The following is a 288,358-nucleotide window of genomic DNA, read 5'->3' as shown; positions in this document are numbered from 1 at the left end:
GGAAAACATCTTAAATTATTACCCATCAAATCAGAGCATGACAATGAGAAATAAAGTCAAATTCTACATCCTTTCATTTGTCTAATTTTTTTTTTTTCTTACCCATTTGTTTAGTCTGGCATAATCTGAATGGGGTAAATACATATTGTGTATTACCCCAATCTCTTTTTATTTCATAATTACTCATACCTTTAAAATCTCTTCTTACAGCACTGAGTACTATTGAAGACATACTAAGAGATATGGACTTACCAGATCATAATTCCTGATAGTTTAGGAACTTGCTTTCTATTTTCTAATAGAAACATTGTGCTAATCCCTTTATATATTTATTAGCCATATTAGTTATTTGAGTTATGGTTTCATACGCCTGCTTTGAGAATTCTGGAAACAGATATTCTCCAGGCCTCAAAATAGGATTATTTTAAGCATTTCATTTTCTTTCTGTCTCAGCTGAAGCAAATAATTAACTTAATTTCTTGGAACATATTTCATTTACTGCAAATCTATCTCAGCTCTTACCACAGTGCACAACCACCAATTTCCTTCTTTATTTCTGCATTGGAAGAAGCCTTTTCTGTTTGTGTGAATATCTCTTACAACTGTTAATGCAGCTTGACTTTTGGCAATCCTACTTTATCCTTCCTGACCTTTAAAACAAAGCTTCTTGGCTGACCAGTCTTATTTTTTTCCCCATTTTTGTAGAGTCTCTGCTTGTTCCTAATATTCTTTTTGAGACGATTGTGAAATTAGACCTGGAGACTTTTCCTACAAGCCATTTCTACTTGCCTCAGTGTAAAGTGATAAGTCAAACTGGTCCAGCTCACTTGCTAGGCTTGTGCGAGAAGTGAGTAAACATTACATAGAACAATGAATGAGATCTCTTGATTTTTACCATCTGCTGTACCCTTTTCTTTCCCTTTGTTAGGAAAACAACACTAAAGATCACCAGCACTGCCCTCATTCTTCAGATTCAGCTAGCCATTATTCATCTACACGCCAGTGTAAAAAGCTGTTCTTAACAGTAGTATGTGACCATGTTCCTGAAAGGCCAAGTGCCTTCTGAGTCCTATTTCCACTCTGGTGCTAGTGTACGTCCAGCTATAAGTGCAGGTATTTCAGCAACTCCTTAGATCCAACAGTGTTGGAGGCTCCAGAAATGTAGACGTAGGGAACTCTCACCTTTGCTGACATTACCTATATCTTTTTAAGCAGTACATGAAAACGCAGACTCTTCCTGTTGCTTGCACAACCTGACAGCATGGCAATGTCTATTTTTTTGCCTTTTTTTTTTTCGGTATTAGGAAAATAAACTGAACAGAGTGTTCCAGGTACAGTCTCACAAATAACAAATAGAGTGAAATGAACTGGCACAACATAGTCAACCTGTGGGATGTACCTTTGGCTGACATAGCCTAGAAAGCCAGCATAAGGGCACACTGCTGCATCACATTCAGCTTGTAGTCCCCCAGAACTCTCAGCCCCTTTCCTGTAGATCTACCCTCTACCAGTCAATGCCCTGTCTATACATCTGCATGAGGTTGTCACATCATACTGTATCATAACCTACGCTATAAGGTGCAGGACACAGCATGCTCTTTTGCTGAACTTCATGGCATTCCTGCCAGCTCATTTCTCCAGCCAGTTGAGGTCCCCACTAACTGGCAGCCCTCTACTCCACTATGCTGACCACCCTCCCAACTTGGTGTCATCTGTGAAGTTGCTGAAGGTGCACTCCATTGCACTGTCTAGATCATTAATAAATATATTAAACTGCATAAGCCCCATCATTGACACCTAAGGAATGCCACTAGTAGTGACTTGACAGTTAGACTTCACATACCACCTATCGTCGCAGCACTTTGACCTCAGTGGACCATCCACCTAGTAATCAACTCATCTGCTTCATATCTTTCCTGTCTGCTGTGGAATTACTGCAGAAGCACATGCTGAAAGCCTTTCTGAAGTCAAGGTAAGTGATATTCACTGTTTAATCTGTAATATTCATGATATGTAATAAAGAAAAAATAAAGACAATAAAGAAAACAAAAAATGAACCAAAATAAAAAAAAAAACTACAGCCAAAAATTAAAAGCAATAGGAGCGCAACATGAAATGACAAAACACCAAAGTTAAAAGAATAAATTTTGTATCGAACTCAGTGCTTAGGACTGCCTAGAAGCAGTGAATGTGAACTAGTAAAATGTATTCTGTGAAAGTAGGTTCTTCCTCCTTTTTACCTCCACACATTTCTTTTAGCAGAAAAACATATATATAAACACACAGAAAGGGCACTTCATAAAAGCTGGTTCTAAAACCACAAATAGATTCAAAAGTAAATTTTAAATTACATTTGGAAGGAAATTATATTATTTTGAAACACATCAGTTCTATTCATGACGGAGGTTTACCTTAGTTTAAAGAAAAAAAAAGAACCCTTTTTTTCAGAACTGACATTGAAAGTTATGAATTTTCAATCTATAATAAATCTGAAATTTAATAATAGTTCTATATGAATGATTATGAAATACAGATAAGTGAAACTTGGAGGTCAAAATGAAAAAGTTGCAAAAAGTTGCACAACAGCAACACTAATTGAGCTTATCTATGTACAGTCTGTTATTTTTTCTTTTAGCAACTGTGAATATAAATTTGTAAGAAATCTGAAAATCCTGGTGTAGCTTCAAATGATTGGAGACAAAATGTGGCTGAAGATGACCTAACAGACCACCAGTGGTGACCATTGATGCTAATCATTGATACATTACAGAAAGTCTCTTTGAGACTGACCTTTTAGCCAAAGGATGACCACAGATCTTTCAGATCTGGTGAGTATAATTCTAAGAAAGTTTAAACAAGAATGGATAGCTCTCTGAACTGCACAGTCTGCCTCTTCCAGAAATTATAACTGTATGAACTGTTGAGCAAAGGTCTATGGTGTGTGTAATGCAGAAGGCCAGACAGGGGCCTTCATGAGTCTTGTTTCCTTTTGACCCTATACTTTTATCCTGAGTTCCAATGGCTCATCAATAAAATAGAACTTAATTTTCTAGAATAAGTTAAGGAAAGGTGTTTGGGGTTGGGGGACAGGACAGGGGATGCTGCAGATTCACATGGCAATCCTCTTCAAAAGGAGTGTCATGTAATATTTATATCTGCTATTAAATTTGGCTGTTAACAATTAAAGAAAACTCCATAGTCGTCACTGTTGCTAGAGCAGCATTCCTTTTAAAAGCAATAATTATTAATTCCAAAGTAACAAGACCATTTCATAGACTAGAACTCTGCTAGGCTGAGCCCTGAAGGTGTTGTTTCTCACAAAAGGTAAAGTTTTTGCTGCTTGAAAGCTAATGACCCGACCTGCTGCATCCTGTCATGACATCTCATTCAGGTAAGATTAATCTGCCTCACACTAACAACAGACAAACCAATTATTTGATATACTGTTTCATGACAATATTATAATGTATGGATTCAGTGAATATTTGTATCCTTAGAATATAGTACAGAAAAAAAGAAACCTGATGAAATTTAAAAAAACAATAGCAGAAATAAACTAAATGTAAGAACATTTCCCTTCGCACAGACATCCTGTTTGGGAAAAATGATCAAAAAAATTCTGGGCTGTTAATACCAAAAAAAATGACTTGTGCCCTTTGGCAGAGCTATCTTCCTACAATTTTATGTAACACAAAAAACCCCACATACATGTTGGGCCAAATCCTCCCCTCCCACCGTAAAACCCCTGGAACTGGAAAGTATCCACAAAAACCTCAATGAATTCAGACAAGTGGCATGCTTGCCCGCTTTATGAACAAGCAAGAAATTCATCCAGTTAACAAACAAAATCAGGGGGACCATTTCCTGGGCAAATTTCACTGGTTTGTAACCCTGGCATATTTGTCCACTCTTGGAATTTGTTCAGGAGCTGTTTTGTAAGGAGACATTGCAGCCTGCACATTGCCCAAACCCTGCTCACTGCCACTGTTGTTTCGAGTAACCAGTATTTGCTATCAGATTTCCTGAACTGTGTGTCTGTTCAGAGATTGTTGTCTGTTTGGATGATCTAATATTTACCAGGTCTTAAAGCAGAAAGTAGCTACATCACAGCCCTCACTTTTGTTTAGGAATTAATTTTCACTAGAAGCTCTGTTACTACAAAGAATCATCCCAAGCATAGAAGGGAAAGACAGAAAAAGTGGTGCAAAAATTAAGATTGTTTATAGCTACGTGGTCCACAGAGGAACTGTGCAGCCCTTACTCCATTGTGTGTCTGGCCATGGTAGCACCACAACACCTCCCTTAATTTACTTTGAATCCATTTAAATCTCTCATTAATCCAGTCTTGCAAGAATCCCTGTGGCAAAACTTATGAAAAGTTTGAAATTAGCCCTAATTTTATATGTTGGGAGAATACCAGTTCCAATTCATATAAAATAAAGATTTAGAGTATACCAGGGAAGAATGTAATGACTGTAAAGACATACAGCGTATTCCTAAACAGAGCCAGACTGACTGAAGGTGTGCTTGTGTTGCTCAGGGAGGTACTCTGGGATGTTGTTGTTCATCTGAGAGTCTTCCATGAAAATAACCAGCATGTTTATACTAGCTAGAAAGCAATAAATAACAAAGTTGGATGGAATCAGTTGTTAGGAGAAACAAGGATTTAATTATGTGACCATGATCTTAAAGCCTGGATCAGGGCATGCCAACTTGTTCTGCACAGATCAGGAGCTTGTAACTACATTGACTCAGTGGGGCTTTGAGGATTTCATTTTTACCTGCTGAATGGCATAAAAACAACAAGATGCCCAACATGGAGTTCAATGTTTGAGATAACAACAGATTTGATTGGAATGTGCCAGATCAAATTTACAGCTGTTACTCCTATTTAGATACTAATTGACAGGCTTCTGCACTTGCCATGGTACTTACTTGCCTCACTGTAGAGCCCAGTGCTGGTTAGTGGCTGTGCACTGTACTGCTTATCCGTCTTACTGTGCTGTGCTTGAGGACATTCTGATAACAGCCATGGCACATGGCCAGCGCAGGGCATCGCTGCTGCTCCTGAGCTGCTGGGCTGACAGGCTGGAGCTCCAGCGTGAGCTGAAAGCTCACGTGAAGGAACTGGGACCTGTGCTTGAGTCCATGCAGGAGCAGGACAGCTCAAAGCATCTGTGGCTGTGGATAAGCCCATGCCAGAGCAGGTACATCTCGAGGTGTCTGTGGCCACTCCTCAAAATGACTGTGGCTGTGGGTAAGTCCATGCTGCATCAAGTACACCCCTGGAGAGATTGTGGCTCATAGATCAGGCTGCACTTGGAGCAGGTACAACCCTAAGGGACTACAGCCTCTGGATAATGCCAAACTGGACTCCTCCAGGGAGGAGGAGTTTATTGCAGTGTTAAACATTATGGTCTGGTCCAAAGGAACCAGGGGTGGAGACTGTAATGGAAATATCTCAAAATTGTTATAACCCAGGATTTGAGTCGCATGCTATGGAAATTTCTATAGCAGGAACCCTTTTTTGCTAGGTAAGCCAGGAGCAAGGGAGTGAGTTCATTGCATTGTTAAACCCTATAATCTGTACAGATTTTATTGGATAGACTGGTACCTGAACGTGACATAAATCATATGGAATAAGGGATGGAGAATGTGCTGGGTGTGCTGGGCTTGGTTTGGATAGAGTTAATTTTCTTCATAGTAGCTGTGTGGGACTACGTTTTGGATTTGTGCTGAAAACAGTGTTGATAATTCAGGGAAGTTTTTATTATTGCTGAGCAGTGCTTACAAAATCAAGGCCTTTTCTGCTCCTCACACCTCCCTACCAGCAACCAGGCTGGGGATGCACGTGGAGCTGGGAGAGGACACAGCCGGATAGCTGACCATAACTGACCCAAGGTATATTCCAGACCATGTGGTGCCATCGTCAGCATGTACGGGAAGAAGAAGGAAGTGGGACATTCAGAGTCATGGTGTTTGCCTACCCAAGTAACCATTAGGCATGATGGAGCCCTGCTTTCTTGGCGATGGCTGAACACCTAACAATTGGAAGTGGTTAATGAATTCCCTGTTTTGCTTTCTTGCCTGCAAGCAGCTCTTGCTCTGCCTATTAAGCTCTCTTTACCCATGTGTCAACCCATAAGTTTTCTCACTTTTATTCTTCCACTTTTCTTCCTCATTCTGACACAGGGGGAGTGAGTGAACAGCTGTTTGGTGCCATCAGTTGATGGCTGAGGTTAAACCATAACACGAACAGTTGAAAATAACAAAATCAGGATGGGTTTGAGCGTTTCAGGCACAGAAATTCAATTTTACAAGGAAACCAGAAGTTTGGAAGAAGAAATATGAAAAGGTACATAGCCTGGTAGCACAAATTCACATGGCAAAGGTTAATAAAGTATATATCTATGAAAGCGATGACCCTAATTCACACTATAGGAAAATGCTTAGATCTAAAAATGGACAACCTAAAGATGGCAACAAAATCAGAAAAGCATTTTTTCTAAGGTACTAAAAAATAAAACCAAAAGAGTGTTCCATGGGACTGTTACCATATGTCCAAACAACTGTAAAGAAAAGATGTGTGATTTCTGACAGTACAGCTCTTCTTTTTAAAATTAGTAATAGATTACAGATAGAGCACAAAGGAGTCAGTATTTTACAGTGAGGTCTGTTTTGCAATGAGTCTGGAGTATGCTGTTTTAGTAGAAATAAATTTGGGATTTTAATGGCATATTAGACTATGTGAGGATATGCCTGATGAAAACATACAGGTCTTTGGCACTGCTTTGTAAAGACCCTGGTCTAGGTGAATACTTGTCAGTACTGGCGTAGTTCTGAGAGAGGTTTTGGTTTGGTTTGTTTTTTTACTTTCTTCAAAAACCAAACACTATATCTATAGATTTTTATCTTTAACCTCTTACTAAAATTCATAATATCATGTAATCTATGTTTAGGATCCAGAATAGAAAGTATAAACTCCAACTTTTTAATCATTTCTACAATTGCAGTAGCTATTAATCCCTGTTTTGTAACTGGCACTTCTAAAAACAATGGTTATAATGGTCACAGTGTTTTTCCTACGGTGCACCTTATTTTGACATCCCTGTATTATTTCTTTTCCTTTTCATCACTTAATATTTCTTAACATTAACCCTCTTTCCACTCTCTATAATCTTACTTTTTTTGGATTAAATATGTAAGAAAAGAGTGAGTGTGACAGAAATACTGCATGTAGTACAGCGGTGCTTTTAGGAACTTCAGCAGCTGAGGGCAAAACAGTCAGCCAGCATCATGCTTTCCAACAAGACCTTGGTCAGCCAGAAACACACAAGCCACCATAGTCAGGAACACCGATATCCCTAGGGTAGACTGTGCCACCATAGTCCTATCTACTTCTCCAGATCAGGGACCACAAAAGTGTTTTAAAAATTAGTATGAGGACAAAAATGCTTACTTATTTTTCTCAGTGAGGGAACTCATTAATGGTTCGTTACATAACATGAAGACCATTAATGTTTTAGAGGATATCTTTTTTTTATTCTAATGATTGGTCAGAAGGGAGGGAGGGAAGGAAGGAAGGGAGGAACAGAAGGGAGGGAGGAAGGGAGGGAGGGAAGGAAGGAAGGGAGGAACGGAGAGGAGGGGAGGGAAGGGAAGGGAAGGGAAGGGAAGGGAAGGGAAGGGAAGGGAAGGGAAGGGAAGGGAAGGGAAGGGAAGGGAAGGGAAGGGAAGGGAAGGGAAGGGAAGGGAAGGGAAGGGAAGGGAAGGGAAGGGAAAGGAAGGGGTAATAAGTACTCAAGAAACCTCTTTTGAAAGAATTCTGGCCAGCTTTGCCATATGCTTTCTACTTGGAGATTTACTGAAAGAATAATAAATTGTTTATTGTTTAAACTGTAGAATCTGGAAACTACAGTAAACATTAGCTTTACGTGATATGTTGTAAGTTAAAACCAAAATAAGTTATAAGCCTCTTGACTCTATGTAAATAAATAGAATATTATTAGCTCCAAAACTTAATAATGATTTATGGCAGTCAATCAGCAGATGACAAGGGACTTTACACTAAATTGGAAGATAGATTACCTCTCTACTTTCAGCCAACAGTTACAGAGGAGCAAAACACAAATTTAGGTTGTGTAAACGGGTATTGTATGTTTTGGACAGTTTTCATCATATCCTGTGGCTGAGAAACACATAAAATATGGTACGTCACATGAAAGCTCAAATCCTAAACAATGTCTTATAGTGTAGTAGTCCTCTGCTTCAAGCCAGCTTCATTTTCTCAGCTAAAATTTGAACAATTAAATTTGTGAACTTCAGTTGTGTAGGGCAAGCAATCCTTGGTTCACGGCTTACATAATAGTAGCTTCTGCCAGAACTCAACTAAAAATATAGGCTCTCATGTTTCATACAGGGTACAAGCTAGTGTTTGTGTATTCTGCTGTTTTAGGGAAATGGCAACACTCTGATGTCATCATTGCTTTCAAGTTGTTTTCAAACATTTCTCAAGCTGCTCTCAGATTTTATAGAGGCAGTGGACAAAGCACTTCAAATTTTGTATTTAAACATATGTGACTGCTGAAAAGGCTGGCCGATGTTCTTCTTAGTAAACAGCCTGCCAGTAACTGAAATTGTTAAATTTCTTTTCCAAAGTAAGAATCTCTTAACTTCTAGTTTGGATTTTAATTTGCAATTTGGCTTAATTTGTATGTATTTGTTTTTTGCAGTTCCATTAACATTAACATAATTTCCCAAAGTTCTGAAAATAGTGGTAAACTTCCTTTTTTACCTTACTAGGTTATTTCATTGACCATTGGTCCAGAAGTACCAGATTCCTGTTGCCATTTCATTTACAGACATAGTACAGCTAAGCCAGCAAAAATTACTTAACTTCTATATTTACCTCTGAAGCAAGGGTAAAATGGTGCTGCAGTAAGCAGGATTTTCACAAAGTCAACCCCCTCAAAGCCTCTTGAGAAACCCCTGTACACCTTCCCCATGATGGTTTTAACGTCAGTGTTGCTGCAGAACTTTGTAGAACAGATAGCATTGAGGTATGACATCTATTTTGTTAAATCAGTGTCAGATTTTCTATTCACCAAAAAGCCTGTGTGCATGGAGGCATGGGGCAAGTTGTATCCAAAGAATATGTATAGTTACTGAAAATCCAACCTATCTAATAATAAAAAATAGCTGTGTGACTACCATCTGAAAATTCATACTCATTGTGTGTGGGTTATTAAGTAAAAAGTATTTGAAAACCCACAGAAGTCACTATTTAAGAAAGCTTTCTTGCAAAGAGTGATATAAAGACTCAGAAAGCTATTGTAATGAGCAAGTCTTTGGAGGACAAGCTGATAACATTAGTGGCATGCTAAATTTGAAGAGTGATTGCTTTTGCAGTCTCTTCTTTAACCAATGTTGGTTTTTCTGTAAATGTGACAGAAAAATCTTTCAGTTCCTTACAAATGGTTCTGTAATAAAAATTTTTGTTCCCCCTAAATATGCCCTCCATGGAAACTCTTCAGAAAAGTTACAGAGGGTGCTTTAAACAAAAAAAAAATAGCCTTGTGCTGACGCTACCTTTTCATTTAGTGATGCCAAGACTCTGAACAATGGGTGTATTGATGTAAGCTGTGCTACTCACAACAGTCTTAAAGTTCTCTGTTACTTCAAACTGTTGACAAATTTTATGCTGAGGCAAAGTGAGTAGAAATGCTTCAAATCAGGGTGATTTATTCCTTTCTCCAGATGTAGATGATTTAAGAGATCCTTATCATCAAAAACTATTGGAATGCTTATTGATGTACAAAGAGATCTGAAGTTACTAAAGTTTGTCATATGGACCAGTATGAAAGCACTCCAGCTACTTCAAGTTTATATATACAATATCTGCCTTCTTGAAGAAAACAAAGTCAAAAGCTGTTGCTGACTTGGAGTCTGATGTGTTGTTTGAGAAACTCCTGATTCATACCTGAAACCAGATACACCAGTAGTTCCTATGGGCTTCAGTGAAGAAGAAAAAGAAGATGCAAAGAGAAGCAGCTGCCAGTGAGTGATTCAAGACCTGTTAATTTTGGACCTGTGGCTGTCATAATATTCTCTTCTAGGTGATGGACATTATCTTCAGAGTATTACTGTCTGTGCTAAAAACAAATCCAATCATCCTGCAAACACGGCAGATGCATATTACACTGGTGTGCACAACTTCAATACCTGGATTTCAGATGTTGTCATTGCAATTGTTAGCATGAAATGAGTTTTCAAATACAATTAAAATGGTAGTAGAGATTCACTGTAAGGATCAGACTTCTACAGTTACAAGAGTGTCTGTATAATTCTCTCAAAGTGAGAGGTCTGTAAAACCAGTGACAATGTCTGAAACTGTTCTTTGTTTCATCTTAATGTTTGCACTAATGTTAATTGCTTAAAATAGCAATACACTATTTTCAATGTTTTGATGTTCCTTTTTCTAAAAGGTTTTTTTGGTATAAAATATTTTTAATTTGGTTAAAAATGTTTATGTCTCTGACATTTTCTCATATTCCTATATAAAAATACAAAAACTTATTTGTGGTTAAACTTCTTATTTAACATTTGATCTCATACAACTTCTTGGAGTGTACTTTCATTATTTCCAACCCAACCTATTGGCTTTTTTTGAAATTAGAAATAAGGTTTTGATTATAGTATTTGGATAGTCAATTATAACATAAATCCAAGCCCAAAAAGCCACATAAATTTAGAAAAAAGATTTTACTTTCTCACCTTATAGCTTCTACTTCAACACATGACTACTTTCATTGTTTCATATGACACAGAGCCAAAATAAGTGAAGTCTATTATGGTGAGAGTGGATTGAAAATAGATTTGACCATTTGAACCAAAAAAGGCCCTTAACTACATATATGTTGCTCTAAATGTTTGTATAGTGATAGCTTTGGAATGGCTTAGTGTATTTGAATTGTTTGTCCGTGAATCTTTTTGTCAGTACATAAAATACTTTTCCAAAAGTATATTTTAAATAATATATTACATCTTTACATGTCACATAGCTACTGATATTAGCAGAAATTTAGAAATAGTAAGAAATTTAATTTTTAAAACTATTCAGAATTTCACTGTCTGTTTTTCCAGTGTACCTACTAACGATGGGTGTAGAACACAACTATATAGAACATTTTGGATTTATTACTTGAAGTTATTTGGATCTATTTATACAAGTTCAAACAGAGCCCTAGACACACACACTATGTGTCATAACCATATTACAAATCACCTAAACTGGTAATATAAGCCAAGATACAAACTGCAGTCAGATTGTAGTCCAGAGTGTCTTCTGAGAAAGTCCCAATATCTTCCTCCCTTCTGAAAATATCATAGAGAAGGGAAAGCATTTATAAAGAAGACTCGTCATACTTAAGATATTTTATGTCCAAGGGGAAACAGATTCAGAATAAAAGTATCTTCATGTCTCCCATTTAAATAATCAACACATAACTAAATGCCCTTTTCATCTTCCATGACAGCAGTTTTCACAAGCTACTGAGAAGCAGTTTCGAAGCGCAAAGGAGTCCAGGAAAGCTGAACACGGTTCAAGAAGAAAATCTTAAAAGCAAAGGAGCAGGCCACCTCCATGTGCCAAAAGATGAGCCAAGGAAAAAGATTGGCCTGTTTGAACAGAGAGCTTTGGCTGGAACTCAGGGGAAAAAAAAAGAGCGTTTCTGACCTCTGGAAGAAAGGGCAGGTAAGTCAAGAGGGCTACAAGGATGTCATGGAGTTATGCGAGAAAATAATTAGAAGGGCCAAAGCCCAACTAGAACTTAATCTGCTGTAAAATAGAATAAAAATGTTTCTGTAAATACATTAGCAACAAAAGGAGGGCTAAAGAGAATCTCCATCCTTTATTGTATGTAGGGGAAACACAGTGGCAAAGATTGATGAAAGGGTTGAGGTGCTTAATGCCTCCTTTGCCTCAGTCTTTAATAGGAAGAGATTTGTTCTCTGGATACCCAGCCCCCTGAGCTGGAAGACAGGGACAGGGAGCAGAATGAAGTCCCCATAATCCAAGGGAAATGGTCAGTGACCTGCTACATGACTTAGACACATGCATCTATGGGGCTGTGTGGGATCCACCCATGGGTTCTGAGGAACATGGTTTAGTGATGGACTTGGCAGTTGATGGTTGGACTTGATGATCTTTAAGGTCTTTTTAAAGCTAAATGATTCTGTGATTCTATGGGCTCAAGCACTCTCGTTGTTTGAATGTCTTTGTCCCTGAATGTGTTTGAATGTCTTTCTCTGAATGTCTTGCAATTTCTCATTCCTCTGAATGTCTCTTGGCTTTAGGTACTTTGTCTCTTTGTTCTAGTGCTGTGTTGGTATTGTCTTCCTCTATAATTTCCTTTATTCTCCACTTCATATATACTTTCTTGTTATGCTTCAGATCATTTGTATGCTTATCCTTTAGGCAGTTTAGTATTGAAATATTTGTGTGTCAAAATTAGTACATCAGTTTCATACTGATAGAAGCTAGGGTCCAGAACATAGGTGCAAAGAGGATCTCCTTCCTAAATCAGTTGTTCTGAGTAGCATAAAGTATATGCATCACCACATTCATTGCAACACCCAGTCTGTAAGTGAAGCAGGTATAAGGCTTTTAAGAGCTGTGTATGAAAGAGAATAGCCACCAAGACTGCTTACAAACATCTCTTTCTGTCTGGAGCTATAGAAACCCTGGGGTAATTCACAGAACCACTGCCAACCTGAAGTGTAACTAGCATATCTGACAGTCACATAATGTGCCTTTTATTCTCACTTTCCTTACAGCCTTCAAGAAGAATTTTAATTTAATTAACAGTCATCTGAAATATCACAAAACAAATCTATCATGGTGAATATTAAACTATCTTTGTATTTTCTAGAACAACCCTTATATTCTCTAGAACATTAAGAAAAATATGTTTTCATAAAGGGTCACCTCCTCAGTGAAAGACGGTGCAGATAAACAACAAAGGGAGTAAGGCTGGAGCACACTAGGCCGGATGGAAAGACTAAGTTTAAATGCAGGGAAAGTGCGTGCCTAAATCTGATGTCCTGATCTTTCTGACTTTGTAGGTAAATCAGATCATTTGAGGAGGAGTATAGGTAATAATTAGAAGTAATTTTCCTGAAAGTCTGAGGTTCCTCTTAAAATGGCAGGATGGAGAGCCACACTGACTGGGTGGCTGTAGCCAATGGAGAATTGACTGTTGGTTGTGCTTTGCTAAACCAGATCCATGGCTGGCTCTTTTGTGTGTGTGTTGTATTTCAGTGCTGCATGTGATCCAAAAGCTGTACGTAATCTCTCCATGGTGACTGCACAGTATTTCTTTCTATTTAAAGAGAGAAAGAGGTTTGGGTTTTCTGCCAGAATTCCCACTCAGGTAATTACACTTCTGCCTGCAGAATTTCTCTGTAGCTTCAATTGTAGTAGTTTTTCACTCCCACTACTAAAAAGTGCAAGCGCAAACCTGCTGCTGTGCTTTGGGAATGCAGCAGTGGTTGCTCTGCTGAGGCAAGTGAAGTGACCTGCCATGCATCATTTGTGCTGCGTTTGCCCCGTGTAAAGGTTGCTGCATCTTGCTACTTTGCAGCTCTTATCTTTCTGTGCTTGACTTTGGCATAACAAGTTAGTCTTGCTAGTGATACTGCTAGATGATAGTGAGACAGCCAGCTGGAAGCCAATGAAAAGATGATTAAGAGCCAAGAAAAAAACATATGGAGAGAGAGGGATTTCTCTTTACAGAGTTATAAGTAAAAGTGTTTGTCTTTGGATCCCACTAACTGTTTTTTCCCTTCTTTGCATCAGTTTTATGGGTGGGAAGTGGTTGCAGTTGATTAGCAAATTCTACCAAATCTCTTTAACTAGAACAAATGTTGTAAACAGTAGATATATCAAGCATCACTGTCAGTACTAAAAATCAACATGTCAATATTGTAATGGTAATAACAATTATTTTTTATGATTATGCTAATGTTAACTATTATACTATATATGATACCAACATGATATAAATACTATTGTTTTGTAAAATATGAGATATTGAATGAAGGTCATCTTGTCTCAAATTTAGGTGATGTGGTTATTTTTGTTTCTGAGCTTCTGACAACAGAGCTAATAAGATCCAGCTTAGTCTCAAGGACACTACTGGACACTGCTTAATTCTCTTCTGAAATTGAAGTAAACAGAGTTGACCAAATTTTAAGCACCACCACCTTTCCCTTCTCCCTTTCTTTTAGTAATTACTGATCCTGAGCCACTTTCTTTGAATCTCTATAGTTCGAGTTTTTGTGAAGAAGTTTCAATTTATAAAATCTTAATTAAAACTAGTTATGGGTATGAATCAGATACTAATTCAGAGAAACTCCCAAGGCTTAAGAGAGTTAAGGTTCTTTCTAGTCAAAGACCATAGGGGTTTTTCACTTTTTTTCCTGAGAGACAGTATAGCTAACTCATCGCCTAAGCAGAAAGAGTATTGGGTAAAGCTTTCCACAGAAATATTAATTACAAGCCTGGTTTTGCTATGGCTTAATTAAATATCTTCAAGTATTACTCTATTTCTTGCTTTTAGGCTCCTTCAATGTATATGACATTAGTATTTTGCCATATGTGCAGACAACATTTGACAACATTTACATGACCCTTAAAATTTTGATTTCCTATGGAAGTTTGTATGGCAATTCATAAATCTTTAATCTGCCCAAATGCACTCCAGCTACACAAGCTCCAAAGAAAATGTAATGCTATAACCTAATATGAGTTCCAAAGTACAAGTACAAGGTAGGGCAGTTATCGTAGTTCGGAAGTAGGGAACAGAGTGCATCCAGAGTTTAAGAGGCATGCACACAGAAATGTTAGAAAAGGGTGGTTTGTAACTGATTTCACAGCTTGGATGGAGGCACTATGAAAAGATGATCTGAACAGAACTAGGGCCAAAAAATAGATGTTACTGTGACAGGAAAAGCGACTAAACAACTAAAATGAATGTCCTGAGACAGCTATGAATCTGTATCATATAATCCAAAGAAAATATCACTAGTGCTACTAAAATTTAAAAAATGTATAGATTTTTTTTTTTTTTAATCAGCTTTCATGTGACTAACAGATCTCAAATTTTCCCTCTGCATTCCCCATATTTTCCAAAAAAAGATATGGGCCAATACTTGCTGGCAGATACTTTCTTCACATGTATATGACACTACTTCGCTGTGGGCTCTGGAAGTTTAGTAGAAGCATGGTTTTCATACTCCTGAAGACCCCTAACCTGGGGATAGGGTGTGCAGGAGCACTCAGAACAAAAGGGGTTACTATATGTAGAATTCTCAGGTTGCTCAAAGCAAGGTGAACTATTAGAAAAATGTAAAGACAAAAAAAAAATATTCATTGTATCTTTTATAAGTAGTTTAAAATACTTGGTAAAAGACAAGAGGTACTGAAGAAAGAACAAAAATAAAGTAGTGAAAATCAAGACTAAACTCAGTAACCAAGATCTTCCTTAGCTGCACTGAAAACATCTGAGACCTTTTCCAACTGGTCACTGTACTTCACCCTCAGTCACAGCTTGCATGCCCTGAAAATTTCTTAGAAATGCTTATGGGCTCCTTTGATTAACTCTTTCTTTTTCTTCTACTCAGTCCAGGAACATAAAAGACTTTGTACTTCTGTATATACACCTACTGAATTCAGAATATCCTCTCTCCGGAATGACTTCCAATGACAGGTTGGTAGGGCATATCACAGTAGCATGGACAATTAGTCTTTTCTTCCCATTTTCTTCTCAAGGTTTGTTTATTAGCATTACATTTTTGTTTTTAATAGTGCATCTTCTTACCTATACATTACAACCTCCTAAAGCAATAGCAATAAAATTTCATAACTCTTCTATTTTGAGAATCAGCTGCCTTGGTGTGTTCATGACATTCACTCCAGTTTGAGCCTCATACTAAACAACAAAGTACCAAACACTACGAACAGGGGAATGGGTGCTTGGATGAATGAGTTACATTAGCCCTCAGAGTCAGTCTTAAGGGAATCCATTCCGGAATATATGTGATAACAAATACTTCCTTAGATCTTTCATCACCACTCAAATCCATTTAAAAATAAGAAAAGTGACCTAATGATAAAAGGGTTATAATTTTTTATTTGCCATTTTAGTGAGTACTCATCATAGAATCATAGAATGGCAGGGATACCTTCCACTAGACCAGGTTTTTCAAAGCCCTATCGAACTTGGCCTTGAAGACTTCCAGGGATGGGGCAGCCACAGCTTCTCTGGGAAAACTGTTCCACTATCTCACCACCCTCACAGTGAAGAATTTCTTTCTGATATCTAATGTAAACCTACCTTCTTTTAGCTTAAAGCCATTTCCCCTTGTCTTATCCCTACATGCCCTTGTAAGAAGTCCCTTGCCAGCTTTCTTGTAGGCCCCCTGTAAGTTCTGGAAGGCTGCTATAAGGTGTCCCTGGAACCTTCTCTTCTCCAGGATAAACAAGCCCAACTCTCTCAGCCTGTCTTCATAGGAGAGGTGTTCCAGCCCTCTGAGCATCTTCTTGGCTCTCCTCTGGACTTGCTCAAGCAGGTCTACATCCTTCTTCTGTTGGGAGCCCCAGAGCTGGATGCAGTACTGCAGGTATCACAAAAGTGGAGTAAAGGGAGAGAATCAGCTTGCTCAACCTGATGGCTGTGCTTCTTTTGATGCTGCCCAGGATATGATTGTTTTTCTGTGCTGTGAGCGCACACTGCTGGGTCATGTTGAGCTTCACATCAACCAACAACCTCAAGCCTTTCTCCTTAGGGCTTCTCTCAATCCAGCCCCTGCCCAGCCTGTATTTGTGCTTGAGATTTCTCCAACCCGGGTGCAGGACTTAAAATCATCATGTTTAAAAACTTATCTAGCAGCAAATGTTGACTCAGCTGAAACCTGTACTTTCAGGTTCATGTGAATTTCAGACCAATATAATTTTTCACTCTGTTGATGAAGTTTTATGTGAAGTTTCAGTGTTACAAGCCTTTAACAATATCAATTAGCCCACCTTCACTTAGTCATCTTCTGTTAGTTTGGCAGCTAAACTCCCTAAAGATGTCACTGCATGCTGCATATGCCAAACCCCAGAACTTTCCTGATACTTCCTTTTCTTGGAAAGGGAGACCCTCTGGTGATGGGTAGAGGAACTGGAAATAGTGAGATTTTAGAATCATAGAATCATAGAATAGTTAGGGTTGGAAAGGACCTCAAGATCATCTAGTTCCAACCCCCCCACCATGAGCAGGGACACCTCACACTAAACCATCCCACCCAAGGCTTCGTCCAACCTGGCCTTTAACACTGCCAGGGATGGAGCACTCACAACCTCCCTGGGCAACCCATTCCAGTGTCTCACCACCCTAACAGGAAAGAATTTCTTCCTCCTTATATCCAATCTAAACTTCCCCTGTTTAAGTTTTAACCCATTACCTCTTGTCCTGTCACTACAGTCCCTGATGAAGAGTCCACACCCAGCATCCTTATAGGCCCCCTTCAGATACTGGAAGGCTGCTATGAGATCTCCATGCAGCCTTCTCTTCTCCAGGCTGAACAGCCCCAACTTCCTCAGCCTATCTTCATACAGGAGGTGCTCCAGTCCCCTGATCATCCTTGTGGCCCTCCTCTGGACTTGTTCCAGCAGTTCCATGTCCTTTTTATGTTGAGGACACCAGAACTGCACACAATACTCCAGGTGAGGTCTCACAAGAGCAGAGTAGAGGGGCAGGATCACCTCCTTTGACCTGCTGGTCACACTCCTTTTGATGCAGCCCAGGATACGGTTGGCTTTCTGGGCTGCGAGCGCACACTGCCGGCTCATGTTCATTTTCTCACTGACCAGCACCCCCAAGTCCTTCTCCTCAGGGCCGCTCTGAATCTCTTCTTTGCCCAGTCTGTAGCTGTGCCTGGGATTGCTCCGACCCAGGTGTAGGACCTTGCACTTGGCATGGTTGAACCTCATAAGGCTGGTATCAGCCCCCCTCACAAGTGTGTCGAGGTCCCTCTGGATGGCATCCCTTCCCTCCAGCATATCAACCGGACCACACAGCTTGATGTCATCAGCAAATTTGCTGAGGGTGCACTCAATCCCACTGTCCATGTCAGCGATGAAGATGTTAAACAAGACCGGTCCCAACACCGATCCCTGAGGGACACCATTCATTACTGGTCTCCAGCTGGACATTGAGCCATTGACCACAACTCTTTGCATACGGCCATCCAGCCAGTTCTTTATCCGCCAAGTGGTCTGTCCATCAAATTGATGTCTCTCCAATTTAGAGAGAAGGATGTTGTGTGGGATGGTGTCAAACGCTTTGCACAAGTCCAGGTAGATGACATCAACTGCTTTACCTTTGTCCATCAAGGTACTCTTCTTTAATATATATTTTAGTCACATAGGCAGAGCTCTCTTTTTTATATTTCCCGAGGTTTTTTTTTTTCTTCCTGGGTTTTGCAACTGTAATATTCTCTCAGCATCTCTGTATGTTTTAAAAATATAGCATAAACTTACAACATTATATTAGTCAGATAAAATTTCCTGAGCATGAGTGGACTGTGGTTTCACGGGACCTCAGCGGCATAGTATTTACACATAGACATAGGCTAATTAAACCATACACTGCATGAGACAGGAAAAGGCTGAAAATGAAATGGGGAGAACACTTAACTAAGATGTGAATTTTCTTCATCTGTTGAACAACTTCCCAACACATACTAAGTAAATGAACCAGCATAATGCATGGATCAGCAGTGGCTCATCTGCAGCTGTGTATATCTGGCTTGTGTCTGCTGGGGCTGCTGTTCCTGGCACAAGCACTGCTACTACAGTTGTTGCCATTGCTGTAGCTGTGTTTTCTGCATTTCTTTGGCAACTCGAGATGTTTCAGAAGTGTACGCTATTACATCAAACATAGTAGAGATGGGTATCAACAGAGGAGGATAAACAATTACATGAAAGAAAAGCATGGAATTAATAGCTTGTATATTCAACAACTTACACTGTAATATCTCAAACCCATCCTCCCAATATTGTCTGATGTATCTTGTGTTTGGTGGGATTTCAGTTCTGCTCCCAAAACATACGGTACTTCACAGTGACATCAAGGCACAGTGGTCCCTGTTAATCATCCTCTGACTCTGGTATCTGAAAAGCTCTGTAATATTCTCTCTCTACTAGTTTCAAGCTCTGTCTCCATGAGTTTTATAGTTATATATTATATTATATTAATTATATTATTATACATTACCTTATTATATTACTTCAAAGAAGTGTACTTGCTAGCACTTGGGTTACAATCTTTACAATAACCAGAGCTGTAGACATCTCTCTCCTCTTCTTAGGACTGAATGGTGCATGCATGCCTCTACTCACATAGTATAGTACCATACTCATCTCTATATAATTCCTAATATCACATTGCAGCTGACTCAGTCATATAGGTTTGTCCAGTAATGACCTAAAAGCACATGCTGTTAGTCTTGACAAAGGCTTCCTATGCAACCTGATTAATGTATCTCAATTTTCTTATTTTCAGACTTCCTTCATTCCATATGCCTACTGTTGATCATAGATTACTGCTTTAACTGCTTTTAGAGATCTGCCAAGAGAAAACCTTGTGAAAATGCAGCGTATGAGTTCACGTGGTAAGGATGAGCCAATATATATAGCATTCATACATCTCTTGCAGAAATAAACTGAGATGCATCTTTACAGAAGCCCTAGTTACCTAAAACAAGAGCAGCATGAACAAGCAGTATTCTTCCATAGAGAGAAAGACTGGTAATTTTTTCACATAAAATCACAGTTTTCTAATTTTTGGCAGACTTAATGCTGTTTATATATTTCAGCACCATCATTAGCTGCAGTACAGTAAAATTTTTACAGGAAAGTATTTTCTGTGTATGCACCCCATCCTTTATGTTAGTGGCTTATTCAAGATCCATATTGATACATATCATTCTTCATAGCTGAAAGATTGAAGGGACAATCTAGTGACAATAGTACCCAAGTGACAGTAGCACCCAAGAATTACAAAAAGTGAGTTCTTTTCATGACCTCTAATAGAATCATAGAATCAGCTAGGTTGGAAAAGACCTGTAAGATCATCAGGTCCAACCATGACTCCAGCACTGTCAAGAACACCTCTAAACCATATCACTGAGGTCCTCATCTACATGATTTTCGAACACTTAATGAAGGTGACTACATGTACCCGGATGAGTTCTGTCATGCAATCGTCTTTGCAGTAATGAAAAGGAATATGAAAAGAGCTGAGTTGTTTACCCCTGAATCATGCTATTCTTTCCCTCTATGGAGGATCATCATTTTCCTTTGCTTTGTTTCAACAATGTATTTTAAGAGTAACTAATAAGAAACATGTTTATACAAACAGATCAGTAACAGTTATGAATGTTAAAGTATAAAAGATTTATGTAAGCCACAAAAATGGTAATACAGTCATGCATATCTGTTCCTCTACATAAATCTTAGTCCAAACAGTTGAGCTATTCAGAGTATATTGAGTTTATATTATTACTGTTTCAGGCAGCAATGCAGACAATTGAAAATTCAGAGGTATCTATGGCCAAATATAACTCATCTAATGAAAAGAGAAAGGGAGTCAAAAATTCTTTAGGCTACCAGTGTAACTCGGTAACAAACTGCAATGGGAAATCAGCAATGACAACCAATTCAGAATGAAATATTCATGTGCGTCAAGGACTGAAAACTGGCTTTTCATCTCCATAAAATCATTTGACATTTTGAAAAACTGGGGGAAAAATGAACTGGAATTCAGCATACGTAAAAAAAGGATGCATAGCACACTGTAGCAAATAAAGGCTCACTGTTGGAGAGATTGTAGTCCAAGCAGGCTCCCTCTGTAGCTAGTAAAGAGAAGAACATTCATGTAAAGTGTGACTTAGAGTGAGACTAACATAGCTCCTTTCTTGTCACAGACTACAGAGAAAAAGTCTCACTTGACAAAAGTAAATCTTTGTGAATACCCTCCAAGACTATTTTACACTGGAAAACTTATCTTTTACTGTCACCCTTTATGATGTGCCTGTAGTTCTGTATAACACTGAAATCCACTTGTGGTAATTTCTGTTAAATTTCTTCTAATCCTTTAAGCAGGGTCTATCTACATTCTTGGGTAGAGTCTCTATCCAGTGGCTCTTTCCCTGTGTTAGCTCTAATTGAAGTATTAATAAATAAAACAACAAAAGTATCATCAGCCTATTTTCAATTGCAGCTACAACTTATATCTTTGACTGGTTCCTGACAGTCAAGTTCTGAATGAACAGGAACATACAACAGTTAGAGGCATTTCTGCAGAAAGTTATTCCTCTTTATAACTAAGCAAGCTGTCCCTTAACTTCAGCTGGTTATTACTTTTTTTCTTTTTTCATTTTTTCTGAGAGTGGTTGGAAAGATAAGATTGTAATTTACAACACAAACAAGTGTGAAAGGCATACAAATGATACAGTTATCATATATGGTTATCGGATATCAATTAGCTTATAGTTCCACTATGGCTCTGACTAAGCTACATCATGCTATGGATCAGTGCTCACTCTAATCTACAGTGAATAACTGCTGTAAGAAGCTACCCCACCTATTTTCTGGAGTAAAGACAACATGACAGTTGTAGTGTATTACCGATGTCAGCACTGGGAAAGGATATACTGCAGCTGGGTATCATTGGAGCTTCTGAATTCCGCTGTGAAAGTAAATCATGTTCATTGTCTTCACACTATAGAAATAAGCCTGCCAAAGTACTATCACGATTCACATCCTTGTAGTATGATGTACATTGTGATATTACTGTATGCTATGGGCAGGCTGCCTGCTTGTTAAAAATCAGAAAGGGAGCCAGAAATATGGTACCACACCCTAAAGTCAAGACAACACCACCACAAACATGCCCCAGAAGACCTTTAGTTAGTTTGTTCCCTTTCCTCCCACTACAAAATTAAACTCATCTTTCCCATCAGGCAGACCTCCAGAATTTGTATACAGATACCATTTCTATATGTATTTCTTTGACTTTGTGGCTCAAATAATTGTCATTGATCAGTTCTGTGTCTCAATGCCCCAGCTGTAAAACAGACATACTACCATCTCTCCAAATCACACAGTAGATATTAAGATGACTGGTTATGCCACTTTCAGTGGCAGACGTAAAGACAACAGAGAATATTGTAAACCAACCACATGTATTAGAAGGAAGTATCAGATCCAGACAGCCCTACTTTAAATCCCTGCTCTTCAGACATGTAGCATATATAAGTTTTGTTTAATAAGAAGACTAAAATGTGAAATAAAATTACTAACATTTGAAACTTACTTTCTCTGTAGACATTATATGTCTTATTCTGTCTGTGCTGTTTAATATGTCCATATGCATTGGCAATTTCCCAGCGTTTGGAAAGCATCTGATGTAATGCTCAGCTAAACCTTGGCTTTTAAGCAAACTGAAAGCCAATTTCTTCCAAAAGTAAAGAAACTAATAAAAACATGAGATAAGTCAAACATTCAAAAATATGCCGGACAGTGAGACAACTGTGTTGGTTAGTGGCTCGCATACACCAAGGTAATATGTTAATTTACAGGTTACTCAAGCTCACCTTCTCCTATGTATATGATATATGAATAGGCCTCAGAAGCAGTGTGTACCAGCATATTTTCAGCTTTCCAAAACAAGCTTCTCCAGATCAGTTTATTTGAAATCCAGAGTCTGAGACCCTTTTTCTCTCTTTTTTCCACTGTACAAGACAACAGACACTGGGTTCCAGACCAGAAAAATTTCAAGCAGCAAAAAAGATGGCAATGACAGAATCCAGACAATACCCATGTCCAACAAATTATTTTTTTAGTCCAACCAGAAAAACTAACAGGAAGATTCTTTGCCAGAAGTGTGAAGTTTGACCTATATGGGATTTTCCTCCTGGCATTTCTGTCTTCATCTGAAGCATGGTAGGATATTCCATCATTTCCAAATCAAGACTGAGTTCTTCGATAGTTATTGAAGTTATTTAAGATGTTTTGAGTAGATATTGGGATTTTGCTCTTGATTTGTACAACCTCTAATAAAATGAGTCTCAATTAATTCTACTGTGCTACTAAGAACTAATGTAGTTACAAAGAAATGAAACAATATCACATGGGTAAATGATGCCTTGAATTGGTGACCTGTTAAAGAGGCCGACTGAAACCAAAGATCCTTTTAAGACAGCGAGAGCACTGCTATCAAATGAAATGCCACAGATCTATCATCCATAATGCTAACCATTAAAAAAGCTACTGTAATTGCAGTAAATACAAAGCATTCATGTCAGTAAAGTTTTAACAATATACTCCTTGTTTACCAAAGATTACATGATACAGTGCTGTTGAAGGATATGGTTTTGCTGAAAATGGCCATACATTGTACCTTAAGTAAATATGAAATAATACACATAGATAACTAGGATGAAATTGCAACTCTGAAAATATAGGTGTAACAGTTCTAAAAGCTGAATAAAGATACATCGAAAGCAGATTAGTCAGGTCTATCAAATAAATTTACAACTCAACAGTATTCAGTGATACAGATGGTTTTTATTTCTGAAGTATTAATCTTCTAGACACTAAATTGCCCTTAACAAAATATTTTCTTGTGCTCTGTAGCCTTTGACAGACTTATGACATCTCCTGTATAAAAACTGTGGAGTCCATTGGAAAGGCCAACTTCAATATTAACTTATATCTAGCAATTACTCTTCTCCAAAATTCTTGAAGTTGTGCAGAATGTGACTATGCTTCCATCTCCTGCTCCATAAGTAAAAAAAAAAAAAGTAAAAATGCCGTCAATGTTTTGGATTGCTATCCTTATCACTGTATTTACTATCCTGTGGGACCTTCAAGATGTTTTCTATTAGATCGTCTTACATTGCATGCCATCAGTCACTGATTATGTTCTTATTATCTCTATCTCCTTCCAAATTCATGTTCAAATCTCTTTTTATCAAAATATAACAACAGCAGCCAAAACTTCATTAACATTTTAGACAAAAGAATCCTTGTCCCAGCTGTCAAATTCTATGGATTCTGAAGTCAGAAGCCTTTTCAATACTAGGTCTCATAAACACATGTGCAAATGTTCTACTTAACCAACCCATGGGAAGAACAGTTACGAGTTGTTCCCTCCAGCAACATGAGGTGAGCTCTGGGAATACCTTTGAGGCAAAGGTATCTGATATCTCTTTTTGTGACAAAACATCTTGTATGCTTTCCCAAAGTCCAGGCTTACTGCAAGCCTCATGTCCTCACACTTCTGAGATGTAGGGCCACTTCTAAGTAGTTTTAGGTTTCCACTCAGAAATACAGTCTGTGTTAAGATATATGTGACACATTGCCGTAGTGGAGGCTCATTGCCCAGGCTGTGCTAGCTACAGTTTCCCAGAGACATAGCTCCTGCCTTCCATAAAGGAGGGAAAAGAGGAGTGGGAAAACATGAATCAACCTGGTACAAAATGTTTTCTCACCATGTCTGTCATCTGTTTCTTGTGTGATAAAAGATGGTACCCACTGCCTCTGAAACTAGTGAAAATAGCCTACCTGCCTTCCACTTGTCTTCAGGAGCTAGACTCATACATGCAGATACACTCCATTCTTCCCTGTATCTAAACATAAACTAGAAGTACAATATTGGAATGACTGTGCTTACATGACCCATGGACTATTAGATGCTGGAAAGTTGTATATTGGGTGATAGCACAATTCATGTTCTCTTCTTCTCTTGGGCAGCTAAGCACAAAACTTGCCCAAGCATTCTTACTTCCTTGCTGAGAAACAGAGTTTGAAACAAGAATCCTCATGGCTTTAACTTGTGAGCAGTTGAAACATGGCCAGTACAGTTCTTCAAAAGTCATTATTTAAAAATAGTCTGTGGGAAAGCCCCAAACAAAATAAATATTTTTTATTTGTAATATCTGTTGTTTGGAATGGAGAGCATAGCAGCTGGTACAGAAAGTGCCTCAGAGGATCTTACAGATTACGTCCTAACAACACAACTTTGAAATCTGTGTTCCTTTGGGTTGGAAAACAAATAGGTGAGGCAAGAATATTTACTTAGGACCAGATCCTGTCTTTCTAATTCCCATTTATTAATACCATCGCATTTCCACTGGAGCAAAGGTTTGCAAGTTGCATCAGTTGCCTCAGTGCTTTTGCCACAAACGAGGCATGAGTGTTGCACTGTACCTTTTCTAGGCAGGTTGGCTTACCCAGCTTGTCCAGCTTGTCCTTATTTCCTGCAGACTTTGAGAAGAATAGTGCTTCTGCCTCAGAACCAGTGCTACACAGTTTGCCTGTTGGCAGGGGCACAAAGGGGAGGGAAAGCTTTTGGCACACTCATGCCCAGTTTTAACATGCAGCCCACTTTTTTTGGCCACTCAGTCTCACAGTTACATTAAAACTATATATCCCACGGTCGTTAGCGTTGGCTAAATACATGTTTTTCAAACAAAAGCATTCAGCTGTTATTTAGCACAATAGGGTAGGTTCCTTACATCTTCATCTGGTCTTCCTTTCTGAAATATGCCATTAAAAGCCTCAAAATTAATTTAGTGAGCTCTGGTAAGAAGCAGCAAAGCACTTTACGCAGCTGTTTCTGATGGACATCAGCAATGCTAATAAGGCAAATATTGTATACTTTTAGGCAAACTGAAGCAGATATCATAGGCAATATTCAGAGCAATAATGAACTCAGAACAAAACTAACTTTACATCACATAAAGGTAAATATTTTTGCATTGAAGAAACTGTAAAGAAGAGAGTGAGACGGGCAGCAGGAAAGAAGTCAGTAATAAAGAGGTGTTAAGCTATCAGCCAAATAGTTCCCTAAAGAGCCTGTTTGCTCAAGTGCTAAGGCTGAGATATTTTACTTTAAAAGCCTGGAAGCTTCTAGAGCCAAAAGGTGCAAAATGGCAGACAGCTAACTATGCCACTCTTGTCTTCAATGCACCTGGCACTGGTCTGCTGTGTATGTGGAGCTGGACTTTGATCTGCAAACTACTGTGGCTCAACAGTGTTGTTTCTTTTTCCTGGAAAAATCACATAAAAACTAATCTTGAAGCCAGCAATCTCTCTGCTAACACACTGAGCTCCAGAGCAGGACTTGCACATATGCAGTGGATTGTGAGATTGTTAAAATGAAAACAGCAGCGTGACTTTGGATAATCACTCATTTTTATGGCTCTATCTATATATTCTGACTTGGGTAAATATCTTGTGTTTAAATGCTAATTTTCTCTACTAAGTTCAAGCAAGAATTTCTTTCAAACACTTATAATTTTAGCTTCAATGGAGTTGTCAGATGAAATTATTTGGTAAACCATGTCATGTTTCTTTGTTATGCATTAGATTATTGTAGTTTGTTTGATAATCAGTTTTATTTGAGATGCAAGTTTTTACTGAAAATACACTCTTTCCCTGTTCAGCTTTTTTTTCATATGTGTGCTTTGGCCATCAACAAAAAAGTGTCATTCAGGGGAGAGCGGCAGGGTAGGGGGAAGAAGACCACAGTTTATAAAGTATTATTTTTATTGCCCACAGCTTTGAACCAAAGGCTCATGTACATAATTCAAACTGCTTTTCTTTTATATCAGGGTATGGTATTTTGGTACATTTGTATTTTCTGGCACCAGTGTCCATTGTTAGAACCCCTTAGCAGTATGTTTTTTCTCAGGATTGACAGGAGGTGTTTGCTTACAACAACCTAAACTAGACACCACACTTACCTATTTGTGCCTTCAGACACTGATTCTGCAAGACAATTAATGTCAAAGCCTACATAATCTTTTTGACTAAAAGTAGACATCTAGTTTTCGTATTAAGGGAATGGCTATTCTTAACAATGTCAGCACTCTGTGTGTGCTTGTCTGGCAGCAAATATTACAGGACTGTTTTCATGTTGCTATGTAGAAGTGATGAGGAAAGGATTAAAAGAAGAGTTACATATCCTTGATATGAAGGAAAAATCTGCTCTGATCTTGTTTCTTGGAAGCAGCATTGACATGGAAGGTAACTTGTCCTGAAAATGCAGGAAACGATGGCTCTAGCTAGTAGTGCTTGAGACATCCAAAAACAGTCTGTTGGGGGAATATTTACACTAATTATAATAAGTTACTTTAGGCATCTCCTTTTAGTCTGATTCAGAGAATCTGGATTCAGTTCACTATAGGATCAATAAAGAGGGACAATTCAGAGCACCTCGGAGGTCTACTTTGGATAGCATTTCCTCCTCCCTCTCCCTTTTTCCTCACACACAGACTGTGGTGACTTTCAACAGATCTGTGAAAACTATACCACCATGAAGAAAGAATCTATGATAAAAACTTTTCTATAGCAATTATCCATGCACATACTTTATATGACCACTGACTTCTTCACTGTTCTATTTCATGACATATTAAAAACATGAGCTCAGGAATAGCCGTATTATGTCACACCACCAGTTCATTTTCTCTGTTACTTTATCTCAGCTAGAAAAGAGAATAAGAACAGACTGAACAGGATGACCGTTCTCCTCATAGACAGGTAGTTTCAAGATATCAATGGATTAAAGACTTAATGTATGAAGGCAGACATTGTATGCTTACTAAAGGTTTATCAGCTTCTGCCATACCCAGCACTCATCAATTCAACTAATCCTTTCTAGAATTCATACTTGAGCCCCATAACAATCTCTTCTACAATTTACATTTTGTGTGAACATGTAGCTCAATTTATATGAAACCATTTAAATGGTAATTTTATTGGATGTTCTTCAGTTCTTAAATTGTAAAACATGATTCATTTACTTTCTTTATATACCTTCAAGATTTATAGACATTGGAATTTTATATTCCTCTCAGTTTTCCTTTCTACTAACTTGAAAAATCCCTGATCTGTTTAACCTTAGCTCTGATCATTCTTGCCTTCTTTGTACCTTTTCAGTGCTACTGTTTCTGTAGAAACAGTATTAAATATCCAGAACTTGCTCTGACCGTGCTACTGGACAAAATACTCAACGACCTTGAAAATCCTGCCTTTTTAACCATACTTTTTTAACAATAAAGGATAATTAAAAAAAAACCACCTTTGTGTGTGGTTCAGTCTTAGTTAGACTCTGCCTTGATTTCCAGTTCTTTCACAGTTCCCTAAATCACATATTTTTTTTAAATAATTCCACAAATAAGACAGTTTCTGGGTCATCACCATGGCAGTTTCTCCACAGAAAAACGTTTATCTGGCTGATTTTATTCACCTTTTCACTGTTTTCCAATATTCCATTCAAAAGGGCAATAAAAACCAGGATGGAATAATTTCAGATGAAATTCCATTCAGAAGTGAGACCTTTAGGAAAGCATTGAGAGAAAAGGTTGCACGATCTGTCTAAACATTGTTGATAGAGAAGGGTTTGGCCTTAAAAGCAGAGTTTTTATCTGCAGTCTGACCAGGTTGTTCTTGATGACCCTCTTTTTTTTTGTATCTTTGTTTCCAGAAATACATATGACATAGGTGCTTTTCAATAATTGTTTCACAGTGATTTACAATCTAGCTCAAGGCTTGGCTGTAGACGCTCTTCATTTGCAGATCGTGATTCCTTATATGATTAGAAACTTTTTTCAGAGAGCTTTTCTCTATTAATCTACAGGCACCAAGACCACACTGTGCTCTGATCAACACTTCCTATATGTGAATTCCTCCAGGAAGGCATTCATCCCTGCAGTTCACTACCTTCTCTGCAACCACAAATAGCATGGTAAAACAAGTTGGATCTCTTACTGCTTTTGCATCCAGTGTTGGGAGTAGAGGGTCTTGAAAAAAGGTGTTAAATTCTGGTGAGATCTCAATGATATTGTTTTACAGAAAATTCAAAAACAATTACAGTAACAGCATTTTCATAAAGTTATTCACCATACCTCTTGAGTCATAAAGAAAATTCTGCCATAGGCATGTCATTATCAAGCTGTGCCTACTGGTGGCTACATATCTTCCTTCAAGCCATCAAATCTTTTATACTGTTGGAGGCAAAAACCTAGTTATGGTGTACTATTCCAGTTCTCATGAAGTGCTGTCTTTTTAAGTAGTAGTTCTGATTTCAGAAATATATTGTATTCCTCTAGAGGGTGAAACCCTTTCCTTTGTAATAATACCATTTACTATACTACTATTTATTGAAAAAAAAAAAAGCAATAGCAGGAACCAAACTTTATTCATCCTTACAACTCCCTAGTATTTCCTGGTATTTTGTAAATGGGTAAACCTCACTATTCAGATATTGTTATCCTTACTGGAACTACAAAATAAAGCAGAAGGTCCTACAGCTTGCAGATGTGCCAAAGGCCAGTAATTCCTTTCCAGAAGCATTTTGTAAACCTTTCAAGTGCCATGAAGAGAGCAAGGACAAACCCAGATCTCTTTCTGGAAGCCTGTCTGGAGGCTTCCTGTTATTCAGAACTACTTTTCTCAGAAACTATAGTTCAGAGGACTGTAAAAAAATTCCTCCAGAAGACTTTGTTCTCTTAAATGCATAATATATATGGAGACCCACTACAGAAACTCTGCAATTGCAAAGTACTTTAGACCTTCTAAGATCTTGGTAACGTGCATTAGCTGTTCACTGAGGCTGGACTATCTTTTCAGTGGTATGACACAAATGCCCTTCCGCAATAGACTATATAAAAGGGAAAACAGATCAACAAGAATAATAGATAACTGCTTTTTTTGCATGTAATATTTTAAACATGAAGTTCTAGAGAAAATGCAGTAAGTGTTCAGTTTGGGTGTCCAGCCAATATTATAGATAGAACTTCTACTCCATTTCATTAACTGACTACAAAAGACTTCCATTCAAGTACCATTAGTATATGTGAGCCCACGGTCCTTGTACTTAATAAATCAACAAAGCACACAGTTTTATCTTTCACCTTTGTTGTTGATTGAGAAGCCACAGGCATTATTAAGTACACAGGAGCATATGACTGCTTTTCATCCATGCTTTCCAAAGATTTCTGTAAGGAATCCATCAATGTGGTTTCAAGCACAGTTTTAGTGGTAAAATGTTGCTCTCAGCTCACTGCACCGTTCATCCAACTGTATTCTCCAGAAAATGTCTAGTGTTTGAAGACATGATTCTCATGTGTTCCTCAGATATTTAAGATGAAGGAAACAGCATGTTTCTGCTTTCAAAAACAGTGCTGAATGAATCTGAGTAGGCATACACATACATTCATCTCTCAGGTTTAACCATCTAAAGGATTAGTAGGGTTTGATTAGATTATTGTCAATCAGAAAGTGCACAAGTCCACGGGACCCGATGAAATCCATCCGCGGGGCCTGAAGGAGCTGGCAAATGAAGTTGCTAAGCCACTGGCCATCATATTTGAAAAATCATGGCAGTCAGGTGAAGTTCCCGATGACTGGAGAAAGGGAAATATAACCCCCATTTTTAAGAAGGGGAAAATGGATAACCCAGGGAACTACAGACCAGTCAGTCTCACCTCTGGGCCTGGCAAAATCTTGGAGCAGATTCTCCTGGATGGCATGCTAAGGCACATGGAAAACAACAAGGTGCTTTGTGACAGCCAGCATGGCTTCACTAAGGGGAAATCCTGCCTGACCAATTTGGTGGCCTTCTATGATGGGGCTACAGAACCGATGGACAGGGGTAGAGCCGTTGGTGTCATCTACCTGGACTTGTGCAAAGCTTCTGAGACTGTCCCACACGACATCCTTGTCTCTAAATTGGAGAGACATCAATTTGATACATGGACCACTCAGTGGATAAAGAACTGGCTGGATGGCCGCACACAGAGTTGTGGTCAATGGCTCGATGTCCGTCTGGAGATCGGTAACGAGTGGTGTCCCTCAGGGATCGGTGTTGGGACCGGTCTTGTTTAACATCTTCATCGCTGACATGGACAGTGGGATTGAGTGCACCCTCAGCAAGTTTACCGATGACACCAAGCTGTGTGGTTCAGTTGATATGCTGCAGGGAAGGAATGGCATCCAGAGGGACCTCATCACACTTGTGAGGTGGGCTGACGCCAACCTTATGAAGTTCAACCATGACAAGTGCAAGGTCCTACACCTGGGTCGGAGCAATCCCAGGCACAGCTACAGAGCAAAGAAGAGATACAGAGCAGCCCTGCAGAGAAGGCCTTGTGGGTGCTGGTCGATGAGAAAATGAACATGGGCCGGCAGTGTGCGCTCGCAGCCCAGAAAGCCAACCGTATCCTGGGCTGCATCAAAAGGAGCGTGACCAGCAGGTCGAAGGAGGTGATCCTGCCCCTCTACTCTGCTCTTGTGAGACCTCACCTGGAGTATTGTGTGCAGTTCTGGTGTCGTCAATATAAAAAGGACATGGAACTGCTGGAACAAGTCCAGAGGAGGGCCTCGAGGATGATCAGGGGACTGGAGCACCTCCTGTATGAAGACAGGCTGAGGAAGTTGGGGCTGTTCAGCCTGGAGAAGAGAAGGCTGCGTGGAGATCTCATAGCAGCCTTCCAGTATCTGAAGGGGGCCTATAGGAATGCTGGGGAGGGACTCTTCGTCAGGGACTGTAGTGACAGGACAAGGGGTAATGGGTTAAAACTTAAACAGGGGAAGTTTAGATTGGATATAAGGAGGAAATTCTTTCCTGTTAGGGTGGTGAGACACTGGAATGGGTTGCCCAGGGAGGTTGTGAGTGATCCATCCCTGGCAGTGTTCAAGGCAGGGTTGGACGAAGCCTTGTGTGAGATGGTTTGGTTTGAGATGTCCCTGCCCATTGTGGGGGGGTTGGAACTAGGTGATCTTGAGGTCCTTTCCAACCCTAACTATTCTATGATTCTATGAATTTAGTGCTTTAGATTACCAACTTTGACGTTTCTGAAAATAAATAGTTTTCAGAAAAATAGTTTGATGTCATGGACCAGAAAAGAAAGATACACAGGGATGATGTTGCTAGGCAGGTAAACCTTTAGGGCTTGAGTTTTTGTGGGGGATTTTAGGGGGTCTGTACCTTTTCTTCCTAAACTAAGCACCTGAGTGCATCCTGGCACTGCAAGGAGGTACACCTGGGAAATGTATATTTTAGAACAGAGGCTCTGGTCTGTCTTCCAAGATGACAGATGACATCCAGTAACATGATCTGTAACACCTTAATAACACCTTTGGAGTGTTATTGAACTTCATAATAACAAAACATGTCAGTGAGGAAGTTTCTGACGGTTTTTTGAGTTTTCTGTTTCTAGGAACAAGCATCCAGAAGCTTACAAACAATGAGAGAATGCTGTAATTCTTGCTTTCCTTAGGCCACCAAATTGTTAGGTAGGTTATTCCTCAAAAACTGTTAATTTTTTTTTTTTTCTTCAATTGGAAACTTCCAGCAACACCTTCCTTTTTTGCCACTTAATATATTTTCAAGTATCCATTCTTCTGAGTGCTTTTTAGAAGATGCTTCTCACAGAACATGGAGTTTATTGGTAATGATAACAGTGCCTTGAATATACGTAGAGAACCTGAAAGCCTAACTCCCTCTGAATGGTGAAGGATTGCTGTAAGTGCTGCTTCCAGATGAACAAGTTAGCTGTGGACCAGAGGCTATGACTGAGGTCCCAGCCATACTTGCTCAATAATCACAGAATGGTCTGGGTTGGAAGGGATATTAAAGATCACCTAGTTCCAACCCCTCTACCATGGGAAGGGAAACCTCCCACTAGACCAGGTTTCTCAAAGCTCCATGCACCCTTGAACACTTTCGGGGATGGGGCATCCACAGCTTCTAGAGGCAAACTGTTCCAGTATCAATTCCTAATATCTAACCTAAATCTCCACTCTGTCAGCTTAAAGCCATTCCCCCTTGTCCTATCCCTGCATGCCCTTCTAAAAATCCCCTTGCCAGCTTTCCTGTAGGCCTCCTTTAGGCACTGGAAGGCTGCTGTAAGGTCTCCCTGGAGCCTTCTCATCTCAAGGCTGAACAAGCCCAGCTCTCTCAGCCTGCCTTCATAGCAGAGGTGCTCCAGCCCCCTGGTCATCTTTGTGGCACTTCTCTGGACTTGCTGGAGAAGGTCCACATCTTTCTTGTTCTGGGAGCCCCAGAGCTGGACACACGAGAGTGGACTAGAGGGGCAGGATCACGTCCCTCGACCTGCTGGCCACACTCTTTTGATGCAGCCCAGCATACATTTGTCTTTCTGGGCTACAAACACACAAGATAAGCTTTGCTCAGACTGTGTCAGGAGTTCTTAGCAGTCACAGAGTTTTGCAGGGGGAAAGGGAAACAGAGTGTCTCAGGCTCCTGAAGAATTTAAGTTTGTTTAGTATTTTAGGTCACCTGGTTTTCCTTAAAAATTACAATCGCAAAATGTCTTAGAGTGAAGTGTTAATGCTTACTCCTTTCCTGGCACTAAACTCTAGAATGAAAATTGTGAGTGTAATGCTAAAAGGGCACTACTTGAAATAACAAGAGAGTGGATAGTTTTCTGGTAGGAACCCCTAAATTTGATGCTTCAAGTGGTTTCATAATGTTATTTAATAGAGGTATTAAATGCAGTTATAAAACTATCAGAGACTTACCAAGAGGTCAGGAATCTCTTTTGGAGAGATCAGAGCACCGAAGTGAACGCAGCTATGCTGTGTCAGCACAGATACTGTGTCACAGTTACAGAAAAGCAACAAAAAAAGCAGACTACAGAAGTATTGCTAAGGCTGCTATTGACTACATGAAGACAGGAGGATTCTGAAGAAATCCAAACAGTTTAATTCTGAAAATGTATTTACTTTGCATGTGGGAAAGAGGTGCAAGTCCTTGAAAAATAGAAGAATGCTATCACAAAACAAGACAAAACTAAGACATACTGTTCATTGTTAATCCATAAATGGGTATTCCATAAAGCACAGCCTGACCTCACCTCTTCGTTAAGTGGATTAATGCCCTGATGGGTCTACATTTATTTCTGGCAAGTGCAACAAGCATTAGGCAAAAGTAAACAAAATGTGATGGGGCAGGGCAGAGAAACTGAGGAAGGCTGGCTGAAAATCAGCAGGAAGTGTGACAAACTGAAAACTAGATCCTTTGGCTGGCCACCAAGGGCTCTTTTGGAGCGCTGTTTGATGGCTGAACAGAGTTCTGAGCTATTTTCTACTGATCTACTGCACTTGGTATTCTGTGAAATGTATCTTTCCTTTCACTTCAACTTGCAATGGAGATTTACAGATGAAAATAACTGGTTTCTGCTTTAGTAAAACCTACTGCACAGCACTGTACCAGCTGCTAAGAAGGACAAAAACGATTGCTACTGCTGAACCCAAGACAAAAGGTTGCCACATGGTTCCAGCTGAAATATTCTCTCTACTTCCTATGCCTGTGTTTACTGTGAATTTTTCTACTTTACTGTAAATATAATGTCAAGTTATGTCAATAATAATGCTAGCTTGGGTGCTGGGACTGCAAGTGATGACCTCTGAACTTAAGAGATTTTATTAAGTAATGTAAATACTTCGTATAGCATACCATAACAGTGTTGGATTTACAGAAGTCTGGCCCAATATGATGATGCATAGTAGTATTCTGTTTTTCACTCCTTTATTTCCTTTATGAGAAAACTTACTACTCACTCTGTCAGGCTTACTTCAATGTACACAAATTCCGCTACCAGTGAAAAGACACAGCTGTTTGGCTTCCCCATACTTCAGCTTTGTTTTTATACCTCACCCCTTAACTGCAAATAAAAGCATGGCTCAGATTCCTATTCTGTTTATGCCTTATCATAAGAATATTTGCATGCATAATGTGCTTTGCAGTTTGAGAATCCATATACTCACTGCAGGAACAAACCTGACCAAGTCATTCAACTTGGCTACTGAACAGCAAGTTTGTAATTGCATTTTGGCTGTAGAGTAGAAATTAGTGATGTCACCTTAGCAACATCAAATTGCTACGCATAGGAGCAATTCTGATCCGAAAAATCAATTGATCAAATGCAATTAACCATTTCCATCCTTTTACAGAGTAGCAAACCAGTAGAATTTAAAAAAAGAAACCTCCATGGTCAGGTATGTACGTTGTGGTTTTGGTGGCTGTATTACTCTATTTCAAATATGTTTGGGTTTTAGATTAACTGCTTCTGATTGCCTGGAGCACTGGTTATTTTCTAGTAGGCCAATCTGCTGGCTTAGTCCAACATGCTACTGGACAGTGCCTTAAACGTTACAGCTGACATTTATGTTTCAACAAATCATCATAGTCACCCTAATAAGATTACAACAGCTACAGAAATTTATGGTCTGACTATAAAATCTTTTTCTTTTCTTTTTTTTCTTTTCTTTTTTTGCTTTGGACTCAAAAATGCAGCTTCCAAGCATATAATTTTCATTCTCCTGAATTGACCTGCCAGTAAGTAACTTGGCAGTTTACTGAGGAAAAAAAATCTGCATGCATCTTGGTAGTTTATGAGTCTTGTACCAATGATAACAAGGTGTGGATTTCCATTTCTCCCTAACATAAAAGAGCATACCCAGGTCCCCAGAAAGGACAAAATATTCCATACTATTTCACCTAGACTAATTTTTTTTTAAATATAAACATTGTTGCAAAGGAAATTAATTTTCTTCCAAAACACTTGACCAGTTTCATTGTCTTCTTTAAGCAAAATCTTGTAAACAATGTTATGATGTCTCAAGCTTAGTATTTTTAAAAATTAGTAGTCTGATAACCTTTTCATTTGAGTTTTGGTGGTTTCGTTTGATGTCTTGACTTGAACCAAGTTAATAAACCAATAATGCTTTGAATAAATCTACTTTAATTTGCTAAATATGCTGTAATGTTCTTAGATCATCAGAAAAAAAATGGTGGATTTTTCCATATTTGCAGTAGGCTACAAACTTGGCACTGTCCCTAAATTACAGTCTTTGCTCCTTTCAACAATTAATTTCATGGGGAACTGGAGGTTTTGCTTTCATGTGTAGATCTGTATATACCAATATGCATATTTCTATGTATGCAATTACTAGACTATGTTGTGGTCAAAGGCTGTTTCTTTCAGTCTTTATAATAAATGGCAGCTTTATTTAATAATCCGCAAATATCAAAAAAGGTTCTGCTAAAAGCCAAAGTCTGAAGCAGTTCAGCCCCAGGAGAATATTGTGCATTTTTGTGGAATCAGGCTAGCTTATACAAGGTGGGAGTTCTTAGAATTTTTTCTTCTTCTTTTCTTTTTTTTTTTTTTTATTTTGGTGAACCAGTAGTTAAAAAAGATTCTGAAATACTGCAGAAAAGGTTGTTGGAAAAAATTGTGTCTGCTGCTGCAATTCATTCACAGAATGTTTGTAATTCACTCACAATTCTTGGTTAGTAAGTGTTCTGAGTTTGCTGGCGACACTATTCCTTTCTCATGACTCCTTTTTCCCTTTACATTCTCATTCCCTTTTCATTGACTTCCCTTGATTTCATTCAGAATTTGATTTGGTCCTGCTGCCCACACAAGTGTTTTACTCAATATTCCTCAGTACAACTTCTTACTGCATAAACTGCTGACTGAAACAAGCTGAAAAGCCATCCAGTTTCCATGCTACAAGCCCACGTCAGCTCAGGTATTTCACCTTTAAATTCCTTTTTCTCTCCACTACCTCTTTACCCCTGTGTTACTCCTGGAAGCAGAATTCTGGTTTAATGTGCAGTCTGGAAGTAGTGAGTTTTCCAGATTACTCCTGTCAAAAGCAGGTTCTCCAGGACAGAGCTGGCTGAAAAGTTGTCTCCTTTACTTAAACCCTGATCAGTGACAGTCCTTCAAAAGACACAGCAGTTTAGAAAGACAGAGCACGATACTCGTCAGTACCTGGGATTATTTCAGTAGCTGAGCCTGAAGGCCTTGAATTTAAGCTGCTGTCTGTGTGTCCAGCCCGTAGTGCAGACCATGTTGAAACAGGCTGTGCCCCTGCAGCCCATGGAAGTTCATGGTGGAGCAGATACCTGCAGCCTGGAGAGGACCGGGAAGAGTGTGAGGAATCCTCTCATGAGGAGGAAGGGGTGGCACAGACCATGAGATGAACTGACCACAACCTCCATTCCCATCTCCCTGCACTGCTGGTGAGGAGGAGGTAGAAAAAGCCAGAGTGAAGTTGAGCCGAAGAAGAAGGGGAAGGTGGGGGGAAGACTTTATTTCAGATTTGGTTTTATTTCTCATAATCCTGCTTGATTTGATGGGTAATAAATTAAACTAATTTCCCCAAGTCAAATCTCTTTTGCCCAGGACAGTAATTGGTGAGTGATGTCACTGTCCTTATCTCGACCCATGAGACTTTCATTATATTTTCTCTCTCCTGTCCAGCTGAGGGCAGTGATAAAGTGGCTTTGGTGGGCAGCTGGTGTCCAGGCAGGGGCAACCTACCACATAGACCAACAACGTATTCCTACTCAGATGAAAAAGCAGGATAAAATGTCTGTATTTCAACCACCAACAACTTCAGAAGCAGCATGTCACGTAATTTTACACAGAGGAGTACTGACCTATCTAAAGAGCTGGGTACACTGATATAGACCCAGTCTACTTCGCAGTGCTCCTAATGCTTGGGGAATCTACAGTAGCCCCTTTGGACAAAGTTAATAAAGCATTATCATGAGGGCAAAGTAAGACAAATCTTCCTTTCCCTGTGTCATTCAGAAAGGTCAAAGACCTCATAGCTACTTTATGCTCCTTCCCTAGCTAAAGCTAGCACCTACACCATCGGCTCAGAAAAATACAGGCTGGTTCCTCATAGCCCAGTCAGCAGGTGCGCAGGGAACAGACCTGTCCTCTAAGGCAAAATGCCTGGGAAATTTAGCTTCCAAACTCTAACAGCTATCTCCTGAGACTGTGTAAACTGTGCCTCTGCAAAGGCTTGTAAATAGATCAAAAATGGGTAAATTGACACAAGGGCTATCATTTTTACAAATCTCAAATCACTCCTCCAGAGCAAACCATGCTAGAAGATAAGAAAAATAATTTTTAAAGCTGAAAACATTTTTCCTTAACATAATTCTTGGAAATTGCTGCCCATTTTTGCAGAAATTTTGTAAAAAAAAATTATATATATATATATATTTTTTTTTTCCAGATGAAGCAAAAACCCAGCATGAAAAAATTGAGCCCAAATGCTTAAACTTCGGCAAAGTCATTATGAAATACCCTCCAGCTATTTATGAGAAAGTGTCAGACAACCCTAATAATAGGAACTGTTATCAGCTGGGCTATAATATACATAGCTGTGTGCGCATACACTGCTATAGCTAATTACTGAAGACATTTCTGTTTATAAAAGGATTTACACTTCCCACTGAAGTGAATGCATGATGGTCTGCAATGCTAGGAAAGTTTTCTCTGGCAAGTGTATAATATGACTGTATTACCTACATGGGGCAAAGCCACTATTGATTTAAAAACACCATGCCAAGACAGACTCTAAGCCAGAAAATGTCACTGAGTGTTCTGTCTGTCCCATACTTTAGAAATGGTTCAGACAGTTAAATTTATCTGGGTTGCTTCGGGGTTTTTTTCTTGATACTTTATTTTGTGCCTCTCCTTTTCATAAATTTTTTAAATGAAGGAAAGGTAACTGGTCCTTAGACACAGGAATATCCAACCAAATATATATTTCTATTTTAATCAAAATATGCCAATTTTAACATCTGACTTCCATGACCTACTAGAGCCCAGAGCAAACACTTTGCTTGAACTCTTGAAGTCTCTAGCTATGATGATCCTTCAGTCTCTTAACTAAAACCAGACTCAATCCTGCCTGATGCATTGGCAAGGGAAAGTGAAATGTTGCATGTTTGAAGCAAGGAAACAGGAAAATTCTGTAGCTATGTATTATGTGATCATAAGGGTAAAATATCCTTGAATGTCCCCATCTAGATGGCAGGAGGAAATAAATGGCTATGAATACAATGGTTAGGGAGCTCTGCAGGACACGGCAACAAGACTTACTGCTCTTTACTCTTATTTCCAATGAGAAGCTATGGTGCAAGTAGGCCCTATCATATCAAACTTTCAAGTCTTTTTGAGACTTTTGTCAGAGAAAAAAAATAAAATTAAACTCTGAGCATATGACTTAAACTCACATCTCACCCAAACTGATTAAGGAATAGTAGAGAAGTCCACTGCAACTGAACATAGGTGATCACAAAAGCATACTGGTCTCTTGCACAGGCAGATTAACACATCCACCCAGAAGCAGAGATCTTTTTGGTTTTAAAGATTCACTACTTCCTAAGAGCTTTTAAAAAATTAAGAAAAAAACATTATTGTTCCAATGCTGTCAACTAGCTCCAGTGAGATTTTTCCGGTTTAGGTACTGTGTTTAGATTTCAAATACAATTAGTCTGCCAGATGTTTATCTAAATATCTTAATTAAAAACATTCAGAAAATCAGGATGTCTTGTCTGTGACTCTGAAATTCTTTCCTTCTCCCCTCTTGAATATTCTAAACTCCAAGGTAATTCATAGATTCATAGAATCAGGGAATGGTTTGGGTTGGAAGGGACCTTAAAGATCATCTCTTTCCACTTCATGAGGTTTGCGTTGTGCCACTTCTCAAGCCTGTCAAGGTCCCTCTGGATGGCATCCTTTCCCTCCTGCATGCCAATTGCACCACACAGCCTACTGTCATTGGCAAACTTGCTGAGGGTGCACTCTGTCCCACTGTCCATGTTGCTGACAAAGATGTTGAACATTGCTACTCCCAAAAACAACCCCTGAGGAGCACCACTTATCACTGGTCTCCACTTGAACATTGAGCTGTTGACTACAACTCTTTGAGTGCAACCATCCAACCAATTGTTTATCTATTGAACAGTCCTTCCATCAAATTCATGCCTCCCCAGTTTAGAGACAAGGGTGTCAGGAAGGACAGTGTCAAATGCTTTGCACAAGTCCAGGTAGACAACATTACGGTTATCCGGAACACTAATAAGCTTATTTACATAGCCACAAACTTCCATTATCCATCAACACTGTAACCCCTTCATAGAAGGCCACCGAATTTGTCAGGCACCATTTGCCCTTAGTGAAGCCATGCTGGCTGTCACCAATCACCCCCTTATTTTTCATGTGCTTTAGCACAATTTCCAGGAGGATCTGCTCCTGATCTTCACCTATTGCAGGCAGTTCTTCATTCTCCCAGTCCCCAACCTTGCCTCTGCAACTGGGGCAGTGTGGCTGGAGCGCTTGCCCATGAAGACTGAGGCAAAAAAGTCACTGAGTACCTTGGCCTTCTCCATGTCCTGGCTAACTAGGTTTCCCATTTCCTTCTAGAAAGGACCCACATTTTCCCTAGTGGCTTTTTTATCAGTGATGTACCTATAGATGCTTTTCTTGATGTTCACACTCCAATGTCTTGCTTGGCTTTTATATTTTCTCTACATGTCCATTGCAGGCTTTTAAGTACAGCTGTATATTAAAAAAAAAAAAATAATAATAAAATCGGTCTTCATGGTGTAGTTCAACGTAATCCAAGTTGTTCTTGGAAAAAAATAATTTTCTTCCAAGATATTGTCAGTGTTCTATAATGCTTTATTTTTTAATCTATCGACTTTTTTATTATTGTGATTTGCTTTCTTGAGCATTGCCTTGAGCACCTTGGAGGGGTTGGAAGTTAGTGGCTATGTAAATAAGCTTATTATTGTTCCAGATGTTTGTTTCATTTGTGGGCCAAATTCTGCTCACAATTAGACTAGGGAAATCCTGTTGTCTTCAGTGTGATTTCCACAGAACAAAAAAAAATGTAAGTACTAGCCCTGAGTCTCAGTTTTAGTTGTTTTTTGTTTATCTCACAGCTTTACCACTTGTTATGTAAGGCAGCCCTTTAATTTGTAGACAGTCTCCTAAATTTTCTTTTGGTGGAAGGAATTACCTATCTCCTCTTGAGACCCTATTCTACCTCTGCACAGATGTCCTGTTAATCCTTCCCATTATAGGCATCTAGCAATATTTGACTTACTACATCAGGCACACAAACTCTACATACTGTACCAACAGAGAGAAAAAAGACTGCTTCAAATCTAAAAATCAAGTAGCAAACGTACATACAGAATGCTAGAGGGGGAGAAGTAATGCTAAAAGTCTTACTGTAGCCCATTTTGGAAAATACTTTACAAGTTAAATCTTTACCAGTTGCTCACTTCTTTTATACAGTATCTGCATTAAGTTATTTCTATTCATTTGCTTATTCTGTGGTTTCTGTTTTCATTTAAATTATTTTAGAAGCAGTTCTTTAAAGTAATTTTTCCCCTAAATAGGAACCTTAAACTTCGAGTTCCAAGCTCACGTGCTTGACCAATGCCATCCATGCAGTTCTTCTCACAGCGGGGTGGCAAGTCCTGAGAACACTCACCAAGCAAACAAATGTACAACTCACTACAGCGTTTTAAAATCTGAAGAGACCACAGAACGAGTTTACCCATTTCCATCGCTTTAGTGCAGCAGCCTTGACTTTATACCTCTGTAGTAACTGGAAAGATGTTATTTCTATCTAAATAATAGAACTGGATATTCCCATCCAAAAATACATGCTCTAAAGTGGAAAGTGCCTGTCATACAAGACTCCTGCCAAGAGGCAAATACTCAGAAAAGATGAGAAACAGAATTCCTGATTTCTTGCATACTGTATAAAATGATTCTGTATTAAATGAAAAACAACAGCAGCAATTGCCACCATTCATATTTTATTTTATGAAAAGGTAGTTTGCTGTCATCAACAGTTACACAAAAATTATCAAAATAATCCTAGTACCAGCTCTAAAGTAAATTTATTGAATTTTTTTTCTCTTTTTTCAGGAGGACTCTACTAGAGCTACAAACAGCTTTTGCTCTGTTTTTCCAAGTGTTGTATTAAGTTGGAAAGGAGCAGTCCTTCCCACAGATTTTGGTAAAAAACGACTTTTGTTTTGCCGTAGTCTTTGTGGATGCTGGAAATTTTTCAGGATCCAAAAAGTGATTATACAAAATTATGAAGAAAATACCTTCAACAGTAGTGAAGAACAATGACACTGTATCTATCCCAGTTAGTCCCTACAACCAAGATTTTTGGAAGCTGAGAGGTTATACCAAATGAGCATGTTTTTAAAAATTGGTCTTAGGGTCTTTCATCAGCAACAGTCGGAGGTGAGACATGGGGCCAGGCAGAATCCTGGTTTGATTCGGTACGTCATTCAGACAAGCGCTGCATCTCAAAAACACAATAAATGAAAACAGATAAAAACCAGGTAAAAGTAGTTTAAAATCTGGACATGCAACATGCAAAACATTTTGATCAAGTATGTAGCTGTAATACCTTATGCTCCTTCCCAATCTCCCCTTGTCCCAAACCTCAACTCCACTTTAACTGGTAGTTCAGTATGCACTACAAAAAGAATACTTGCATTATCCTTTTGAATGACTGATGTGTTTTGCCTACTTAGTTTATAAACCAAACTTCTGAAGCATTTAACATGAAGTGTTTAAAACTCAGGCAACTGTATTTAAGACAACTACAGCTGTTCAGGGAACCAGCAACACAGCACATTAACATGTCACTCAGCAAAATGGTCTTTGCAAAGGAAATGGACAAACAAATAAAAGGAAAAACCTAGGAACAAGCTGTCTAGCAGAAAGCCTTAGCACTTGGAGTAAATCACTGCTTTGGGGTCACACATTAAAAAAGATTTGCTAAAAAGAAGACCTGAACAGCCCTGCTGAGTCACACCTCGCTGAGGAGGGCAGGGACCATCATCTGTGATTTAAACCACAGTGTATCTCCACCTGTATACCAGCCACCAGAGATCACTGACACTCCTGTAGTAGCAGCATCAAATATCAGTATTCAAAAATAATTTCTGAGGTAATGTGAAGATAGGGGCCAAGTAATCTGGGCATGAGGGATGGCAAATTCAAAGGAAAACAAGAGTAGGAAGGTGGTCCTGCCGTACAGCTTCTTCACTGTGCCTCACACAGAAAATCTGTACTGATCCTGAAGAGGCATAATAAGGAAGAAAGATATCCAGCAGCTTCTACTTACAAAAATACTGGTTTTGTAGCTACACCCTCCAGAACTTCAATATCTTGTCTTCTTTAGCAGAATAATGAGACAAACAGCAAATAGAGATATGGCAAAGTTAGGTTTGCAGAAGGAACAATTAGAAGGAGCCTATGATGAGAATATGTGTTAATTTACTATGTCTCTTCACATAGGTTTACTTATGATCATTCACACCTTTAAAAACGTTTTCTAAATAACTAAAAGGTAGACAAAGATTAAGCAGGCCTTAGAAAGCAACTTAGCTCCAGCATGACCTGCCTCTTGCAGAGCTATTATCCCTTAAACAGCCCCTTGTTCTGCAAAGCTTACAGAAGGAAAGTGTTCATATTTCCCATTTGAGGTTAATTACACAAAATTAAAGCCATTCCATGACCATCTGAGCTAATGCTTGGTTTCCAGTGGCTTTGTGTTTTGTGGCTGGCTGAGTGCTTTACTGAACTATAACAAGGCTGTCTAGTAGACTAACAACTGGCTTTGTCTAGTGTCTGATAAGTTTCAAACTCCAGTTTACACTTTCCCCATGCATAGAACATTCAAAGACGTCTCCCCATCTCTTCCAGGCTTATCTGTTACTAGTCTAAACATGATTATTATGACTGATTCTGCCTTTTTAATTCAATACATGGCAGTAAATGGCAGGCTTGTTAACAATTGCTAATTACCCCATACATAAAAACTGACAGTTGCAAGTCACATTTTTTTCAGGTCATCATTTACTGAAAATCAGTTTATCTGTCTGACTCATTATCATGGAAATGACATTCACATCCAAGGAAGATACCTGAAGTGCTGTGACTAACAAACATTCCAAATAGTAAAAGTCCTCTTATTTTTGTGTATATATTGCACATTAGAGGTAGAAAAGAAAAATTACACCAAATGACTTTGCATGGGAAAGAGGTCTGGCATAATACCAGCTAGAAAATCTGCCAAAATATTGCTTTGTTGAAATTGGCTAATGTTTTTCAGACTCTGATATATTTGACTGATGTCTCTGCCAAGAAGATTATGACGTGGTGAGTTAAGAACACTGTATCTTGACTTCCTTTAGTAGGTTTACCTTTCTAAATGTGGTAAAAAAATCTGATACTAGGGCAAGCATATAACTAGGACAAGCATACAGCTACAAAAAAGAGAATTCATAATTGTTCCTCGGGTCAGTCATCGTAAAAGTTCAGATAAACCTGGGAGAGATGCTAAAGATTGAGAGATAAGTCAGTCCAGGTTTACTGTTTTCCTCTATTTGATAAGTATTTGGTCAAACGTAAATCACATACTTTCTACTTGCAAACATTGTAGCACAGTTTCCCTAGGTGAATGCAAAAAATTCTGCTCCAATAAACTCGAAAATTGTTCAAGTTGGAAAAGCTTTCATGAATATAAATCTGTGGTTTTAAAATCATGTTTAATTCCTTTTTATCTGGTTTAAAGTCAGACCTGTAGTACTAATTTCTAAATTTCAAGCAAATAACAGATTTCTTTTTCTTTTAATTCATTCTAACTAAAGAGGAAATAGTAATCTGTATTATCAAATTGTCTGTAATTCATACTCCAATTATATTAGTGTTAATGCATTTACCTCAGCTAAAAGTTACATTTGTGCATGTTTACCAAAACATACAATTCTATCCTATTTTTTACTATTTTTAAGTGGAAAATTTAATTTGTAAGAAAGTTTCATGCATCAACCAGTCAAGGAGTAATACAATTACACATGACTTGTGTAACTATTAAAAGACAGTGAATGGGAATTTTTGGACTGAAATACCATGTATTTTATCTGCTTCCAGTAATAGAGTTATTTTTCAAAAGGATTTATGCAGAAAATGAGAACCAAATACGGTCACATGGGTGTTTTCAGTTATACTGTGTTTTTTATTACACTGTGAAAGATTGAAATTGGGATTTATTTTTTTCCTGTTCTCAGTTACATGCAAAGATTCAATTAAATTACATCAAATATATTTTTAGTGTGAGTATCTAATATATGTGTTACTTATTCAGAAAGGAACTTTAAGGATCTTTTTTGATAAATCTTACTGAGATGTTAGTCCTTGCACTCAAAATAGTATCTGTGAACACCTAGTAGAATTTGAAAAGCATCTGTATTGAAAAGAGAGATGTGGTTAGCCTGCCAAGCACATAAAGTTGCCATACTTGTTTTGGCCTCCTCTTCTGATAGTAAAAAGAATTAATCACCATATCCATGATGTCAATGATGAAATGTAAATTTATTAAAATAGTAAATATTGAGTGATTCTAGTATCCACTGGTGAGAAGCCTGTAAGCAGAATGAGAGCTTAATGCAAGTAGCCTACCTGGAACTGGTAATTCCATTAACTATATTACAGCTAATATAATCAACTATGTTAAACATATTTATGTATAGTTATATGTGTTTAAGACCATTTCAGTGGCCACTTCCATGGACAAATATTTCAGCAACATGAAGTCTCTACTAGATTTTGCTGCTTAATACCAAGGTTTTTAACATTAAACAATTTTCTGGCATTAATTAATTAAGGAGCCTCTCTGCTACGACACTTTAATCCCAGGCTAAAGATATGCATATATACTGTGCAGTGCTCATTAAAACAGATTATGTAATATAGGGCTGCACAGTTCAGCACAAAACAGTGCAGATATAACCTCAGTCTAAGCAGCACCATACAACTGGGAACCATCAGAACCAGAGAAGCTACACTACAACAGAAAGCCTTCTATAAAACATAGCTGACAGATTTTAAAGCAGCCTTGGTAGGTACTCAACCTCCCCAAGAAGGCAAGAAACAAGACAAAATTTCAGAATGCCAGGCGAGGAATGGGAGATCAAAATGAGTTAATTTAGGCTGTTGTGTAAGAGGGACCTCTATTCACATGAGATCAAAGGAAAGCTTTTCAAAGGCATGTATTTTTGGATGTTAATTCAGACATATTTTTCTGAAATCTTCCTAATTGTATGACAAGCATTTTGAATTGAATGTAAGATATTTAAATTGGTCTCTTCCAAAACATATGTCTCCCACAGTATGCTTGACCCATAAGAAAGAAATGGGATACCTACTAGTAAACGGGCATATGTTTTGTTTAATCTAACAATATACAGAAAATCTGATACTTTCCAAGCTATCTTGAGAATTTAAGTTTTTACTACAAATACCACTATGTCCTATTTAAAGAGTGAGAAACCGATTATTATTTTGGCTTGTGTAATATTAAACTGGTATGGTTAAATGTGACTTGAATAGAAATTTGGCTTTTTTTTCTTATTTCTGACATCATAAATCTCTAATTCAGCAAATTCCATAAGCATGTACATACTTCAAGGTATATCAGTAGTCCTACTATTCATGGGTTTAAAATGAAAGCCATGTTTAAATTCTATTTTTACTGAGACCTAAATTAAAGCTAATTCCAATTAAGTGATTGAAGTCACTCTGCACTAGTAAGAACAGAGACAGACTCTTGTTTAAGCTTCCTGAGCCCTGCTGAACTGAGACTCTGATGTGTCTTGGTATTAGATTCAAAGCTGGCATAGAAAATCTAACTTAGTTTAGCTCCTAGCTTGTAGTTCAAAGGAATAATTTTTTAAATACTTCAAACACATGCAGACTTCTTTTAATCAAATTAAAATGTGGCAGTGCCATATAAGAGGCACTTCCTGAGAATTATTCTTGTCATCAAACACTAACATTACAACACTTGTATTGTACTCACTGTTATACAGAGAAATGTGAGTTCTGAAGGACCAAATTCTATATGTAATCACATTTAACATGAGGCCTGAAGGAAAGGTAATCTTCTGGGATCCCAGAAAACAGCTGGATAAAAGAACATTTGGGTTTTATTTTGTCACAGTGTGATATTTTGTGCAACTGCAAATTTGTTTCCTGCTGCTGAATTCAGACTTTTCAGGGTTTTCTAACACTGATATTCAAAGTAACTTATAACTGGAGTTTATCCCTAAGGAAATATAACATAGGAAGCTATAATTCTATTTTGAGAACTAGGTTTTAATACATGTGAACAACTATGGCAGCCTAACTATATATCTGCACATCAAATCCCTATTTTTTCAAGATGAACAAATCGTAAACAGTTCATGCAAATGAACAAAGTGGTGTTCAAAGACCACCCACTCAAATTTCTCAAAACACGGCCTCAGAAGACAAATGAAGGAAAAGGGTTTCAATCTGTATTTCATAAGTTAAGGGTTCTGTTTCTCCAACTAAAGACACAGCAGCCAAAAAAAGCAATGCACAGTGTCTTGGTTTAGTCCTTTGTCAGGGAATTCCGTATTTGCCTTACAACAGCTGATAATATTCACAATATTCAAGTATCATGTTTCAACTCTGGAAAAAAACAGTAATGAAAAATCACTTGGTCTGAAGGATTAATGCAAGATGTTGACTGGTTTAAACAATACCTCAGAGGTTCTGCAAAACTTTGATGTTTTTCCTCAAATATCTGTCAGTCTACTCAGCTCCAACCATTCAATGAAGAGAACTTAAATATTTTCATCTCAGACCAAGATCAAAGGTAAAACACCAAACTTCTAACAAGCAGAACTTTTCAAAAAGTTTGATTCAGAAATTTCTCTGTGATTTACGGGGTATTTGAGGGACCTAACAGTTTCGTGTTAGATCATGAGTTTTTAATGTTGCCTGACATACCCAGTCAGTTCAACACTGAACTGCTTTACAATAAATCTCATAAAAACCAATCCAGGATCAAGATTCCATCATGTTAAACATTTAATCAATTAGTGAAGGTAATAGCATCTTTTCAACAGGACCCGAAGCCAGTATTAAAAAGCTAAGTAAAATACACATATTAAAATAAACTTGGGGGGGGGGGATGGGATGGGGAAGAAGGAGGGAGGGGGTTAGAAAGCAGAATGAAATGATACAAGTCTAACTAAAGTTACCAAGACTTCACTTGTCAGTTCAGAACCCTCTGTTACCCTTCAACCTTTACAGTCGAAAATCTTTTAGTTTAATGGGCCTTCATTAGCAGAAAATATATTTTTTTAAAAAAGTAAAATCAAACATCAACAAAACCCCAACACTTTTACACTGAAGCACCAGCTTATGTTAGAGTATATCAGATGTTCAGGCTTGAAGGCCACAAGAAGACAAGCTTGCCACCTCAAACACAATGCAAACCACTCATTCATTCACTCTGAGAAAATAATCTGTATAAGTAACTTAAAATAACATAGAAATCAGATATCTCAAAGATACTGTAAGAACAAACAAAACCAAACAAATAACAAAACACCACAAACAAAAAAAAAAACCATAAAAATATCATGAAAATGAGCCAAACTGTATTCATTAATTAATTTGGTCTGCCAGGAATAGAGCTTTACTCCCATTCACACCTACTCCCACCTTTAAGATGCTTATCCCATTCATGCAAGTAATATCTGGTCCATCAGTGTGATTTAGTATTTTCTGTTCCTCCATGCCTTTCTTCTCACTGCTGGAGGTGCTACTGCATTGTTCCTTAAACACCAGCAATGCAATCTGAATGATCACCTATAACAAATGTAGATGCTATAATAACAACAGGCTTCTGATTTTTGTGAAGTATTTCTATAGAATATTTAAAGTTTAATATAATTTTGCACTATAGATAGGAAAAAAGTCAAGAGGATCAAGTAGACTTTTTTCCATTCATTTGGTAGAAGCTTTTATTTAAAAAAAAAGTAGAAGCACATGTCTGAATAGGAACACAACGCTGATCACATCAGCTCCAACTGTAACCACTCCACAGGTAGTCTGGCCAGTCCTGGACACTGTATTCATAATGGGCACTGTGCACATATGCATTTTCTTGGGGCATCAATGAATCATTTGAAAGCTTAAGCGGCATCTGCTAGGTTCATTGGGCTGACCTTCCAAGGCTTCTTTATACATAAGAATTATTCAAAGTGTGCTTCCGAATTCTTGAAGGCACCATATCAAACGTTCAGTCTCAGAAATATAAGTTTAGATATTGGATTTTTTTCCAAATTAATCATGTGAGCATTTGAAGAACAATCATCACCAGATGTTCTCTTTCTTCCCCACCTTCCGTCCTCTCCCTCTTCACTTCCCTCTTCCTCTACCTTTTATTTTCCTAACTATGCTGTTAAAAAGAATAATAGAGGAATTAATTCATATCTTTCCAAAAGCAGAGAAAAAATATATAAAGAGAAATAAAATTGGCCTTTAAAGGAATGATTAACCAGCCTAGGTTAATTCTAGAATCTGACTAAAAGCTAAACAGTGTAAGTCATAAAAAGGAATTATTAAAGTACATGTCAATGTTAGTTATGCAAGGTATCAAATATTTTCATGGAGCATGTGATTTTAAGGGGGAACGATGCTTTCCTGCTTGATTCTTCTTTTCTTGCTCTTTTTCCCCTCTCTTTTTCTCATACACGTTGCATCTTCTGTAACTGTGATGCAGAACCAATAAAATGTAGCTGAAAGCAAGTACCCCAATCAATGCTGTCATAATTCTTCCACATTTCTAGCTGGCTGATCAGAAACTTAGGCTGTGCTTGAGGTCCTCCACTCATGAATGTCTGAATCAGCACCTCAGGCAGAAGTTGCATTTTCTGGCTTGTTTCTCTTTCCTGACCCCTTCTTTGAACATTTGTCTTCGTTTGTCCTCCAGGAAACAGGGTAAGTATCAACAGAAAATCTAGGATACCCAAACCAGCTGAACTATCTTCTCTTTTTATCCCAGAACTATTAGTCATTTTAATATTATCTAAAAGACAGCTGAAGAAGGGAATTTCCTTATAAAATCTGACTGCAGCTAAAAGGGTGAGAGAGAATATTTTACTGCAAGTTTTATTCAAGACTTCAATCAAATTAACCATTTTGCCTTTACCTGGGTCTGTAATCGAAGGATAGATTTGGAATGTCAGTTATTATAACGCGAGTTTGGCAGCAATAACTTGAAACAAAACCCCAGACCATGCTTCACTGTTTATGTTGTAACTGTGAACATAGCTTATATTAACATCTTATCTTTTGTTGGGCCCCAGACACTCTATCTTCAACACAGCACCTCTTTTTGCTAAGTAAAAGCAAAACTAGTTTGTGCTTTCTATAGTTTAATATCACCATATAAGAACACATTCCTAACTGCTTATAGCTTTGCTAAGTTTTAACCATTTGCATATTTGAAGCACTCCCTGCTGTGTATACCTCAGAGACTGCTGGGGAAAGTGTCAGCTAAGTCTCTTCAGTCACTTCCAAGAAAGTGATTTCCAAGAATCTTGATTAAAAAGCAATGAAACGAGGAGTGAGGCAAGATGTGACACTGAGACTGACTGGGCAAGAGCCCATGGGGCACGGATCCTGTACAAAGAAAGGTAAGCAATTACATTATTTATCATAATGCACACTCGTAAAGGGACTGAATTAAGGTGGCACAGGGAACTTGTAATTCTCAGACTTCATAATTTATAAGTGCTTGACTTGCAATGTCAATATTGTTATTTCAACGTGGTGTTTTGGTATATATTATTTTCTAAGACACGGTGGAACAAAAAGAAATTGAACACTTTTTGCGTTGTGAAAATGAATATTTAGGGGGTTGGGAATCTCTAAGTATAGTTCACTTCTTTCTGAAGTGCCATGACCCCACACTGGTTCACTGTATTGAAAACACATGCCTGGTTAACAAGTTACTGAAGAGTATAATGGCACTTGCAAGCAACCACAGCAAATCAATATTTCTGATCTACTCTTTCCAGAATAAGGGATCACTCTTGGATATATCTTTAAACAAAAAAAGATGAGGGTTTTTGCATGTCTAGCAAAAATCTTGTGAAAACAATTTGTAAATGATGTCCTTACTTAAGAAAACTTTTGCCAGATCTAGGCAATTTGGCATGCCTTTTATTTATAAAACAGAACCTTGAAAAGCTTCCCGTTTTTGTAATTGCATGGTGAAATGAAAGCAAGATTTCTTTTTCCAGTGTTGCCTCTCTCATTTGTTTCATAATCTACTACACTATAGAGAACAAAAAGAGCACAATATTTTTGTGTCTAAAACCAAATGAGAACCCAGTCCCCATAAGACTTTGAGTTTCTTCAATTTCCAGTCATAGCAGGTGGTTTAGCACCTCAAAAGAATTAAGTATGAGGAAAAGGTCATGGCATTTTCATAAAAAAATAATAATAAAAAATTATACATCTTTATTCCCATTCTCCTAATGTTCATCCTCACTATGAACAGTGTTGTCTTTCTGCACCAATATGCTTTGTTATAAAGACAGAGATGCAGGCTATTCTCTAATAAAGAAAATCATCTCTCTAAGGAAATGGTATTCAAAATGTAAGTTGTCAGTTTAAGGCAGAGGGAAAAAACTAGGGCAGTATTTTACAATAGTGCAAATGAATTTTCCAATCAAACACATCAGATCCACTGACTTACATGGGCCTTAATTTTTGCAGCTCTGAGTTGTTTTGTTAAAAAGCAGAACTAAAACCTGCAAGTCCTCAACTGATAAATACCTGATTACTTTGACCTGCTTATTCTTGCTATACCAAATATTTTGAGGGTGCTGAAGAACAATTGATTTCTATCTGTATAAACACTTTGGACTACGCATCTGCATTTGCAAAAATACAGGCCCAGTGTCACTATGCTAATCTTCTTTGTCCAGAAAGAAATTATGAAGAAGGTCTGATGTAGGTATTTTCCTATTCCAATAACTTTGTTTGTGTGTTTGACAGAATGCGGAAGTCCCTGTCCTGTTGAGCCAACAGCAGCAGCTGTAAGTAGTCCTTGAGATGTGCCTCAGTGAGGTGAACAGGAGCCTGATGTACCAGGCATGTTCACAGTGCAGGCCCTATCTGTCTTGACTATGTAATTTTTTATTACTCTTTGTGCTGCTCTTTCCTCTTCTCTCTTCTCTCAGCTAGGATTGAAGTAATGAGAGAAACGCACCCTTGCCAGGCATCAAAGAAATGACTCCGCCAAACAGACCACATAGAAGGCTTTACCTCACAAGCCAGGAAGAAACAATATAAGGCTCTCAGGACAGCCAAGTTCAGGACCTCCTCCAGACTTCCCATGGAAGCTATGAGTTAAAGCAGTAATGGCTAATTGAACATAGGGTGACGAAAGACCAGTGAGCTAAATGCAATAAACAGCTGCCAGTAACATAAGAAATTGTGAAATTAGTAAAAAGAAAACCAGAAAGAAGTAAAGCTTCTTGGGTTTCCAGTGGTCATAGTTCAAAGCGCTACCGACAGAAGGAAGTGGTTGTTGTTTTCTTACTTTCTTAAAGACCCTGAAGCTTCTCAATTATACCATCTCTTTCCACAAAAGCCACCTGAACTGATAAAATTTGTCACTAAAGCGGTTGAGGTAGAATTATCCTAAGCTTCATTCTTTTCCCAAAGCATCTTGGTTTTCAGACCACTAGGATCCTTGTTAGCTAGTAAGACTGCACTGCCAGCTGCTCATGAAAGTCATACTACTGCTGCAAGTAATACAACATTATTTCACAATATACAGGCATAGGAAATCTAAATGTCACCATACCTGTAAATTTGTTACACTGAATGCTTTTTGTTATTCCACAATTACAGTGGCACAACTCTTATCTTAAAACTGACAACAGAGTCTAGGAAATGAGGATAGTATTGCATACAGACCTCTTATAGCCTTTAGTGTGCAGACTATCTCAAAGACAGATGCTCTTATTTTTCTGCATCCACTGCAGGGTAAAAGAAAAATTATGTAGTTCACTCTGAAGTATGTACAGTGTCCTGGGTTTACCCATGACATACAGTCATTTGAGATGCCCAGTCTATCCCACCTGGCCTCCAGCTTCAGCTGGAAAAGGGTATGTCTCTCCTCTGGGTACCATATGATATCAGCCAGTGCCATTTGAATGTCTGAGACACTACAAGGAATCTCAAATGTTACATGGGTAACTGAATCAATCTTGAATTGACTCTTACAAATATGAACATTGAAATGTCTGTTATTAATGAGATAATTTTTTTTTCAGCCACTTTCTTCATTTGGGCTTACTCCTGTATTCCACTCTCCCGTTAGTCCTGTCTCTTCTTCAAACGGCTTCGTCTTTATCTCCAACTTCTGTCTTCCTTTAACTGGCTACGAGTTGAAATTAACATGAACTACTGACTCAAATCGTGCAGTTGACATGGTTGTCTCTCTTTAGGTACCACTGAAATGTTGCACTAGGCTGTGAAGGCCTGTAGGAGAGTTACATGCCCACGCTTCCTCACAGAGTGCAGTGCATACATACATGAACCCAAATGCTGTGTCCAGTCTGTCTGAATATAGAGAGAATATATATTATATATATATTATATATATTATATATAGAGAGAATATGTAGAGAATATAGCTCAAATACAGGCTAAAGTATAGGTCATATTTGGTGCCTGTGAAGCACGGCTAACAGATACTGACCCAAGGCCAACCACAGAATCACAGAATCACAGAATCCCAAGGGTTGGAAGGGACCTCAAAAGATCATCTAGTCCAACCCCCCTGCAAGAGCAGGGTAACCTACAGTACATCACACAGGAACTTGTCCAGGCGGGCCTTGAATATCTCCAGTGTAGGAGACTCCACAACCCCCCTGGGCAACCTGTTCCAGTGCTCTGTCACTCTTACAGTAAAGAAGTTCTTCCTGATGTTAATGTGGAACTTCTTATGCTCCAGTTTACACCCATTGCCCCTTGTCTTATCACTGGATATCACTGAAAAAAGCCTAGCTCCATCATCCTGACACCTACCCTTTACATATTTGTAAACATTGATGAGGTCACCCCTCAGTCTCCTCTTCTCCAAGCTAAAGAGACCCAGCTCCCTCAGCCTCTCCTCATAAGGGAGATGTTCCACTCCCCTAATCATCTTTGTGGCTCTGCGCTGGACTCCTTCAAGCAATTCCCTGTCCGTCTTGAACAGAGGGGCCCAGAACTGGATGCAATATTCCAGATGCGGCCTCACCAAGGCTGAGTAGAGGGGGAGGAGAACCTCTCTTGACCTACTAACCACTCCCTTTCTAATGCACCCCAAGATGCCATTTGCCTTCTTGGCCGCAAGAGCACATTGCTGGCTCATGGTCATCCTCCTATCCACCAGGACCCCCAGGTCCCTTTCCCCTTCGCTACTTTCCAGCAGGTCAACCCCCAACCTGTACTGGTACATGGGGTTGTTCTTCCCCAGGTGCAAGACTCTACACTTGCCCTTGTTAAATTTCATCAAGTTTCTCCCCGCCCAACTCTCCAGCCTGTCCAGGTCTCGCTGAATGGCAGCACAGTCCTCTGGTGTGTCAGCCACTCCTCCCAGTTTTGTGTCATCAGCAAACTTGCTGATGGTGCACTCAGTTCCCTCATCCAGGTCATTGATGAAAATATTAAACAGCACCGGTCCCAGCACCGACCCCTGAGGAACTCCACTAGTCACAGACCTCCAGCTAGATTCTGCGCCATTGACCACAACTCTCTGCCTTCTTCCTTTCAACCAGTTCTCGATCCACCTCACTACTTGATCGTCAAGCCCACACTTCTTTAGCTTATCTATGAGGATGCTGTGGGAGACAGTATCAAATGCCTTACTGAAATCAAGAAAAACTACATCTACCGCTCTACCATCATCCCTCCACCTAGTCACTTCCTCATAGAAGGCTATAAGGTTGGTCATACATGACTTCCCTCTCATAAAACCATGTTGGCTGTTCTTAATGACCCCCTCATCCTTGATATGCCTAGAGGTGGAGTCAAGAATAAGTTGTTCCATCACCTTTCCAGGGATGGAGGTAAGGCTGACCGGTCTATAATTACCCGGGTCCTCCTTCTTGCCCTTCTTATAGATTGGTGTGACCTTTGCCGTCCGCCAATCCTCAGGCACCTCGCCCGTTTCCCACGACTTACCAAAGATGATGGAAAGTGGCCTAGCAATGACCTCCGCCAGCTCCCTCAGCACCCGTGGGTGCATTCCATCCGGACCCATCGATTTACAGATGTCCAGATTGCATAGCTGATCCCTAACCCAATCCTCATCTACCAAAGCAAACTCCTTTGTCCTGACTCCTTCTGGGGCTATAGAAATCCGGGGCCCTCGGGGAGAGTCTGCAGGAGTAAAGACAGAGGCAAAGAAGGCATTCAGCACCTCTGCCTTCTTTATATCCTCTGTCTCCAGGGCACCCACTTCGTTCAGCAGTGGGCCTATATTGCCTCTTGTGTTAGTTTTATTTGCTATGTATTTGAAGAAGCCCTTTCTATTGTCTTTAACCCGACTAGCAAGATTGAGTTCCAAGGAGGCCTTAGCTGTCCTAATTGCCTCCCTACATCCTCTAACAACTGTCCTATATTCCTCCCAAGCGGCCAGCCCCTCCTTACGTAATCCATAGATTCTCCTTTTCCACTTGAGTTTGCCCAGCAGCTCCTTGTTTAACCACGCTGGTCTCCTAGATCCCTTACTTGATTTCCTAAACCAGACCTCTGTTGTCCTGATTATCAGTCCTTTCTGCAATTGACGATGCTCTGGAAAGGGCCAACAACTCAAATTTCTTGCCCAAGACCGCTACAATAACTTTTTGTTCAGAAGACGGGTTTTGGTTTTGTGATTTTTTTCTTTCAAAAGTAAAAATCTCTTCATTCATTAATTTTTAAAAAATTAAAGAATTCTTAATAAACCTGTGAAGAATTTCATGATATGTATATTTTAGGTCTGACCGACTTTCAGAAATACAGTGTACCAATTTGGCTATTTTATACTGTTAACATCAGTAAGTCATCCAGCAGACTGATGGAAAGTAGTTGTTCGAATATGCAGCAAACTAAATGGGAAAGGTACCTTCAGTTGATGAAGGAAAGGAAGTTCTCTCAAAAGATGTTTTAAGTACAATATCTTAGAGCTTTTTGAATTAGCATGTGTTTAGATTTGATTACCAAGGACTGCATTTAAGAGCTGGTTTCAAGGCACTTGGATACAAAACTGTTCCAGATGTTGTCAATTACACAGACAGTGTACTTATTAAGCTTTTTCGTATTTTCCATTTCAGTGTGTGCTAAACTGCTGTTCTGTTTTATCCTCTTATTTTGATGTCAAAAGGGCTCAATGGCAACAAACAGAGACAATGGAAATGAAAGCAAATAATGAAGACAACCACACATTCAAAAGGGTCTTTAATTTTTTAACAAAATTTCATTCATCAAGTGAACAAGTCATAAAGCTTACAGGACCAGATCTTCAAAAGATGTGCATAGGTATGACGTCCTTGCAGCTATACCAATTTAGAACATCCGATAATTAATCCTCTCTTTGTGTTTGCAAAGGATGATCAAACTTAAACAGGTGAGATTTACATGAGATATAAGGAAGAAATTCTTTACTGTGAGAGCAGTGAGGCACAGGAACAGGCTGCCCAAGAAAGTTGTGAGTGCTCCTGGCAGTGTTCAAGGCCAGGCTGGATGGGACTTTGAGCAACCTGGTCTAGTGGAAGGTGTCCCTGTCCATGACAGAGAGGGTGGAACTGGATGATCTTACTGTTTCTTCCAACACTAACCGACCTATGATTTTGTGATTCTGTTATACAAATATCCATCCTCATAGTCCAGGATATATGTAGATTTCTCAATGAATTTGTTGGGTTTCCACATGCAGAAAGAATGCAGGCTGTCAATGAGCAGTTATGGAGGCAGTATAAATTCATGTACACCCTCTGAAGTCTCACAAAATTATTCAGAAGACTGGATCTGATATGTCTCATTTAAATGTCCTGAATCCTCTGCAAGTGCAACTGATTGTTCCTACAAAACATGACTGAATACTCAATGGCTATATTTTGAAATGTGCCCCCATGAAGGCTGAACTAATAAAGAAAAATGAATTTTAATCACAGCTAGATGTAGAGAGAGGGAAACATGATGTATACCTCCTGTAAAAAAAAAAAAAAAAAAAAAGAAAAAAGCCCCAAATTTCCATGACTCAGGGAATGATTATTCTTTTTTAGCAGCTAATAATGTCCAGTCAATACTTTTCTCCCATAAAAATTATTATGTCTTTTTTTTTTTATTAGAAGAAGTCTAACATTTGCAATTTAAAGTTTTTGTAAATGTTCATGGCACAGAATGCTAAAAGCCAGGAAGCATTGCAATAATACAGCATCCTCAGACACAAGGAATGTGTAGGACTGTGACCTTTATCAGACCTTCCTGTGACTAAGCTATGTCTGCTGCTCCTCATGTGAAAATTTTAGGCAACACATATACCACACTGCATCATTTGCATGTTTTACATCCTTTTTTTCTCTGGTGTATTAGGATTCAGACAGTAAAATCCAGTTATGGACTTTCCATGTCTTGGAAAGTTGATTTTCTGGGTTTCGTCCTTTCTGAAGAGATGGGGTGAAGTAAATAAAATGTATTCTGGTTTTAGTTCAGAATGATTCAGTTTGAACTTGGAACCCAAAGAGTTGGCTCAAATGAATACTTAACTTCATATATTCTGCACAGCTTTAATCAGCTTTACCAATGAAACAAATTACATGGGTATTTTAGGCATTTGACTCCCACTGAAAACCTTTGTTGCTCCTCACCTCTAAATAAGCATTTTTCTACTTATTTCTAAAGATAGAAAAATAGGTCAATAGTCCATAAAAAGTTTTGTGCTGAAACACTGTTCTTGAACTTGTTGATTGTTCTAGAAATAGCGATCACTTCCTCAACCTAAAAATAGTATACACAATTAAATGCCCACTGATTGTAGCATACTTTTACCTCTCTGTCCAAGACGTTTTGTAAAGTAGTCTATTTACAGCTGACACATAAAGCAACATGCCTCATACTCACTTCTCCCATATTCCCAGAGAAAATATCAGGTTTAGCTTTTTTTTGACACGAGCAGCAGAAACTCACAAGTGGATCAACAGAAAAGACCAGCAAAGAGAACCTACTGACCACAAATATGGTCTTGCCTAAAGGGGTTAATGAGCCATAGCAGCTGGGGAGAGTGAAAAATAAATGTGAACGTAGAGAAAACTGAGAGAATGTGATCACACAATAGCAACAAGTAAATGTACCATGTAAAGAAGCCTAGAGCAAAATAACAGTTGGAATACGCTGCAGTAGTAAGATATAGTTTCACAGCAAAAGCAATTCTTTTTTGGAGGTCATTTTGAGGTTTCTTTGTGTGGTTTCATTCTCCTCCTTATTATTCTGCACTTCTCTGGGGCATGAACCTGCTAAGTGCTATGTCGACTTAGCTCTGGGAATTAGTGGTGTCCAATACTTGGTTTCAAAATGCTCTCCACATGACAAAGTCACATCTGTAGTAGGCAAACCTGTACAGCACTTTCAACTCTGCTCCACTGAACTATCAAACTATGTTCTTGCATAGTTGTATCACTTTGTGGAATCTGAATTTCTGATGATTATTCAATTCCCCTGCCAGAACTCCCAGCAGCTCTTAGTTTCCTTCAACAAAAAATCCTTGCAGCATGGCCAATACAAAGCCTTCACAAATGTATATCTAAATATTTTTCAAAGCCCACATAAACTCTCTATGAAGAGCAGAACTCATTGTATTCCTGCTGCTTTTGATGTTTCCCACCCATGTTTTTCTGACACTGGAATCATAAAGAAATAGATCTGAAAGAGAACTCAAGAAGTCATTCAGTCTATACCGCTGATCCCCTCTCTTTCTTCCATGTACAACTCAGGAAATTATAGCAAAATCAGCCCTTCACTACACACATGAGAGGAATCTCTTCCGTAAAGATCATGAGCTCTGCAATGGCTAGCCTTTGGAAAATGGCAGGCAGACAATCTGCCCATACTCTAGGATTTGAGACAGTCTCAGAGAAGGGTTAGATATTCACATTTGGCCCATGGCAAGAACCTGCCGGCAAAGGATTCCAACATCACATGAAAAAATTAGTCTGCCTGTGAAAATTCAGCCCACATAAAAGAGAGATGAACACTCTGTGCAGGAATACTGAGAACTCATACAGCTGAAAGGAAAAGTAGCCTTAACATCAGCAAGTGTGTAGTTCTTAAAAATATCCCATAGAGAAAATTATTTGCAGGAATCTAGAAAGGCTCCTCATGACTTTTTTCTATTCCACCAATTCCATCTCTTGGTTTTCTCCCCAAGAGGGGTTTCCCCCCAAGAGTGATTTCTCTTGACATTCTGCAGCCAAAGGTTTTGAGCGCTGCCTAAATTGCTTACTGCTCTTAGGCATAAAAATAGTCTTTAAAAATCCTCTTGAAATACATACTTCTTCCTCTCAAAACAGAATACCCCTAAAGTCTTTTAACTCTCATTATTACTTCCAAGGTCTTCACAAACTCTTTAATCATTTTAGGCAGTAATGAAAATATTCTAAAACACACTTCTAATCATTCTAAACCATGATGTTGCTAAACTTTTCCTTCATCATTCTTTCATGCTGCAGTTACTCTCAGTTCTTTCTGTACTTAGCCTTCACTTGCACTTTGAGGTTGGGGTTTGGTGGGGTGGGTTTCTTTGGTTTGTTTTTTTTTTTTTTCTCCTTCTCCTGTATAATTCCTCTGTAAGCACAGTATCAGCAAATCAAAGTAGCTTTTAAATGTAATAATGGCATATCTTCCTTTGTGTCCTATGTTTTCCTTATTGGTAACACTTCTACCAACTCTTGAATTTCAAAACCTGTGAAAATGGCAAACCAATCTCAATTACAATGCACTCTCTTTCATTTCTTTCATTTTCCAAAGAGATCAGGATGTTTGAAAAGGGAATCCCTTCACTTACCTAAGGAATATTGAGCTTCTTTCATTGCCAGAATGAATTGGATAATAATCTCTATTGTTAACTAATTTAGTGAGATAAATGGAACTTTATTACCTAACTCAAGCTAGGCTTAACAAGTTGGCTATAAATAGTGAGCATTACAGTGTAGCTGGCATACTTACACTCCATGACTTCACTATAAATGATTGGAAGGTCATATTAAGTTAAATTATACTTTTGCAAAATTTAACCTCTCTTTAGAGCCTATCAAAATGTCCTTATTTACTCCTTATTCAGAAAGAAACATTGCCAGAGTGATAATTGTAGTGTACTGGATGTCACTAATTAGAAGTACATTTGGCATAAGCAAGCAACAGTTTTTACCTTGAAGAAGGCATAACAGATCTGTTGAAGATCAGAGGCATAGTGTGCAAGCACCACTTCCTCAGTTCACAGAGATAAAAACTTGCTGACCCAAAATCCCAGATCTGGGAGAGCAGCACATGTTTTTTCTTGAAGATATACACTCAGCCAACCAGTCATCTCCTGAAGTGTCAGTCTCGGGGGTTTTCAAGCTATCATCTCTGTTAAAAAGACAAAGTTCTGTGTCCCTTGTTAGGAAGTATTTAGATTATGAGAATTTTTAAGGAAAGAAAAAAAACCAGCTTATCAACCATGTGAGTTGTCACATATAAAGATTAATTCAGAATTTATTGTATTCTACACCTTTCATAGGTCTTTTAGATCTTCAAAATATGGCCCCTTAATTATCAAAACACTTTCTCAGCAAGAATATATAAAACATTTATATCCTTCCTTCTGAAGTGAGACAGGAACAAAGTTGTTTGCAAATATGAAAAAGAAGGCACAAGGAAAAATATAGTGTAAGAGGAAAAGAAATTGTCTTTGGAATTTCCAAGTACTTTATTCATCATTTATTACAAGTTTGCACCATAACCTCTCCCATGGTTCAATCCTGGACTTGTATCAGGATTATTTCAAATACATTCATCAAACACAGGCATAAATACAGACCTTAACAGTGACTAGACTCAGGACTCAAACAAAATTTAATTTGGCTGTTTCCCAAGTTAGTCAGACAAAGATATTTCAAAAGAACATTAGTACACAGAGCTATTGTGGCCATATACAGCAGCAAATAATTACAATACCACATGGATTTCCCTTTGATTCTTCAACTTTTGTGGGTGCATTTGCAACTACTACTCAAATGTCCTTTCAAACACACCCAGTAGCCTGTGAAGAAAGCAGAGCAAAACTGCAGACAAATATACAAATTTTCACTTTCTGGATTTTGAGACAGAAAAGGTTCTGGAGTCTGGTTCCATGTCAGCAATATTTACAAGATGGTTTGGGTTTATGGTGCCTGAGTGATGATTAGTGAAAACTGTCTGTTGGAATTGCAGTTATGAACACTTTTTAATAACACGAAGGCTTACAAAGTTCTGGTGTCCTCAACAGAAAAAGGACATGGAACTGTTGGAACAAGTCCAGAGGAGGGCCACGAGGATGATCAGGGGACTGGAGCACCTCCTGTATGAAGATAGGCTGAGAAAGTTGGGGCTGTTCAGCCTGGAGAAGAGAAGGCTGCGTGGGGACCTAATAGCAGCCTTCCAGTATCTGAAGGAGGCCTATAGGGATGCTGGGGAGGGACTCTTCGTCAGGGACTGTAGTGACAGGACAAGGGGTAACGGGTTAAAACTTAAACAGGGGAAGTTTAGATTGGATATAAGGAGGAAATTCTTTCCTGTTAGGGTGGTGAGACACTGGAATGGGTTGCCCAGGGAGGTTGTGAGTGCTCCATCCCTGGTGGTGTTCAAGGCCAGGTTGGATGAAGCCTTGTGTGGGATGGTTTAGTGTGAGGTGTCCCTGTCCATGGCAGGGGGGTTGGAACTAGATGATCTTGAGGTCCTTTCCAACCCTAACTATTCTATGATTCTATGATTCTATGAAATATTAGAATAAGGAGGTTGTGAGGTGAGGCAAAGAAATGCATCTCTTCCACAGCCAGACTGCTGACCCCAAATTACCCTAATAAGAATTGCATTGAACCGGATTGTTCCAGAGAGTTTACATCCTTAGAGTCTCTGACTCTTCTACTTTTCATCTACAATAAATCTTAGGGTGGTGTCTTACTAGCTAAAGAGACAGAAATGCAGTTAATAGTTTCCAAACAGATGGAAAATTTACTGGCATTCATGGGTCACAAAATACAAACACAGAAAGTAAAATAATGATTATGATTTTGAACAGTACTGTCACATCACTGATAAATGAGACTCTATACAAACTCATTTGGTGTATGAACAGAAACACCTTTTTTAGTAAAAGCAGACTATATACAACCTTCACTTTGACTTATATTTTGAGAATTAGTTTGGCTTTCCTTATTTCAAATCCAGTTTTCAAAAGCTCTGTTTCTGGAAGTTCAGAATTCAAGGAATTTGTGCTAGTCCCCTTATTCCTAGGGAATGGAATAAATGCCCCAGCAAACTGTATTCTACCAGCATGCATTCGAGCACAGAACTACCACCAGCAAAAAAACTCTGTGTGTGTCATCAGGATTCTTGGTGGCTCTTGGCTGTGCACCAATGTGTAAGTTTTATCTACAACTTCTTCGTTTTGGCTCAAAAACATTGGTAAAAAAGCAACACATCAGCAAATAAATGGCAGTCCTACTTTTTAAGCCCACCACAAAGTTTTTGCATAATAAATTCTATAACTTTAAGAATGGCTGTTTTCATGGATATTTTTCTTTAACCACACATATGGTATGTGTCTTTGCATTTCACAATGCTGATTTCACTCTTCCATAATTGAGTACAGTTCTGTCCCTACCATTATGCCAGAAAGGCAACAACAGTAACAAAAACATAGAAAAATCACTGTGTAAAAGAATTTGATTGCAAGTTGTTTCCCTTGGAAGTAGATACAACTTTGGGATTTTTCCAGTTTTCTGTAAAAATTTAGAAGTTGAACTACTAGGAAACTTAAATGAAATGTATACAAAAAAGAATGCCTTCAATATATGAAGGCACAATGACTGTAAGGATAAATACTGCACATAAAGTTGTCAGTTATGAGAATATCGCATTTCCAAGAGTTTATCATCAGAATGAAGTTTTGCTGAAGGTTTTCCAATACTTTAAATGTGAACTCCAGGTTCTTTGTTAATTTTAAACTTCTTGCTGGAATTTGTAGCCCTTTGTACATTTTTTATTGAGAGACAATTGTTTTGCTTTGGTCCGATGCAGTTGGTCCATATGGTGAAGAGTGCTGGATCCCAGCAGTGACACACCACCAGGGGTACAGGACCCCACACTGATGTGCTTGCCCAGTTCGGATCCCACCAGAGACAGCTCAGCCCATAGGAAGGAGCTCTCATTTTGGAAGGGCTCTAGGGTTTCATGTAATGCATAAATACCCCTGCTTGTAACAAAATGCCTGAAAAGGGTCACTTCAGGAACAAGTTAGAGCCTGTGTTAAAAAGATATTCACACAGCCTGAAAAGCTGTGTGCTTCCCCTAATATTAGTCCTTAATCTTCTTCCAGACCCTCTGAACCAGAAAAAAAAGAAAAATACTGTCTTCTAGAACTGAAACCATGAGCCTTTACACCAATCTCCACGTATTACACAATAATTTCCAAAAGCCCTACCAGTGCCTCCAGGCTGTTGGGGAAATGTGAGTGCTCATCTGGGACAAAACTAAAGGCTTTGTTTTACAAAAGAGGGGGGCAGAGAGCAGGATGGGAATGGAGCTCCCACCAAAAGTCAACGGGAGTTGAGACTTGAAGTAATTCTGAACCCTTTGAAATTCCCAGTTCAGTTCAGTACCCAAAAACACTTAATAAATCACAAGACCAGCAAGGGAAAGGGAAGAAAGGGAAAACCTATCCCACATTAAACTGTAATTTCTACTAATTTCTGTGTAGGAAAATTTACTGGTACTCATTTCTCCTGTGAGAAGAAAAATCCCTCTATTAAAACAAATAGAAATCACACCTTTTTTGGCATTTACAGCTTAAAAAACCTGGTACTTCAGTTTCCACATTGTAGTTACAAACAGCACCTCCACTCCCAAAACCAAAGTAGGAAATCAGATTCTCACCAAATGCATTAGGATTAAAAGTATTCACACTAGAACAAAGGCAACATGGGAGAGAACAGCTAATTCATGAGGGTTATATCTAACATTCATTTCCCAGTAGGGAGATAAAAATAAAAGCAAAACCAGTCTTTCAAGCTATCTTGACTCATTTTGTATCATTTTCAAACAGCAAGTCCTGAGAAGCTACAACCAATCCTTTCACTACCTTTTGTAGGTGACATGTAGAGTCTACCCAAAAAAAAGAACATTTTCAGTCTTAAAAGACTGATAAAACAACCTCTGCTCAGAAAACTTTATCTAGATTTACAGATGAGCTACTTGTATTGCCAGGATCGTAAGAAACAGGACAGTCCCCATAAAACTACTTGCTCCAAGAACAGCTGGCCCCACAATTGGAAAGACATTTAGTAGTGGGATAAGTCCTGATACTACTTCTGCTTGTTGGACTGTTCATATAACAGAGTCATGATATGATAGGACATTTGAGGGCCATCCTGATGATAAAGTAGATAAAAGCCAGTGTCTTCTTTTGCTCCTCTAAACTTACCAAGCAGACTGATGCTGAATTTTTCTTTTCTATCCTATGGAGACACGTTACAACATTACACTCAGATTCTGATCTTCTGATACTCAGCTTTTTCTCTGGCCTTTTACCCAGCCATGATCAAACTTCTTTTCCTCTTTCCTCACCCTTTTTTTTTATTTTCTCAGAGGCTTTCCTGTCTGACTCTAACAGCTGTTTGTCCTTTACAGGCTCTGTCTTCCCACACCTCACAGCTGCACTAACAGACTTTTCCAGCTATCTGCCCAGCCTCTGAGTCTTTCTTTTGGCTCTCCAGCAAACCCAGAATCTCCACCTGCGTCTCCGGGTTATCCCCAACATTCAGAGTGGGATCTTGCTTTAATTTTACTGGCAACATTTTTGATAGCAACATGTTTCCTTTTTTTTTTTTTTTTTTTTCCCTTAACCTCACTGGAACAAAGGAAAAAGCTAAGGCAACTATAAGGGGAAACAAGGATGTTTTACTATCAAGCACATGGTGAATAGAAGTCGTAGAATCACAGAAATTAAAGCTGGAAAATACCCACCAGCTATTTGGTCATCTTGCCTGTCCCTGCCAGTGCAGGGCTGTTTTCCACAGTACTTTTAAGGGCAGTAGAGAGTGTAGAATTAATAATTATCTGACCTTTTACTATGGTTCACAATGACATTACTGTATTGCTTTCCAGCCTATTTTCTGTGTTCAGCTTTGTACATATACACCAAACTAGCTTCCCATTTCACTGCTTCCCTCTGTGCCAACATTGATCTGTAACACCTTAGCCCAGGTCTTCCAGAGTGTGAATTTTTTTCCTCTGATCTGGACTCGATCTACTGAAAGAGATACACAGGCTTCAAATTCCATAATTTGACCCGTTTATAAAGAACAGGAGCAATGGTACTATCTTAAAGGAGACTTCCTTCTTATTCTGTTGATGAGCTCTTCCTTCACCTTCCATGGTGTCAGAGAACAACCATGGCTAGAATAGACCTCTGCACATCATCTGATCCAAACTCCCACCCAAGGCAGGGCCAGGTCTAAACAGCATCAGCTAGTTTGGGTCTTTGTCCAGTTGAGCTCCAAGGATGGAGAGTCAACCAGTTGCTTTGGCAACCTGTTCTATTCACCCTACCACCCCCACTGGGGAGAATTATTTCTTTCTATCATCTGGTTGCAATTTTCTGTCTAGAAGCAGCAAGAGCAGTGCTGCTCCCCAGGGAAAGGCAAACTGCAGAATGGGCAGAACACAACTGGTCAATTGACAGTTTCAGAGAAGGCCAGATAGCGTTTTCCAGGGTCCATCTGGGATCAACAGAAGACAAGACAGGAGACAAAACTACCTACAGTGTAGGTCCAGAGTCCATCCTTGAGAACCAGCTGGTAAGCTGGAACAACAGAAGCCAGTACTGTACCCAGACCTGATCTTAAATGAAGTCTGCAGGCAGGTTGTGTGGGGTGAACATCTCAGTAAAGCTAGTCAGGGCCTTTAAGGCGTATTAGTGCATCCACACTGCTGTCATTTCTCTTGCTGCTAGGTAAGTCCACTGATTCTCTTTCATTCACTGTGAACCTCTGAGCAGAGTCTACCTTTATCTTCTCCATAAGCAGCTACTTATGGAGTAGGCAAGGGCATTGAGTTGTCTTCTTGTCTTAGGCAAAACACAGCACTTCATACAGCATGTGCTCCAGACCTCAGCCATTCTTGTGTGGCCCTCCACTGGACTTTCTTCTGCATGTCAATATCTTTCTTGTCTTTGTCCAGTCCCAAATTAGACACTATACTCCAGATGTGGTCTCCCAAGTGACCAATGGAGAAGAATCCCTCAACCTTCTGGCATTCCTCTTGCTTATACAGTCCAGTTGTTGGCAGATAGCAGAGGACCTGTGGGGATGCTAGGATATCAAAATGTGTTGCTGTCATGGTGGGGTATGATAAATATCTGAAGCCCATTCTCCTTTCTATAAAGGACAGATAAACTCCATATTCCTGCGTAGCTCTGAGTGCAAAGTAACTTTACACCGTGTTTTCCAAGTTTTACTGAAATGTTAATTACTTTGGATAATACAGCAGTTGAATGTCATTTATTTTATTTTCCCATTCATAAATTGTATCATGTTCAAAGCAACAATCATAAAGGCAGAAATCACAGAAATAAAACCAGTCATGATGTTTCTTGATGTACTGTAACAAAATGCATTTTTGACATAGAGAAAAAATGTCACTGCAGGCAATCACTATGGCACATTACCATCATATTCACCAACTTCTTCTCAGGAATGTACAAGAGCAACCTCAGCTTTACTGTTGCACTCTGTGTCTTTATTCGTCTCCAAGAAATCTCAGAGAACTACTCAGATACAAAAAAATCACAATGCAAGAAATCAGAACTAAAACCAAAAAGAGGTAAACGAAAAATTGACATAAACATGAATTAAAAGTCACAGAAGTGCAATTTTAAGGGTGTATATTGGGAGGCAGAAGGGCCTACATAAGATTCAGGGAAGTTTCAGTTTGGAGACTACTGGTACAGGGAAAATACAAAGTCTGAAAAATAACTTTTAGAAACTTTGAGGTTTTCATTCAAAACCAGTGAGAATTTACACTGAGATCTGTGCAAGGGCTGTCACCCCAGGAAGCTACATGAATATTATAAAACTTTCAAAGCTTAGTATTGTGTGCTAGATCTGGTAAAAGTTGCCTTTATAACATTATTTTTGAAAAACAGTTTCTGCCAGCACAAATAGATGTATTTGCAAACACACACACACACACAAATTAAAAAAAAAAAAAACAAAACAAAAACAAAAACAAAACCCAAAAAACCTACCTTTTACAAATCTAAAGGATTTAACAGGCAAATATATCTTGAGACCTTGATGCCTTCAGGCACCTGGCACTTTTACTCAAAACTTACTGAGACATAACCTTTAGTGACAGTTTTGTCTGTGTACAGATTGAACAGAAATTCAACCTGGACCTCAAAATTAGACTCTGCTGGTTTACTTTTTGCCAATCCTTTGGATGCATGACATTTTTCCACTGGTTTTGCCAGCAGTGGGAATTCTGTTTCATGCTCAAGCACTGAAAAACTCTTCCTATCCCTGTTAGGTATGGTGGGCCTCAAAATTTTGACAAGTAAATAAAAAATTCTTATTTTAATAGGCAAGAAGCTCAAAAATTTTCATTGATTTGTCCAGAAGCATTTTATTATAGCTACTTGTAATGTTCCTACGAAAGGTGCTTTCTATGTATTTTTCGCTTGCCAAGACTTCTGTTTTCTTTTTACATAGTTCATTAAAAAGAGCCTTCTAGCATAGACTTTTATGATCTACATTTATCTAGTAAAAAAAGGCTGAGGAAAAAGGTTCATTAATAATGTCAAATCAAAACACCCACTTCAAAAAAAATGAAACCTGTTGGTGCCAGACCTAAATTCATTTCTGCTTCCAAACCATAGCCTTAAAATTTTTAAATATGTCATTTGTTTGGTAATTTTTTCCACATGTTTGCTACCTTCTGTGTCAAAAAATGTTGCTTCATACACATTCTTTCTGTCCTGCTTCTAGTTGCTCAAATGCACCCTGTAGTACCACATCTTTTCATAGCTACTGAGTTAAGTAGATCCATTTTATACAGTTTTGTAAAAATAGCAAGTCATCCCAGACAGGGTCTTCAGATGGTTCTAATCAGCATCAGTCCAGAGAGTTCAAGAAACTGTACTAACGCAGACCAGCTGAGGATCTGGCCCCCCCTTTATGCTAGAAGAGAATGAAACCCATTTTTCTTTGGTCTTTCTTTGGCTTTTTAATATGTGAAAAAAAGGATTATAATCACTCTGTGTGAAATTCATTCCCGCTCAAAATCAGCTCATGCCAGCCTGTGCACGAATGGTGTATATTTTGAGGAATGTACATACTTGTAGGCAAATCTTTCTATTCTTTATCCTAGTGAATCCCTTCACAAGTGTAGAAAGCTTTTAACAAAAGAAAAAGACAAAATTCTTGTGAGTTCTGATGGAGGTTACAAAAACATCACTGGTGCCACTGACTTTTCCAAATTCATTGTCTAGGCCCATGCTAGTAAATATTACTACTTCCCTAAGCAGTAGACTGGAAGAAGGTCCCTCCTGCCAACTGCATGCAAAACCACAGCAGCGTACGTCAGAAGGTTATGTTTTGGGCAGGCAAATGCAAACTTTGTCCTTGCTTGGAGCAGATCACCAATGCCACGAGAGCAAGATTGTGCTAATCCCCACTGTGAGGGACAAGTCTCCACTGTGAACTCAGCATTACATTAACGGGAGTCACCTTTTCTGGATCAGAGTTAGTTCATATCCCACCACTTTGGAGTAAAAATAAAATTGTATTTGCCTGCAACATATAAAGACACATACACCATTATCCATGATACTACTGTATTTTTACAGAACAGGGATGCAAGGTCTCAGCCTGATCAAACATTCAAGCCCTAGACTAATATTCAGAATATGAGCAGTCAGTGACATTGCTTTCAATGCCTGTTTTCAATGAGATACATAATTAAGTATTTTGCTGGACCAGGGTCTCAAATAATAATGCACTGGCCATTTTGCAGACTAAGCCATTGCCACCACATTCTGCCCATGTAAAATTATACTGTCATTCCTTATTTGTCTTCCTCTGAATCAACAATGGGTTAAGTGACTGGGGCAGAGCAGTTCTTCTGCACAGCTGATTCCATTCTAGTAATTGTGAAAGAATGTCCACACATCTCATCTGGAAAGCTCTGCATACATATGTTGCTACATTCAACTGGTAATGTAACATAGTGAGTATATGTGCAAGCAAAGAGAAAAGACAAGGGTCTCCCAGACGGTAGAACAATTTTGCTTCTTTTTAAGGAGCTCAAAGAAGAGCTGCCAAGTTCCAGCCACAGAGCTGAAGTAGCTTTGTTCACTGCTAGAAAAAAAAAAATTATATTGGACAGCTAAAAGTACAGTGGTTGCTTTCTTTGTCCCTTCCTGCCCATCCCTCCCTGTCCACAATTGTTTTCTGACTTCAGTAAAAGAGTCTTTCTCTTGATGCAGCTCTTCTTTCTGGCTCCCTAATACTGGTAGAGAGAACCTCTACTAACTGGCACAATCCTGATAAGATCACTTGTGTTCCTTCTGTAGCAGACTATTTCACATAGTGCTAATGACCAGTGTGAATGAGAGGTGCTTATTAACAATGGATGCCTTTACACCACATTACAAGGGTGCTGTATATAGAGAAGGCTGTTGCATATTGACATGGACCCCTGATCTGTGCTTTTTTGCCTCTACCCTGCTATTGAGGTATCTTTATTCCATTATTGCTTTTTTCTTCAAATTCCCTGTCCCTGCTGCTCCATGATTAACTAGGCTGTGTACAAGCCTAGTTAATTTTGAGTCTTCCAATGAAAATGAACAGGGTATTAGTAAGATTCCCTCTCTGCAGCACTGCTTGCAATCCACCTGCATCTGTTTTCTTTCGATTACCAGTGGGGATTTCTGTGTGAGATAGTCCAGCAGTTTTTGGTGCTAAGGAAAATTCAGAGACTCAGAAGAAGGAATTAAGAAACAAAGAACAAAGAACAGAGAAGGTGAGCAGGAGATTATTTTAAGAAAGAGAGAGGAAAAAAAAGCATAAGCAGGTGAGGAGAGGTGGTAGTGAAGATCAAGGAGGGGAGCAGGCTGAAAGAAAACTGCAAAGAGCTACCTACTACATTCAGGGTTTTTTAGAATGATCAGTCATGCTGACCATCAGCACAAAAGAATAACACAGGGCAGTGAGAGACATTAAGAGTCTAAAGTGCTCTTCAGGACAGGTGAAGTGTGTTTAAAAAACTGGAAAAAGTGGACACAACATCTTGAAGAGCCATTTTTAGGGTGAATCTTAGTTTCAAACAGGTACTTTAACGTCTTTGCTGACAGCATGAAAAGGATGCTCACTTTCTTTTTCTGGTATCGAAATCTAGTAATGGTCTGCAAATGGAAAAGATTAGGGAGGCTGGTGTAACTCTACGATTGCTGCAACAGGGACAAATTTGGCCAATGCAGAACAAAGCTGGCTGGGAGTCTTACAAATCAGCCTTCCTGGTGGTAGCTGAGTACTAGTCCCAGCTGAAATAAGGGCTAAAGAGGCATATGAACAGGAAAAGAAACAAACCAAAAGTTTAACTAAACAACTTAGTACATCAGGAAAAAAAAAGGAAAGAGGGAGAAATATCTTGGTTTGAGTTCAGGGTAAAAGTTCACGTAGTTCTTACTGTAACTGAGCCATTTCACACAAACCATCTGCAACTGTTCTAATGGTCCCCTTATACTTTGCCATTAAAATATCTTCAAGTAAGTCAAAATCTAATTTTTTTCTTCAGGAAAAATTTCACTCTTTTGGACAAAAATCTCTTAAATCTTTTCCTACTCATTCATTACCATTTTTATAGCCAAGGAACTGGAGTCCTTGGATGTATATTCAAGAGGTAGATTGACAAAGTAACTTAAGCACTATTAAGCACTATAAGACATGTCCCCACTAGTGGGGAAGATCATCAACCATAAGCTAGAAGTCTAAGTTTCTTACATAATGAGCTAGGTACTTCCATGTACTTACATGTACTTACATGTAGTGAACATGTAGCGCATGAGGGAAAATACATGCAGGTAGCAAGAAATGCCAGCTTGGTATGTAAATCAGGGAAAGAAATGAAGTAAACCTATGTATTGCAGAGCTTAGAAGAGTGTGCTAGCCATTGATCATTGTATCTGAAAAAAAGGGAAAAGGAGGCAATATTCCTTGAGTCACTACCACCACCACTATTTGATGAAGAACCCATGGCATTTGGTGTGCTGACATGGCACTCAGCATTTTGATTTTCTCCGACTACACAAGCAGAGGAACTGTGAATCATCAAAATGCTTGACTGAGTGGGTGAGGAGTAGCAGTAGTGCAAGAGACAGGCACCCCACTCAAAGCTAAGGCCTTGCTATGTACAGTTCATAAAAGCAACATAAGCATGTAAGGAACGTGAATGTTGAAGAAAATGGTACCTACAGACTTCAGCTGCCTGCAGGCTAGAAACTGCTCAAGACAAATTTGAGGATTAGGAGTTTGCACTTGGGCATCTACTGTGGGGGTTAGATGAACTAAACTCCACATCTTTGGGGGATTAATCTCTGAGAGCTCTATGCAGAGGCATTTAGTCGAGTAGAAGACTGTAAATACCCGTTCACACCAACGCTATCCATTTCTTTTCAACTTTTTTGTTAGCTGTCTGCTTTCTCCACAGTCTTTCTCAGCAGATGCAACTACACACAAAGTCACAACCCTGAGGTAGAAATGCTGTCAGCTTCCACACAGATCTTATGCTTCTTGGCACCAGCTGCACCAGAAGCTGTGCATGGAAACAGTCTGTTTTCCAAAGCTGGAAACAGCTAATGCCTGTGACTGTTATGCCACAGTACCATTTCTATGGAAGTATCATTGGAAAAGAATTTATTTGTTTTTTTTCTTGATAGTGATAGTCAGGATGGATCAAATCTATGGGTAGCTCTAAAAATCAGGGGGTCTGATTCTATTTTTTTCAACACTGTTAATACTAATAAAGCCAATGAGCTACACATGTCTAAAACTGATCTGATGAAGAAAATCAGCTGTTGGGAGTGTAACTTAAATCTGAATTTGATGATGGAATGGAAGACAGTGAAGGTGACACAAGACAGAAGCAATACAATTCCTGAATAGAAAAACCAGGCTAGCTACACCATTCTGGCCATCCTGTACTTTAGAGAATAGGCATTTAAAGAGGAGAGGGAGAAAAGAAACATATAGTAAAGGGCACAAGTGATTAAAGCTTCAGCAAAAATTTCATTTGAGGAATCTGGCACCTTGTCACAAGTTAGAGGCTTATAATGAGCAAAATGCAGCAATTATTTAATGCACTAAACATGGATTTCAGTTTCATGATACTTTTCAGAACTTTGCACAGCAGGTGAGCACTTGCCTTCTGCTGGTGGCCATGGATGAAGTTCCATCACATCTCATGCTTTCAGCACTCCTCCTTCTCCACTTCCTCTTCATGCTCCAAGGAATATTTTGCATCTCAAGCACAGCCTCTGTGGGAACTCATGTAGCAGAGGTCAGCTCACACTGTGATCTGCTGCCCTGTCCAGGACCAACAGAAAAAGGGAAGGCCATGGCACTGAGATGCATTTGGACTATACTACAGACCTGAGGTCCTGCCAGAAGACATACGCAATTCCACTCCAACCTACTGCCATGGCTCATTCTATTTAGTCAGAGAAAGCCTATAAAATGCTCAGTCTCCCCTCTTTTAGCATGAGTTTCCTACAGTTGCATCTCAAGTGGTCTTCCAACTGAGTGTATATAAATAACCTTCTCTGAACATGGAATAGTTTTGATCTTTTTTATGTATCCTCACCTGACACAGACTTAACTGCTATCGCACAGGTAGCTTGCTCATTATACTATTCCACACTCTGCTTCAAGTCATTTTTCTTGAAAGGCTGCACTGCATGACACCCCAGCATGACATTGCGCAAGTCATGAGAGATCATGTGATATTGCAGGTAGTTTTTTTACCATGTATATCCATATGAGTGAATTAGAACTTTCCTGTTGCCCTGCCACCACTGGTACCACCAGTTTTCCTCCCCAGTTAACCCATTACTGTAATTGTCTCTCACCAGAAATGTTTGGTACTTTCTGAGAGCAAGGAACAAGGAAACCAAAGATCTATTAAAATGGGTATGTGAACTTTCAACAGCCTCCATTATCTTCTGCCACCAGCAGCATTGTGCTGTTGTGATGTTTCTAGGGGGAAACTCTGTTGATGCTGGCAGTCATCTTTCAATGAGGAAAGATGTGAAGCTCCTACTGAAGTTCAGAACACTAAACTGTGGGAGCCAACACCTAAATGCAGCCCACTTGTAAGACCTATGACACAATAAGCTAGTGAATCATAGGATGTTTCAGTGGGTGTTATTCGATGAAGTACATGAAATACAGAAACAGACTGAAACCATTGAAGAGAGACCAACAGAAAGGTCAAGCAAACAGCAAGAGAATTACTGAGAATTTGTCCCTGGGAAAAAAAGAGAGTGAGCACTTCTTGGGCAGGATGCTTTCAGGAAAGGGTGTTGAAACTGTACTGCATGAATCTGTCTTCTATTGCTTGACTTAAATTATATTCCAGGATCAAGGTGATCATGTACTTATGCCCTTGAAGATGTAGAATAACAGTGAAACATGATGAAGCCTAGCCCTACTCAGCCCTGGGACTATTAAATGTTCTGTGGATAAATGTATCACACAAGTCACCTTTGTTATTGCAACCTGGAATTATATATTCATTTTGTCACAAACCCTTCAAAATATCCCCATGTTTAAAGAGGGGCGAGCTGGGCAGTTTCCTGAGTGACCTGTTTTCTTTCAGTGAAAATCTTTCAGCCAGAAAGAAAATCTACCACAAATCTGTCTTTTCCCAAGATATTTTGGATTTTATCACTTTTATAACAAAAAATGTGTTTTGAAGTTTTGGAAGGCAAAGTTCTTTTTCTTAGGAAATTTAAAATGGTGAGACAAACCACATACACTTCTAACCATAACCATTTTGTTTGAAAAACAAAATGTAGAAAATGGAAGTTGGTGTACCTAGTTGTATAAGTAAAAATACAGTCAGGAATAGGCTGGCTGTTTCCCACTAGCACACTTTTCCATTCCCTGTACCAGTCTCTGTATTTGATAGAAAATGTATCTGAATGATATTCACTACAAACAAGCTCTTTCCTCTGAAAACACAATAAATCGTGAATTAATTCATTAAATTTATTACATATTCCAGATTTGGGTCAGTTGCTGAGGTGAGCAGCTCGAGAGAGGACGCCCTCAACACCGGAGCAGGGAAGCTCAGCGTCCAGGAGCCTCAACTCAGAGCGGCGAGGGCCACCCAGGGAGCCTCGAGTCCTCGACAGGACCTGCCCAGGACGCGGGCAGGGACTCACAGGGGCGGAGCCAGGAGCAGCGGCACCAGCCCTGGGTGGGTAAAAACCTGCCCCAGGGAGCGCGGCGACCCGGAGGGGCAGTGCGGGCGCGGGGCGGTGGGTAGTGGGGGCAGGCGAGGGGGGGTGAGCACTCGCCTTCTGGCCAGAGCCCGCTCTGGGAGCTCTGCTCTGGCTGCCCCGGCGGTGGCCAGCGTGGGCACCCAGACAGAGCCGGCGAGAGGGGAGGCTGCAGTGCAGAGCTCGGGGTGTAGGGAGTGCCTGCGCTGGTCTGGTGAGGGCAGGGCGCAGAATGGGCAGGGCTGCACTCGGTGCGCCCTGGGGGAGGTCCTCCTGCAGCAGGGGCTGAGCAGGACGCTGTCAATAGGCTGCAAGATGTCAGGGAAGCTGAGAGGAAGCAGGACTGCTTGCTCCTGCTCCAAACTGTGCTGGGGCCTCAAGCATCCACTGTAGCTCATGGAGCAAAGAAGGAGGCCACCAACCCGGGAAGCTGGGAAACAGCAACAAAAAAACCCAAACAAACCTACAAAAAAAAGAAGGAAGAGGACAGTTAAAAGCAAGGGGCTTCCTCCTAAACCTGATGTCCCCACCCAGAACCTCTTCCTAGTTCTGCAGGGGGCTAACGAGGAAACACACGCCTCGCAGCATTACAACCGGCTGATGCACTGGTAAAGAAGATCACTACTGGTGCTGCCAGGAAAAAGCAGCAGGTCATGGTAGTAGGGTAGGTAGTGTCTACTTTGAAAGACACAGAGGCACCCATCTGTTGGCCTGACCAGTCTCAAGGGGGGAGTGTTGCCTGCAGGGTCTCGGGTCAGAGATCTTGCAGAGAGGCTGCCTGCTCTAGTAAGTCTCACTGACTATTACCCACTTCTTGTGGTCCATGTGAGTGCTAGTGATATAGATAGCAGTAGCCCGAAGAACATTAAGGAGGATTACAGAGCCCTGGGAGAGGTGGTTAAGGCTCTAGAGCTCGGATTATCTTTTTGTCAATTCTCCAGGGTAAAGAGGACCTTAAAAAGGCTAGGTGGTTTGGCAGGTTAATAAATGCTTAGAACAGTAGTGCCATAATCTGGGGTTTGGGTATTTAGAACATGGGATTCTATTTGGGAGGCCAGGTTGTCGTGGTTTAAACCGACCCACACAGCTCGTCCACTCACACCCCACCCCACCCCCCCAACTCCCGGAGGAATGGGGAGGAGAATCAGGAGAATGTAACTCCCACGGGTTGAGATAAGAACAGCCCAGTAACTAAGGTATAACACAAACCACTACTGCTACCACCAATGATAATAATGATAAGAGAAAATAACAAGAGAATATGATACCACCACCGAACGAGTTCGACCCCCCCCCCGAAGAGAGAGTGTGTCCTTCCGGGTAACTCCCAGTTACCTCCCTGGGCATGACGTGCTGTGGTATGGAATACCTCTTTGGCTAGTTTGGGTCAGGTGTCCTGTCTCTGCTTCCTCCCGGCCTCCCTCGTCCCCAGCAGAGCATGAGACTCACAAAGTCCTTGGCCAGAATAAACATCACTTAACAACAATTGAAAACAATCGGTGTTATCAGCTCTCTGCCCAGGCTGGAAGTCACAACACAGAGCTTGCACCAGTTACTAAGAAGGAGCAAAACGGCTCCTGGTAAACCCAGGACACAGGTCTACTGGAGACTGGTGAAGCTAGTATAATGAAGGGGAAGAGCTATGTTGGTAGGAGGCTTGCCAGGCTGGTCAAGAAAGCTTTAACCTAGGTGTCTTGGGGGAGGGGGGCATTATTCCTTCCCAGCACTCCCAGTCAGTTGCCAGCACCTATAATAAATGCTCGGAGCAAGGTAGAGATATTTCAGCCGCTCCAGCCAATGAGCTGGCTTCATTTGGAGCTCGGCTCAGATGCCTCTATACAAATGCCCATAGTATGGAGAACAAACAAGAGCAGTTAGACATGTATGCACGTCCACGGGGGTACGATATAATACGTATCACAGAAACATGGTGGGATGGCTCCTATGACTGGAGTGTTGGAATGAAAGATTACAGGCTCTTTAGAAAAGACAGGCCCGGCAGATGAGGAGGGGGAGTTGCTATTTATGTTAGGGATAGGCTGGAGAGTATGGAACTTGGCCTGGGGACAGGTGAGCAGTCAACAGAGTTTGTGGGTCAGGGTTAAAGGGAAAACACCTATGGGGGACGTTATTGCAGAGATACGTTACAGGCCGCCTGATCAACAGGACGCTGTGGATGAAGTGCTCTATAGACAGAGGGGAACAGCCTCATGCTCGCAGGCCCTTTTTCTCATGGGGGACTTCAAGCACCCTGACATCTGTTGGAAGGAAGGTACAGCCCGGCACAAGCAATCCGGGAGGTTCCTCAATCATGTGGAAGACAACTTCCTTCTGCAAGTAATAGAGGAGCCGACAAGGAGAGGTGCCATGCTTGACCTCATGCTCAACAAGAGGGAGGGGCTGGTTGGAAATGTGATGCTCCAGGGCAGCCTTGGTTGTACCAATCATGAGATGGTCAAATTTGAGGTCCTCAGGACAGTGAGAAGAGCGTGCAGCAAGCTCACTGCCCTGGACTTCAAGAGAGCAGGCTTTGGCCTCTTCAGGAACCTGCTTAGTAAGGTTCCATGGGATATAGCCCTAGAGGGCAGGCGGGCCCAAGACTGTTGGTTGATATGCAAGGATCACCTGCTACAAGCTCAGGAGTGTTGCGTCCCAACTAGAAGGAAGTGCAGCAGGAGGGCCAGGAGACCTCCTTGGATGGATAAGGAGCTGCTGAGGAAACTTAGGGGGGAAAAAAGAGGCTTATAAAAGGTGGAAACAAGGACAGGTGACCTGGTAAGAATACAGGGATGTTGTCCAGGAAGCTAGGGACCAGGTTAGGAAAGCTAAGGCCCAGTTAAAATTAAACTTGGCTAGGGATGTGAAAGACAACAGAAAGGGATTCTATACATACATTGCAAATAAAAGACAGACTAGGGACAATGTGGGCCCCCTCCGGAAGCTAGCAAGAGAACTGGCTACCGTGGATTTGGAGAAGGCTGTGGTTCTGAATGACTTCTTTGCCTCAATCTTCACTGGCAAAAGCTCTGACCACACCACCCAAGTCTTAGAAGGCAGATGCAGGGACTGTGAGAATGAAGACCTTGGGCCCACTGTAGGAGATGATCTGGTTCAAGACCATCTTAAGAACCTGAACGTTCACAAGTCCATGGGACCTGATGTAATCCATCCACAGATCCTGAAGGAGCTGGCAAATGAAGTTGCTAAGCCACTGGCCATCATATTTGAAAAATAATGGCACTCAGGTGAAGTTCCCAACAACTGGAAAAAGGGAAATATAACCCCCATTTTCAAGAAAGGGAAAATGGATGATCTAGGGAACTGCAGACCAGTCAGTCTCACCTCTGTGCCTGGCAAAATCTTGGAGCACATTCTCCTGGAAGGCATGCTCAGGCACATGAAAAACAATAAGGTGCTTGGTGACAGCCAGCATGGCTTCATGTCCTGGGTTGAGCAGCAGCAGTCATTTTTCTCCTTCTTAGGAGCTAGTACAGTGCTGTGCTTTGATCTTTTGGCCTTGGAACAGTGGTGATAACGCCGATGTTTTCAGTTGCTGCTCGAATGTTTGGTCTGGCCAAGGACTTTCTGAGCCTCATGCTCTGCCAGGGAGGAGGGGAGGCCGGGAGGAAGCAGAGGCAGGACACCTGACCCAAACTAGCCAAAGAGGTATTCCATACCACAGCACGTCATGCCCAGGATGTAACTTAGAGTGACCCGGAAGGGGTAGAGGGACTGCAGGGTTGGAGGAGGTATTGGTCGGTGCTTGGCTGGGGGGAGTGGGGCGAGTTATTGGTCGGCTGGTGTTAAGGTGTTGTATTCTTTCCTCTTGTTATTTCTTTTATCATTATTATTATTGGTGGTAGCAGTAGTGATCTATGTTATACCTTAGTTACTAAACTGTTCTTATCTCAACCCGTGGGAGTTGCATTCTTTTTGATTCTCCTCTCCGTCCCTCCAGGAGCAGGGGGAGGGCAAGAAGGGGGGGAGTGAGTGGACGAGGTTTGTGGTTGGGTTCAAACCACGACACTTCACTAAGGGGAAATCCTGCCTGACCAATTTGGTGGCCTTCTATGATGGGGCTATGGAACTGATGGACAAGGGTAGAGCAGTTGGTGTCATCTACCTGGACTTGTGCAAAGTGTTCAACACTGTCCTGCATGACATCCTTCTCTCTAAATTGGAGAGATATCAATTTGATGGATGGACCACTCGGTGGATAAAGAACTGGCTGGATGGCCGCACACAAAGAATTGTGGTCAATGGCTCAATGTCCAGCTGGAGACCAGTAACAAGTGGTGTCCCTCAGGGATCGGTGTTGGGACCGGTCTTGTTCAACATCTTTCTCAGCGACATGCGTAGTGGGATTGAGTACGCCCTCAGCGAGTTTGCTGGTTATGCCAAGCTGTGTGGTTCAGTTGATACGCTGGAGGGAAGGGATGCCGTCCAGAGGGACCTCGATACGCTTGTGAGGGAGGCTGATGCCAACCTTATGAAGTTCAACCATGACAAGTGCAAGGTCCTACACCTGGGTCGGAGCAATCCCAGGCACAGCTACAGGTTGGGCAGAGAAGAGATTCAGAGCAGCCCTGCGGAGAAGGATTTGGGAGTGGTGGTTGATGAGAAACTTAACATGAGCCGGCAGCAGGAGAAAATGAGTTCATGAGAAAATGAACATGAGCTGGCTTCAGTGTGCACTCAGCCCAGAAAGCCAACCGTATCCTGGGCTGCATCTAAAGGAGCATGACCTGCAGGTCCAAGGAGGTGATCCTGCCCTTCTGCTCTGCTCTTGTGAGACCTCACCTGGAGTATTGTGTGCAGTTCTGGTGTCCTCAACATAAAAAGGACATGGAACTGTTGGAACAAGTCCAGAGGAGGGCCACGAGGATGATCAGGGGACTGGAGCACCTCCTGTATGAAGATAGGCTGAGAAAGTTGGGGCTGTTCAGCCTGGAGAAGAGAAGGCTGCGTGGGGACCTAATAGCAGCCTTCCAGTATCTGAAGGGGGCCTATAGGGATGCTGGGGAGGGACTCTTCATCAGGGACTGTGGTGACAGGACAAGGGGTAACGGGTTAAAACTTAAACAGGGGAAGTTTAGATTGGATATAAGGAAGAAATTCTTTCCTGTTAGGATGGTGAGGCACTGGAATGGGTTGCCCAGGGAGGTTGTGAGTTCTCCATCCCTGGTAGTGTTCAAGGCCAGGTTGGACAGAGCCTTGGTTGACATGGTTTAGTGTTAGGTGTCCCTGCCCATGGCAGGGGGATTGGAACTAGATGATCTTAAGGCCCTTTCCAACCATAACTGTTCTATGATTCTATGAGTCTGTGATTTGAACCAGTGAAAATCTGAGCGGAATTCGGCTGCATGTCTTCATGTGTGGGTTTATTTATGACTAGATTGGTAACATGGTAATGATCAAAAAAGCCCGATGAAGACCTTCTAGACATGAATTGTGCTGCCCTGAAGGAAAGGGACAAAATGATCTATTTTTCCTCATAGTTGTTAGTGATAGCATTTTGTGGGAATGATAAAATGTGTTCCTCAGTGAAGGAGGAGGATAGGCTGGGAAAGATCAGCAGATTCATTTGAAGCTAGGCAGAAGATAATGGTGCATAGAGGGGCTGGAAGACTCTTGCAAGGAACTACAGGGGCTCTCTCCCTGCTCCATTTGCTTCTCTATCCCCACCCCGCTTTGCTTCCAGCCAGTCTGACCTCCCTTGAGTGGTTGAAGAGGCAACAGGACCCACTGCCATAAGACTCTACCTCCATGGGGAGCCAGGAGTACAAGCAGGGCTCTGGATGAAATATCCGAGTGCAGTCAGTGTTGGTCTGTTATGTATGTGACAGATGAAGGACTCCTGTCTACTCAGACCCTTGCAAAATTCCCAGTTTAGTTCTGTCTTTACCAAAATGGAGCACATAACTCTGATTAGGAGACAGAAGAAATGAAGAGAGGAGGACAGGAGGAGAACATTGAGGCCTTTTCACAGAATCACACAGTCACAGAGTGATTGAGGTTGGAAGTGACTTCTGGAAATGATCTGGTCCAATCCCCTGCTCTAGCGGGGCCTCCTATTGCTGGTTGCCCAGGATCATGTCCAGATAGTCTCCCCTCAAGGAGGGACATTCCACAACATTCCTGACTAACTTGTATGAGGGCTTGGTCATCCTCACAGTGAAAAAGTTTTTCCTGATGTTCAAAGGGAACATCCTTTGTTTCGGTATGTTCCCACTGCCTCTGGCCCTGTCACTGGGCACCACTGAAGAGAGCCTGAGTCTGTGCTCTTTGACTCTCCCTTCAGGTATTTATATATACTGATGAGTCTCCCTGAGCCTTCTCTTCTCCAGTTTCTTAATTATCTCTGTGGTCCATCACTGGACTCTCTTTAGTATGTCCATGTCTCTATTGAACCCAGGAGCCCAGAACTGGGCCCAGCACTCCAGGTGTGGCCCCATCAGTGCTGAGTAGAGGGGAAGGATTAACCTCTCTCCACCTGCTGACTTTGCCTCAAGGGCACATTACTGGCTCATGTTCAACTTGGTGTCCACCAGCACACCCCATGTCCTTTTCTGCCAAGCTGCTTTCCAGTTAGGTGGCCCAGCCTGAACTGGTGCATGGGGTTGTTCCTCTGTAGATGCAAGACTTTACACTTCCTCTTTTTGAACTTCAGGAGGTTCCTTTCACCTCATTTCTCCAGCCTGTCAAGGTGCCTCTGAGTGGCAGCATGACCCTCTCGCATATCAGCCACTCATCCCTGATTTGTTTGATCTGGAAACTTTTTGAAGTTCATTCTATTTCATCGTCCAGATCATTAAATGAAGATGTTAAACATACAGTATTAGCCCCTTGGATATACCATAGTGGCTGATACTTACTGGCCTTCGGTGGCCCTTGGTGGCAAGTTAGTTACTTACTTTTATTTGGAGAACACCACACTCCCAGCAGCACAGAAGAAAATAAAGTAACATGAAAAGAATATGTACATGCACCTCCTTTCCCACCTACCCCTTACTCTCAGGACCACAAGGAGGGAAGGGTGCTGAGGGGCAGGGCGAAGACAGTGACAGCCAGGCAAGCAGAAGAGCCAAAGCTGCTAGGGCTACCCTCAGAGCTTTAGATTAATTGTGATGTACTATTAGGCAGTTATTCCTATTGGCTTTCTTAATGTTTTGCCCTAGTATCACATTATAGAGTGACGCCAGCAAAGTATATAAAGCATACTAAACCATGACTGCACTCTGCAACATGCAACTTTATTACATAACCTGTGAGTAATAACTACGTCCTCTGCAGCTGTTCTCACACTATTCAAAAATATAACCCCTTGACTGGTGCTGAATGTACTCATATTCCTATGTCAAGCCAAGATGACACATACTAAGCAGCACAATGACGCATGGAAAGGTCTGGTACAGTACTTCCTGTCTTTATGGCCATAACAGGATTACCAAACAGACGGAGGAAATTATGTCCATTACGCTCGAAAACACTGACCTCCAGTGGCCAAATCATATGTCATAAAATACAGTGTCTGCTTTAGGCCAAATGCATAACCTAATGGGTGTTTCTCCTTCCACTACTCTAAGTTCTGTGATGCAGATATTTCCATAAAAGAGTTAAGGAGGACAGATTTCCTCACTGACATCTTACCTTACAACCCAGCCCGGCCTCAAAGCACAGGCTTGGCTGGAGCACATCATAAAAGATGGCACTGGGAGTTTCTTTTATTTACAGAGTGCTTGTAAACAACAGCTGGACAAAATTGTTCACAAGTCTTGCAGAATAGCCTGCAGCTAAGAGGAACAGATTTTCAAAGACACTAATGGTCTAAACTCACACTAACTTTTTTTGCTTGTTTGTTTTATTTCCTGAAGGCAGTTGTCCATGTGTTTGAACTGCTTTTCCTCTAGAGCCCTTGATGGTTGCCAGACAAATACAGCTGGGACAGTCCTGATTTTCTGTGACTTATCCTTCTGTCCAGCAAAAGACTAAGAATCCTACAGAACAGGAAGAAGCAACCATGATGCTTTAGAACATTTAAGAAGCAATTGTTACAACTAGGACAAGGAGGTAGGGCTTGAACAAAACCCCAGATGTGCTCGTGTGTCTTTAAGTAAACCCAGTTTTGGTTGACTGTATGCTTACATGATAATTCCACATCAATACTATGATGTGGTAGCTCAGCTCAGCCAGCACAGAGAAAATCTAATGAACTCCTCCCATCACCTCATAAGCCAACAAAAGATCTCACACTTGAGCCTTTCAAAAGATGTGTAATGATTAAAGTTCTTTTGCATTTCTACAAGCCCAGTGGTTTCAAGAGCTCAAGTTGGGACAACAAGCAGTGACCTGGTGTGTTTCTCAAGGGCATGAGCAAATGCAGGGCTAGAGTTCCAGTCTGGAGAGCAGTTGTGAGATTTAAGAGTCAAAACCCCCACTTTAGGGATCCATATTTAACTGAAAAAAAATCGGGGAATTACAGACCAGTCAGTCTCACCCCTGTGCCTGGCAAAATCTTGGAGCACATTCTCCTGGAAGGCATGCTCAGGCACATGGAAAACAATAAGGTGCTTGGTGACAGCCAGCATGGCTTCACTAAGGGGAAATCCTGCCTGACCAATTTGGTGGCCTTCTATGATGGGGCTACGGAACTGATGGACAAGGGTAGAGCAGTTGATGTCATCTACCTGGACTTGTGCAAAGCCTTCGACACTGTCTCACACGACATCCTTCTCTCTAAATTGGAGAGACATCAATTTGATGGACGGACCACTTGGTGGATAAATAACTGGCTGGATGGCCGCACACAAAGAGTTGTGGTCAGTGGCTCAATGTCCAGCTGGAGACCAGTAACGAGTGGTGTCCCTCAGGGATCAGTGTTGGGACCGGCCTTGTTTAACATCTTCATCGCTGACATGGACAGTGGGATTGAGTGCGCCCTCAGCAAGTTTGCCGATGACACCAAGCTGTGTGGTCCGGTTGATACGCTGGAGGGAAGGGATGCCATCCAGAGGGACCTTGACACGCTTGTGAGGGAGGCTGATGCCAACCTTATGAAGTTCAACCATGACAAGTGCAAGGTCCTACACCTGGGTCACAGCAATCCCAGGCACAGCTACAGATTGGGCAAAGAAGAGATTCAGAGCAGCCCTGCGGAGAAGGACTTGGGGGTGCTGGTCGATGAGAAAATGAACATGAGCCAGCTTCAATGTGCGCTCACAGCCCAGAAAGCCAACCATATCCTGGGCTGCATCAAAAGGAGCATGACCAGCAGGTCGAAAGAGGTGATCCTGCCCCTCTACTCTCCTCTTGTGCGACCTCACCTGGAGTATTGTGTGCAGTTCTGGTGTCCTCAACATAAAAAGGACATGGAACTGCTGGAACATGTCCAGAGGAGGGCCACGAGGATGATCAGGGGACTGGAGCACCTCCCGTATGAAGACAGGCTGAGAAAGTTGGGGCTGTTCAGCCTAGAGAAGAGAAAGCTGCATGGAGACCTCATAGCAGCCTTCCAGTATCTGAAGGGGGCCTATAGGGATGCTGGGGAGGGACTCTTCATCAGGGACTGTGGTGACACGACAAGGGGTAACGGGTTAAAACTTAACCAGGGGGAAGTTTAGATTGGATATAAGGAGGAAGTTCTTTCCTGTTGGTAGTGAGGCACTGCAATAGGTTGCCCAGGGAGGTTGTGAATGCTCCATCCCTGTCAGTGTTCAAGGCCAGGTTGGACAGAGCTTTGGGTGGCATGGTTTAGTGTGAGGTGTCCCTGCCCATGGCAGGGGAGTTGGAACTAGATGATCTTGAGGTCCTTTCCAACCCTAACTATTCTATGATTCTATGGTTCTATTCTATGAAAAGCAGTGAACCTTAAGCTTCCCTGTTATTAGGATCTTCCAAACATGCAGTTTAGACAGATTAAAGATTATAAAAATGTTAGTCTTTCATGAATTTAAATCACAAAAAGTTAACTGGAAGAAAAATTGCAAAACCCCCAAGAAGCTGTGTTACTGCTTATCTCATTTTAAATGCTTTGCATTTAAATGTCATAAGGAGATGGGAAGTTACAGTTCTCAGTCAAACAAAAAAAAAAAAAAAAAGGTTTACTTCACCCTGAATTTAAGGATCCCAAAAGGATTTGAGTTTGATAATGAGAGATAATGGCAGAAATACACCTGAAGACACCCCAAAGCGCATCTTCTTTTTCCAAGTGTCAATCTGTGCTGGATGGTAGATCTCTATTTTGGAAATAATTTTCTAAGTCATCCCCTTCACTCCCACTTCAATGGGAGCATCCAACAGTAGATATTTATTACACACAGTTGCAAGAGGGTGCTTACAGGCCTGATGACATCTAGACATTTAGAGTTGTAAGCTCTGAAGAACAGCTCTGAGACACAAAGCTCTCAATTCATTCTGAGATAGGTGTATACAGTGCAAAGGCACCTGAGCTCACAAGCCCTCTGTAAAGACAGTCTTGTGTGTCAGAAGCACTACAGGAGCAACCAGTACTTAGCAACCCCAGAGGCACCAAACTTGTTTCTAGCTCACAGCAGGCTCAGCGACTATGTTGTCCTGAAATCTGCTCCATGACAAAGTCTAGGTGTGCCCAGGGTCCACTGTCCTGCAAAGCTATGCTGGCACCACACTAGGAGAGGACAGAATATGCAGCAAGAGAGGAGAAAGTGAGACCAAAACACTCATCCACATGTGCAAACCCTAGGCATAAAAGGGCAAGTATATGCTCAGTGAAAGTGTGTGTGTAAATTTAAGCAAGGATGCCATCTTGACAACTGCTACTTCTCCACCTAAACCTTATGCATGATGGCGGCAGGGATGCTGTATTCATAGTTGCAAAGAGCAGGTATGGCTGCAGTGTGGCTGCAGTACTGAAGCAGGCTGCCTTGATAATCTTATTCTGGCACAGAGAATAACCGATTACTTCAGACTATGCATGCCAGCCCTGAGCAGCTTTTGAAATGGAACATCTGCAAAGGGACACTCCTTGCTCTCTCCTTCTGTATAGATACATAGATGAGATAGTCTCTAAATTTAGCAGTTGCTATAGTAGAAAGTGTATTATTGTTTTAAAATCAGGAAGTAACACATTCTTTCCATTCTTTTGTATTTACTTTTATGGATTCTAATGTACATTAAAACCCAGCTTTCAGACACGAGCACTGTCAATGATTACAGAGTTTTTTCCCTTTTTCCTAGAATTGTCCTTCATGTAATGCTTTCCAGACTAGCTCAGCTTTTCATAAACAGTGTAGTGAAACCATAATAACATCGCTGCAGGTTTGTTGAGAGTAAAGCCGTATTAACTCTGGCTGGCTGTTGGCTTGGCAAAATTTGCCAGTTGTATGATGCAAGGTCATTCTTTTTTTTCTTTTTTTTTTTTTTTTTCCAGCACCATCCAAATCTCTTTCTCTTTTCCAGAGTATTATATCATTTGCCTTTTTTTTTTTTTTTTCAGTGCACTTAGTGTAATATATCCCTGAAGCAGCAAAACAGCTATATTTTGACACTTGGCAAAAACAAGGCACAGAGAATAATGACTCAAAACCAAAGTAAGACAATCAGGCTTGTCTTTTGAAAGGTGCACAAAGAATGAATACTCATGACTGCAGGCCAAGCTTTTCAAATCTGAAGGCCTAAAATTAAGCACTGAATGAAGAGTGGCCCTGGTCTGCATCAGCATATCAGACATTCTAAGAGTAAGACCACGTTCATGAGGAAGATCAAAAAAAAAATTCATTATTTATACTTTCTTTCCTTTTTTTTTTTAATAATTCAGTCACAAGTAAGGGGTCTCACTAGAAGAGAGAAGGGATTGCTAGCTGAAGCATTATTCTTCAGGTATCATATATCATGTCACAAGAAAATAAACTCCCTGGCATTAATGGGTTCCAAGTGCCATCATAGCCAACAGTCAGGGAAGGTAGGAAGAACATCAAATAGGTTGTGGAAAGAAAACTAGAGGGACAACACTAATTCACAAATTTCCAGTTTGAGTCTGAGAAGCCTTTTGTTGGTAGATGAGTACTTGAATTAATGTGCTCATAAATAGAACTGGCCAGGAAAATAAATTTCCATTCTGTGATAATTTCCAAATTACCAGAATATTTTTTATCCTGCTTTGGGAAGAAAACCCGAACACTGGAAAATTTTCATGGAACTTAAGTCCAGCCATATTTAGTTTCAGAAACTCTTAAACACAAGGTGTTTCCAAAATGAAATGTGTTTCCTAAGATCCCTGGCAGTCACCCACTGGATCCAACACATTTATTGTAAATGGTAACAGTAACAGATGTGCATTACTGAGCACTAGTCTAAAAGGGTTAGTGGTGGACTCCTGCATAACCATCATGCTATTAGTGTTCCAACTGCAGTCTGCAATGGCCAGGATTCCTCCAGCCCCAGCCTCACAGCAGCTCAAACAGTAACAGAGCTGTTAGACTTGGAGGGCCTAGGACCTTCAACCTGAGGCTATACATGCAGTAGAACTGGTTCAGAGAAATGCCCATCCCCAGACACAAGAGATCTCTGCTCTCAGGATGGAGAGTTTCTCCAGCTACCTGGGAACCCTGGGGCTCCCCAGTCCTCAGCCTACCCTTCAGATACCTGCCAAGGAGGCAGGAAAAGGACTGTCTAGGAAAACTGATAAATTTCTATCTGAAGCCTGCCCAGCACCTAAAGTTCAGATCCCACCTGTCATCCACCAGTGTGTAGGAAATCCCTGACAGCTGCTTCTCAACATTCTTTGACACATTCCCTATTAGAAATGTAGGAAGCACTGTACCGTGGCTGTGTGCAGTCCTACTCTGGCAGCCTGCGCCAGCTGCTTTGAAAAGGATGTTTCTTTAGAGCACTCATTGATGCAACACTGCTTCACAGAAATAAAACCTTATGTAAGCCAAATACTTTGAAGTCTACAACATGAAACCCAAAAAAGTTATACATCAACAACCTATAATTCTATGATTCTATAAAGCCTGAAAAACATCATACATCTTACTTTACCAAATAAGCAACAACAAATTCTATTCTTACCAAAGAACCTATTCTGTTTTCTCTTTTCTTTTTTTTTCAACACACTCTGTCAATGGCTCAGCTGACCTTTACACCATTCTTTGTCCTCTGCCGAGATGATAGCCTTATCACTGCCTGTAACACCTCACAAAGCACACGAAAACAGTGCTCATGGATCCTTTACTACCCCTTTAGTATCTGCGGATCAGTCAGTTCCAATCTGCTTGCTTTTTTTTTTCTCATTATGTGAAAAGGACAGACTCACTGCTGAACCTAAAATCTGACTGACTTGTCATTTCAAACAAGCCCACCTTTTATGAAAAGACAGAGGAAATAACGTGTCAGCTCCATTATCTGTGCAAGGGTAAGATGGAAGCTGTCTTCCTGAAGCTGGAGGTCTGCTCCACCATGGGCCTCCATGGGCTGCAGGGGCACAGTCAGCCTCTGCATGGGCTGTGCCGCAGGCTGCAAGGGAGCCTCTGCTCTGGCACCTGGAGCACCTCCTCCCCTCCTGCGCTGACCTTGGTGTCTACAGGGCTGTTTCTCTCTGGATGCAATTGCCATGCGGTTTTTTCCCCATTTCTAAACTATGTTATCCCAGACACACTATCAGTGTTGCTGTTGGGCTCAGCCTTGGCCAGCAGTGAATCTGTCTTGGAGCTTTCTGGCATTGGCTCCATTGGACATGGGGGAAGCTTCCAGCAGCTTCTCACAGAAGCCACCACTGTAGCTCACCCACTACCAAAACCTTGCCATGCAAACAAAATACATGCCTTTATTTCTCTAAAAAAGGTGCATGGAGTTTACCAAAGTGCTGATACCCTGACTCCTTTAAAAAGTCTGCACCCACTTTCAGGCAAAGATTCTACTTCCTCCCTGTTTCCTGTACTGCTTTCAGTGAGCTGTGCTTAACTTTTGGCAACGTTGTTTCTTACTGCCTATTCTGTCTAGACAACAAACAGTTTAATTGTCCTCCTGGGGACTCCTCCAGCAGCACCACTGCACAAAGACGGTAGAAAGCTCCATATCCAGCTATACTTAAGTGTACAGTCTTTAGCCGTAGACCATCCTGGCAAGACTTTGCTGCCAGAAGAGCCACGCAGTTAGGCATGACTTAGAAGCCTAGGACATAAGACTGGAAGGAGCATCAAATCCAGTTCCCCTTTACTTAAGGAAACAATTTACTATAATACTATTCCTGCAATTACCATATCATCCAGTTTCTTCTCTGCATTCATTTTGGTAGACTAAACAAGCCAAGCTACCTTAGAGTTTATCTGCATCTGAGTTGCAGTGCCAAGCTGGGCAGCTGCAAGCCAGGTCTGACCCAGGGGCCATGTAAAAGCTTTCACACAGCACTGTGCCAGAGTTAATATGCCCTGCAGAAAGGCTGGTCATGTTGTCTTGGACACAGCTCTGTGCTAATCCTGCTTTATGTCTCTGATGAATGTTGTTGGAGAGATTTGTGATGAAGCTACCTTGGATGATGCCTTGCCAGTAGCTTCAGACCTGTTAAGCATGTACCCAGCAATGATGAGAGGAGGAGACCACACATTGCAGTCAGATGGGAGGTGGCTGCTGCCTCCACAGCCAGCCATCTTGCACATGCCAGACTTTCCCTTGGAAAGGTAGTCTAGTAAAACCTGGCTGCAAGGCAGACTGATGTTCCTGGAAGACAGTATGTGGCCCTCAAGCATGGACAATTTGTATAATGTTTTAAGATGCTCTTAAAACATTATCTTTCTCAGTCAGTGCTTTCTACCAAAACTATTAAGTAAGATTGGCCCAACATAGATCCTGTAACTTCTTATTAGCTTTAGAGTTCCCTTCTAAGCAAAACTCATGAAGTTTTCTTTTCAGCCAGTTCCTTACTCACCTTGCAATGTTTCTTCTAATTCCCATTTATTTCAGTTTAACTAGTAATTTCCTATGTGGCAGCATATCAAAAACTTTACTGAAATCCAGATAGATCAACTGTGTTTCTCTAGTCTAAAAATCCATTTTTATTAAAGAAAAATATTGGGCTAAACTTCAAGATCAGTCTCTGGTAACCTAATATTGCATTTTATCCTATTCTCCTTTTACCTCCATGTGCTTAATTATTTTTCCTTTAAAATTAGTCCTCAGTCTTTTAATACAGTTCAGGCTATGCTAATAGGTTTGACATTATCCAGAACTTTTTGCCCCTCTTTTCTGTCTCCATTTGCACAATACAACCAATTATCTCAGCTTATTAAATACCCTTCTTAATTGCTTTTGCAATGCCAGTACTTTCACAGTTCAGGCTAAAACTTAAGCTCAGTGAGTTTTGCCTCCATCTCAAGTGCCTTAATTGTGCCCTTTCAGACTTACTAGCCATGCTGCATTTGGACCCATGTTCCACATCACCGCCTTTATTAAAAGAGAGACTCCTTGTTTCACAAACTGTAGCGGAGTCTGGACCAGTCCCTGCTAGCCCTGGGACTGTGCAACCACAGAGCCATCTTAAAACATCTCCAGTTTAGAGGGATTTTGTTCTGTGAGGTTATGCATCTCACGATGTCAGTTTACTTGCTGTTTATGCTTGTGTTACTGAGATTGTTTATTCAGAACTTCGTACACCTCTGGCACGTAACACATATTGGTTGAGAGCATTATATTTCTCACTATTTAAAAATCACAAATAATTTAGTTGTCTGCACTCACAAAACTGTGAGCACATAGGAAAAGCTGACATCCTCTGAAGCTGTGTGTAGATCTTGGAATAATATATAATACTGCAACATTAATTTTGTTATTTTAAATATCAGACTGATAATGAAGCTCTTAAGAAAACACAGTGCCACAACTTTATGGCAACCATTTGACAGTCACATGTGAACTTGTTGTTCTTGAAAAGGCCAAAGAGCTCTTAAATTCTGGATTTCTTTCAGATTAAGAAACAAAAACCAAAACAAATGTTCTTATCCTTTGTTCCTTATTGACTAGATAATAGGTTACTTTGAAATTACTTTGTACAGTTATTATTATTGGAAGGCTGTTCTCTACAACACAGGCTTCAGAGTTTGCAAAACACCCTCACAGTTCTCAACCTTTTACACTGGAAATAGGTTTTCTTCAAAAAGAAACCAAAATGAATGCCAAGATCAAGGAAGCCTAAACATTCAGTAACCTTTTGGCCTATGTCTTTCTAAAGCACCTGCAGTAACATAGGAAGAAAAGAATAAAAATAGGTTCCTTTGCAGGATTCCCAGCACAGGCTGTTAGTAAGCCTTTGTGAAAAAGTGCACACAAACACAAGCACACACATCTAAGCAGGAGGGGCCAAAGGAGCAGGTTACCCTGACAATAAAGTGATGTTAGCCAAATGTGACCTAATTTCTCCACAGAACAGTCTAGGCAGCATTGCATCCAAGGGATTTACTTACACAGAAAAAAATCCTCCTTTTGGTATCTTCTTTAACTGGGGGGACAGGACTTTTCGTTGTTTAGTATTTTTTTTAAATTAGCACCCAGACACTAACCTCTTCTTCAATAAGTTACAATGTAATTGCTTACCCACTCTTCCAAAGTGCATTAGTTCAACTGTAAAAATCCATATTTAGTCAGCAGAAGTGCCCCAAGGCTCTACTCACATTTAAAGTTCCGTTGTTGTAGGAATCTTGCAAACACATGTGAGGGCACTGACTTTCCCTAAATCACTTGCAATAAGTAAAATTTCCAGTCAAGATATATCCAGATCAGAGCATACAAAGAAATAGTAAAGAAGGGGATGTAATCTTAGCCAATCTGTGTATATTAGAATGATTTATTGACCCATTTTTTCACTTTGAAATGTAGAAATAAAACAAATATGCAGGAAATAGTCTAGGAGTATGCATGCCAAGTCAACAGTCTCCTTAAGCTGTCATTATATTAGCTTGGCAAATGATGGGAAGTAAATTTCTGGATAAAAGCCTAAACTTGTCAGAGGTCACTTGGATGATTCTGGAAGTGGTAAGTTCCCATTTAGATAAAATGCCAACTGCACATTAATTGGATAGGGGCACTACACCTCTACCTGTGCTGCCTTTTGGGTAAGATGTTAAAAATTTCGATTTTTTTCTCTCCATAAGACCATTTTATAAACAGGGAGAGGTTAGCAAGGATCTGGGAAGGTGTTGTCCACTCCTCAGACCCACTTATTCACTTCTCTTCCTACTTGACAGTCAAATTGTATATATTAAAAAGTATTTGATAAGCTTCACTTCCCATTTTAAATGCACTTTGAAATCTTGAATAATTCTATGGCAGGTATAGCTTACCATATCCTGTATGCATTTTGTCCAGAACAGGGCAATTACAGTGATGGCTAGATTCAGTACTATGCAGAAATTGCAGCAACCTGTGTACAAAATGCAAACTATAATTGTACACCAAATGTAAACAAAAGATTCATACATTACAGGAATGATGTGCATGCATGACTTGTTTCTGCAGGATGCCCTTCATCATTTCCCTAGAAACTCTGAACGCATCCATGTATCAGAGCTGTAATTATTACGTGTCACTTTTATAGGTACGAAATTTAAGAGTCCTTACTAGTGACTCATAAGGTGTCAGGACACTGTCAATACAAATGTACCTAAGCTGTTCTAGCATGTATCCATTGTATAAACAAAGCAGTATAATTCTCTTGATATATCTCTCATATATAAAGAGTCTTAAAAACTCACAAAAAAGCCCTGTCTCTGGGTGTTTTTTTATGTGTAACCATGTATGATTTGACACCATCCTTGGCTGGTGTGAAGGTAGTTTCCAGAATCTGCCAGGAGTTACTTTATTTCTTGAGAAATCATTTAACAGCACTGTGTGTTGAGCATTATCAGGTGTCCAAACCTATATCATTACCACCTTCACCATTTGTTTCAGGAGGGAACAGAAGCAGACTGTCTAGGTGCCCCATACAACCTCAGCACAATGCTGGGTTATGGACTGGTTCCTCTGCAGCATTGTCACCTGCTGATTTTGTGGAAGAAGCGTTATTCATGGTTGGACACTAACAGTGCAACATGCTGAAGCCCGCAGAGTGAGAGGATTTCCAAGACAGAAAACAGAAGTGAATGAAGACAAATTTTAAAGAAATACAACATTTAGGAATGTACCATAAGGTTGAGAGATGGGGGTAAATGAGACCTGAAATACAGGCGCTGCCGCAGGACAGTGGCAACACGGAGCAGAATGAAAAGGAGACACCAAAGAAAGGCGTGAAAGAACAGTTCAATTAGATTGACTAAACAGCTGTCCACAGCCATTTGAGACCCCCTGAAGTGTCTAGGACTCCTTCACAAAAATAGGCAAATATACATAGAAGACACAGGAGACCCAAATCAGCAGCTGGGTGCCAGACAGCATACTCAAATTGCAGTAGATGATTCTGTTTGAACAATCAAACTCAGCCAAAAATTTTAGTGCACTGGGAGTAGAATATGATTTTGGAGACCTGGAAGGGTCGTGAAAATTTAACTTTGCCTTACTGAGCCTTCTTACTGAACAAAGTTAGAAGTTCATAAAACCAACAAGGATATATAAATTATTCTGCTCTAAAATTCTCATGTTCCCCAATCCTGTCTAGCACCGATACCTACCTACACTATGTTATCAAATATTGATCATGGACAGTTTCTTTTCCAAAGGCCAATCCACTGATGCTCATTGGTGGAACCTCTGTGATATAGTAATAAACAACATTACTCCACATATTCTTCACGCTATTCTCCCTTTCTTGCAGCCCTGGTTCTTAACTTGCAAATAGTGATCCAATCTAATCTCACCTCACTTCACAGTTCCTAACTTTGTAATTTCTTTTCTTTTCAGAATAAAAAAAAAAAAAAAAGTAAAATTGCTTATACATATTGTAGCCCATCTTGTTGTCTAATGTATTGATTGCTTTTTAATTCTTTGGCAAATTTACCTTGCCTCTTGCTGTCTATTTCCCTTGCAGTTATCAAAACATCTTTTCATAGACTCTATCATACATTGCAGAGAAGGGGTTTGGACAGCTGAAACATGCTTTAGACAGTTTGTTGTAAAGTTTTACTTCCCTATGTTAAGGATTATTGTTTGCCATTTGGCTTTTAACGTCTTAAAATGCTGTTCAAGATCATAGAAGCATAGAATAGTTAAGGTTGGAAAGGACCTCAAGATCATAGAATCATAGAATCATAGAATAGTTAGGGTTGGAAAGGACCTCAAGATCATCTAGTTCCAACCCCCTGCCATGGGCAGGGACACCTCACACTAAACCATGTCACTCAAGGCTTTGTCCAGCCTGGCCTTGAGCACCGCCAGGGATGGGGCATTCACAACATCCCTGGGCAACCACCCTAACAGGAAAGAACTTCTTCCTTATATCTAACGTAAACTTCCTCTGTTTAAGTTTGAACCCTTTACCCCTTGTCCTACCACTACAGTTCCTAATGAAGAGTCCCTCCCCAGCATCCTTATCAGATACCGTAAGGCTGCTGTGAGGTCTCACACAGCCTTCTCTTCTCCAGGCTGAACAGCCCCAGCTTTCTCAGCCTATCTTCATACAGGAGGTGCTCCAGTCCCCTGATCATCCTCGTGGCCCTCCTCTGGACGTGTTCCAACAGTTCCATGTCCTTTTTATGTTGAGGACACCAGAACTGCACACAATACTCCAGGTGAGGTCTCACAAGAGCAGAGTAGAGGGGCAGGATCACCTCCTTCGACCTGCTGGTCACACTCCTTTTGATGCAGCCCAGGATACGGTTGGCTTTCTGGGCTGTGAGCGTACACTGAAGCCGGCTCATGTTCATTTTCTCATCGACCAACTCCCCCAAGTCCTTCTCTGCAGGGCCGCTCTGAATCTATTCTCTGCCCAAGCTGTGCCTGGGATTTCTCCAGTCCAGGTGTATGACCTTGCATTTGGCATGGTTAGTCTTGGCATAAGCCCCCCTCACAAGTGTGTCAAGGTCCCTCTGGATGGCATTCCTTCCCTCCAGCATATCAACCAAACCACAGAGCTTGGTGTCATTGGCAAATTTGCTGAGGGTGCACTCAATCCCACTGTCTGTCCTGGGTTCAGCAGTAGCAGTCATTTTTCTCCTTATTAGTAGCTGGTGCAGCGCTGTGCTTTTGACTTTCGGCCTGCGAACAGTGCTGATAACACCAATGTTTTTAGTTGCTGCTCAGTAGTGTTTACTTTGACCAAGGACTTTGTGAGTCTCATGCTCTGCCAGGGAGGAGGGGAAGTCGGGAGGAAGCAGAGACAGGACACCTGACCCAAACTAACCAAAGAGGTATTCCATACCACAGCACGTCATGCCCAATATTTAAACTGGGTGCAGTTACCCGGAAGGGCTAGATTGCTGCTCGTGTCGGGATGGGTATCGGTCGGCGGGTGGTGAGCGGTTGTATTCTCTTCCCTTGTTATTTCCCTTATCATTATTATTATTGGTGGTAGCAGCAGTGGTTTGTGTTATACCTTAGTTACTAAACTGTTCTTATCTCAACCCGTGGAAGTTACATTCTTTTGATTCTCCTCCCCATCCCTCTGGGAGCGGGGGGAGGAAGGGGCAGGAGGGAGTGGGCGAACAGCTGTGTCGTTCTGGGTTACCGGCTGTGCTTAAACCATGACAGTGTCCATGTCACTTACAAAGATGTTGAACAAGACTGGTCCCAACACCGATCTCTGAGGGACACCACTCGTTACTGGTCTCCAGCCGGACATTGAGCCATTGACCACAACCTTTTGCATGGGGCCATCCAGCCAGATCTTTATCCACCGAGTGGTCCATCCATCAAATTGATGTCTCTCCAATTTAGAGACAAGGATGTGCAGGACAGTGTCGATGACATCAACTGCTCTACCCCTGTCCATCAGTTCCGTAGCCCCATCATAGAAGGCCACCAAATTGGTCAGGCAGGATTTCCCCTTAGTGAAGCCAGGCTGGCTGTCACCAAGCACCTTGTTTTTCATGTGCCTTAGCATGCTTTCCAGGAGAATCTGCTCCAAGCTTTTGCCAGGCACAGGGGTGAGACTGACTGGTCTGTAAGATGCTATTCCTTGCTCAAACAGTAGCACTCTCAGACTCTGTCTGTATTGAGAAAATTAACAAAGAGTACAATGAGTGACAGTGAAGGCCCATTGGTATCTGTGTCCCCTAAAAATATACCAGATCTCCTGCTGTGTTAAGGGTAAAAGAGTCCACGCTGTAAATATTAGACAGACAGGTCATGTATCCATTTGTTTTCCTGTGATTTTCCCAGGCTTGATGTCTTCTCTAGTTTTCCTGACTACACCCATTATCTGTTCCAGGAACTGGCCTACCGCACAGGATGAATTTTTTGTGATATAAGCCTTTGGTGAATCAGATATTTTCTCATAAGCATTCAGTTTTTCAATCTAGAATTTCTTAAGGGAAACTACTGCTATAAAGCAGAAAGATATTGAAACCATTATGGGCTCCACATTTCAGAATGGCAGAGCATTTGCTTGTAAATATTTTGCTTTTACAGAATGAAACTGAGCCTCTTTTGTTTGCCTATCCTCATTTGTTTGAAATGAGATCTGCCTTTGACACCATGTCTCCAAACATTGCACTTTAAATGCTTCATGCAGATTGCTTCATTTTGGAATACTAGCTCTCATCTCTGGTTGATGTAGGGAATTTTTGCCTTTTTTGGCATCCGTAAAACAGCATATTGCATCCAACTGCAGATGGACTAGCTCCAATACAGTTCAAGAGCTGTTGTCTTATTTTCAGGTATTTCTGTTAAAGTCCCTTTAGCTCCCTTCTAACAGGAAGCATTTTAATACTGAGGCAGGTATTTTTCTTTCATGAGAATTTTAAACAGCAAAGGACAAGGCAGGAAGAAACTGGCAAGAAACAGGCTTCCTAAAAATGAACCTGAGATTCAACTAGACTTTACATATATTTCAGAGGGATGGTTTCACACCTTGCATTTTTTCCCTCTTTCCAGATCCAGTTCTGCAGATTCCAGAATCTTCCATACTCTTTATGTGGCTGTATCTAATGTTTTGACCAGACACAACTGAAATTTAATGGAATTCAGTAATTAAATGACTGTTCTTTAGGGATTATTAGAAAGCTGGCAATTTTAGTCAAGACTAAGGATAGCATTTAGGAGTCCCAGAAGGTTTCATCTTTCACATAAACCAGGTCTAGAGATATCTGGCCCATAGATGAAGGATGGATAGATGAGAAGGAAAGCTCAAAGCTAGTACTGCTTAAATATTGATTAATAGCACCCTTGCAGCATTTGTTAAAGAGGAGAAAGTGCCTAGCCCTCCATTTGGTAATGCCATTCAACCATCTGCTGTAAGCATTCCCCTAAGCAGGGCTATCATGCAGGTACCTTGGCTGAACTGCCTGGCGTTGAATGCTGTAACAGATACAGTGGGCTGCAGTGAAGTGCTCTGAGGGGATATCCCATCACATGCATTATTAATTTTTCTCAAATTGAAAACTTCATTCAATCCTTGTTGGTCATAGTCAATCTAGGTTGACAGGCTGGTTCGTTTCAAGTTATTTAATATGCTAAGGAAGCAGGATCAGCTTTATGGATAAGATCAGGCAGTTTCATGGTCTTGGGAAGAATTCTCACCACCTTGCTGACCTTTTGCTCAGGAACTATGGCTGTATTTCAAATATCTCACTGCAAATTATTTCCAGTTTTTTGACTTTATTTATTCAGGCATTGCATTCCAGAAATTCTAGTTCCTTGGCATTTAAGCCATGGGATAACTGGTTTAAAGTACATTAGTTTGCTTTGGAGAAAAGGTTCCTATAGGTTATATACACCTTTGTCCACAAAATCTCACATTAAAATCAGTGTGAGTGGAAAGCAGCAAAAATATTTTTGCAGATTTAAAGCCCACAGACTTGCCAAAGCTTTTTCATTTCCTAGTTCTATGGCAAGTCTTCTGTTTTTCTTGAGATCATGAAAGGATTTATACGATAGTGTTTTCTGTGGTAACAAGTGACAATTACTGGCTTGCAAGAACCCTTGCTAACCTGCAACTCCCTACTTCCATACGTCTTAGACCAGAAATAGTGGGGCAGTTACCACGGTGTGGAAACCGTTAGGATTTTGGTTCAGCTCTGCTAAGTCTGCTGCTATAGACTCCTTCTTACTTCCAGCTTTTGACTTGCTCCTTTCTGCACCACTGTGCATGAATAATACGTGCATCATGAGGGCGTGTTTCAAAGGAAATGCACTGCTTGACAATCGAGAAGGAAGCACATACTGTGCTTAATGATTAGTTGGCATTTAACCACACATAAATCTATTATGGGATTAAAAATCTATCACAGTGCCAGCCACAGGAAAAGAAATACACAACTGCAGAGACTACTTGGTGAGTGTGCGCACAGCCCCATCCGCCCTTGCTGTGATTACAGACACTTGATAACTTTCCTGAGACATTCTCGAAGAAAATGAGGTACAAATGTTTAATTCTGTATTATATTTACTAACAGTGGTTAAGGAAATCTCAGAATCAGAAGTTTAGGATAAGTAATAATAAACAGCTTGGTCAATAAGTAGACTGGGGTATTATAATTATCTTTCCTCATATCTCACACACAGAAAAGGTGACTGATGGTCTGTTATCCTGAGACACTGAATCACCCCACACTGACTGCATCTTTTACCCCCAGTTAATCTTCTTCCTTAGCATTTATTAATTTATAAGTTTTCAATATGGATAATTTGTTTTTAAAGCTGAGGTTTATGTCACTTTGGAAAGAGTCACTTTATACTTTACTTTTGGAGTTGCTGGGTTTTGAGAGATGTTTTATGATTTAAAAGCTTTTCTCATATTCCAAAATAATTTCCTGAAGTAAATCTGACCAGCTTGTATACATTGATGTGATTATTTCTTCATTCATATGCATAGAGTTGTATACATTTGCCATTGTATCCGTGCTAAAAGGTAAGTGATGTAAAAAGATACCTGTTTACAAATTATCTGAATGAATCACAGAATCATTGAGGTTGTAAGGGTTGTTGGCTGCCTTTGCTGCAGGGGCACATTGCAATAGGGGATTAGGATGTCCCTTGTGCCACTACTTCCACAGGCAGTAGGCATCAATGGAAGCAATACTCAATTAAAGTTCCCTGTAAAGGACTTTACCAAGTTACAGTTTTTGCTTTACAGGTAAATAAAATCTGAAACAGCGGTCCAGGCCAAACAACATAGTTCTTACTAGCTTATGGTCAACATAAAAACCAAGACATGAGAAAAAGATTTCATTAATATAACTTTACTGAATAGAATTCAAAATGTCAGCTTGAAAAGTTACTGCAAGTCAGACTTGCCTTAATTAGTAACTTGAATGCTTCACTAACTGTGAAGCAGAGATCTGTTGAGGAAGTCACAAGCAAAAAGTCCCGCATATAAAGAAAATGACTGGCAAGCCCCTGGATGGATTTGCAGCCTGGTCATTCCCAAATATTGCACCTTGCAGATAAGGCTTCTGTTCTCCCAGCAGTAGAAGATTTACCTCTAGGTTTCAAGCAAGGGTCCTCAGAAACATACAGCTTTGGACTCAAAACAAGAACTCATAATTCCCTCCCAGAGAAGTCTTGTTCCATTCCAGATCCAGCAGAGGGGTTCAAGATTTCTGCCAGCCTTCAGCTTGAGACATGTTACTTTATTTCTTCACTATTAGGAACTGTCTAAGATAAATTCACACATCCCTGTCTGCATTTGCGTGCATACCTCATGCACGCAGCAGCTCCCCCTCCTTACATGCTTGCCAGGTCCCAGCACAACACCAGTGGGTGACCTTAGCAGCGGCTGCAGCACTCCAACCTCTGGTGTTCCAAACTACCTCCGGCCCAAAAACCACTACAAACCTGTGGTGGAAAAAACTTAGCATATCAGGTTCCTCATCAACCAACTCCCCCAAGTCCTTCTCCGCAGGGCTGCTCTGAATCTCTTCTTTGCCCAGTCTGTAGCTGTGCCTGGGATTGCTCCGACCCAGGTGTAGGACCTTGCACTTGGCATGGTTGAACTTCATAAGGTTGGCATCAGCCCCCCTCACAAGTGTGTCAAGGTCCCTCTGGATGGCATCCCTTCCCTCCAGCATATCAACCGGACCACACAGCTTGGTGTCATCGGCAAACTTGCTGAGGGCGCACTCAATCCCACTCTCCGTGTCACTGACATAGATGTTGAACAAGACTGGTCCCAACACCGATCCCTGAAGGACACCACTCGTTACTGGTCTCCAGCCAGACATTGAGCCATTGACTACAACTCTTTGTGTGCGGCCATCCAGACAGTTCTTTATCCACTCTTGTGCTTAAACAGACAATAAACTGGTTGAACACTGTGCTGGCAAGCTCCACGGGGCCAGGACCATCTCCATTGCTCTTTCACTGTCCCATGGTCAGCCTGAGAGCAAGCTGAGCAGTACTGATGTGATGCAGCTGGGATGCATCCACGGGGGTGGAAATTAGCCCTGCCTGGCCGTGGAATGCAGGAGGCAGCAGGATACAGCCACGTGGCAACATCCTTCAGCCAGGCTTGTCACATTGGGCCCGTGCCAGAACCTGCACCCCACGCATAGCGAAGGCTGCGAGGGCAGGACAAGGTGTGCTGCCAGCAACGTGTGGTGAGGGCCGTGGGCTTCAGGAGGGCTCTACAGCGGGTCCGGACCTTGAACCTGTATGTCCCTGTCTGCATTTGCACACACAGCTCATGGACGCAGCAGCTCCTCCTGCACCTCACCGCCAGTTCCCTCCTGGAAGCGCCCCTTCCCTCCTGGCTTGCCAGGTCCCAGCACGACAGCACCAGTGTGTGACCCTAGACCCAGCTGCAGCCACCCAACCTCCAGTGTCCCCAGCCACCTCCAGGCCCAAACCCCCTTCTGCCCTACAGGCTCAGGACAAAGGGTCTCGGCAAAGAGAGATGGAGGGAGTTAAAGGCTTGTTTTGGACAGCAGGATCCAACTGCACGCCTTGTGCAGGCTGCTCCCCACAGTGACCTGGGTCTAGGCACACTGTGGTGCTGTGATGCCATGACTGGTTCCTCCTGTTTCCCCCAGCTTGAGGAGCAGCCCAAGAAGCTATGGTGAGCACTGGCACAGGCTGTGCCCAGTGGCAGCACCAGGCCAGATGCCCTGCAGCCACCGAGGGGTTCGTGTGAGCATCCAGACCTTTGGTCCCTCGTCCATGCCCAGCCCTGCCTGCAGCTGCAGAGAGCCTTAAAGAGCCACTCTGCCAAGGCAGGGAGCCCATGTGGGACATCTGTGGTTCCCCAGCAGCCAGCACCAGCAGCCCCAGCCCCCTCCAGCCCCAAGAACTAGGAGCAAGTGGAAACCACAGCAAACACAAAGAGATCTTGGGTCACAAGAAGATCAAGAAATGCATATACAAAACAACAAAAAATAAAAGAAAAACACAACAGAACAAACTACAATTTTCATGCAACAAGCTACACATACCCTATCTTAAACTACAGTCTGCAAACAGCTCTAGTAGAAACTCCAAATCTACAAAACTCAACTCATCTTCAAACTATGAATCTTCTAAAATAAGCAACTCTACCTGAAACATCTTCCTCCTCCTTCTTGATGGGCCTGGAAGCAAGCAGCACAAGGTGATTTCAGTGAGGCTACTGATGCTCGTGTCTGCCACAGCCTGGGACGCTCTGGGGAGAGCATGACTGTGCCGCCGGGCTCTGCGTTGGCCGGGGCTTCGAGCCGGACTCTACACAATGAGACTTAGTTTACGTGGCCCAGAGGCAGCGCAGGGCAGTGCTGTGGTGGCGATTGTGCTGCCAAGATGAGGGCACTGGGCACTGTGGCCCTGCAGCACAGTCAGCCCCAGCGCAGCAGCAGCAGCCGAGCCACACTCACTGCCAGCAGTGGCTGGGGGCACGTGCTGTCTTACCACTGGTTAGTCCACTTCCATCTCCTCCTCATCCTCCAAGTAACACCTGCAGGCAAAGTAACCAATAGACACTTTATGCTTTGTGTTCCTAAAGAAAATAAACAAATAACTACAAATGAGTTTTGCTCCAAATATCAGTTCACCGTACATGGCCCTACTGATTGGAGTCAGTGTATACTCGCATAAAGTATTTGGTCCCATCACATGCAGCAAAATTCTCTCTTTCACCCACCAAATGGCAGCATATTTGGCTGCAGTGGATGCAAATGATTTCTCTTTCTTTTATACCACGCTGGAGAAACTGGACAGTTTCCAATACACAAAAGCAAGTAGAAAGCAAGCTGCTTCAGTTTTCAGAGAAGCCTGCTCTTGTCTGTCAGTGAAGCCAAATGAGTCCCAGAGCTATTACCCCAGAACTGCCAAGTCCACCACTAAACCATGTCCCTAAGTGCCACATCTATGCATTTTTTAAATACCTCAAGGGATGGGCACTGCCACCCTGGGCAGTCTATTCCCGTGCTTGATAACACTTTCAGTGAAGAAATTTTTCCTAATATCCAACCTAAACTCCCCTGGCGCAGCTTGAGGCCGTTTCCTCTTGTCCTATTGCTTGTTGCTTGGGAGAAGAGACCAATTCCCACCTCACTACAACCTCCTTTCAGTTGGACATCCATTCAGGCGGTTGTAGATAGCAGTAAAGTCTCCCCTGAGCCTCCTTTGCTCTGGACTAAACAACCTCAGTTCCCTCAGCTGCTTTTCATAAGACTTGTTCTTTGGACATTTCCCCAGCTTTGTTGTTCTTCTCTGGACCTGTTCCGGCACCTCAGTTTCTTTCTTGTAGTGAGGGGCCTAAAACTGAGCACAGCTGAAGAGATGAATGCATGTCTTCAGTTTCTATAACTCTCAGACAGGTCCAAGTTGCAACAGGTTTATGTTACAGTTTGAGATAAAAACGTTTCCTTGTTTGACCTGAAAATAATAGATGGCTGTCAAGCAAAAGGGTTTTTTTTAATTTTTATATTTTTAACATAGGAATTCAGCACATAACTTCCAGGAACAATAATTGAAATCTGAGGATACAAAGACTTTCTGCTGTCTCTATCTACTGGGATAATGTCTCTATATACTGAGATACTCCGAACTAGCCCTTCTGCATACCTCCTGTTGCTAAACACTAGTTGCTCTAGACCAGTAGAGCACTAGAGGGAGCTCCGAGACAGACTCAAAGCCAGCTCTACCCAAAAATTGGAGGCTTAGGTTGGGCCTAACTGTGAGCACAAACCTGTGTAACCGCGAGGGTTGTACTTGTCTTCAGTGCCGTCTCTCATGCTTATCACCGTTTTATTCCTGTGAAGTTGGTAATACTCTGCTTTTTAAAAGCCACCAGATTTTCTACCGTGTGCTGCCTTTGGTACTTTGGCAGAGAGCTGAAAGCTGCTGTGGACTCAGGGTAGGGCTTCCTGGATGGCGGCTTGCATGATTAAATTATTAAAGATTATTTTGTGCATATGCTTAAGATCTGAATTAAAGCTGAAAAAATAGTTTTAATTCACTCTTTTTTTTTTCTTTTTTTTTTTTTAATAAATTTCAAAAGGCGTGACTCTTCAATGTTAAGTTACTGGTTTAACTTTCTGGATGAAATACTTCATTGTACCCAAAAAAGTATGTTAGATTATTTCATTTTAGAAAATGAGCAGGCATTTTGTAGGCCATGGTACATGTTGAATGACCAGAAGAGATACTGAAAAACAACAGGAACAACTGGGCTGTTTCACAAATGTACCACCTGAAGAAAGTAAACAGGTCAACAAGAAGGCTTGGTTTGGTTGCTCTGAATATTATGAGTTGCAATGCAGGAATGTAAAGCCACATCTTTAGAATTCATCCTCTTTGGAGGTCCTCCCGGGAGATTTTGGGACGTTGAATCAGGATTATTTCTTTTTTTTGTTGTGCTTTACAAGGTTCTTTTTACAAAGAGTTTGTCTCATTTTTACTGCAAATAAAAATGTAATAGCAGTTGGAGCCTATGAGATGCTCTGCAGCAAATTGGAAGACATAACTCACCTGCAGATGTAATATCTGCGCAAGTTCATCCTTAGAGACTACTGGATCAAATGACATGATTTTGCAGGAAAGTGGCAGCTAACAAATTTTTAAGGAAAGAGAATTATCATAAGTAGCCTTAGAAGCTTTGGGGTGAGACTGACACAGCTCACAGAAGGAACTACTTCACTCCAACTTATCTCTGTCAGTGGTCAGTACTATGTACTGCAATGTAAAGGCTCCGATAAGATACTCATGACATAAACTTTCTCTGGAGATTTTTTTTATTCCCCAAATTAGCAGTTGCTTCTCTAAACCATGATGATCTATAGTGCTTGACCTACAGAATTTTAGCTCAGCACTGAGCACATAAACTGGTGTTAATGAATCCTGTATTCTTCCTGGATATTTCATATCAGCAGTAATTTACTAACAATGGGGGGTGGGAGGAAGCTTTTCTCATTATTCTGAATTTTCAACCAATCATCTTTCAGTTCTGTTAGAAACTTATTGGGGAAAAAACAGTTAAAAGTCAACAAGGAAAACATAGGAGGAACACACATTCACCATTCTGCCTTCTAATGGCTCTGCCTCTGAAATTTAACAGTTCCACATTTACTCCTGCAGCCTTTAGAGACAAAGATCTGAACAAGATTTTAGTAATGCCTTCCTCTCTCTTATTTTTATCTAGGTTTTTAGACCATTCCTCAAAGAAACTTTTCTTTCTAGTTTTCCTGTGATCTTTTCACTAAGTGTTCAGCCTGAAGTTCCTCCTCATCTCAGCTTCAGTGTAAGAGTTTGTTGCTCTGAACAGCCACTTACTGGATGATGAAACACTTCCAGTTTTATGAAAACCACTTTCAACCAAGCCCTTACCACAGAATCGGATGCCTTCTCCAAATTCAAAGTTTCCACTTGAAATTGTACCTTCAAAATAAAATTGTATTCACAACTAGACAGACCTCCCAGCTAAATGAGCTGGTTTCCCCCTCTTATAACCTCTCCCAGGTGGTGTTACTGTTTTTCCTGCTCTCTGCCCCTCTGCAGGCACACCACAAAATTCTCCTCTACACTGCTTCATTTGTTTGTCATTCACTGTAGGAAGCGTAGCACGATCCTATCAGCCCAGCCTCCACCCAGGTCTCACTGGAGATGACTGCTGACCTATAGGGCTGTATAGGAATACTGCATGCTATGAAAACATAATGTGCATTCCAATACCACCTTCTTCATTAAAACCACTTTAAACTCATAAAAGCACCAATTTCAATACACTAGATTTCCAGCATAAAAAAGGATAATATATATATTTCTAATTTCTCTATTCTGATATTGTCTATCTCAGAGCTCCAATGAAGTTTAAAAGCGTCATTGTTTCCCTTCAGACAACCAACACTCATAAAAGAAATCTATTATTCTACATTTAATTTGTGGATTTTATTCCAAGTATCATGTTGGGGTTTGCAACTCCCAAATGACTGTTGCTGTTATTGTATGTATTTGGATGTTACTAGTCTTTGCAGGGACCAAGAATAAAAAAATAACTTATTTTTCATAACAAAAGTGTTCTCAATAGTGAGACCCAGGATTTCATTACCTTCAAATTAAAAATAACTAAAAATAAAACATTTCAAGATGAGTTAGAATTCCTTGGAACAGATTCTGATCTGTTGATTTTCCAGTTGTACAGCAAAAATAGAGCAATCAAGGAATAATACACTCCAGACAGTGCATGTTGATATGATTACTGCACACCTCAGGTGGTATTGTAAGACTTAGAGTCACTGAACTTGAACCACCCAAGAAGAAGAAGAATTACTCCATCAACATTGCCTGGGAAGTCAGCACGCCGTTGTGGAGAAATAAGAAAGCAAAGCTGTGTACGCACCCAGGGAAGAAGGAAGGAAGGAAGGCAGGGAGGGAGGGAGGGAGGGAGGGAGGAAAGGAAGGAAGGAAAGAAGGAAGGGAGGGAAGGAGGAAAGGAAGGAGGGAAGGAGGGAGGGAAGGAAGGATCACGAAGACCCTGAATGTCTGTGATGGCATTTCTAATATAAGAGATCCACTCCAATGTACTCCACTGTGAGATGATCGCAGTCTCCAACTAAAGAAGTCCAAGTCTTACTCAGTTCAGATCAGAATAGGGTTTCAGGAGAGACATCTCAGAGTGCACCTGAACTCCTGCCTAGTCCTGAGAAGAGAAAAAGGTCTCCATTCTTTTAAAGAATAAATTTTAAATATCTATTTAATACCACACCTAAACTTTGTTTTTCTTTTATATTGCACTGTTTTCCCAAGAAGAAGTTTTCTTCTTTTCCAGGCAGCCCTATGAAGCACGAGAGTATCCACTTTAAAAACCAAAACAAAACAAAACATTAGAACCCTGTATACGTGTTCAGTATCAATATGAATATCAATTTTGTATGCAGATCCAGCTACAGGCCATATGATTAAACTTTTGACTCACCATGCTGATGAGCACCTAAACTTCTGGAGAAAAAACAGATTGAGAATAAAGGTTTGCCAGAAAAGATCTGTGTTACCTTGTAGTACAAGCCACAAAAAGGGACTCAAGGAAATGTTTTGACTTTCATATTAGATAACTATGGCTTCTGACTTTGAATATGCAACTCAAAGCTTAGGAATCGTTCTCAAAGGGTTAATATTTGAGAGATCTAGGCTCCCATTCTAAGTTGTTTTGTTCACTGATTCCCTTACTGTGAATGGGGATGATGGTGTTTCTCACATCTCACACACACGAATGGGTGGGACATAAATATGTATTTCTTAGCAGAAGTGAGTACACTAGAGCTAAAAATAGAATGAAGCAAAACAAATCAATGAGACACTAGCATAAAAATGAAACTTGGATGTTTTAATATTTAATTAGATTTGAAACTTAGCATGTGAAGCATAACACTGTTCTGCAGTGATAAGGGAAAGGTCATCAGTAGGTAGCTAGCTGCACTGCTTACATCAATGATTCTAGTTTTCACGCTCCTGGAATACAAGTATTAATAGCATAACCTTTTTACTGAGATTCACTCTCAAGACCTTTGGGTTTTTTTCTATAATACATATTTCAAATATATACAATAATCATAGAATCATAGAAGAGTTAGGGTTGGAAAGGACCTCAAGATCATCTAGTTCCAACCCCCCCGCCATGGGCAGGGACACCTCTCACTAAACCATGTCACCCAAAGCTCTGCCCAACCTGGCCTTGAACACCACCAGGGATGGAGCACTCACAACCTCCCTGGGCAACCCATTCCAGTGCCTCACCACCCTCACAGTAAAGAATTTCCTCCTTATATCCAATCTAAACTTCCCCTGGTTAAGTTTTAACCCATTACCCCTTGTCCTGTCACTGCAGTCCCTAATGAAGAGTCCCTCTCCAGCATCCTTAGAGGCCCCCTAAATTTTCTAGAGTTGCTCATTTATTTCAGCATAAGAGATATTTTCATAGCTACAAATAAGTTAATTTTTCAGAGTTCAGTGGACAAATACCCAAGCTTGCTTGCCATCTATGAATATGGCAACATCTGGCCCAGTTAGTGCCACTGGGCACAGTTCATGTTTAACACAGCCAAATGCCACATCTACACATCTTTTAAATACCTCCAGGGATAGGGACTCGAACACTCCCCTGGGCAGCATGTTCCAATGCTTGGCAGCCCTCTCAGGGAAGAAATTTTTCCTGATATCCAATCTAAACCTCCCCTAGTGCAACTTGAGGTTGTTTTCTCTCATCCTATTGTTTGTTACTTGGGAAAACACACTGACACCCACCTCACTTACAACCTCCTTTCAGAAAATGCACAATAGCCGTGTTACAGGCGATCTCGGACGAGTTTTTACGTCTGTTCTGTAAAATCGTGTTCTTTAGTACCATCCAAAAGCATGGAACACAAAAAAACTGATGTAATTGCAGTGATGCTATATCCAAATTGTATTTTATTTTGTCCTAGGAGACTTTTATCTGTTACTGATGATCTGTTAAGTTATGCTGAACTAGTGACAATACATTTGAGCTTTGAATAGAAAAAGGTGCTTCCTCTTAACAGGTAACAGAGTTAGACAGAGATTAGAGAGTGTGGAGAACCAAACCTCCAAGTGCTCGCTCCCAGTCCCATCACTGACCTGCTGTGCAATCTTTGCTCTTACTCAGAGAAAACTGAGAAATAGTACAGATTGCATGTCTGTAGCTGGTGTGAGTCAGCCTATTTGCAGCTGGATAACCCCCAAATCATCCCATCAGTTATATGGTACGAACTGGAATTCAACTGGAGAAAGTACAAAAGAAGGCCAAGATCTAGACCCAGTGAAGCCAATAGGAAAAGATTTCAACAGACTATTTCTTGCTAAATTAATCTTTATTTATTAGCTGACCTCTCAGATACTTAAGTGAGACTGCATAACATCTTTCATTAAGTGTAAGACATCTGCCATTTTGACCAACTGCTTGCAATTCAGCAAAGTCTGCCTGATTTTTAAGGCAGAAACACTGACAAATACAAATGTCCAAAGTCCCTTCTAAATAAGTACTGAAAAGCCTGCATAAATGACACCGCTTTTTCAAAAGTCTCAAAATATTTATCAGGGCATAAACCTTCTTAATATAAATGTTTTCAACTCTGCTTTCTATCATTCAACCATTTCCAGCAGCAAAAATTACTACACTTCATGTCAAATTCAGTACATTGGCTCCCTGGCTGCAGCAGAACTGCCACCCTCTGAGGAAACCAAAAGCCGGTAAAGCCTAAACTGTCTGAAATGAGTAACAAAACAAAGAACAGTTGCTAGTTCTCTGGTTTCAGGTGGGTTTTTTTTCTGTCAGGCTTGAGGAAGGATTCAGAAGGTACCCTGGGCATCACAAGGGAGAATTATGGGAGTTGAAAGAAGGCACTGAGGCAGAAGGGGTGGTGTCCCCACACTGCTGCCTCCACCCCTGAAGTGTTTTCTCCCACCTTTTCTCCTCCCCCACCACCGCTGCATCTTCTCCAGCCTCCTTGAAGAACATGTGCCAGGTGAAAGCTCATGGGGTGGGATGCTGTGTGGGTATGAGCTAGCAGGAGGGGAACGGGCACAGAGTACCGGCCAGCTCACCAGCTGACTGAAGTAGAAAAGACTACCTCAAAATTTCACTTTGCTGATACAAACAAATAACAAACAGTGAGAATTTTCTCTCTCCTTTGCTAGCTTTAATCATGGATGTGGTTTCTACCTACAGGTGATGATATTATTATGGGGGTTCATTAAAGAACTCGTTTTCAGCTTTCTCCAATCCAAATGCTTCTTAAGGATTAGTTCTCAAAATGGATCTGAAAGCCTCTGTCTCTTGAGGATGTCTCAGCAGGTATCTCTTTATTTACCAGGCCTCAGGTCTCTCCTGGAAAAGGAGCTTGCAGTTCAGTGATGAGTAGGTCAATATTACATTATTTTATATATCAATTAAGTTTAATCAGCAGGTCTCACTTGATACAAAACCTGCAGGTCTGTCTTTTGCTGGTACCTGTATAATGCCTGGAGGCCCTCAGAACAGAAACACTCATTTGAAGTTGTTTTCAGTATTTGAAGTGGCTGTCAATAGATGTAGAAACATATTTTTCACAGCTTTTTCCTGTGCAAGTGTGAAGGGCATTCAAATAAATCTAGCAAGTAGGACATTCAAAACAAATAAAAAGAGAGTATTTACACATAATGGTTAAGTCACAAAACTCCTTGATACAGGATAGTGACTGCTAAAAGTGTATATATGTTTAAGAAAACACTGACAAGTACATTGAAAAGAAATACCTGTAGGGGGAGAGTATTAAACACACAAAATCATTTCTACCTCAGGAAGTCCCTGTGCCACAAACCATTGTCAGCTGGGAGACTTCTGAAAGCAATTGTCATTTTATGATTCCTCTAACATTATCTTCTCCCCTCTGCTTTTGCTTTAGGCCATTGTTCAGGACAAAAGAGTGACCTAATGCAGCCTCTCTTCTATGATGCTCATTGGCTTGTTTTCCTATGCGAAGTAAAAAGCGGGCTTTAAAACAACAAAGACTGGAACATATGCTTGTGTCATGGACTGGTTCTTCCCCTTCCTCAAGACTTGGGCTCAGAGGGTATCTCACTTGATCTGCTGAACTGATAAGTTCAGCAGATCAAGTGAGATACCCTCTGAGCCCAAACCTTTCAGTTTCTGGGCTTTTCTTCCTTAGAAGGAGCTAAGTGGGAGGTCAAGCCCTGGTTCTGCCTTGGTTGTGTAACTGTCTTTAAATGTTTACCAAGATATGGCTTATCTCTGACCGATTTTCTCCTCTTGTTTGCTTTTCTTACAGCCCAGTGTTTAACTAAACAAACAGCCCAACAGTCATCCCAATGGTCATGTCAACATAATGTATTCATTAACTATTTTAGCAGCTCCTAATCCATCACGCTGGATATTAGAGCCTGGCCTGGACGTGGAAGCCATTGTCTTTAAGGACAAGCATCTGTTTGGCTTAATGTTCATCCAACTGAGTTAGCTCAAAGTGATGATAAGCACAGCTGGGCTTATTTAAATGTGGAAGAATATAATCTAAACCACACTTCAAATACATAGATTCAGGTCTGCATTTTTAACCAGAAGTGCAATTAACTACTGAAACAGGCTAACAAAGGAAGTAAGGGACTGCCTGTTTCCTGGAAACTTAATGCCAAGATAAATGGATATGGTTTAGTTATTCAGTGAGATGCAAGTGGTGACTAAGAGGAAAGGGATGAGGGAGGTAAGAAAACTGAAGCTTTATGTTATACTGCAGGTGACATTAAAATTATCCATTCTGGCCTATGAAAGATGCTCTGATTTCAAAGACATATTCTAGTAGAGCATTCATCCCTCTAGTGATTCCACATTAAACATAATGACTCAGATCATTCATAAAGCTTGTCAAATATCCCATCAGATTATATAAACTGGTAAAACCGAATCTGAAATAGAGACAGGATATGATTTCCTCTAGATCCGTTTTACTTTTACTTACCTCCTCTGCAGTTCTTTTTACTTACCTCTTCACAGTTCCTGTTCAATAACTTACCTGACAATAGATTAATTATTTACAAAGCAGTGTCTGGTCTACCTTTTACATATGATTCCAAAGATTTTTCTTTTTCAGCTGCCATAATGATGTTTTAAAATATTTTCTAGTGGTGTGACATTTACTTGCCCTACAGTTCTTGAGTCAAACACTTAAGCATTATGCATTTTCAAGCAGCAGCTGTAACCACACTTGATCTCAGAAACAATAATTCTTATTATAAATGCATTTTTTTTTTACAACAAAATCCCTCTTCACTACCTGTCAAGTTTAATAAAGCAACTGCAATGCTGGGCATACTTCCTCAAGTAATGGCAGGACATTTCCAACAGTTTATATTTTCCTTGCTTTGTGGAGTTGTCTGTAATTGCTGTTGTCAAATGCACTTTTGAAACACGATGAAAAGCCACATTTTCTTATTTTTACTGTGAGTGATTTTGCAGCTGCAACACTCTTCACTACTTTCTCTTAATTTTTTGCATGAGAAGGCAAGTCATGTCCCGACAAGTAGAAAAATATAAAGAGTGTTAAAAATCACAGGGGATAAAAACCTTTTTATCTGTAGATTCCACAGGAAAGTACTGTGTCTTTTCTTACCCTCTGCTTACCTTTTCCTTCCTATATGTGTTTAAAATTCAGCCTACTGGCATAAGGTGAATGGAAGACCATACAACTTGGCAATTCTTTGGCTGGTGGATGAATTCATCTCAAGGGGTTGCCTATAAACCAGTTGTCATGGTTTAAACCCAGCCACACAGTCTCTCTCTCACCATCTCCCCCCCACTTTCTTGCCCTTCCTCTGCTCCTGGAGGGACAGAGAGGAGAATCAAAAAGAACGCAACCCCCACGGGTTGAGATAAGAACAGTTTAGTAACTAAGGTATAACACAAATCACTACTGCTACCACCAGTAATAATAATGATGAAGGAAATAACAAGGGAAGAGAATACAACCACTCACCACCCACTGACCGATAACTCGCCCCACCCTGCCCGACCGAGCACCGACCGATACCTAGTCCAACCCTGCAGTGAACTAGCCCTTCCGGGTAACTCCCAGTTACATCCTGGGCATGACGTGCTGTGGTATGGAATACCTCTTTGGTCAGTTTGGGTCAGGTGTCCTGTCCCTGCTTCCTCCCAGCCTCCCCTCCTCCCTGGCAGAGCATGAGGCTCAGAAAGTCCTTGGCCAGACCAAGCTAAAAACATCGGTGTTATCAGCGCTGTTCCCAGGCCGAAAGTCAAAACCACAGCGCTGCACCAGCTACTAAGAAGGAGAAAAATTGACTGCTGCTGCTGAACCCAGGACACCAGCTTACAGAACTAATAGTTCAGCTGCAGTAAAACAGGAGCACTGTGTTGTACCATTTAAAATAGGAGGAAGCTTGTCACTGAGCAGAGAATAAAATATTTTTTACCTGCTGTAAACTACTGAGGTCAAGTCAAAGACTTCAGTCCTACTACTTTGCAGAGCCTTCTATTAACTCCGAATTCACCTTCAAATACAGGTGACTTTTGGTTGGATTTTCTTAACTGGATTATTTATGCAGAAACTAAACCTTCACACCACTCTTCTCTGACTTATAGTAGAGCATTATGTGCAGACTGCAAATATCTCAGGTAACTTTCATCTTTAAGTTGCAATTTATATCCCATCTCAAAATTTATAATGCCCTCAGGAAGAAGTAATAGATCACAATAGCTATCTTATATCCACCAGAATTTTAGAAGCCAAATCTGTGAGTCTGACCTGTATTTTTTAACCCACTGCAATAAATTAAATCCTCAGCAAAGCTCATGGGCATACGCGCTGACATGTTGTGATTTGATGCTCCAAAGGCAGTGTTTCTGACCCATTGGCCTAAACAGTCCTCTCCCTCGAAGAGAGCAACTCAACTTTTGCACTATGGCTAGTTCCCCTGTCAGCACACACAATGCCAGGCCATTGGAAACTAGGAAGAGGTGATCCTCAACTAGTGTGTTACCAGAGCTGCCATGCTGGTTGCGGGGGTGTCATGGTTTAACCCCAAAAGGCAAGTAAGTACATCACAGCCACTACTCCCTTCCTTCCTCCTTTGCTCCCTCCCTCCCATCTCCAGTTGGATGGGGAAAAGAATAAGAAAAAGGTAAAAACTACAGGTTAAGATAAGAACAGTTTATTAATTGAAATAAAGTCAATAATAGTAACAGTAGTAATAATAATAATAATAGGAAAAAGGAAGAAGAAAACCACAAGAGATGAACAATACTCACCACCTATTGACCAATGCCTAGCCATTCCCCAAGCAGCAATTGGTGGGTCCCAGCCAACTCTCCCCAGTTTACATAGTAAGCATGACATTCTATGGTATGGAATATCCCTTTGGCTAGTTCTGGTGAGGTGTCCTGTCTCTTCTCCCTCCTTGATTCTTGTGCACCTCCTCACTGGAAGAGCATGAAAGACCGAAAAGGCCTTTATCAGGGTAAACACTACTTAGCAACAACTAAAACATCAGTGTGTTATCAGCATTATTCCCAGACTAAATCCAAAACACAGCACTGCACCAGCTAATAGGAAGAAGATGAACTCTATTCCAGCTGAAACTGGGACAGGGGAATATGCACACCAGTGCCACTGGGACAGCATCTGTAGAGATGTGGGAACAGAAAGTCCCTTGCCAGAGAGAAACACAGCTATGGCTACCTCCTGTAGAGCTTTATTGTGCTGACAGCAGTCCCTCAGGAGTGTCCCTGTCTCGGCATGGGTGGCCTGAGGCTGCAGTCTCGTAGGGGTGTATGTATGTCCCACTCAGCAGCATCCAAAGCTGTTTCCATCCGCCAAGGGTCCCATGGTTTCCTCCAACTCCCTAAAGTTCTGGTGCACACTAGGGTGCTCATACCAGTGCCAGAGCTGTTTGGAACTGGCTGTGGCTGGCACAGTGTGGTCCATGACCTCCTTTTGTTCCCATCACCTTCACAGCTTCGCACTGCCCATGTCCTGCTACTCATGGGCAGCAAAGTTCCGTCAAATGGCTGAATTGAAAAGCAAAACAAAAATCTCACTTTTCTCAACAGAGGGATCAAGCGAAGAGACACGAGCCAGGGCTAACTCATGAGCCAGCACTCCTAGATCAGCCACAGCTCTTGCTGTGCTTCTGGAGGGACTCTCCATAGCATGTGCTCCAAGTCCCCTGAGCAGCTCAGGCTCACTCAGTGGTCCCCACAACCTCAGGAGGGATTGCTATAAGGATTTGTTAATGTTTTTTTATAATCTGGAAATGTAGTAATTAATTACATGTTATTGGTATTTATTCTTAAACTAGGACAGAAACTGTTTGTCATGGCTGGTGTACAATACTCTGAAGCTGCCAATGTCACATATGATATCAACTTCTTGGCAAGAAGGAAGCTCTCAAAAGTAAACGCTGAAAAGATAATTTTTACTTTAATAATTCACCATAGTTTTCTTTGTGGTCAAGAACATCTTTTCTGAATGTTCACATTGTTGGGATAATTAAAACAATATAAAATAAGTGGGATGAATAAATGTGTTTTTCTTACAAATATCAGCGCTGAACAAGGAGTATTCTTCTGTGACTGGGTTTCTGCATACACCAAGGGTGTTTATAACAGCACAGATGGCTTGTGATTCAACTTAAAATCAAGTTTCTAGCTGGATTGTAGTCTGTATCAACGAGAATTAGAATTTTAATACTAGTCTTGTATTTAATTCCAAAACTGTTGATTTTTTTTTGCATATTTTGCTCCAAGATAAAATCTCAATGACAGTAAATAAACAGTGACATGAAATCACTATTTATTTATCAGCACTTACAGAATTAATTGGAACTGGACTGATTTTCTAAAAGGGTTTTTAAGGGGTTGTGGGTTGGGTTTATTTTGTTTTCTGTTGGGTTGTTTTTTTGGTTTTTTTGCAAGCATTTTAACTTTATTACTGTGTTGCTGAAAATGCTGGCTTTGCACTGAATAGTGCTCTCATTTGTTGTGTCCTTCTCTCTAACGGACTTTTGGTTACCAAATACACTTTGAAAGTAAGGGTTCCAAGTACTGACATTTGCTTATAATCTTACCTTTGGGAATATATTTATGGGGTAGGGCATCCTGTGGAAATTTTCTTTTCTCCCTCTGGAAAATACACTAGTTTAATAGTTTTACTTCACTATTCTGTTATGCTATTTTTATAGACTGATTATTGCACATCAATACGTTATGGGGATATACACCAGGAAGCTTGTTTAAGCTGTAAAGACATTACTGGTACAAGGACAAGTGGGTATGACTGAGCTATGAAAGCTGGAAATAAGCTTAGTGTAAAAATTTTATCTGAGAATGGAGATTCTGCTCTAGCTTTGCAATAGATGATGGGGGGTGAGCAAAAAAAAAACTTATTTTAAGGCACAAACTGACTGCAAAGTCTGACAAAGAGAAGAGGTGTCTTTTAGGAGGATGCATGAATTTAGGTGATGAATGAAATGGGGTTTTTCCACAGTAGTAGTTTACAATATAAAGTACAACATGCCATGAAAAGGGCCAGGACTGTTCTGAGTATAAATTAGGTTCTATCTTCAAGCCCTTTGATCTCCACACCCAAATGAGGACTTGGGGATGACCTTGAAATGGACATTTTAAAAGCACTGATTAACAGACTTGTGAAAAGGAGGGGGAAATAGAGGCAGACATGAAATGTATGTTAGAAAACTGGAAAAGCTGCAAAAAGTACTTGATAAAATGGTGCCTTTTTAGTGAAAAAAACCTGCTGTTAATTGTGTCCTCTTTGCACTTTGTATCAGGCAAGGAAGAGAAATAGACTTGCTGAAATTTTTATAGTAATGATAAGCAGGGGCAACAGTGCTCTGAAACTGGGGGTCTCTTTATAAATCACCAAATCCAGAACATCAAAAAGACTATGCTTCTTCCAAATTGGCTGTGGCACAAAGCTGAGAGGAGGCTTCTCAGATACCTCTCAAAGCAGGACAAATTTAGGCAAGTTTTTAGGATGTAATTTTTATTCCAGAAAGTGTAGTAAGCAAATAATAGGACTCTCTCCTACACTTTGTTATAATCAACCATTAAATGGTGAGCATGAATTAGTAACTTCAGCAAGACTAAACAGTAACAACAAAGGTTCATGTTTCTTAGGAAAAGAAGAAAGGAAAACAAAGATGGTAATTTAAGGAATGTATTTATTTATATGTCTGTTACATTTTTGCTGGAAAATAATGTAGGAAAAAGAGGAATTCAAAAGAGTTGACAATTTCTTAAACAGTCTATGCTAAGTGTATCAACTGTTGCAATGGGGAAGAAGAAAATGTATCAAGATCTCTTCAGGCAGCTTAAAGGATCTTTAGTATCCTGAAAATAACAAGGAAGCATCCAAATAAGGCCAAATTAGTACCAATTAATAGCTTAAGGATATAGGTTCAATTCAAAGAATAAAATGTCTCTTGCTCTTGTTATGTCAAAGGTTATCAGAAGATAGTGTTACTGAAATATGAAGTAGAGACCATTGATCATTCTCTGTTGCACTGCTTCTCTTCTAGGTTTGGAAAAGAGTTTTTAAGAAACCATGCCTCCTCAGACTCCTTATATACACTGTATCAGGCAGACTTCAGAGGCTAAAGAGAAAATAATTTATCACATATAATAACTCCCTGTTTTAAACACGGCCATCAAGGCTCGTATTCAGACAGAGGTACTACAATTTGGAAAACTATCTAGTGTTTTCTTACAGCTACTTGAGCAGACAGCGTGGAGTCATTGCCTCTTGAGGAAATTATGCAAATGTCTTACCCAAACACTGCTGACCATAAACCACGTACTTGTACTGAGCTCCTTTCGATGAAGCACAGTGACTATACTTCATAAGCAAAACTTCAAGTGTAGGCATGTAAACCCCGTAAACATTTGGCATGGCTGGGCTAGAAAGGAAAATTCCACCATTTGCATTCATCTGAAATTTAGCTGTCTGCCATGTAGCACAAAGCATAAGGCAGTTGCTAGAATAATACATGTAGGCCTTACTGGCCTTTTCTCCAGCTTGAGGAATGAGCCAATTCATGTTCCCAAACAGATAACTGGTTTTGGGTGGGGTTTTTTTTAATGTACCTACTGGTTTTTGCAAGTACAGATGTAAAAAGTCTGGAGAATGCTGCGTGGAGACCTCATAGCAGCCTTCCAGTATCTGAAGGGGACCTATAAGGATGCTGGGGAGGGTCTCTTCTTTAGGGACTGTAGTGATAGGACAAGGGGTAACGGGTTAAAGCTTAAACACGGGAAGTTTAGATTGGATATAAGGAGGAAATTCTTTACTGTGAGGGTGGTGAGGCACTGGAATGGGTTGCTCAGCGAAGTTGTGAATGCTCCATCCCTGGTGGTGTTCAAGGCCAGGTTGGACAGAGCCTTGGGTGACATGGTCTAATGTGAGGCATCCCTGCCACGGCAGGGGTCTTGGAACTAGATCGTAAGGACCCTTCCAACCCAAACCATTGTATGCTTCTGTAATAAAAGATTTATAATTGGTACCCAGTAAATTACCTGGTAAAGGTTCAATCTGATTTTTAGATTGTCTGAATATGAGTCTGAAAAGATAAAACACAGAAAGAGTTAGCACAACTATAAAAGAAAGAAAAGTTTCCACAGATTTTTGTAAAGTGAAACTTCTGCTTTTGGATCAGTTGCCAATCTACCACAATGATCACTGTCACACCATGCTTTCCCAGATATGCTCGCTATATGCAAATGGATTAAGGAATTTTACATGTGAAAAGGTCTCATTTCTCAACCTGACTTATGTATGTTTCTCCCAAATTAACTGCATTATATGTAATAATAAGGACATCTACTGTGAGCCTGATTCAGAGGTCCTAACTGTCCAAAGTCTTACTGAGTCAGGTGGGAGCTATATGTTCTAACAGGCAATCACAAAAAGACCATTGTCTTACAGATGAAGTATTCATGATATTAAACGTATTTCTGCCATTTAAGGTTTGGAGAATTGGCATTCTGTTTCACAGATTACTGCACAAAACTTGCAGTTATATTTCTAAGTAGTAGAATTGGAGCACAAAATGTTAAAGATAGGTCAAGCTAGAAATATGCATGAATTTTCCTCATAGAAAGCTAGGCAATACCAAAAGTAACTGTCATGTCAATTACAGTTAATGCTAAGCTATTATTACCAAGAACCGTGCCTCAGAGCATATAAAGCTTGATAAATTCCTTGCTTTTCATAACCTCAGCAAGCAATTCCTTTAAATTAAATCATTCTTGCAAGCAGAGTCAGTATGTACAACTCCTTGCACAAAGCACTGTAAATACAATTTGTGGCAGCACTAATATAACAGGCAACATTGCAGTAACATCTGCCTAAATTTTTGCCCTTTTTCTTATACTAAAGGGACACCAATCCCATCCCAGTTTCCCTATTCCCATAGCCAAAGCTGGGACTCCACTAGCTCTGGTGAAATCGTTTACGTAAGAAAACACTGTGGTTTACTAAATCACTAGTTATTAACACAATGCTATTGTAATATTCCAGTATTGCTGTTAGTGAATATCTTACTTTTGCTAAGTACCATCAGACTGCCAAATACCCAGGCCTATAGAAGTACAACAGATAATCGTGACACAGTAATTAGGCAATGTCAGCCTCCTGCTCCAAAATCTAGTTCTGTGGTTGAATGTCATACAAGACTTAGGACTCTTCTTCCCAAAAAGGTGGTGGTATCAGTACCGTAACTGAAGTGCATCTACACCAATGCACGCAGCATGGGCAACAAACAGGAGGAGCTGGAAGCCATTCTACAGCTGGAAAACTGTGGCACAGTTGCTGTCACAGAAAAGTGGTGGGATGACTCACACAACTGGAGTTCCGCAATGGATGGCTATAAACTCTTTAGAAGGCATAAGCAAGAAAGGAGAAGCGGTGGCTAGCCCGGTATCTTAAGGAGTATTTTTGTTGTCTAGAACTTAATGATGGTGACGATACGGTTGAGTCTTTATGGGTTAAGAATCTGGGGGAAGGCCCACAAGGAAGATATCAAAGGGATTCTGTTACAGGTCATACAACCAGGATGAAGAGACAGCCAAAATATTCTACAAGCAGCTGGGAGAGGTCTCACAAACACTCACCCTTGTTCTCTTGGGGGACTTCAACCTACCAGGTGCCTGCTGGAAATACAGTAGAGCAGAGATGAAATAGTCTCAGAGGTATGGCACCATGGCTGGTATCACAAAGTGTGGCCAGCAGAAGAAGAGAAGTGGTCATCCCTGGTGAGGCTGCACTTCAAATACTGTATTCAGTTCTGGGGCCCTCGCTACAAGAGAGACATTAGAGCACGTCCAGAAAATGGCACAGAAGGTGATGAAAAAAGGTCTAGAGAATAAATCTTATGAGGAACTGCTGAGGGAACTGGGGTTGTTTAGCCTGGAGAAAAGGAGGCTCAGGGAGACATTACTGCTCCCGAAAGCAGGTTGTAGCGGGATAGGTGTCAGTCTCTGCTCCCAAGGAACAAGTGATAGGACAAGAGGAAATGGCCTCAGGCTGCACCAGGGAAGGTTAGATTGGAAAATTTTATTCCCAGAAAGGGTTGTCAGGCACAAGAAGGGACTGCCCAGGGTGGCAGTGCCCATTCCTTGAGGTGTTTCAGAGACACATAGATGTGGCACTTAGGGACATGGTTTAGTGGTGGACTTGGCAGTCCTGGGTAAAGGTGTAACTTAATCCTCTTAAAGGTCTTTTCCAACCTAAACAATTCTATGATTCTAAGAAGCAACATAACACAAAGTGTCCACAGCTAGCAGGAGCCTAGGGAACTGCAGGTTATAGGGCAAACAGCCCAAATTAGAAGCAGTCCTGTTCAAACAAACATGAGATGAAGGACTGCAGTGTAGCAGAACAAAACTGCTTTTGAGGCAAGGTCCTATGGTGAGATTAATTATAATACATACAAAACCATGAAATTTGTTAATACCTAATAAATCATTAATGGAATAAGCAGGGAAATTACTGCTATCTTGAATCTGTGTTTTTAAGCTGTGGCTGAAATACAGAGCAACTAGTTAAACAGAATCAGTATTGAAAGACTCAATGAACCATGTAACAGTAATGCTTGTTTCCTTGCATGTCGACTCCCCAACAGAGATGTTCAGAGGAACTCTCGCACACAGTAAGTAAAGTCTCTACCTACTCATCAACAGATAATATGCTGTAATTGCATCTCCCTCATGACAGTATTGCACACATTCAGTGTAGCAGTCTATCAGGTGCGGATTTATTCTTTATTAAAAACAAACAAAACCCAAACAAACAAACAAACCCCAACAAAACAACAAAACCAAGTAAAGCATAAACCTTAAGGTTATCAGCCTGCAAATGTGTAATGAAACTTACCATTTCAGGTCCTCTTTCTGTCTCCATTACTGTCTTCCCAATCTCTTTTCATAGAACCACAGAACAGTTGGGGTTGAAAGGGACCTTCAAAAGTCACCTAGTCCAACCCTTCTCCCATAACATTATGGTGTTGAAGTGTGTCAGTGTGAAGTGTTAAACTATGCCTGAATTTCAGAACTCATTCTTGCTAAGGTAAGAGTTTTAATCTTTTACAGCCCTTCCTCCAGAGAAAGCTCTCTGGGTGCTCTTTTATATAACATAATCTTCTGTAAGAACTAAAACACCTTTTACAGTTTGGAAGACCAAGGAAAGGTTTTGGATCTTCTTTCAAGACATTCTGAGAAGGGGAGAGATCTCCAGTCTTTAAATATAGGATCTCCCTCTTTACTTAAAGATGCAAGAAGGAAACCATGGTTGACCTGACTGGTATCTTGTCTCTATTGCCTCTGCTCTGCTTTGGGCTGCCTTGAGAATTTCTAACATAAACTTACAATACTCACTGTAAATTGTGAGCATCCTTTTTTCTCCCTATGTCTTTTATAACAAAACATGAATACGTTTTTCTTCATAAATACATCTTCAAGATATTCTCTACACAAATACAAGTATAAACTTTTGCTTGATTCCTGATCTCCATACGTAGGCCTTCTCCAATGCAAAGACTGACACCTGATAGAGCCATTGGCAACACAGCCTGTGTAAACACTCATTCCAAATTAGACAGAGGTGTTAGGGACACGTTAGGCATCTAGGTGTGCAACTAGCTAAGCATTGCCACTTCTTGCGCTGGGTTCGAAGCTTGGTTTGCTTCTCCTCCCACATGTCATGCAAGGCTGGTGGACTGCAGTGAACTTCTTTCAGCTGCTGCTGGACTTCACCTCCACGTGCTGCTACGGATGCCAGCCACTTCGGGAATATTTGCATCTTTTCCTTTGCACAAAAGAATCCTGAGGATTTCTTGTAACACTCATGAATTGGCAGAACTCTTATCCAGCATGATATTCCTATGAAAATTAACTAAGCAGAGTTATTTTCACTATATATATGTGTGTAATATATATGTACACACACACAGAAATCTTTTTATTTGCTAGAGATTCCTTGTATCCCAGCCACAATATGCTGTTAACAACACTAAAATGAAGTCAGCTATAGCTTTTTGGTTCTCTTTCAAATCCAAAGAATAAAAATTTTATGATGCAGTTCTGGAATCAGTCCTAAACATACATTCTTGGACTTGTTTTAAAAGAATTCTTTATTCCAGAAACAACTCCAAAAAAATTCCAAAATTTATGATTCAATACATGCTGCCCATATTACAAGCTTAAACAGCTTTTAAAAGCTTCGGCTCTGCATGTAACCTTTGTTTCGAAAAGGTATTGTGCAGCTTTCATTGTCTTTGTAACAAATAGGTTGATTAAAACAAAACTTGTCAAGGCAAAGTCTTAAAATGTGATTCATGGCATAATGACTTTAAAATCAAATTCAGATCTCATGTAAGAAGATGCACCACAAATTTTTTGTAACAATGACTCATACCAGATCTGAATCTGGCTTTTTGTTAGAAACTGAAATCTTGATACCTCCGTTACTGCAATATCAGCCAATTTTGTTTCCTCTGTAACTTTAAGTGGCTTGTGCCTCCGTGTATTAAAACTTTCTAAAACTCAGCACAATGGAAGGGTGCACAACTTTTTAAGGCACCAGATTTAGACAAAGGGCATCTGGTACACACTTCCTGTGAGATCTTTGTTTCTGGTGCTATTCTATTAAAAGACCTGAAAATCTAAGCAATAGATCCTTCTACTTTTACTGCTCTGGCTCTGGGGTACAATCCACAAGTCTACTTTGGTGTCTAGGCTGTGACAAGGTGTCTGGGAAGAGTTATGCAGTTCAAAGCATATGCTTTCACAGTACCTTTCTGAACAACAGTCCAACTTAAGTATCTGTATTAGGAAGCTGGCATCATCATGCATTCAACCAAGACAGATACTCCTTGATAGCATTTACCTCCATTGATTTCAATTAAATAGTTGAAGTGAGGTAGGACAAATACCTCCCACGAAATAGCAATACAAATGCCACTCTGCATCTGCAGAAGAGTCACCCAGAGCTGGATCAGACGAAATGGTGATGGAGCTTCTTTGGACCGTTTCTTCTCTGGTTCTTTTGGGCCTGGAATTCCCTCTGCTTCACCGAACCTGTGTTATGTACCTAAAAGCACTCTTTCCAAGAGGTCAGCATTTGTCAGCTGCTGGCTTTTAAACATAACTGGCAGAGGAGGCTGTGTGTAAGCCCTGCTCTCCATAAAATTGCTCAGTGATTGGCAGTCTCTGATTTCTACAGACAGACATGTTTTGTGCTGGTAAAAATAAAAGCCTGACTCTGCAGTCTATAGCACAGGGCAAGTAACTACGAGGGGGGAGTATTTCCTCTCTACTGAGTTTTACCAACTTCAGTACAAAGTTCACTTTCTGTAAGGTGAATGCCTCAGTAGGTGACAGAAACAGTGGTCTCCTCACACCAGGTCTGGCCCCATGAATGTTCTATATTCTGCTGCATAGGGAAACAACGGCATTACCTGCTTGAACGCTTGAAGTTAGGTAACCTTTCTGAAACAAGCCCTGAATGAGCCATTTTCAGGAGGGCAATTGTTTCTCAACAGCTAGCTTTTTGTCCAGTTTAAATGCAGTAGCATTCAGCTTCTGATGTGGACAAACAACTAACAGGAAGCACCAAATACATTAATGTATATTCTCAGGTACCTACGTTCATGATGTTACCAATGTTATCAAATAGTACCATAATGAGAATAGTACCATAATGAGATTGAAGTAAATAAGGGCAGACAGCAGCTGAACCTTTTTCATGTAGGAACAGTGAAGCGGAACACATCCCACACAAAAAATATGCCGGTGACACAAGGAGTCTGACTCACTCCCTCTCCATGTGCTCCCCAGTTCTGCCTGGAAAGCAAATACCTTTGGAATTATAGAATCATAGAATGTTTTGGATTGGAGGGACCTTAAAGGTCATCCAGTTCCAACCCCCCTGCCATGGGCTGGGACACCTTCCACCAGACCAGGTTGTGCAAAGCCCCGTCCAACCTGGCCTTGAACACTGCCAGGGAGTGGGCATCCACAGCTTCTCTGTACAACCTGTGCCAGCGTCTCACCACCCTCACAGGGAAGAATTTCTTCATAATATCTAATCTAAATCTACCCTCTTTCAGTTTAAAGCCATTACCTGTGGTCCGATTACTACACACACTTGTAAAAAGCCCCTCTCCAGCTTTCTTGTCAGCACCCTTTAGGTATTGGAAGGCTGCTCTAAGGTCTCTCCAGAGCCTTCTCTTCTCCAGGCTGAACAAGCCCAACTCTCTCAGGCTGTCTTCATAGGAGAGCGCCTTCATAGCCTCCTCTGGACTCATTCCAACAGGTCCACATCCCTCGTGTGTTGGGACCCCCAGAGATGAACACAGTACTCTAGAGAAGCTGTTTCTTTTTGGTTCTTCAGCCACAGTCAGGTACAGAACCTCTCCTTCATCCCCTTTCAGGCTGCTGGTGGGGAGTATACCTGACCTCACAACAGTATTTAGACAATGTCTAAACAAAGGATCTCCAAAATTGCACATACTAAAGAACTGGGTTTGAACAAAAACTGTGTTGTGTTAATTTAACTGTGCTAATTGTAAATAAATCAACCGACTTTTAATCATTTTGGCTTTAGAGCTGTTTTTTATAAATCACATAGCAATATGCATAACTGTCAATTACCCACTTTCAGCAGAAGAAATAGAAGGGATAAATAGGGATGCTGTATATAATATATAAAGGAGATTAACATATATTAATAAAGATATATGTATTTAGTTATGCTAGTATACATTAATTTATACACTTTTATACCATTATAAGTATTTTAAACTTTGGTTAAAAAAAAAAACAATGCTGATCTAAAGCTAAGATGGACTTGGCTAGAATTTAAATTCTGCAAATTCCAGCAGATTCTTCCCACAACACTAAATTTATCCACAGCTTAACTATTTTATGGTGGAACATTTTTAACTTCACATTAAATAAAGCACTATGATTGTAACTTAGAAAGAAAAACAGAAATAAAAATGCTACTGAGGTACTGTATGAGTGAGTTAACAGTATTGTAAGAACTCTGGCTTCTGGAATTTCCTGCTGAAAGTCAGTGCCTGACTTTGTGAGCTGGTACTGCACCAAAACTAAATCTTATTTTTAAAGAAAGTAGAAACAAAACACCATATTTTGTTTGGTATTTTTCTACATGCTTTTAACTTCCTTAGCACATCTTATAAATTGCCTAAAAAAAACTTACATCTCTTTGTCTAACATCAGCTAAACTGAGAGATAAACTCAATAATGAGACCTCAGGAAAGAATTATCTGTCATATATTTTATTACAGAGTACACTGGGCCTCAGTTAGCTAGCTCCACTACTTCTCTCCTACTTTCTATCTCTAATCCCCAGGAATTAGGGCATGCCAATCTGCTCTCTAAACCTTAGTAGCTCTCAAAAAATTAAGACTTAAGTAAAAAAATGCCATTAAAATGTAATACACAGAAGGGGACGTATGCTGTGTGAACCTGGACAAGGTTTTTCTACTTGCTGTACTTACTTACCTTCCCATTCACTCTTGCTCCTCTTGCCTGTTTAGACATAAGCCTTTCACAGCAATGGCTCTGTGTATACTTCTGATTAATACTAACATCAAGGACACCTCGAGGTTGGTCATAGACCACAGGGGTCATAATCTCCCTGAACTCAAACCTAACCAGCTGTCTACCTGATCCTAGCAGCTCTCACAACTTTCAAATAGCAAGAGGAACTGCATGCAAGCCTCAAGTACTGTTGTCTGTTCTTATGCTTACAAGAAAGGAGGTCCAATGCAGACTGCTACAGTGCAAGGCCAAAAAAAAACCCAAAACTAGATGTCTATGGAGACACTAACACAGGTCAGGACACACTGCTTGGTCCCATTAAGGATAACGTCAGTGTGGATGCAGCTTACATGCTTGTCATGCACCTGACAGTAAGGAACCCCAGCTTCTGCAGCTCTACAACGTAAGCCAAGAATCGGGGTCACATTCAAAAGGGAAGTGAGGGGTTTCTTTAGTAAGAATTAATTGAAAACACAAGAAGTGCTTGCCTTCCTTCTTTAAATGTGGTTGTTTGGGGTTTTTTGCATTATTAAATGTCTTCTGTTGAGCCTCATGCATATACAGCTCAGACAGACAACCAAAGAAAACCATCATTTTAACTGTTGCTCCAAAATACATGCAAGGTAACCTGCTGACCACCTTTTCAACTGAAATAGCAGAGCCTTTTCTCCTTGAACAGAATCAGACTCCGTTCAGCAACGCTGTGTGATCTTCAAAGGTACTTTGTTTTACTGATACAGAAGACATAAACCAGTCTAGAAAGTGATCTTGAATCAGTGTTTATTGTGCAGGTCCCACATAAAAAGATATGAAATATATCTGATGCATGATATGAGAACAAACAGGAAATGAAAATTGGAAGATGGCTGGTGTATCCAATCTAAATAGTAAAGAGAGGTATCACAGCAAGGAAAATAAGGCAGGCTGAAAAGAAACTTTACAAGCACCACACAAAAGCTATCCTGCGCAAAGAGTGAAATAAAGCATATGTGCTTCTAAATCCCATCCTATTTTGAGGAATTTAATCATGGATAAGCCTTTTCCTGCCACCTGTACAGAAATCACTGTTGCACAGAGTACTTCAAGGCAGTGAAAATAAGGAGGCTTCAAACAGTTGAAGTAACAAACATGAATTAAATCAGAGATCCAGACTTCTCCACAGTACAAGTTTTATCCACGTTCATTCCTGCGGACAAGTTTAATTGCTGTTCAGTAACATTCATTTTAATGTGAAATATTATTTCAACTTTGCCCTCTTATTTATCCAGAATTGAAACAACACACAAGTATAATTGACAGGCATCAGAGAACCAACCTGTGACAGACCAAAGCAGTTGTTTCAAGAGCTCTTGAGAGACTACCAGTCCGAAGAGGATGCTCACGTCCATCTTACGCTGAGATCACGTTATGTTTGCGAAAACTAGTGTTTTCCTGCACATCTGAGGCATGCCAAAACGTAGCCCTGGAGGACTACTGACATCTGGTGGTCACTTCACTCCTTCCCAACAGTATCTGCAGCTCCTGGCAGAGATCACTGAGGTCTGGGGGGAAGTAGAACTGTTCCACCGATAATTTGTATCACAGCCCACAGGACTGCTAGTGTGAACTAAACCGGCACACCTCAGGGAATGTAAGTGTTCTTATTTATAACTAATGCATTAAAAAAAAAGAGGAAAGAAAAAGTAAAATATAAATCAATTCTAAAGAAAGCTAAATCATATATATTGAATTTTACCCTGACTTGATCAGATTACGTTCTACAGATGGCCTGACAGGAACACATACCAGGGAAGCATTAAGTTACAGGCCTTACTCTGTGTCAAACTTAGTGGAATTTGTTTGTTACAAGTAAACGCAGATGAACTGCAATACACAAACAACAAACTCAGTTGAAGCTGCCAGCACATTAATAGTACTGTTGGATTAAGTTTACTCTAAAGTTTTTATAAATAGAGCAAACTTAATTCAACAAGTTCTTGAGGACAACTGGGCCATGAAATAGAATTATATAAAACTGTCCTTTTAACAAATGAAATAAAGCATTGTTTCTTAGGTAAGATGTTTCTTATTACTGAAAAGGTCTTCTTTTGCTAGACAACTAGCACAATATTAAATTACGAGTAGGAGTATTCAACAATTTCATCAATTTTGACATGTGCTAGATGGTGAGACTGCCCAGACAGAAACTGCCTCAGTTCTCTCCAGGAAACTTGACTGAGGATCTTCTTTCTGCTGTATTCAGAGAGACCAATGCCACCAGCACTGGATCTAAAATGTTCTTAGGCTATTTAAAGCTAAGTTTTGCTTGTTGCAGTTATCTACAGCTTGTAAACAAAATTCTGAGGCTTTCAGGCATTCATCAAGAATACAAAAATCTTACTAAACTGTCATGAGAATGTTCAGCCCTTCCCAATTGATTTCTTGCCGCAAAATGTTTCAAAGTCTATTCCAGGTAATTATGCACTTCTCATTGAACTGGGAGATCATTTCAAACCTAATAAAACTCTCAGCATCTGCTGAGTAGTGAGAAGTAATCAAAGTGGTTTTCTACACCTTTCCTACATGCTGCAAGAGTGCAGCTTTGCAAAAAATCTGCAGTACAAATAATCAGTCTCCAAACTGACATATATTATCACTTGCCACCAATATGACACCTCTCCATAAGTAAACAGATTGCTAAACTACAGTTCCACCTTCAATCTAGGCTACCTAACCAGACTGAAAGATAGTGAACTATTTTATACTACTTCTACAAAATGCATTGTTGTGCATACATTTTCTAGTTGGCTGTGGCACATTGTGGGCAAACATTTTACAGAGGCATGTGCCATTGCTAACATAGCCAAGTAGTGTGCAAGATATAGCTAGTGCTCAGAGTGGAAACAAGAAAGGGTACATGGGACACTGATACAGAGACAACTCTATCAAGCCATCCCAATGAAAGCAGTACATGTGCACCGAGATAGATAGTTTGGGTTGACTCAGTCAGGGCTCGCAGCTGGGCTGGGTACCTGGCTGAGCCAAAGCCTACCCAAAAAGCTTTCAAAAGACAAGTTTCAAGTTTTTTCACTCCCATTTGTATTTCAGCAGAAGCCTAGCATCTGTTGACTGCTGATGTCTCTGGAGAATCTCACTCATGTGGCCCACAAATCACTGATGTCTGCTCAAAACCAGAAGACATACTAGAGATGGAGAAGTGGACAAATAACTATTGAGAAATACAAGGGCATTTCCAGGGTGTGCAGTGACTCAGTTAGAAAAGCAAAAGCTCAGCTTGAACTGAAACTTGCCAGAGGTGTCAAGAACTACAAGAAAGGGTTCTTCGGGTACATTAAGAAGCATAAACAAAAGGGAAACACTGGCCTGCTGTTAAGCAAGAAAGGGGAATTAATTACCAAGACTGAATATGCAGAGATTCTCAACATTTTCTTCACCTCTGTCTTTACCAGCACTGTTGGGCCCCAGGCCTTGGGACCTGAAATCTAGGTCGACACAGACACAGATCCACCATCAGTGAAATACGAATTACTGTATGAACTATTACAGGAGCTTGACCCCTACAGATTGATGGGCACTGACAATATCCACCTGAGGATGTCAAGAGAGCTGGCTGATGTCATTGCAAGGCTGATGTCATTGCAAGGCTGCTGTCAATAATCTCTGAAAAGTCATGGAGACTGGGAGACATCCCAGAAGACTGGAAGAAGGGCCATGTCACCCCATCTACAGGAAGGGCCCAGAGGAGGATCCTGGAAATTACAGGTCCATCAATCTTACATTAATCCCTAGGAAGATTATGGAACAAATCCTCCTGTGGGCTATCACAAGTCAAACCAAGCACATAACTGGGAAAAGCCAGCACAAATTCAACAGGGGCAAACTGAACTGTGGACTCTGCCTACCTGGATTTCTCCAAGGCTTTCAATATGGTTTTCCAAAGCCTCCTAGAGAAACTGTCATGTTATTGTCTTGACGAGTCGTCTGTGCAGTGGGTGGGGAGCTAGCTGATCACACCCTGAGGGTGGTGGCAAAGAGTTCCTGGCACTTGTCACTAGTGGGGTCCCTCAGGGATCAATACTGCGCCCAACACTGTTCAGTGTCTTTATAAGTTATAAGGATGATGGGATCAAATGTACCATTATTAAGTTTGCCAATGGTACCAAACTGAGTGAGGAAGTGGACTCTTTGGAAGGAAGAGCTACCCTGCAAGAAGACCTGGATAAGCAGGAAGAGTGGGCTAACAAGAACCTTTTGAATTTCAACAATGAAAAGTGTAAGGTCTTGCCCCCTGGTAAACGCAATCTCTAAGAGTGCAGCACAGGCTGGAACCTATCCATCTGGGGAGCAGCTCTGTAGAAAGAGACCTGAGGATCCTGGTGGACAGCAAGCTCAATATGAGTGAACTGTGTGCAGCTGCAGCAAAGAAAGTCAACAGGATGCTGGGTTACATCAACAAGGGTATCCCCAGCAGAGATAAAGATGTTGTTGTCCCACTCAGAGCTTCAAGTCACACCTGGAATACCATGTTCCTGCAATACAAAAAAGATGTGGACAAGCTGGAGAGAATGGCTGCAATGATGATCAAAGGACTAGGAAAGCTGTTGTATGAGGAAAGTTTGGGAGAGCTGGGCTTGTTCAGCCTGGAGAAAAGAAGGCTCAGGAGAGACCTTGTCACTGTATGTGAGTAAAGGGTGGCTACAAAGATGGACACTCCCCTTTTACAAGGAGTCATATGATAAAAATTAGGGGTAATGGGTACAAGTTACTCCTAGGGAGATTCTGACTGGACACAAGAGGAAAATCTTTCACAATGAGAACAGTCATTGGAATAATCTCCCCAGGAAGTGTTGGATTCCCCAACACTAGACACTTTAAGATTCAGCTGGACAGAGTGCTGGGCCATCTTGTCTAGATTATGTTTTTGCCAAGAAAGCCAGATGATCCTTGAGGTACCTTCCAACTTGGTATTCTATGACTCTATAATATGTGTTTCAGGTCTCTTCCTGCACTGGTGCATGAACATACAGTGACAAAAGTGGCTCCACAACACTACTTCTTAAAACATTCCCAAAGGTCCAGCTGCAAATCCGTAGAAATTCATCAGTACAGAGACACTCACTCCAGCACACACCAGGCACAGAGCCTATGTTCCACTTAAATCCTACTCCAGCTACTTAAGAGAAAGTGCTATTTTCTGTATTTCAACAATGCTGGATTCTGCACAGTAATGCATTTCACCTGCACTGAAAAGCTGTCACATTGCTGCATATCTATTAAATAAAAGCATTATAATTAGGTGAGCTACTGCATAAAAGAGACAATCACCACTTTAACAAAGCACTGTCACAGCCCTTACAGGTCCTTGTCTGAAGAGAAAGTCTCTTCTTTCCTTTGTTGTCCCTCCTACATGTGTTTTCCAAATAACCTCAGCATTGCCAATCCAATTCTACAATAGCAGGAGATGATTACTGTGTGACAATGTTCTAATTCACAGACATAATCTTTCTTCTGTGTTTATATTTTATTGGGGAAGTTTTCCAGGGGCAGGTAGAGATGCCCTCCACTCACCACCAGGGGCAGATGGGTCTAAAAATAACTCTGCCTGGTTCTAAATGGTAGTATCACGTTGGTAAACCTCTTCCGGAGACACATGAAAGCAAGATAACCCATTCCTGCCAGCATGCTGACCAGCAGGGTGGTACCGAGAACCCTGGGAGCTCTTTTCTTGGCCACACGGAACGCTGTTGGCAGCACAGCTGAGATTAATATATTGTTGACGTGTCCTAAAACTTTGCAAAATGCTTTTCTCTTCAGGACACGCTCATAGTAGGCTTCCAAGTTGGGCCGCCTTCCATTTCCCCAGTTTCTTCTTGCTAATCCCAGAAACTTCAGGCGATGTAATGTGACAGCAAGTGATACATCTGCCAGACTGAAGAAATCACCACAGAGCCAAGGCTGATTTCCATCTTCTAAGCAGAGATAAAACATAATGAATTAGGAGCTACTGGAATACAAGCCACAAAGAAGCCCCCATGTGCTAGCACTTAGTTTAGTGCTATTTTAAAATGCTGTCTAATAAACACCATCACCACTTGAGCTAAAATAAGGCTATAATCAATGAACATTTCCCTAATCCCTGTATATTCTTCACACAATATTCTAAAGTCTTAGGCTCAGCAGCCTGGCCTACATTTGTTGAGGAAAAAAGAGATGCATTTTAGGTCCAAAAATTAAAACCCACAGTAAACACTTGTTTTCCTCAATGACATTTCTCAAATCTGGATTAAATTAAACAGGAGTGGAAAGGAAGCTGGCAGTTTAGCTTTTATTGAAAAGCTACCACTTGCCTGAAGAATTCATCGTCTCGCCAGTCCCATTCAGCTCTATGGCATTCACTCAAACACTGTTAATTTGTTGGAGACTTTTAAGTCAAAACTAAATGGATCAGATGACTGACCAGCACCAAACACACTAGCTCAGCATGGAGGCAGAGTCTGTCCACCTGTCCTTCCATGGGCTTTTTTTACACTGAAAAGTTGTGGATGCCCCGTCCTTGGCAGTGTTGAAACCCAGGTTGGATGGGTCTTTGAGCAACCTGGTCAGTGGAAGGTATCCCTGGGTTGGAAGCAGATGATCCTTAAGGTCCCTTCCAACCCAAACCATTCTGTGATTCTGTGGATATTCACCCTGCCCGCCATTTGTCAAGAGCACAGATGGAGATCCCAGGCTCCCTCTCCAGTTTTCCTGGGATGGCTCACAGAAGGCACTGCGAGGCAGCACCACACCTCAGTGATCTGAACCACCACCACATGAAAGGGCTGACCCATGCTGGCTACACCAAGAGGTTTTGAAACCCAGGATATGAAATTTGGTAGCTCGCATAGCTGCCAGCATGATAACCTACATCTCAAACAGGACTATGCCGTTTCCTCCCTATTTGCAACTTTTTGCAGTTCTTCCCACACAACTGGCACAAAAAACACTGGTATGAACATTCAGCAGCACCTCTGTGGAAACAGAGAAATTTTGCAATGTCCCTTTGAACTCATTTGCCACCAGAGGAAAGCGACAGTCTGGCACACTGCTGGTACTAGTTTATTTCGATCAGTTATGCAGGTCTGGAAGAAAGGCCTCTGCAGAGAAAGTGTCTATCCTATGTTGCTGAAATGATACCTGAGGATTCATCCAGTGCATTAAGTAAGTAAGATGATGGAAAGGAAAATCAAAGAATCTAACCTGTGCGAAAGAAAGATGCCTGCTGTGGCAGCAGCAATAAGTGAATGAGTGATTGGAGTGGTAGTGAGAGAAGCAGAAGCTCAGAGTTTGGCCAGGACCTGAAGAAGCACTGGTCACAAACCTCAAAAATGTGAGTACCTCAGACAAAATTCCAAGAGGCAGATAATAGCCTGTGATCCTGGCGGTTTCCATAAGCTCATCAATATTGTATCAGTTGACTCCTTGGAAAGGCTATTTAACATAGAAAGCAAATGGGCTGCTGGAAATGGTGACAGACTTAGTTTGCTGAAAAAAGTCATACCATTCTTTGTGAGTTAGAATATTTTCTACGACTCACAGGTATCCCAGTAGAAAATTTAACCTAGATTTTCAATTGCTGGTTCAAATCTACAGTCTTGATAGTAACTGATATTTACTACAACAGCTATTTATAGAGCCAAATGCAAAGAGTTAGTGATTCAGGCAGATGTAGCTGATATTGACTAATGCTTCATGCAGCTCCCAGTGAAGTCAGAGGAACTACTGGAAGTTGGATCAGACTCTGAAGAAGCAGAAGACTAATCCCATTTAAACAAAATTTGACTTCCATTTGGGTGGGTGGCAGGTAAACACTACTGCTTTCCAAGAGGGTGGGGTAGAGGAGTTGCTTAATGATTAGAACACTTATCCAAATTGCTAATTCTGCATATACCACAAATACCAGCACAGTATTTACACAAGATTGTAATAAACCTGTGTTAAACACTAAGGTTGCGATCATTCTAGTGAACTGAGGCCTACAACTACATCAAGAATAACATTATATAGTTAAGGTTTTTCTTATTTTGTTGTTAAAATACTGCAAAATTGTGCAGCTAATTGCACTCACTATGCTGAAAGTGTGATCAAGCACTCTCATAAGACAGTGAGAACTCACTGCAGCAGTAAACTAAAATAGTATTTAAAACAGCATTCATCCTTCCTGTGATGTTAGATCAGTATATGCTAAAATTATCAAATTGGATGCATTGAAACCAGTTCTATAATTGTGCTGTCAAGAAGTTTCTTCTGTCTCCCCAAACATAAGCACCAACAGGATTTAGGAAGAATAATTCCTTACCTGGTGTTTCCTCATTTCGCCGCTGCAATTCAGTCTCAACCTGATCCAAAACTTTTTCCAGTTCGTCCAGTATTTTCTTTAGGTATTTTATATTATCATGATCCAGCAGCTTTGACTAAACATATGTACAGGTTAGTGTTTTAATCATTGTACAGAGTCTATACTTTCATCAGAGAAACTTTTACTTTAATAATACAGTGCTTATTTACAAAACATGATTATTTTCTCCACACAGTCAGCTAGCTATCATTTGATAGGACTCAACAGCCCAACACCAGATACATACTTACCTGCGAAATGAGTGGGATCAGTCCAGTACTTCAGCACACACTGAAGTGTGTAGCTGATCCTAGGGGACAGACTGCTTCATGCCTTGTAGGGTTAAACCACTGCATGGCATTACTGGTAATGACAGGCAAAACAAACACGTACATTGTGACAGAAGGAGCCTGACAATAACAAGCTCATAATAAAGGGGGGAATATAAAGAGTTTTCTTACTTTAAGGCGCTTCTGTTTTGCTATGTAGGCATCTTGAAGGTCTGGATTTTCTTCTGCAAGTTTCTTCAACTCTGATTCTGTGTTACTTATTTGGCCTGACACAGAAAAACAAAGGAATGACATCAGATATCCAAATGTGCCCATAATACAATCCACAGAAACAGATCAATAGCTTGTGTACAAATATCACACCAAAGAAATGGGAAGTGGTACTTCAATGAAGCATCACCACCAACTTGGGATTCAAAAGCATCATACTTTGGACAACTTAACTGCTGCATGAATTGACCTCACCACACCTGCTCATCAGTTTGCAGTGAGTCGTATGAAGTGGTTATCTGCCAGGCAAGAATGAGAAATTCTTCTTAATATTTTTCTCTTACTCAGATAAAACCATTTCTCTACCAAAATATGTCCGTGAAATTCTACTAAAGCACCTTTGGTCTCTGCTGGTTTTGCACCTCATTTCCTGGGTTCCTAATGCACTTTTCATGCTGTGAAAGTGCAGACAGGCCCATACTGAGATCTTCTGCACATCAGTGTAGGTCACATGCATAATTCCACAGCAAAAGCATAAATACCACTGAACATGGAACCAAGGTATTTTCAGTTAGCTAAAAACGTGACACCAAAATCTGTGGATTCTTTTGGAAATGCTCATTATGGAGTACAAAGTTGTTCCAGAAAAACATTCATTACACGATTTAAAGAAATATGTGAAAAATTTAAAATAATTTTACTTATTTCTACTACATGTGTATAGCCTTTGCTCTCCTTAAAATGGGTCTTTGTTTGAAAATGGCATACTTACAGACCTAGAATACTCTCACTTGTACTTGATAATTAAGATTAGTTCCAATTAAGTCTTATAAATTAAACTGATTAAAAAATTTTTGCTAGAAAATAATGAACTCACTGTTTCATATATTCTTTATTTCAACCTGACATGACTGTGAAAGCCATCTTTCAACATAGTATGTGAAGAAACTGAAGGATGTAATCACACAACTAAGATCTTATATATGCAATTAATTACTTAATGGTATTTGGTATGCATTAACGTAACCTGTACGTGGCTGGTGGCTTGTTATATCTAACACTCTCAAAAAGATCAGCTTTTCAAAGCTGGAAACTAAACCATCTGGGTTTGAACAAGCAAAGGAACTGTTTAGGAACATCAAGAGCTATTAAAAAAATGCCTCAAATTAAGAAAACAGGCTATGTGAACAGCATCTGCTGTCCAAACCCAGGGGAAAAACAAAACAACAACAACAACAAAATAGCTATAACAACTGAAAGATTATTTGCCAAGCATTTTTCTGAATATCACTGAACTATGCATTTCTGAAAATTACTGGATTTCATACTGGAGTTCATTTCAGGAGGTTCTCTGTTATAAAGAGGACTGGGCAACATAATTAATCTACAGTTATCTGCCCTTTACATATTTTTTCATGGGAAACTGGTACGTGTTTAAAAGTCCATCAGGTAAAATACCCACCCCAAGGAAGTCAAAGAATGTTTCACCACTGATTCCACCAGACCACTGGTTCATCCTTCATCCTGATTTTATATTGCTGCGTTATTTTCACCCAGGATTTTAGTTTAAGTTGTGCTTTAACAATTTCCATTGGTCTGATGAGCCCGTGCTACTTAATTCTTCACACTTTTTTCCTCCCTACTCCTGGCACCAAGTTGACACTAGTACATTCCTCAGACAAAAAGGGCCTGATGATTTGCCTATTATATATTAGATAAACAGGCTCTGTTTCACTGAGGCAAATTTGCATTTTCACCACTTTGAGAGAAAAGCAATTGCTTTAATTTAACAGGTAAACTTATTACAAGTTTACAAACACAAAAAGAAGTGTTTCCTTCAGTGTAGTGGTTGGATGTAAGCAACAGTAGAGCTGTTCCCTAGATATGGCTTTATAAGCATAAACAGCAAGATCAGAAAATAAAATACAGCAATCACAGCTGCCATTTTCTGTTACGCACAAGACATTTACAGACATTAGGGAAATTAATTCCACAGACACCTCAAAAATGATACTTCCTCTTTCCAGTTTTCAAGGCATGACAGACTACACTATTAATAAAAAGTATACGCACAAGTTACCAAGAACTGCAACCAGAACTGGAAATATATGTGCTCCATATATTCTGCTCAAGGTGCACTGAAGATGCAAGATGAACACAATGAAACAACTTACTAACTGATAGGCATTCAGAGCTTTATCAGTACATACTACGAATTCTGCTGGTAGCATAGGCTGGAATCATGGAGTCCACTGTTAACTCAGGGTGCAGGATGCAGCCATGTGTGTAGGCATCCATAGGCAAGGAGTCTAAAAGCTCTCTATAGTGCTGCACCCTTGGATAATACATGCTCCCTTCTTCTGGCATTAGTCTTGGTACTCCCTCTGCAATACAAAGTTAAGAGTGAAGTTAAGAACAGAAGAACCATGTAAATGACTAAAAGCAGTATTTCTGAAGTTGCTTCAGTTATGTCCAACCAGCAGAGATGACATAGTCATAGCTAAGGAAGCTTCAGTTGTTCCCTGCCGTAATTCAACAGTTATCAGAGGTCAGGGAAATGTGTATACACATACACCACTTTGAAATGTTTTAATAATTCCAATTCCTATGCAGCAATCCACATAAACACATATTTAAGAGGCCTTCAAACAGAAAAACAGATTCAGCATCTATTTTGTACTTGTAGAAATGAGAGACTGTGGCACACAGCCCTTTATCCCTCTCACAGTAGACTAGAATATTCTGCCCACCACTGAGTTCTATTCTGCCCTCGATCTACCTGGGCCCAGACTCCTCATTCGATGAGGACACTAGCATTAAATACAAATATTTTTCACCCAACAATGACATTTTCTTCGTGCCTTAGAAATTGCAGTGCTAAACCCCTGAAACACAAAGCACTGCCTCTTCACACCTAAAAAAATTAGTTCTGCATTTCCTTCAAAACTTGAGGCAGCCTGTTTTCTGTCACTACAAAGAGTTTTAAAGGCCTGCATGTGATCACTTCCGAGTTTTTTCTTCCTACTTTTTTCCCTCTTCACTCCATTCTCGCTCCAAAAATACTCCGTTTTTCCACCGAAGATTATTCTGGAACTAAGCATCTTTCTTTTCCTCTCACAGAAAAGCAGGACCTGCCTCACCACACCAGCTGTGCAGTTCTGTTCAACCCATTATTTTTCACTGCAGTCTCACCACCGGGTTAGCACAGTGCAGCACTACCCTTACTGACTTCTCCATCCTTCCCCAAGGGGAAGGAGGACAGTGGTAGGTTTTTACTTACAGCTGCTTGTAAAGATGCTGGAAGGCCCTCAGTTCATATTAAAGGGATGTGGCTCTATCCCATACAACCACTAGGAAAGCCCCTTGAGAGACTGTAAACACTTTCTGGTCCTGAGCAAACTAACACATAACCGTATGGAGCTGACACCAACACAGCTGCATGCTATGGGTATGCAGGGAAGGATTTCATTTTGGACACTTTTAAGATCTGGCTGGACAGGGTGCTGGGGCACCGTCTAGGTCATGCTTTGTCTAGAAAGGCTGGACCAGATATCAAGGTCCCTTCCGACCTGGTATTCTGTGATTCTATGATTCACACCGAGAATGCCCATGGTATTACCATCGACAAAGGTTGCTTCCAGGTAATCAATGATCTGCGTTGCTTCACAAATGATGTTTTCCCCATGGATCAGGACAGGTACTTCTCCAGAGGAGTTCAAGCGCATGAACCACGGCTCGTTGTGCTCGCTCAGCGGCAGGTTTACATCGTGTTCTTCGCACTTGAGGGCTTTTTCGGCTATTGCCAACCGCACCTGCAGCGGTACCACGGCGTTACCACAGCAGAGGCGCTGCCCGGGCAGCCGTCCCTGCTCTATGGAGCCGACGGGCGCGGCCCTGCCGCAGGTACCCCCTCCTCCCCCGGCACAACCCCACAACCCCGGCCCTGCAGGCCGCCGCGTCGCGGCCCCCCCCACCCTCCCGCCCCCCGGGCTCCCCCCTCACCTTCTGCGAGGAGAAGGACTGCGTCCAGTGGTACAGCACCAGCGGCGCCATGGCCGGCGGCGCGGCGCGCCGGGATGCGCAGCGCTGCGCTGCGCTGCGCTGTGCCGGGCGGAGCAGGAGGCCTGTGTCTGCCCCGCCTCGGCCGGCTTTTGGCTATGAAAACAAGGGGGTATGGCCGGAGGGTGCGGGGAATCCCGTTCTTCCCCCGCGCTGCTCGGAGGACGGCCCTTTCTAAGGAGCACCTGCCTGCAAAACCATCCACAGCATCCCCTAGGGCAGCGCGGAAGTGTGGATGCGCCGGCAGAAAGGTCACATTGCAGCATTTCCTCTGTACTGGTTTTATCTCCCCCCCCCCCCCGAACAAGTATTTCCACTGTGTATTTCAGGGACACTGGCATCACGCACTTGGGGAAAAAATACAAGAATTACCAGAAGGCATCCTGAATTGGGCCTTATGGGAACAGTCTCATGCAAAATACCCTTAGGTTATAGCAATAAGAAATAAAGCTCTAGAATAATACACACTACTTTAGCCCCCCGTGTTCTTTCAAGCTCAAGAGACAAGGCTTCTCAATTTATTTTTTTTTTTAGACAAAAATAGAAATTTGAACAGTTTTGCAAGCAGGGTTTGTTGGGGTTTTTTTTTTTTTTTTTTTTCCTGGGGGAAGAAGTGTCATTTGTTTGTTTGCTGTTGTTTTGGGAATTTTTTTTTTTTTTCTGTGTAACATAAAATCCTAGAAGCATCTGGTAACACACAGTAGCTTCCATTGTCAGAAAAAGCTGCCCCTGTATCTCACCCAGGAGATTACAGAATCACACAATGGTTTGCGTTGGAAGGAACCTTAAAGATCTTACATAGTTCCAACCCCTTGCCATGGGCAGGGACACCTTCCAGTAGGTCAGGTTACTCAAAGCCCCATTGAACCTGGCCTTGAACACTGCCAGGGATGGAGCAGCCACAGCTTCTCTAGACAACCTGTGCCAGTGCCTCACCACCCTCACAGTGAGGAATTTCTTCCTAATATCTCATCTATATGTACACTCTTTCAGTTTAAAGCCATAACCCTATTACCACACTCTCTGATAAGGAGCCTTCCCCCATCTTTCCTGTAGCTCCCCTTTAAGTACTGGAATGCCACTACAAGGTATTCCCAGAGCCTTCTCCAGGCTGAACAAACCCATCTCTCTCAGCCTGCCCCCACAGGACAGGTGCTCCAGCCCTCTATCTTCTTGGCCATGCTCTGGACCCACTTGAGCAGGTCCCTCTCTTTGTTATGCTGGGGCCCCAGAGCTGAACAGTACTCCAGGTGGGGTCAATTGTTTAGAGGATGCAATCACTGGTAGTACCTCTGTCACACACTATTGCTGTATTGGGGAGATAAGGAAACTAAAACCATGGTTAGATTACAGAGTCCAGAATATTGTTCCCTTCATCCTGACTGCTTAGTCCACAATAAAGGCAGCTACTTCAGGTGAACCTGGCAACCCACTCCAGCAGGCAATTTCTATAACACGAGATAGATCCCACCATTAATAGCCTTAAGACCTGAACCTCGTATATCAAAAGCTACATCCAACAACGAGTACATTTGATTTTAGAGGAAATTTTGACTAATTAAGCAAGGGAGTGGATTTAAGTCACTGAGACAAGGTAATGGATAAATCATGTAAATCAAATGAGAAGAAACAAGGAGACAGCTTCCAGCCCTGCACTATTCACATGAGTGGGCACACAAGCAGCCCTGTGCCTTCTCTAGAGACTAATTCCAGCCAGAGACACAAACCAAAATAATCTCCTCAGAAGTTTAGCATGATGAGGGACTGCTCACAAATCCCAGCTGATAGCTGTTCAGTAATAGAACAGTTGCAACCATACTCAGGGACTTCAATCCAGCCATCAGTATTGCTATGAAATACCACCACGATGCCCGTGTTGTAAACGGGCATCCTGGCTCGCCTAACAGCTGTTCTCACGACTGACCACACGAGGGCTCCCTTTTCCAAAAATAAGATGCAAAGTACCTTCTACTTCAGGGGATGCTGAGGGAGGAAAGGAGCTGATGCCTTTTTCTCCAGGATGAGTTCCTGTCCATCCACCAGTGTCTGCTTCCAAGCCCCTCTGCCTTCTCATACACAAATAAAAGCAAGCAAAAGGGCCAGGTTGCGAAAAAGCTCACAGCATCCTGGAAAAGCTTGTTCCACTTGCATTTACACAAAGCTCTACATGACTGAAATGAAAGTTAGCCTCCGTAAACTTACTTTTTAATGCGTAAATATCATGATTACAAAAGCAGCACAAGGCACAAAGCCACCAATTGTAAATCTGGCCAGCATCTTGGCATGTTGCCATCACAAGCAGACCACTAGCACTGTGTGCTAAATCACTTTTCTGACCATATCAATATTCTTGTCGTGTTTCTCTACATGGCCTCTCTTCAGCCTTTTTTAGCATCCTGTTCATGCTTATGAATAATATATACGCACCCCTCGACAAGTCTGGTTTTTATTTTACATCAGGGAAAGAAAATAACATTTACAGGTAATACTAATAGAAAAGCAGTACTAAAATCAACTTAATAAGGAGATGTAGAAATTAGTTCAAAGATCTGGAAATCAGTATTCTGGTAATCGGTTTTCTTGCTTACATCACCATTCACTCCATGATATTGTCAGGAAACATCTAGGCCAGATGTGTCATTAAAATGATGGATGCAAGCGGGTAAAAAAAAAGGAACAAACCAGTATCTTTCTTAACAGATCAATTGTTTGTGAAAAACAGACAAGAAAAAAAATCCCAAGTTTGATTATATTATGGGGAAGGGGGAAAGAGGGAGAGAGGAGGACCAGAACAAAAAAACCCTCACATTTTTCTCATTTTCTATGTAGCCATAGCCATTATAGCTGAAAATCAGCTGGATTCTGTGTATGCATCATGAACAGATGCACTGGTTCAGTTCCAAGTGCAGAACTGGCCTAATTGACAGTGCAGGAGTTAATACTTGTTGGGAAAGTAAGACAGGTTTTATTCTGAACCTTCTGTCATCAGCTGTTATTGGCTAAATTCCTGTTGCAAATGCTGCATTACTGGTGATGACATGAGTCAAAAGGACACAGCATTGTATTCAGACATGCAGGTGAGATTTAATACTGACACAAGAACTGCCTTTAATATGACAGATGAATTACATAAGCAACTCTTTAGAAATGGCAAGAGCAAAGTTACATCTCGACAGTCACAGTTGAGACTGACTGTGCCCTAATTTAACTGTGTATAAAATCATGGAGGGATGCCAACTTAAGTAATTCTAGATAGGTGATGCATATTCTCAAGCAATATAATTACTGAGTTACCATTTTACATCCAACAAAGTCTGTGTATTAATAGAACTTATTTAGTCACTTTCAAAGTTACTTGAGCATATCATACTAGGCCTTCTTCAGGGATTTCACCACAAAACTCTGGCAAAGTTTTCCCTAAATGCCATAGTCCAACCTGTTTCATGCAAAAGGAGTTTAATATGTCAGTACTTCAGAAACACTACTTAATAGTTAATTTTTTTATATAAAACTATTCTTAGTAGTTTTATAGTAAGCCTAATTCAAAATTTCCTACATTTCCAGTTCCTGAGCTGTAACAAAAATATTAAATGTCCCAATGGTATAAAAATTTCAACAGTTTTGATGATTGGAATAAATTTGCCTGAAATATCAGTCCTTTTAATCAAGTACAGAAATAAATGCATTATATTTACATAAGGTGCAAAAAGGGCAATTTCTTAGCTATAAATCTTAAAATCTGGGTATTATCATTACAGCTTTATCCAGTCTATCACTCCTCAAGCTTTTATGTAAACAGCATCTTCAAATTATAAAATCTAACATATCAGCCAAAGTCAAAAGATGTAAACCAAGTTTTTAATTCCTTGCCTATGTTTGTTGTCCCTGTGCGTACATGGAATATGCTGGCCCAGGAACCTGATCAGTACTGAGCTTTTAGGAACAATTCACACACTTATCCTTCCCTCACATTAACTTAGTTGTGTAACTCACATGACTTAAAATTCTATTTAAAAGTTAGATTTTTATCACGTCACATGTTTGCACAGCACTGTCTTGCATATTGGGATTTGGCTGCCCATTAAAATTCACAATTAAAATTACCACAGTACAAACAATGAATGTAAAAAATAGTATCGTCCACCTATTGCCTACAGACAAAACCAGATCATGCAACTTTAAGCTAGTACAATAGATCATTTAGATGTTGAAATGAAGTCCACTGGAGTCAGTGGGGTGATTTGTATGACTTCAATGTGTGATATATTAGGTCTCAGGCCTGTTCAAATTCTACTACAATCACACTGCAAAATATAAAGATCTAGTCACTGGGATAACAACCAGGCACAGAAAGTCTTAACGAAACCTAAGGGGTTAAATACAATTTTGTGAAATGTCCTTTGAAGTCTCATGCAGTATTTTATTTGAGTGGAAAATAATTTCAGAAGATTTTTTCCTAAAAAAAGCCTGAAATCAGATTCTTTCCATCCCCAAAACAAACCCAAAGTTTAACAAATTTTCAAAAATTTTTAAAAGTCCTAGTTACACTTTATATTGAAAATGTTCTGAAAACTTTCATAAGTTAATTTGTAAATTAATTTAAACTAAACATTTGATCTGTTTCAGACAACTGCTCATAAAAATAGTGTTACAATACCTTAAAGCATTATTGTGTACTTCCAAACATTTTCATTGAAAAGTAAAAAAATAGCTGCCACAGAGGAAGAGCCATTACTTTTAACAATAGTAATCACTGAAGTAACATTAAAATATATTTCTTCTTGGAAATTCTTATTACTGCAGCCTTAATTCTTGCTGTTTGCTCATTACCTTTGTGCAAGCTGGACTAAATAACAAACAGTAACATGCAAAATATTTCAGTTAGCCTCTTTGAAATCTCACTTCATGACATAGTCAGACAGCCGTGTTAGACGGAAGTTCAAAAAAGTGCTTTCAAAAGCTTAGGTCATCCTCTGTTCCAGAGCACCCTGTGCCAGCACATCAACAGGGATGGAGGCTCTTCTGCCCTGTGCCATCTGCGGGCTCCATGCCACCACATGAAAATCATCAAGCTGTCTTGGTAACCCAGCTTGTTATTGCTCATGGAGGGGATGAGGCCGTAAGTGTGAATAGAATATCTTTTATTAGTATTTTTTCCCCCAATCTAAATTCCATAAATTACACACCAGTATTGCAGTGTCATCAAATTATAGTACGGTAGAAACAAAAAGAAAACTGTAATGGTCAATTACAATACATCTATTTACTGTATCTACTGAATTTTGAAAGCTGGAGAATTTTTCATTAAGTTCCACTGCTCGGTACATCTCTATTAGCCAACCAGAATTTTTGTTCCTGATGTTTCCCAGTGGAGGGCCCTCAGTGTGCATGACTTGCAGCACCAGCTCTCATTTCTGTGCTTTTACAAAGGGAGACTCAGAGTTCCTGTTACACAACTTCCATCCTCTCCAGCCAGACATCAGGATACTGTTTTGTTAGGTCTTCAGAAAGATTTAAACTTCTCCCGTTTTTCTTCGAACTAACAAAACTGCTATTGTGTAATTGATTGATAATTGTTCTTTGAGCTTTTCAGCCTCTTGGCATGTGTTGATGAAAAAGCCCCAGAAGAATTAGCCTGTTAATCGATACCAATGAGTAAACCCCTAATTCACATCCTGATCCAAAGAGATGCCACTTTAAATTATTCTTTAAGTCTGTAAATGAGTCTTCTTTCTTAAACACAGTTTAACTGTTGAAGAATTTAGTAATCAATATTTATGGGTTAGGTGCACTAAACAGCAAGAAACTGTAAACTCTCTTGCTTTGTAGACAAAAACACTTTGTGGCACCCAGGTATTTCCACTGAACTTAGAACAAGTAAGGATGATTTAAGAAACCAGACTTCTTTGGCTGGGTTGTTACAAATTATCTATACCACTTAATACCTCAACTTTTCAATGCTTGAAATAAAAGAACAGCAGAATGTAAAACAGCTGGATAAATTCATTATCAAACAGCAAATAAACATAACATTCACCTACCTCCTCTTGTAAGCAAGACCCTCATTTGTGAAAGTATAAATAGGACTAGATACAGTTTTGGACAGCAATAGATCTGGGCACTGAATTGCTGTCTATGTTCTTTTGGCACTAACTGAAACATGCCGGCATGATTTTTTTCTCAACTGTGTAACGTCACTCACTAATAGAGAACAAATACCAGAGCTACTGCTCTGAAAACACACTTCCCTTGTCACATTTAGCTCAATGAGATTTTCTTAAGAAAAATACACTACCTTAGCACCGGGTGAAGGCAGTAATACTTTCTATGCAGCATTTACTGAGTTATCTGCCAAAAAAAGAAGGAAAAAAAAGGAAAAAATAAAGGCTGTACAGAGAAAGGGATGAATTTAAATCTTGTGTGTGTAACTGATACAAATGAAAGTATGAAGTTGTCTCCATGGCCTGTGCAAGTGCAGGGGAGAAGCGAGGGCAGCAGGCAATGGTATGTGTCTGAAATAACAAACCCTTTCCACTAACACCCTAGCTAATGCACTGGGCGCAGAGGCAAAGCCAGAGGAGAGAAGCTGCAGAAGCTGAAGCGAGCTTTTCAGATTTTACAGAGACACATAAACCGGCGTGGGGGAAGGGGCTGGAAGAAGACGCGATGCCTCAGCTGAATTCCCTTAGTGTCCTATGAAGTCCAGTGGCCAAAACACAAAGGCAGACTTTGACTTGTGTGTTACAGTCCTCAGAGCAACATACAAACATTCAAAAAACATAGAAACTATATTAATAGAAGTGCCCATATGAGCAGAGCTTAGGTAAAAGGAGGCAAGGAAGTGAGAACACCCTTTTGGCCCAGAGGGGATAATCTATCTTTTCAAGATGAAGAAATTAGTAGGGCTTTTTCTTGACCTTTAATAATTAATTCTTTCCCTCTAACATGCTAGATAGGCCATTACCACAGACCTTCAGGGCTATCTTACTGTATTTCAGTATATTGCACAAAGTGAGAAATAACTGGAACTGGAAAAAAAATCTTTAATTTCAGTCTCTGACTTTACTTCTTAGTAACATTCTAATTCCAGCTCTGAAACTGTGTGTGACCTAAGGCAGTTGAACAAAGAGCTATTTTTCAGTCCACCTTTCCTTCTCTACGAAAGCTTCACCCTTTCGTGATTCTAAGTCTGTGGAAAACATAATCAAGTTAACAGGAAAAGGGAGGTTAACAAGAAGACAGTCCATATCTTGGAGCCGTTTTTTAATATTGTGACTAAACTTGTATTCCCCCTAAATTGTGTTTTGTTTGAACTCCCTCGTTTGTGATCCCATTCCCTCCTGTTTTCTTGATGTCAGCTTCTTCGCTGTGGGCAGAAGGTCCCTCTAAACTGCAGCTGCATTTGTAAATGTTTCATCATAGGCCCTGAATGTCCGGTAACCAGCAGACCTGGTGGGTGCTACAAATGTGATCTGGGTCTATCTTGGGGAAGAACAGCATGACCATATTTACTGCCGATGCTATTCTGGGGGCTGTATGACGTGCTTCTCCCCTCTGGCTGAGCAATGCTTGCCCATTTGTCTTTCAACACTCACTCCAAGCATGACAGGATGAAATAAAACTAAATTTACTGATTGCAAGCTTACTTGCATATTGAAGACTTCCATTTTAACAACTTCATCATGTATACACACGTATGCTTATTTCAATAATAATGTTAAATATTTTGTAGTCTAGATAGATGAGACAGGTTTCATTTTGAAAAAAATCAAAACCATAAACTATTCTATATAAAATAATTCAAATTAGTATGGAGGCACAAGCCTATTGGTTTCCATAAATGAACTAGATCTTAAGTCAAATAGATGGCAATGCAGTATCTCCAGCTCTGTACAATACCTTTAAATGTGGAGAGCAGCTCTGACTCCCAAACAATGTGAAAATGGGGAGGAGGAAATACTGCATTTCTTGAAGCAAGCATGTACATAGAATTGCCTCTTCCAAAATCAGGCAAGTAGCTTAGATATACAAACCAAAACTCACTCAGAAGCAGAATGAGACAGGTACTTCCAGTGGTTGATTAAACTCAAGCTAGCACAAGATCTGTACTACACTGTGTAATAGAAAGGAGGAGAAAAGGCCACCAACAAAACTTCAGATTAAGATGACATGCATACTTTTCACACTTCAAATATTACTATTTTGCCAACATGAGTATGTTTAAACAAAAAACTAGAAACATGCCACTGACACAGAAAGGCATAGAAGATATCACAAATCACAAAACATCACAATTTTTTTCTTCTTTTAAGCTTATGCAAATAAATTTTCAACAATAAAATTGGAGAATAAAAGTTGCATATTGTCCAATTAATTCATACTCTGAAATTTTGGGTAAGCAAATCCAGATATTATGAATTTTCAAAAAAGGCTGACTTTTTAAAGATATTTCATTGAGCTCAATTTTCTATATATGCTGAGCAAGCATCTCATTAGAAGTTTCAATTGTCAGACAAACACTGTAGTCTCAAACTTATATGAAACCCATACCCCTTTATACATGAGGAATAAAACCTGCAGCCCCCTAATGTAGCATGTGGTGGCAAAGAACTACAGTCCTCCAGCTCTATTACACTTTTTGGTATTCATGGCAGAGCCTCATATAAGCAAAAATACCACAGAGTTACCATAGGTGAATTAACAAAAATTTTGCAATGTGCCATATGAAACAAGTGAATTTTAAAATTTAGTTCTCAAATCAGCTGAAATGACCTTTGTAACCAACATACCCAAATGTCATTTGGTTTAATGATATTGCCAAATTTTAAAATTCAGAACCTAAAGCATGAACTAATGTGATCTCTACCATGGTCTTCACAGTACAACTGGGCTTAGGCATACCTACAAGTGAAAGATTTAATTATAAATACATGAATAATGGAATACAATTGATTACTCTACAAGTCTACAAGTCAACTACATTTCTTATGCATTGAGACATAATAGAACATCATATAATTGTTTTTCAAGCACACTGTATTACTAGGAAGATACACATTCTGTGATTGGAGCAGACATCCCTAGAGAACGCATATTTTTATATTCTGTATGAATCTTAGATTAAATTTCACTGTTACATGCTGAATGCACATTATAGTTGGGGTTACAAAAACTCAAATAATGGCTACTTTTTCATAAAGGATCTATAGCAATAAGATCATAAACTTATAAATAGAAGGATTTTCTTTACTATGACAAATGCTGTTACTAAAGGATGATGCTTTGACAAAGAACATTAGGAAAATGGTTTTAGACTCTACACCCAGCATGAGGTGTTTTCTACTTAAAAAAAAAAACACAACCAAACAACCAGCCAAAAAAAACAACCCACCTGAACCCCATCCCCAATGTTGCTTTTAAACAAAACTAAGGCATAAACCCTTTCCATACAGTCTGTCTTTAGAAAAAAAAAAAATGGAATGCAAATACTAACACGTCTAATGTCCACCTTGTACTTGCCAGAAGCACAGATACACATAATGTACTCACATGCAGAGTTGCAAACACAAATTCATGTTTTTAATTCACCAAAAGAAGAGCATAAAGCTGTACTGCACCTGCGGAACACAAACAGCACCATCCCAAATTCTGCTTTAGTGGTTATGTCTTTCGAAGAGTAGAATCTAATCTTTAAGCTGAAGTTTTAGTGGACCAATAAGAATCTATTTTGCAGCAATGCAATATTAAATGTATTTTGCATCTTGAGAAATGGCTTTCTTAGTAAAGGGGCTAAAAGCGTAATACATACAGTGAACAGGTTTCTTCATCATACAAATATACGATGACATTATGTTACCAGCATTTTAAAAAGCCAACAGAACAGAAGCAAACTAAGAATAAACAAAATCTCATACCAGCTGGGAGTTTTAATTCATCACTTAGGCTGATTATGATGCACTAACCCTTGCTATATTTTTTTCAAGTAAAATTAAACATCAAAATACATATAGGTGTTTAACTTGCTTGCTGGCTGTGATGAGATCAATTCTCCCTGGCTCCCAAAGCCAAATATTCCTGAATAAGCACTAGAAACTTACCAATAGTGTGCATTTATCAACTCAGGCATAACAAGCATCTGTTTGTCTTTACTGTTTTATCAAAAATCAGCAGGAGTAAGCCGTATTATCCTCACCAAAGTTTAAGCAGATTGAGGGAGTGGCTTTCTATTAAAGGCCTTTGCAGTGCAGCCCGCTTAGCCCTATAATAGCATCCTCTGAAGTTCAGTTCCTTTACTGAGGACTTTGTTAACAGAAATGAATTTTAAAAGAGACTACGCTGTGCATAAAATTATCCATATTAGATTAATCATCAAAGAGCAAAAAGCTCTGCTTTTGCATCTCTGGTAGCATTTGCCTTCTCTTCTCCATCATCATCTGGAAAAAAATCCAAATGAACACAAGCAAAAGAACCACTAAGGTTGTACCTATAAATTATATTTAGAAGGACGATTTTCAATCCATTTCACAAATGGATTCTCACAGAGAACAGATTTTTACATAAATCTAATAAATTATCCAAGACATAAGAAGCACCAACAGCTGTTTTGTTCTGCTCCAGCACAGAATAACCAAAGTGTTTGCTAATAGCCATGGCCATCAACATGCCATTTAAATTCAGAAATATCATATCTAATTGATACTTTAACATTAACTTACCATCTTTGAAGAATAAAAAAAGGCATTTTAATTTTTTTAAAGAAAAAGAAACAAAGAGTTCACAAGACAGACCCCATCTTAAGACAGAATTAGGTATGAATGCAGACAGACATATGGCTTCGTCCCTATGTCTGATCAAATCTGCCAGATAAAACCAAGGCAAATCATAAGGAGCTGCAAGGTCCAGGGAGCAACTGGGGAGGTGCAATCCCTAAGGAAGCTGGGATGCATCCCTTCCACAGGTGCACTCCATCGCAGAGGTGGCCCAGCATGAACCACAAAGCTCTGGTCTTCTCCACCAGAGTCCTGCTGTGGGAGATGGAAATCGCATAGCTAGGACTGTGATGAAAATATTCTCTTCACCAAAACCTCTGTGAAGGTCTGTAATCACTGGTGATGAAATTGCTAGCTACTGAAGGAAGATTTTTAATGAATAGGTGGCCTAAACATGGCAAAAGGCCTAGATCTCTGAGAAGATGTGACTCTCAATAGAGGTATTCAGCATGGTGAGCAGTAAGGCTGCTGAACTTTTTTCCCTGCAATATTAATGCAACATGTATGAAAATTATTTTACTCATTAGCTAATTTATATGAAAATTGCCAGAGAAACTAAGATCTCAAAGGTATGACATTTCTAAGGTCTAAAACAAAGCCACAAAATACACACTCAGGTGAGAGAGAGATATTTTGCAGATCACTAAAAAACATGAAACAATCCCAATTGTTACCTGACGTGACAGCTAATACAAACCCTCTAAACAATGTAAAAAACTTCAATCAGGTCTTGTACCTCTCCAGGCACCTCAAAAATCGGTAGGACAGGAAGGTGCAGGGCTCAAGGGCTTTGGGTATTGCTGGTGTTTTTTTCAGAGCACAGAACAGGGTGAAGATGGGGGACTTCAACAACTAAGGGACCTGCTGGGAAGATAGCACAGGGCAAATTACGGTATTGCGTTACACGGAAAAGGGTTTTTTACCCAGTATGTGACTACATCAAATCAGGAGTATTTTTTATTTTTTACCAACACAGGATAAGATGACTGAAAATGCAAGACTGCAGGCAACTTGGGTGAAAGATTATGGCAAAATATTACGTGTATTTCCTAGGAAAAAGAGAAAGAAATTAAAAACAAGAGTGAACTGTAAAGCTGCCAGCTTTTCTGGATGCTTTCAATTGAATTAGGGCAATTGTTTGCATAGATGCTCCGCACCCAGAGCAAACGATTCCGCTTTAAGAGCAAAATAAAAATAAATCTTTTTGCTGGATTATTTTTAAGCTGGATTGGTTCCCTGATCCAAATCACAGCTCACTGAAGAAACAGTTGTGCTGGCAGGACAGAGGGCTAGGGGCATGAGAATATCTCAAGCCAGTGTCAGCCAAGACTGCCTTGTTAAACACACAAACTTAGATTTACTCTCTGCTAGGTTTTATTTTGTTATAAACTCCAAAACGAGCAATCTGTTTTCTTAAAGAAATTATGTGAAGGGCATAAATACAAATTACCCCATGTGACGGAAAAAAAAAAAAATAGAGATGAGTATCACGAGACAAACGTGACTAAATTGAGAGCTCTTCAATGATCCTGAAACACTAGAAGAAAATATACGCAAGTAGAAAGTAGGTCAGATTACTAAAGGAAGACTATTAGGGAAGAGTGCAAGCACATGGGGCAAAACCAGAAAGGCCAAATGACAGAATGAGACCTAGTTAGGAAGGAACAGAAAAGGAAACAACTCAGCCGCAGAAGAGGAGAGTGGTGGTGAAGGGAAGGGCTGTGCCAGTGCTCAGTGGGGAGGGACAGCTTTCAGATGCATCACTAAGATAAACCAAAATGTTTAATGCTTTTTCCTTTCAGCCTTCACTGAAAGAGATATGTATTTTAACTTCAGCAAAGCTGCTGCTGCTTGTTAAAGGTGATCTAGCTAAAGCTGTGGCAAAAGAGTACACATTCTTTACTGTTACTAAGCAATGGTTATTAAGTCGTAAGCCTGAAAGATGTATCAAATGCTAAATCTGTACCAAACCCCTTAACATTCATGAATAACTTTCATTAATAACTTTCATCTTGGAAAAGTTCAGTTATTGCATTTCAAATGTGCAAACTGTTAGAAACCAGGGAGGAACTGCAATATGCGATTAAAATTCAAAATTAACTTCACACTGGGGAAGTAATCTTAAGGGGGGAGGGAAAAAAAGAGTGCTGTTGAAAACCTGCAAGTGAAACTCGACTTCACTAGTAGAAAGTGGGAAGCAACTACTTAAATAAATATTCTGTGAGAAAGGATTAGGACAACAGCAAATCACACAATGAAGGCGAGTTGTTACACATCATATTCTTGCTGTCAGGAGGGGGAAGGAATCATCACACTGCTGATTCCTGGCACCGGTGTGAAAGAACAGTGTAATCTGGGAGTCATACAGAATTATACTACTTTAAAATGGCACAGCATTAGCCAAATAATGTGTTTTGGTTTTGAAATCAGACTTTTAACAAATGCGTAACATAACTGGAGAAAGTCTTGACAACAGCAACAGTGATAGCCACCAGGTCTAGGAGGAACAGAAGATATTGCCTGTAAAACATGAGCAGCCATCTTCAAACAATTATGATTTTGTTGCAATGAGGAAAGCAACAAACCGTATCCATCTTCCTCAGGAAGCAAGACTTGAACTGCGCCAGTCGCAGAACTCATATCATCACCATTTAGGAAAAACTTGCTAGGGATAAATCTGGTTTTGTATGTTTTCCACCTATATAATTTGGGTGGTAATTTAGGGACATCATTGTATTTTTCTCCAAATTAAGCATTATAAAATCTAACACATTTGGAGGTTGGGGTTTTCTTAGTGGATTAAGGTAAAATGATGCACTCATTTTTGTTCTGCAGACATATAAAAAAGGAAAACAACCCACAACAAAAACACGAAATGCTGACAAGGTCCAGAAACAATATTTCCTATTTTTTTCCACAATTTCATAGGTACTTACAATCATAAAAAGATGTCGCACACATTCATTGTAAGATAACCTAATACCTTTACACATTCTTTAAAAATTGTTTTAAAAAAATCATTCCGATACACCAGATCTTACTTGCATGAAGAATTCTGTTGCCGTTTAAATCACTTCAGAAACAAAGATGATCATCATAAACACTGCACTCCTTAAAAAAAAATTAAACAGTGTTTTTATTGAAAATCTAATTCAGTTGCTTACAGCAACACTAAAAATAGAAGTCCAGATACAGAACTTACTCATCTTGTTTTCAAGTTAGAAGAGGATCTGTGTTTTTCGGTTTTAGAGCTTTATCAGCACTTCTGCAAGGAAAATAACTGTATTCACCAAATAAGCATAGTATCTCTGGAATTAAAAATACTATCTTACTGGCTAGGTCCCTGGTTCGAGTGCAAGGTAGTAATGACCAGTGCAGCTAGGAGAGTAGTTTCATAACATAGTTTATCTTAAAGTTATACAGAACTATGCTTATAAATGTTAATTTCTACTCTAGATATAAAAATTGGCATAAAAGTTGCGGCTGTTTGTATGGAGCCAGGAAAGTCTGGCTTACTTTGAAATTTCTGCAGTGTGGCTTTCATACTACCTTTACTTCTCTGCCTCTCATACAGCAGTCCTGCATATGAACTCATCCAATACAGCGTGTGCAGCTCATGGATCTCATCAGTTAAGCGTCCTGCCTCCATTCTGTAAAGTACTTGAGAACATTCTTCGGAGCCTTGCTTTATTTGAGTACAGATATCTTGCAGATGTTTAATTTAAAGCTCATGTGTAGTCCCACTGAAGTAAATGGGATTACTAAAGTACTTAAAGTAATTCCCTGCTGAATCGGGCTTTTAAGGGTAAGAATAAATGTGCCTAATTTTTATTCATGTATCAGATATCTATAGACTAATAGTTTAAACTCCGCAATTTTGTATCTAGTTAATATTAAATCTCTGGAGTTTCATATCTTCACCTGATGCGTCTACCATTCTTGCACCAAGGACCCTTTTTAATATAACCTTGGAGCACAGATTTTGCACACACCGTGTCATCAGACACTAGTGCTGTGATGACTTACACAGAAACAGAGCAAGGTAAATTTCTTTACTTGGCCAATATACAATAAAAATCACATTTTATGGTAAGTGATAAATGAACTGCACCTGGACCTTGTACTTTCTGAATGTTACACATACCAAAGACTTCAGAAAAGAACTCCTATAAGTTAGATTAAAAAAATAGTGGAAGCAATTAAATTTATTTTGGACAAAATAGGTAAATTCATTCATCTATCTGTTACTGCTTATTTCCTGCATCTATGGTGGTCTAGAACAATTTTTAGTACTGGGTAGAAGTGTCCAAGGAAACAAAAATCTGTAGATCTAAGGTATTTAAGAAATACATGATACACAGTGCATTTATATGATCATTATACCTACACCCTGGCCAGAAGCAAACACAAAGTGGCATGAACTGAAGCTGAGGCTTGTCGATGCAACATCCGTCAGAACAAACAATAAAAATTGAAAAATCTACAACCTCATCAGCAATGAGACACTTCAGGGCTCTTACATCATCAAGACCTGGCTGACTGATGCTAAGAGTTCTCTGCAAAGTACTTCTATCCTCATATCTATCAAAATTTATCCCCTCAATTACTAGTTTAATTGCATAACAATATCAGCTATAGGTATGCTGACTTCTAATAGGTTACACCCATATAAACCATTTCACTCCTCTGAAATTAAATATGACAGAGCTTTACCTTGTGCTAAGAAAACAGAAAGGAGAGCTGATAGAGTGAAAACAGTATGCTCCTCAAAGCACACATGCCATCACCACTACTGTTCCAAATCTTTTTCTTGACTAGGAAATGCAAGATGTATGAGGGATAAAACCTGATCAGATCAAGAAACACTAAGAGGACACTGGACAATGTCTTCTTCAGCAATCCCACCTCCAGCAACCTGCTGCTCAGACTTCACCGCCATGCTTGATAAGGGCTTTCCACAAAGGCTCACACTGCAATGAAGGTCTCAGTCCTTAACTTAAGCAGGCTGTATAGCCTTGGTCAGGGACACACAAAAAACGCATAATGTCTGCACTACATTGTGTGCTTTTCTACACACAAAAATACACAACAAGACTCCCAGGGCACATAAGGGGCATTGAAAGCTTCCCCATCTTCTCAGGAACAAGGCACAAGTCTTTGATCTTGCCTTTTTCTCTTTGTATGTGCATGTCTTCAAATAGGTGCACATTCTACCTATGCATATTGAAGCAGACCTAGAGATCCCAAAGCCCCTTCTGGGAACAGAAGCAAGGCTTTGTAGCACACACTTCTAATAAGAGAGGAGCCAAAGGGACATGTATCATTTGTGGTGCTCAACTCCCTCCTGAAGGTACTTTGCCACTGAACTATGTGAGTGTGGCATACAAATGTACACAGAGCAGTATCTTGTGAAGCATAAAGCTTGAAAATTTATCTAAGATAAATGGGTACATTCAGCATATACAGTATTTTAATTAAGTCAAAACTGCTTCTAACTGGGCTGGGCTGAATTTGGCACAAATATCTGACACTTAACCATTTCAGCTTCTAATGGTTTGTGTTCAAAACTTTAATTTGCAATTAAGTTTCTGGTTTTATTCACTGCTACTAACATAGCCATTGCTACTTCCCCACTTTTCCAAATCATTTCTGTTCAGACAGTACCACTCCCCCTCATTAGTAAGTACAATTCATGCTTTTTACAAAATCCCCATTGAAGAACATCGCCTTTCAGATTTTCTTCCAGCCCTTGTCTGTAGCTGTGACAGAACAAAAAGCTTCCAATCCCTTCTCTGCTACTCTCTCTGCTGTTTCTACACTTCCATGTTTCTCTCGTCATTTGCCTTTATATTTTTATCTGATTATCAAATATCTGGCAACAAAGAGCTTGGCAGGATTTAGAGCCATTCAGTCACCCAAGAGCCACGGGTCTAAAGGCATAATGGGAGAATCCTCACCAAGTTCCCCGCGGCAATGTCCTTGGAAGGCCCTGTCGATGCCACTCGCCTGCTTTGTGCCCTGTGGAACTGCTGCTGCTTTGCCCCTTCAGGCCGTTGGGCTCCGTATGTGGTTTGGAATAGGCACAAAGCACAGCTGGCCCGTGCTGTGCAGCGTAAAAATAGTGTTAAAGCTCAGAAAAAGTGAAAATAAGGAATAAAAGCAAACAGCGGCACTACTTGAAGGCACTCTCTTTTCGCCTACTTGTTGCACGATCCAGCAGGTGCGGCAAGAACCTGCTCGGGAACCCGAGGGACGGGCGAGGGGCGCGTTAGGCCAGGGCAGGGCAGTGCAGTCGGAGCCCGGGTCCTGCAAGCCCCCGGGTCCTGCCCCGCCCCGAGAGCCCCCGGGGGGACGGGACCTTTCCCCGGGTGGGGCGGGCAGAGGCAGAGCTGCCCCCGGGGCAGCCGCCCGCGGCCCGTCGCTTCCGCGGAACGAGCGCACGCCACCCGCGGCGGCGCGGACACCCCCCGGAGCGCTCACCTGCCCCAACGGGGCGGCCCGGCCGGCCGGGGGCGGTGCCGGGCGGGGAGCGGAGCGGAGGGCGGGCGGGGCGGAGCGGGGGGCGGGCACCGCTTGCCGCCGCGGGGCTGCGGCTGGGCTGGGCGCGGGCGGGCGGCTGGCGGAGCGTTCGCAGTCGCGGGGAGCAGCGGGGCGGTCGGTCGGCGGGCGGGGGGGAAAGGAAGGCAGGGCAGAGCAGGCAGGGAAGGAAAAGGCGAGCGGGAGGCGGTGGCGGCGCCGCGCTCGCCCCGCTGCCCTGGATGACGGGCGGCCGGTTCGACTTCGACGATGGCGGCACCTACTGCGGCGGCTGGGAAGACGGGAAAGCCCACGGGCATGGCATCTGCACCGGGCCCAAGGGGCAGGGCGAGTACGCCGGCTCCTGGTCCCACGGCTTCGAGGTGGCGGGCGGCTACACCTGGCCCAGCGGCAATACCTACCTGGGCTACTGGGCGCAGGGCAAGCGCCACGGGCTGGGCGTGGAGACGAAGGGCAGGTGGATGTACCGCGGTGAGTGGTCCCACGGCTTCAAGGGGCGCTACGGCGTGCGGCAGAGCCTCAGCACGCCGGCCCGCTACGAGGGCACCTGGAGCAACGGGCTGCAGGACGGATACGGCGTCGAGACCTACGGGGACGGAGGTGGGCGCCGGCGGGGGGCGCCCCGCGTGCGGTGGCGGCGCCGGGGGGCGGTGGGAGGGAATGGGGAGGGGAGGGAAGGGAAGGGGGCGCGCCTGCGTGGCCGCGCGCGCCGTGGGCAGGGCCCTCCCCCCCCCCCGGGCCGCCGCCCTCGGGCTGGTCTCTGCCCGTTCCCCGGCGCGGGCAGCGCTCCCGGCGGGTACCGCGTGCTGCAGCGGCCCGGCAGCACCCGGGCAGCGCCACAGGTGCCCGGCGCCGCCCCGCCCCGCGAGGGGCTGCCCGGGAGCGGCCGCCGCTGTTGGGGCGGGTTGCGCTGCCCGGCCGGGCGCTTTCTCCCGGCCATCTGGTGGCAGTCCGCGCTGGGACCGCCTGGGGACCGCTTTCCTTTCGCCCTGCTGAGGCGGCCGCCGGGCTCCCCGCCCGCGGTAGCTGGACCCGGGCCGTCAGTGCTTGTCTCCGGGAGGGCCGGGGAGCAAAGTGGCCGCTTCCCTCTTTCCCCACCTCGTTTTGCACCGTTTTCATGTGGAAACAGCAAGGACTTAATACGAGAGCCCTTGCGCCTTGTTACTCTCCTGACAGGGGTAGCTTTATACACTCAATACCAGTAAACAGGACGGTGAAGGTAAGTGGGTGCTGCACAGCTGTAAACCTGGGTCCGCTCTCATCAATAACTCATGTTTTATCAAATTACAGTATAGTTTTAAGCACAGTGCTCCATGTACAAGAAGCATTATGAAATTAATCACACAGGCCTGCCTCTCAACACCCTTCACAGCAAGTGTTGGGAGGGCTGAGCTCCCGGTGCAGAGGACTGGGCAGCCTGCCCTCCCGCTCCAGTTGGGAGCAGCCAAGGAGTCAGGGTTCCCTAAGGACACTTGGTGTTGGAGCTTATTTGAGCGGGCAGTTACAGTTATTGTAACGCCCCTGTATCACGTTCTGCAGGACAAATAAGCCTGGTATTTCTGTAATTCATCCTTCGCTGCTGTAATGTCGTTGGCATCAGTGGAAGTGCCACCTGCAGCTTCTGCAGAGTTGTTCTTCAACTTGGTTTATGCCATTGTAACAGGAAACACTGCTTCCAGTTTTAGGTTTAGAGAGTTTCGGGTTTTGTTGGGGATTTTTTGCTCAGGTTTTTTTTGGTTTTGTGTTTTGTGTTTTGGTTTTTTTTTTTTTTTGTTTGGTTTTTTTTTTCAAAAATGCAGCTCATTGCAGCTTTGGGCAGCATACTTTAGTAATGTGCAATAAATAGAATTCACCAAAATTGGAGATAATGTTCACATGATGTAACTCAAGGACTAACCCATGTATCAGGTCTCTTGATTGATTACATTGATGGTTCCTTCAAGGAATTTTTTAAGAGATTTGCAGCCAAACGTTCAGGATCACGTCAGAGAACAGGTATCTCTGTATTAAGCAGAGGAAGACACGTTTACAGTTGGGGTCCTCTTTTCCTTTTGAAAATGCAAAACGTAGATGGTAGGGTAAGATTCATCTCCTTTGGAAAATTAAATGTACTGTCGGGTTTGTACCTTTTGATCTCCTGGTTTGCTCCTCTTTGTAGCTGTCTGAAAACTGTTCCTTGGTGTGTAAAGTTTGATGCTGAGAGACAGCAGAGATGTGTCTTTGGGGACTGAAAAACAAAAAAACAAAACAAAGCATGAAAGAGATCTGAATTTTAATTTCACTTTTACCACACAGTAGACTTTTCAGGATTTGTTATATTTGTTTTGTCTAGTAAATTACAAGCTGAAGAATAGCTGAATTATTTATTGTTTTTTTTTCCGAAAGGTAAATTGCTATTCCAGTAAATCTTCCAGGAGTGATTTTCTCAATCTGAAATTCCTTTTATCTTTTTCTTTAGGATTCTTGTGGAATATTTAAAATCTCCATGTAATACTGATATTTGGAGATAATTTTTTGAATTTTAGACTTAGAATGCACAAGAACTGCTTTGTCTGACTCAGCACATGAAGCATGCAGTTTACATTGTGAGATGTTTAGTCCTGTGAACTGTACCCTGTTACCATGGCCCCAGTCTTTCATGTGTTGCAGTTCATGTGAACAGAGGGTGTGAAGTCCCATTGATTTTAATGAACGTACTTATGAATGAAGCAAAGCTGCACCTAGCAGATGTTTGCAGATGTGTTTTTGTTTTCATGCTGGGGTTAACAATATCTGTATTTGTACACCAGTAGAATGTCTGAGGTGTTTTTACAAGGAAATCAGATTTACATACATGTTTTTAACCTACTGTGAAATACTTGCAGGAAAGCTCTCTCCTTATTATGACCTGAGAATACCAGCATAGGGAGGTAACTGTTTAGACAATGCCAATTGCTAGTTTGTTTTCAGATTCGCTAAAATCCAGGCCTCTTTGCTGCTCTTCTTTGTTGTTGTTTTTTCTCCCCTCTGTGTTGTTTTAAAATGTATTGGTGGCATTAGGAGATGTAGTTGAGAGGGGGAAAAGGAATACAATCACTGACAGTGTTCCTCAGTGTTTATGCACACAGCACTTTGCACAACATGAGTAATACATGTCATGCTGTGTTTAAATGCTTAAAATTGTCACTCAGTCAAATATTTGAGGAAAACACTGTGAATTATAAACCATGATTCTCCACTCATTGCATGGGCCTTCATGTGGCCTGTCAGGTTGTTCCCTGTGGCAGTCTGGACTTTTGTGCTGCCTCTAAACTGGATTTTGTAGAACCTGTGTGAATCTGCAAGCCTACTGGAGGATATTTTATGGAGGGAATAATGCCTAATTTGAAATTTCAGTATGTGTAAATGAGTTTGTAATTTGTGGGCCTGTCAACAATAGCAGTAATGGGCATCTTGCTGTAAGGTTGTGCGCTGCCATGCCACAGAGGGAGGTCAGTGGCAAATACATCCTAAGCAACAGTCATTGATAGCATGTTTGTGGTATCTAAATAGTCTTCTTTCTACATGGATGCTTATCTAATATTTGAGTCTGAAAAGCACATAAAAATACTGGTCTAACAACAAATTTGTTAAACCACGAAAGACTTAAGTAAACTATAGGAGCAAGTGGAGTAGTTCAATAGGTCCTTAGCCTCTCAATTTTTTCACACAGTATAGTTTTCAATTTTAGACACAAGTAGGCAATGACATTTACAGCTGTAATTTATACTGAGGGATTTTTGGGAAGGATGGCACGACTCTGAAGAGACAGGTTATGAAATTATACCTTATAACAATTTGCCAATAGAAACAAGAGGGAAAACATGCTTTCTAATAGTTCCCAAGCTCAAAATATGAATACCTTTTCAAGGGAACCAATTGAACACCAGATGGATGGTCAGTAGAAGTTGTGCCTTAACATTTCTTTAGTTAAAAAGGATACCAAATTTAGCTTTTGGAAAATTAATGCTGAGCAATGCTATTGTTTTATGGTCAAATACAGTTTTAAATCAGCTTGATGATTAGAGTGTTAATTAAAATTTCACAGGTGACCCTTACAAGAATTCCGAACAGTCAGCATATAAGGTGGTATGTAAGTGAAGCATTACAAGGGAAAGCAGGATACAGTGTGCATGTTGGTATTTGTATTTATATAGATATAATATCTATATAGACAGGTAAATATTACATATATTGTATCTTCACATAAGAGAAAAGCTTTTTTTTAATCACGTATTATGTCATTTGCTGTAGTATTTAATTATATTGTAATATTAACAAACCCGATCTTGCTCATGTAAAGTTTCCTAAAATTTATATTGTTGAAGAAGGTATTACAGCTGAGTCTGATATCATCAGTCAAATCACTGTGTCTCTTGTATCTGCATTCTGGACACTGCTCTCCAGACTTTTCATTTAAAATGTAGGTTGACAAATCAAGGAAAATGACTGCTTTCTAGTACACTAGTATCAGACACCTTTCCCTTAATGGATTTGTAATGGTAGAAGAGATTGTTGTTACATGCAAGACTGCACAAAATTCTAACTAAATATCTTGGGTACTTTCTAAGGGCCAGTTCAGTATGAACCTTCCATTTCCTCATTGACTATTTTCTCTTTGAAAGAAGCTGGCATTGATTTTATTTCCCTAGTAGAAAGGAAAATCAGACGAGTAAATAGCAGCACATCAGTTATCCTTGGTTTAATGCCTTTATGGGCAACAGGGACCACTTCCCCTTCTTTCTACAGAGTAGTGAAAAATACAAGTCTTAAATGAACTAACTGGCTTTGAGTTTTCCATTTTTATTAATTAAACCCAAATATTGGTAAGAAAAGACTGCCGTTTTGTACTCTCATAAAATTCCATACTGAAATAAGTGGATTCTGATTTTAGTCTGACACTCAAATAGCAACATAAAGAGCCATAATTACAAATTGCTACTCTAATGTGATATTGGGGTATAATCAAAATTAGAATTGGATTAATCATTTTTTAAATTAAATTAACTGGTGCAGAATGTTAGACAGGTTGTTGTATGTAGCTGTAGGTATATGTAGTCAGATTCTTAGCTCCAGCATATCATTGCAATACCAGGGGGATCTCAGATATAATTATGGACAAAATGTAGTCATTTATACTCATACAATATTAATACATTTCTGGGAAATGTCTGTTTAATAAAGAAAAATAATGTAATGTGGCTGTACTTTTGCAGTATTTACAGAATACGTCATACCAGTGCTTTGTGCTCATGTTTCTATTTGTTCTTTTCCATATGCTAAGGAGTTTCTTAAATAATCATGTTTCTAGATTCAGCACCCTTACAACCAGCACAGCAGTAGGTATCCAGGAGACGGAGAATGAGAAAGAAACTAAGTTGTTTGTTTGTGTCAGCAGCCATCTGTTACAAAAAAAACCCTGCTTCCACTTTGTAGAATTTTCTACCAACACAAAATAGTTATGTTGTGGAACCTATCTAGTTTGATGTAATAAAGAAAGCAGGCTTGGCAAATTTAATTGCATGTTAACGTTGAAATGTAACTTAACAGAAGAGGTAATATAGTAAAGCAGTAATTGATAGATAATTGGCATGTACACTACCAAAATAGTATGCATATACAAAGCAGATCAAATCTCAAAGCAAATGAAGCTTTGACCTACATCTGAAACTGCAGGTATTTCACAAATATTTCCACAAAAATGAAGTCAAGCATTGAATTTGACGTTTGATATTCAGTTCTCTGAAGAATAGTTTTTAATAGGTGCTCTAATTAAAGCAGATCAAAATCAAAGAAAAGTATTTTAAAGATGCTTATTCATCCCTCTGTAAGAAAACCCAGACTCAAAATAGCTTTTATTTTTTTAAATAAAAAATAAATTAAAAAAAGGCAGCAACACTAGGTGTGCGAGAGACTTCATTTTGAGAAGCTTAAATCAGTTTAATAGGAATTAGAGTGAAATGACACAAGCACATTACCTTGTATGTGTGGGGTTCCTGGCACTGTTCTTTGGAACCTCTTTGGAATTTTTGGTACAAATTACTTTCGAAGACAAGACACTAGGGTATGTATCCTGTCAAAATGAAAATGCCTTTCAAGAGTGTTCAGGGCCAGGCTGAATGAAGCTTTGAGGAACCTGGTCTAGTGGAAGCTGTCCCTGCCCATGGCAGGGGGTTTGGAACGAGATAATCTTTAAGATCTCTTCCAACCCAAACCACTCTGATTCTATGAATACAAGTCTGCAGTAGTAATCTGATAATGGTGGATTTTGGCTCAAATGCAGTTTTGCATAAATATCATGACTTCTCCTATCAAATACCATGTTCTTCCTTGTATTGATCATTTACAAAATAGTTACGATTGCAGCAGTGAAATGTGTTTAGACAGAATGCTGTGCAATACTCTGTTTCTTACATACTGCAAAACAAATGAAAGGGGAAAAAAAAGTGCTAAAGGATTCGTGTTTCTGATCTTTCTGTCACAACATGGTGCAGAATACAGTGCCGTTTTTATGATAACTGGGAATGCCAAAAAGTGTTGATACCAAGAATTCGTAAAGAGTAAGATGTACCAAGGTTTTGCTCTTCTGTTCAGGTACATGCAAAACCTTTAAACTATTTAATTTTACAGTAGAGATTTATAGCAGTGGATCCAGAGCCCCATCTCAAGACAAGGCAATTTAATGTATTGTCAAATATGTCATGACATGGAGAGGTCTGTAGTCACCTTAAACCCCGAATAACAGGACTTTTACTACCACTCCTTGCTCTTTCTGTGAGCAGCTGGAGGCAAGAGCCATGAGTGTCCTGTTCCCTCCCTCCCCTCCATCCTTGTCTTCCTCTCCAGCTGACCATATGTAATATGGTTCTGCTTCTGCTGACCACCTCCTCATTTGACAAACTTAAAAAATAGTGAGGGAGTCCTGCTTTAGAAAGTTATCTTGATTTTTATTTTTTTTTTGCGTCTGGACAGATCTGTTCAGAAAATGCTTGCGATGATAGCTACTGTATCTTAGTTGACAAAATAAATTACGTCAGCTGGGAAAACAAAGATTTGCTAGGCAGAAAAAAAATAACTTGTATGAAAAACAAGTAACAGAAGTAGTTTATCTACTATGTCATGTGCTGTGATTTTTCTGCGTTTCTTCTTACATAAACCAGAGCTGACAACATAGCATTGCCTGTAGTGTACTGGATGTAGCATGCTAGGTCTTCTACAGCTTCCTAAATTTAATTTCTCCTTATTACTTTAAAAGGTACATACCAGGGGCAATGGACAGGAGGGATGCGACATGGCTATGGTGTACGTCAGAGTGTACCCTATGGCATGGCAACTGTGATCCGTTCACCCCTCCGAACATCTCTTGCTTCACTTCGAAGTGAGCAGAGCAACGGCACTGTTCTGCATGATGCCACTTCAGACAGTCCAGCTGGAACAAGAGGAGGTTTTGTGCTCAATTTCCACAGTGATGCAGAGGCAATGGGCATTAAGAAAAAAGGAGGCTTATTCAGAAGAGGATCACTTCTTGGTAGTATAAAACTTAGAAAATCTGAATCTAGGTCATCGATATCTAGCAAACGGAGCTCTGTTAGGAGTGATGCTGCTATGAGCAGAATTAGTTCTAGTGATGCCAACTCTACAATTAGTTTTGGAGACGGTGACTGTGATTATTCCCCCATGGAAGACCATGTTGATGCTACCACTACAGAAACCTATATGGGTGAATGGAAGAATGACAAGCGCAGTGGTTTTGGTATTAGTGAGCGTTCAAATGGTATGAAATATGAAGGAGAATGGCTAAATAACAGGAGGCATGGATATGGATGTACCATGTTTCCAGATGGCACCAAAGAAGAGGGAAAATACAAAAATAACGTTTTAGTCCGTGGAATAAGAAAGCAACTTATACCAATACGAAACACAAAAACTAGAGAAAAGGTGGATAGAGCAATAGAGGGTGCACAGCGAGCAGCTGCCATGGCAAGAACCAAAGTGGAAATTGCAACTTCAAGGTATGTTATCACAAAGTATATTTGTTCACCACTGAATTTTCAGAAACAAGATTGTGTTACAGTATGTGAGTCCTTATTGTTGACAAAAGATTCAAAAGTACAAGGCTGTAAATGTCTTTAGTGAATGAATACTTGCTCACTTTTCAGTTTCACATGTGTAACTCTGTTGACTTTAGCAGTATTACACATATGAAACGTAGAGCTTCCATTCATTTGAGCAAAGATGTTTGTATGTGTTCCATAATATACTGTGAAAGTAAATTTCCATTCTCATACATTCCTTCTTTCACTCACGAGCTGCTGCATTATGCCTTTAAACCTGCTTGGAAAATAACACTAATGAGCAGCTGAATGATTTGGGGGATGTGAGGCAAAGATTAATATTTTCCCATAAACATGCTCCAGTTACACTTACTGTGTTGATTTTTTGGGTAACTTCTGAGACTTGCTGAAGTTTTACATTTGACATCGAGCATCTTAGGATGTCATCTGTTTGTGTGAGAGACTGTGGTAGGAATGGTGTAAGAGCAGCGGTTGAGGCTGTTGTGCTTAGAGGCTGTTGATTTGGTTGCCACGACAGTATCTGTTCAAAGAGTCCTGTATGAGACCTCTCTTTTTGAAGCATGCCTCCTGCAGTCTGAACTCGTCTGGATCTTATGACCACCACTTTAAACCGTAGCAGTCATCTCCTTCCCTCTCCCCTCTTCAATCCTGTCAAGTGTTCGAGATGGGAGAAGTCTTAATGGGTATTAATAGTGGGGAAAAAAATGTCATTTTCACTTTGAACTCCTAACCAACAACCAAGCAAAGTTGTCTGAAATGGAATTGTTACAAATTAAAGCAGTATAGACAAATTTAATAGGTTTTGCTATGAAGTCTGAGAGCTCTTTAAGAAGCTGTTTAATTTTTAATGCCTTCCAATAATTTTCAGTAGCAGTTTCTCTGTTGCAGTTTTTACTTTGTTTCCTCAGACAGGCTTTTCCTGAAATATGCTGTGGACCACAAAAGAGCCAGGAAATGTGCATGAAAGAAAATCTTCATGCTGTTTTAGAAGGGGAATATCTCATTACACTCGGAGCTGTACAACTGATTCCTGATCTAGTGTGGTCACTAGTGTGACTATCCTTTTTCTGACAGTCCTTAAGAATACAGAATAGACTAAAAACTGTGTAAGTGGAAAAACTGGAATACATGGACGGCTCTTAGTGAAAAGCAGTCAAGACACAAACACGAAGAATTTAGCGTACTGTTAGGAAAGCCTTCTGAGCACTGGTCACCTGAGTAACTAGAGGGGTAACATATACGCAATTACTTCTATAAATACATGTAAGGCATTACATGACAGCATACCATATTAGCAAAGCACATCAGTAACAGCTAACTTTAGGGAATTACTGGATTCCATTCGTGTCCTGTCAGTGCATAGTAAGCCCTAGATGTGAAAAAATTGAAGTTATGGGATGTGTGGAGGGGGAGAGTTGCCACTATGAGTCCATATAACGCTATTAAAAAGCCATAGTCTGAGACCTTGTAAGTGAAGTTACAATGCACAATGTCTGTGCTTCCCCTTTAAGAAGCGATACGTCTCTGAAATGTTTGCTGTTCCTTCCCTTTGATTTTAGGTAAAGGACAGAGTTCAAATTGCTTCTTTCGGAACAGTCCATGAAAGTAAGGTTTATTTCTTGAAAGGATGTTTTTGAAAGTGCAGCAACAGAAGGCATCAGTTGCAGCACACCTGTAACCATAGGCTATTCCTTAGGTTTTGCAGCTGAGAATTTCTCTGAAACAGCCCTGTGGACTGTATGAATAACAAGATTGCAGATTCAGGTTTCCACTCGGTGGTCGCCTTTGCACTACAGTACTGACAGTGAGTCAGAGGCAGAGACCTAACACCGAGTCAGGCAACATCAGGCATAAAGATTGTATTAACTTCACTTCTGAGTGTTGCCCAGTAAGGATGACGCAACACTTTCCATCCCTGTTCAGAATTGCCTTTAGTATCAGCAGTGGGAGCAAGTTCATGGCATTATGTGAACTAAGGGACTGTCATACTGGCAGTCGGTAGCACAGACTGAGAGCCAGATCATCTGGAATAAGTTCTAAAAAGGGGATTGAGGAAGAAACTTCCACATCGAACGGTTGCTAAATTCTAATCTGACTGGATTGATACAGTTTCAGGATGAAAGAACTTGCTTCTGTCCCACTGAAACTTGAGGACCAGTACTGGTTTGTGAAGGCTTTTTTACAGAACTAATACATTAATATGTCCTGGGTTTGGCTTGGATAGAGTTAATTTCCTTCCTAGTAGCTGGTACAGTGCTGTGTTTTGGACGTAGTATAAGAATAATGTTGATAACACAGCGATGTTTTTAGTGGTTGCTAAGTAGTGCTGACCCTGATCAAGGTCTTTTCAACTTCTCATTCCCTGCCAGTGAGAAGGCTGGAGGAGCACAAGAGGTTGGGAGGGGACACAGCTGGGACAGCTAACCCAAACTGGCCAAAGGGATATTCCATACCATATGATGTCATGCTCAGTATGAACTGGGAAACTGGGGGGAGCTGGCCAGGGAGGGCTGATGGCTGCTTGGGGCTGAGGTGGGCATCTTAGTCAGTGGGTGGTGAGCAATTGTATTATCCATCACTTGGGATTTTTTTCTTAAGTTTTATTTCTTTTTCTCTTTATTATCTCCCTTTTCATTACAAGTAGTAGTATTAATGTTAAGTTTTACTTTATTTCAATTTTTAAACTCTTCTTAACCCACAGGTTTTACCTTTTTCCAGTTCTTCTTCCCATCCCACTGTTGCAGGAGGGGAGCAAGTGAGCTGCTGTGTGGTACCTTGTTCTGGCTGGGGTTAAACCATGACATAATAATATATTAATTCTTCCAACAGTAGCACTCCTGCAATGTCTTAGATGAACGTGAGGACAGTGGTCTTATCTGTTTCCTAACAGTCGCTGCTACACAGAAAAGCCCAGGAGGAGTGCCTTTTGTAATCTCTCTAATGTGTAATACAAAGGTGGTTCTGCCCATCTGGCATAAGCTCACCTGGGCACCCTGGCCTGTAAAACCTTCTGTGTTTTCAGACCTGGCAGATGTCACCAGCAATGCGTGCTTACTCTAGTTTTCTATTCTGTTAGTGGAAGAACTCTCTACATAGACCTTTTTTCACCCCAAAAACCATCAAATGTCCAGGTTTCCATTCTGAAGAGCTAGAAACCCTGTCTCTCAGCCAGATACCTTTCTTTTCAATGCAGCTTTGGGTTATATGCTGTTCTTTCTGTATTGTTTATTTCCAAAATCTTTGCTCAGCCAAATGAAACCAGACCATACTCCTCTTCATAGCTCCCTGCTAGTTGTGACAGGTTTGGCTGGTAGTTTGACCTGTGACAGATGTCCACACAGTCGTCAACAAGACCAACCACTGTTTTGCCTTGTATTCCCGGTGTCTTTTTATGTCTTAAAGTCCTTGTTAATAAGCTGTGTAGTCTTCCTTTATCTAAAATGGCAGTTAGGTATACAAAGAAAAATCTGAGGTAAATGGTGCTTCTCTGAACCTGTATTTACATTGCTCTCCTGACTCTTTAGGGTTTTGAGGCATTTTTAGTGAGGTGTTTTAGATGTAATAGCAGCATTTTTCAAAAGATACCAAATCACAAAATTGTGATGTATAGAAAGCTGCTGTATCGGGGAAATAGCTACCAGCCTCTGCGACACAGATCTGTATCCAAAACAGACTATAAATTTGTAATGAATAAAAATTATAATGCAGCTTAACGGTCTTGATTGTTTATTATAGTTCTACTAGTTACATGTAATACAAAATATTAAGGCACAAATATAAAAATCCCAGAATGATGAATTTCAGACATACGTTCAACATTTTACCCTTTTAAAATATTAAAAGGCGCTTTTTTTTTCTTTTTTAAATCATTTATTATAGGTAGTAATCAGTTCAAATTAAACTTTAACCCATTTTTGCCAAAAGCAGTCAGGTTTATACTCTATAGACCAGTTTGAGGTCTTGGTGTCTAAAAGGAAAAGCTGCCTTCCAGAAATTTTTAATAACTTCTTTCCTATGTGTTTTCAAGCACCTGTAAAGTGGTTCAAGTTCTAGAAGATGTACATTTGGAAGAGCCCTTTGGAAGATGTTAAAAAGCCCCAACTGTCCACTCACCAAAAGTCAAATAAAAACTTGGTTTGAGTATATAAGCTGATTCTCAGTGCAGGAATTCTGAACTTCCTTTTAATTGCTGTCGTGTGTTTTATTTGAAGGAGATATCCCTCTGCTGTTCAATATGAACTGGAATTATATTAGAGCACTTCTTTCCTGATATGAAAATCACTTAAGTTCTCATCAGAGGAGCTGTCTAGTGTATTATATTAACTTTGCCCTCATCAGTACTTATAATGGTATAAACTTTAATGGTTTTTGGAATTAATTCTCAGAGTCTGAACATAAACTTACCTCATAATACTCAGTGTCAGTGAGTGTTCTTAAGTGTATCAGTCCTGTAAATTAAACGTGTAGCACTGGAAGCAAACGGAAAGGTATTTGTTTACATACAATCCTTCACATACCAGATTCTTTCAAAAAAAGTCAGTATTAGGGTTTCAGAACTGAGCTCTCAGAGCCAGGCCTTTTCTTTTTCTTTTTTTCCCTCCCTATAGGTTTTATCTCTGTAATGCTCGACATGAAACTCTCCTTTTAAGTGTTGACTCTCTGAGGAAAAAAAAAACTTTGCAGAGACAGAGAGGGACAAGATAAAAGTACAGTAAGAAATATGAATCCGAAGATAGTGTATGGAGGGAAAGGGAGAAAGAAATCAAAAGAAAAAATGTTTCCATGTAGGTATTTTTGTTATACTCCATTGGTCTTTCAGGTCATAAAACAAGCAGGTTAAAGAATTGTATCATCTTGTTTATTCTCTTTTCTACAGAAGCTAAATACTTTTAATTAAAGTTCTGAGTGAGTTTTAAGTAAAGTGTGCTGTCATAATATGCCGTGAGAACTGTTGACCACCTTAAAAACAGTATTGTAATGGGTTTTCATTACATGAGCGCCTGAGGTTTGGTGGAAGATAAGGGTGCCTTTGTGTTAGGCACCGCACAAACAAATGACCCTGTTTAGAGACCTTGAAGCCTGGGAAAGTGGCAGTGCCCAACAAACAGAAACTGACAGAAGACTGTGGAAGGACCAGAGATAAAGATCACAGTAAAATTAATATCTTGCAGCTAATAACACAGAGCTGTTCCTCCTTGTTAGTTAGCTGTCTGTGCTCAGATAGCAGTGCCTAGCAAGCCTCTAGTTGGGAAGACCTGGTAAGGGGAGCACTGAAGGGGGATTAAAAGACCGGTGTCTTTTCTGCAGTGATTTTTTTTTTTTTCAGAGTAGCTTTTTTAGACAGCTCAGTTTTATTTTTAGCATGTTTGTGTCCAAGTCTACAGACGCTATGGCCTTTACTTTTTAATAGAAACTGCTACAACTCTGGTTGTGATCCCATGTCATGAGCAGCCTGCTTTGTTCTGAGCCTTGAGTTCGTGGTGTGGCCTGAGGAGGCGGAGGAGGATTGACTTGGTGGCAGAGACCCCATATCACAGTTTTGATTTTGCTTGGGAGTGAGTCCACTGCCACAGCCTGGAAATCCTTGTGTCCCTGTTCTCCCTTCCTGTCATAGCAGCCTCCTGGAGCCAGTATCTGGCTTGTGTAATATTTGACGCTGGGGATCATAGAATCATAGAAAAGTTTGGGTTAGATTATTTAGTTCCAACCCCCTGCCATGGGCAGGGACACCTCACACTAAACCAGGTTGCTCAGAGGCCTCTCCAGCCTGACCTTGAGCACTGCCAGGGATGGGGCAGTCACAGCTTCTTCTGGCAGCCCGTTCCAGTGCCTCACCTCCCTCACAATAAAGAACTTCTTCATAATCCTGAGCCCTGGCCTGGCACTGCCGCAGTCTGGGCCTGGGCAGTTAGCGTTGGCTTCACGTCACAGGGCTGCACCTGCTTCTGAACAGTGCAGCTCAGTTGTCCACCCCTGGGCACTGATGTTCACTGTACAATGGTTAAATAAGAAAACAGTGCTCATATATTTTCATAACCTTAATTCACGGTAAGCTTCCTTATGCTGTGCTGCATGTGGTGGATTTATGTGAAGTGTGTCTAACTGTCAGGAAAGAGTACTAAGTGGTTTAGTAGCCAATTCCTTCCTTGTTTTCATTGCTTTGTGTGACCAATGCTGTCAGCTTAACCTGAACAAACTGTGATTTCTAGGAAGAGATGGAATTATATGGATGTGGTAGTATAGTTTGTGTCCACACTAGATGGCAGCTGTCAATCATTCCAAATGGCACTGAATGTGCACCACACACAGCTTTCCATTATGAATTTAGCTGACACTACCAATGTCACTTTACTCAAGAAACTGAACTGGACGCTTGCAAGACTAGTGCCTCACATATCTTTGAGATGCTGCGCTTATTATAGCTGAAATATGAACATTGTGTTTAAGAATAGGATCCAACAAACACCAAAGGTATTTATAAGACTGTTTGCTTTAGTACGAAGAGCTGCCTTAGGTTCAAAAAAAAACCAGTTTTAATCATTTTACTACATAGTCTATTCGAAAATAACAAATATAATGCTGTGGGGAACTTAATTTCAAGTCTTGAGCTACTACGGATAGTAATTTTAATGTTAATTCTGAATTCTTTAGAGGAAAGCTTATGTTCCTTGAATCCTGTGGGAGTTACTGCACTAACTTCAGTGGGGCACATTTTCACTCAGATTTGACAAACAACTTGTTGGTAACAGAATATAATCTTGGACTGCTTCTCTGTTATTTGCTGGGGAATGAGAAATACATCTGCTTGGAATATACGAATCGCACAAACATCACTACGCAGATTTTATTTCTTTTCTTAGTATTTAATGCGGTAAGATTACATGGCTGAAAATATGCCGTTACTCCTGTACTGTCCCTCAGCTGGAAATTTTAGAAAGCCTCAAGTATTTCACTTTCTGATCAAATTACCCGTATCCTAATTCACCTACCTACAGCCAGAAGTCTGAATAGGGATATATTAAGGAAATAAAAAAAAAAAAAATAATAGGCAGTTCCAGAGTGTAGCCAGTCTTACTTTGTGTTTGTACTAGACACACAATTGTTACCTTAGAGTTGTTTTTCTAACGTGTTTAAATTCAGGAGATTGCTAGTACAAGATTAAAAGTATTCTGTTTTCAAAATGTAAATGAACCAGTGCTGCGCCACTGTTTTTTAAAACAACCATCTAAGAAAGCCTTTTTTTTAATATACAGAGCTTTTTGAAATGTTTCTTTAATGAGATGGATAAGGATTTTTTGCCCAGTTTCCATAATACTTAATTTAGGAGCTGAAAGTCTTTACAGTGGCAGCCCAGCAAATATATGTGAAAAGACTAATGTGGGGTTTTTTTGATGATAGTGAGATGCACTAGCAAAAGATTAATATTTTGTTTCGCAAACAAAGAAGATGAGCTGTTATGTAGATTCTCGCCTTAGTTTTTACACAGCATCTCAGTTTTGATCTGCATTACAATCGTTCAAAAGCTAAGCCGCAAACAGCATCTGTCTCTACTGACTTTCAGGAGGTTTTCTGTGATGGAAATAAATCTCCCATTAAAAAAAACAAAATCTGGGTTGCTTGTACTGGTTAGTTTTCTGAACCATAGTGCAAAGCCATTAGGCTTACGTTATTAGTTGCTATAAAAATATTCTCAAAACCAAAAAGATACGTTTCTACTGTACTTAGTACAGCTATGTACATAGGGCTAGTAGTACTAGTCAGAGCTTGGGTAATTTATTTGATGCTTTGCTTAAAGACTAAACCAATTAATACAGAACCTTCCCAGCTTCTTTCTTCAAAGAGATAAGAAAACCTGCTGTCATTTAACTGTAGCATTGTCGATGGGTATTCTACAGGGTAGGATGTTTTTCAGTGAACAACTGCAGCAGGAAAAATAGTAATTTAAATGATTTAGTTATTGACCCCTACATCGATCTACATTTATATTTCCCAAATAATAATAGATTAATTTTCTGAAAACTCATGTAGTTCAATGTGTACTGCTGTTTGTTTGAATACTATTTGATCAGTGATACGTATTATGACTTCTGTTTATTTTTCTGGCAATTAATACATTTGTCTATTTTATACATCTAATAGACATTGGTAGGTATTTTCAAACACTGACTAGATTTTTTTTGCCTACCTCACTATTGATTTTCCTCTTTTACTACTGCTCTATTTGTACTTTGTTCCACAGTCCCCTGCTCTCATTGTCTGGGGAGGCAGAGGCACAGTCTTTTCGTGGCTAGTGTCCAAGAGTAAATTTTTCTTATAAGCTTGACTCCCTTCAAGTCCATGTAAATGTTTAACATCTGAAACAACCTCTTGATTATTCCTATCCTTTTTAGATGTTTTCCCAATTCTGCTACATAGATGTGTCCTCCCAAGAGCTCATTCCTGAGGTGTCCTGGTTTTACTTCAAGGACATTTTATTTAATAATAAAATATGTCAGGGGGGTTGGAACTAGATGATATTAAGGTTCCTTCCAACCTTAATTATTACATCATTCTGTAATTCTATTTATGAAGTTAGAGCTGTTTTACCTTACGCATCACCCATTTAAACTGAACTTCATTTGGTATTTAAGAGTGAACAGTGAGTTTTGTGCAGCCTTTCTTTGCAGTTGCCCTTGGCCTTTTTTCTGTAACACTGATAATCACAAGTTCTGCTGCTTAGCTCCTCATACCTTTCCCCAGCCAACCAACACTTGTGAACATCAGGGGTTCTCAGCCCTGAGTTCTGTGGATATCCAGTGGTGAACCTTCTTGGTTGGGAAAAATAATAATTTATCCCCTTATGTTCTGTTTCTTTTCCAACATAAACAGTTCTGTGATTCTATAACAAGAAGTTAAGAGTGTGAGTCAACAGTTGTTGGTGTCCTCAGCATAAGAAGGAGCTGTTAGAGCAAGTCCAGAGAAGGGCCACAAAGATGATCAGGGGGCTTGAGCACCTCCCATATGAAGACAGGCCGAGAAAGTTGGGGCTGTTCAGCCTGGAGAAGTGAAGGCTGTGTGGAGACCTCATAGCAGTCTTCCAGTATATGGAGGTGACCTACAAGGATGCTGGGTAGGGATTCTTCATCATGGACTGTAGTGACAGGACAAGGGGTAATGGGTTAAAACTTAAACAGGGGAAGTTCAGGTTAGATATAAGGAAGAAGTTCTTACTGTGAGGGTGGTGAAGCACTGGAATGGGTTGCCCAATGAAGTTGTGTTCAAGGTCAGGCTGGGTGGAGTCTTGACATGATTTAGTGTGAGGTGTCCCTGCCCATGGCAGTGGGGTTGGAACTAGATTATCTCTAAGGTCCTTCCTTTCCAATCCAAACCATTTTGTGATTCTGAATATGTTTATCAAGGAGCTTGTGCTAAATTTGAGTTGATGTTTTCTTCAAATTTTAGTTGATCGTAATATGCTCTCAGTGGCTTTTAGCGGTTCACTTACAAGTTCTGACTTTGAAATCTGACTTTGAAATGTGATGGATATTTGATTTGAATTCATCTGCTCCTTGCACTTACAGTGATAAAAACACTGTAAAAGTGGTTTTGAGGTCTGTATTATAGTTAAGTTGTGAGTTAACTGCTGACAGATATAGTCATTCCATTACCTGATGAACTTTGACCATGGACCGTAGTGGTGAGGAGGCAGTATGAAAGCTGATGTCTCTTTTGAGAAGCTCAGAATGCAGTACAAGTACAGGTAGGTAAGCTAACAGAAATCTCTGATGCTTTGTTGCACACCTAGATTTTTGCTGCTTCCAGCAACGATAAAGCCAGACTGGAATCCTCCTGATACAGAACACTATTAAATTATGGACCAGTATAAAAAATGTCCTCAGAAATGTTGAATTGTGCACTGGTGTTTTAATAGGGGTCGTAGAAGCATTGGTCTGGCAAAACCTTTCACACGACAAAAGTCCTTCCATTTATTTGCCATTTCACAATGTATTTATTCAGCTGTTGTTACTAAAATGGGCATTTTTGGTTGACAGTTCAAAGATCATCCTGACTGAGTCTTCACAGGCCAGTCTACGAAGTCAGTTTAAACTATCATCAGAAACCTTACTTGCTTGTTGAACGTCCCTAACAATTTGAAGAATTCTTCTCTACTTTCAGTGTATGTAATCTGATACTTGGAAAGATACTTTTCTCTGAAAAAAAAAACAAATTTGCCAGTACGTGAAAATGCATGTTTGAGTGGATGTATAACCTAGCACTGCTGAATCCATGCAAGAAAATAGTTCCAGTTTTGTGTAGAAATTCACTTTACAGAATTACGGTGACAGTTTCCTCTTGGATTATCTGCTTTTATGCACTCATTATTAAATTCAAAATCATTTGATATTATCTCTCTGACGGAAACCATTTATTGTCTTTTCCTTAGCAAAACTAATTCATATCTTTGAAATGTTCTGACCTTTTCCTCTTTTCTTTGGCACTGAATTGTCTCATTTTGTAAGTAGAAGTTCCAAGGGAGATGGAAATTGAACTTGCTTAGTGCATGTCAGCTGAGGAAACATTTTGTATGCAACTTTCACATTTGTATCTATTTATAAATGAAACTTTAAAGTAGATTAAGTAAGACCTGTTAACAGTAGGGCTGCTGTAGTTTGTTTCAGATTATAGTGAGAGGAGTATTTTAGCTCAAATAGGTTTTTTCAAGAATATTTACTGTTTAGAAAAGTGTATTTGATGTACTTTGCTCCTATTCCCATTCTTCTTGGTTTAAATATGTTTTGTTTCTTCTAAGATTAATATGCAATAGAATATAAGGGGAAATGAATGGCAAGATTCTGGTAATATCCCCAATAATAAACACTGTAAACCTACATTTTCTTAGTTTTCATAGTCATCGTTTTCTGTAAAATATTTTAGATACGATATCAAGCATTTATTACTTACTGTATTAAGCATTTAACATTAATGCAGCAACAGCACTATAAAAAGGAACTAAAAAAGTAAATCTTGAATTTTAGAGATATCAGAAAATTATGTTATTATGTCTTTATGGCTGCTTTACTGTCCATTCTCAAAAAAATACTGTGAGGTTTGGTTTGGCTTTTTTTGTTTGGTTGGTTCTTGTTGTTTGGTTTTGATTGTGTTTTGTGGTTTTGGGGTTGGGATGTTTTTTTGGAGTTTTGTTGTTTTTTGTGGGTTTTTTTTTCTTGCGGGGGTTGTTTTTGTTTTTTAGAAAAAAATACCTGTTACTTCACGATTCCCATGCAGCGTAAACTTCATGTACCATTCAGAAATTGCCTACAAGCTTGGTTTTCTATTTACTTGATTATCTTGAGGTGTCATCAACATTTTGCATTATGAGATTGCTGTTTGAAGCATTTTTGTGAAAGTTTTCCTTCTTTTAGCTCCCCCATTCAGTTATTTATAAAGTGTTACCTATTCCCAATCACTGATAAGCCTTGTATAAGAATGGATGCCATTAAGAATAAATTAAGATACTTCTTTATTTTCTAGAAAATGTCAATTCCTTGTCAATATCCCCATGGTTTTGACCCTGTTATTGCTATCAGCATAATGCATGTTCTTCTCTTGGAAAGAAATGCATTAGATGGATTAGCTAAGCACTAAAAATATCTTTACTTAACCACCAAATTATATAACCATCCGATTTCTGTTGGCTGCTGGTCTCATACTGTGGTGCGTTTTAGAAGTCTGCATTTCACAGCACATCAAGTGAAAAAGTTTTTGGTTTACATTAGATCCTCTTTCAGAATTTCTTTTTTTTTTTTTAATGTCATTTTGCATTCCAGAGGTTGGAAGTAGGATTTACTGAAAGTTTCTGATAACTGTTGTCACTTCGAAATTTGAAAATGCTGCTGCTTCTAGACAATACATTCCTTCTTTTGTTTGGTCACTCTGGGGCGGTATGTCTCATGCTTTCTTGGGGTTTGTTGTTTGTTTTGGAAGGGGGGTTCTTTTTTAGTGAATAGTAATTTAGATCAGACCCACTGCTGAGAGCCTTGGTAATCTGAAATATGATGAGTAATTCTTCTAGAAAGCTTTTTACTTATGCAAGAGAAGATCTGGTGACAATGGCCAGCTGTAGAGCTGTGTGTCATCTTTTTTTTTTCTGCATTTTCTGTATTATTTGAATTAAAGGATTTTCTGGAGTTAGTCTATACAGAGGTCTCTGTAAGAGAGAACAAGAGGAAAATTGTTAATCTTCCCTTAGATTACTTAAAGCTTTGTAATTTCAAGATTTCTCTCTAAATTTATCTTAAAGATTTAAAGCAATTTCTCGCAGTACAGTACTGCAATACTTGACTGTATAAATAGGAGTAATAGTAAGTTGATGCTGTAACTCAAATTCTCTTTGCATTGGTGAATGAATCGAAAACAAGGCTTAACTTCAATGTGTAGTTAATGGACTGAAATGGTCATCAAAAATGTTTGTGATGAGGTAAACTTTGTAGTCTGCTGGCTTTCTATTTATTTCTTTATGGCAAAAATCTCATGTTGTATTGTAACGGAACTGTTGCCTGTAGTCAGGTTCCTTGTGATAGGTCTGTGAGATTTTGTTCTTTGTGAATGTGACAAGACAAGTTTGCTTATATCCTAAGGTCAACTAAGTGTCACCTTAGTCTGCAGTGACATCCTTTCCTGCTGTTTGTTTTTCTATTGTGTAGCTGTAATGAAAAAGAAAAAAAGGAATGCATGAAAAAAGGAAATGATGCCATCAGAGCAATCACTTTGCATGTGAGGGAAAATATATAATCAGCTGGCTAAAGGGCATGAGAACATCCTGAAAGGTAATTGGGCACCTTTTGTTGAAATACTCTTGATATATCCCATTAACTTGTCCAGTGTTGCTCAGAAACAATGCCTACAGACAGAGGTACAATACTAGGCTTTTTTTCCCTTTATTCGGTGCCAAAAAAATGTGGTTATCATAGTAGATAGCATCATCTTAAAACCAGTATTGTTTATATATAGTTTCTGGAGAAATATGTGCACAAAGGGTTCAAACTTTCCTCAGCAAGCTTTTTTGTTCTTTCACCCATGATGTTCTTCACAACAGAGTGGGAGAAGCCCACGGCTTTTTCAGACCGTTCTCAGGGTTCATCCCTGCAGTTACGTGTCTTGTAGAGTACAAGAGACGGAATTCCTATTTCATTTTGATTGAACAACTTAGAATCATAGAATCACAGAATAGTTAGAGTTGGAAAGGACCTCAAAATCATCTATTTCCAACCCCCCTGCCATGGGCAGGGACACCTCACACTAAACCCTGTCACCCAACGCTCTGTTCAACCTGGCCTAGAACACAGCCGGGGATGGAGAATTCATCACTTGCCTGGGCAAACCATTCCAGTGCCTCACCACCCTTACAGGAAAGAACTTCCTCCTTATATCCAATCTAAACATCCCCTGTTTAAGTTTTAACCCATTACCCCTTATCCTGTCACTACAGTTCCTGATGAAGAGTCCCTCCCCAGCATTCCTATAGCCCCCCTTCAGATATTGGAAGACTGCTATGAGGTCTGCACACAGCCTTCTCTTCTCCAGGCTGAACAGGCCCAACATTCTCAGCCTATTTTCATACGGGAGGTATGAAGCACCCCCAAGTCCTTCTCTGCAGGGCTGCTCTGAACCTCTTCTCTGCCCAACCTGTAGCTCTGCCTGGGATTGCTCCGACCCAAGTGTAGGACCTTGCACTTGGCATGGTTAAACTTCATAAGGTTGGCATCGGCCCACTTTACAAGCATGTCGAGGTCCATCTGGATGGCATTCCTTCCCTCCAGAATATCAACTAAACCACACAACTTGGCATTACCAGCAAACAAGACCGGTCCCAACACCAATCCCTGAGGGACACCGCTCATTACTGGTCTCCAGCTGGACATTGAGCCACTGACCACAACTCTTTGTGTGCGGCCATCCAGCCAGTTCTTTATCCACCGAGTGGTCCATCTATCAAATTGAAGTCTCTCCAATTTAGAGAGAAGGATGTTGTGTGGGACAGTGTCGAACACTTTGCACAAGTCCAGGTAGATGACATCAACTGCTCTGCCCCTGTCCATCAGTTCCATAGCCCCATCGTAGAAGGCCACCAAATTGGTCAGGCAGGATTTCCCCTTAGTGAAGCCATGCTGGCTGTCACCAAGCACCTTGTTGTTTTTCATGTGCCTTAGCATGTCTTCCAGGAGAATCTGCTCCAAACTTTTGCCAGGCACAGAGGTGAGACTGACTGGTCTGTAATTCCCTGGATCATCCATTTTCCTCTTCCTGAAAATGGGGGTTATATTTCCCTTTTTCCAGTTGTTGGGAACTTCACCTGACTGCCATGATTTTTCAAATATGATGGCCAGTGGCTTAGCAACTTCATTTGCCAGCTTGATAGGAATGATAGGTGGCTTATTGCACAAGCAGTATGACAGAGGCTTCCAAGAAAAAGAGTGTGCTGGAGGCATTCAGGCAGCTGGCTCCTGGCTGTGCGTTTTCCCACAGGATCTGTAGGAGCAGGCATGGAAGGTGCTGTGAAATTCTGGTAGCAACAGCCAGACAGCCTTGTGGTAGATGCAGCAGCTATGGGAAAGATGATGGTCAGGAGTGGGCTGCTGTTAACTTCCAGAGGAATTCTGGAAGTTGATACCAAAAAGTCAGCAGTCTGCTGTGTGCTGCTCTTCCCTGAGTGTTTGACCAGCCAAAAGCCAGCCCTGGGTTTGGTGAGCTGGCCTAGTGAGCTGCGTGCACTGTCAGGTCAGTGGATCTGGTGCACAGCAGAACCTGGTTACTTGCATGGTTATTTCCAAGCATGCCACAAACTTCTGTGTGACCTTCCAGCAAATTACTTATGGTGAGTCACTGTGTTAGAGATATGTGACCTGGCTGCGAGTACTTCAGAAGGTTTGTATGAGAGAGGGAGAGAATATGTGATGAAAGTACACGCTCAGGTTCTGTCTGAGGCTGTGACCCTATTGCACTTTCTGGACTGTGGAAAAACAGCCTTACTTATTCTGGCTCTTAATGGCCAGGCTAACTATCTCAGGCCCAAGACTGTCAGGACTGTGCTAATACAACTATATTGCTTCTAGCTCTGGAGCAGACTTGTTCAGTGTTTCATTGTATGGTGTAGATACTCTTCAGTCAAGCTTGTGCACAGACTCTCCCATGTGCAAAGGAAAATACTGCCTTATCTAGCTGGCATGCTCTAAGGATAAAATCCAATGAATACTACTCTACATCTGGAGCATTGAAGGCCATATTGCCTCTACTAGAAAAAGCAGAATATGAGCTGAGTGCTTTAGCTAACATGATTAATGACATTTTGCAATGCAGAGTAAGTTTTCATAGAATATATTAAGACAGGCTGAAAAAATTGGGGCTGTTCAGTCTGGAGAAGAGAAGGCTGCATGGAGACCTCATAGCAGTCTGCCTGTGTCTGAAGGAGGCCTACAAGGATGCTGTAGAGGGACTCTTCATCAGGGACTGTAGTGATAGGACAAGGGGTAATGGGTTCAAACTGAACAGGAGAAGTTCAGATTAGGTATAAGAAAGAAATTCTTTACTATGAGGGTGGCGAGGCACTGGAAGTTTGTCCAAGGACGTTGTGAATGCTCCATCCCTGGCAGTGTTCAAGGACGGGTTGTATGGGACTTTCAGCAATCTGGTATAGTGGAAGGTGGGAGTGGAACTAAATGATATTAAGGTCCTTTTGTACCCTAACTATTCTATGACTATATTATCATAGTTCCAAAGGAAGCTAAATATGTGACATTCAGTGGATCTGCTGTATTCAAGAGCTAATCTTTTGGCAGGCACTGTGAAATAATATACAGCAGAATCTTGTTAATTCATGCTAATGACCTAAGAGACTCATCATGGATTACTTGATTTTACAACTTAGCAAGTGAAACATGATGACAAAACTTTTAGAGGTGCGCACTTTAACACCATGTTCTCTGCTAATTTATCTTGACGATAGCAGTTTAGATGTAAATATATTTGTAGTATACGAGTTAATGGACAGTAGTATTATTAATGAAACCAGTGATGGTTTCCTGAAATGACACTTTAGTACGGCAGCCTATTGTTAAATATCATCAAAGAAACAGAACAAATCTTCTAGTTCTGTGTATGAGACCACAGAAGTGGCTTTGAAAGTAACAGATGTTGGGTTTTTTTACCATTAGTAAAAATATTCTCCTCTTACGTGTCGTAGCATAGGTACTTGGGATTATTCTGACTAGCATAGTACTAGTAGAATGCAGGCATACATGTAGGTCAAAACTGCCTGAAAAGTTTTATCTTCAGGTTGAATTACTTCTACAAAACTTAATTGCTAACTTATGTTCATCCTTAAATTAGTAATTCCCAAACTACAGGCTCATTGAACTTTGTCTTGTATGTTCTAGTAAATTCCTTAGTCACCAAAGTACAGGGTAAATATCTCCATTATGAAAGTCTGCAATTTTTTTATGACCAGTTTTTTTGGTCTACAGTGTGTTTCCACCTTAAGTGCTATTAAGAATGCAGTTTCATGATTGGCAGTGTGTTCTTAAATCAGCAAATGAGACTTTTTCAGTATGCCTTAGGAAGTGACACTGAGCCATTTAATATTTGTTATGCTCTTAGTAAAAGAAGGACCTGAAGCCTGCTTGTACTGGAAACATCACTCACACTTGTTACTGTGCATTGGTGTGTCAGCAGAGAAGTCTGACTAAATAAGGCAATGCATGAGTAGAGCTTATCAGCGTTTGACAGGAATATAGTCCACTAACAACTGATACAGCAGCCCATCTTTTCTGTGCTATCATCGGCTCTCTACGCTGCACACAGATGTATGCTTGTCATCTGTTTGGCTGCTGATTGTGTTCAGAACTTAGCCCTCCTCCTTTTCAGTTACTTTATGCCAGAAGTCATACCAGTGAGCTGAAACACCCAAATTTTATATTTGTGTTTATAAAAAACTGTATGTGGAACTGTCAGCTTTCAAAGGTTAGGGAAGAGGCGTACCATCCCTTCTGTTTCTTCTCCCACCAAATAGTCTATATTATTGTTTGATAGTATAAATAAAAATAGGAAACTTCATGCATATGGGTGCCCTCATGGTCCTACTGTGCAGTAAATGCTTGTAAAAAGTATCCATAACTTCATGAAAGCAAGTGTTGACTGATGTCACCTTCCTCCCTCTAAAGGACTGATACTGCTCAGATGAGTGGCTACACTCCCAGTGACCTTCCTGGGAAAAGTGTTACACCTTGCATGTTGGTAGGTGCTTTTAAAAAAAATCCAGTGTAAAATGCCATTAACATTGTTTCAGTATCAGTTTGCCTGTTAAAATCAGTTTGATTCTCTGACTTTGTCCCTGTGTTGTGGAAGAGTTTGAATAAAGTTACTAGGCCAATAAATAATCTTTAAGATCTGATGGCACCTGGACTGCTACAGAATGTCCTCAAACAGTCCAATTTTTTTTATTTTTTTTTTTTTTGTACTGGGAATGCATTTAAATGTCCATGAATGCGTGGCCTCTTTTAAGGGATTTGTGAAAAATATCAGACTTTAATTCTTAGCATTTCTTTCTATGAAAACAAATCGGTGATTTGGGAATCGCTCCTTTTCTTTCAAATTCAAGTCATTAAGGTGCATGCTCAAACATGTTGAATTACTGACTAAAGTTTCTGTTACACAAAGTGAGAAATACCTTTTACACCAAGTGGGAATTTAAGATAACAGTGAAAAATACCTTTTACGCCTCTGTAGCACACTTTTAATTTCTCATTCCTCCTTAGTTATTCTCTGCTACCTTCTCAAGTCAGGGAGGGAGGAAGGAAGGGATGGATGGACCCTTTCTAATTTGTTGCACTGACTTTAGTCTTTTCATATTAATCCTTTTACATCTATCTTGAGCTCAGATGTGTACCCCCAGTTGGTTTTGACATATACAACTAAAAGTAATCTTGATAAATATAAAACTATTCTGATTTTACTGTAAATGCAAAGCAGACATTATGACCTTCTGTGTATAAAATCAGATCCAGTGTACTTCTGCCTTTTTACCTTACATTGTATGTGCTTTCTGCCACCCAATACTCTGGCAAGTCAGTATCTTGTGTATTTATTCTTCCATATCCCACTATTACTGTCTTCCCATTCTCACAACAGAATCATCAGTGTTCACCTGTGGCTTGTCCTTTTCTGTACAGGAGGCTGGCTGGGAAATGGAGAGTGCTTAGCATCCTTCAGAGAGCATTCTAAAAGTTCAAAGATTGTCATATGGGAACCTCACTTTTTGTAAAAGTTGTTCATTGTGCTCTGTGCAAAATGATGTAGAGAGACTAAAACTCCTATAGTAGTTTAGGGAAGAGTTTTTTGATAACTTTGGATCAGTCACAGTTGTAGGAAGGTGGAACAGATGCATCTGAAAAGAAACACAATAAGGCTTTTTGTTTGGGTTTGTTTTTAACTTTTTCTTCCTGTTCTCTCTTCCCTAAGCTTACAAGTTTTTTCCTTCAACAATTACTTTCCTGTCAGGACAAAGAAGAGACTTGCATCTCTGTGTGGAAAGAATGCTTCCCAGTGTGCACCTTAGATGGGTATTTGCTGAAGTGTTAGTTTCTGGTGCACCACTTAGTGTCACAAAAGAATAAAATACACAGTTTCTGGTTGGGAGTGATACATGGGCCTCGCAAGCACTATTTGCTTTTTCCAGAGCTGGTTATTTTCAAATTGCCTTTTCATCATACCCAATACAGTGCTTAAAGAAAAAGAAAAAAACTGCCATTTTAGTTAAGAGATCCATCTTCTTCAATTTGATAGCCTGGCTTCAATGTCCTAATGTGAATTCACAATTCAGTAGCATTGTTGTACGCAATATGCGTAACAGAGATGTCTTTCTCTCCTCTGAATCAATCTCTGATAATGGTACTGAAAGAATAAGCAGCTGATTGGGATGCTTGCCATTACAGCACGTGTGAAGGGTTTGCAGTAGATGCACAGCGTAATGGACTGTTTGCCATGTGTGTAATATTTCTTGCACATGGCTTTATAGCTAATGCCCCTCCAAAATAAGAGCACTTTTGCAGTGCAATTAGGGACAATTTCAGGCTGCCTTTTTGACTCTTTTCTGCTGTGCCCAAAATACTCAGTTTTCTAGAATGTGCCTACAACCTCCCAGTATTGAGCTGGATACAGTTCTCATACACTTGCATGATCTCTGTGGAAAGCAATATGATGTGTCCAGAGAGATGCAGAAGCTGTATAGTCCTGAATTTAAGTGCAGTGCCTATGCAGGAAAGCATGGTAAAGCCATTAAAATTCTTCAGTCATCTTTATTTGGAGGAATTTCATTAATGAATTTTGTCTTTTAAATTTCTGAAAATACATGTTGGAAATATTTTAATTATTGTAACCATATTAATTATGCAGACTTAAAATTCCGCATTTTCTGCTTTTTTTTAAAGATATACTCCTTATAAACATTTTACCTTGTCACACTGTACAAATTTACTGACTCTGTAACGAAGGCTGTATGACTTAAAAAAAAAAAAACAAACAAAACAGGTTTAAAGCAGTTCAGTGCTTCACAAAACACCCATTGTAGCACCTGAATATCTGTTCATATATGACAACCAGAGTTGGTCAAGCCATATCATTGTATATTATTAATTGTATATTACCATAGAAACTAAGCTTCAGTAAATAGCACTGAAGCTTAAGAAAAGTATTGTCTTGGGGTAGAGGCTGTACTTGGTTACAAATTTTTACCGTGTCAACTTCCAATGCATTTCATGGCAGGTGTGTTTGGCATACATTGGGGACTGATGGAGAAAGAGCTTAACTTTAGTGTTTTAGGGGACTTCCAGTTCTTCTGCTTGGAAGATTAGAATTTGAAAGATAGTGGCAGAATATTATGCCCATAATAATAAAAAAATTACAGTTGTTAATTGTGGGAGATATTTTTGGGCTGAAAAAACTAACTTTGATAAAATGAGGCTATATTTTCAGCATCTCATTAAAGTTTATTCTGTACTCTTATGCAGTTCATGCTTATAATGACTTATAAATTCAGACTTTTCTTAGGTGATTTTAACATTACTGTTCATTAACTATGATTTATCTTTGGTGTCATATTGTAAGTTAATGAAGTCCCACGTGTAGCAGTTTATCCATTCTGACTTTGCTTCAGCAGGTTGTAATGTTTACTGTTCATCCTGCAACTCCAGTTGCATGTTCGTGATGTACAGATGTGACTTCACCTTCTTGAAACTGAACAGTTTGAAAGCTTTTGTATTGAAATCTAATAAAAAATTGATTAATACTTTTGAAACTGTAGTTCACATTCCTTTATCTGATGGGGGGGACAAATTAGGGACTGTAGTGGTAGAACAAGGACAAGGGGTAATGGGTTCAGACTTAAACAGGAAAGTTTAGATTAGATATAAGGAAGTTCTTTACTGTGAGGGTGGTGAGGCACTGGAATGTGCCTCAGCTTGGGTTGCACAAGGAAGTTGTGAATGCGCTATCCCTGGTGGTGTTCAAGGCCAGGCTGGATGAAGCCTTGTGTGGGATGGTTTAGTGTGAGGTGTCCCTGCCCATGGCAGGGGGTTGGAACTAGATGATCTTGAGGTCCTTTCCAACCCTAACTATTCTATAATTCTACGAAATCTCTTCCTATACATTTTGACACCTGCTCAGGCGCACTGTTGTCTCTGATGGAACTTTTAAGCTTTTGGTGGATGGAGTTTTCAGGTTGTAAACATAAATTTTGGTTTGGGCCACCAAAGCATTTCTTCTAGGTGCCCAACTGCTGCTTTCTGTAACTAGGCCTGAGGCCTGGAAGCGAGATATCCTGCTGCATATATTCATAGAAACATATAATGTTTTGAGTTGGAAGGGGTGTTAAACATCATCTAGTTCCAACCCCCTGCCACAGGCAAGGACATGTTCCACTTGACCGGGTTGTTCAAAGCCCCATCCAACCTGACCTTGAACACTGCCAGGGGTGGGGCAGCCACAGCTTCTCTGGGCACCCTGTGCCAGGGCCTCAGCACCCTCATAATAAAGATTTTTTTTCCTAGTATCTAATCGACCCTCTTTCAGTTTAAAGTCATTACCCCTTGTCCTATCACTATATGCCCTTGTGAAAAAGTCCCTTTCCAGATTTCCTGAGGGACAGGTCCTGAGTGTAGAGCCTGTGTAGTAACGACACCAAGGGCTGTTTACTTTGTGTAAGTCTGTACTTTTCTGAATATTAAATTACTCTACATGTATGGTGACTTGTCTTCATTTTCTTAAATAAACTGCCTTAATTTGAAATATTTTGTCTGTTTCTGCTAATGCTGAAATTACGAGAAGAAGTCCCATTGCTTTTGTGATGAAAAGCTCAAAGTTACATAAATAATTGTCTTCCTTGGAGTAGTTTATGTTGTGGGTTGAACCATCTGGTATTTTCTTGTAAGGGCTGTGATGGAGCATTGCTGAGAAACTTGGGTAGTTCTTTTAAAGTATATGGGAGAAGTATTTTCTATGAAGAACCTTCTTCTCCTAAGAGAAAGAACACTATTCTCTCCTTTGCTATGGAAAGCATGTGAGGTTTGTAAGGGTTGTCTGTAGTGTGCTAATACAGAGGGATGCTTTTCCTCTTCTGCTCTCAAGTTACAATATACTAAGCAAATATTTATTAACAGACCTTTCAGGAGCAGTGCAATGTCAGCAACTGCACTCAGCACAGCCTGGGTAACTAGGAAGCTCAGCTGCTTCCTGCCCTTCTTGCAAATACCACCTTAGTTGCCTCACTGTGTATGAATACAGTACATTACCTCTGTTTCCACCCCCAGTGAATAAGCCACAGTTAAAGATACTGATGTTTCTTTGGAGTAAAAGCATTAGATTAATAGTCTGCTCCTTGGCTCTGACTTTTTCCTTGTGTCTCTGAGCAAATAGTAATTGTGCTTGTGACTCCATTAGTAGCTGCTGGGCTCTACTTACGTGTATGGCAAATTATTGCAGGGTTTTTGCTGCTCTATCCTGGCATTTCACACAAAGGCAACCATTTCTGATTATTTCTTCTCCATCTTTAATCCAGTGCTTTTTCTGTAAGATAACATATCTGAGGGTGACATTTTCTTTGTGTAGCCCCCCTTCTTCACCTTCTGTTATAGTCCCAACCTTAGTGCATGGTGGCTGGGTGTTTTGCAAGTTCTCTCCATTGTAGAGGTTCTAAATAACCAAAGGAACTGGGGAGATGCTTGGTTATGCTGTCCTAAACTTGTCTTTTTGAAAGATCTGCTGCATTGTCATTCTGTGTTTCTGTCACTATTTCTGTTAGCTTATTTGTAGACCCTGGTAAGGTTGGTGCTGCAATGTGCACCTGTTCCTCTAAATCTTTCTCCTCTTTTGCATCTTGTCTTTCATGAAAATGCAGGGTGAGAAGGGGTAAGGGAAAAAAGATCTGCCACAGGAATTTCTCTTTCGGGGTTGTATTTCACTTTCAAGATTTTACCTTTGTTGCTGTAAGATCATGTGCCAAAGCCTTGGTGATGCAAAAGCTAGAAGTTGTTAAGAATATACTTGGAAGTGGGGGTGACTGTTCAGCCTGTCTGCAGCTGGCTCCTCAGTGTCCTTGAACAAGAGGGCTTGGGAGTAGACTGAATGGATTGTCTTGATGATAGCAGCCCACTCCTGACTCCCAAGGGTTCTCAAACAGAGCTGAGAGTGGGTAGGGATTTACTGGATGGAAACAATGTAGATGTGGAACATCAGATGGGATGAACATGTGCATCGCTCACCGACTATTTATGTATACCCAGCAGCGTAGTGGAATGAGGGACCACTACTGCTAGGAGCCTTGGTGACAGGGTCCCTGCCCTGCCATGGCAGGGCATTTAGACACCATTGCTCTATGGCAGAGATGGTCACCTAGCAGCAGCAGGAGAGCAGGAAAAACGTTTTTCTCCATCTTTCCATTCTCTGTCTTCCAAATATTGAGTGATGGGCAGCAGGTTGTTGCTAAGTAGGAAGGAACATCGTCTGAATATGCAGATGAGGCCCCAGCATGTTCTCCAGCCAGGTGCAGTGCTGTGCTTCTGCACCTCTGCTGATCTGCCTGAAGATAAAAACAGGCTTCAAGCGTAGCTAATGTCGCTGTGTTTATTATGGAAGATCTCCACTGCTACGTTGCAGCCATATCTATAGCTATAGTGTTCTGGGTATCTGACTGCCATGACAGATAATGACTTATTTGCATTCAGTTTTTGTGTGACAGTGTGAGCACCGTTGATCCCTTTCCCCCTGTAGCGCTTTTATGCAGCCATGCTATTGACAGTCATGAGTGCTTTCTGCTGTCTCTTTCCTGTAGTGTGTTTTTGTAGTGTTTTGTTTAGCTTTTGAAAGTGATTAAACCCTTTGTACATGAAAATCCTCTTTATATTTCTGTCATAGTACTGCTAGCTAGATTTTTTTTTTCCTTTCTTCTTAAGGCACTTTGATCAGCAGGACTAGTCTGGCACCTTCTCATAGAGAGAATGCTTTAAGAACTCCTTTGCCATCTTTGCTGTACTGGGATGCATCAGTGATGACTCTTCTGATCTGTCTCCAGAGTAATTAACCAGTTCTGCACAGATTTACATTCTGTTGTATCAAGAGTTTTTCAAAGGGAATTTCAAGTTTTACTCCCTGTGTATCATAGGTAATGTTAAAAGACTTTTCTGCTGGTTTTTGCATCATATTTAGGTATAACTACAACAATAATCTTCTGTCAAAAGCTCTACTGTTCTGTACACTTTCTTGGAAGTCTCTCTTATGCTGGCAATTTACCTAAAGCCATTCATTCTATTACGGCACCATATTTTAAGCACAGTGTTAGGAATGTTTCTGACATTGCTTAGTTTAGTCACATGTCCTAGATATATTATACGGTACAGTAAATATTTGCTGGGGAAAAAGAATCCTAAATAATCTCATGTAGTTGTTAGTGCCCCACAGTTTTCTTTGTGTGGATCCTGCAAATTTTTGTTGCAGTGTTGGTTTTAGGTTTTTTTTTTTACTTGTTTTGTTTATTTTCCCCCAAATTATGTGCGTTAATAAAAACTGAAGTTACATTCCCGACTTTCTTCCTTCCTGTTTGGACCAACTATTTTTTTTAATCCTGGCAGCAGAGTGGCCCACCTTCAAGGTGGTATCTTATCTCCACAAAAGAACTCTTCAGTTCGGCAGCTTAAGTTGTTCTCCTGGTATATAGGTAGTAGAGATTCAGAATGAGAGCAGGCACCCACAATTCAGGTTTCACACTTCCTGATTCAATGTCCTAATTACCAATAGTGACACAAAGGATGTGCAGTACTGCAAATTCTGCCTTTGGCATTGTTTTCTGAATGCTGACCATAAGCCACTTATCTGTATTTAAATGCATGAATTTAGAGCTTAAATTCTTCAAAATTTTTATTACCTGAAACTCATTATCACAGAGTCATTTAAGTCCAAATGAAATAATGTATTTTGAATACATCTCTGAGTATCTCCTTTAGGCAAGTTTAAGCTCCCTGCTGTTTTAACATGCTGCCCAGTACCTAATCTGTACATCAGACTTTCCCCCATTCACTATGGGAGGATCTAAGCATTATTTCTGAGCATTAGGATTTTTACTCCTCATATCTGAACACAGCATTGCTGAGCTTCATAATGCTTTGCTCCTGATCCCCATGTGGTATAAAATGTGAGCAGCTTAAATTTCGCTATTTTACCAAGGCACTTTGAAGATAAAGTGTATGTGCTACAGAGATGGGGTAAAAGTGCCCAGGTGAAATAATGAGTGGATGAGCTTAGTGCCTGCCTCAAAAGCTGAGAACATGAAACAGCTAATGAAGATTCCAGTGTCATTCAATTTACATCAGTGACTGCTGAGCAGTTAGTTCCTCGCAGTCCTGTTTTCATCCTAAGGTATCTGAACAGTATGGAAAATGCTGAAGGTAATTGAAGTAAACTTAAAGGTAATGCAAGTAACAGATGTTGAGGTGTTGTTCTGTGCATGGATAGGAGGAGAGGAGCAAACACAGGAGAAATAGTTAAAGTGTATTTTAATTATACACACCCTTTCTATGACAAATAACTCCAAAGAAGATGAGGGAAGTACATTTTAATCGTATTTTTAAATTAGCCAGAGCAGTAATAGATCATGTTATGTTGGTAAATAGGTAATCTTTATTTCTTTTAGCCAAAATGTTTCTTTAAAAATAGGTTGATACTATCATTTAGGTTTTCTTTTAATACATGAATTACACTGCTGAAAACAATAAATTCGTATTTTTGATTCCTTACCACTTCACTGTGGTATTTTATTCTTTAGCAAAGCAAGCTTTTCCATGATAGCCTATGCTACTAAGGAGGATTTTTAATTAAAATCATTATTATTTTCTTTTACTGGTGCTGAATTTCTTGTCATTGTGAATAGGATTAGCATACAATGCTGAATGTAATGCTGTAGTACAAATAGGTTTTTTTTTCATTGTATATTTGGCTGAACAAAATATATAGCTGAACTTGAGAATTTTGAACCAATATTGTTTACATGTGCAAGTAGGAAAAGATGATGCACCCTTCCCCCTTCATTGTTAAGTGGCAAATTGTTGCTATGGTGATCGTTCTTTCCATCTCATCAGCTATAACCTGGTTTTCCACATCAACTGAATAGCTGCAAGCAAAGCATGATCTTTATTAATTTTTTTATATCAGTTGATATTGTTTTGCTACATAGTTACTGTCTGTGGACTTAACATCAGCATCAAGATGCAGTGAATGTAAGCAAGATAGTTCTAATTTTGTAGTACACAAATCTGTGCACTCATTGAAACAATCTTCATGTAGCTGCCAAGCACTTTAAGTGGATTTCTTGAAAGGAGCTTATTTTTGGTGTATACAATTAATTTATATTTTTTATCTTTATTTGAAAGATTATAAGCTTTTGTAAATATGTGAAAAACTTTGTAAAATCCCAGAATAAGGTCTCAGTTAAGCAATTTGTTGTTTGTTAGCCAAGGTGATAAAAACAGGATAGTTGTAGTAAAATTTCACAGGACAGCGCTATTTTCTTGCGGTGTATATCAGTGCACATGGTTCAAATGCAGAGAGATGCCTGTGCTGTGACAACAGTATGCTGGGTGGCCTGTTGGAAAGTCACCAAAGGACAGATATATAGATATATATATATATATACACATATATATGCACATATATGCACGTACAGAACTGATTTGTGCCAAGGAAAAGGATGTAATGAGCATATGTGCCATCAAAATTTTGCCCTAAAGCCAGAGATTTTTTAGGAAATGGGCGAGATGTCCTGACGAACTTGGAGCCATAGGTGGGACACTGTGGTATCGCATGATAAGCATGGACTTTTAAATAACCTCTGTGAATTTAAACTGATGCCTTTAAAAGTTAATATTAGTCTAAATTCACTTATGCATCATTCATTACAGTCAGACTTTCATGTAAGATTTGAAGTGCTGAAAAATGTAACCATATTAAGTTGTGTCCTGCATTGCTAGACAGCATACGAGGAAGTCTGTTTTTATGATTTTACTTATGCTCCTGTACATTTCATTTGGTTTTTGGTGGTTGGTTGGTTGGTTGGTTGGTTGTGTTGGGGTTTTTTTGTTTGTGGACTTTTCCGTCTACATTTCACCTGCATGACGTGGCTGTTTTAGATTGTGTGTCATGATCAATAAAGAAGTGTCTGTCTCAAAAGAAGTTTTCTATTTATTACCTGTTTAATGGTTCACAAGAGGACCTGCACTATACAGAAGTGTTCTGAAAGACTACTTGAGCCTATCATTTAATGTAAAAGCATCCTAATTATCGTATATGAAAATGTAAATAAGAATCTTAGTTTCTAGATTAGTAGTCTTTTTGATTCTGTATATGAAACTGTTTTTCATGTCTCAAAATATTGTGCCATATTGACCTATATTTGCAGTGAGGGATATTTTGCTGAATAATGTCAAAGATCATCTCTCAGTAGAGCAGTCTCTTAAAAGATATGGTGAGAATTCTAGTACAAATGTGTGTTACCTATGGAGGCAGACTAGGATTGATACTTCAAGTAAGAAAGATGTCATTGCGCAGTTTAAGTCTTACTGAATTACTTAGATCATTTGGAAGTATTTACTGCATGACTACCAGAGGGTTAATCCTTTTGGTCAAAACAGAGTTTACTAAATAGCCTGTCAGAAAATACTCCATGAAAGTGAGGAATGCTGTATCTCTTCCAGCTGCAGAGGATGAGTACTGAGGACTGAGAAAACATATTGTAAAGTTGCTCGAGCCAAAACAACCATTACAGTGTTCTTGTAGTATCTGTTTGCTTTGCCTAACTTTATCAGGTATAGTATTTTAGCTTGTGAATCTGCTCATCTTAGTTTCATGAGCTATCTCATTGCTTAATTTCCCCTTCACCAAATCTGTATGATAGTACAAACTGAGCACCTGCAAAAGAATATATCCACCCATGGGGCAGGAAGTCCTTGCACATATTTTACAATCACACAAATAGAGCACAGAAAGACTTTGTTGTAATGTACTGATCCTTTTTTGTTGGGGGAGGGATACAAACAATTCCAACATTTGGAGCAAAAACTGATTGTAAAAGAGAAGCAGCTGCTTCATGGTTTGTTGTTGCATTTTCCCAAGTAACAAAACCAGAGAATAATTATTCCTTGAGCAGGAGCAGAATGACCCAAGACTTTTGGCCCCCAGTGCCAAAAGAAAAATTGAGTAGTCTTTATACCAAGCTCTTTCATTGCTCAACCTTCTCATTTCCTTACTTCTTTCCTGAAGCTTGTAGTTTCAAGTACTTTTTTAGCCTGCAGTACTAATGAACCGGTACCAGGAACTGGCTGCAAACATGAGACATTCTTGAGTGCAGGAATGGCTGGCTGAGACTGGGGGAAGAAAAGATGGTTCCTTTCAGCTGTGCTCTTCCGCAGTTTTAAGCATACATGAAACTGTAGCCTAGCTTTATCTGGATTTTTTTGTCCTACACAGTCCCTTAAAGGGATCTAATGTGTTCCTTTGTTGTATGAATGTAATCGGGAATTTGATGACCTGGAAAAAATGTATTCAGGCAAAATGCCAGCCAGAGAAGAGAATCCTCTGCGCAGCAGGACCGTGCACATGGGATCTAGTATTTCTTTCTGTATTATTTTCCTTTGTAATAATTGGGGTTTCTTTTAATGCTTCAGTTGCTGTTGTTTCTGAAACCATGTACACATTTATATAGTATAAAGATGGTTCAGTAGAGGCAAGCATAAAATCAAAACAAAACCACATTTGCCACATAAAAGGGCATAAGATAACTGTTCTTCATTCCACTTGAATGTGTGAAAGTGTGCACAGGTTGCCCTCTTTAATCTTGCTAAATTCTACTTGTTTTCTATAGCCAGTATTCTGTTTATTTTGCCATCTGTTAAATACCTAGTTCTAAATTCTGCTGCATGTAGTGGTAAATAGACTTTGTGGCTATGACATCTGAAAAATAATTCTAACTTATTTCTTAGTGGTGTTGAAATAGATCAGAAAATACAGCTACACTGATAAGTTACATATTTGTGTTTATTATTGTGCAGAAACATTTAAGTTAAAAAAACTATTGTAGTTTTGATCATCTTAAGGTATGAATGTGCTAGCAAGGAGACAGTGTTCTCTCATTGCTACTCATATAAGGAAAGATAGACAAAGAGGCTGTTGGTGTCTGCGAAGAGAGTATCTGTTGCTATAGATTGAAATGTATAATGTCAAAACCAGTTTAAACTAGAAATGATAAATAGTGCTTAAAAAATAAACAAAACAACAGCAAAACTCACTTTCTTTCCTCTGAATTCCTCTGGACCTGCCAAAGAATTGCAGTTCTGTCTTCTACCGTAAGTGTCAAGCGTGCAGTGTTTTGTCTGGGTGAATGTAGTTCCAAGCCTAAATTCAGAAACTGCCTTTAATTCTTCTCTTGCCTTCATAATTCACAGGGAAAAAGACAAAAATTGTCCATACCAAAGATACACATACCAAGGAATTTTCTAAGCTGTAGTGTTTATGGTTTAGATTTATTGGTAAAATTTGTCTGAAGATACATTTTTTCCTGTTTGTAAATCTTGTTTTCTTCACCTTGACTCTTGTTTCTCCACAGATACACTCTCAAATACTTTAATTTCTTTCTTATGCTGCTTTCACAGCTTAATTGCTGCTGTGTATATTTTATTTCCTTACTTACCTGTTTGGCTTCTTCCCTTTTAACATTTCCGTTCTGACACAAGCTTGACACTGTTAAGAGGCAATACCATTTTCAGGGAACTTGTTTAGACAACATGTGCTTTGTTCTTCTTGAGCACCCTAAAAAAATGTTGTCTGAAGAACAACAGAGAGAAAAACCATCAGACCTTTCATAAATATTTTAATCTGAGATTAGTGGCACTGCTTCTGTGTCCCACAGTCTTTCATCACAGCAGATTATGAGAGGGAAACAAGATTTGCTCCATCCAAAAAGCATTGTAAGGGAAAGAAGAGTTTTCATTTAAAAAAAAAACCAAAACATCCACCTGATTTGTAATAAGTAAATTAACAGACAATACCAATGTAGAGATTGTTCTCCATATCTAAAATACTTTTTAGCTGTGTAAAATTTTCCAGATACAAAATATTCTGGATTAACTATTCAGAATTCTCTCTGTTATCTGTCAGGTTAACAGTGCCTTTTCCTTGTGTGTTTTGAAAGTTCTTGGTGCAGAAGGCAGTTGGGTTTATGGATTTACTCCAAACTAACTGTTATGTTTTGCACGTAAACCAAATCTTATTCTGGATATGTTTTCATGTGTAGGGTAAGAGACCACTGAATAAAGCAGATGGATAATACTCGAACTGTGGTTACCACAAAGAGCATTGGACTGTAGAAGGATTTAGAGATAATACGTTAATTTACTTGAAAGGACATTAAGAGAAAGAAGGTATAACCTGCAAAGAAATCTGAGTACTTTTAGTTGTGACACTGCCACTACTAAGAGAAAAGTAAGATGTTTCCACTGATTATTAAACATAATGCCATATCAATTGACACGAATAACAGACCTTTTTTCTTTATTTTTTTTAAGGATAGATGGATACCAAGCACCTCTGAAAAAAAAAAAAAAAACATAAAAATGGTAGCGTATTTAAGTTTTTGAATTCCAGACTTCACAAAGTTTTTAAAGCTTGTGTTAGATGTAATTCATACGCTTTAATGCAGAGATATTGTAGGAGGAAAAGTAATTAGCTGGAGGTGGACAACTCTTTGCTTAATTATCCCATCGCCAGCAGGGCTAAATTCAGCTCTGACATACACCAGCAAAAATCTTATTCACACAGAAGCAATGCTCAGTTGCAGCACTGCAGTACGTCATGCTCCAGTCTCACCAGATGGCATTTCTTCTTCAGGTGTGTGTCACTTTAGGTGTGTACACTCTTCAGGGAGGTTAGACCAGGGGGTTGTTCTGTTTGTTTTTAATAGCAGCATACTTTCTGAACCTACACCTAGCTTAGCCATTTCATGCTTCCATGTAGGGTACCATAGTATAAGACGTCTAAGGCCTCCATGTAGAAGGATAGCATAGATGGGGCTTACTTATTTCCCTCACTGTCAGTAGGAGAATGAGATGTGTATTGAAGATGCTTGTTCTCAGCTCAGACATTTCCAAAGCCTTCCAGAATTCTGTCTGTCCTGATCTGGTATTCACTGGTTCAGATGCCCCTGCCCAGATTCCTGAACTGAGCAGATAAGAATCTGCATGCTTTAAATTTAGTCTACCATGCAACTAACATACTCTTCCCTGTACAACATAAAAAAATCAATTATTATTTTGCTAGGGAAACTCTCTGTTCAGATATTTCATATGCCTGCCCTTATCTGCTGGAATGCACAATATGTGAGATTCATGACTGAAATCCTATCTTCTGCAGCAGCTGATGGCTTCATCAAACCTTAAAGTAAGCTCCAGCATTTCAATTGTAAGCAATTAGTGTCCATTAAGTACGCCATGGAGCAGACTAATGCCCAAGTGCCGTAGCAAAATGTCACAGAATAATAAAGAGTTAGCAACATACTGATACTCTTACACCCTGCTGAGATAAAATTTTTGGAATGACAACACCACTGGTGCTCCCAACATGGGCATCAATAGCCATAGTTACTCCACTATGAGTCTCCATATTGATCCCAGTTACAGATAATGAGGTTCAACTACTAAACCTGGTCTGTCACTGGTTATGAGATAGCAGTTAGCCCAAATATAAACTGTAGTACCAAGTACACTTTATACAATGTTCCTGGAGGAGGTTTGGCTTTCTGGTCTCTGCCCTTCTCGCTGGACAGGGGCCCATTCCCCCTTGCTCAGCATTCTACCCGACGACAGCCTATGTGGCATCTTATGGGAGCATCTTGTGAGTGATGCTCAGGATTGACTGAAAGCAGGAAATTCATCTTCCAGTCAATTGCTTTTTCACTTTTTTCAGGCACTGTCTTTTAGATATTGGTCGAGAGTTGGCTTCCTGTTATGATCTGAGGCTTTACCACTGAGGAGTGTGTACGTGGAAGAATTTGGTCTCATAGTATGTTGTTAATGCGTCTGGAGATTCAAAAGACTGAGGCCCGCATAGATGGTTAACATCTTGGAAGTCATGTCATGTCATCTTCTTATTTATGCAGGGTCATTTTCAACATTAATGAGTGATGCTAAATTCAATGAAAACACTGTAGTGTAGTTTTATAGTCACCAGCCAAAGACAGGCGTGACTGATTTATAGAAAAGAGCTTGAATATTTTTACAGTGACTCCAGCTGAGCCTCCTAAGTAGTATTAGTTGTACAGAAGGATTCTGTCAAGCAAAAGCACACCTAAGGACAAAGACCCCAGACGACTTGGCCTTTCTCTGAGGAAACTATACCTCAGCTTTGCTAAAGCTGGTTGGCTGACTTCCAGGTCTTGCTGGCAGGGAATCATCTTTTCATATAGGGTGGGGTGACACCTTGTTCTCATGACAACAAAGAGCTCCATTTTGGTGAAACAAAAGGGTCTACTGTTAGCCAAGTAGCTTTGCAGGAAGAAATGTACACATTGGATGTCCCAACCATTTGTGGCTTGGAATGTGTAGCTGTGTAGCTTCAGGTGCTCTGGAGGAAATGGGACTTTTTTAGAGCGCATGATTCTTCAGCGTGTAGATTTGGTGGCATATACTCACCAAAAGTACTGGGACCTCTTACCATGGGCAGTGGGGGACTGACACATCTGCTGACAATTGCCAAAAGAATTGTCCCAGTGTCACAGATGGAGTCTCATGCCAAATGTTCCTGAGATGCTGTTGTGGGAGTCAGCCTTCCTTTTATTTTGACAATATTCTTGTTTCTGAGACAACCCGACAAATTTAACAAGAAAGTAGAGATCTCTTTTTAAGCCACACTAGAAAATATGACCCTTCAGACTCTGTCTTGCCCTCTTCCCTCAAGACTAATTGTTAGGACCTCACATGGTTAGGTCCTTAAATATAAATTTTTCCTGTCCAGTCCATTCAGTTTCAGCCTTCCATGTCAGAAGTCCTTTCCTTCTCCAAAGATTTCTTTCTCTCTGAAGCCTTTTTCAAAGAAAATCTACCTTTGTTCACAGAAGATCTGTAATTGAGGTTCCTGTTTCCTTGGCACTGGAAACTGCATTTTCTCAAGGTAGATAAGAAAGGCCATTTCTTTCCTGTCCAAAAAAAAATTCTAAAGTTGTCCCAGTGCTATCTCACTTGTAGGCTGTTAATACTTGATTTTATCTTATCATGTTCAAAGTCTAAGACTGAGTCATTGTTTGCAGCATTTCTATGAAGATAATGTGTGATGTACCTGAAATTACTGGTACAGGATGTTGCATCTTGAACTTTTCTGTGGTGCTGTCACTCTTTATAAAATATATGATGTATTTAAAATAAGGAACTCACTTTTGTTTTTACCTAGACAGCAAGGTGATGAAAGAGAACTATAGTGCAGTGATTCATGTTGTGACTTGTATGCTCTTTGTCCAGATACTGTGGAATTGTACAGCCCTGTGGTTTCAATTGCTATTCATACCCATTAAACATGAGGAGAGGGTATCATTCTCCTCTCCAGTAATGGCTCTTTTAGCAAACTTACAGATAGGTTAAATTTCTGCATGTAAGAATTCTGATTAAAGTACATAAAAATCCTGGACCTAAGAGCTCCTAAAAGCTTTCTTTGTATTTCTGCCACTCTGTGGAATTCCACCTTGGTGATCAGATAGCAATCTAGCTTCCATGTTGAGCCTTCAAAAAGAAGTCAATTTGTACCCTATTTTCTCAACAGTTTGAATATTCAGTGCACTACTTTGCAACTAGACAGGTTAGCCATGCAAGACTTTATAGATGGACTCACTTGCATGAGAGTTAGAAAAAAACCCTGCTGCCAGCACATTTCAATTTACATTAAAGGAGCTCCACAGAATTCATTGCAAACCAACCCATTAGTTTAGGAATTCTTTTCAGGGCTGTATTTTATAGCACAAGTTTTCTTTATCTCAGCAGACCTTTCACCACACATCTGTCTCACAGAGAGTAAAAATATTATTTGTTTAATGGATTGCAGAGTAAGTCTCTGTTTGTTACCAAGTGACTTCTCCTTTCCAATGAGAAATCACATTCCATGTACATCCACTTGCTGCCAGACTGTGCTCGTGCCAGAGCAGCAAGGCTACTTATGGAATGGGCCTTCATGTTTTATTTAATATTGGCAGCTAAGCATAATAGGTCAAATTCCATGTTCAGTAGACATACACTTCATTGATAGATATAGCTGAAATTCTGACTATAGTTTCATTGGGGGAGAAATTATTATTGTTATTAATTTGCTAATTATGTAAAATAATCTTTTAATTACCTTGCACTGATCATCTTGAATTACAAATTCTTCAAGGAGGCCTGTGTTTGCTTTCCCTGCTCTTCCAGTGGCTCTTCAAGAATGTCCTCCATTCCTCCTTTAAGCCCCTAGTAATGTAGGCTTCAGAAGAAGAACTGAGGCAAGACTGAAGCCTTCCCTGCTGCTGACCTTCATTTTTCCCATGGGATTCATACAGTAAGGTACAGATTCAGGTGAAAATGAATTTATATGGACTCTAGGAAGGACCATCTTATATTGGTACACAACCTGACAAAGTAAGTTGTTGGGGTTGTTTAGACGAGGAAAGGGAAGGTTTCAGAGAGACCTTATAGCAGCCTTCCAGTACTTAAAGGGGGCCTACAGGAAAGATAGTGAGGGACCCTTCATTGGGGAGTGTTGTGATAGGATGAGGGTAATGGTTTTAAATTAGGATCTGCAATTTCGGAACATAACTTATTTCAGATAGAATCATCGAATCATAGAATAGTTAGGGTTGGAAAGGACCTTAAGATCATCCAGTTCCAACACCCCTGCCATGGGCAGGGACACCTCACACTAAACCATGTTACCCAAAGCTCTGTCCAACCTGGCCTTGAACACTGACAGGCATGGAGCATTCACAACTTCCTTGGGCAACCCATTCCAGTGCCTCACCACCCTCACAGTAAAGAACTTCTTCCTTATATCAAATCTAAACTTCCCCTGTTTACATTTTAACCCATTACCCCTTGTCCTATCACTACAGTCCCTGATGAAGAGTCCCTCCCCAGCATCCCTATAGGCCCCCTTCAGGTACTGGAAGGCTGCTATGAGGTCTCCATGCAGCCTTCTCTTCTCCAGGCTAAACAGCCCCAACTTTCTCAGCCTGTCTTCATACAGGAGGTGCTCCAGTCCCCTGATCATCCTGGTGGCCCTCCTCTGGACTTGATCCATGTCCTTTTTATGTTGAGGACACCAGAACTGCACACAATACTCCAAGTGAGGTCTCACGAGAACATAGTAGAGGGGCAGGATCACCTCCTTCGACTTGCTGGTCACACTCCTTTTGATGCAGCCCAGGATATGGTTGGCTTTCTGGGCTGTGAGTGCACACTGAAGCCGGCTCATGTTCATTTTCTCATCGACCAGCACCCCCAGGGCCTTCTCCACAGGACTGCTCTGAATCTCTTCTCTCCCCAACCTGTAGCTGTGCCTGGGATTGCTCCATCCCAGGTGTAGGACCTTGCACTTGTCATCGTTGAACTTCATAAGGTTGGCATCAGCCCACCTTACAAGCATGTCAGGGTCCCTCTGGATGGCATTTCTTCCCTCCAGCATATCAGCTAAACCACACAGCTTGGCATTACCAGCAAACTTGCTGAGGGCGCACTCAATCCCACTGTCCATGTCACTGACAAAGATGTTGAACAAGACCGGTCCCAACACCAATCCCTGAGGGACACCACTTGTTACTGGTCTCCAGCCAGACATTGAGCCATTGACTACAACTCTTTGCATGCGGTCATCCAGCCAGTTCTTTATCCACTGAGTGGTCCACCTGTCAAATTGATGTCTCTCCAATTTAGAGACAAGGATGTGCAGGACAGTGTTGAAGCTTTGCACAAGTTCAGGCAGATGACATCAACTGCTCTACCCCTGGCCTTCAGTTCCATAGCCCCATCATAGAAGGCCACCAAATTGGTCAGGCAGGATTTCCCCTTAGTGAAGCCATGCTGGCTGTCACCAAGCACCTTGTTGTTTTTCATGTGCCTTAGCATGCCTTCCAGGAGAATCTGCTCCACGCTTTTGCCAGGCACAGAGGTGAGACTGGATACTTTACAAGATACTTTACAAGGAGAGCTGGGTTTGAGGCTTCAGAATTGCCTTCCTTCAGGGCCCCAGATCTCAAGACTGGGCCTTAGGAGGAACAGCTTTTTTATGGGAGGGGGAATGCATAGTATTGCCTAATAGGAGATTCTTGTATTACCAGCTGCTCTGGTGTCAGAGTCATGAGAGTCAGTAAAACCCATCAACCTTTAGATAATCTGGCAAGTCTGGTATATCTGTGTTTGTGTGAAGAGAGGAAAATAAGAAAGTAGGATTGATTATTTTGGGACTTACTTCCTTCTTTATAGCACGTAGTAGTATTTGCACTACAATTCAGCTATTAGTGATGCAGAAAAGAGGATATTTGCTTTCTAGAAGAGAGTGGGGGAGAATGCCAAGAATCTAGACAAGGACTGTAGTAAGGAAAAAAGGAACAAATAGACCACAAGTGGCTATAGAATCATTGAATCGTAGAATAGTTAGGGTTGGAAAAGACCTCAAGATCATCTAGTTCCAACCCCCCTGCCATGGACAGGGAGGGACACCTCTCACTAAACCATCCCACACAAGGCTTCATCCAACCTGGCCTTGAACACCGCCAGGGATGGAGCACTCACAGCCTCCCTGGGCAACCGATTCCAGTGCCTCACCACCCTAACAGGAAAGAATTTCCTCCTTATATCCAATCTAAACTTCCCCTTGTTTAAGTTTTAACCCGTTACCCCTTGTCCTGTCACTACAGTCCCTGATGAAGAGTCCCTCCCCAGCATCTCTATGTTGAGAGAGTCTCAAAACAGTAGGCTTCCTAAGTCTGCAATAAGTTGTTACTGTCGCAGATGATTACTGCTAAATGTGTAAGAATGCAACAAGGAATCCTTAGCCTTACCATGCAGATCTGCATAGCTTCAGATTAACAAAGCAGTCAAGGACTGCTTTAAGCAGGACTAAATAGGCTGCTGTGAACTCTCAGCTGTCTCTGGATGCCACAAAAGCCTTTTGGGCATCTAGGAAAGATAATCAGCCCTATGGAACCAGCGGAGAGCAGTGATCCTGGGTTTTCAATTTTTCTGGTAGTTGATAGGGCATGCTGGTTATTTATTCAAATTGTGTGTTATTATCAGCATTGCAGGTAGCTACAAAGGGTACATATATACAAATATTTTATTTGGGAGGGGGTATGTGTATGAGAGAAGATTATTTTAAAGCTGTTAACTGTGCTTGTCATAAACCCAGGTTTTGCATTTCCTTCACACTGGAGATAACAAAACCTGTGCAATAGCTGTCACCTGCTCTATGCCTGAAAGGATCTGACGTTACTTTCAGTCTGAAGTGCCCTTCAGTTAAGAGGAATTACATGTTTACAGATGGAAGGATCATCATAGTCTTTCCTTATCTTGTTTTTACTGTTCAGTCTCTCGATGTTTAATATATAATACAAGCAGCTTCATTCATATCTGCCAGCCTGGAGAAAAGTCAAATCGTATACAACCATCCCTACACTTGTGCACTTGTCTTTAATGGAGAGCTTAGGTCTTTTGCCGATTAGGCTGTTCAGATATAACACATCAGTGTTTTCTGTTATTCAAGTATTTCTGTGAATTTTTTTTTAACAGTTATCTTTAAACATGTCAGAGAATTTGTAACAACTGAACGTAGGAAAACTAACCCGAGAATGGTTTGCTAGACAGTTTTCTATCAGTACTGTTTTTGTAGACATCTGGCACCTGATGGGGGAACAGAAATGAACCACGCAGGGAAAGATAAGTCCAATTCAGTTTTAGCTGTCAGACTGCTAAGGACACAAAGACTGAACACATGCCTTTAAAAGTGTGAAAATACTAACGTTCTGTTTCTCCACGAGATTTTAATACTCAGAGATATTAAAAGGACGGTTAAAAAAAAACATTGCCACAGATTATTTGCATTCATGTCAATATGTTTGTTATTTAAAGAGCTTAATCACATCACGTTCTTTTAGTTATAAATGCCTAAATTGCATTATTGTATCTCATAAAAATTTGTTTGCCATTATGTTGTAGGTATTTTTTCAAGCCTCCCCAAAACTATTTTAGATTTAAACTTTATCCCATGTTCATTGTATCCTTTCTATTCTTATTGGTTATGAAGATTTCAATTCCGTACTATTGTTATTATTATTTTGAGAAAATGGCAGAAATAAATGTGCGTGCCGCAGCTTTTGGAAGACAAATAAGCACCAAGCCAGTAAGCCTGGAGTTGTGATTTTTTTCTTAGTATATTCCCGTCTGACAGGCACAATAATCAACTTTTTCTGTTCTGATACCAGAACTGTAATCTAATAAGTGAGAGACTGCCAAAGTCATTTAGGAAAAGCATGAAGCATATTCTTAGAAGTATTTACGTTTGGGCAGTTTATCTTAACATTTTTTGAAGCCAGCAAAACCCACAGACTTAAGTAAATTTTCACTTTTTTTTTTTTTCCTGTAATTTCCTGTGCTGTAATTGTCATGTAACCAGTGTGTTGCAAGTTATATATATTATGATATAAGGAAAGATCAGATATGGTTTACATTATGTATTTTGCTCTACAAATGCTTTTGTATTCCTTACTAAAATATCTGGGCATTTCCTGCCCTAAAATTTATAAAAAAAAAAAAAAAAATCCTTTAAAAACTGCATCAACTCTGTACAAAGGAGAAATTAAGAAATACAGGCATTGTCAAGGATGACATCTGATATAGTTTTGCTGATTAATAAGGCTTTCAAAAGTTTTATAACTAGAGTTATTCTAACAAAAATGATTTAGTATATATTTTTTCTAAAAATCAGCAATTGATTTCATACTTTCTGGTCTCTTCCTGTAAGCTGTTCCTGGATTTCATCTAGCTGTATCCATGGGATGATGATTTGCTGTTGCTTTCTTGCACACAGTTTAGAGTAGCTGCCAGGTACTGGTGTTGATGATAGCAGTCATCATACATACTGTTTTATTTCATTTGTCCCGGGTAAAGAACAGGGTTACGGCATGGGGGAAGTGCAATGCACTAAAACATACTGTAGAAATTGTCTGGTCAGATGATTACAACAGTCCATGTATTCCCATTTCCTTGAGCAGGAATTATACCTTCTCATTGCAGGATGCTTATTATGTGTTCTTTTTCCTTGAAGCTCATATTTTATGATGAAGGGAACAGAAACATATTTATCACTTTCTTTTTTTCTTCACTTAACTGTGTCATCAAGAGCAGCTGAAGCTCAAGTGTGCATGTTTTGTTTTATGCTTCCAGCTAGATTCTGAAGTTGTCTTCAGTCAACCAATATAATTGGCTTTGGTGATCGGAAATGTCAAATTTGTTGCAGATACTCCTTTACCCCTTTCCAAAAAATCTGTCTGCAGGTATTAACATTATGGGGCCAGGGAACTGGAAAAAAATACTGCTCACTAAGGAGACTTAGTAATAAAATAGGATATACTCTGTCCTGTAAAGTATCATAGACAAATGCACATCAAGATTTCTGCTTTTCTGTAGATGTACTTGGCACTTAGTGACATGAAAAGATACCAGCAGTGAATTACCGTTAGCAAAAATGGGGAAAAAGTGTGAGGTGTCCCTGCCCATGGCAAGAGGGTTGGAACTAGATGATCTTGAGGTCCTTTCCAACCCTAACTATTCTATGGTTCTATTCTATGATTCTAAGTGTTATGTTCCCCAAATTTCCCCACAGGAAAACTTGCTTTCTGCATGAAATTTTGCTGTTCATCGTGGTGAAATTGAAGACAATCTTCAAGATTTCTGTGCCAGTGGTAGGGTCAAGTACAGTCAATTTGAAATCGAAACTTCATTCATTCAAGCTCCTGCTAGAATAGTAGATAAAATTGAATACATCACATGAAGAGCCAGCTCCATTACTCAGGGGCAGATTATCTGGTGTGCACACAAATAATGCCAGGCTAGTGGGACACCTAAGTTTAGGGGGAGGTTCATGTAAATGCAGCTTCCCTGGTGATGCTTAATAGCAGTTTAAAACTGCTTTTTAAATTCGGGCATCTGCATATGAGTCTTTTTCCAAACAGGTGAGCAGGAGTGAGGCCCTGAAAGACAGACTAAGGAAACTGTATTAATTTGTCTTGATTGTTAAAGGTGAATTTTCAGAAATACTTTTTTTTTTCATATATACTGTCCGTCATTCACCTTAAATCTTTCTGAACTGCTGAGTACACATGGGACTAATGTAAATTAGAGAAATGTGTACTTCAGTACCTCTGAGTTGCTGAGCAGTTCTGGTTTTATTGATGTGGGCCACAGAGGTCTAAAGGAGAATGCAAAGAGGTTGTGTATCTTGGCATAAGAAGGGAGCTGGTCGTAGAATGGTTTGACTTGTAAGGGAACTTAAAGATCATCTAGTTCAAACCCAGTTCTTCTACCAACACACAGACTGGTGTTTGCCATAGGACTTTTCGCATATTGGTAGGCACAGCAGAGCATGTTCATGCTGACCACTTCAGGAGTCCAACATCCACACAGTTCAGAGGAGCAAATTGTAAATATTTCAAGTTCTTTATTTTTAATGGAGTAAGAGCGAGTGCCTCCAGTGAGATAATCAGAGCACCCATGTCGGATGTCTGAAATACGTAGTGTAAACAGTCCCTAAACCATCTAATCCCACTTCCTGTAAACAAAAGACTGTGCCATTCTTTTCTCAGAAAATGGATTAAAGGGGACTTTTAGTACTCTGCCTCATATAATTTTAAAGACTCAGAAAGATCTCTCTTTTTCTCTGTGAAATATACCCAAAACATTTCAGGGTTGACTATGCCCAAATTCAGTTTTTGTCATTGGACCAGGTCAGTTTTTATCTGAAACACTTGTCTTTCCCATTTTGTCTTCCCTGTTGTTTCTTCACTAAAGATCTTCAAGAAGTTTTAAGTTGAAAATTTTTTCTTTTTCGAACCTCATTTATTCTGTGGTCCTGACATTTGTTTTTCTTTCTTGAGACATTGATGAGCTAGGCATTATTCCGTCAGTGGTTTTATGGAGTCTGAATTATGTAGTACAGCAAGAACAAATTCCTGTTTATACTTGATTTTCATCTCTCATGTATAAAGACCACATTAACCTTTCTTTTTGCTGCAGTGTGTGGGACTAGTCAGATTATTCTCATACTCCTTCTATGCTACTTTCCATGACAGTCTCCCATACTTGCTAGATGTTTAGTTTCCCAGTATTGTTTCATGCAGTGGGTTTTGGAGTTGTTCTCACTGAACTTTAGGTTACAGTAAGCTTTAGGTTACAGTAACTTTAGGTTACACTAATTTGTCCATTTGGGGTTTTTGGACATTTTTCCTATTTTGGAATCCAGAAGTTGTGTAATCTGCCAACTGACCATAGTATGTTTTAATTTGTATTGAGACATCATGAAAGTAAAATATTAAACAGCTCTGAAGCAAAAACTAATTCATAAGGTAAAACACACACATCAGTCCTTTTTTTTCTTTGTAAGTCTTCTACATTAAGCTTTGAGATATGTCAGAGAGTTAACTTTTAGTCCGTTTTGATGTGGCTTTTTAATTCCACGTAATTTATGCTGCTTTTTAATTAAGTTGCCGTAGGTTACAAAATCCAAAACCCTGAAAACAATCCAAGGATGTTAAATCAAAGCAATCTAGATAAGATACAGGACCCATAATCTTTACATGTGTGTGAAGTGTTTGCAAAATGACATTTGGCTAACCAGTCATTACCCCCAGGTTATTTTTTATCCAAGTGCTAAAATCAAGTGGGCCATTTGCCAATTGTAAGGAATTTTCTCCATTTTTAAGCTGTTGTTACCTATAGATTAGTATTTTTTCAGCTCTTCTAATATGAGTTTGGACTTGAAAAAAAAAAACAAAAAAAAAACAGAAATGAATTTATGGTGGGAAGGAGGAGTTTTCAGAAGCAAACTCCACAAGGTAAGATGATACAAATCAATGTGCGAACAGCGTGTACATAATAGATCTGCTTATGCTTCACTACATGAGACTTTACTGACAGCACCAAGACAGTCCAGTTCCTGAGTGAAGGAGGTGTGGCTGGTTGAAACTAACATCTGTCAAAGCACAAAGGAGATTATCGAGTAAAGTGCTTTGAAGAGTTTTAAGTTCAGTTCTTGACTGAGGACATATATCTCATTTAGCCAATTCAATATGCAGCTTACGAGCACTTTCTTCACTGGCATGAAGCTCTTGTACTGCTGTATCTCTAAGTCAGTCTTTTCTCTCCATCTGTTTCAAAGATTCTCATTTCTTGCTGGTATTCAGTGACCTACCCTCACTTCTATATTACAGCAATGAGTTGCTGAGAGTGATACAGCCAGCAATTCTTAGCTAGCTCTACATAGTTGTGAACATATGTATTTTTAACCCTACCATAGCAGAATATTGTTTTTCAGCCAGTATTATCACTGAAAGAAGCTGAGGAGGATGACTAGCATACTTGTTAAATGGCAGTCTCTCACTTGCACTGTTAAAAAATGCACAGATGCTAGATAATTCTCTAGCATTCATTACTGATATGTGTCAGAAGAATATGAAAATAAAATGGGGACAAGGCAAAAATTGAATTACCAAAAGAATCATTCCTTAAAGTTTTCATCTCCAGCTCATCTTTTCCTGGAAATGCTATTGTTTTCTCTAGCAGTTTTATCAGAGCTCAGTTTTGCAGCACTGAGCCTCAAATAGCCATAAAGAAATGTAAAAATGTTGGGTAGTTTCATACCTGGAACAAACCAGCAGAATATTCTTTGCTTTCTAGAAAAATCACTGTAGTTCATAATTAGGAAAATGGGAAATATTTTTTTAGATAACTACAGTTTCAAAAAGGATGATATGGGTAGTGACCCACAATATGTAATGTTTCTCAGACAAACCTGATAGCTTTCATTAATGAAATATATCTCCGAAAACTTCATGTAGGTTAAGCCTTTACTGCTTTTTTTACTATATGGAAATCTGTTAATAAGTAAGTTTTAAGATTATTAACGATAATTTAGTAAAAGCATAATCATGTTTCATGTATTTGGCAAAGAGAAAACAGAGAATTATTTCTATCATTTGAAGAAATAGAAAGCAAGCTCCTGGAAAGCTTTATGCTGGAAACACTGTGTTTAATAAAAGCTGAAAAATGAAACAAAGTAAACGTACATTGCATACATTTTTAGTTGACTCTGAATAAGGTAGCATTACAAGTGCCTTTGAAGGATACCATGGAAATACAAAATAATCTGGAGGGTGATGGGCAGTTCTAAATGGCATTTAAATTTAGATAAACATTGCATAATGCATACCAGACACATGGCATTATATATAAGCATTGTTGCTACAGAATGCTAGATAGATGTTTATGCTCTTCAGTCCTCAGTACTCCTCCTTCAAGTCACTTTTCAGACAGAAGTAGATAGAAATCTGATTGTAGTATTGCTGGAAGGGGAGACTGCTTATAAGAAACCCCTGACTGCTCAGAATTTCATGAGTATAGCTAAGATGATGTAGTGAAAGGAAAAGGGAGAATGGCTTTAAACTGACAGAGAGGGGATTTAGATTAGACATCAGGAAGAAATTCTTTACTGTGAGAGTGGTGAGGCACTGCCAGAGGTTGCCCAGAGGAGCTGTGAATGCTCCATCCCTGGCAGTGTTCAAGGCCAGGCTGGATGGGGCTATCAGCAGCCTGGTCTAGTGGAAGGTGTCCCTGCCCGTGGCAGGGGGGTTAGAACTGGGTGATCTTCAGTGATTCTGTCATATGTATATGTTTACCTACCCAATCAAACACAGGAAAGAAAGGTTATCGATACTGGAATTGGTTGTCCCACAGTCTAGAAAGTTCAGGCGTCTTTCAAAATCAGACCTCCCCTTATGAGTCAGTAAAATTTCTAACAGCAAAGTTACTAAGCCATTGGTCCTCCAGCCCTTGTTCATTGGCAACAGAGATTGGTAGGAACAGCACATGCTGTCACCAGGTACCAAAACTCTGCATGAGCTTATAGCTGTGGGTTCCTCTTTAATGTAAGTACAGTTTGATTTCTGCCATATCTCAAGATGCAACTTTATTTTTTCCCTGTCTTGATTGCATTTACCACCATTGTGGACTCATTAGCTAGGTAGTAGATTGTTCTTCAAAATATAAATTTGTTTTGGTTTAAATACTTTCATTTTGTATTGGTTTGAAAGCTTTCAAGCACCTGTTTGAGACATCACATGGAATATTAATGGTAGGATGATATTTCTGAGTAAATACACGGGTAAAGACAAATGGCGGTTCAAAAGTTAGTGATGTGTATTGTGTATTACGGTTGCTGAGACTGAATTTTTACAAAGGCCTGCCTGTTCACAGCTCTCCCTTACAAATTCATTAGCTTTCCTTATAAACTATTCAAAACTAACATATTTTTCTCCAGTCTCTGATAATAGCATTCTAATAGTGTGGGGATCTGTGCAAGGCAAAATGAAACAATTACAAACAAAATGCAGTGCCAAGCTGCAGTGTCAGCAGGTAATTTGGAAAACATGCAGACAAATAAAGTGTGGAAGTCAGAATTTAAAACAATACAAAACAAAATGCAGGAAATTAAATAGCAACAGAAAAATTATTTGAGTCTGACACTTGTAAAGTAAGTGTGCAGGAAGTGAAACAGATTTCTGAACATGCAGTTTCAAATTGAGATAATAAAGTACACGTTGATAAAGTTACCAGTAAAGGATCCAAAAACCGCAATAGAAAACAATGCAGCTAATGCCTGTGTTCACAGGTAAAGCACAGCGCTCATGTTCTTTTCACATTTGCCGTATGTTGTCGGTGATTCTTGCTGAGGAAGCCGTCAGGGAAACGTCTCAGCACAGCCACGTGCACACTTCTCTTTCACTGGTCAAAGGGCTGCTCAGAAGCTGTTCTTGTGCCTTACCCTCCTGGGCCTATTTAATTCCTTGTGCTGTGTCGTCTCTCAGGACAGTGCAGCACTGAGGCTCCGTTCAAGTGTGTCACTGAGACATGCCTTGGCAACATTTGTGTCTGAACAGTTCCTCCCTTTCTGGTCTGCTGGAACTCCTGACTCTGCTTACAAAAGGGGCAGAATAGCAGGAAGTTTGAGCTGGAAAAATAGGTGTGATTTAAGGCAGTGAAGGAAAGCAGTGCTCATTTACCTTCTGTTTCATTGGCTTCTTCCTACTGTGATGTACTTTGCACAGTTTCACCAGCTTATTTACTTATGTCACCATTTAATTCCTCAACTAATTGATACTGCATGTTTGAACAGGATGCATGATTTGCTTCTTGGGTATAATAATGCAGGACGCATCTGGAATATTGCGTCCAGTTCTGGGCCCCTCTGTTCAAGAAGGACAGGGAATTGCTTGAAGGAGTCCAGCGCAGAGCCACAAAGATGATTAAGGGAGTGGAACATCTCCCTTATGAGGAGAGGCTGAGGGAGCTGGGTCTCTTTAGCTTGCAAAAGAGGAGACTGAGGGGTGACCTCATCAATGTTTACAAATATGTGAAGGGTAGGTGTCAGGATGATGGAGCTAGGCTTTTTTCAGTGATATCCAGTGATAGGACAAGGGGCAATGGGTGTAAACTGGAACATAGGAAGTTCCACGTTAACATCAGGAAGAACTTCTTTACTGTAAGAGTGACAGAGCACTGGAACAGGTTGCCCAGGGGGGTTGTGGAGTCTCCTACACTGGAGATATTCAAGGCCCGCCTGGACAAGTTCCTGTGTGATGTACTGTAGGTTACCCTGCTCTTGCAGGGGGGTTGGACTAGATGATCTTTTTAGGTCCCTTCCAACCCTTGGGATTCTGTGATTCTGTGATTCTGTGAAGTTCACAGGCATCAATAAAGAACTGTATTATCCTGGCAGTATGTTTTCCTGATACTGGTCATTTAATATATTAGCTTTTAAAATGTCTATTGTAGTGGGGGCAATAGTATTAGACTATTTTTATATGGGGATAGTCTGGTTGTTCTATCGTCACAAAAGGATGATCAGTGTCTAGTCTGTCTGTGTGCAGACTACATTATTATCTCACAAAACACTGTCCCAGTGCTAGGATTGCTTCATTAAGTTTATGCTACATAGACGTAATTATTCAGGAGCTAAGAATAGCTCATCTAATTGAAAATAATGATTATACAGAAAGAGCGGGTTTGATTACTGTTACTAAGCAAGCACATACTGTACAACCATTCATGAACTGCACAGAACACATATGGGGTAATACGGTGTGTTTGTTTTGATTAACAGCTTCTTTCCTCCACCCCAAGTACAAGTTAAAGGTGTTACTGCTTATTTGCTGTTTTGGGGTTTTTTTTCAGGGACCTGTGAGAAGGCAGCATGAACAGATACTTAACTAGTAAATGATGACAAGCTAAGCTTTGAAATAACATTCAACATTTATCCCCACACACATTTTAGGGAGGATGTAACTTAAATAAATCTTCTCCAGGCACCACAGATGAAACTGTCTATGTGGGGGTTTTTTATGTCTGTGTTTATACTAGTACCCTTCGGGATTAAACATCCTTTTAGAAATGCAAAGTCTGCTGTACTGTTAATCTTCTGGTGCTCATTCTGGTTAATGCTAACATTTAATTCTTGCTTCATATGAACCACATAGAACTCTTCTGTATTCCTTGAAAACAACACTGAATTTTTACAGCGAAGTTGTTGAAAGTTTTCATTTATTTGATTGCTGTTGGTTAGTATCAGCAGGCGCACGGGATTGAAGTTGCTGCTGCTGTTGTCCTCTTACCCGTTTTTCTTCTTACTTAAATGTCTGTTTTCTAGTAGAATGTTATGACAAAATTCCTGATATCGTGAAATTCAATATTTCTGGTTTAGAAAAGTTAATATCTCTGGAAGCTGGAAAAACCTCTGCCAGTTTGCCATGCTTAGGTTCCCCTCCATTCTAATGAACCAATTCATAGCTCTAGGCTGTGTGCTAATGCTGTGGAAGCACAGAGAGATCGCTGCCATCAGGAATTTTTAAGCAGATGACTGTTTAAAAAAGGAGGTGGGGAGGGAAGATGGGACAAACAGTGATGCAATCCTGCAGTCACACAACTATCAATTTGCACAGTCTGGAATCAGAGGCACATGCACAAGCTGTTCTTAAGACTTTTTAAGAACTAGTAGAAGGATAAAAGTGGAAGCAAAGGGCAGATTACTTTACAAAAGTATTCAAACTGCTGTCTTGACTTCAGAGAAGTTGCCTTTTCAGATGGTTTTGGATTTGAAATTCAGTGAGTTACAAGCATTTAAAACTGTTAATTCCCTATTTATACAAATGCCTATTGAAGCATCAAATACATTTTCCATCCCATTCCTTTCCAACATAGTCTGATTGTGGGAAGATTTCTCTTTTTTTTTTTAGGCCAACATACCTCAAGTTTGCCCTTCAAAAAATTTTATATGGCATCCAGCAGTGAGCGTGAACTTTGACATGCTGAAAATGCTGTGGAAATGAATCCCACAGTCGTCTTGACCACTGTGTATCCTGGTTTCACAGATCACTGTTTAGAAGTCAGTGTAATGGCCCAGTCCAGCCTTCCGTACACTTCTATGCACATTCTGGTAACGTGTATTAAAATCATAATCCCAGGTTTTGGTCACATACTATTTACTTCTATTTAGAAATCTTAATTATAAGCTTGGGCTGTAAATTTTGTACCTGCAATTAACTTCAGCAGGACTGAAGGACTGAGAGGAATAATGTGTTGATTCCAAAATATTTTAACTGATTTGCAGTTACTTATAGCAAGTGAGCATAAGAGTGCACTATCCCATATATTGTGTGGTAGCTGAGGACAATAGTCCTTTGCTTGCATGTTACTGATGCAACTCATAAAAGACTTCTCTGCATCTAAACTGTTTTCTACTCTGTACAGAACTGCACATGCAAGAGCTAAAGCTGACGCTGCAGATCAGGCTGCTCAGGCTGCTCGCCAGGAATGTGATATTGCAAGAGCAGTTGCCAGAGAACTTTCACCAAATTTCTACCAACCAGGTAATTGTAGATTGTTTTTTTTTTGTGTGTCTGGTTTGGTTTTTGTTTTGTTTCATTTTGTTTAATTTTATTGCAGTGAAAAGGTTCTGTGTTAAGCTAAAAAGTTGACTTCAGTTCGAATGTTTCATTTGGACAGAAACAATTGTCATGCGTAAGTCATGAAGAGTGTACATTGCTAAAGGAGAATTTGTTTTCACTTTTTAATCCTTTGATGACTGTTGCTTTGTGTAAAAACAGTTGAGTGTCAAAAAGACAGTATCAAGCATGCAACTTTGCCTCAAATTAATAGCTTCATCAGGTCAGTGCCACAGGCAGACTTCAGAGAGCATAAATCCACAGAAAACTGAGTTATTTCTATAATGTGTTTATTAGGGGAAAGATCCTTAGCTTTTTTACTGTCCAAGCGAACACAGTCTCGGTTGGGTAAGGCCTGAATTCTAGAGAATGCTGTAGCATTGCACGTAATACATGAGGGAATCCTTCCATGTTCTGCCTGTGGTGCTCCATGGAACATTAGTCCCATACTCAAAATATCATAGAATTAAGCCTGTGTCACCTGTGCCATCATTGCAACCCATTTTCACCTGCCACATGGCTCGGAAAGTTGCTATAGAAAGAAGCGAAGTGGGTTTTGCTTTGGTTTTCTGGTGTCTTTTCATGAGGTTAATATTTTTGTGTACTGTAGTGCTCTTTAGCTTAAGACTGGATAGATAAAATGGCATTCTGTTTGCCAATTCAATGTCTTTATAAGTCTGTCCTTTAACCTGTCAAATCCATGAGTCATATCTCACTACTACTTTTTAAGGACTTGCCTGCAGTTGTATGCTAATATAGGTAATAGCTTTGACATTCATTTTCACTCACTGTCACCTTCTGCACATCCTTGTTCGAGACACAGACCTGTTTATTCTTAAATGTACCCATATGGTGGATGCATGCTAATATCACGACCTGCAAAATCAAACAACATTCCTCAACATTTTCTAGCAATTCACAATTTCCTTCAATTTTTAGCATAAATAACCACTGTATGTAAGTTCTTAATAAATCATTATTGTCAGTTAGCTTAAAGAATACTTGGTTTTATTTTATTTCTGAGTATTTGGTTGTAGAGAGCAATATGTGTTTAGGGGCTGGGAGGGCTCAAGCACTCTGTTTAGCATGTAAGGCGAGGGCTGGTCATCTCCTGCAGGTTAGAATTTCCATTCCTCATATCAGTCTTGCACTCTTTCTTTACACACATCCTGTTATAAATTCATCTGTCTTGAGCATGGCTATTGAGACTGTAGGCAAAGCTCAGCAGAGCTATTTCCAGTAGTAAAAGTTTGCTAGCTTTAAAATAGTATCAATATGAACCTTTCACTGTTGGAAACTACCTCAGTACAGCCTCTCCATGGATTTACATTAGTGGCCTGTACTAACTACTGATACCCGTCACCTTCTTTTTTTATTTCATTCTTCCATTAATGGATGGACTCCAATTTTCATATGATCAAGTACGTTGGAAAAGACTTCTAAGGTCGTTAAGTCCAACCTTTACACCATGACTGCTAAGTCCACCACTAAACCATGTCAGTGGGGGCCTCATCTACACATTTTTTTAACACTTTCAGGGACGGTGATTCCACCACTTCCCTGGGAAGCCTGTTCCAATGCCTGATCACCCTCTCAGTGAAGACATTTTTCTAATACCCAGTCTAAACCTTCCTTGACACAGCTTAAGGTCATTATCGCTTGCTACTTGTCCTATCTCCTGTACTATCACTTGTTACTTGAGAAAACAGACTAGCCACCTTTTATTTCCATCCTCTTTTCAGGTAGTTGTAAAGAGAAATTTATAGCAGTAGTTCATCTTATCAGTCATGAGTTAAGAAGTCATAAGCTTAGCCATGTGAAAAACAGGGACCCTGTCAAAGGAAAGCTTGATAGATAATAGAAGTAAGATGGAATTAAGGCATTTGGAGTGAAAGCATTTCAAAGCTGCCAAACCTCTGAAATAAAGAAATGGGTAGAGTACTCAAGAGAAAACACAAATACCTGATGGCATGAAATTTGACACCAAGAAATCCCCCAGATCAAGAATTTGTTAGGTGGCTTTTTGTACTTCCTGCCACAGGAAGTGAAGCAGCATTTCTGACAAATTTGCTGAGATTTGGAGGGAGAAGGTGTGGCATTCTTATTTTGCTCTCATTTAAAACTTCTATTCCAGTTACAGAAGGGAAGTGTTTGTATCCCTTCCCCAAATGCAGCTGTATGTGCGTACGTGTAACAGAACATTTCTTAAAGTTCACTTACTCTTCTTTGTGTGGAAATGTCTGCTGTGTCTTTCAAAAGATAAATACCTCTTTTGGAGTCTAAGTTTTAAATTACCTCAGTATTTTCATAATGTCAAAATACAGCATATTTATATACATTTGAAAGAAAATTTGTTATTTCCATTGCTTAAATAACTTTAAGATACCAAGATATTAACTGAATTTCAATTATCCCAAATAAACTTCATCAAAACACCAGATTCATGCATCTTCATGGTCCTTTCAAATACTATCATGTCAAAGATACTTTCCATCCTCAGTGTTCACAATGCCCTTTTGAGATACATTCTGAGTGGTACCAGTTAAACCTCGAGACATACCTGTACACATACTTCCTTACTTAAGTTTTCTCAGGTGTCATGCTATGAGTTACTGAAGAGTGTTATAATCTGCTTTTGTCATTTATGGTAATAAAATATGTAATTTTTTTAGGCTTGTACCATCACTGACATAAACAGTAGTAAATATCTGTTTCTCTGATAGCATTTTTCATATGTTTGAATGAAAACAAGGTAACCATCATTGCTTCCAAATAGCGACTTCTCAGGTTTCTTTTGTTGCTTGAGCTTTTTATTTTTACAGTACCTTTATAATTTTCTGTTAGTGCTACTAAGTGAATAATTAATAAGTATTAATATTAATTAATATTAATAATAATTTTTAAGCATTAATAAGGTAATAATAAATATTGTCTTTCAGTGCCATAACTATAGTTAAGAGAAAGCTTTCCATTGTGCTCAATCATCTTGAAAAGAAGTTATTAGGGAAAATGTAATTTTTCTCTCATTGTTTGAATTGCTTAGTACAGTAAGCAAGCATGCTCTCAGCAGCAAATATATGTATGTATGTAGTATAAAATTAGGTAGTATATCAACAACAGTATATGAAAGTGTGTAGTGTATCAACAAGTCTCTTGAAAGAGAGGCTAAAAAAAAGGTGAAATACAAATACCTCTCTGTAAACAATAGTTATGCATTTTTATTTTTTTTTTTTTTGGCTTGGTGATCTCTGCATTACCTGTGGCCTAACTCCATTTAAGTATCTGACAATCTTTTGATAAAGCTCTTAAACTTCAGATTCTTAAAAAGCATCCTTCTGGGCCATATAGCCTACTATTGCACACAGTTTATAAATACAGTGAATATTCATTACTCATTGTACCATGACAGTTTTTACTTCCCAGTTACTTTCTCTCACATTTCAGTTTTATGTTCATTAAGACATTCATCAGAAGCTGCCAAGAGGTTCTTTAAAAAGAGATTGAAAGGAGAACAAAGTGGTAGGAAGCAAAGTAGCATCCATCGAGTAAGAATAATAATGTCAGCCTGAATCATGAATGCTGGGGTACCATGGAAATCTTGAAATCTAGCTTTCCCAGTAATTGATTACATTATATATGCGTATAAGGAAAGAAAGGATGATTGAAAAGGTCAGTGCCGTGATGTAAGGACTTGCAAGGTTACAGGGAGCTGTTTTTCCCTAAGCTTGTTCATGCTAGTCTCAGGCTGCTGCTTTTGCTATAGCAAAGATTTAGCTAGTGATTAGCAGATATGAAGATGGTATAACTGAGCCCTACTCACAAGACTATACATTTTGTAGATTTGACAAACCATGCAGTCTTTATAGAGGCCACACTTCACTGGCCTTTTTATCACCAAATAAAATGAATTTTGAGAAATCCCAGCTTTGACCTGTTTGTTTCCTTAAGGCATCACTGAATTTGTAGATAGGTCAAAAAAGAGCACACCAGGACAGGAAACAAATGAAACGTGAGTCATATCCTTATACAAGGGAGTCATCCAGGGACAGTTTGAGATTGTCTTTGCTTAGAGAAAAACAACAAATGCCGTTTTGTGTCTCTGGTTAAAAACTAGAGAAGGGTAAATGACTAATGGGAGCTCTGTATCAAAGGCATAACAGAAAAGAAAAGCTTTTGGCGCCCAGTAGAAAGGGGGAATATTGTTCTAGTCTTGCACAAGGTTAATGGATCCTTTGGCTTGCCCATTGATTCTAAATTCCACGGGCCATCTCTAGGATATAGTGTTGTAAACACACTATCTGGAGATAAGCTAAAGTATGAACTTGCACAGGCTGGACAGCTACGCCATAACTGTCTGTGTGCATATATATCCTGCAGCAAATGGATACTGCTCTCTCATTCAGTTTGAAAGAATAACATGTGATTAAACGAAAGTGGGGTAAAACTACTTTGCTGCAGGGTAGGAGCGGTCTGGGCAGTTTACCATGGAGCAATTAAGGTCTGGAAATTCAGATCTGAATTGTCTTATGGCAGATTATTTGTCAGGCCAGCCAGCTGCCAGATGAACATACATGGCTCACCAGAACAATTCATCCAGCTTTTGACCTCCTAAACAAGGCATGAGAGAAATCAAAAAGCAGTTTTATCAGTTAACACTCTCTGAAGAGATGAGAAGAATTTCTTTAGGTGAAATATATGAGGAGAGAACAAAGATTTTCTAGTTAAAAGAATTAAGAATTTGTCAGGTTTTACCAGTATTTTTCTTGCAGTGCTTGGTTACCATTGCAGCATCAGTATTAACATGCTCTAAATACTTCAGAAATAAGCACTTTAAGCTTCTCATGAGGCAATTTCTAATGTCCTCTAATGCCTTGAAGAGCAACCGTGGTTTACATTCTGTTGACCAGTGGTGGATGTCCATAGCCTCAGAAGAAAACACATTCTTCCCATCTTCCTCCTCTCTACCATCTCCACCTCCTCCAGTTCACAAAATGCAAACTCCATATGGACAGGAAAGAGAGATTTCTGCCTGATGCTAATTAACTGGAATGTACTGGCTAAATGCATATGGACCAGGACAGATATTTTTATTTTAAAATTGCAATGAGCATTTTGCCTGATTAGAGTTACCAGCCATGCCATCAGTTTGTGCCTTAAAGCATACGGAAGCTCACTAGTTATTCTTAGTCATACAAGAGCCTATTCATTTTCTGAAATTATTCGACATACGGCTTAATCATCCTCACACAACTGTTGTCAGGATTCTTGCTATGGCTTCTTTTCTCTACAGTTTCCTTCCTCTTTCTACACAACTCTGGAGAAGCCAGAGCCTATGGAAGTATCCTAAGGCACTTCTGTTGTATCTAGTAATCAAAGAAAGAGAGTGTATTAGAAGAAAATGTATCAATCTCAAGCTTTATTCTTGTTCTCCCATTTCCTTTTATAACTCCTGTCATACCAGTCTTCACAACTTGACTGCCAAATTTATTGCTGATCTCATCAAACCCTAAGTACAGATGCCCCTACCCTTCCACATCTTTCCTCTTGCCCAGTGGGAGGCCTATCCAGCTTCCGGGCATTCTGCACTTTTCTTGCCCCATAGCCATGCACACATGCTGGCTCAACCCACTCCTCAAGTGTTCCTGCATGCATCTGGGACAAGAGAGTTTTCTTGGGAGAAGACAAAAGAGTGAGAGAGAAAGGAGCCTTAATTCTTCAGGATGCTTTCTTAGTCTCTCCAAGATACTTTTGAGTCACATAATCACATGATTTACTTAGAAAAAAATGTGCATAATGGGGTTTGAACAAATTTACTTTTAAAACTAATAACAGAGAACCAGTTTCCTGTAGAGGAGTAAAGCTGTTATAATCACTGTAATTTTCACAGGCTTGCATTAAGTACTCATCTAGTTAATTTGCATCTAGATACAACTTGTGGTTGCTTAGTAAAGGCTATAGGATCTGACTACAAAACTGTCTAGATAGTAAGGCAGCTAGCCTGGACTAGCTTTCAGTGCTGCCTCAGCTGTGTTGCTATCTTGAAGTAGCTTCTTGTCTTCTCGCCTACTTATACCTGTCTGAGCTGCCATCATGGGATTGTTAATTACAGGTATAACCTCAGAGAAAGTGGAGTATTATGTTCAGTTCTGGTGTCCTTAACATAAAAAGGACATGGAACTGTTGGAACAAGTCCAGAGGAGGGCCACCAGGATGATCAGGGGACTGGAGCACCTCCCGTATGAAGACAGGCTGAGGAAGTTGGGGCTGTTCAGCCTGGAGAAGAGAAGGCTGCATGGGGACCTAATAGCAGCCTTCCAGTACCTGAAGGGGGCCTGTAAGGAAGCTGGGGAGGGACTCTTTGTCAGGGACTGTAGTGACAGGACAAGGGGTAATGGGTTAAAACTTAAACAGGGGAAGTTTAGATTGGATATAAGGAGGAAATTCTTTCCTGTTAGGGTGGTGGGACACTGGGATGGGTTGCCCAGGGAGGTTGTGAGTGCTCCATCCCTGGCAGTGTTCAAGGCCAGGTTGGATGAAGCCTTGTGTGGGATAGTTTAGCGTGAGGTGGCCCTTTCCATGGCAGGGGGGCTGGAACTAGATGATCTTGAGGTCCTTTCCAACCCTAACTATTCTATGCTTCTAAAGAGGTCAGTGCTACCTTAGAGCTTTAATTGCTTTCTTTCTCCTGTTCAAACTTATTAATTTGCTCCCAAATAGAACAGTTCCTTCCAGGACACAGAACTTTCCCACTGTTGGCCTGCTCCAGTAAATTCTCATATTGGTCTGTCACAGTGTCCAGCCAAGGACAAGATGAAGTAGGGTCTATCACATGGGAGTATTATCACAGTGTCAACATTTCCATTATACATTCTATTTATAACTGTGTCATAAATATTTGTTCCATGTTGGAATTCAGCAAACAAAGTCTGTACTGTGAGAACTTTCCTTATTGTGCTAATTTTCACTAGAGTGTGGTGATTTATTTTGAAAGTTTTTTATTATGCTAATGAAGGCTTAAATTACATTGAAAAAGGTTAGGTTTCATGTATTTTTTTAACATGTGGTATGGGTTACATTAGCAGTGGTTACAGTGCCTTGTACTGCTTGACCATAAGCGGTTAACGCTTGCTGTAGCCTCTTTTGCAATTGCTTTTATAGGAAATGGAGAACAAGATACGTATTCCAAAGGAGAGGGTAGACAATTAAAGGTCTTCACAGCTGCATTTGTCAAGGCCAGAAAGTCTGCAAAGCTGTAGTCTTTGCTTAGAAGTAGATAGAGAACTGGAAAAGAAAGATGTTATTCAGATTACACACTTGAGTAGCATACAGCAATGTGTTATTATTTAGTCTGATGTAAAAGGTCATGCTGAGAATTTGAAGGAGATGAAGATGTCTGCTTATTAGTCTTGTAACAGTTATTCACTCAGATCATAGTCCAAACAGGAGTCAAACCTGGAACTGAAACACACCCAGCAAGGAACTGGTAGTTGACTTTTTGCACAGTGAGATTAAACAGGATGAAGATTGTAAAAAGAGAAGATAGAGGGACCAAGAACAGAGTAATCTGATATTATCTTCCTTGAAAGTATAGGCAAAAAGTGGAAGAAAAATGAGGGGGAAATAAAAGGATGAATCACAGACATTAACAGAGGAGAATTGTTCCGGAAGTGGCGAGTGGCCAGCTGTGTCAAAAGAGGATGAGAATAGAGTACTGATACTGAGATATGACTGAGAAAACATAGAATCACAGAATAGAATCACAGAAGCAACTAGGCTGAGAAAGATGTTTAAGATCATCAAGTCCAGCTGTTACCCCGGACTGCCAAGCCCACCACTAAACCATGTCACTAAGGACAAACTGATCTCCCCTTATAGCTGCCCCTTATGATTTCCACTCACAGCCCCCCCTCATCTGCCCGCCATAGTGGCCTACACTGTATAGTTGCCACCCTGCACACCTCATGGCTGTCCCTGCTCTCCCCTCATGATCTTCCCTCATGATCTCCCCTCATGACTGCCCCTCACACCTCATGGCCATACCTAACCCCTCACAGCCACCCCTCTCCTCCCCTCACAATCTCCCCTCATGGCCATCCCTCCTCTCCCCTCATGATCTCCCCATCACGACTGCCCTTCACCCCTCATGGCCACCCCTCGTCTCCCCTCATGTTCAACAGTGTTTAAATTAATTTTGTTCAATTAGTTAAATAAATTTTCTCCAAAATATGTCCAATTTTTGTACAACACCCACATGTATGCACTGCAGAGCCTGTTTTGGCTTTCCACCCATAATAAGGATTAACCACATGCTATCTACTTTATTGCATACACTCCCTTCTCCACTCCATGTACTTCTACAAGCTCCTCTGCCTCTTTTTGCTTCTCCAGCTATACCAACCTCACCAGCTATACAAACCTCACTAACTTAGCTACAAGGCCAGATTACCAGCAGAGCAGCCTCCTTTCTACAGTTTACAGAGGTGGGTGTTCAGCACACTGTGTATCTGATACTCTCCGATGCTCCATTTCTGTCTGTAAAGTGGAATAGGAAATGCTCCTTCCAAGAGACTCTGGAAGAGTCTTAGTCTATAATTGCTTGTAAACCACTTACGTAGTAAGTGATACAGAAATCCAAAGTGGTAATTGTAATAGAAGCTTGAGATTAGTCTGGTTTTGGCATGTTATACATACTTACAGACTTGAATCAAAGCAGTTACTGAAAACTGTAAAGTATCCAAAAAGTGATAGGGGAAAAAAAAAAAAGTTTTATTAAAAACCATTCTCTGAAACCTATTCTTATGGCATGCAGAGGAAGTGTTCTTGAATGTTTTCTGGTCACAATAGGGGACACAAACCTGGGAAGAGCCTTCTCAAAAAGCATGAAGAGCAAAATGTCCTTTGTCAGGGGCAATTGCCAAACTGTGAAGAGTATGGAAGAAATTTGGAGGAGCAGTAAATGGATATTGCAAACTTAGAATTTAGAAATGAAAGCGTAGAGCCCAGAGGTGAAGGGGTAGAAGTGCCACTGTGTGAGGTCAGAATGGTAAGGGGCGTGATGATCGGGTTTCTCTTAAAATGCAAAAGATAAATAATATGTTCGGAAAGAAGCCTGAACAGGATGGAAGACTAAGAAGATCATATGCCGTAGCTTTACCAGAATTAAATTGATTGTGTATTTCTATAGTTTGATATCTGCAGTGCAGCAATCAGTTCCGTTAGCCCACTTCAGACTCTAAAGCTTCTTAATTGATTCCATTGCTAGATATAAGAAATTAATTTTGCTAGAAGTGCAGTGCAGTTTAATGAATGTTGTTTCTGAACATTGAAAAATACTGGATTAACCCTCTACTCTCCAAGAAAATTCATAAAACCATGTATTTTAAAAACAGTAGTTTTGGGGTGTCTTTATTTTTTTTAGAAGTTTCCTTTATCCCCTTGTTTAGAGAAAATCCACTTGAAATTATGAACATGAAAGATGGAAAACCAGGAGTAAAATAAAGTCTAACATTATCATATAATGATGAATCCGTTTGAAATACCTAGAGCTTAAGTAAAGGCAGTAGTGCGTATCTAAATCTGTGACTAGAATCAGTGGAGTCTAAAACTATCTAGTTATTTCCATGTTCCTTCGCCCATCTGAATGATTCAAATGTAATTTACATTCATATATTTCATGTCTTCCCTGTATTGGGCCTTGTTGGCACATATTCCACAGGCATAAGAAGTGCTGACATTCTGGAACCCAAGCCTTATATCCTTGGATCTGCTTTTTTCTTTAGTGAAGAGTGGAAGAGTGTTCAGAGAAAAACAGTGCAGGCACGGTTTATTTATTGAATAAGGATTTTTAAAGAGCCAAAAGTTAGAAGGGTTTTGGCAACTACTATGTTTTCAGTAATTTCTTATATCTATATAAACCTATGTACCTGGACAGATAGACCAGGAGATTGAGGGTCTGTTTGTGTAAGAAATTTTAGTTTAAATTGTTCTCAATATATGATACCAAATTCTGCAAAGCCAATCAAATGCAAGGAAGAAAAACCTAATGCTTTTGTCGTGTTTGAATGTGGCCCAAGAGGCAATGTATCTGATAAAACTTTACAGTAGGACAGAAAAGCAAATCTAATACTGCTTTGCAAGAGGAGAGATTATACTGAGATCAATATGTATTAAGAGCCATATGTATTTTGGTTTTAATGTAAAACATGGCTGCCAAATTAGTTTTAGTTTTAATCCTGGTATTCATCAAATATAGTGTATCCTGTCTAGCTAAAAGACAAGACTTGACAGTTACTAATCTATAACATTTTCAAAAGGAGACTCAAATGTGTTAAGATAGTTTTCCTGTCTGATTGCAATAGGAATACTGGAGGTAGTTGATGAGAAAAAATAATAATAAATGGTAGTGAAAAATGGCAGGGAGAGAGAAGCATGATAAAGTTACAAGGAAATTTGAAATCATCACGTCTGAGTCTTCACTAATGACTAGCCAAATATCATGGGTGATATGTTGTGTAGTTGTATAATATGGTGAACAGCATACTGTTTAAATCAGCAGGTAAGAGTGAAGCGAAATGTTAGTGGTGGACTTGGCAGTGTTAGGTTTACAATTGGACTTGATGATCTTAAAGTTCTTTTCCAACCCAAATGATTCTATGAAAAACAAAGTTTTCAGTAACATTCCACATATAGCTGAAAGTAGGTGCTGCCACTTAACAGCAGTGGTTACTCACCAAATGCATACTAGTTTGCATTGTCAGTTTGCAAATTGTCAGACCTCGTATTTAAACTGCAGACAGTGACTTGCTCTGCAAAAGTACTATGAGTCCCTTAAGGACTGACAGACTCAGGCAATTGGAGATGAGATGTGAACCTGCTCTTGTTGAGGTTGTGTGCCAGACTTCCATGGAGCAGGATGATAGCCATGCACTTGAAATGTGATACAGCAGGAGAAGCAGCTAATACTCTTGCAGGCTGTATATGCAGGGGAAGTAGTACATCATGGAGGAAGGTAATGGTCCCTTTTCTGCATGACCCCACTGACACTAAATCTGAAATATTGTGTATAACTTTGGGCATCAGAAAGTTGTGGGCATGCTGGGAGAAATACAAAGAAGTCTGGATTCTGTTGGGTAAAGGCAACTATTATGCCATATTAACAGTTCCTTTTTGTATATAAAATTCATCTTTTCAGAGATGTGCAGTTTTGATGAGAACAGGCTTTCATTTCTGCCCATCATTTATTATGTATATAAAGGAGCTTAAAGAACACTACTGCTGCAGTTAGCATTTGCTAATGTTTTCAGTGTACCATTCTTAATAGCAGTAAAACAAACACTGACACCAGGCTTTAGTCTCCCTCATGCCCCAGTCCAGCTTGGCTGAGGTAAATTAGGCTCTATATTTTTTCTGGAAAAGCTAAAAACTTACCTTCTTAGTTATCTCATATAAAGCAGCCTGCAGGCTCAGAAGCATTCAAGTAGGGTATAGTATGTGTATTACTTAGCTGGAAGCATTTGCCTTAACTACAGTGTGTATATATTATCTAACCTGGAAAAATGAAGCTTGTCCTATATACAGGAGCCAGATGCAACACCATATAATCTCTCAAATATTTTTGAAGTACTATCAGTATTAATGAATGGAGAATTAGGGTAAGTAAAGCAAGCCATAATTAAGATTGGTAGTCATGAACAATTTCTGTGTCCATAAGATAATGTCCTAGTGAGGTGTCAGAGAAAGCTGTGCAGCACTCATCGTGCCATGTATCAGGTAGGATAAATCTGTTATATTTCTCTGATGGTACTGAACCCAAAAGTATAAGGACTTATGCACTGTAATATTTATGCAGCTACAACAATGAATTTTGTGCCCTGTTTTGCAAATGTCACAGCTACTTCAGTCGCCTACTAAAGCAGTCAAAGAAATGGAGCAGAGAATAGATTTATAGTCAGGATAAATACTTGTTCTTGCTTGGCGCAGGCTGCCAGCAGTTTTTGAGATTCATTAGTCTATTCTTTTCTGCCTTAAGGTGTTTCAGTGTGTATATATCCACTCTATAATGATGCATTTAGAAACCTTTTGAAGAAGAAAATCTTACTTTTAGGGATTCTTTTATCCTTAACTATTCATCGGAGAATGCAAAAATGAAAAATATAAAAATGCTGGTTCCGTGCTATGTTTTGGTATGTTAATGGTAGGAAGACTAGATTTGGAGGAACTGATAAAAGAGGCAGTCTGCATTTTGTTCAGATACAATTTTGTACAGAAATTGCATTAACATCTCTGTTTTGTCATCCTTCTGCTAGAATCGAAAGTTTCTGATGTTGCATATGATTCAAATAGTTTAGTGGAGGTCCCTTTCCTTTTCTGTTGCCAGCGCTGTTGGTGGCAACTTAAGTCCATGTGCTTGAATAGACATTTTGATGTTTTCAGGAAGCACTACAAGATAATGTAGTGCCATATATGTTTCAACAAATACCTGTGTGAAATGCAGAGACACTAGCAGTAAAGTAGTCAGTTCACAAGCCACACCAATTAACTCTCTTGTGCTGTGTAAATGTTAGACCAAAGTAAACACAGAGACATAAGAACTAGCCTTGGGTTTGGCTAAAGTTTATGTTTATCTCTGTATGTGCAGCTAGTAAATAAGTAACTCAGCTCTCTTGATCTCTGTCTAGTCCATGACAGGAAGCATTTGATGTGGGTTTTGAGAAGGCACTGTCATTTTCATTGATGTCAAAACCAGGAAAATAAAGTACTGGCAGGTATTTTAAAGATGGTAGATAGCTATTTTAGCAAAGCTACTTGGAAGTTATTAATGATCCTGTGCAAAGCTGCTTCCTGAGGAGAGATAAAAAAATTAGTTGTGAGGGCAACCTTGATACGCAAGAATTTGTATGTTTGGGGTTCTTCTGCGTGAGACAATAAGCAGTTTCTGCCAGTAATTACCTACTGTGGGTGCTTAGGAAGAAGGTAAGGTTGTGTTTAAGGCTGCATTAAAACCTGCTTGTATTTAGCGATGCTACCTTTTAAAGTTAGTCCTAGGTGGAAGATTTGTGTATTATAACTTTTACATTGCTAGATGACGATGTGGCTTTGTCAGGTTGTGGCAATAGTGTAATATCACATTATGTGCTATCTTTATGTTGTATTTTTAGGTCTTGTCAGTAGTACATGATTTGAAGAACAGCAGGCTGCCAGATCAAATCACAACAGTTCCATAAAATAAATACGTGTTGACATCATTCTCCATGACGTTCATGGATCTAGTAAGTGAGCAACTGTTGGCACATGCTAGTTTCAGTGTTGTCTCCAGTGCATCAGGAAAAGAAAAGCTACCAGGAATACTGCTTAAGGAAGCAGAATAAGAAGCCCTAGAAGTGTAAGATGGAGAAAATTTCAGCAATTTTATGAGGAAAAGGGAGGAGCAGAAGGAAATGAGGATCTGGGAATAAGAGTGAATTAAGAAAGATTAAGAGGCATTCCAAATAGTAAACATTATATTCTGTAGTATTTTTGGATTATGCAAAACGTGCACCCTTCTCCCTGTTCTTTATGTTGCAGTTTGTTTTCCTAGGCAGCCGAGGTACTTCCATTTTAGTGTTATTAAGACCAGAAAAAAAAAAAAAAAGTACTGTAAGGCAGCCAAATGGAATTTAAAAATTAATCCAGGCAAGATTCTTTATTTGCCCCTTGCTGGGGAAGCTGCTTACTAGGATTAAAATGTTGAGCAAACCTCACCAAAATGCAGTTGCTATCAGAGGCTAAAAGTTAGAGCAGGCATCCAGATTTGGGATTTTTTTGCATCTAACCAAATAGCATCAACAATCACTTCCACTTCAATTCTTCTTTCTCTTTTATGACACGCTTTATTTTTAAACTGCAGCAAATGTGTGATTTATTCTCTAAAGCATTCTTGAGTACAGTTAGTGAGAGTCATTATTCCAGCTGGCATAACCAACTTTAGATGCAGCCAAAACAGGGCAACAGGGCCTACATCTGTCATTTTGAATTAAGGAATTATTAAATAACATATATATGCATCAGTAGGAGTAGGACATTTCTTTCTAGGGAAGTCCCACCTCCGACCTGGCAGTCAAGTCAGGTGTCCTCTTGTTGTCTAGGGGACAGAAATTTTGCATATGTTGCTGTACATTGACCCAACCGTGAAGCACCTACACTGTTCCATGCCCTATTGCTGGGGCACTGTATCCATCAGAAGGGTACAGCAAACAGCTAGGGTGATAACCTCTTAAACTACCACTAGGAAGCATTTCTTTACCAAGAGGGTTTTCAAACCCTGGAACAGGCTTCCTTAAAAGGTGGTCAATGCCCCAAGCCTGCCAGTGTTTAAGAGGCATTTGAACAATGCCCTTTATAACAGGCTTTACATTTTGGTCAGCCGTGAAGTGGTCAGGCAGTTGGACTAGATGACTGTTGTAGGTCCTTTCCAACTGCAATAATGTAGTCTTGTCTATTGATATTTAAGTCAGGCAGAAGTGATCTCTCAGTACCCTATGCCTGTTTAAGCACCTTGCCTTCTATCCATTAATTTCTCTGTGGCTATAATCCTCACTCCTTCATTTCCAGCCCTGTTCAGTCCCAAGATGGCAGACAGAGCTGTCAAACATTACTAAAACCATAACCATATCTCTGCTCCAATGAGTTCATCAACATATTCTGCATACGACAGTGCACAGCCCTCCATTTGGTCTGAATTCAAGCCAGCAGCTGAGCAGTTAAAAGATTTTTTCTTTCCTGTTCTACTGGTACAACCTTCAGAAAAGTAAGATTAAAACAGAGGAAGTGCTAATTACATTAATTATAGTTCCCCCCATCTCCACAATGAAGCAATAATAATAAACCTTATCTTCTTAAAGTTTACTGAATATAGTTATTTGCACTTTTGTAATGATTCATCAAATCACTTCTTTTAGCAGACTGATAAGCAATTATTTTTATTCCCTTCACCTACAGTTACCATCCTGAATGATGAGAATTATAAAAGAGATCCTATCCTGAAAAATCCTGAAATAAATGCATTTTGGATAACAAACCAGATGGTTTTCACTGGCTTATTTCTCGAACAGTATTTAGCAACCTGTAGTACCAGCACCAAACTATCTGTTTTCCTTTTTTAGTACAGTGCATTTAAACACACAAGACTTCAGATTTTGCTTTAACAGTATTGTGCCCTGGATTTGTACTGGGTTTTAATGTGCAGTATGAAACTTACTCATAATTTACTATTTCCTTCTGACACTCTGAATTCTGATTGAGTAGACATATCTCAGCTCCTTCAGGAAGATGATGACATTTATGAAGATGTGATGAACTTATGGCCAAAGTGCTATGTTGGCTTTTGATTACTCAGAAGACTTGCACTCCATTCCTAGTTTTAATAGAGGCGTCCTGTGCAACTTTGAACAATCACTTTACCAAAATTTAGCAAAGCTTTGAGCATGACAGTGCTTTACTGATAACTGACCACTGAATTCAGAGAGATTAGTCGGATGGAGCATGTGCTTTGGATCATTATTTCCCTTTGGTTTATCTCCCCCATCCAATAGCCAACAGGCTATTGGTATAACCTTTTTGCTCTCTTTTATATTGTACTTATAGGTTGGGAACTTCTCAGAGCAGGAATTCCCTCTTTTTAATAGAGGTGTTCAATAGTTTAGTTAAAAGGATCCTCTAATCTTGGGAGGTTTGCATATGGACTGCAGTGCCCTGATTAAGTAATAGTGTCATGTCAGTACCGCACAGATGGTAAACCTTGCAGTAAAAAGTGAGTCTTTCTGCTGACAAATCATATGCATAAACAAAATTTGGGAGTGAAGTATCTGCTTCAGGGATGGAATTTATCTCTTAGTGCAACATGAATTTTCTTGTAATCATGAAAATATATTGTGATTTGTTACCTGTTGCTGTTTATTGCACTGTATGTTTACTATTTATTAACTCTTAATGTAGCACTAGTTAGGTTACATCATATGACGTGCACTCTGGTTTAAACAGCAGAAATAAGTGCATGCTTACCTAATATATTTCTAACATACCATGAAATTTAATTACACCATTTCAGCATCAACAGTACTTTAAATATTATATTCTGTAAATGCTATATTCCATAGCCTGCATTAATGACATTGCAGTAAAATTGTAATAGGAAATGCTTGTTTTTCTTGAATTGGAAGAATGGTGGGGCTGTGGGGACAGATGAGTGGAAGAAGTATCATGAAGAAAATATAGGATGTTCATAAAGTTATTAAGTTGGAATGTTTTTCTTCATTAGAAGCTGTCTTTTTTATTTTAATATTGCAGAGTGACAGCCTAAATGCTATTTCCGTATATTAAGAAGATGGTTTTGCAAAGTTTTTCATTTTTCTCTTAAAAACAAATAGAACATGTCTGAAGAACAAAATTGGTATTTATGGTAAAGAACATATCAACCTCTACATTTTAAATATGGTTTTTCAAGTTACGATGACCTAATTAGTCATAGTCTCATTGGTAATGCCAGGTAATTCCCAAATTAGCATTTTTTGCACAGATTATTTACTTACAGCACCTTCTATCCAAATCACTTTTAACTGATTTGAAGATTGTGGCTGGGCTTTCACAAATTGGAGGATCCTTACCCCTTGTGCAGCAGACAACCGGTTTACATGGAGTTAGCATCTTCTGTCATAGTATGATGAGAAGCTCTCAGCTGAATTGCATAGTATCTCAAGCTTAGCTCAGAGAAACCTACTCTCCCAAAGCCTTTGCTGCTCCCAGAGAGTGTTGTTTCTAGTGGACTCCTAGTGGAGTTTCTCACAACATTCCCTCTAAGAAGGATTCATAGAATGGTTTGGTTTGGATAGGACCTTAAGATCATCTAGTTCCAACCCCCCCTGCCATGGGCAATGCATCTGGCACTGGCTGGATTGAATAGGCCAGGGGTGTGACCTGAATCTCACAAATATATAAACATATACCTGTACCTTTTTCCTCACTATCCTAGGTGTGTTCCACAAACCCTCCCAAGTTTCAGATTTCACTCTAAACTGATAAGGCATAAAGTCTTTTCTTGCCCTTCTTGGGAAACACTGGCTGCATTTATAGGTTCCTGAAGGATGACATATTCAGACACTGCTTGAGATGCAGTCCTGAAACAGCCTTATGCTGCCAAAACATAGACCTCACTGGGCCATGGGAGAGAGCATGTGGCTGTCACCTCTCTATAAATGCTGTGGCAGAACGAGGGCACCCTTCTCTTCTCATTTACAGGGCCGGCCATACTCTCACATCACTCACTGGAGCCCTTCCAGGAGGAGAGACGTGTTACAGAAAATCTGCATGAGAATCAAGATTTAGAACAACTGTACATGTGTCTGTAGCCAAACCAAAGCTTCCCTCACCCCACTGCCATCAATGAAATACTCTTCCAGCAGGCCAGCTGACAGTATGAGACTCTACATGCACATGTCTACGCAGTCCTTTGGCTTTCAGAGGTTATTCCCCCCAGTACTGGCTAACTCACACTTCAATGGTGTCATCCAGCTGTTGGCATCACCACAGCTGTGTGAGCCAAAACTGACCTTCAGCCAGCCAAGGTGCATCAGTTTTGAACCAGTGGTAGAAGGGTCAGCATGTCACCATGAGAAAGCACACAGAAAGCTTATCTTTACTTAGTTAGAAAACATTTCTTTGTCCTGCCTTCCAGACCACATTTTTCTTAATCACTCAGATATGTCATGCCCAGAAATATATCTGCTGGTTGCTTGAAGAACAGAACTCCGTGTTTACTTCCTAGACCAGATAATCCCACCCTACCTTCTTCCCACCCACAAATCCTACTCTCTTCTTCATCAAGATCAGGCAGCTGTGGAATCTTGTAGGATCAGATGTTAGTCTCTAAATTCTCTTGGCCGTGGTTCCTTTAAACTCATGCTACAGAATGTTCTTACGCTGAAAAAAGAGGACTCCCTTGCCTATGTCTGTAGTGTTAGTAGATAATAATTTTAATGAAGGTGACAAGGTAAGCTCTTACAAGGATTCTTAGTCCTCAGAACGGAGCCAAACTCTGTTCCTACTGCTTGGAGTCAGTAGTTCAGACAGGTGCATAATCTGATTGTACTGAATGCAGTGAACAGACGTAAAAAGAGTCCTTGGACAATCTCCAAAGCTAACTTCAGCAGAGCCGAGAATTTGAGTATTGGAAAGACCTGCCTGGCAAAATTGCAGGCAAGAGATGTATCTGTAATAGCCATATGTGATGTACTGGGGGATGGAAGGGAAGGCTGCTGTGTTAAGGCAATTGCTCAATGTCTGTTCAGACACCCTCAGACTTTATTTGGATGCAGATGGCTGCAGTTTTCTCTGGTGAGGCTCAGTGTCACTTCGCATCAAATATTCCCAAATACCCAGTAAAAGTATGGCATTGGTAGCCTGTTGACACTTAACTTCTTTGGGAAGCTCCAGTTAAAAATTGTATTTTTGGTTTGGTGTTTTGTTCTTCACTCTACCAGTGTCTTGTGGAGTCATGGGCAGCCAAGACCTAGCTCCCTTCTCGTTTTAGAATTTCCAGCACAGTTTGGAGATCTTGGCAGGAGAAAGATTCCCTCAGGCCAGCCTTGGGAAGCTTTTCATCCTTCATAGGAAACAGTGGAGAGGGGTGACACTTCTGAGTCCCAGATACATTCCTTATGAAAGTGCCTTCAATTAGTCAAATGCTGTCAGATATTAGTAAAAGTCATATATTCACATACGTTGGGCAGTGGAGAGCTGTCACAGGATGTGAATTTTCTAGGTGAGGAACAGAACGGATGCTATTTGAGGGATATTATAAGGCTGAAGAGATGGTATTCCAATTGGGATACTTTCAGCACAGCAGTCATAAGGAGCAAGCTAATATGAATGTGGATGTATCCGTAATAAATAAGCATTGCAATTTGAAGCTCCACAGCTTGGGCTGTGGAAAAGAGAAGAAAACCGAAGTTCATGTGTGGTAAAACCCTCAGCATTACCTTATGCACCCCAGCAAGACAGAAGGAAACCCCCTACACGATGGAGAATTTTCTGAATGGTGATTGTAACTGTAACTTTATATATGGCAACTTTCATCTTGTGCTGTGCTGCTTTTCCCTTTTACCAGGAACATTATAAAAAGCCATGAGAACCAAGCCTCTAGTTCTTTCTCTGTGCAGGCTTAATTCTTCAAAGCTTCCTCCTCGTATGTTACTTGAGAACAAACCCTGGCTTGTCTACGTCTAGCCTTCTTTCTCAACAGCTCCCTATTTCAACCCCTGGTTTTCAAATGCCAAAAATATTGTGATTTTCCTGCTCAAAAGACATTGCATGCTGAGTGATTCTTCTTCTTATCAGTGCTTTCTTACCAGATGACTCAGTAACTTCGAAAAACTTCATGCTGCTTTTCTTCCTCTCATCTTAGCACTGTGTAGTGATGCATATGCTTCTGGCATCTGTAAAAACACTGTATCTGCCTAGCACAGCTAGAGCCTCCTTTAAACTCAAAAGCAGAAAAAAGCGTGCAGACGTTTTTCTCTGGGCACAGAATATCTCTGTGACATAAACCGCAGATAAGCCTCACTTACAGAAGATCCAAAAAATCAGAAGAAAGTAGTGGTGGTAGCAAAGATAGAAGTAGAGAAACAGTTGCAATGTATTTGGCAAAAGCCATTACTGAACCTACAGAAAAATCGTTGCAGTTCTTTGTTCACAGAGCATCCCAGCGTCTCATGGGACCTGATCCTGGAACCTGGGATGTGGCCTCTAGGGAGAAAAATAGGCAAGACTGCCACAATGCAGGCAGATTTACAGCAATTTTGTTTCAGCAGTGTTTGCTCAAGTCTAAAGCATAGAACTGTTAAATCAGACAACAAAAACCTAGAGCAAAGCGTCTAAGCCAGTTTGTCTTTATGTAAAGAGCTGTACAGAAATACACTTTAGTAAGTGGGTCCTAATGGTAAATGTGCTCATGAGTGTTTAGCTGAGGCTTGGGGGGAGGATATTCTTCCTACTGGCTGCTCTGTAGTATTTCCCTAGTAAATGTGAGAGAATTTGCCTTCATAGCTTCTAAGCAGGAATTGTGTTACAAAGTAGAGCGGTTAATCTGAGTCTTCATATGGTAAGTGATTGGATTAACAAAACAAAGACAGTGTGTGAGAGTTCAAGGCACATGTATATCTGTATACAAGCTAACATGTGCACAAAGGGGAAAAAAAGTGATTCAGGCCCTATTTCCTGTAGGTCATACGGGAAGAAGAATCATTTCATTCTGATGCATAATTACTCCCATGTCAAACAGATACTGTGATCATGAGGGTAGAAGTTAGGTTAGGGCAATTAAGCAAAATGTACCTCAAAACATGTCTGTCTTTCACAAAAAGAAAGATATGTAAGGTAAGTCAATCTTCAGTCCCTCAGACTTCACTCAGGGACAATTTATGACTCTTTGCAAAGCCAAAGTCATAAGGTCACTGAACCACATTATTAAGTAGTCCCAACAATTACCAAAAAGTACAGTAGCTTCAGTTACTGAGCTATTTAGAGAAAATGACTAATGGATGTCCGTGAATTTTTGGTACCACCTGCCCCACCAGCATTTTAGTAAGGCAGTCCAGTCTGACATCCCACTGCAATAGTTTTACTCTGAAGTCTTATTTTTGTTTCAATCATAATGTTCCTATTACACTATTTTTCAGGCCCTGATTATATCAAACAAAAGTTTCAAGAAGGAATGGAGGTGAAAGAAAAATCTGAAGAAAAAGTTCAAGAAAAACCACCTTCCCCAAAAGAGTCACCTCACTTCTATCGAAAAGGTACTACACCCCCTCGAACCCCAGAAGCAAGTCCAAGGCATAGTCCTCCTCTTCCTTCTGAGCCTTCACCTTCGAAACAACTGAAAAAGCAAAGCTCCGCTTCTGGGGCAAGACTCAATCAAGAAAAAAGGCTGTTAGCCACTGAGAATATAACACCCACAATTAACAAGCCTTTATATTCAAAAGCACCACTGAAGGAAGAAGCAGCTGTGAAACACCAGCCAAAGTTTTCAGCCCATCACAATCCCATCAGCACAGAGAATGGGGAGCTGCATGACTACTACCATGGCTATTATGTAAAAATGAATCCAACAGCGCTTCCACAGGAGCTCAGGGAAGAAGATGAATATGTTAACCCATCACCATCAGCACTTGCACGGATACCACCCTCACAGAAGCCAAGTCCTGCTAGGTCTGGGGGTAAGCCAGAAGCCAAAGAAAACAAACCTGACACAAAAATTAAGAAACAAGAATTTGCCACGCCAAAGAACCCAGCTAATAATGAGTCACATTCAGCAGTGAAAAAAGAAGTAGAAAACAGCTCGGTAAGTACTGCAAAAAACCTTTCACTTTCACTGCACTTTTGCCTCCTAGTGCTGAGCTTTGCAAACTGAAGACAGGCAAAGCTCACTTCTCTCAAAACTTCATCTGGATACAGTTTGCTAGGTAGAACACACTGCACCAAGCCAGAGCGAGGAACAACTGCTCCAGTCCTTTATCTTACTTTTTTCGAAAACTGGGAAGGGATAGTTTACAGCCAGGTGCTTTTGAAACATAAATGCTATTGCATCCATAAGTACAAAAATGTATTAGTGTGTGTATGTATGTATATGTATGTGCAGGTTTTGTGCATGAAGATATGTATTTGTAAATATATATTTACACACACATATTTATGCGTAGGCCCCATCTCTCAAAACAGTGTTTGTTGTACTTCAGTGGGTAATTGGGTAGTACTGGAGGCTGTGCTCATGCTCTTCTCCAGAGGTCTACTTTTGGTTACTATTGGAGACAGGATGCTGAGCCAGCACATACAATCTCCCATTTTCATTTTCTTTCCTGTGTTGATTGTAGTCTCTAAAAGCAGGCAATTTCCATCAAAATATAAACTTTTAAAATGCATACTTGTAACAATGCTTGTGTTTTACAGTGAAATGAAAAGTATTCCTTTCTTTTTCATCAGGAAATGGAGGAGATTTTAAACTATTTATTCGAGTCAGTGTGAATCTGAATCTCATTATTATTTAGAAATAACTATCAATAGTTACACAGAAAAGGAGAGATGGCTAATAGAATTTCTATTCCATGTTAGAAGGAAAAGCCAGGTTACCAAATTCAGAATCTCTGATGATAATAAAATTACATCTGGGACAAGAGAAACTCAGAGAAATGGTAGTTGTAGACCCTGAAGTTAAACTTTAGAGAATGAGGAGGTCTAGATAATTGTAATAATGTTTCTTTTTTATAAGCATTGTTTCTTTGAATCTTTTTTTGGTACTTAAGTAGAAAAAAACAGTGTGTTATTATTGATGGGATGATCAGAATGACCCATTTAATGAGATCCAGATAGCTAAGCACTGGTCTCAGGCAAAGCAGCTGAGTAATTGACACCAGACTTCATTAATAAAGAATTTAGAAATAAAGATGTATAAGAATTTCCAACCAGTATGCATTGTAAAAGATCATGTCAAACAAGCTTGACATCTTCAGGTGTGGCAGAGGAATCATATCCTCAATCAAGGTCACTTGATTTGTTTTTAGACAGTAACTTACTCTGACGAGGAAGACAGAGAATCACAGAATCACAGAATCCCAAGGGTTGGAAGGGACCTAAAAAGATCATCTAGTCCAACCCCCCTGCAAGAGCAGGGTAACCTACAGTACATCACACAGGAACTTGTCCAGGCGGGCCTTGAATATCTCCAGTGTAGGAGACTCCACAACCCCCCTGGGCAACCTGTTCCAGTGCTCTGTCACTCTTACAGTAAAGAAGTTCTTCCTGATGTTAACGTGGAACTTCCTATGCAAAGACTAAATGTCACATTAAAATAATTTTCAAAAACTGGCTGATGATTCTCAAGAAGGAATTAGAAAAGCATCAGAAATGTGCTATTATTCTGGTGGGGTCATTCTTGGATTAATTCTGCTGCTCTATTTTATTAACATTCTTATTAATTACATGGAAGAGGACATAGAAGTATTACCCAGGAAGTTAGAATACAGAGAGATCAGGAAACTGATAAATAATGAAGGCAGTGGAACACCAATATAATCCGATCCAAATCACCTGCTAAGAAAGATGCAACTATAATAATCCATGTACAGCACAGCAAAATGTAAGATTGTATATTGAAAAACAGTTAATAGAGCCTGGCCTTGCAGGATCAGAACCGGGAAAGGTTGCAAGAGAGGCAGCTAAGCATCAGCTCCCAGTCTGCTGCTGTTGCTCAGAGATGTTAGTATAATCCTTAGATTTATCAACAGGAAAGATTATGCAAGAGTACATGGGAGTCTGTTCTATCTGGTTTTGGCACTGGTGCAGCCACTTTTGGAATAAAATACAGTGTCTGTAAATCAGGGATTTAAAATGAAAAAAAACCCTAAACCACAAGGAGCTGCAAGAATGATTAAAACATATCTTGCAATGAAAGATTCAAGGCAGAAAAATCTGACACATTAAATCATTTTCTGTAGTACACCTTATAAAATAGTTTCCCAAGCTATCAGGCAATTGTATAAAAAGATCCAACAGCTTGATGGATTTGGATAAAAGTCTTGTTTTAAGTTGCTTTTAATGATATTAATTAAATGTAACATCAGTTTCCAATGCTGAGGTTTTAGAGCAGTCACTGAGTAGTTCAGTAACGAGCATTTTGCCAAGATGATATCCTCTCATTCAACAGGAAGCTTATATTCTGTTTTGTGCGGATCAAAGTAGATGTTCACAGTGGTTTTGTAATCTGCAAATCTGTATTACAGCTGATATCAGCCCTTTAACCTTTCAAATCTCACAGATATGACTCCTGTGTAGGGTGACACAAAGCTGTCAGGCATGTAAATGTTTGAGTGACCATGCACAGAATTTTAGCCTGAACCGGAATTTTTATTCAGCTCAGATGAAAATAAGTGGCTAGAAATAGTCCCTGTTTTTACTACATTCCATCCAAACTAAATAACTTTGGAAATGAGGGAGTCTTCACCTTAAGAAACAAAATGGGGCACTAAACAGCAATTTATTGACCTGAATAATCAGGTTGAGGTCCGTGAGCCTATAGCCTGTTATCAGGAAAGGTGGAAAAGTGATGAGATAGTGTACATTAGTTATTGTTTACTGGAATTACACGTCATCTGGGAACTGTACCTCTCCTTCATTCGGAGCACCCTAATTGCATTATTCTTATTATCAGCATTTCAGGAAGTAGAGTTTAAGAACTCATTTTTAATATAATGGCATTTTAAGATATATGTAGATGTATGTGGTTTTTTCAAAGATGTCTTCCATATGTCTTCCATATCATAATGGAAATACAAATTTGCCTTTACAGAATAAATTTCCTACATGGTTATTTCTTCAAAATGCTGAAAAATGTAAAATGTAAAATTGAAGCAGAAGGGAGTAGCCTACTGGCCTAGTAGCCTGAGGGAGAGACTTAGTACAGAATGACTGTTAGCATTGTCTGGAGATTTCTCTTTTTAATATTTAGTAGTATCACATTTCAGTTTCAGAAAAGCAGTACCTGTTCTGCAGTACTCCTGACTGAGCTCAATAGTGTGCTGGAGTTAAACAGTGGCTAACTTAAGGGTGCACAATTACTGAGGAGAACCCAGATTAGCGGTCTTCTCTCTATTCAAAACATTTCTGAATGTTGAGACTTTGGAATTCTAGGGCTGCGCTGGGCAATTATTTTGGTTTAGTCAGTATCTGCAGTAACTTTATAGACATCCTGACAAATGATTTTGCTGGGTTTGAAACTATATCTGTCTTAGAACCCCCATAAAAGTCTAAAATTATATTTGTTATGGAATATAAAGGGAAAAGAACGCTCACTCTCATTAAAAGAGAATGAGAAAACATGGGTTTGGAATGCGACATGCATCTATAACATTTATTGAACACTTTCATTAGATTATCTGAAAGTGCTGTATAAAATTCTGCTGCACTTTTTAGAATCATAGAATAGTTAGGGTTGGAAAGGACCTTAAGATCACCTAGTTCCAACCCCATTGCCATGGGCAGGGACACCTCACACTAAACCATGTCACCCAAGGCTTCATCCAACCTGGCCTTGAACACTGCCAGGGATGGAGCATTCACAGCTTCCTTGGGCAACCCATTCCAGTGCCTCACCACCATCACAGTAAAGAACTTCTTCCTTATGTTCAATCTAAACTTCCCCTTGTTTAAGTTTTAAACCGTTACCCCTTGTCCTGTCACTACAGTCCCAGCATCCCTATAGGCCCCCTTCAGACACTGGAAGGCTGCTATGAGGTCTCCATGCAGCCTTCTCCAGGCTGAACAGCCCCAACTTCCTCAGCCTGTCTTCATACGGGAGGTGCTTCAGTCCCCTGATCATCCTCGTGGCCCTCCTCTGGACTTGTTCCATGTCCTTTTTATATTGTGTGCAGAACTGCACACAATACTCCAGGTGAGGTCTCACAAGAGCAGAGTAGAGGGGCAGGATCACCTCCTTCGACCTGCTGGTCACGCTCCTTTTGATGCAGCACAGGATACGGTTGGCTTTCTGGGCTGCAAGTGCACACTGCTGGCTCATGTTCATTTTCTCATTGACCAGCACCCCCAAGTCCTTCTCTGCAGGGCTGCTCTGAATCTCTGCTCCACCCAGTTAGCAGCTGTGCTTGGGATTGCTCCATCCCAGGTGTAGGACCTTGCACTTGTCATGATTAAACTTCATAAGGTTGGCATCAGCCCCCCTCACAAGTGTGTCAAGGTCCCTCTGGATGGCATCCCTTCCCTCCAGCATATCAACCGAACCACACAGCTTGGTGTGATCGGCAAACTTGCTGAGGGCGCACTCAATCCCACTGTCCATGTCACTGACAAAGATGGTGAACAAGACCAGTCCCAACACTGATCCCTGAGGGACACCACTTGTTACTGGTCTCCAGCCGGACATTGAACCATTGACCACAACTCTTTGTGTGCGGCCATCCAGCCAGTTCTTTATCCACCGAGTGGTCCATCCATCAAATTGATGTCTCTCCAATTTAGAGACAAGGATGTTGTGCGGGACAGTGTCAAACGCTTTGCACAAGTCCAGGTAGATGACATCAACTGCTCTACCCCTGTCCCTCAGTTCCGTAGCCCCATCATAGAAGGCCACCAAATTGGTCAGGCAGGATTTCCCCTTAGTGAAACCATGCTGGCTGTCACCAAGCACCTTGTTGTTTTTCATGTGCCTTAGCATGCCTTCCAGGAGAATCTGCTGGTCTGTAGTTCCCTGGGTCACCCACTTTCCCCTTCTTGAAAATGGGGGTTATATTTCCCTTTTTCCGGTTGTCAGGAACTTCACCCGACTGCCATGATTTTTCAAATATGATAGACAGTGGCTTAGCAACTTCATTTGCCAGCTTGTTCAGGACCCACAGATGGATTTCATCCGGTCCCATGGACTTGTGCATGTTCACGTTCTTAAAATGGTCTTGAACCAGATCCTCTCCTACAGTGGGCCTAAGGTCTTCATTAACACAAGTGAATTTCCAAGTTTTCCAGTGATAATGCATTAGGAACATAGATACAAAATGTAAGATTTTAGTTCTTCCTTCCATGTATCTAAATCAGAGCCATTTCTCACATCTGAATAGAACAGAAACTTTGATATGGATTAAGAACTTTGAACAACTTTAATTACAGAAAAGTCTGCAGCAGCTGTTTTTTGTAGTCAGTTCATGTTTCTTATTTCCTGTGAATCTGTTACATCCTTAGGAATGTCATTGAATATCATCTGTACAGTAAGTTAGTTATAGGAACAGTATTGATTCTCTATAGATACCCCATTTCCGGCATTGTACTCTAAAAATATCAGCACATGCTTTTTATGCCACACCTATAAATGTGTTTCTCTTTTTGAACATCTTTCTAATGTTCAAAAATCAAAGTTTAAAATAATTTCAGAGCTTATAAAAGTCATAGTTTTATCAAGGTAAAAGCATGCATAAAGCATGATGCCAAAGTCACCATTCATCAGCTGCTGCAAAGCAGCTGTCTGTTTGCAGGCAATTTACTTTAATAAATGAGAGGTAAATCATCCTTTTTCTACTGATAATCAAGTTCTTTCAAATTTCCTTTTACCTACCACAGTGTGAAGTTGCACAGACAAGCTTGACTATAAACCAGTACTGTTTAAAATTGCTCATTAGCAGCTTCTAGCCCGAGTATCAGCTTGTGTGCTGCAATCCCACCTTGAATATATGCTAATTTTCGATTGTCTTAGATTTGGGTAAAAAGTAGGATTGAATTGCAGAAAATACCACTGTAGTATACATTAGTGAATACACATTTTATTTGCCTCATATGTGTCCATGTGTTGCCCTAGGTCAGGTCCAAGCCCAGGCACAAGTGTTCTACTATACTGTAGTTTTTACAATTTTGTTCGTAGAGATTTTTAAGCCACACAGTGTATTTATCATGGTTTTTACCTCCGTTTAAAATCGTTACTTTTTGCTGAGTATTACCCGGTGTGCTTTACCCTCATCTCTTTGTTCACTTAGCATCCAGTAAGTTAGGGATACAACTCCTATGATGTTAGAAAAATAGATCAGTATTTGTCTGATCCTTAAAAAAAAACCCCTCTGAGCAAGAACTTTATGCTATATTTAATGGACATTCCTAATGCAATGGGATTACAAGACTAGTCTTAATACTTCCTGGCACTACATTTTAGGAAAATAACTTTCTTCCCTTCCCTAATAAAAACTAATAGTGTAGTTATATTTTTAACTACAGTAGTGTGTGACTTACTGGAAGCTGAAAGGGCAGTTTTTAAGCAGGACTGGAGTTTTTCTACTACAGCTACTTTAGTGCACCTGTTGTAGTCACTCTTGGACTGTTCAGGCTAATTTTGGCTTTGCTATTTTAAGCTCTTGCAGGACACTAAAGTCTTATTTGTGGCATTTGTCTTAGAGCATTAAATGCTCGTTTCATAGGTGTCTACAAACAGGTAGTAGTTCACTGCATAACTGCATGCCCCACAAATACTGTTCAATCATTTTTTAGTATATTAGAAATTCTGCTTTGGGCTGAAAGTTGTGGTTATCAGAAAAGGAAGCAAAATGCTGATAGCAGGCCAAACGAGATGAGATTTACTTCTTTGTATACAGCATAGGCTCATTATCATAAACAGAAAAAACATTTTCCTTTGATCATCAGCAGCAGTTCTTAAGGTGTCAATTTCTTCTGTCTTTGTCGATGAGATTTCTTGACCGTAGTCCCCAGGGGTTTTAGCCTGATATATCTAATGCTATTGTGATAAGATTGTTATACATATCCTGACTGACGCATGCATCATGAAGAAGTCCTTTCCCCTTTCATGAAGCTTGATTCTCTAAGATGGGGCACCAGTGATACCAAGTTGCTTTTTGAGCTGCAGTCCTGACTTGCCATTCAGACAAAAGCTGTCGTGAAGCTATCAGGATGCTGTTTCAGGGTATGTTTCAGGTTCCTGTGAAGTCCCCAGAGGTCCGAATTTTCCTTCAATAGCAGTAAATCAACTTGATTTCCATGGATATTATTTTAAAGTATGCAAAGAATTAGACAGCCAAATCCCTATGAATTTTAATGGTGTTAGGCAATGATGTCCTTCACAGTTCCTTGCAATTCTTGGTGCAGTACAACTGTAAAATACAACTGTATAATCTTTAGATGGGATCCTGGACTGTAAAGGAACTATTGGCCTGATTTTGATAACACTGGTGCCCCTGTCAGAGTCATAGAATCATAGAACAGTTTGGGTTGGAAGGGACATTTAAGGATCATCTAGTTCCAATGTCCCTTCAATGGGTAGGGACACCTTCCACTAGAGCAGGTTGCTCAAAGCTGTGTCCAGCCTGGCCTTGAACACAGCCAAGGATGGGGAATTCAAAACGTCTCTGAGCAGCCTGTGCCAGTGTCTCAGCACCAGAGAGATATATGCTGAATCCAAATGATAGTGGAAATTAATAGTGTAATCACACTTCCTGTAGAGAGATATGTAACAGTAGCATATGTGTACTGTTGTTTGGCATGAGATTCTAGGAATTTTTTGCAAAAGTCATCATTCAATGGAAGGTTCACTCTTAACAGTGTTGACACTGACATTCCAAGACAGCAAAACTGCAAGATTAGCAAAGTATCTGTTTCAAGTAAAACATGTTTTGTTGTCCAAAATCTTCCAATATGGCTTTCATACATAAATCTCACAATTGCCAAATGCATTGGGTGGGAATCCTGATGGGAACTTGGATTTCCTTCACAGTAGGAAAGCATAGAAGTACCCAAGCTAGCACAACTGTGACCGTGCTAGAAAGAGAAACAAGAAATTAACCTTGAATTACACACTATTGCAGCAAGGCTGCTTACAGTGCTGTAGTCAGAAATGTAACCATATCTGGAGTCACACTTTCCTTTTATGCCTGTTCTCTGTCACTCATATTCTTTGGCACACAGTGGCTGATTTCCAGTTAGAAGAAAGCAACATGGTTCCACTTCTGTTCTGTGACCCAGTGGGTAAAACTTACCACTGATTTGAATAATTAACTTGTTATTCAAAATCCCTTTGATTAAGGTGACTTTAAACCGAGTCTTCATTTTCCTAGTGAATATTTTAGACATTCTGCCATTAAGGAAAATGCAAATCTTGCTGCCAATACCATCCCCCTATGGCAACATTTAACTAGCATCCTGATAATCTCAATCATTATTGGAACTTGAGCACCTAATTCCTCAACATGTGAACAGATACCTCAGACTGGGTGCAAAGGGCACTTTAGTGCCATTATGAATAGAAGTGCTGGTTGGGTTTAGAATCCCCAGGGATTTAAAGAGTACTTGACATAATGTAGAATCTTAGAATTATAGAATGGTTAAGGTTGGAAAGGACCTTAAGATCATCTAGTTCCAACCCCCTACCGTGGGTGGAGACACCTCACACTAGACCATGTTTCCCAAGGCTCTGTCCAACCTGGCCTTGAACACTGCCAGGAGCATCTGCCACTTCTTTGGGCAGCCCGTTCCAGTGCCTCACCACCCTCACAGCAAAGAACTTCTTCCTTATATCTAACCTAAACTTCCCCTGTTTTAGTTTAAACCCCTTGTCCTGTCGCTACCATCCCGAATGAAGAGTCCCTCTCCAGCATCCTTGTAGGCCCCCTTCAGATACTGGAAGGCTGCTATGAGGTTTCCACGCAGCCTTTTCTTCTCCAGGCTGAACAGCCCAAATTTTCTCAGCCTGTTTTTGTAATGGAGGTGCTCCAGCCCCCTTATTATCCTCATGGACCTCCTCTGGACTTGTTCCAACAGCTCCATGTCCTTCACACATATTTTGTGACTTACTGAAGAACTTAGCAGCCCACATCTGGCCTACCATTTTAACTACTGTGTAAAGGTGTTTTCTGGTAGAGAATGTCTAATGACTCTGTTCAGGATGAAAGGGTGTGATATAATAATGACAGAAGCACTATTCAGTAGCTTCCCAGTTACACTGCTGCAGGAAATAAGTAATATTAAGTCCTTAAACCTTAGCATTCCCGAAATTCTATAGCTAATGTTACTGTTATTGTGAAGCATGATGAACTTCTACAAGGTGCACCTCATGTGGAAAATTAAAAAAAAAAAGATGTCATTTCTAATGAAATATGTACCTTCTTACACAAGCCAGTGTGACTTATGTAGCTCAGAAGATAGGTTTTTGCAGAGATTTTTTTTAGTCAGCTTTTTTGTGATTTAGGAAAGTAATGTCTGAGTTTTTCTGTTACAGTAAATGTGCAACCTTAAAATATAAGTGTCTACAAATCTTTGTGAAAATATTTTGTAGTAAACCAAATACGTTAAGAGGAAAACAGAAAAATTAAGACTCTCCATCTGTTCAGGACATTATTTCAAGTTGCATCCGTGCTTAAAAAAAATTTACCCAAAATTGCTGAAAAGAGTTAAAAAGTTTGTTCTCTGGCTTCACAGCTTTCTAACCAATTTTAGCTCTAGTTAGGAAGCATTTTGACTTCTAATTTCTTCAGTACATAGGTCTGTAAGGTGTCAGAGTAAATCAAAACAAGTTTAATTTTGCAGTGTAAAATTGGTTTTTAACTGTAATGGGAACATTGTTAGGTATGTTGGGGCAATGTGGTAAGTAACCTTTTTTTCCCTTTGGTTATCAAAAAAAGGGTATTCTTTTCAATTGTCATGTCTGTTTTGAAATCAGTTGGAATTCGGGAAGGAACCTACATTAAGGATGAAGAGCAGCGCTCCGGCTTTACTAAAATAGTTGAAGTTCTTTGTTTTTCTTTGTTTTAAACTGATACTGTTCCTGTGTGGATGGGTTTGTTTTCATTTGTTTACATAGTCATATTTGTCAGATGGTTTAATCTCACTGTAATTAAGAACAGTGTAATATTATACTCACACCTGTATTTATCCAGGTAATTTTCACAGATACGGTACTTAGCTCATCACAATACCAAGGGTAATGGCTGTGATTTAGGGCAGAGTCTGTGTCTTTAATATTTATATAATTCTTTAGTGCAGGCACAACCTGGTGGAAATGATGAAGTCAGGTCATGTTCATTGCTGCGCACCGTGTGAAACTTTTCATTAATTCTGATATCTTTTATTTCATTTTCAGGGCCCCAACTCTGTCATGATCGCCCTGGTAATGCTGTTGAATATTGGTTTAGCCATTCTTTTTGTCCATTTTCTAACTTGATTGGAATTAGGAAAGGTAAGAAAGGTCTTGTTTTCATATAAAATCACCATATCCACCCCACCTAAAATGATAAAGATTAAATTTTTTGCATATTTTTAATGTTCCCTGCATTAATTTTAGCTGTGCCTGAATGTGATTCAACATAGTTATTTAATAATATAACTGTTTTGACCCTTCAGTGAAGTCATGACAACTAGTGGTGTTAGCCCACAGTTCTCTGCAGTTGTGTCATCAGCCTTTTAAATGGCACCTGTCAGACACAGGGAAGGAGGCTTGGAATTGGGATGGGACGCAAGAGAGATGAAACTTGGAATATTCAGCCAGGGGCCCAGCTCAGTTTCTCTGCTGATGGCTCGTGGCTTTGGGGTCCTCTGAAAGCTGAAGCAAGCAGCCATGTTGGAAAACAAACAAAATAATCTGCTGAAGCAGCCCAGCCAGTGAAGTGCGTTGGCTTCTCCATCTGTTCCAGCAGAGTGTGACTAAACTGGAAATGTACGGAGCTGCACTTTTTGTTGATGGAAGCTAACAGCTGCCTTACTATTTTACCGTCTGATGTTTTTAGTGGGGAGATGGGAAAACGACTGCCAGAGGAATGTGGTCAGAGGATTCTGTTGCTGTGGAAGTGATTCCAGCGTTCACTCCTGTCTCATTAGAAGAAATAGTTAGCATCATCAGTCACCAGTCTTATTCCATTACCTGCTGCTTTTAACATCTCCTGCAGTGTTCTGGGAGATTGAATTTCTTTTGCCTGTGCATGATTCTGTTCATTCGTTGTTTATGAAATTTGATGTATAGCCGTAACATAGTGTCTAGTACAACCTGGAGAAAGCTACCAGTTCTGCCTAGCAGCAGAAGGAGAAAATGAAAGCTTTTCCTAATCTGAAGATAAAATTCTTAAATTCATTTTCCTAAACCTGAAGAGCAGTTTTGCTTTATGATTTAGTAACTCATATGCCATGACTGCAAAATATAAAGACGTTGATACCTTCCTAAAAGTGCTCAATTGCTTATGCCAATAGCAAGCTAAATTTTTCATAATAAAACAAGAATCTTAAGTTGATATCAGCACACTCTAAACAAGAGGTGGAATATCGGAATAAGCCAAGAAGGACAAGATACGGAGTTTGCATGTTGACTTTTTTTTTTTTTTCTCTTTTCTTTTTTTTTTCCCCCTCATTTTCTTCCTTTTTCTCTTTTTTTTTTTTTTTTTTTTTTTTTTAATTCTGGTGCTGTGGCAACTGGTGATTTGAATTATTATGTTTCAACACTGAGGTATTTTGCCAGCGGTTAAACTGAAGTCTTGTCTGAGTACGCATTCATGCCAATGACAGTTAAGCTAGCTAATGCTCATAATAAATTACCTAATTTTAAAATACTACATTTGTGTTGAATACATTCAGGTAGAGCATTTAGGAATGTTAAGTGACTGTGTATCAATTTGATGCCTTTGAAGTCTTTAAAGTCCGTGTATAATTTTACCTCAGCATTAAAAAAAGCCTCAAAATTTTTCATTTGGAAAGTTTGTCTTAAGTAGTTTCACAGCCCTTTGTTCAAATGATGTGATCATGTTTCTTTTTATGTGCCATTATACTGTAATTATTGTACCCTATATTAATCAAAAGCATGCTTATTTACTGAAAATACGTGGTGTGATCATTTGGCAAGTAAATATTTTAATTTAAAGCTGCAAAAAGCAAAGGGCTTGTATTATGGTTTATTTTATCTCTATTAGAAAATCTTTCATACAGTATAGTTTTTGAACCTGTTTGTAAACTTCCTACATGTTTGCATGGTTTAATGGGCAACATTCTTACAAAATACATTAGGTATCTCTGGATGCAGCATATTAAAGTAATGTAGGTATGGACTGAATACTGTGCAGCGAAGCAGCTCCAAGCAGGACAGTAACACAGTGGTGTTTTTTACAGAAGTATGTTGAGAATCCTGTGGTTTGACCAGTGTGGATAAAGAAGAAAGCAGAAAGAGAGCAAATGAAAATAAAACTTGTATATTTATTTTTAAAAAAGAAAGTTTTAATTGTGTTTTAAATTTAGGAAAGTCATTTTTAATTAAGAACAAGATTTTAAAAGTTACTGTATAAGCCTTGACATAATGGACAAAATGTTCCATCCAACAGTGAAATCACCCACTGTCTCCTTACATGGAGAGGTAATTTTGTAACTGACATATTTAATTCCTATTAAATGTTTATTTAAAATACTTTATGCTCTGGAAATAAAGGGTAACAAAGCTTATGAAAATGTTTATAAATTTAAGTAAGCATGTTAGTACCATTTATAAATATGTATGATTTATAAGCTTTTTTAAAACAAAGCTCAAACAAATTGTTGGTATTTTTCTAAAATGTGCACAGCTGTATTTTACATGAAAGGCTATTTATAATTGGTTGTTATACTGTACACTACATTTTGGACAGCACAATGAAGCCTGCCAATGTACTTAATAATGTCATTTTGTCTATTTAAAGTTTCTTGCTGTCAAAGAATGAACTCTTTATCTATGAGTTTCTCTATTTATAATTCTAGACCCAAAATGTACAATGTACAGTTTTCACAACTGTATTTGCTCTAATAAAAATAAGTTGGTTATTAATGGAGTTTCAGACTAGTTTTTCCTGTTTATTAATTACTTTGCTCACTCTCTGAAAACAATTTTTCTAACAAATTCAATAAAGAAGGAATGAAGCAGGAAAATGGGTGAAGTCCTGGCCCCTTTGAAATCATTGCGCGTTACTGGTTTCAACAGAATGATTGTAGAAAACAATTAAAAGTAAAAAAAAAACAAAAAAAAAATCAAGTTTCCGTATGTGTCTTCTTTTATCTTCTGATACAGGACTTTCATATCTTCATAAATTTAGTATCTGAAATTATATTCCCACTGCAGGGATGGTTTAATCAATCTTTTAATGAGTGAGTGGTCCATTAACAGCTGTAAGTGAATCAAGAGCTTTTAGATTTCCCTCCTTCTCAAGGTCTTAATAGGTTCAAAATGAACATGAAGTTTGGGAGCCAGTATTCTACACAGAGAATATTTGCCATTACAACTGAAAGCCAACACATTTCTTGAGCTAGTAGATCAGCAAAGAATTTTATTTCAGTTCAGATTACAGCCAACTGTATTGAGACCCTAATGTTCAGTTGAAAAGGAGAGCAAGTTTTCTTTAGTAGTTCCTATTTAATGGAAAAATATTTTTAGGAAGTAATTGTTGCTGTCTTATTCTTTAAAATAATTCTACCAGCATGAAGTTTAACTTTAAGAGTGCATATTTTCTGCATAATAACCCACTCTAAAGAAAATTGTTGGCTCTTCAAGTACAGAAAAATCCATTCTCAAGAAAAATAAACAGAAATAACTATAATACCAGAAAATTTTAGCCAAGTTCACTGAGATGGCTCTCCTCTGACATTTTGTGATCCACATTGTATACATTCAGTAATGAAAGTAAAGCCATGAAATACGTCTTCAGTTCTATGAATGTGATAATAGGCATATCTAAATCTGAACAGCAACAAGCAGAGGATTTGCCCAGAAATAGAAGGAAATAAAGTTTTCATAATCAGCTGAGGAATATGACAGCTTTCAGAAAAACAGCAAATGAATGATGTTGAGGTGCCAAAGGCTGAAGAAATAAATCGTCATTGCTTTTTAGTAGATCTGGTCCTTTCTTTACATAGTATGTATAGTCCTTACATTGCCTCCCCATCTGAAAAACAATAGGAATGCAAAGAGTGTGGAATCATTTGCATTTGTTTTCCAAAAGGAGAGGTTTGGTTTGAAAGCAGAAATTTCATGACATATGACTGCAACTTGCCTTTCAAATACAGACATATTTAAAAAATCATTAATACAGCTGAGTGCCGACTTTAAAAGGAGTAAGCAACCCTATGAGCATTTGATTGAAAGTCTTGAAATAGTTATTTACATAACTTTTAATGACATATATCTTTCAAAAGCCCTGTTAATACAGAGTTACACAATACTAAGAGTCTGACAAAAATGTGGGTGCAATGATAAAAGCCTACAGAAATTCACTACCTATTGCGCTACAGTAACATTCTTAGTTGTTATTAATAAAACATGGTTGTGAATGGTATCTAAATGGTTTTATTCGTAGCTCATTTGAACCACTTAGGGGAGACAGTTGTATGTACCATTCTTCTACGGAAATGTAATTCAGTAAGCAAAGCAAATGAAGAGAAGGGAAATTAAATAAGCCTTTCAAATGAAGTAGTCTTTTCGTTCTCTCATTTAATATTCACACAAACAGGAAAAATAGAAATTAGGTTAAGTTTGAGCAAGAAGCTGTGTATACCAACATGCAGTAGCTGAGCCGTCTACATTAACCATCTCATTTTTTTCCCACTAGGTGCAGAAACTGCAAAATAAGAGACTTTACACCTCCTACCATTGTAGGAATATAATTAACATACACAACATCCTTAAGCAAAACTGTCTGTAATGTCAACGGTTTTTAGCCTAGGAGGAAAAAGTAAAGATTTCATCTGTCTAAACAGTTAATGTTGTGGCCATCACTGTAATAGCTGAACAAATCCCTCAGCAAAAAGAAAAACACAATAGGAAAAATTAAGCTGGTAAAGAATTTGTTAAAATCTCTCATGTTTCTTCCTTTTGTTTGCTAAAAAGGAAAAAAAATAAAAGGCAGGGAGCAGATGGAGAGTTTTAACCTGATAATCTAAATTTCATCATGTCAGTATATGTGTTTCAGCTAATCTTTTTCACAACTGCTAGGGATTGGTTATCTAGGAGATTTTACGTGCAAACTGGCAGTATCTTGAGTGCCATTTCTCCAAGAGGGAGGTTTTGAATTTTTTTCAGTGATGGAAAATAGCAGGATTTTCTGTATTGCCCTTGAAATGGGTTTAGTTGTATTTTTAATGTGCTTCCACTATTTTTTTAATTATCTTTTATCCTTCACTGCCCACTCACCCCCAACTCCAAAGGCTGTTTAACTTACTCTCCTTTTCCCCCCACGTACCTATTTGTCCCCATGCTTCAGCCTCTTACTCCAGTAACTCATACTTTTTCTGTTGGGCACAGTTCTTCGAGCAGCGAGTTTAGCTCTCTGTGGCTACAGAACCCATTTCTCTTGCAGTTTGTCCTACACTGAACTGCATGTGTCATGTCACGATTTTCATTTGGTCCAGTTTTCTGCATACTGTTGATGCTGGTTTATGCAACTGTTTTGTGGTTTCAATCCTATGCTCACTGTCTCCAGTGTCAGAACAGTAATTTAAACATGGTAGGTGGGAATGAAAGAGAGAAGAAAATGGCTGAAAACACTATACACAGAGATTTCTAATGGCTCTTCAGGATTCATAGAAACCGACGTAATGTTGCCATCATGGAGAAAATATACTGGGTTATGAACTCCACTACGAATGTCCACAGTAAGATTGTGAAAAAGACTGTCCACATGTCTAAAGCTGATTTTCAACTCACAAAACCAAGGAGTCCTGCTGAGGCTTGTGATTTACAGGGAAAGTATGGTATGATGATTTCTGGACTTGATATACAGACATACGGATTGTTAGCTGGAATAAAATGCATCCTCTGATGGAAAATGGGTTTTGCTCACTTAGCTGAGCTTTCGTATGTCCTCCTCCGTGTCTTACACTGATTAATCAGACAGCTCAATGGAAATTGGGGCATATACATTTAGACAAGTACTTCATTTTACTTTCGTAAGTGGCTTCAATGTTAATTAAGTAAAGAGCAATAAATGATGGGTGAATTATAGGCTTTGAGCCATAGGTTTTGAACTCTGGTTTTTTTTATGCCGATTTATCCAAATTGGAAGAAAATACAGGATGTAGTTGAGTAGAATTCCAGGTGTTACCTTTCACAATAATGTGCATGTTAATCCATTACAGTACCTGAATTCCTTTGAGATCATTACATGAATTAGAGACAGGGGTCTTTCTCAAATTTCCATATTGTGGTTCTCAATAGCAGCTTGGCAGAGACACTGTATGAGACCACAAAAGACAGATCTTGACCAGGTTTATGAGAATGACCACCTATATTTATAAAGTTCTTAGTCTTTTAAGGTTCTTAGTCTACACTTAAAAACCTAAGTTCAAAAATTTTCCAGCTCCTCAACACCTCACAGATACTGTTACAAAACTTTGGCAGGGAGAGGAAGGGGGCAAGAATAAGAAAAATCAGATATTACGCTGAAAACCGAAGCCTATGAAAATGTTGAATCTGGCTTAAAAATATGCCAAGCATTGAAACCATTTACATCTGGGGTTCGGATCAGCCTTTGGAGCTACGGGTTCTAATTCTGGGATTTCAGTCAGAATCAAAGTCCAGATCTGATTCCAAGGGCACACAGCTGAAATGCTTGAACTGGGAATGCTTTTATGGAAGGGGCAGCGGAGAGTTAGTTAAAACCAGGCTGCCGTAACTCTGGGTAAATTAAACCATTACGTTCTGTGCCTCTGGAACAGTGTCATTATCTGTATTTAACGTTGTGATTTTACTGTTCTCAGGATATGTTCCACAGAATACCTCAAAAAGTATCATAATTTAAGGTAATGGTGCTTAATTACTTACCCATTTTTAGCTGCGAAGTACTTTTATCGTATAATACCATCCAGTCTTCAAAAATACTGTAAACTGCCTTCCATTTTAACTCTGACAGTTGTAGATTTTGCTTAGGCCACCGATAGTCACGAAACGATGGGATCGGCTACCATGGAAACAGTGAAGGCAGAAGAACGCCAGCAGCATTTCACAGGAGCTGGGACTAAAAATGACGTTCTGCAAAGAGAAGGTAATTGAAAGACATTTACATCACAGCAGATGACTTCCATACATTCCTGTCATACCAGGCCAACACATTCCTGGCATAGATTGCCTCCACAAGTGCCCATGATGTACAGCAGAACAGGCATTGTTGGAAGGACTGGAAATTAATATTTAGGAATGAGGAAGTTGAAATCAGAAACAGAAGACAGTAAAAAGTTCGGGGAAAGGCAAGAGGGTTAGGGGAAAGGAGAATATGGGGGCGACCTGTATGTGATAAAGAGAGGGAAAAAGACTGTTTGTGGGGATAAAAACACAAAGAAAATAGACTATGTTGGACACAGAAGAAAAATTTGTTAGATGGGAATATGGAGAGGGTAGAAGACTGGAAGTAACCATCCTCAGTACACACACAGCTGCTCTAGAAAGCTGCTTTCAGGCCCCATGAGGATTAAGACAAAAACAGATGGACTTAAACTGCATGAAAATTGAGATCCAAGTTAGGCATAAAGGAATATTCTCTAATTGCAGCAATAGTATCTTTGAATTTTATTACAGAAATGATAGGATTTTATATTTTCACTCTGGACAAGATTACAGATTGAAAGATTGCTGAGTGTCCTTAAGGCCTGCTTTCTGTGATTTCATGCTAATGGAATCTGGGCATTAGGAAGAGGTGTGATGGGAAAGAGCTGCGGGACTGGGGAATGAGCCCTTCTTTACAAAAACACATGAAACTACACAGGAGGAAGAGAAACTTACAGGAGGATGTACTGCAAAAATAAGGTAGGAGGATGTTAGGGCAAGACAGATGGTAGGAAGAAGAAAACGTGAGCAGTGCAAAGTCAAGAAGAATGTGAGGATTTTGGCTGAAGGCACACGTGAGCGGAGGGGATAATTGGCCAAAACCCACAAATGTTAATTTGAAGAGGGTGTGTACTGCAGAAAGGACTACAGAAGTGGGCTGGGAAGCCTCGGGCAAGAGCACAACACAGAAGCACAGCGAAGATGGCAGAGGAGCCCAAAGAAGACCCAAGAAGCAATACGAAGGAAGCATTGAGTCAACTACAGCACAGTTGTCCATCTCCTTCATTTTCTCAGTTGGAGATATTCACTGGACTTTCATACAATTTTTAAGTTGCAGGAATAATTGAAGTTATCAGGAAGCCTCCTTTTATTAAATGTTCAGGAAAACATCTGCATCCAAAACCTGCAGAAAACAACAGCTTGCTGTTACAGCAGGCTGGCTTGAGTTCCACTGAAAGAAGTCAATAATGCACATGGTAGCAATACGTTTTGTTGACTCTGTGTAGAATTGCTCTAAGAAGAATACTTCACACAGCGGGATTTTCCTCTTATTAATACAGGTGTGATAAAACAGAAAAAAGATAAACTATATAATCACACAAGCTCCCCATTGGAAAGAACGTTTATGCAAAATTGCAAGTTTACTTCTCTGTGAGCATCTCCTAAGACTACAGAAATGTTGTTGGTATTCACACTGGCTCGCTGCTATAGCAAATGTTGCATATGCTCTCTAGACTGTTGTTGTGAGTCACACAAGAAATTACATAACATTTGGAAATGCATTCAGTCATCTGCTTGCTATAGAAATGTTGCTAACAGATTCTTCACTCCCTTACATCTCTGCAGCCTTGATCACCCTTGTTATGTGTTATTTTCATGCAACTTCTTCAGGGGAAGATGATTCAGCCAGAGAGTAAACTATAATGCTCCATTGACACCAGTGGCTATATGTGCTGGTAATCAGGTACTGCCATCACTTCATCCTCGACAAAGCAATCTATTGCATGGGAGTTTAATTGTATCCAGAGTACCACTCCATACTGCATACAAATGTTAACATGAACAGAATAAATGGCTGCAAAACATGGCAGGAAAAGGCACAGTCCTCTTTCCAGACAAATACCAGTTCTCCAAAACATCAGCATTCCCTCTGACCATGCACCTTGCAGCCTCTCTCATGCATGAGCATGCTGAGAAGCAAGATGAGCTTTTCCCTAAAGGTGAACAAATGCAGGATCAAGGACAACTTTTAGTGAAGGGCTCCTTCCAATCAGCCAGACTTAACTCATTCACCTCTGATTTACTTGCTAATTAGTTTATGCCAAGTCCCCAAAAGGCTCTGTGGGCATCTGCATACTTTAGGGGATTTAGGATTAAGCCATCCAAGCCCCACTTCTTGCATGGAAGGGGGAGAAGGGGTGTTGGGGTTTGTATTTGTTTTAAACATACGAATACACAAACACATGTGCTGTTGTCCAGGGTCCATCCTGCTCAGACAGCAAGAAACTGTACTTCTTCGATTTCCTGCCAGTAACTGTGGGCATTTCCCTCAGTGAAGCATCCTGAAGGCAGCAAAGACATTTCGGAGACTGAGAGTGAACATGTGAGTTTCATCCTTTACCCGGGAGACTGAACACTTGTATAGCCCATCACTGCTAGCCAGGTGAAAATGCTGGATTCATAGAGCATGTAAACAGCTGTAAAATCTGTCATCGATGCTTCTGGCCACTTTTACAAACATTTTATTATTGTAAGAATCAGAGTAATTGTAAATCTTTTAAATTGCAAGTCTGTAGTGATTGACTCAAAAAATAAAAGGATGGCTTCATCTGCCAGAGATATGGACTGCTAAGTGTTCAGATCGGTGAGATGCCACCTCGCAAAGCAAAAATAAAGAAGGATATTTCCAATTCACCTTATGACTACTACCTAACTGGCTGACATTTGAAAACCCTGTGTTCACCCATCTCACATTCTTCACACAAAAATGAGAGATACTGAAAACCAAAGAAAATGTATTTTCAGGCATAGGAACAAGCATTACTTGAATTTATTTTGTATGGAAATAACAAGTGCCTTTAGGTTATGTATGTGAGTCAGACAACCTCAAAGATCACTTGTATATAGTTGTATTATGTCTACTGAAGCCAAGCCTGCATCTCAAAGGCTTCATAGACAGGCTGTACACATTGCCTACCGTGGACACCCTCTGTGTGGTGACAAGGCTTCTTTCAGTTCACTGTTTGGACAGCATGAAGCTGCCAGCTGTCTGTAGGTATGAGCTTTAGGGCAGAGGACTTGCTATGTGACCTGGAAAGCTGGAGGTGGTGGAGCAGCATCCTAGGCTTAGCCTCTGGTGGGTTCCTGGCATCTACAGGCACCTCGCCAACGCTGGGTCTGGAGCACGGTACCCTGGGGAGGGCAGTGATGAATAATCATAGAATCCTAGGATCATTTAGGTTGGAAAAGACCTTTAAGATCTTTCAGTCCAACTGTTAGCCTAGCACTGCCAAGTGCACCAGTAAATCATATCCCTAAGTGCCACATCTACACATCTTTCAAATACCTCCAGGGATGGGGACTCAACCACTTTACTCTTGCAATGCTTGACAACCTTTTAGGTGAAGAAATCTTTCCTAGTATCCTGTCTAAACCTTCCCTGGTGCAACTTGAGGCCGTTTCCTCTTGTCCTGTCGCTCATTACTTGGGAGAAGAGGCCAACACTTGCCTCATTACAGCAGATCTGTAATGTGCCCAACTCCCACAGCTGTGCTGGCCCCCAAAAGCTAGGTGCTTACAGCATGCCATCAACATTTTACATATTACAGCAGAAACCAGTTGTTTCATCTAGGCACCTATGGAGTATTTTCAGTATTCCAAATATGCATCTACCAAAGCCCCACTGAAATACTGTGAAATACTGATGGTGAAGTAAAACAAACAGGAAGGATAACAGAAAGAGTCACCACTTGTAAAACAAAAACAGAAACAAGAGGTGCTTCTGTCCTAAAGTTTGTGCACGTGACTTGGGAAACAAGGCTGGTGGCCAAAAGCTGCCCAAATGTGCCTATCAAGTGTCCCTGTGTTGGGAGGGAATGTCCTGAGGAGCTGTCTGGCCACTGACATTTGGAAAATGAATGAATTGTGCTTGCCAGGTGCTTGAGAACAGCATTTGGCATGAAATAGCTGGTATGACATGAGCTTGCAGGCTGTGTTAGTGTTTCCCGTTCTTCTAGACCTTCTCATTGTATCAAGGGTCTAAATACAAGCTTGTTTCAAACTACATCAGATATTCCAAGGGGGATAGTTACAGAGTATTTACAGTATAGTAATTTTTAATGACACATTTAACTAGAGTAGAATTACATATAACAGCAGTGGAGACCTGAAATGCACCTGGAGCATGTGCTGTGGACACACTGGGAAAAGCTGTGACAAGCTAAGGTAAGAAAATGAGGAAAGGAAGGTTCCGTTGTCTATAGTGGCTCTATGATTGCACCCTCCCAAGTTTCTTTTCTCCAAATGCCCAGCACCGAACAGATAAAATGCATTAGTCACTTTTCATAACAGGAATCCTTGAACCTGCTTGATATAATTATTTCCAGAATGAATGAATTTTGCAGACCTGAGCTACCACCGTTATTTAGAGACCCGGTTTAACTAGGAATGGGATAAGCCCTGCTGATACGCAGGTAGACTCCACAACTCATTAAAGCTGTAAAGTAAGTATGCTTTATTCAGCGCTGAGGCGCATGGGGGATCACTCCTCCAAAGGCATGCACACCTCAGCATTGTTCTCCTTCATATTTATCCTCCAAACTATTACATATTCTTGAGGTTACACAACGCACCTATGCATATGCATGATCTATCCCCGCTTCATATTATAATGAGATAAAAGGTCCTTGCTTGCGTAGGGTCTCCTGGTGGTCATGGGCGAGGGTCTCAAGATGAAGTAAATGAGTCTTCCCTGAACTTTTCATCTCCATCGTTGCGCATGTTCCCTGGTGATTTAGTCACTGTCCATTTGTTGAGTAAGCAGGAGTAAGCAGTACAAACAGCTTAACCCTAACCCCCCTGTACCTCAGTTAACCCTTTGCATCACTGCTCTCCTGCACCCTTAACACTTCCTTTATGGTTTTGGTTTGTTTTGATGGTTTGTTTTTTTTTTCAATGCTACTTCAATATTTCTGTCCTTAATACCATGGCAGAAGTAATTGAAGTGAAGTATAAGATCAGATCTAATAAAGCAGCCTGGCACACGTTGCTGCAGAACAACCTTTCAATCCATAGCAATTTGTGTCTTAAAGAAGACACTGGGCCTTTCCTGGAGAAAAAGCTTTGTTCCTGGAAGCCAGAGGTGATCCTCATGGCACATCTACACCAGAGAACTCACTTTTACCTACCTCTGTTGCATTACTCAAAGACAGAAAGTTAGTATTCTGAATCACTGGTAATGGTGATTATCCAATACCTCTTATAAACTGTAGAAAATGCAATCACAGTGAACAGAATTACTCTGTAGCTGGACAGGAGCTCAAGCTGATTTCTTTTCTACAAGGCAAAATGATTTTGAAATAATGCTGACTAGTGACTTTGCATGAATGATGCAAGTAGAAAAGCCAGAGCAGAAACACAAGCTACCTATTTCCTCCTGACATGTTAAAGTCTTCCTGTCTCATCTGAGTTTCCTGAGTTTTTCCATATTCTTCAGAGATGCACACAATTTGGTCTTTCAGTCTTTACAATAAAGGTGAATCAGCGATGCAACATGTTACATCTTATTACTGAATATGCAAGACGTTCACTGCACTGATTTCCACTTTTTTCCACTTTGATTTTCACCACACTGATTCTCATTTTACCCACCAAGACACAAATTTCACTCAGGACATGGGTGCAAAATGTGCTGTGCTGGCACAGCTCCAAGGAGAAGCAGCAGAAGGGGTCGATAGTAAACATCCACCCCATTCAGCTTGGGAGACATCAAAGGGCTGAATGCTCATCCTGCTCAATTGTAATTTGAAAGTTACAAATGGTAGTCCTAACCTTAGCCTTTCCTTCATCTCCCCCTGGCTCACCAATAAATCTCTGATATTTACAGAAATGTACAGCTTGTGTAAGGACACCGAGATGCTAGACGTTGTTTCTCCTTGACTTCACAGACACTGTTCTTGTCAGGATCATATGACCTTGAAATAAATGCCCATCCACTCGAAAAGTTCAAATAAACCTAAACACTAGGTGACTTACCTTCTCCCACTGACAAATTTACAGTTTTCACCAGAAAGAATAGGAAAGTTAGGCTTTTATACCATGTAAACAAAATCAGAGTATGGTGTAAATAATTACTTGGAATCTAATAAAAAGGTAAATGATCATTTATTACATTAATTCAATTGCATTAAGGATTCAGTTAGCATCTGCTTAATCCTAGTGCTACTGCAGCAAATGAATAAACATTCATCTAAATGCAGGAATGCTCTCTTGGGGAGGAAGGGACATATACAGGGCATTTTCAGCTTGTTTGCTTGAAGATTAGGTCTCAGTCAAGATTAAACAAGGAAATTAATTGAAGTCTCTCAAGTCTGGTATTTCACTACCTTTGGAAAATAAATCCTTAATAAATCTGTTTCATAAAATTCAATGATGGTTTTGCAGAATTCACAAATCTGGGAAAACTCCATGGTAAACGTTGGGATGTTCATCCTTGACGTAGAAACTGAAGCCTTCATGCTAACAAATTTGGGATAATGTTTGCAAAGGGACATATATTTCACTGAAAAGAGAGAAATGTGAGCTTTGGCATGTTTGTATCATTGGAAAGTATGTGATAGTGATGAGATTTCAGTTCTTGAGTAGGCACTTTTGCAGATTTTTACACCTTTGCATAGTAACAAGATCTGTGCTAATGTCAGTGTAGTCAAACATAAAACTTCAAAGCAGTATCCTTATCTAGCACTACTCCAGCTGCTGCTTCTGCCTGGGATGCTTCATCATCCTACATTTTAACAAAGTACCTATGGAAATGGTACTACCCAGCAGGACTCCACGTACCATCTCCATTCAGAGCTTAGCCCCCTACACCACACTTGTTTAAGGAAAGAGCAATGCAACAAAATGGGCATGTTCATCATTTAAACCTGAAATGAAATAGCTACAAAATCAAGCGGGAAATGTCACAGGAATCTGCACCAGAGGTATCAAACAAAACCCTGAGGCAAGAAAGCAAAAATTTCTTCGTAATTCTTGTAATCAATTATGTTTATTCAGTGGCAAGAGAGTGCTGATCCCTCCTTTCTCCTGAGTAACCCTGTGAATATTCTCATCATTTTGCATGTCAGATTTCACTGATTCACAAGCAGAATATAGAGTCAACAGATCTCAGTCCTCAAATCACTGCCTTGCAATGGCCACATGCCCTTCACCTGCACAACCACTACCAGTGGACAAAATGCTCAAGCACAGCAAATGATCAAAAGGACTAGGATAAAAAACACAAGTATCAAACCAGAATATGCCAACAGGTATGCCTATGAAGTTTAAATGCATTGATGGATCTGCTATTGTACAAATTCAGATGTTCTTTGACTGCTTACTTTGTTTAAAACCGTCAGTATCTTAGGCATCAGACGTGTCTGCTTGCTTTCATATTAAGTAAAAGAATAAATCGGAGGATATACTGTGTATATTCCTCTCTTACTCTTTAGCTTGTTGTGCTGAATTGTCTTATTTTTTAATTTGATATTCGTATGATGCTCTATACCTCTAAGTCTTTTCATCCATCTTCAGCTCCCTTGCTCCTATAGTATCCTTTTTTACTTAGTACTATCACCGCTAACCATTAAGCATCAGTACATTCAAGACTGTTCTCTGTGCATTTGCCTTTGTGATACAGCGTTCTCCTTTGTGACCTGTGTTACATCTCCCGGGGATCTGACTTACTGTAATGTCACCCTCTGCACAAGCATTCATTTCTCAGCAGAAACATGCCCTTCACATGTGCTGCTCATTACACATCTTGCTTAGCTCCTTGTGCCCCTGTACATCCTCCAGTTACACCACAATGAGTTAACTGCATCCTCTGACTCTTGTCTTTCCCTTTCTTAGCTCTGAATTGACAGCATTCTGGGTCAATTAAAGATTCTAGGTCAATCAAACCTTTCTGAGACACAGGAATATAGGGCTCCATCTTTAAGCCTCTGCGGAGCACAGTTCAGTTACACGTCCTGGTCTTGGTCTTTGGCTGGTCTTCCAAGAATAGGAATCTAGGGAATGTTCATCAAAAGTCTGTGAAAACAATAAGTGTGATACTGCTTTCTCTCACTTGTCTTTACATCTGTATATATGCAGCACTAACGTATATGAACAGTTATGAACTGTAAAAACATAATATGCAACAAGGCTCACAGAAATTATCATTTTGTTGTGAGGGAAGGATGACAGGTTGAGATTTGGCCAAGGTAGATACCCTGTTGAAGACCTCCAGCCAGGTCCATGTGCTGCTCAGTAACTGGTTCGTGGAAGTCAAGCCTTGGGCCTGCCTGCTCCCCATCTTCTGCCAGAAGCAGGAATAGGTTTATGTTGGCAACTGAAGAGTGAGGCAGCACGTAGTGTTGTTCTGCAATAGAATGAGGTGAAAGAGCAACCAGGGAGTTTCTTGCATGACACAGCAAACAGTGCTCATCCGCAGGGATCCAGAAAGTCGGGACTCATGTGCCTGTGTTTTGGAAGTGCGAGCCACAAGGGTCACAAGGCACATCAGCATGGGCTGCAGTAATTTGTGGTCAAGGCACAGTATTACTACATCACCTCAAAGCACTGGAGTTTGCATGGCATTCCCCCACCCTCTGTTTGCAGCTTTGATATTTGGCACTTTACCTTCAAAGCCCTGCCACTTCCCCTGTAGCTGACTAAGAGGCTGCTTCTTCCAGCACCCAGAGCACATCAACAGAGCAAGACCAGTTGTGTTACAGAACCAAAGGGGTTCAAAACCTTCGCTGAAGGAAATGTGCACAATGGGCAGCTTTGTCCAGCAACCTCACCAGCCAGCTGAGATCAGCATGTGTGACAGCAACCAAAATTGCACAACACCACTGCCTAGAAGATCTCACACTACATCAAGATTCATCTCTCATTCCTACAAGGGCTTGTCCATAGCATCCATAGCAATGGGGAGGAGACTCTGTCACCCACACACACTGTGCTGCAGCCTTTAAATGGAGACTTCATGCTGAGACTCCCTCCAGCTGAGACAAGCTAAAGCTATTTAAATCAAGATTCATACACCTCACTTTAGTCAGACATAAGATATACTGACCAATGCCCCCCACCAGCATGACAGAAGGGTGCTGGGCAGGTCTGCTCCGTGGGTACTTTCAGAAATAGCTGAGCTCTTCACATGCGTATGTTGCCAAGACTTACAAATTTATTTGATATAGCCAGCACTCATCTATTTTCCATAGTATTTGAAACTGCCTGGTGTCAAAATTCTTACTATTTATAGTCTTACGTGCAACTTAATATTTATTTCAACCTCCAGTAGGGATGCTTATTGTAAATGCCAGTGGATTATTTACTATGGCAAATTAATTAGTTATGTAATGATTCTCTTTTTAGAGAGAAGAGACTGTTAATACTTGTTGGATTACTTGAGCGTTATGATCCTTTGAAGTTCTTCAGCATTTGTGGAGATTTAGCTCAGGACCAGGACCATTCATCTTTAAAGCAACTGGTATAAACAATATTGCAGAGCTCCAGCATTAAGAAAATTATTTCACTTAACTCCAGTATTAACAGTACTTTAGCTCAAATGAACATGTCAGTTGTGCTAAATTACAATGGAATTCCAGTTAAAGAATATAAGATGGGAACATTTCATTACTTTATTTTGATGAATGTCATTATAGCAACTACCTGCTGTATTAATAATGATAGGACAACTAAAATGAAGTATCACCAGCTGTTACTAACCAGCTAAAAGCCACTATTTTTTTGTCTCTTGTGTCCTAAATCAAATTTTTGAAAGAGAAGGATGAAAACTGAAAGATAGAAATTCACATTGGTTTGTACTTCAGCTTCCTTTGGAGTTTTTTGGAGTATAAACACTTACATTTTGTTTGCAGAAGATGAATCCAAGTGCAAACAAATAATTGCATAGAAAATGCATAATTTGATATAAACGAGTGCAGTTCCTTGTGAAATATGACAGGTTACATGCTCATAGCTAGCACTTCAATTTGCCGTTATTAGAGGCCCTGCTAAGCAGCCAGATATGCAGAGCAGTAGTAGAGGCAAGCTCTCTGGGATGGGACTAGATGGGACTGACTTAATTCTTTTCTTTTGTATTGCATATACTTCACTTGTAGAGCTTACGCATAAATAATATTTACTTCTTTGTTGTCGTAATTTAGTGTCTATTTGGAGATGCATTTTTTTCTTTCCCATGTAATTTTACTTTATTCCTTTCCAGCTGACAAACAAAGGGTTCATGGGTTTTTTTTGTTAGCAGACTCTGTCAGTCATCACTGCTTTTAGAAACCCCTCAAGAGCAAGAAGGATGGGAAGCTGTCAGGAAACAGTTCCAAAATCAGCACTACTGCAAAGCAAGGCCAAGCTAGAGAAAACACATCTGAAGGAGCTCTCCCCAGCGGGGATGTTTGGGGCAGGTCTAATGATCTGCCCAAAAGAGCACGCAAGCAGGAAATTCGGGAAACAGATGGAGCCGTGAGACAGTGAGAGCGGAGAGCATGAAGCTGGTGAGCTAAGCAAATGGGCACCATTGTTTCCAAACCCAAGAAACTCTTCTACCGGAAAGGTTATGGATTGCAATTAGCATTTGAGCTCTTTGGTGTCCTTAAATCTCTGTACCCAGGGGTCCCATTGAGGGATATGGAAGCACAACTTCCCATCTCAGAAATAATGGAGTTGGTAGGTGATTGTTGCCAAAAGATTTATCGGAGGTCAGATACCCAAAGCAGCCTGTAGGAGCTCCCAGATGGGAGCAGACATGGCAGGTGCCCTGTCTGCAGCTTCCCCCTGCGTTCTGACAGTTGTTTTTGGTTGCTCAGAGTCATTGTTGTTCAGAGTTACATTAGCATCAACACAGATACAGTGGGAAGGAAAAAAAGTAATTGTCACTGCCTTGATTACATTCTGGTTCACATACAGTCACCAAAATAGTCATCTAGTACTGGGAATAATTAGCAGATTTAAATCACTGTTACAATTGTCATTACTGATACTCCTTGTTACCTTCAAGTCATCCTGATGGTCTGGCATAGTATGGTACTGTTCAGGAAAACCAATGAAACACAGGCAGCTCTGTTAAGCTAATTTTTCATCTCAAGGCTATTAAGGACTTCAGAGAAGTTGCATCCCCATTACTGAAATGAGAAATTGGATCATCAGCTGATCTGGTTGATGTGATTGGACGTGGTCTCTTCTTTTCATAGCAAGTCTCCATCTAACTGTGAAAAGAGAATCCTAAGAGATCTGAAAAGGCCTACATACAAATGAATAGAACTTCCAAGCCCAAAAAGATACTGTAATTACTTGGACTAAGTTTATCATACAAAAAAAGGCCAAGTTTGTCATTCTTAAACCAAACTATATAGTCTACATTCTGGATTTGTAAATATACCTGAATAGGTTTGAGTAGTCCTGCCAATGACTACAGAAGTGCTTAAAATCCAGGCTATTTTCTGATGTCTCTGAGTTATGCGTTTCAAAATATCAGCATAATTTAAAAAGAGATATGCATGAGCTGTGTGTCACATATGTATTCAGCAGGAAAGAAACACATAGCTCACACTGCTAGCAGAAGAAAGAATGGAGATCAGCTCATTTTAGAAATCATGCTTAGCAAGTTATGCCATGAAAGTAAAAATTGCAAAGAATCACCCTGTAACAGCTTTGGTAAGCCTTGAAGGGACTATTGACTGGCTGAATCAGCAGTAATCTACATCCTTAGATCAGAGGAATGTAAAAACCCATATCATTTTTACAGTGAGCATTTCATCAAACATACATTTACATTGAAGACAATATCTATTTGATCATCCTCCTAAATGAGAGTCAGCTAATCAATATGAACATAATTTAGGAGGTTCTTTACTGTCAGCTCAAATAATACAATTTCACTATACATTAGTTATTTAAGAAGTCATATGTGTTGGCCTGCAGTAAATAAAAGTACTGTTATGTGAATAAAATAGCAAATTTTAATTCTAGTTACATAAATGACCAGGTCCTAGGTGAATTTTTCCTGATTACATGGTTCGTCCATGGCAGATGGTATTGCCGCAAAGAATTATGAGTTTTATAGTTTGAACTTGCCTGCAGTTCATTCTAGGATGGCGCATAACTGGACTTCCAGCCAGCACAATTTCTTTATCCTCAGTTCCCAACCAAACATGGAGATTTTTTCCAGGAACCCAGGTCAGATTCAGCTGAAAGCTACTACCTCTTAGCTCATTAAAGTGATGCTATCAGCGTGCCTCCCAGACAGCTAGTTAGCAAAGGATCTCAAGGGATAAATTCAAGAGTTTCATGACCCTTTCTCACAGCTATAACTACAATGCACGAGCAACGCCTATGCTGCTTTCAGGGCGTCTGCTGTACCTGGTCCCAAACTTCTCCAGGGACACAAATACTCCTACATTATTAGGTAGCTTGCTCAGGAAGTCCTGTGTGATTAAAAAGAAATGTTTATAATGTCTGAATGCACAAATATTCACACATTTCAGGTGAGATGACTTCAAACTCACTGGAGTGAACATCAAGTTAAGTTTCAGAAAATCCATGAGCAGTCCAAGATGAAAGATGGTTTTCAGACACATTCTCATGAGTAGACCTGTGCTAAAGATGGGTGACAAAGGCCTGTCTTAGGTTAATGATTTACAGCAGGTTGCATGATACAGTAAACAGGAGGTTCTTGTCAAAATATCACATATATTATCCATTCTCTACCTTGCAACAGAGCCCCTAATAAAGAAATCTAGCAAAATGTTGATCTAGATTTATTCTGGGCTTGTGCTTCGAGAAATTTACCTTTCCCAGAAAGGCTGAACTTCTTAACATGTTTTTTCTTTCTATATACCCTGACTTACTGTATATAATGTAAAAAGTGAGCTACTCTAAGAAGACATTTCAGATCTTCATGTCTTATTTTAAATTGAGATACTGTATAGGGAGAAAGAGAAACAGATGCTGAAGATATGATGTCTCAGCCACTCCTAGCTGAAGTCTGACAGTTGTCATCAATATAGATCTTATGATGCTGCTCCCAAAATGGAGGGTAAACACATTAGCTGAATTTTTTATGTACGTAAACTAGTGATATTCTGGCAGCACTTTCGACTCAATATGATACTTGGTACTTCCTGACAAAGTCTGCTACGTAGGATGCTGTGAGCTTTCAATCTGTTGCTGCGTTTCTTTCTGGAAGTGGGTGTATTTAAGTGATAGGTATAAGGGATAGACAAGGAAAAAGGCAGAAATCTGAATAAATCAGTCCATAACTGGGCAGTGCTGAATGCCCTGTGTGAAGATTTTTTGTACACCCAAATCACAGGCACGCTTTTCCTAAAGTGTCACACACGTTGTTAGCCTTTACAACTGACCTAGATGAAAACGTAGTCCTTGTTCAGCAGAACATCTGGGGGCACAAGCAGTTGATCACCGAACCAAGAGGAATCAAAATCCTGGTACTTCCACACTGGTGCTATCATGTTCAAAATAGCAGCAGAGAAATTAGGTCAATGTCAGTGTTGCTAACTGGCACCAGCAAACCTCTTCGGCAGACTTTCACTAAACCTTTTTCTAGGCCTGTCTTTGGTAGTGTGATTTACTTAGTAACATACAGTGCATCCTCAAAATAAAGCAGTTTGTCAAAATCATGTATTTTTAACCTCCTTCATAACTGAAAAAAAAACAGAAATTTACCTCTTTTTTGTCTAGAATAGAAACTTCTACAAAAATCACATCTACTAGTCAGGCATCGTAGAGAAAACGCAAATGCACGCCAGACGTGTGAGTATGAACACAACCATCAAACAACCCATTTTACTACAGCCCTTTCCAGAGTCACTTTGAAAGTCGCTTTGCAGAACCAAGTTAACAATCTGAGTGCTTTTATAGCACCGTGGTCAGGCTTACAGGTCACTTCAATAGTCTGAGACAAGGTCCTTGGCTGATAAGTGGTGTCTGGCAGGATCATATAATGGGATTTTCATAACTCTCTTGAAATAACCCAAAGATAATGCCCACCAAGTAAAAAAAGAATAGGGAGTGAATGTTCTTTGGCAAAGTAAATCAATGTCAGATTGATTGCCAGCTTTCTATGAAAGTCTTTACATTACTGGCTTTTTGGAAACTAATACAATCAATTCAACATAAATATGAGCTATTTCTGAAGCTAATTCCAAAAGGCACAATGTCCCAGTTCTAAGCATTATGTGCTCATCTTTGAATAAAAAAAACCCTAAAAATAAAGAGAAGTGGGAGCAGTTTTAGTTTGGCTTTGGGGAAAAGTAGGAAAATTCAGTGAGGGAAGCAGTTCCTCCTGTCTCCAGGTCCATTCAGCTGTTTGCAGCACCACAGTCTGAGCAGTCGTGGCCAAGTGAGGTGTCAATGGTCCTTCCGTAGACTCAGAGAAGAAAGAGGACTCTCTGTCATGCAATTCATTCTAAGAATTCAAAACACCTTTCTCGGGATGGGGTGAAAGAGTCTCTGTATGCATCTCTCTCATAAGTTTGTGCTTAAACGCAGTCAATCTCCCTGGAAGTGTTGTTCCACAGAAAAACGTAAACCATTATTTTGTCCTGACTTCAAGAGGTTAGGAAAACCCTAGCATTTAGGATATCAATCCTAATCCTTATTAACTATTGTAAGCAGAGTTTCCTGGAATTAAATATGAACTTTTAGGAGAAGCTTGTAGGAGAATGACTTGGTAAGATGCTGAGATCATGGCCACCAGTGGAGCAATCAGCACTGTGTCTTTGGGAGCTTTGGGAGCTTGGTCTCCTGTGCCTTGCCTGGAGATGGCCGGAGAAATCCAGTCATCAAATCCCACATCAGCCTTACAGGCACAGCCCTGAGAGTAAGGCTTTGGACTCCAGCCTTCTTTTTACATTACCTATACATCAACCATCCAGCTGTCAGCTCACATCCACGAGGATGATCAGGGGACTGGAGCACCTCCTGTATGAAGACAGGCTGAGGAATTAGGGGCTGTTCAGCCTGGAGAAGAGAAGGCTGCGTGGAGACCTCATAGCAGCCTTCCAGTATCTGAAGGGGGCCTATAGGGATGTTGGGGAGGGACTCTTCATCAGGGACTGTAGTGACAGGACAAGGGGTAATGGGTTAAAACTTAAACGGGGGAAGTTTAGATTGGATATAAGGAGGAAATTCTTTCCTGTTAGGGTGGTGAGGCACTGGAATGGGTTGCCCAGGGAGGTTGTGACTACTCCATCCCTGGCGGTGTTCAAGTCCAGGTTGGATGAAGCCTTGTGTGGGATGGTTTAGTGTGAGGTGTCCCTGCCCATGGCAGGGGGGTTGGAACTAGATGATCTTGAGGTCCTTTCCAATCCTATCTATTCTATGATTCTATGATTTTCCTGTTGCAAGTGGTGGGATGTTTCCTATTCACATCTATTTCACTCATATTTGCTAGGATTAGACACTAGACACTGAGACTTCAATTCCTGAATCATAGAATCATAGAACAGTTAGAGTTGGCAGGGACTTTAAAGGTCATTCAGTTCCAACCTCCCTGCAAAGCAGCTTGATTGCATTAAAAGTTGGGGGGGGGGGGGGAAGGCTACAGAGAAAAGACAGAAAAACTGAAACCTGGAAATTTTCAAGCTCAAAATCCAGGAAGGAAAAAAAAAAAAAAAAAAATCCAGGATTTTAGTGTATTTTGAAATGTCATAATTTTAATGTTCTGATTCATGCATTTATAATGTCTAGGGGTGGCAATTCTATAATGTAAATGCAACTATTAGCTCGCAGGCCATGCATCTGAAAGGAAACCAATTTAATCCGCTAAGAAGAACATTTAATATGTTTGTTTAAAAAATGTGACAACAATATCTGTGTTCATATTTTGCTGTCAGACCAGCGCAACTTTGACATAAACAACAGGGAGTACATCCTAAATTCAGCTTTCACTTCATAATGCATTACGTTCGTACCTCACAAGTTCCTACCAGTAAGTAAAATGTTTTAATGCTGTATTTATTTCTTAATCCCACTGCCTTATTGTTTTTAAGGCTGAAACAGAACACCCACGGATGCCAGTAAGACCAGCAAAAACTAAAGTGATTTCACAACTTGGCTCAAGTGTTTAAGTCTCCTTTCTTTTCCCTAAGACAGAGTACTGCAATCTTTCTTGAGAAAGATTATGATTCATTTCCAATACTAAATTCCCCTATCTCTTTCTTCCAGAAAGAGACAATTTTTCCTGTATTACAATTTCCCAAAACATTGAAATACATTGTTATTTAATCTGGATATTTCAGAGCCAATATGTTGCCAAAGTCAGATTTCTAACACCATTTTGAAGGACAAAAGCAAGACTGCATTACTTTGCTCATCCGATTTCAGAGCTCCTGAGCTTCAGAATACACAAATGTCCTGCACTTTATTTGTATTGCCAGTGTTACAGAACAGAGTAGTAATGAAATTGAGCCTGTCCCTCAATAGTGCTTCCAAGACTCCTGATAATCAGTGTACCTTTTGCATCACCACTGAACCCTGAGCTGACACTTTGCAAGATCACAACAGCTCCCCAAAAATCTCTTTCTAGTAGTTTATGCAAGTCTGATGAATGGATATAGTTGAACTTCCTTTTATCCACGTGCATATTTTGCCCCTATAGCACTGAATTTCATCTGCCTTTTTTGTCTTGTTACTGTGAGATCTTGAGGCAGCTCTTTATAATCGATTTTTTTTAGAATATTCTGGATAATTCTGTATCCTTTGCAACCATTATCACTGCTATTCTCTCCGTTTGCTTGTAAATGTAAGAATATGTTGAGGTCCTATCGATGTCCCACCAGTCAGCTGCCTTCACTGGCTATGCACATAGTCTTTGCATTCCAAATTTAGAAGTTGGTGGTTTTTACCAAAGAGAGGATCAAAAGTTACTTGCCAGTAAACTGATAAAATCGTGGTGCTCAATTTGGTCCATCTATTCCCCAGATCCATAACAACTTGTATACTGGGTTTGAGTGGCAAGGTTTTAGTTGCAGGGGGACTACAGGAGTGGCTTCTGTGAGAAGCCGCTAGAAGCTTTCCCTGTGTCTAATAGAGTCAATGCCAGTGGGCTCCAAGAGGGCCACCGGTCAAGGCTGAGCCCATCAGCAATGGTGGTAATGCCTCTGGGATATGATATTTAGGAAGGGGCAAAATTTACTGTAAAGTAGCAATTGCTCTACTCAAAGCTGGGGTTGTGCTGCTTGAACTGTCAGAAGCGGCACTAGGGAGAAGTAAACACACAGGAGGGACAGCTTTTCAGTAACTTGCAGAAGGTCAGAGGGTTTGTGGCAGAGCTGAGAGCAGACATCGCGCTTTCCGTCTCTCCCTCAGCACCTTCCCAGTCCTTTGTTTTCTGGAGTTGATCTGAAGAGTCTGGGAGTCTTGTTTTCCAAGGCAGCACATAGGAACCCAGGAGGCATCACTCTTGTAACAGCCCATTGCTGGGCGCAGCAACTGCCTGCTAGCCCAGCTTGGGACTTACCTGGACTGTTCACCAGCAACCTGCTTATAATCCATAGGGAAAATCAAGCAAAGAACTAAAATAACTACATAGAGGAAAGGAGAGATGGAAGAGAGGACTAAGAGGCTAAGGTATTTTTTAGAAGTGGTGTAAGAGAGCTGCTCTTTTGAAACTGTTCTTTATAGCCTATGAAAAATATAAAGTGACGTGGGATGCAAATTAGTTCTAAAGCTGCATTATGAGAAAGTACGATTCATTTATGCTGTGTTGGTTGGAATTGAAGTCTAGTCCTTCTCTTGAGCTGTAAAAGCAAGAAAACCCAACCCCCAATTACTACAGGATGTTTCTGTTGTAAGAAATGCCATGTATCTTTTAAAAAATTATTGATAGGTTTGTCATCCATGAAACTTAAGACTTCATCCAGTCGATGAATCAGTTGTCCAGTTCGGTTGCCTCTTGACTTCCCAAGCTTGTTAGTTGAGCAAAAATGAGCTTGGCTTCTTCCCCATTCACAAAGGGCATTTACACTTGTTTTTCTTTCAGTATCAGTACATTTCCAATGCCTGGAGATACATGTTGTAGGAAGAAGGCTACACTTTGCAGTTCACTTACTCCAGTGGAATTTGATTCCATCATATGAATCAGAGAACTGGAAATCATTGATGAACTGAGTGCATTACATTAGCATTCTAACAAGCACATTTCTCTGTGAAAAAATTTGCCAGTGCTCTCTATTTAGGCTTAAAATATAGGAGAAAATGTCTTCCTGAGAATTTAACACTATAAATTTGAGAAAAGCAAACTAGATTAACCGCCAAGATGTGCTGAATCTTCAGAAGAACAGAACATTTGTCTTTTCAGTCACTCCTGAACACTACCATTATTTTTCAAAGTAAACACTGTAATTTAGCAGTTATTAGATGATGTGGCTCATGCATCACTGATCATGGGAGTCCAAACATATGCCCAACCTCTGCGACACGCTCAAGAGCACAGAGGGGGAGAAAAGCTGAGACCTGGTGGTGAGGGGCTGGAGCTGGTTTGGGGCATCGCTGTGTGCATGAGTCCTACTCCTGCCCTCCAACCCCATCAGGAGCTCAGTGACCAGTGGGGATCCCCATGACTCAGGTCCCCAAAGTTTGATGCCCCTTGTGAGCATGGGCTGACACCAGCATGAGTGGGTGCACAGAGGACACCCCAGGGGTCTAGATCCTTCCCTCCTTCACCCCATGCACAACCCTGGCCAATTCTCTCATGGCAGAGGTGAGAACGAGCCAACCATTTGTCCATAGCTATTTGCATAAGAAGAGCTAATTGCTGAGGACAAGAAGGAAGAACCCATCTGATGTATATGTACTGACTAATACCAGCCCAGGATCTGGCTTAGAGCATATTGTCTAACATTTTCCATCACTCAGGAAAGAAGGATTTTTCTGTACGAATCACTTCATGGCACTGGGAGAAGTGACATTACTTAAACCAGTGCTGGGCACTGAAGACTTCAATAACAGGAGGAGCACTCCACAGCTTGGAGAAAGTTCTGCTCATGCTATTGCCAGGATAACAGATTCTTGATTATCTTGTGGAATTTCTTTTCTGTCTTTGTTGAAAGAGCAGTAGGCAGTTCACAGGAGGAACCATGACCTGGCACTGAAATACAGACTCTATCATGTCTGAAGACAGCAGTATTGACGGTTTGCAAACAAACTGAATTTGGAGAGAGATCTTAAATAATTTCACAAGGGTACAAGAGAAGCCAGGGCCTTAGGTAGAACAAACAGAGGCACTGCCCAGTTTCTATCCTCTGTCTGCATGCATGGACTGTACTCCTTACAAATTAGGAAAAAAGGGAGAACAAAAAAATCACTCAAATTCAGGATTTGTGCATCAAAGTGACTCTATTCTGAGTTTTTCCTGAATATCAAAAGATGTCCATATGGCACAAAAACAACCTAAAAATGGTACAGAAAAATGAGAATCATATTCACTGCGGCAAGATAATGATAACAGTTCAGAAACTAACAGATGTCTATGGCTCAGTATTTTAAAGTTTGTTATTCAGATTCTGTCAAGGTGACATTTAAAGTACAGTAACAATAATGCCATGATTTGATCAACTTGAATTACTTCTATTTTTAGCATTTGCAATGTTTTGATAAACAATTGGGAAGTATTTCTTTACCAAAATACCAAATTATATGTCTTAAAAAAAATAAAAACAAATCAGTATATGTGATTCAAAAATAAGGTGCAAAACTTCTCTTAAAATAAAATATAGGAAACCAGTGAATCATCACAGGGATGGTGGGTCTGCCATGATAGTAGTATCATGACAGCGTTGACAGATCTCTTTATCTGAAGCACTGAATTTTAGGGTCTCTCTCCTTTTTATTTTCTCCCTCTTTTTTTTTTGCCTAAGACACCAACTTTTCCAGTGACAATTTCAAATACATGTTTCTGAAAAGCACTGCTTCTCTCTGTAGGCATTTGCCAAAGAAAGATTTAAAAGACACTTATGCACAGTAGGTATCGCTATTCCTGTGTTTCAAACACTGAGCCACCCAGTTACATACCTTTCTCTAGCCCAAACCCTTTAATATACAATTTTTTTCCAGTCATTTATAAAGTCCTGCTTTCAAACAATGTGATCACTAAATTAGTAAAGTAATTTAAACCAGTCAAGCATTAGCCAGCCTGGCCTAGTAATTGTAGTTGATGAACTATTTTTCTAAAATGTCTAAAGAAGTCATCTTTTTGCATACACAAGTCACTCTAACTTAGGTTAGTCCATCTGTACATTTGTCACCTAGACTAGTTACCCCCTAACCACATATTATTCCATTATTCTATCATTTCAGGCATTCCAAATCAACCCAGCTTCTCTTGCAGTGCCTAAGGCCTGTGGGGCTTGGGGTTGCACACTTAGAGCAAAACAACAAAGGCTTCTGAACAGTAAATGTAGCCAGGAAGACAACAAAGGGTATAAATCATCCCTATTCACTGAACTTATTTTCTGTTACATCGGTACAGATCTATTTCCAAAAGCACCAAGTACCTCCCTCTTCCTCTGATTTTACCACTGCCCATGAGAAAAGTTTTTGAAAAATGAGGCTATATTTTGAAGGAACTGGGATATGAAAAGATGCTGGTTCGATTTTCTAGGGAGTTAATTTATTTTTTTTATATACAATTTTCCCAACAGGCACCATTTTGGCTGCAGGTTTAATTTATATTGGCTTGTTATTTGCATTTAGATGACTGAATTCAAACTCCTTGATTTAAAAGCCATTTCAGCCATTTCCGCATGGCCTGAACTGCCAGACCACTTCATTCACAGGTGCTTGTGTGCTTGAACAGAAATAGCAGTAGCAAGTGCAGAGCAGAGGCAAAGTAAGCCCCCTTGCAGAGCGGAAGCACGAGGACAGAGGGTCTCTCTTCTCTCCCGCTCCTCCAATACTCCATTTCACAGGCTGCTCCCAGCTGTCACTGGGCCCTGGGCAGCGCCAGCTATCCCAGCTGCAGCCAGGACATTGCATTTTCCACCTGGCTATGAGGTCTGAGCTGGCAATAACCCCGTGTACCCACTTACCTTTCCTCAGCCAGCTGCTTTTCTGCATGATGGGAGAAGTGTTTGAACCACAATTCCCGTTTTTGTGCAAGGACTTGCTATACATCATGCAGAGACTTTAATTGGAGGTGGGCTTCCTATTGTGGTGCCATAAAGGTTTTCCCTCAGTAACTGCATGTTTATTACCAGTTTCTTATAGAAACAAGGCAGAAGTATTCCAGTACCCCATACTTTCCCTGCTGTGCTGAAAATCCACACTGTGTACCATGCTTTTATTAACCATTCTTATTCATAATTATTCCTGCAAAGCCTCATTAAAAGGATCCTAAAATGCTCTCTGCAGCTTCCTCCCCTCCATCCTCAACATCACACATCCTCCTTTTCTCTCAATTGTGCTAGCAGGCTCCTGAAGAGTCGGCTTTGCCTTGCCATCAAAGCATCTCACGGCAGAAGGGCACCTGAGGTCACCTCAGCCCTCGGGTGCCAATGGCTTCCTGGCTACTCACAGCAGGAACGGCATCACCCACAGTGACGTTATTGTTATCATCCTCCTACCATCACCATTTGCAGTTTAAACTGTGAGCCTGGCCAGCGCTCTGGGTGTGTAAAACCTGGCTCCATTATCCCTTGTGCCCAAGCCCAACCGATCCTGCTTCCCACCACCCCACACGACTGCCAATTACATGGTTTCTCAGGGTGCCAGAGCAAGGACCTCTCTCCTTAGGACAGTGTAATTACATCTGACATTTGACAACCAGGAAAGGAGGAGTGGGATGGGGAGAGAGCAAAGGAAAAGCTTCATCTTCTCTTCCCAGCTGGGAATCTCAGGACAGCATTTAAAGCAAAGCAGGAAAGAGCCCCAGAACTGTGGGCAGCATCTGATGAAGAGGTGGTTAATACAGAGGAAGGTAATAAATTTGGTAATGATTTATTTGTGGCATTATAAGTTCCTTTTGAGAAACAATATAAAGAGAGAAAAAAATGTGTCAAAAGAGACACCAAGCACCAGTCACAGGAAAAGCTAAGGAAATAAGCGAGATGATGATAAATAAACAACCATCTTAAAAAACCAACACGTGCACCAAGAGAGAAGTTTCTCCTATTTCAGCTGTTTCTAGCAAGCAGTGTCACTGAAAGCCCCCTGAACCTCCTAATACAAAAGCTTTTATGTCTGCATATTTATTATTTAGCTGCCCTAAATTCAAAATGAAAAGAGAACAAAAGTGAAGATTCCTTTCAACCCCATCTACCCCTTTGAAATACACAGGGACACTGTCACAGAATTTTGCCACACTCATTAATGCCAGCATACATGTTCTTTTCCAGAGAGGGAATATTAACAGCTCCTCCTGACCCAGGCTGGAACAACAGCAGGCGAGCGGCCCCCGGGCACTGCCATCCCCTTGCAAGGATTATCAGTTTGCATTAGTCACAACAAACCTCCTCCCATCACGCAGCTTTTGCAGGGTTCTTTGCTTGGGAACAGTTGCTGGGCTGAGGCTGCTCTGCTTTTAGCTCCTTGGGTTGCCAACAAAAGAAATCACAGGTGACTGACAGGCAGGACCACACTTGGTAGGGTTTTTTTGCAGAAGAGACTCTGTTTGTCCTCTGGAACAGCAGCCATCAGGCTTTAGCCTGCAAATCCCAGACACATGGAGGGCCAGCTTCTAAATCTGAAAGGCAAGCATGAAAGCTTGATTGTGAGAAGTGGAGATTTTTTTGCTAATTTCATGACATCGAAAGCTATTTCTTAGCACACTCTGGGGAGTACAGCTTAAAACTTCATGCCTGACACTTTGAAACTGACTTTTTTAAAGAATTGTGGGGTTTCTTTTTTTTTTTCTAATTTTTGCCAAAAACGGCAAAGGGGAGAGAGCAGTGAGGACAAGATCCATACATACTTCCTAAGAGATCCCTTTTCCAAAAGTAAATTTTGCAGCTTTTATGTTTGAAAGCACTCAGCTGGACCATTTTGAGAGCTTCCCAGTGCACAGAGCTTCTAAAGCCAATTTTCGAGCTCATTGCCTTTCCCCACCTTGCTCAGGCTGTGCTTTCTTGCATGGTTTTCATTTCAAATACTGTTATTTCCAAGAGCACAACCTTTTCTCTGGGGTGGATGCAGTCACACTGAGAAGGCTGGTCATGCTTTTGCAGACATTAACTAACACCCATTACTGTAACTTCTAACTTAGACCAGGTACTAATATTTTTAATGTTTTTAATTGCATTTAAATTTCAGATAAGGAAAATTGTGCTATATTATAAATCAGGACTTGTTATAACACTAATCCTATCAAGTAAAATAAAAACGTGTTTCTGACAGTGGTTTCAGAAAAAGTACAGAGTGACAACAAAGTCAAAACCTGAGGCTTGTTTCTAGTGGGATTTTGGGGTGTTTTTTTAACTGAGCAATGAGATGTAGGAAGATGATGTCTCCTCTTCCAAGCCAGTAGCTGCGTTTCAGTCTATCCTGTGAGAGGATCAAAATTGTCGACTCCAAAGGGTATATATTTGTGGATATGTGTCATATTTGTGGATATGGATATGTGTCAAAGAAAATACCTTAAAATCCATGTATAGAGCATTCTGAGATTAATTCAAAGCACTTAAATTTTGACAGGTTTAAATCCTGCCATGGATTTGGAAGCAGCATGGACAACTAAGTTAATGACAGCTGAGAAAACACAAGCAACAGTAGCAGAGAGCCTACAAACAGCACTGGCCAAAGAGGAGGGAAAAAAGGAAAGGTAAAGACTCCCAAGCTTACAGTCATTTTTGTTATATAGAATCACAGAATCATGGAATGGTTTGAGTTGGAAAGGAACTGAAACATCATCCATATTTATGCCATGGGCAGGAACACTTTCCACTAGACCAGGATGCTCAAAGCCCCATCCGACCTGACCTTGAACACTGTCAGACCGAAGGCAGACGCAGCTTCTCTGGGCAACCTCTTCCAGTGTCTCACCACCTTCACAGTAAATGATTTCTTCCTAATAGCTAACCTAAATCTACCCTCTTTCAGTTTAATATCATTACCCTTTGTCCCGTCACTACCTTTCCTGATAAACAGTCTCTCACCATCTTTCCTGTAGGCACCCTTTATATACTGGAAGGTTGTTACAAGATCTCCCCAGCATACATATTTATTAATGTGCATGTCTGTTTATACACACACATATATTTGCATATGTGCTTTATGAAGTATATATTTATAAAGAAATTACCTTCACATGACTAGCCAAGTCAGAAAAATGAACCAAGCAAATCACAGAGAAAAGAGAGAATGAAGCACATTAAAAAAAGTCTGCAGGTCTAGGCTCCATTTCAAGATACTTGTAGCTTCAGGCAAATGAGGCCAATGTACAGATAGTGCAGGAGGGCAAAATCTGAGAAGCAGAGCCTTGGCTGCATCAAAACACAGCTGGCATCTGTGCTTGACGCGTGTTCCTTTTACCTACCTGAGTGGTTATTTAGACTTGCAAGAGCAGTGGCTAAGTTGTTCTGATTTGTAAGACTCCAATATGTGCCCAGTGGTGTGGCTATGGTTTCCAGTATCACAGATTTAATCCTACCCACAAAAGAGTCATTTCTGACAGTTGCCTTTGGCTGATCTCTTGGAGGCAGACCAGCCGTAGACCACAGGCTGAGGCTGCTTGCTGTAGGATAAGTCTCCAGACACAGAGCAGGGTAGGATGGACAACTGAGACATCCATTAAGGAGAAGCCAAACCACATTAATTCTTACAAAATGTTGCTAAATCACTCATCACTACCATGCAAATCTTTAGACAAATTAACTGCATTGATTTTACTTGAAGAAGAAGGCCATTCCAATAGCACTAACATTTCTAGACAACTGTGACTTTACCCAGAATCATATATATTCCCCAAATTCCTTGTCCAAACAAAGGGACTGCCAGGACAAGAACATGTCTGTTTGGCCGTCTCTCCAGGCCGCAGCTCCTCACACAATTAATGAACCATTGCTGTCCATCTAAGTTATGGCACAGAAAGATCAGATGGGCTAATATGATCTATTTTGCCCTATTTCCTACTTCTGTCATGTTGTTATGTTTGCTGTATTACTTTTATTTACATTTTGATGATAAATTAAATGAACTAACACTTCCTGTGGAAATACAGGCTGGTTTTATGTGAGTGGATGGTTAAGCTGCTGGCTTAAACATCATCCAAGCCCTCCATTTTTCATTAACAGGATAGGGAGAATAAGAATATGACATAAGGAAAATCACTGATATGCTCAGGCCATACAGTGTGTGAAGCTATCCACTGCTGACTCCAAGCTTCCTCATCCTCTTCCACCTGAAGCCACACATTTTCTCATCATCCAGACAGGGTTAAAACTCCCCTCACATCCAGTGTATGGGTCCTAGCACAGCCCTGTCCTGCCCAGAGCTGCAGCTCCTTGTTAATAACAGAAAACATACACTTGCCCTCACAGCACACCAAGAAATATGGTTCTTTGTATAAGAATAACTCTCTTGAATATCTATATGCAAACAAAGCAGGTGCCTGTGGAGAGATAGCCAGAAAACCTCGACACTGTCATCCAGCACCCCTTTCCTGCATGCAGGAGCCTTGGCATTCTCAGGACACCCAGTGATACCCAGCCTAGCTTTTGGAACTCCTCACCCAAACCTCCACCTGCTTTGAGGATTTGTAGTGTTATAACACTGACAGCGTGGAAAACTGTGAGCTTGCAATTTGAAAGCTCATCTTAATGACACTTTATCCCCTCTGTAAAACTAAGGGGGATGAATTTGCAGAGCTCTGCTTTCTCCCACCATCTCCTCCAGATGCAGAGTCATTACCAGCAGCTCTGTTCCAAGAAAGCAGGACAGACAACCAGAAGTGGGGCTTCTTTCCATGCCTCGCTCAAGTCTGCAAATCATATTGCTAAGGTCTTCTGCATGAAGTATTCTCTACCTGTAGCTAAGTAGCAATGCTACAAATGATCTGCTGCTGGTCCTACACGTATGTGTAAAATCAACTGCCTGCCTTCCCTGCAAAGCCATCTCTCTAACAAAGGTCCAGGTATTTCAAGTGGTTATATCAGGTCCATTTTTAACTCCTGAAAAAGGACGCATTAAGATGACAGGTACCTAAACAGCTTATTTACCAAAAGAGGCAAAGCCAAGCTGCAGGTCATCACAAATCCCGTGTAGCCATGGGGTGATGGGCATTTTCTATTCCAGTTCCTCAGTGCATCCTTGGAAAGGGGCTTTGGCAATCTCTTAGCAGACACTCCTGTGACATTTCTGTTTCATTCACAAAGCACAGCTCCTTGCAGTTTGGCTTGGGTGGAAACAGTCATGGCAATAACTGGATTTAAAAAAATGTAAATGCACAATAAGGAAGTATTGTGAAGGCCATTTTCCACTGATCCTGCCTTCAACCGGTCAGATGAAATTTACCTCAAGGAGAAGGAGATCCAAGTAATCCAGGTCTCCTATGAAGTGATCACCTCTGTGTAGCTTCTCACACAAATCTTGTGTCTCTCCCTGTGAGCCAGGTGATTTTATGGATGTGTCCATGTGGAAGGTGTGGACAGGTGAAGATGTCAGTGTTGGGGTAACAGATGGCATCTGCAGTACAAATAAAGGAAAATCAGTATTGAGCACAATTGAAGGACTACAGGGAATAGCACCACAGAGTAAAAACAAGTAGCAAAAAAACATGTTGAAGCATGCTGACCTCTCTAAGCTAAGCCCATTTTGTCAGGGCTGGGCAGGGCACTTTGCTATTCCATTGCAGTTCCCACATGACAGGCCTTGTCCTTGAGATATCCTATCCCTGAATCTATAACCACTGGCACCAGCTTGCCTTGGCTTCTCGGAAGCTGCTCTGCAGGAATCCATGCCTGATGCAGTAACACGTATTGCTGCCTTCATTACTTTCTCCCACCATGTAAATCTGTGTTGCTTTAATTACCTTCATCTGTGACCTGATATTAAGGGATGCGCAGGGGCCCACCAAATTCCCTGGGCTCAGCAGCACAAGAGGGAGCAGGACTTTCAACCTTGCAAGGTATCAAGCCTTTCACACGTCTTATGAAGTTACATAGAAAATGAAAGAGAAGTTTGGTTTCCAGGCAGGCTTTTAAAAGCTATCCTTTGTTATGTGTCAAAATCTCTTTTTCCTTTTTCTTTTTGCACCAAAGATAAACATCCCGTCTCCCTTGAGTCACTTGCTGTTATTGCACTGTTTGCCCACTTCTAGCTTATACTGTTCATATTCCTCAAACAAAAAGCATGCCAAGCCTTTCCTAATTCACTTGTCACTGAATTTAAGCCCTTGCTTTCCTACACACTTTGGAGATATTTTTCAGGCAAAAATCTTTATTTTTTTCCCAGGATCAAGACAATAATTTATGATGTTATTTCAGCCTCTATTGATTTAAAGCCTTTTGTTTCCCTGCATTTTCAGAGTACTACAGTTTTCATCCTTATTGAAATATTTTTTTTATGCTCAGATTTCTTCCAGTGGGAAAAATCTCTATCCATACATTTATAATTTTTATTTATACAAATAGATTTATGTTGATACTCATGTGTTCATTTTATACTCAGCTTAATCCTTTTCATATGTATTTAAATTCTTTCTTGACTTGACATCAAAAAGGAGGAGCTTTCTCTGCCTTGTCTGGCTTACGAAGACTAAGAACAATTTCTTCCTAAATTATTGTATTTCAAAGATCTTCTTACCCAGTTGTCTTCTTGTTTGTGTTTTAAGAGATTCTTAACAATTATTACAACTTTAGGAATTATGAGACTAACTCTGCAACAGCGAAAAGCATTGTTAATTTAATCGCAAACTTAAATGACTTTCAATATACATCATCAAATTTAACATCTGTTAGTTAAAAATACTCTTTTTGAAATGAAAAGATAGAGTGGTAACATCTCTTCTTGTTCCTGCAAATACATTGACTTTTTCATACAGCTAGGATTCATCTATAAACATATTCCTAGCAAAATATTAATATTGCCTCTGTCTTTTCTGTTGGATTTACTGCTGTTCATCCACTGCAAGTCAGACATATACCCAGACAGTAGTGGTTTAAGTCATCTGCAGGCAAATTACTTCGCAGACTTACATTCTCATAGTCTTAAGTCAAATTCTGCTGTACCATTGGATTTATTTCTCTGGTTCAGCTGTTTCTTAGCTTTAATAATCCTATTAATAAAGGATTAAGGATCTAAAGATTAAAGACATTTAAAACAAAACAAAAACAAAGAAAGAAAGAAATAAAAAAAAATTAAAATACTAAAAGATCTGATTTATTTATCTAGAACTGGAGGCAATCACTGACTCCATATGGTAACAAAAGTTCTGAGACTTTTCAATATTGGCTAAAAATACACCATGCAAATGCTCATTTGTACAATATTGATGCTAGGACAGATGGAAATTGCTGTCCAGGTACAATACCTCTGTCCAAGAAGTCTAGGAAAGGCTTACATTTCACTCCTGAGGCTTGCATGGATTTCATGCCAAAGGGTAAGATGTGGTACACAGACAAAGAAAAGAGTTCTATTGCAAGAAACCCATATCAGGAAAATTCCCCTTATCCTCATAGAGGGCAGTGGTCACAGAGGCCCCTGTGCTCTCCTGTCCTGCGCTCCATCAGCCTTTTGGTGTTATGCTGGGAAGGTGAGGAATGATGCCTGAGCATTTTACATGAGCATACCACAGGACATGCTACTCACCTGCGCATCCTCTCTGTGTTTCATTAATTATTGCAAAGGACTTTGAAGAGATGTGTGAGCAACCAAGGTAGATGAACAGTGGCCAGGCTGGGAGTAAATATAGTGGCAATGAGTGGTCTCCCAGGAGGAGAAAGGGGAAAGAAGAAACGCGGCAAAGCAGAGTGCTGCTTCTGGCCCAGAGGTGGAGGTAACAGGTCTGGCTTTCTTAATGAGGCCTACGTGGAAAGGTGGAGGCTTAAATGAGAAAAAGTATGATTATAAGCTTCCCTTTGTGATTCAGGGGGGGGGTTGAGCCACTCCCAGCACCTTCAAAAATCCCCAGGGAAAGAGGATTTTCAAGTGCAAAGCTTCTTACAATGCCGCAGGTAGAAAATCACAATGGATGGTTCAACCAGTGAGTTGGTCTTACTGGACAGATTGTGAACTTCCACCAAAGAGATGGAACAGAGGAGCAAAGATGTCACCTGAGAGACATACTCAGAGATAACCAAAAGGCCTGTATATAATGTAGTTCTGCCCATAACAGCAAGAGTCCCTCTTACTTCCAACAACATGAATCAGTGTGTGCAGCCCAGATGGTGCAATCTGGAGGGCTGCAATGCCTAAGAACAAATGAGGAAGGGAAGGAGATATTTATCAGAAAGGAGGAAACCACAGCCTAGCAGATCTGAGGCTTGTTCTCAATCAAAGAGCCGTCCAACTCACTGGCTAATGAGAACAGTCTTTCCCACTTCCTGGGAAGGTGCAGTTATTTTGGATTCTTAATAGAATGAAATAAAACCATACCGCTACAAATTACTGCAAACAGAAATGCCTGTTCTGCATTAGAGCTTACTTGTTATTCTTACCAACTTAATAATTCATCAGCCAAAAAAAATAGTTGGGGTCAAAGCAAACTCTTCCTTCCCAATACAGGATCTTTGGTTGAGGATGTAATAGTTCATTTGACTTGTTGTTGCTGCTAACAGCAAAATAAATGCACAGATACCATGTTCAAGAGACAAGCTGCAACAGCAGGATTCTTACTAAGGGTAAGAATGTTCATTGTTCTCTACTCTGGTACTAGGAAACGCAGATGATCCCTAGCAGATTACAAAAAAAAATGGCAGAAAAGGAATGGAAGCAAAGTGTTATTAAAGGCTTTTTAGGTCCTGCCCATTTTTTCAAGCTTGGCTGCAGCGAGAAGCACTATTTTCAAAGTTTCATAACACAAAACACTGCAAAATGTGCCTGCTTTGTGCTCTGTCGACATGACACCACCCTAGCCACCAATCCTCTCACAGCCTGTAACGGGAAATCAGTACCTCAACCACACAGGCATTTGAAAGACATTGCACTCAGGTCATCACAGAGCACATTTTACTGTAGAGCTTCACAATCACTTGATGGTCTTTCTTGGGAAAAAATAATAACATAAACCAGCTGGCCTATTTCTGGGGCAGCACGTTCCTTGCTCCACCTTTCACCTGAACATCCTGTGCCCCATCTAGAAGTTCCTTAATTAACCCTTACTTTATCTTAGAACTATCAAATGTAAATTAATAGTCATCTGGGGTCATCTTTCCAAGGTTATGCTGCATGGCATCCACCTGCTCCTGCCTGTCAGAATTAAATCTGGAGAGTGCTGAGTCGCTTCATAACCTACGTCATTTGAAGATACAGCTTTTCACCTATACAGCAAAGTGCAATCCTAATTTGGGCTTCACGATGTGAGCAATAAAGTCCTAGGAAGGAAAAACCCTCTTTACAAAACATTTTTTTCCCTTTAGGGTGAAAAAAAAAGGATGAATAACCATTTTGAGATGCTATAGCCTTGCTTAACTCTCTCTTTTTCACGCATGATGGGTTTATTTTAAAACAACTCTCGTTAATAAGGAACAGAATTCCCTTATCTGACCTTAGACATATGTAGCTTCCCAGATGGGAAGGAAGGGCACTCTAGGCTAAATAAGCAAGTGATGTATAAGGTACAAATCGAGGAGAATTCTTCTCCTGTCCTCAGGCAGCACAGCTGCGAGTGGCAGCTTATAGCGAGTGACCAGCACACAGCATCACAGCACTGTGAAAGAAGTTATTCCCCCCCAAGTCACCACAAATGGCAAAGACAGCCATTCAAATGTAAAACATTTTCAACTGTGTTAGCATTAGGCTCTTGATTCCCTTAGAACAGATATACCTTCTGTTTGCTTGGAAAAACTCCGAGGGCTAAATTTGCTGTTAGAAAATAGTGAAATTTGAGGCAGCTGCATGTTGTTATTAGTGACTTCTTAGCTAGGAACTGTGAAGCAGATTGAATGTTATTACACAGTGGTAGATGGAGTAAACTGTATTTATAGAGTCACCCCTCCAGTAATCACGTTTAACAACTGAGGCAAATAAATACTTTAGACCTTATAATTTTAGTAAATATGATATTTCCCACTACAAAGTTTTACCCTCTGGTCCTAGAAAAAAAAAAGATTACATTCGAAACGTAATCTTCTCTTTCACTCTATTCAAGTTTTTAAACTTCTTTTACTATAAAAGAAGAAGAAAACAAAATAAGAGCAAGCATTAAAAGAAACCTTGTAATTTCAAAGAGCTTATAATTGAATTTATTTTGCTTTTCACTTCTAGATCAACTTCTCTGTAAAAAAAAAAAGCACACAATACCTTGTAAACACTGTCTTGCAGTATTTCCATAAGACATCGCTCCCTAAACATGTGTCTTAGAAGCTGAAACACTAACACAAGGTTCTGAAAAGACTTCAAGAGTCATTCAGTAAACCTGTGTCAGTGGACTACGTAAATGAATATTCCTCAAAGCCTTTGATATAGAAAGTAATAATACCATTTATCTTTTACAAGCTCATTTTAGTATCTAAATTAATCAGAATAATAATTATTGATCCTGAACTGTTAAATTATCTATTTACCTGTTCGTTCATGTAAGTTCATAATAATACCTAAAATTAAAATTATTTCTATTGTTTCTCCCAGGTGGCATTCTTCATGAAGGTAAGGTTGCTTAAGCTTTTTCTAACAGAATAAAAATGTAAGAAAAATATATTGAGGAGACTACGTGTAAGAAGAACCCCAATTCGTAACTCATGACAGCCAGACCTCAAAACACTCCAAGACAGAGCTATTTCTGCACCATAATAACTTTCCTTTTCCTTCCAAAATACAACCATATAGCATTCCTGTGACAGCTCAGTCAAATCAATAAACCTACATCTGACCCCAGGAAAACTGAGCAATATTAAAACAGGTATTTGTATCCACTATTCCTTTATAGCTCCTGGATGGAGCTGAAGGCCATGTCTTTAGTAAGCAGAGTAGTATACTTGTTGGCCAGAAATGTGGAATTCAGTGAATTCATTGAGCTAAAAGACATGTAAGTGTATGACCTTCCTACCCTTCCGTCATTTTCTCAAGTCCGCTTATTTGGCTGAATTCAACTACTGATATATCATTTCTATAACTAATTACAAGTAAGTACTTCCTAAATCAAACAAAATCTATAAAAGTCTAGTAAACACACACACTCACACTCGGGTGCGTACACAGAAATAAAGGATAATACACCTTTGTGCTTTGGGTTACACCAGTGGCGTGTGTAACAGGATCAAGAGAAGATAAACTTCCTTATTGAGGGTACAACAAGAGTTATTTTAAGAAACGCAGGATGTCTGGAGGGGCCTGGCCTTGGACATGACAAAGAGATCCTTTCTGCTTGTTTTCATAGTGAAGAGGACACAATTTGGCTAGATTTAAAACCTACATCCTGTTGAAACCTCAAAGGTGGCTTATAATCCATACCTTAGTTTCCAGCAAGGTGGTATAGATAACACTAATGTGAAGGCCAGATGTGCTGTGCATCTCTACTATTGCCCTTTACTGGGCAGAATCACATCCAGTATGCTTCATGTCCTGGGCATTACACTGCTAACAGTTAACAGAAGTTTCCCGCTCGTTTAAGTGGGTGTAGTTCCATCAATTCAATGAACATGTGTCCAGTTGCATCACTCATTAGTGTAATTCTGCACTGTGTCTGAGGTTTTGGCACAAGCATCATTCTTGTCCACATTCTTGCCATGAAATTCCAGTGGATTATATTGTCAGGAAAAACACCCTTCTTAGGCAGCTCTAAAATATCCCATCCAGTTGGTATTTCAGTGGCAAGACCAGCCATGAACTGGCAGGGCAGCTATTGCAATAGAATCATAATGAAATCCTGTTTGATATTTCATGACTAAATCTTATTCTGTGCAGTTTACTCCACATTTTACTCATTCCAACTCTTCATCCATCTCTGTCAAACACCGCTATTGAGAAGGAAGGGGTAAGAATTTTGGCCCTACTACTCTGTCTAGAATATCCAAATCCTTGTTTCTCTGTTAGGAACTTCTTTTTGTTCTATATATGCGCTTGTCAGAATGACAGGACTGCTCTTTAGTTTCAGTAGTTCTTTGCTCCCTGGCCTTTGTACCCTTGAAGCATTCCTAGAAAGCAATTCATTTTGCTTGGCAAAGTAACATTTTTAGTATGTTCTAAAACATCATTGTTGTCATGGTAATACTGTTTTCTGCAAGTATTGGATTATGAGTTCATATTACTTGCTTATGCATGACCAGCACAACACCCAGTCTGCAGGAGAGGTCTCACCAGCACACTGCAGAGGGGTGTATATAGTGGAATTTATCCCTGTCTAAATAATCCCTATGGAAGTCTCTGCTGGAAGTGAAACATACGATGTATTTCATCACCTTAAGTGGCTTTTTTCTAAATTCCTACTATAGATGCTTGTGACTTCTTTTTTTTTCTCTGCAATCTTTGGCACATGAACTCCTGTCATATTGCAAGAAGCTGCTGTTATTCTTCCCTAAACACACAAGCTTGCATATTGTGGTGTCAAATCTAATCCTTTTTCTATTACTTAGTTATCACAGTCATCCCATTTTTCTTGTAGGAATCCTCTCTGTCCTAAAACCATGTTGTCAGCAAATTCCGTTAGGAAACAAGTACTCTCTGTGACAAGGTGATCAACGAACACGCAGACCAGGACTGGAGCCAAAGCTACAATCATGACCTCTTCCCAGTCTGACAGGGACCCTCCCAACACAATCCACAATCGTCTCCTGTTGGTGGTCCTTCAGCCCTTTCCTCCAACTGAAATGACTTCTCCTGTGGTTCTGTATTAAAAGCATCAGTGTAGGCAAAGGTTATCAAAGGCAGATATCTAGCTAAGTTTGCTCATGTCTCACACTGAATTTAATCCCTTTAGAATTCACTCTTATCATCTTGTTTAAATACTTCCTTCAAAATGTCTTTTAAATCCTTGCATACCCTGAAGTCAGAGTAGCATACTCATAGTAATCTAGGTGATAGTAAAGGTGAGGTTTAGGAAAGAAAAAGAGTAGAGTTCCATCTGCAGAGGGGCTGCAGCCCGACTTTGAAGAGTCCTTCAGTCTCCCCTAAGAGTAAAAGCTTAAGCTGTTCTTTAGTGACAAAGCTGGTGAAGGGGCCTAGAGCCCATCTTCTGAGGAGCAGCTGAGGGAACTGGGGTTAGTTAGTCTGGAGCAGGCTCAGGGGGGAACCTTATTGCTCTCTACAACTACCTGAAAGGAGGTTGTAGTGAGGCGAATGCCAGCCTCTTCTCTCAAGTAACAAGTGATAGGACAAGAGGTAACGGCCTCAAGCTGCACCAGGGGAGGTTTAGATTGGACATTTGGAAAAATTTCTTCACTGAAAGCGTTATCAAATGCATTGGAACAGGCTGCCCAGGGAAGTGGTGGAATCGCTGTCCCTGGAAGTGTTCAAAAGCCATGTCGATGAGGCCCTTAGTAACATGGTTTAGTGATGGACTTGGCAGTGATGGAGGAATTTTTGGACTTGATCTTAAAGGTCTTTTCCAACCCAATTGATTCGATGATTCATCTGGTAACCCTTATCAGTAAGAGAGCTTTCTTCAATGCACTTTTGGTTGCTATATAGTAATGACTTATGGCTTTTTCAGCCTGGTTTTATACCCATTTTTTGTAATGGGCTCATATCTTTTATTGTTTCCTAACTTAAAACCCACTTGTCTTTGAAGGGATTCATCAGTGAAATTACCTCATTGCGATCTTCTCTGTGAAAGGTTTTCACAAATACTATCATAAACTGATTGAGGATAAAAGGGTTTGGTGTTTTTATTTTAGAAAAGGCACATGAGAACACATTTCCCACCATGTGTCGTAGGAGTAATTATTATTGTTAGACACATCATTGCAACTTGCAATAGCCTCAGACCTGGCCCAGGACCCAGCTGTGCAGGGTGCTACATAAATGCAAAAAGGTGAACCTTGAAATAAAGTTTTAAAGATAAGAAACACCAAATCTGTACAGAAATAGGGAGAATTCAAAGTGCTATAAACTGCCTGCAATGAACAACATCTTAGATTCATGATAATGGAACCTCTTGAAAAGCTATGCTAGTTTTCATCATTTGTGTCACTTGTTTCCTTTTTATATTTTGCTCAGCTTGAATGGTGACAGGTTCATTTGTATTTCAGTCAGTTCTGTTGTCAGGCAGCAAAACTACGTGGTGGTTCTTGTGTTGTAAATACTCAGAGGGAACATTTAGAAATAAGCTATTTAAACAGAATTTGAGAGAAAATCTTGAGAATTTTACAGCTAAATATCTAAACTTTGGCTCAAAACTGACAGGATGCAATTTCCCTTGGATATTTAACAGATCTATAATGCATGGACACCATTCTGCCTTTGCACAAAATACAAGCATGAAACTAAATTAACTCCTATTTTTCATTCATATTCCACCCTACATACAACTGCAGATTACAAAAGTAAAAGTTGTGAAAGGTTATTTGTCTGCAGAACAGCTAGATTTGATTTTCTTCTCAAAACTGAAAGACTTAATGCACAGAGAGTAGCACAAGCTGTTAACCCCTGTAATTTTTGCTGTGCTGGTGCTCCCCACTGAACACAATAGCCAGAAAATAACCCCATTGTTCTTCGAAGTTCAGTGTAAACACAAGTTGACTTCAGTGACAAATCTGATTTTTCTGCCTCTCCAAGCATTAACATACCCAAAACCATCTTTGAAGAGAGAAAGCATTCCTATAAAATTGCAAATCATCTTATTCATGACCCAAAATATAACATGGAGATGAAAGATCCCTGTACGCTTGAACTAATGACTTCTTGAAATAGCTCAGGATTCAGAAATGTATCTGTAATAATCCAGAATTTCTGTTCTTAAAAAGAAAAAAAAAGAACTAGATTTTTTTTATCAATGGCAGAATAGCTCAGAAAATACCTAAGAAGCCTTACTGCCTCTGTAACGGCATTAGTGCTTACTCTGGAATCAGGAAATAAAATAATGTTGGCGCAGAAAATATTTATGCCAGGATGCAAATATATATCAGGACACAGAGGAAAGAAAAAGGCTGACACATAACTCTGTTCCTTGTCCACTGCAAGAGCAGAGGTGGTAGATTGTTTTGGGGAGATTGGGAAAACGGGGAAATATTCTGGTCTCCAAAAAACCCCTCTCAAACTATTTCTTCTAGTACAATAGCAGAATCAAAAGAGAGGTTTTGCCTCAGTTAAATATCTCATGTTATTTCTCTTGAATACAGTTAGAAGAAGTAAAGACGGGGAAGCAGTCAGAGCTCCTTTAGTCTTTGCTCAGGAAAAGTCTGCCACTGCAGGGGAGCTAATTTGGGATATTTCAATAAGTAACGTTACCAAAACCTGACTACCAGGGAAAGGCACTCAAAATAATTGCCTCTGGATGATCTCTTTGTACATCCCCTGCACTGAGATTATGGAAATAGTAATACAAGAGCCTGCTACACTGGCACTGTGTTCCCTGGTAATTAATCATGGTATTAATTATGTAAGACAGAAATGGGTCTAAGGTATACGATTCAGATTCACAATCTGAGCCTCTCACAGTTTTGAGAAGTTCAAATTAATGAATCTGAACTTCTCCATCTCTGTAGAATTACAGAAATAATTGCTGCATAATGTCACCGAGGAAATTAGAGATTGTATGAGTATCAGATCCAAATATACGTAGCTTAAATCTAATGTAAATCTTCTCTTTGCCACGCCATATAATCAGACTGTACAAATTTTCCCTGAATCTGTCCTTACGTTCAGCCAAGTTTCAGTACAATTTCTTCCCAAAGCTGTGGCTTCAGAGAGAAGTTCTGGAGCATCATGCTTTGTATGGCTCAAGAATTTGGTTTCTGATGAAAGCTCTTGCGATGATCACATCCAGTCTCCATATTGTAAGACAGTCCACAAAATGAGTTTGAATTTTTTTCTGACAATTCAAGAATGCCTGCCTAAGTGAATGTTTCTACTTTCAAGTATAAATAATGTACCTGAATATTGCAATGATATTAAAGATGAAGGACCACAAAAGGGAATCCAACCTGGAAAACAAAAATGCTTTAAAAAATTCCAACAAATCTTCAAAGATTACCTGTGCCATCCCTTTAAATTTATTTAAATTTTAGTTAAAAGCCTGACAATTAAATTCTTGCAGTAATAAAATTGACTTCATCCTTGCAACAGTACCAGGAATTTTTTGTCGAGATTGGCAGTGGTCTACCCTAGAAAGAGATTTTTCACCATCAACCCTAGAACAAACATTTGATCCATGGCAGGGGGGGTTGGAACTAAATGATCTTGAGGTCCTTTCCAACCCTAACTATTCTATGATTCCTGTGAAAAGTTGGGAAAATATAATCAGAGTGGCTTTGCTAAGCATAGGTGCAGGATGCCACCCATCAGGTGTTTATGGTGTTAATCGGCAGTGTGAAACTAGAAAGAGAAGAAAAAAGAAGAGTTGCGACACGGTATTGTCAGTTCTCATCTCTGCAATTCCTTTCCTCAGAGCTTTAGGCCATGTCTACATGCAGAAGTCACATCAGCTTTACTGAAACTGATATGCTTAAGCAAACATCTTGCATTTGTGCGAGCATGTTTCAAATTAATTGCAGGTACAACCTGAAGTGATATCAGTCTTAAAACCCTCAAAAAACTCTTCACATTTTAATTGGCACCAGATTATAACATTATTTAAACAACAAAAATATTGCAAGCCCTCAATCTTGTTATCTCTGGGACACAGGACAGTTAAGCTATGCTCTGCTTAGATGCTGTTCTAGTCAGGTAGTGCAAATCTGAAGGCAGAAAGCACAGGTAAGAGGCCTCAGAGAAGCTGGATGAACTTAGCCAGCAGACCTGGTACAGCAGCTGTTTATTTATAGCACTGTAGTAGTGCACATGCATTCCCTGAAATACAAATACAGCTTACATGAAGCAGGCATGTTTCCAAAGCTGTTTGGAAGGAAGGCAGGGCAAGAAATACTGACTTGCTACAGTTGGTGTTTAGCAGCTGTTCAGCTATTTTTCCTTTTACATATTTCCTAGCTTCATGTTTAGTTTTTCTCAATAAACAGCTTTCTTGAGTCTGGAGAAGGACAGAGCCTGGGGAGACAAGGGCTTTCCTGGTGACTAAAAGTTGGTGAAGAAGAATACAGCTATATTCCTTAGCTGGTGAAAATTACTGTATTGTGGGAACTGGCACAGAGTTACGAGGGTGGAAGCTGCTTACCTTGATTAAGCATACAGCGAGGTAGATACAACTTAGAGTGGGGTTCAGGCAGGCTGGCTCTGGGGACTGGCAGCAGCTGCTGCCACCAGGCTGGGATCAGTCTGTGTATTATTGGTGGCAGGAGGCTGCAGCCCCTGCTGCATCCCCAGGTGCTTTGATGTTTACCTCTTTTCTTTGCAGACTTTTTGTCCACGTGTTCAGACCTTTCTGTACTTAATGGCACTGACTGTGCTGGAGACTGGACCATGAGAAACAGTGTGAATACCCTGAAAAAGTTCAGGCAGACTGTGCGTGGGCGCCAGCCAAGGAGACACAACGGGGAGAGTACAAGTTCCCAATGATTAGCTGTGTCAGTTGGCTACATGGGGACCTGGCTGCTGGTCCCACAGACAGAAGTTTGGGTCCTAATTTGCCACCTGCCTTTTGTCCTTTATCTGGA

General features: G+C 40.1%; 2 protein-coding genes across 10 annotated transcripts; one reads left to right on the top strand and one right to left on the bottom strand.

Moving 5' to 3' along the window:
- Positions 1–115,865: 115,865 nt before the first annotated feature.
- GDAP1 (ganglioside induced differentiation associated protein 1) lies at positions 115,866–155,618 on the bottom strand. 5 transcript variants are annotated; one of them, XM_065668462.1, is made up of 7 exons: positions 137,655–137,992; positions 137,272–137,464; positions 135,863–136,036; positions 133,614–133,708; positions 133,114–133,228; positions 117,231–117,274; positions 115,866–116,048 (listed from the first exon to the last, which is right to left on the bottom strand). In XM_065668462.1, exons 1-7 carry the CDS (start codon positions 137,703–137,705, stop codon positions 116,010–116,012), a joined length of 711 nt encoding a protein of 236 aa, XP_065524534.1. In that variant the 5' UTR covers positions 137,706–137,992; the 3' UTR covers positions 115,866–116,009. The 5 variants fall into 5 exon arrangements, with proteins under 5 accessions (XP_065524534.1, XP_065524531.1, XP_065524532.1 ...); XM_065668459.1 differs by lacking the exons at positions 115,866–116,048; positions 117,231–117,274; positions 137,655–137,992 and adding exons at positions 125,542–130,747; positions 155,419–155,618; XM_065668460.1 differs by lacking the exons at positions 115,866–116,048; positions 117,231–117,274; positions 137,655–137,992 and adding exons at positions 125,542–130,747; positions 143,753–143,767.
- On the top strand, positions 155,158–245,300 carry JPH1 (junctophilin 1). Of its 5 annotated transcripts, none has more exons than XM_065668455.1 (6): positions 155,158–155,617; positions 162,291–163,047; positions 210,756–210,874; positions 231,658–232,319; positions 242,607–242,702; positions 244,616–245,300. In XM_065668455.1, exons 1-5 carry the CDS (start codon positions 155,239–155,241, stop codon positions 242,685–242,687), a joined length of 1,998 nt encoding a protein of 665 aa, XP_065524527.1. In that variant the 5' UTR covers positions 155,158–155,238; the 3' UTR covers positions 242,688–242,702; positions 244,616–245,300. The 5 variants fall into 5 exon arrangements, with proteins under 5 accessions (XP_065524527.1, XP_065524526.1, XP_065524525.1 ...); XM_065668454.1 differs by having other exon boundaries at positions 244,514–245,300; XM_065668453.1 differs by having other exon boundaries at positions 243,250–245,300.
- Positions 245,301–288,358: the final 43,058 nt, after the last annotated feature.

The sequence above is a fragment of the Lathamus discolor genome, chromosome 2 (genome assembly GCF_037157495.1).
Source record: "Lathamus discolor isolate bLatDis1 chromosome 2, bLatDis1.hap1, whole genome shotgun sequence".
Taxonomy (NCBI): Eukaryota; Metazoa; Chordata; class Aves; order Psittaciformes; family Psittacidae; genus Lathamus; species Lathamus discolor.
The sequence above is the reverse complement of the archived record's forward strand: the minus strand, read 5'-3'. Positions and strand labels throughout refer to the sequence as shown.

What these genes read in the sequence shown, in the direction of transcription:
- GDAP1 (XM_065668458.1), bottom strand. Translation starts at nt 137,705, where the DNA reads ATGGCGCCGCTGGTGCTGTACCACTGGACGCAGTCCTTCTCCTCGCAG. An exon ending in CAAAACAGAAGCGCCTTAAA is followed by an intron (nt 133,229 to 133,613) that starts GTAAGAAAACTC and finishes ACATATGTTTAG; the next exon opens with TCAAAGCTGCTGGATCATGA. An exon ending in GCGAAATGAGGAAACACCAG is followed by an intron (nt 130,748 to 133,113) that starts GTAAGGAATTAT and finishes ATCTCTGCTTAG; the next exon opens with AAGATGGAAATCAGCCTTGG.
- JPH1 (XM_065668455.1), top strand. Translation starts at nt 155,239, where the DNA reads ATGACGGGCGGCCGGTTCGACTTCGACGATGGCGGCACCTACTGCGGC. An exon ending in CGAGACCTACGGGGACGGAG is followed by an intron (nt 155,618 to 162,290) that starts GTGGGCGCCGGC and finishes TTACTTTAAAAG; the next exon opens with GTACATACCAGGGGCAATGG. An exon ending in AAGAAGTAGAAAACAGCTCG is followed by an intron (nt 232,320 to 242,606) that starts GTAAGTACTGCA and finishes TTTCATTTTCAG; the next exon opens with GGCCCCAACTCTGTCATGAT.